The sequence below is a fragment of the Asterias rubens genome, chromosome 6 (assembly GCF_902459465.1).
Source record: "Asterias rubens chromosome 6, eAstRub1.3, whole genome shotgun sequence".
NCBI lineage: Eukaryota > Metazoa > Echinodermata > Asteroidea > Forcipulatida > Asteriidae > Asterias > Asterias rubens.
Genome location: NC_047067.1, coordinates 12,466,325 through 12,679,601, shown reverse-complemented (window position 1 = coordinate 12,679,601; position 213,277 = coordinate 12,466,325). Strand labels below are relative to the sequence as shown.

At 38.2% G+C, this 213,277-nt stretch overlaps 5 protein-coding genes across 23 annotated transcripts; 4 read left to right on the top strand and 1 right to left on the bottom strand.

Annotated features, from left to right (window-relative positions):
• The first annotated feature begins 19,035 nt into the window (after positions 1-19,035).
• Positions 19,036-70,804, top strand: LOC117291957 (bcl-2-like protein 1). Of its 4 annotated transcripts, XM_033773978.1 has the most exons (6): positions 29,602-29,842; positions 44,138-44,276; positions 60,167-60,310; positions 62,403-62,566; positions 67,651-67,795; positions 68,493-68,579. In XM_033773978.1, exons 1-5 carry the CDS (start codon positions 29,783-29,785, stop codon positions 67,792-67,794), a joined length of 651 nt encoding a protein of 216 aa, XP_033629869.1. In that variant the 5' UTR covers positions 29,602-29,782; the 3' UTR covers position 67,795; positions 68,493-68,579. The 4 variants fall into 4 exon arrangements, with proteins under 4 accessions (XP_033629871.1, XP_033629869.1, XP_033629867.1 ...); XM_033773980.1 differs by lacking the exons at positions 29,602-29,842; positions 67,651-67,795 and adding an exon at positions 19,036-19,332 and having other exon boundaries at positions 68,493-70,804; XM_033773976.1 differs by lacking the exon at positions 67,651-67,795 and having other exon boundaries at positions 68,493-70,804.
• An 11,163-nt stretch (positions 70,805-81,967) lies between these two features.
• LOC117291155 lies at positions 81,968-89,622 on the top strand. Of its 2 annotated transcripts, XM_033772705.1 has the most exons (6): positions 81,968-82,149; positions 82,912-83,092; positions 84,456-84,672; positions 85,732-86,013; positions 87,510-87,726; positions 89,144-89,622. In XM_033772705.1, the coding sequence occupies exons 3-6, from the start codon at positions 84,541-84,543 to the stop codon at positions 89,338-89,340; spliced, it is 828 nt and encodes a 275-aa protein (XP_033628596.1). In that variant the 5' UTR covers positions 81,968-82,149; positions 82,912-83,092; positions 84,456-84,540; the 3' UTR covers positions 89,341-89,622. The 2 variants fall into 2 exon arrangements, with proteins under 2 accessions (XP_033628596.1, XP_033628597.1); XM_033772706.1 differs by lacking the exon at positions 81,968-82,149 and having other exon boundaries at positions 82,518-83,092.
• Positions 89,623-96,503: 6,881 nt separating this feature from the next.
• LOC117291744 (anoctamin-4-like) lies at positions 96,504-166,383 on the bottom strand. 13 transcript variants are annotated; one of them, XM_033773629.1, is made up of 30 exons: positions 166,125-166,383; positions 153,829-153,897; positions 138,854-138,957; positions 138,067-138,252; positions 136,272-136,277; positions 134,015-134,026; positions 130,207-130,305; positions 129,706-129,842; positions 128,190-128,244; positions 127,509-127,563; positions 126,572-126,684; positions 125,071-125,135; positions 124,367-124,501; positions 122,257-122,423; positions 121,282-121,364; positions 120,205-120,267; positions 117,489-117,563; positions 113,362-113,526; positions 112,368-112,404; positions 111,253-111,364; positions 110,562-110,616; positions 110,040-110,137; positions 108,694-108,833; positions 107,183-107,335; positions 106,546-106,598; positions 105,987-106,186; positions 105,178-105,277; positions 104,472-104,659; positions 100,567-100,581; positions 96,504-97,286 (listed from the first exon to the last, which is right to left on the bottom strand). In XM_033773629.1, the coding sequence occupies exons 1-30, from the start codon at positions 166,192-166,194 to the stop codon at positions 97,226-97,228; spliced, it is 2,871 nt and encodes a 956-aa protein (XP_033629520.1). In that variant the 5' UTR covers positions 166,195-166,383; the 3' UTR covers positions 96,504-97,225. The 13 variants fall into 13 exon arrangements, with proteins under 13 accessions (XP_033629520.1, XP_033629515.1, XP_033629514.1 ...); XM_033773624.1 differs by lacking the exons at positions 117,489-117,563; positions 166,125-166,383 and adding exons at positions 117,912-117,986; positions 158,321-158,482; XM_033773623.1 differs by lacking the exons at positions 117,489-117,563; positions 166,125-166,383 and adding exons at positions 117,679-117,753; positions 158,321-158,481.
• A 5,401-nt stretch (positions 166,384-171,784) lies between these two features.
• LOC117291209 lies at positions 171,785-190,022 on the top strand. 2 transcript variants are annotated; one of them, XM_033772807.1, is made up of 15 exons: positions 171,785-171,886; positions 173,694-173,862; positions 174,539-174,628; positions 176,100-176,266; positions 176,685-176,875; positions 177,504-177,643; positions 178,620-178,879; positions 180,356-180,514; positions 181,660-181,706; positions 183,237-183,346; positions 184,594-184,846; positions 185,377-185,570; positions 186,223-186,644; positions 187,799-187,904; positions 189,026-190,022. In XM_033772807.1, exons 2-15 carry the CDS (start codon positions 173,728-173,730, stop codon positions 189,146-189,148), a joined length of 2,397 nt encoding a protein of 798 aa, XP_033628698.1. In that variant the 5' UTR covers positions 171,785-171,886; positions 173,694-173,727; the 3' UTR covers positions 189,149-190,022. The 2 variants fall into 2 exon arrangements, with proteins under 2 accessions (XP_033628698.1, XP_033628699.1); XM_033772808.1 differs by having other exon boundaries at positions 171,857-171,877.
• A 96-nt stretch (positions 190,023-190,118) lies between these two features.
• LOC117291210 (serine/threonine-protein kinase 33-like) lies at positions 190,119-212,895 on the top strand. 2 transcript variants are annotated; one of them, XM_033772810.1, is made up of 11 exons: positions 190,119-190,957; positions 199,717-199,948; positions 202,220-202,324; positions 203,776-203,914; positions 204,812-204,894; positions 205,532-205,619; positions 207,037-207,112; positions 208,748-208,860; positions 209,168-209,415; positions 210,131-210,235; positions 210,638-212,895. In XM_033772810.1, exons 2-11 carry the CDS (start codon positions 199,760-199,762, stop codon positions 210,869-210,871), a joined length of 1,380 nt encoding a protein of 459 aa, XP_033628701.1. In that variant the 5' UTR covers positions 190,119-190,957; positions 199,717-199,759; the 3' UTR covers positions 210,872-212,895. The 2 variants fall into 2 exon arrangements, with proteins under 2 accessions (XP_033628701.1, XP_033628702.1); XM_033772811.1 differs by lacking the exon at positions 190,119-190,957 and adding an exon at positions 198,982-199,037.
• Positions 212,896-213,277: the final 382 nt, after the last annotated feature.

Genomic DNA, 213,277 nt, shown 5'->3' with positions numbered 1-213,277 from the left:
AACTGTTTTGTTAGCAAAAACCAATTCTGCAATGTTCCTTTAAACTACAGTAAACGTTCATTTTAAAGAGCATTGTTGTATCAAGGGTTTCTCCTTGTAAAAACTAAATTCTGAAGTCCCAAATCTCATTACTGCTTTGTGTTTCTTTGTTTTGCTGTCCTCTCATGTGCCCCTAACATTTTACTCTAGATGCGGTGCTGGTTTTAAGTTATTCTTCTTGTTAAAGGCACTGGACACTATTGGTAAATACTCAAAACATTTGTAAGCGCAAAAACTTACTAGGTAACAATCAATGGAGAGCTGTTAATAGTAAAAAAGAATTGTGAGAATGGGCTCCCTCTGAAGTAACATGTATCTGAAAGCACACAAAACTTGTGCAACAATTTATTTTCTTTCTCAATGACACTTTGAGCCCAAATTGCCACAAGTTTGTTATGTAATGCATTTGTTGGGATACACCAAGTGAGAAAACTGGTCTTGACAATTACTTAACATGACTAGTGTCTTTAAAGGCACTGGACACTTTTGAGCCCAATTGGTCATCTAAGTTGCGAGCAAATAATGGAGAAAAAAAACCTTGTCACACAAAGTTGTGTGCTTTCAGATGCTTGATTTCGAGACCTCAAACTCTAAATCTGAGGTCTCGAAATCAAATTCGTGAAAAATAACTCCTTTCTCGAAAACTACTTCACTTCAGAGGGAGCTGTTTCTCACAATATGTTATACTACCAACCTCTCCCCATTACTCGTTACCAAGTAAGGTTTTATGCTAATAATTATTTTGAGTAATTACCAATACTGTCCACTGCCTTTGAGAGAAGGGGTTTGCCCCAGTGTTTGTGGCAGATTGTGCTAAATCAAGGTACTGCAGAAATGGGTCTTATGATTAAAAAACTTTGCACACTCTGTCTTAAAACATAAATAATATCACTTTGAGACACTTGTAGATAAAGTGGTTATTACTGTTATTGTAAAAGTTGCTTAGGCTGTCTTTTATAACATTTTTGGGGGAGTAGTAATTTGAACCACCGAACATACTTTTTTCTTTGAAGTTAGATAACCATGTAAAATGTGTTAACTTGAATTTCTGGTAGTCAACAGTTTGTTTTGGACAGTTTGAAACACGCAACAAATTTATTTGACATTTTGATCATTTGACAGGGAAAAAGGTATGACAGAATATAGGCTTATGTTTTGCCATTAAACTTTGTAAAAGCATATTCACTCATTATCAAAGAAAATTCGTTTATGGGTCACGTTGTGAACTGACTAAAATGGTGCATCACAGCCAAAACTTGGTGTTTGGAGAAAGTGGCAGTTGAAGTTGCAACTATTTTGTCAAACTGCTGTCCGAAGACTGCTTTCTATTTTTATTTAAAAATGTAATACCAAAACAAAGCTGACTTATTCCTTATTAAAGTCAAAACTGTCCTGATGCGTTGTTAACTCCATAGTACATGCATGACTTTGTGAAAACAAAAAATCGAGACATGAACACACTAGAGTGCTGTGTACAAACTAATGCATAAGTCGCTCCATGAAAATGCAAAACTTTAATAGGACAACAGATACATCACTATGTAAAAATGCATAGTCGTACTAAGCATGTTTGGCACCCTGTCAGCGCTATGTGTTTAAATTGCTAATGTATCATGTGACTTTGTGGAAACACAAAATGGCAAATCTAGTAATATTTCAGTCATGTTAATTAGTGTAACTACAAAATTGTTTGTTAGGTCCTGAAACTTGTTGAAAAAGTTAATAGTAATTAAAAAAACAATAATTTATCACCTAAACTTTTAACCCATTCATCACTTTGTGAAATGTAACTAATTGTATGCTCAATGACGCAAAACCTGCTTGGTTAGGACCCGAACCCCACCAGTCCCACACTCTTACTCATGACTCCATGCATCCAAAGACTTGTGTAGCAGACAACTCTGCCCAAACACTCATTTCCAGTTTGTGAATCTGGTCATTTTAACCAGCAAATGTGATCGGTTCTTCACACTTAAAAATCTAAATCAACCTGAACACAACCAGCAATGCCTTTTAATCTGAAACGACATCCTAAGCAGGTTCGATGGTGAATGAATAATATGATTCATACCATTAATTTCATCCTTAATGCTATTTAGTGGATCAATCCCTCATTTATCCCCTCCTCCGGATGGATGGGAGACCTCAATCAGGAAATCTCTTGAAATTGTAAGATTTATTTGGATTGATCCGTCAGATACAAGTGACAATTAATGCCTGGCTCATACTTCCTGCGAATGGGAATGCCATGCAAATTTGTTGTGAATTTGACGTCACAACTTCTCTTTCGCTGCCATATTCGCAAGACAGTTGAGCACAATTCAACTCAGTGCGAATTTCGTTGTGAATTGGTGACATCAACATTCGTAACGCATTCCTATTCGCAGGAAGTATGAACCAGGCTTTACTATTTGAAGAAAGTCAATTGGTATAATGGAAACTGCTGTTAAAGATGAATGTAGGTCGGTTCAGATATTGAACTGACCGTGTGCGGCACTAAAAAATTAATATTTGACCGCAATGTAATGTTGGACTGCAAGGCCAAGGCCAGTAAGTTTAGTGTGGGGTCAGTAAACTCAAGACCAAGCAAGTTCGGTGGATTTTTGTTTCTGATTTGAATAATAACACCTCATTATGTATTATCTTGAACAAATACAAACTATATTAAATGTTGAATTTGAGTCTGATAGCATTTTCAATTCTACTGAAACTATGGCTCTACTTATAATAAACATAAACGCCCAGCACCTTTGCCCAAATTGGCTCTTCTCCTACAGCATTTCCCCCCTATCATTTCTAGCAGTCTAGCATTCTCCTAAATTCACTGTTTCTTAATTCAGTTCTCCTAAGAACCACAACATCTCACAAAAGAGAAATTTCATCACCCGAAAGCTTACAAACTGTTATTTACAAAGTTCTGATTAAATAACAATCTATCAAACACAATTTTTAAAGACAGAAACATTTAAATCAAAATTTATAAGGAAATGTGAGTCAACCAAATACCTTTCTAAACTTTCTTGAGGTAGTTCTGCACAAATAACCTGAGACAAATTTCCATTAAAACGTTGGCGCCAAAAGTTTACCTTTCGCCCAAATCATATCAAGAGGATCACCACAGAAAGGAGTCTGTCTGTCTTAAGTCTAAAAGCGATCAAACTGAACCGACCTGACTGATCATGACAGGCTTGGAGTTTTGTCTATGAAGGGGATAAGGACACTGTCATTTTGAAAACAGCACTTTCATTGAAAGATTTTTGATTGGGGCATTGAGGTCAATACAGGTGCAACAGAGTCTATGTAATTTTTGGGGCCCAATTTCATAGAGCTGTTTGAAGGCATTGGACACTATTGGTAATTACTCAAAATAATTATTAGCATAAAACCTTACTTGGTAATGAGTAATGGGGACAGGTTGATAGTATAAAACATTGTGAGAAACGGCTCCCTCTGAAGTAATGTAGTTTTCGAGAAAGAAGCACTTTTCCGCGAATTTGATTTTGAGACCTCGATTTAGAATTTGAGGTCTCGAAATAAGCATCTGAAAGCGCACAACTTCGTGTGACAAGGGTATTTATTCTTTCAATATTATCTCGCAAATTCAACGACTGATTGAAATCAAATTTTCACAGGTTTGTTATTTTATGCATATATTCAGATACACCAACTGTGAAGACTAGTCAATTACCAATAGTGTCCAGTGTCTTTATACAGTAAATAGTGCATAACGGTTTTCTCCTAAACAGAAATCGGCAGGAAACCAGTTATAAATTGTACATAGTGACTTGGTAGTTTGGCTGGTAACCTTATTCTGGTAAGCAACATTTTATTGTGCTGAGCTACTTGTTGTGCTTAAAGCAGCTCTCTGTGGTTGTCCTAACAAAGAAAAAGAAAAACATTGAGCTAATATTGAAAACATTTTGCAGAGCCATGATTTTCAAAACTAAAAACTGTGATTAGAGACTGTCAATTGACCTTATTCACCAACTCTTGAGAAAGGTTTTAGCTGGGTGTGAGCTAAGCTAAAGAAAACATTTCTGTCTCCTTTCAAGGAAGTTTATATTGGTTTTAAAGTGACTCAGACAAGGTGCAACTTCTTAAAGGCAGGGAACACTTTTGGTAACTAGCCATAAAAAAGTTATTTGGTCAAGATCACTGGAGAGCTGTTAATATAATTCAAAAATAAATAAAACCACACCCTTTGAAGCAATGGACTGTAGTTCTATAGAAAGAGGTAACTGTTCACCCAAAAAAATGAATCTGAGAATTTTATCAGGCATTTCAAAACACAGTTCTATGTCTTTTCATCCATTATTATTTGTTTGTAACTTAGATGACAAATTGAGCCCAAACTTGCACAGATTTTGTATTTTATTCATACACAAGTACTAGCACTGCGAGCTGTTGATATATATTAAACATCCTTTGATATAATGTAGTTCTAGAGAAAGAGGCAATTATTCACCCCAACATTTAAATCTGAGTAAGGCAAGAATGAGGACACTGGTCTTTGACAATTACCAAAAGTATACCCTGCCTTTAAAGAAAGATTGCTTGAGCCTTTCACAGATTTTGCATGAATTTGTACAACTACTCAAGTAGGTCCTTATCCCTTCTGACCACAGCAATTTCTGTGACCCCATAAAGTAAATCTGATGACTTTATGTCATGATGAAGAACAAAATCATAATTGAAGTGACACCTTTATCATCTTTTGAGCAAAGTCAATAGAAGGCGCCATACTGGACTTAGTCTTCCTCACAAGTTACTTGTGTTGAAATAATCGCCATGCGAGACATTGACCCCCCCCCCCCCCCCAAGGAAAGGACCTGGTCACCGAGACTCATATCTGAACCGACCCACTTTGAAGGTTACCAATTGGGACACTAGGGCTTGTTTTTATCTTAAGATGACTAAAGAAAAACTACCTTTAGCTGATTGGAAATCTCTCAGTTGCGATCTTCAAGTTAGACAGGAATTTCCCTAAGGTTAATTTGGATTGGGATCTCATCTTCACTGATTCTCGTGCACACCTGAGCGAGAAAACACAACAAACGAAGAACTTTTTTTATGAAATCAAATATTTGCTTTAAATTATTCTGAATGCCGAATCTGACCAACAACAATAATACTCATTACAGTTTGTTTAAATTGGTTTTAGCTTTTAAAACAAATATACAATTAATCGATTAAAGTTTATGTATATAGAAAAGTAACACTCTGGGACACGGATGTTTATTTGATCTTAATTTTTTTGAAACCCCTGTTGTATAATCTATGCCCGAATGTGAAACTACTAAAAGCTGGTTTATACTGGGACGCACGATGGTCACGAGGGCGTTAGATTAACACATTACGCAATATAAAGAGGGAACTGATGCCTTTGCAATTGAGTTGTCAACATGGTATGAGTGTGCCGTTGTTTTGTCGAGTCAATATTGTACAATGAGTGTGCCATTGTTGTGATGAGTCAATGTTGTACAATGAGTGTGCCATTGTTGTGATGAGTCAATGTTGTACAATGAGTGTGCCGTTGTGGTGACGAGTCAATATTGTACAATGAGTTTGCCATTGTAGTGACGAGTCAATATTGTACAATGAGTGTGCCATTGTAGTGACGAGTCAATGTTGTATAATGAGTGTGGCATTGTAGGGACGAGTAACGTTGTATAATGAGTGTGCCATTGATTAACGATCAATGTCGTACAATGAGTGTGTCATTGTAGGGACGAGTCAATGTTGTACAATGAGTGTGCCCTTGTAGGGACGAGTCAATGTTGTACAATGAGTGTGCCATTGTAGGGACGAGTCAATTTTGTACAATGAGTGTGCCATTGTAGGGACGAGTCAATGTTGTACAATGAGTGTGGCGTTGTAGTGACGAGTCAATGTTGTACAATGAGTGTGCCATTGTAGGGACGAGTCAATATTGTACAATGAGTGTGCCGTTGATGTAACGATCAATATTGTACAATGAGTGTGCCATTGATGTAACGATTCAATGTTGTATAATGAGTGTGGCATTTTAGTGATAAGTTAATGTTGTACAATGAGTGTGCCATTGTAGTGACGAGTCAATGCTGAACAATGAGTGTGACGCTGCAGTCACGAGTCTACATTGTACAACAACATCTCATTGTATTGAGTTGTCAACGCCGAATGAGTGTGCCGTTGTTGTGACGAGTCAATGTTGTACAATGAGTGTGCCATTGTATTGAGTTGTCAATGTTATCTGAGTGCAATGTTGTAGTGACAAATGCAATCATATAGAATGACTGAATATGACGTGTTCTCAATGTTGTAGAATGGCCATTACAGTTGTACATTTAGTGACCAATCATGCTATTATTGATGAGTCAATGTAATAAAATGAGGACCCATATCAGAGGGGGCATGGGAGGGGGTGGAGCCCTGGGACCAATTTCATAGCGCTGCTTAACAGTAAGCAAATTTGCGTGCTTACTGTAGCCAAAAAATTTGCTTAAGCCTTAGGGTATTTCACAGGTTAGCAGAGAAATTGGTCGGCCATATTGCGCGTTTTCCATGGATTTTCATTGTGACGTAATTTATTTTTGTGCCGTAAGCACCGGAAGGTTAGCATGCCTTTACGTGTGCTTACGGTTAGCAGCGCTATGAAATAGAAATTGCACAGTAAGCACAAAATCAGCCGCTAAGCAGCGCTATGAAATTGGGCCCTGTTCAGAACCCTTGCTCAGAATTAGTTTAGGGTACAAAGAGTAAGTCATAGTAGCGACGGGTCAATGTTTAAATACAAAGCATTCATGTTTTCAATTCAATAGCACAAAATGTGACACAGAGTAAGTTAACCTTTCATTTTGCTGAGTGAATTAAGTAACAGCTTAAATTTGCCTTCAACGCTATAAAGTCAGTGCAATTTAGTAATAAGGTTTATCGAGATTCAAAACCGCAATGCATTATGGGAAGGAATATGGGGTGGTTTCTATGCAGTTTCTACGACTCGTGCACGCAACGCCTATACCTTTGTGTGGGTTCAACAGCGCCCTCTCTTGAAATTTTGCTATTCGCGATGAACCTTATTGGCGATAATACTGACAGAGTCAGTACAATAGTGTTTGGAGCTCGATAAACAGTTTGTAAATTAATCAATGAGGTCACATTGACAGGTCAAACAGCAAGGTTATAGATTTAGCAATGAGTCAAGGATTCCAAGGCAAACAATTTGTAAGCATTTTACAGGCATCTTACAGTATTAAATCTAACTTGTCGAAATGCAAGTGCCCCAATTCCAAGACATAGACATTAGTATAAACTGTATCTTTGGCTTCAAAGTCAAATTCAATGTTGTGGTCCACTCATTATCCTATACAATCCTTGATGGGTAACACAAATTCAAGTAACTACGTGTTTGATACCCTTCACAAGTGCAGTTTCTGACAAGATCCTAAGCTAATTTTTAGTTCATTCCCGAAATTATGATGATGCTCAACCAAAATGGCAATGAATTTGACGTTTTGACTGCGGACAAAATCCTAATTTGATATGTAAATTTTTTTTCTTATATCTGATCACATAATTTTTCAAATTTTGAGTATAAAATAAAATGATATTTTACACCATTTTAACATCGCCAGTTAGACCATAGAGCAAGTAAAGCGACTAACACCTCCCCTCCCCGCTTTCATCAACTACAAAGCAACTTTCCTCTCTTGGTCTCAGAACCATGCCTGTGTCATCGTAAGCACAGAATAGAGAACTAAAACAATGAATTGTCCTTAAAATTAATACTCCCAACAGTGGTATGGTCTTACTGTTGATATTGGAGGCAAAACAAGCTAGCAATAGCATCAATCACTAGACAGCCATTTCGTTCGGTGATAACGTGTTCAACATTTTCTTATATGATCGTTTCTATCATTTTAAGTCAATCCTAACAATGGCTAGTTAAAATATAAAGAGCTGCCTTATCTTAAAGACAATGGACACTATTGGTATTTGTCAAAGACCAGTCTTTTCACTTGGTGTATCTCAACATATGCATAAAATAACAAGCCTATGAAAATTTGAGCTTGAGTTGCGAGGCAACTATGAAAGAAAAAACACCCTTGGCACACGAAGTTGTCTGCTTTCAGATGCTTGAGTTCGAGACCTCGAGACCTCGAATTCTAAACTTGAGGTCTCAAAATCAAATTCGTGGAAAATTACTTCTTTCTCGAAAACTATGTCACTTCAGAGGGAGCCGTTTCTCACAATGTTTTATACCATCAACATCTCCCTATTATTCGTCACTACGTAAGGTTTTATGCTATAATTATTTTGATTCATTACCAATAGTGTCTACTGCCTCAAACATTAATCCGTGCAGTTTACTTACCTTATTTTTGGGCTCTGTAGTATTAGTTAGTAATGGAACTGAAAACCTCGCCTGGCTTGGATAAAAAAAGGATCCTGGTGTTTTTTCTTCTTTAAACTCTCCTCTGGGTTCCAGCAATTAACCAATGGTGATAACTACGCACCGAGTTCCGGTTCAATGCAGTGCCGCGTACAGGAAACAGATTTTCAAAAGGGGGGAGGAGTAATGCTGGAAATTGAGGTGGGAGTATAACTGAGTCATTGTGAAAACAGCTGCTCCAAGGTTACGTCTTGGAGAGTGGCGACACAATTTCTTTAAGGGTTGCTACCAACTGGTATAAATAAGTAGAAATAGAGCGCTGATGAGTTGATGCAGATTTCTTGCTTTGTTTTTTTTTCAGCTGAAAAGGTTTCACTGGTAAAGTAGTATGTAGCCTTTAGTCAAGGCGCACGTCTGTCAACAAATAGCAGGGAAGTGTTCAGATGATGCTCTCATGATAAAAATGACTTGCACATTGCCGCACATGTGGGTGGACAGTCCTGAAAAAACGTGTCATCAGTTTACAGTTTTCGTTCTGTTCATAAAGTTCAGTCCTTACATTATGGGATCGGTGAGGGCGCTATTGTCAAACTGATTACTCCGTTATAGACCTTATTGCAGATAGCAAAAATCCGACGTCCCGCAAAGGATTGTGGGAAATATTTTGCACCTCCAGTTATACGGTCGTCACGTAACGTGTTCTACAAAGTTTTTGTGTAAACAATAAGTTTGTAAACATTGACATTGTTTGTGGTGGACGGTCATGATTCTGTGGCGGAAGACAGTTTCACCCACGAATGGGTGTACCTCCATGCTTTATTTAGCCATGTCAGATGTGTATTATTAATACAAAAAACTACGACAATAATGCCATCGGACCAGTGTGCTTTGCGACTCAACGGAAGAAGTACGTACATACGTAGGTAGGCCTAGGTCCATGCATGTTTTTTTTTACTTTGAATGAACACAAAATAGTTTAATAAAATATCAATAAAGCTTGTTGATGATTTAATCATGACCGGGTCATGATAAATCATCAAGCATGTCAAGCCCAACAAGCTGTAGGCTACAATTTGAGTATTGTATAGGCTAGATGTTTATTGTATGTGTGATTGGTGGTAGAAACTAAGAAAGAAACATAGGCCTATTCAATTCTATATTCCTCAACTTTTTTTGGAGATATTGATATTATATTCAGAATATAATATCAATATTCTGATAATGATACTGCTCATTAATTAGCTCATAGTCATATTAGTCATGACTGACTTTCAGGGCAGAGTGTTTGGTAATGATTTCCAAGGCAAAAGATCATTCATAAATACCTCAATTAGTTTCGCTACTGCATTCCTGTTGTGGTGGAGAGCGCTTCACGTGGGGTGGGGGTGTTTAAAGTTAACGAGTGATAAAGACCAGCTGGAGCTGTTTATAACCGGTTGTTTTCGGATATGTTTAGATGCATAATATGCGCTGGTCTTGGTGCTAGATGTTTCACCGTTACGGGCGATGTTGGTGAGTTGGCCGCGCTGGGTGTGAAAGCAAAACAAGAAACATCTTGCACCAAGACTAACTACGCACACACCACACAATGCATCAGAAAACTGTCTCAGTCATTAAAATGCAACACATGTCAGGTCATCAAATAAGATAAGTAAAGAGGAAACAAGGGCTGAACGACCACGACCCTGCCTGTTTTAAACGCCTTTTTAAGAACTTGTAACCACTCATTTATTCCCTTAGTTTTTGTCTGCTTTATCTTTCAGATAATTACTTGTGCATCAACATGCTTCGTGACAGCACTCATATTGGAAGCAGTTACTCTCCCAGTTCTGTGTTCACTCCAAAGATGTGATCTGTACTGTTGTTTTGTGGACTCAACCAACCACATCCTACTTCTTTTGCTGCAGGAGAGCTCATTGACCATCTTCTGAATTGACTAAAGGCTGTGTGTGACTGTGTGTGTGTGTCTTCATGCTCTTGAGGCCATTTTTGACTGATGACACGTAAATTGGCGATGAAGAGATAAACGTTAATTGCAGAGTGAACTGTGACGCAAGCGTTCTGTCGGCTGTTGGGCTTTGAAAACACCTAAAGGTATCACAAGTGCTTCTAAATATGCCTGTGCGTGGCGTCCTGTGGTTGTAGGCTACAATTCTCAGAGAAAGTAGAAGTGTACAATACAAACAATAACACTGTCCAAACGTCCATTTCCACTGTCTTGAAGAGTTTAAAGCTTCATTTATTCTGGTTACTTAAATCATACAATAATACTTCATAATGCAAAGATTTAAATAATACCAAGGGTTGCAATTGCAAAGATCTAGAGGGTTGTAGTTAACCGCCTCAGTACAGTCAACATGAACAATACCTGAGGCAAACAAGGGTAGATAATAATTGAGTGAAGTAAACTGCAATGTAAGTGTTTTTAAGGGGCCATGAAAATACCAAGTGTGTTATAAAGTTAATATAACCAATTTAAATATTTGAGGGAAAAAAATTAAAGGATGGAAATTGTAAATAAAAAATTGTTTGTAAACAAATATATGGAACAAAAAGTGTGACAAGTTTGGATTTATTTTCAGCAAGAGTTAAATTATGTGTACCCACAGTTATCAATGAAACCTTTAAACTCTCACCATAAAATGGGTCAAATAATTACAGATGCTGGTTAGATTGTGAACAATTGTTTTCACACCAACCCCGGGAGTTAAATTCACAACATGCATGATATAGCATTCACAAACTAGAATTTGTCACAGGTTTTATACATAGCTGCAGTTTTATCATGGCGCAGTCATCTTTAGATTCCATTCCAACCTGTGGGTGTAGCAGATAGTCTGACCCCTCTTCTAGAGTCTTTTTGTGAACAAGGACTCTGACATGCATGACGTTTTTGCCAAAGTTGGCTGCAGCTTATTAAATATCAATTGTTTTAATGTTGGCTTTGTGAAGTCATGAGACAGCTTAATACATACAAGTTGCCTCTGGCAGTACTGAACCCATTATTAGTGGGCCCTGAACCACCTGACCACAGTGCCAGTCTACTTACTTGTTAATTTAAATCCAGATTTTGAAGATGCAGAGTTTGCAGAGAATCACATTTAAGTGCTCACAATACTTCTTCTTTGATGGCAAGGTTTGAAATGACTTTTCACCCACTTAAACTACAAAATGAGACCTATCAGTATAAAAGTTTAGAATCAGGGTTAACAGATGTACAAAATATAGCCTAATATTTATAAAGAATATAAAAGCGAGTTACTGTATAAATAGTCCTCTCAACATGGCTTTTTATTAGTCTATCATAACCAAAAATGTATTAATTGGGATAGTTGCCCCCAAAATAATAAAGTTAAATGGTAACAATTTCTAAGTAAAACCAAAAGGATTTATTTTTGAGGATGCCCAATGCAGAATCAATTTTTTTAATTGAATAAATCAAACTTATTTAAAAAAAAAAATTATATTCTTTTTTCAAATTCCTACCTTAAGAAGGGTTTTGCTCATGTGACCTAGTCCTTGCTTTTCGAATTACAAACCTACAAAAACTCATGGTCTCATATCATATGATAAAATTATAGACATAACAAACATACCATTATTACAGTACCAGTAGGGTCTAACAATAAAGCTTACAACTTGATGCTTTATGGTACAGTGTACTAAAGTATCATGTTTGTAATACATGCACAAAACAAAACACTAAGTATGTAATTATATTATGCACAGAATCATGTTCGTACAATACGTGTACATCAAACTTGTTTAAACTGAACCCTTGATAAAAAAATGTTTATGCTAGGACTACTTCTAAGTTCTAGAAACTAGAAGTATGCTAGGACCTACACCAGAACCTTGTCGTACTTGTCATGTCATGATCTATGGTATAACCATGGAGGTAGAAATAGATTTATATTAATAAATATAAGTATAAACCACAATTACTTAGTCACTTTTGGTCACTTTAATTTTGAACCATATCAGTGGTAGACCTAAAAAGTTGATGGTGTGAGAAATAAGGAAAAAGTATCATCTGCCACATAAAGTTTTTAAAATGTACAACTACCATGTATGATTGAAAGCCATTCTATTTACGTTCACGTCATTGCTGATTAGTGGCATACAATTACAGATACAATCGAATGAAGACAATGTAACCATTGATGGGCTTTATCCATAGAGCTATATCTAGACTCTAGTCTATACCAGGAATAAGAAATGATTGTATTTTTTGTAAAACAGTCATGACAGTCCTCGATCATCATGACCTTGGCAATGTTTCTCTGTTTTGTAACAGAAAAAAATGTCTTACTTTTGTCATGGAGGTCGTCCATGCTTTTGTCAAAGTATTTATCAGCACAAATCGGAGTCACTGGTGGGAAGTTTTGGTTGTTATTTCCGATCCCTCGAGGGTGACTGATGGTTGCGGGAGGGTCACTGATCCGTGTTGCAACTTCTCGCCATTGACCTTGTCAATGTCAGACGCCCTACACTACAGACGTAGACGGGCAAACCTAAAAACAGTAATTTTATCGCGACAAAATGTCGCCTTTGGATTTTGTCTATAACTACTGTGTCTTGGCACATTCACTTTAGCTAAAGATTACCTTAGTTCGTCTATGCCAGAACTATTTATTCTATCAAGCAGCTCTTTCTCGGTCACTCCTGCCACATCCATTTTGCAAACCGATCGATCGTGTACGAACGTCGAACGTTGTTTACTTTTTTGAGCGAGGTGCCAAATTTTTCCCACAGTCCTTTGCGCGCACATGCGCAGTTGTTCAAAATTGCTATCTGCAATAAGGTCTATGGTGGTTATTCAACTTCAGTGAAATATCAACGCACAGTTTGGGTTGTTATTTCTCTTTGTAACAAAAAACGATCGAAGTTTGACTCTTCACTCATGAAAGAATAATTGTAATTTGTCCTGTGCACCTTATATGGGTGATTCAATTCACCATAACTGACAGGTTGTGACAGCGACAAGTAAAATACCCTAAAGGCTACCCGGAATCCGTTAGGAAAACATTATTTCCTGGAACTGAAATAGAAGCCTAGTGTTGTTATATTGATACTTTTGAGTTCGTATTTTATCTGTCGTTTCTCCCTCTCCCTACCCCACCCCCTTTTTGCATATAGTTTTTATATAAGCTTTACTTAATCTTTAATTCACAATGCTCGTTTACCGAACAATGGCCTACTTTTTACTTGAGTGAACCGAATGGTACTTAACAGAGTACTGAATAACTTCGGGGTTCCGATGTAGGGAACTTATGTACTATGTCTTCGGTTACTATTTACTTTTTGGAACTTTGGGGTGCTACATTAACTTTAAGGTAATAAATGCATTTTACCCGCCAAAAAAAAACCAGTTTTTTTTGTTTGTGTTGTTGGCCTTAGGCAGTAACTGCATTGAGAAGTTGATAACTGCTAATGACAATTTTATATACAAACCATTGACAGCTGCACCCCCACCCTTGGACTTTGTAGACTCTGTATCTAGTTTGAAAATCTAAAAAAGAAAAGGGGGGTTGCACCTGGTCTTCATGATCTGCAAAGGGCAGGCTTTACTGTCTCTGAAATTAGCGTTGTATTTGTGTTTATTTACTCTTTATAAATAGTAGTTCAATTTAAGTACTTTATTATTTTAGAGAAAAAGTTAAGAACTTTTTTCCCCATAGCCTCAGCGTCGTGCCAAAATAAAGTTGTCAATTGAGATTTGAGATTTTTTCCCCAAACTTTGTTAGTGATGACGTTGCCGGTTTTGTGATGACGTTTCTGACGTCATTCTTGGGTCTCGGTCTCCGTTGTATTTGGTCAGACTCATTCGGCACATTTTGAGGTATCAATTATCAAGACGATTTGTTTCTGATGGGTTTTGATAGCGCGTTGTAGTCGACAAATTCAAGCGCCCTTTCTGGATTTCTTATGGAACTGATGATGTTCGTTTGGTCACTCTTGAAATCAATAGCAACTTTAAAACTGTGGGTTAAAAACCTGCAGAGGCTTTCGGTAGTTTAAAGCATTTTGAGAAAAAAAAATTATTCCTTTTGAAGTTTAAATGTGGCTTTGTTTCAAAATATGTTATATGTTTTTGGTCAACAAATTTGAATCCAGGAGGTGTAACTGCAGTAATGGTATCCTATTCAATAGGGATTATTCTTCCTGCGTGGACATATTCAAAATTTTCGGCGATAACACAAAAAATGTGTATCTACAATAAAGGATTAAAACATTCGAACCGCTCCAAAAACTAAAGGACGGTATATCTTTGCCTTTGAAGACATTGGACACTTTTGGTAATTGTCAAAGACCAGTCTTCTCCACATAATATGCATAAAATAACAAACCTGTGAAATTTGAGCTCGATTGGTCGTCGGAGTTGCGAGATAACTATGAAAGAAGGAAAAAACCTTGTCACACGACGTTGTGTGCTTTCAGATGCTTAATTTCGAGACCTCAATTTCTAAATCTGAGGTCTCGAAATCAAATTAGTGGAAAATTACTTCTTTCTCGAAAACTACGTCACTTCAGAGGGAGCCGTTTCTCACAATGTTTTATACTATCAACCTCTCCCCATTACCCATTACCAAGTAAGGTTTTATGCTGATAATTATTTTGAGTAACTACCAATAGTGTCCACTGCCTTTAAGCTTAACACAAGACTCACAAGAAAGAGAAAACAACCTTAAACAACTAGACCTATGCCGTGTTCTTTTGATAATCGCGTGTCTGAACATAAATCCAAAACAATTAAATCTGATGTACGCAAAGATTTCCGAGAGACCAAGAAAGGTCGATGTTGCCTCCCTAAGACGTTGACGGATGTTTGTCTAAATGGAATTTGTAATTTCCTCTAGGTCCGACACCAGGAGCAAGTTATGTTTGAAGGGATATGATATGTTTCCGGGTCAAACCAACGCAGTCACGAAACCACAGGCAAAATGAAAAGCTGTATCAATCAACACGATAGATCATCAATCAGTGAAAGTACATCTAAAACACACTGAGATGGACTCTGAAAGATAAAAGATTGGTGACCGGCACGGTCACTGTCAAAATAATTGTATATAGAGGGCGCTATTTTTTACTTATAAGGTCGCCCTTGCTCTTTTCCCGTTTTTGCAGAGATTGTTATGTTAGTTCCACAGTGTGAGACTGATATCGGAACTTCAATAGTGTAAATGTATTTGTAGTTGCTGTACCTCGGTTTAATGTTTACCAACAAAAAAACCTGCATCGGGAAGACCTGTCATCTTCTTCTATATTAATTTCTCCTCATAATGGCTTTGGATTTTCCTTTATTGAACATCCTGTATAAAACAGCCGCCATCTTTCGTCTTTAGCTGAACAGTATGAGTTAAAGGCAGGGTGGTATCTTATCAGAGACAAAAATCCTCCCTTGTTACCCAACGTATGCATGATAAAACCCTGTGAAAATTTGGGCTCAACATTTGTCGTCGCAGTTGCAGCCCAAGAAATCTATGAAATTATAAAAGAAAAAACATGGTTGCAGTGTGCTTTCAGATGCCTGAGAAATGCTTCATGCCCAAAGCCTTTCTCATTTAAGTTTTTTGGGAGGAGAACACTACCTCTTTCTCTAAAGCTACACGACTACTTTAAAGGGAGTTGTTTCACAGTGTTTTTTATACTATCAACATCTCTTCAGTGCTCCTCTTACAAAGTGAATTGTTATGTAAATGTAAATGCCAAAGTACCCTGCCTTTAATACAGGGTTGTGTTTGCAGAGGTACTACAGAATTCTTGAACGTGAGAAAGTACTTAACTTAAGTTATAACGACCAGCGTGTGATGAAGTCATAATTAAGTAGTTCCTTTTAAAGTTAGAACAAAATGCAATTATACCTCTGTTTGGTTTTTTTCTTTTTCACATACCTCTAATTTTGTTGGAGGTTGACCCAGAAAAGTTTTGACGAGAATAAAAGTTTTTTTTTGTCGGTGTAGCGGGCCCTCTTTGCCTCGGTTTTGTTCTTGTTGTCGCTCGTGTCATTCCCGTAGGAAATTATCAAAGTACAAACAGGTGTAGGAAGTCGTTACTCAATTGACAACAGGAAAGAAAACAATTTGAAGTGTGGAAGGATGCTACATGCCTCGGTTTTTATTGTGGCAGGTCTTTTCAACGCGGCTTCCTTGATGGGTAATTATTGCTGTTCGTTTTAGTGGTGGTGTACCCAAGATTTCAAAAGATGGATGACATGGTTGTATAGTTTGTGGACTGGTCCCATGTCCTTATCCCGTATCTGTGGTTCATGTATAAACATACAAGTCGGATTTAACTGTGAATCTCCAGAACCATGCTGAAAGGCATGTGGAATAAAATCTGAAATAGCTTTCCCAAAACTATCAATCCATCACCGATGTGAAAAAATGTTATTCAGCTTTGTTGTCCACAGTGGGAGAGGAGAGGGGGCGGGTCTAGCTGGGAATATTTGGCACAATCTGTAAAAAACGCTCGGCGCCCTGTGACAAGAGAAGTTCTACCTCCCCCACTCCCGGAGATTCTATCCCCGCCCCCGTTATGGCAACATAGACCTTTTCGCAAATACCGGGGCGCGCGTAAAGCTTGGAATTTGGTGCATTGTGGTCTTGCTGGTATCCAAATTTGATCCATATCTATCCCACAATGCACCTCATTCAACAGTCTGCGCTTGCGCATTGGTATTTGCGATAAGGTCTATGTACAAAGAACTTTCGGGGATAGCGCCCTCTTTTGTCCAGCCCATGTTAATAAATAACTCTCCGGCGGATTGAATTCCCTGGGACACCCCATGGTGCCTCTACGAAAAAGAACCAGCTATATGTGCACTAAAAGAGAGGAACAAAATTGCCCCACACCACTCTGGAATAAATTTCCCCCGCACCATTCTGGAATAAATTGGCCACACCACTGTGGAATAATTTGCCCCACACCACTCTGGAATAATTTGCCCCACACCACTCTGGAATAAATTGCCCCACACTCTGGAACAAATTGCCCCTCACCACTCTTGAACAAATTGCCCCACACCACTCTGGAATAAATTGCCCCACACCACTCTGGAATAATTTGCCCCACACCACTCTGGAATAATTTGCCCCACACCACTCTGGAATAATTTGCCCTACACCACTCTGGAATAAATTGCTCCTCACCACTCAATGCTCAAGTGGAAAACCGTTTTGGCTGCACTACTGCTCTGATTGCTGTGTAGGCCTATGCTTTATTATATCCTCGATCCAGTATATAGAATAATATAGATGTTTAGCATCAGGTTTTACAAATTGCTTCACATTTTATTTTATTTTAATGTCTTCTTCAGTCAGTCAGTAGTGATCTTTCTATCTATGACAGATGACTCATTAGAATTTTTTTTTTTACATCAAAGGTTCACTGTCCAATCAAACAATAGCTGGTTGAATTGTCAAAGGTGAAAGTAGTCCTGTTAAGCATTGATAATTAACACTTCCCTTTTGCCAAGATTCTTCCCGAAGTTAAAACCTTTGCACTGATTGTCGCGTACCAAACATTGTCACGGACCAAGTTCACAATATTATTATTAAACCTTAAAAATTACTGATGATTCGGCGACAGAGGGCGCAGTTTTAACACACTGAAGGGTGCACTACATGCTGTGTGTGAGCAAAACACAGATGTTTTGCTGATAGATTGCTTTGATTGCGAGCTCCAAAACTTCAAAGCGGATCTGACTTCATGATAAACTTTGAACTTCCTGTATGGACTGGTGTGGCAGGAGATTCTGTCCTCTTTTAAATGCTCCCGCTCCTCCTCCAGACCATGTCGTTAATTTCCTAAGGGGGGGGGGGGGGGGGGGACAGAATTCCCTGGGACACCGGGGAAGAAGGTTTCAAAACGGATGTTTTAATATTATGTCAGAAGAGCTGTTGGCTGAACAAAATATGCCACAATCTTGACTTTCATGTTGTCAGGAGATATAATTTTGTCAAAAGTTCCTGTTGAACTACCGTTACTTTTTACCGCAACATTGGGGCTTATGCATGTCGCTTACAACATTATAGAGGTAGAAATAATTTATGCTTACAACAAGCGTTTGACGCCGTCGGGCATCGTCTACTTCAACTCTTTTTTCTTTTTTTGGGAGAAAAAAAAAGAAGCTCTTTTGTGTTCTTGACTCAAAATGGAGGACAGAAAAGACGTGTGAAAAAGTTAGATCGGTACGTCCCACTCCCTCCCTTCATCCAAAGGGGGAGACCGATATTAATTTTTGGAAGAGGGAAAGTCTCCCCCTCTAGTGAGATGCACATGGTCATTATTGTAAGATGCACATTCATTTTTTTAATGACCTATTTAAAATAATTGACGAAATAGGTCTACTACTAACTTGGGTAAAAAATGGAGACTGTTTTGAATGGTCGTCATTATAAAACAAATTCTCGACAGCCGTTGTGTCAGAAATTACAACGTATTTCCACAAAGGATGACTGGATCCGCCCCCACCCCCCCCCCCATGACGATGTGACGAACTTTCTTTCAAGAGAGGGCGCCCACCCCCACCGTACTACCTCTTACAAGTTCAGGTTTTTTTTTCTCGATCCTCTGCCCCCACCCACTCCTCTCTCCTAGTAATAGTAAAAATGTTGTATGTGTTGAGTAGTATGTTATGCTTAATATAACGTCAAAATACAAGAGTTGGGGACAAAAATTAGAGAGCTGAACAATTGTCACATTATTTAGTGCCGGATGAACCGGGCGGTGAACAAACTACTTGAGAGTGACACCAACTACACGTTGAAACGAGTCACACTTGCCCTAATTGAGTTGCACGGCATGAAGACAGAACGGTTTGGGCGGATGATCGACATTATATCCTGCATCATGTTTGACAGTTTTAGGTGTAAGGGTTCGCTGGAAATGTCTGCAAAACCGCATAGGAAATGAGTAAGGTTAGTACCTCAATATGGTTAGAAAATTTTTCCTTTTTAGATCGTAGAAATACATATTTTTTTAATTTTACATAGTGTGGGAATAAACCGAACGGTGGAGTGCCATATTTTATTGTGTGCATGGTTTCGTGCATTACTGCACGTCTTATGTTTATTTGTTACACCATGTAGGCCTACACTGGGTTGCGTGAAGAGTATTTATGACGTGTATTTTGTGTCACAGCTATCAATTTGCTATCTCGTCCTGGTAGGACGGTATTTTCCCCTTTCAGTTGTGTTGAAAGTATGCAGTACTGGTTTAGGGGGAATTTGCTAATTAATTAGCTATTTTTCCTTTTTTCTTTGGCCTAACTAAAATTTTAAAAATATTGCTGTACAATGGTTTTGATTTTCATTTGAAATTTTGACCCCCCCCCCCTTACCCCTCGCACAATCACAATGTTTTATTAAGGGAATCAATGTGTGGTGAAGAGGTTTTCAACTAGTGGTTTAATCCCAACGAGGCCTGGTTCTTGATAATTTTACTGAGACGAAGTCGAGGTAAATTATAAAGAATCAGGCCTCGGCGGGTTTAAACCACTTGTTGAAAACTGATTTAACATACTTTGTTTGGTTCCCAGTCAAACCTTTTCGGTCAAAAACATCACATTGTCGGTCAAAAAGTAAAATAAATGCAAAAATTATAAATGTTAAATGATTTCTTTCAACACAACATCCCTCCAGCTATGAAATGGTAAAGCCCTCCGCCGCCCTCGGGTTAACAACTCCTTATAATAAGGGAATGCTGTGCGCGTCGCGCGTATCGCGTGATGTGTTACAACCGTTTCAGCCGTTGCTCTCGACCAATAGGATTGAAGAAACTGTCTTATATGAACAGGTGCAAGGTCGCGTGTCACGCCCATGAATTAACATTTTTTACCGGTCATAAACAAATGTTTATACACACCCACGTGACGCGCTCTCCAGAAATAGGAATAGTGAAACTGTCTGAGGTATTTATGAATGTTCAATTAACATGGGCGGCAGGAAGTTTAATTCCAAAGATGGCTCTATTAGATGCATTGCTACACATTTCAACTTTATTGGGGGGGGGGTGTGTAGCAGGAATCTCCCGTGGGAGTCCTGCCTTTGTGTCCATTGATTAATAATAACACATTCTTAATAATAGGCCTACTAGCGTCTTACATTAAAAATCTTAAATTTAAGAATTCCATCAAGACTAGAGCCCTTTACCAAGAAAAAAAGTACATTAACCTTACACGAACAAAGGCGCATGAGGCCTACTACATGTACATGTACATGTACTACTACAGTAATGCACAAATTTACAAATTTTGTATAGTGTTTAGAATGCGCCAGGGTCCATCACAAAAGATCTCATGGCGCAGTAAACCAGGAAGAAATTACTCAATAAAAGAGTAAATAATTGCAACTACCTTAGAGAATACAATAACGATGTACTTTATGGACCAAAACAGTATAGCTTGAGTGAACAACAATTTCTTTAGAGCTTTCATAAAGTTACAAGGCCCTTAGAACATGTAATAGAGGTCCGACACGTTATAAGAAAAAACGCAAAAAAGGAGAACTATCTACATTATACCCTTGGCATAAAAATAAATTGACTTAGGTTTGAAAACAATTGATGTAATGTTTGATTAGAGTTTTTTCAAGTTCATGGAAAGGTTTGATAATAATGTTTACAAGTCGGAGAGAAGCAGTTCATTGTGTATGTAATACTCTATAAAACATCAATTGGCAAAGTGTCATATTTTTTCCTGGCTGATTTGCATGAAAATTAATAAAACCCATGGAGGATAAATAATCTATAAGTTGATTTATAAGTAAGTGTTTATTTTTCAGACTGAGCATTTGTTTAGACTGTTAAGTGTGGCAGTGGATTTTCATTAAGATTGCAGTATCTGTGTAAACCATCGTCCGTAGTCCAAATAAATGTATTTTCAACATAGGCCTATATGAAGGAATTGTTCTCATCCAACTTCAAGACTTCTAACATAATTTTATAAGAATAATAATAAGCATTTCTAAAGCACCATCTTTCTAGAAAATATACAGAGGCGCTGTCTGGAGAGGAAAAGAAACCAAACAAAAAAGTTGATGCCAAAATTTATAGGATCAAAAGAGTGCCTAATCAACAAGATGGGCGAATGCGTATCATCAGAAGAAAATCAAGAACACAACCCCCCCCCCCCAACCCCCAAACCCCATCCCCACAGCATTAGAGCAATATTTGCATAGAGCAAACTGCACACCCACACAGCCTTGTCCACTCCAAACACACTCTGTGTAGGCGTAATGGTAGATATTAATATTATAATTGTATCTTTTCACCAAGTTTAATATCACATGGTGAACGTTTTAGATTGTTTTAGATGTAAATAAATGTGCGCATTCTGATTATTAATTTTTTTAGTTTTGTCTTGATCTTCTCCCCCCCCCCCCATCTCTTTCTTTCTTTTTCGCACACTAAATTGTTTGTGGATGATTCCAGCATTCAAAGCCTAAGGGGCGCTTTTAAGTGGTCGGTTATTAAGTTTGACCATGTGACTTGACCTACCTACATGGAATGCCTACCCCCATGACATTTAAACATTTAACAAAACGCTGGAGGGAAAAACAATTGCATTCGTCTAACACTTGTTTATTTATTTATTTGAAATAATGGGGTGCTTTTGTGTATATTGCTCAGTGATCATGGTTTTAAGGCAAAGTATACCTTTGGTTGTTTTCATGTTTGTTTGAAAATTTCATTATAAAATGTTGTACCTTTTTTTAGAAAATTTACGAAAATCTGGAACAGTTGTAACAGTGCATGTCCATGCAGGAAGAATAATCAGTTTCATGCAGAAACATTATTTTGTCAGATTAAAAATCAAAAACTTGATTTGTTACCAAATCTGATGCGTTGGTAACAAATCAAGTTTTTGAAATTGTTCTGAGGTTTGAATTTGTTCAGTTAATATATCCCACTTCATAATAATTTAATAACAAGACAATTGCAGACACATGTACTGTACACATAATATGTAGGTCAACTTCTTTGTGGTCGACGAACTTTACTTTGGGGGTGCACATACATGTACTGTACAATGTAAGTGTACATCTAATACATGTAGGCCTATGTGTGTATTCAGTATTTACTTAAATAATATTTAGGTAAAATCCTACTTACTGACTGCTATTTTTACAGCATGTTACAGGAAACAGTATTCTTTTTTATTGGAAAGGCCCGATGTACTCATTTTACTGTAAACTTGTTTGCATGTTTCACGTTGTCTTGAGTTTGACAACATGAGCGCCTAGTTCCCTGACCAGCTTAAAGCAAATTTGCTAAGCAAAACAAAGTTACCAAATTTAGGTAACCAGTAAAAATACCATCCCACGTGTACCATTTGTTGATGGCATTCTGCTTTGAAAATACAAAAGTGTCAAGAACAGGACTTGAACCCACACTCTGTTGACCAGAAACACCAAACTTTCAGTCTATTGCACTAGACTCACCCCTGACATGCCATATTTAACAAATAAAGTATGTCTACAAGAACTTTCTGTTTTTAGCAGGTTCTGTTATCGCATTCAAAATTCCATCGTTTTTCTTAGCTCTATATATTTAAACACAAAAGGATGAAAAAATGTAGCCACCATGCATTTTCTGAAGAAAGTTTTTTCCTGGATTTTCCGTCGATACATTTACCCTTTCTTAATTTTCATTCCAGGCTTGTGACTTTGGTACAAGAAAGTGGATGTCAATAGATTGATCATTTTAGCTTCACCCCTCCCCCCCCCCCCCACCAATTTCCTTTCTAGACCAATCACAATCTGTAAACGCGTGCTCGAAGGTCTCACATTTATACAGTGCTGTTACAGATTTTTCTTACATTTTGATTGCTGCGTCATTTCTTTGGGTGTGGAGCCTTGCAGAGAGACAAACTACATTGTATCCGTTGCCCACGTGGGTGTCGTTGTTTGACAGTTGCTAAGGTGGGAGGGGGCTTAGCGGATGAGCATTTTCCATCGATCTTCCTGTAAAAATGTAAATTTGTGTTTTAAAAACTAATAATATTGAGTCTTGTGTAATTTTCTTAAAGCTGCGTGGGCATTTAATGAAAATCCATTTTGCTTCCCCGCCCACACAATGTATTGTTAATGATTGAACAGTTGAGCCTTTGGGTATGCGCCTGTATAGTGGTGGGCATGGTCACTTCTGTCAATTTGACTGGATACCCACCCTTGGTTATTAGTACATTAGGTATTTGTGTGGATGTACAGTGCGTAATATTTGTACACACAATTTACACATCAGGCATGATTATGTTGTTTGTCTTTATTAAAATACAACGTATTATTTTAATTTATGAGAAGCAATGTTTATGTACAGGTACCAAAATGTTTATAACCGTAATTTTTGGTCCTTAACTTGCCATGAATGTAAGCCACGTTAACTGGAAAATCTCTAGAATTTTTTTTAAAGAGGTTGACCAGTGTAAATTGGCCCGATAAGCAGTTCCGATTTAAGTAAACCACATTTGAGAAGCGTCAGAACGTGTTAACTTTCATTTCAAACTAACACAAAACAACTCGCAGTGTAAACTATTATTTAATGGTTGTTCAGCTTCTTCTTCTTCCTCTGTAAGTGAAGCCTTCAAATGATTGAAGATGTAGTACGTCCTGCGTGTGTGTATACATGGTTTGGCTTGAGACAAGAGGAAAGAAATTGTGTCAAAGCTTCAAAGCATTAAAATAATACTTTCAGAAGTCTTGAAATGCTCTTCAAAGTAGAAATTTACAATTTCTTCATAAAGGGAGAAAATGCCTGGGTGCCCTTGTACGTATGTACAGGGCTGAGAGTCGTAAAACACATTGTGTACCAGACTACATGTAGGTCTACGTAGATGATGGATTTGTACATTTAATCAAATCGTCAGTGTCTTAAAATAGGCCTATATTATGTAAACATTATCAAAGAACGTTGCGTGCATAGTGTTTATTTAGACAAAGATTTGACAAAGTATTGTAAACAAACAGTTCAGAAAACTTAACTTATTGTTTTCATTTATATAGTTTCAGTTGTTCAAATTCCAAAGTTTGTGATTTTTATCGGAGATTCACGAAAACGCAAGTTTACTTAGCCAATGATGTAAGTTCTATAGCAAATTACAGAAGAACAGATCGGAAAATCCGCTTCTTGTACACTTCATGTCTGTAGCTCAAATCAATGGAATGTTCACTACATGTACATGTACATGTATGTAATGTACATGTATGCAATGCATTTAATGTACATTCCCCCCCCCCAACCCCCACCTATAAAGCATTGAGTGTAAATTTCTCAAAACTTACAACCAATGTCAAAAAAGTAAGAGAAACTTTCCCCAAATAATCTCTTGGGCGGCATGAAATTCCAATGTTGAAAGATTAAACCACAGAGCAAGGTGCGCTAAATGCTGTGCACTGAAGAACACATTGTAATATTAGTGTGTGTCAGCTGAGAGTCCATGGTCCAAGCTTGCTGTTCCCATAGATGTCACAACAGTAGGGTTGAAGAATGTGATCTATCAACTTTCGGTTTTGAACAATAGCTGTACCTAAAGTCTATCGTTGTGTGAACAGCTCGGTACTTTAGTGCAACTTGTGTTTATTTCAATCATACTTTTGGTTTTGGGGGAAAATTTGATGATGTAATTTAAATGCACTTACACGATCAACTGTAACAATTGGGGTTGTGAAATGTTATAGGAACACAACAAAGCTTTAAAAAGGAAAGCTATGAAACATGGATGTATTCCTCAAATAGAATTCCTCTGGTTCAGGTTAGGGGCACTTCTAATCCATGAGGGAACTTCTAAATTTGTAATGGGAACTTTGCAAAGGGCACCAAAGCAAAAGGACAGGCCACCATGTCAATTGCTGTTGTTGTGGGTTATTTTGAGGCCTGGCTTGAAAATGGTTTTATCAAGTATCCAGTAGGTACGTGTACAATGTAGGCTATATAGAGGTTCAGTTCACAGTTTTTATACTAAAACTAAAGAGACTGTGTGACAACTACCTGTACAATTACCATTTATGATGCACATTCTATGAGTTCGTGGAATCGTGTGCATTCATGGTCGGTTGCAGCTTGCATTTTTCACTGACAGTATAGTAACCAGGTGAGATGGCCCAGACCTGGTTACACTTCATTGAGTACTTTCCTTTTCTAAACGCTTAAGGTCGACAGCCGGCTGACCTGTCCTTATAGTCATACATCAGGCCTTGAGCTTCGCTCTTGAAGGGGTGCAGCAATTTCCCTCTGATAAGAGGCGACAATGTAAATTTGTAAGGGACACCATGGCAATTGTTGTGGGATACTTCAAGCCCTGCATATTTTGTGTATTTTTTCCCCAAATTACAAGTATGTAGGCGGGTCAACGCAAGTCTGTGCTGTTCTGTTGTCATTGGTCAACCTTTCCTAAACAATCCACCTTATTCCGACCAACGGTGCAGTACAATACACTGTACATAGAAAAACACTTTATCAGTGCTTTAATCTTTTTTTAAAGGTCACATTGCTAGTCTCTCTACAGTATACAAAAAACTATTTCAATTTGGAAGCCTGGAAAAGCAATTGAAATGTTCTGAGCTGGTAGGGCCATGGTTAGCAACACTTTTTTAGTAGGGATAGTCAGTCAATGTTTTTAAAAATAAAACATTGAATGGATAACATAATTTTGAAATAATGTCAAAACTTATAAACACTGGATATTTTGAAAGGCGTTGTAATACTAATGATAGCATTGATAGCATTTGGTCTGTGGTCTTCAAATTTATTTTACAAGACCAGCAGCCGATTTCACGAAACTTTACGCAACTGCGTAAGTACAATTGCGCAACGTTTATGGCGCAAGTTGCGCCAGAAACATTGCGCAAAGTGGACTTACGCACTTGCGTAAAGTTTCGTGAAATCGGCTGCAGATTCTTAATATGAACTTTCTACATAAGAGAAGGTTATCTCATTTGTGTTGGGGAATGGGTTAGTACATTTTGATACTCAACAGAATTGTACAATGTACAATTACCAGACTCAAAGTGATCATTTGGTGATTCTTTCTGTTAAAGATATTACACAGTAATTATTATTCAATCATGTCAGTTGAAAAAACACAAGCCAGCTGGACTTCTTAGGTTATGAGTTCACTGACCCAAGGCTAAAATCACTTGCCGAGGGCCTGTGGTCCAGTGTCAAATTCCCTGCTCTGCTCCCACTAGACATACAAAGAAGGCCCTATATGTCATCTTCCTCCATGATGTCACACACAAACATTTATTTCCAAAGATGATGTAATTGGGATTTGGGAAGATATCTTTTGCAATTTAACCAGGGGAAAGATAAACAAAATGAGGTCATTTAGGCCTACATGTATGACCAAGTTGCATTCCTGGAAATATGGTGTGGTTTAAAGCCAATCATCAGCCCTCTCAGAATAGGAAGTAACACCAGAGGCGGCCATTGTTGTATTCTCTCAGTGGTTCAGCACACAGGGCACAATGATATGCTAGAATGCATAATAACTGAACGTACCTAACTTTATTACTTTGAGTAAAGAAGCACTTGGTTAATGGAGGGTGTGCATAAGAATGTCTATTGATTCATTGCACTTCACACAATAGAAACTATTTAAATGCCCTTCAAGTTTCTGAAATGGTACCCCCTCTGGTATGTGTACATTGTTGGACATACACGGAGAGGTCATGGATAATTTAGCACTCAAATGAGTGAGAGATTCCCAATGTCATTTTTTTTGCAAGTTTTTAACAACATCATACTGGATATGACTTGTTACCTGTTTCCTATCCCGTAGTCTTCTGACCGTGGGGGCACCCCTTAAAGACTTGTCAATCAGTTTCCTCCGACCCTCTCGATACTCGGACTTACTCAGGGAGTCATTTATAGCATCAGGCCCGTCCACTCCAGGATGTTGTCCTCCCACTTTTTTTCTCTGTCTGCCTCTCTTTCGTGTGCCTTGCAAGTCTTTGCAAGTATCCATTTGATGTCATGTATTACATGATACAATTGGAGACTCTCAGACTCGGATTGAATAGAAGTTTCCATGGATCCATGTTTATTTCATCATTTTGGGGTTGTTATAATAAGCAGAACAATTTCTTTTTAGCTTTTCATATTTTACTTCAATGGTAAGTTTCAACAATAGGAATGAAAGCACATCTCACTGGGACTTTCCATTTTGTGAGTTTTAATTATCAGAATACAGTGTTTGGTAACAATCATGTCCATTACATCCCCACCATTTTCCCACAAAGCATCCAATACATTGCATGCGATACATTGCATCCAATACGTTGCATCCAATACATTGCAAAATTCAGAAAGTTTTATAAACTTGGTGCTTGGTGTGATGCATCATGTAAGTTGTAGTACCTTCAAATCACAGGATCCACTGCTGAAATGTCCTGGCAACCCAAGTGCAATGCAACTATGGTAGTGTCACTACAGGGACTCAAACCCACTCTCTGCCTACCACCAGAAACAGCAGAGCTTGAGTACAGTGCTCTTAATGGATCAGCCACGACTCGCCAATGAAAAACACAATTGATTTTTCTTGATAGCTAATTTTGTGTAATTCAAATGAATAAAAAGTTCAAAACAAGAATCTCAAAAAAGACAACTGAACACCCCCTGTGGCTAACAACTTTTGTTCACTAAAACTTTAATTGGCTGAGACCACCATGTTTACATTGGTAGCTAATTTCTTGCAATTCAAATTGATAAAAAATGCAAGACAATCGCAAAAAAATACAACTGAACACCCCAGCCCTGTGGCTAACAACTTGTGTTCACTAAAACTTTAATTGGCTGAGACCACCATGTTTACATTGATAAATAATTTCTTGTAGATCAAGTTGATAAAAAGTTCAAGACAAAAATCGTAAACAAAATACAACTAAATACCCCTGTGGCTAACAACTTTTGTTCACTAAAACTTTAATTGGCTGAGACCACCTTGTTTACATTGATAGCTAATTTCTTGTAATTCAAATTGATGATAAAAAGTTCAAGACAAGAATCGCAAAAAAAGACAACTGAACACCCCCTTTGGCCATAAACTTTTGTTCTCTGAAGCTTAAATTGGCCGAGACCACCATGTTTACATTGATAGCTAATTTCATGTAGGTCTAATTCAAATGAATAAAAAGTTCAAAACAGGTATCGTAAAAAAAGACAACTGAACACCCCCCTGTGGCTATAAACTTTTGTTCTCTGAAACTTTAATTGGCCAAGACCACATGTTTACATTATAAGTATTTGGTAAAGGATGGTTTGTCAAACTGCCAAGCCCTGGACACCAAAACAGGACCATGGGTTTACCCAGGCTCTAGAGCTAGGTATTTATTACGTGTAGCAGCCCAACCCATCAGACATGTCAGACAGGATCTTGTGAAACTTTTGTTGAGAGTCACATGATGGTAATTGATAATATCATATCCATGGACCACAGAAAGCTTCAAGGGTTCTCATCTATAGGCGAACTTGTAATTTTGTGTGAAACATATTTTAGTGAATATAATTTCTTGTTTGCACTAGAGTATAGTTTGCAGATTTTGCAGTTCAAAGCTATTAATGAATGTATATTTACAAACACATGTAGGCCTACAGGCAGGCCTTGCGCTTCAAAGCTTTTTGTTTATAGTCCAATGAGCTAGTAAACTTTGTATTTGATTCGCCCCTGAGGATTTTGTAGTAGCCCGTAATAATTATACTTTCTTAATGTACATGTAGCAAAAATTTGTTCAAATCTGAAACAGAAGGAACATTCCGCATTAGAATTTTTAAAGTGTAGGCTGTACAGTTTTAGTAGCACACAGGGCAATTTGAGAAATGGGATTAAATAGCAGTTTTTACTAGAAATGTAGGCTTGCTAGTGCTAAGGGTTAGCCCTGTCGCCAAACTTGTAAAATCTTATGCAGCTGCACATGCGGGACACATCGCGTAAAGGTTGGGTTCCACTAATACAAGAAGTCTTGCGCAAGTGAACTTTATGCAGTTTGGTAATGTTGTTTGAACTCTGCTGCTTGCCTAAAACCTTTTCCTGGATTATCACTGCAAACTCGCACGAGGATGTGACCGCAGTCTAGTTTCCTGTAGTCCGACAGTTACTGCACAGAACAAGTTCAACTAGCACCCAGTCAACATAAGTCTACTGATACACTACTGTAGGACTACATTTTTGCTTCATTCAGCAGCAGACAAGGTGACAGGTAGTCATATTTGATTCTCCCATCGCAGATCCTCAACTCTCCCTCCCCCTCTGTTTCTCTGTCTGTTTCTCTCGGTTCAACTTACAATGTAAGGTGGGAGCTTGCCTCATTTGTGTGCCTAGGATTTATATCAATCAGTTTTGTGTCTGGCAAAGTGTAGGGGTTTCTTATCATCATGGAGACTGTAAAAATAGGCCTTGATCTATTTCTTGGAATTGTAATGGACCAAAATAGGGTAAGTGTTTCTTAAGTGTGTTTCAGTCCTTGGTTTTTTAGAAATTGAAACAATAGGAGAGCCCTTGCACTACTTGACATCGGTATTTGAAAAACATTTTTGTGACCATCTGCGGTATTATTTTTCTGAACTTTTTTTTGAGCTTTTTGAGTTATTGTTTTTCCTTTTAAAATATTGTTGCCACAATGAAACCCTCACTTAACAAAGAAAAGAAAACAAAGATTATTGTAATAGAATCTGGGATTTGAAGGTTTTTGTGTGAACAATTTGGTAGACATTCACTGTGGTTTCTCAGAACCTCAGCCGCGAAAGTTTAATAATAATAATAATAATAATAATAATAATAATAAGACTTGTAATGCGCACGTATCCACCCTGCTGGGTGTTCAAGGCGCAGTTTGGGTGCATAAGAACGTCAGCTGGATTGCAGTAGATAGCTCAGATGTTAATTTTTTTTTTTTAAGCAAGTGAACAACAAATTTGTCCTCAATTCCAAGTGAGAATAAATCACACTATTTTTATTATTGTTCAATAAGACCCTTTTTACGCAGTCTTTGGAAGGTTAATGAGGGGGCAGGAGTTTTTACGTGTCACTGCCATCAATTTAGTGTGCTACCATTGCTGGCCATTGGATTTGAAATCTTTATTCTTAAAAGGAAGTTGCAATGTACATGAAGCAGTGAAAATAAAATGCAACTAAAATGGCAGTCACATGGGTAGAGCAATAGAGGATGTGACTGTGACATCATACATACAAAAGAGCCTGAACTTCCTGCAGGCACGATTTGAACACAGCTCAATGGAAGAAATCATAAAATCGTTTTTTAAATTTTTATGGAGATCACACTGTCAAACTGTAGCAACTTTTTTATCTGATGAAAGGGTGTACATCTTAAAACTTGTTCAGCCAGCTGTTTATTTTTATACCAAGCTCTTGGATGTATGTGGAAGTAATGACACAAAATGAAACTTTCTCATAACAGATGACCAAGGTGCAGTATCTTGCCTGGTAGATAGGCCAAAGAATGTACAAGGTCACACCTACATGTTTGTAAACAAAGGTCACACCTACATGTTTGTAAACAAAGGTCACATGGTCTGTAGGGTCAATGCCGTCCAATGTTATGATGCTTCAAAAGAGCATCTTTAAAATGTTTATTTGTGTAGCTGAAACACACATTGTACTTTGAACATCACCTGTGGATTACATGTGTGTGACCCACAAACACAGCACATGTAGCACGTGACTCCAACTCCAAAAGAACCCCTTTAAAATTATAGAGAGGGCAACTTGTGGGAAATCCCTTGCAGTGAGATCAAATAGAAACCACCCACCCACCCCAATCACATGGTGGTTAGATCACCTTGAAACTATGTTGTTGATTTGAACTTGGGGCAGGACATGAGGTTCATGTTCACTCGTCAATGTCGGTGGGCAAACTTTCACTTTGTCCAGGGTTATATCTATTTTGCTGGCATGTCTGGGGATAACTTCATAATACTGTGCTGTGCAGGTAATTGACAATCAGTCACCTCGATGGAAAGACACAGCATTAACCAAGGTGTTTGTATCTACTACGATTGGAACGTAAGTTTGTTGGTTTGCTTACTTGTAGTTTAGCAATGACTAAAGATAAGTGTTGTACAGTAGGAGTCTAGATTTCAGTTGCAATCAGTCACCCATGGAAAGACACAACATTAACCAGTGTGCTTGTTTGTATTGTACTACATTTGGTTACATAAAATGTTGGAACGTAAGTTTGTTGTGTGGCTTCTTAAGCACTGACTGAGGGCGGTGTAAATTAGAGTTTTATTTCAACTGCAAAGTTGTTTATGTCTTAAAAAGTGTAGTGTGCGTGCATCGTCCAAGATGAGAAATGTTAGACTTTGATCTGAATTCAGGAATTTTTGTGTCTGCTTTGTGAACAAAAATGTTTGTGATTTTCTTCAAATTTGAAATAAATCCTGATCTTTAATCCACTTCTCTAGCAACAAGGCTACAGTTTCCAAAAGCTCCTCAGAATCTTTAACTCTATGGGTCACCAAAAGTTGGAAATGCAGATGTTACTTTGACAGCAAATATGTAGCACACCTCAATAAATTTGCATCCTTGTTTCATACCTACTGTATGGTTTTTGTCAGCAATGACTCTCATTTTTGAACTTAACTTTTTTAGTTTTCCTACACAAATTATTCACGAGGCTCTACGTATTTTGGTTTGGATAAATATACCACATTTTTTGTTTTTAAAAACAAACAGTTTGCTATTATGAGATGAGAGTACAATGGGTGTGTATGCCTAGTTTGACGAATAATTAAACCAAGACCCTGTTAAAATATAAATGCGAATTATACACAACATGTGTTGCGCAATCATTTGTTTTGTGGCCTTAATTAAATTGTGTTTTTTTCCCCCAATGACACTGTACACGTGTACATTGAAATTCTTTGTAATGGAATGGTACAAAAATATATAAACTTGTAATTGTTAGTAATTTAAATGCTGCCTTTACTTTAATAAAAAGCGAAATGATGTTTAGTACTGTAGGAATATCGTTTTTGTTTTTGTTTTAAGAATGAATTAGTTCTCATCTGAAACACTGTAAAACTAACCTGTGGAAATTTAATACAAGTTTGTGAGGCCTGAATGAAAACAACGAAGAAAATGAAAGGCCAACATTTGGTCAGGGAATTTGTGTGTTTTCCATATTAGGCTCATTTGGAATGTGGCAATACAAATCAAAGGGATGCAACAGCCCTGATACTTCACGACGGCAACGACGGCAATTGCCGTCGTTGCCCCTACCGATTGCCGCAATGCTCTTCAAAAAACCAATTTTTCACGGCAATGATTGCCGTGCCCTTTTCTCATCATTGCCGCCGTGCCCTTCCTCCCGAAAACAAATTATATTCAACGTTGTCAAAGTTCGAAAATAAGCCCCAAAGTCCCGATGTCTGTGTAAATTTCACGCAACGAAATATACCCCAATTTCACGCACGTAAGGCACAACAGCAGATTTCAGGCCCGTTAGTCGTTGTTCTTTGCGTGCGACAAAAAAAATACTCGAAACATCGAACGCTAGAGGGCGTTTCGGAATAGAGCGATAGCGTGAGATTAAACGCCCTCTAGTGGTAAAATTATGCGAACCAACGCTAAACGCCTTGAGTAAAAGACTCGACGTGTCTTTGCATGCTGGGATAGTGGTTTTCCCCATGCTTGGTACATGTGATGTACCATCATGTACAGCATAGGCGTCGCGCACCGCATGCATTTATTCTGTCAACATCGTGTCAAAATGGAGCAGTTACGTGGGAATTTTAGCGTCTCTACGAAAAACTACACAACGTGCATGACCAATAGTAGGATTACGTATGAACAAAAATTATTTATTGTGTATTGTAAGTAGTTGTTCTTTATTTTGTTGAATTAGATGAATGCTTTCTTTTTTCAATGGGTAACAGTTAGATTAGAAAATGGAAAAATTGGAAGAACTATTTTTTACAGGCAACTCGGAGGTTTTTTTCCAAACTGCCGTCGTGCCCTTCGCAACTTTTTATGATTGCCGTGATGCCCTTCCAAATTTTTGAAAATTGCCTTGGTGCCCTAAATTTTTACAAAAAGTCAAGGCAAAACTGCCGTGCCCCTTAAAAGCCGAAGTATCAGGGCTGATGCAATATATTACTGATCAACCGAATTCCTCTTACTTGTTTCCGTAGCTGTGCCATTGAATATTTTAAATACAGACCCGTACAAAGTATTATTGTGCCTGGCACTTTCCTCTCTTATTTTAATATTTTGTTGACAAATGCTGTTTAAAGACAATGGACACTATTGGTAATTTTCAAAGACCAGTCTTCTCACTTTTAATGTATCTCAACATATGCAGAAAATAACAAACCTGTGAAAATTGGAGCTCAGCTGATCGTCGATGCGAGATAATCATGAAATAAAAAACATCCTTGCCACACAAAGTTGTGTGGGTTTAGATGGTTGATTTCAAGACCTCAAATTCTAAATCTGAGGTCTCAAAATCAAATTTGTGGAAAATTACTTCTTTCTCGAAAACTACATTACTTCAGAGGGAGCCGTTTCTCACAATGTTTTATACCATCAACCTCTCCCAATCACTCGTCACCAAGTAAGGTTTAATGCTTATAATTAGTTTGAGTAATTACCAATAGTGCCCACTGCCTTTAAGCAATGTTTAGTATTATTTCAGACAGAATTTCTCTGTAGGTTTTGTACAAGGAACATTTTGGCCTGCAGTTTGTGAAACGTTGTTGACTGTGTGAAATATAGTGAATGGAATACAGACCAATTAATAAAGACTCTAGGCGAAGATCCATTGTAAACTTTAACAATGTTTTTTTTTGTAATGATTGTGTTGGGGTATTGTTGGGTCTAATCACACAAATGCCTCTTTGAAATCTGTTGACATTGTATAATTTTACATTGGAAATTATTACCAAGAGGGTTCAAGCTAACCATTTACGTGGTCCCTTGCTAATTAATCCGAGCACGTTATCCATGCAGGGGTCGATTTCACAAAGAGTTAGGACTCGTCTTATCTCGAGTTAGGCTGAGTAACTCGTCCTAACTTAGGATTAATCTTAAGGTCTGCATGCTACAGTGCAGGGTTGGAACTCGTCCTAAGTCCTAAGATTAATCTTAAGTTAGCTGGACGGCTGGACTTTCCCATGTTACTCAATAACTTACTATACACACTTTATAATAGGTGATTAAATACTACTGGACTACGTGCATTGTTACGTGCGTGATACTGCATGTACTGTGTACTGGTGGTTTTTAATGATGAGAAAAACTCATGCTCAGAATTCCTGTGGTTATGTGCGGTCATTGGAAAGGTCACTCATTCATAAAAAGGGCATTCATTTCCTTGTACAAACTGTGTACATGCAGGGACATGTAGTTTGTTGAACACACATGCGCACTACGTATGCAGATTGATAGGATGCTCGATGATCCTGTACACTACAGTACATCCCATCATGGAGGTAGAAATAGACCTCCATGATCCCATGTAGAAACCTTGACTTGTACACTTGTACTAGTACTGGACATCTCTATGCATTTTTAATTCTAGTATGTGAAGTACATGTATTTAATTATGATCAGCACACTAACATTTAAACAGGTGGCCCAAAGGCCAAAATAGCTTCCTTGTAGAAATTAAAAGATACCAAAATTGCATTGTAATTTTACAGAATTACAATGTTCAAACTACAAAAATACAACAAACACAAGACTTGCCAAAAGTGGCTTTAATAGCAAAATTATTCACAGCAAACTGAAAAATAATTCAGCTTGAGACTAGAAGGGAGCAAGATGGGACCAGGCCCCACTTTGGCATTCATGAGTTTCCTTAGAGTAGGTATTGTGGAATGTTTGTATCGGTAGGTATTGCAAAAGGGAATAATGAAGCTACCCTAAAGTGCATTGGACCTGAGAGAAAATTGACATCACAAATATTTAAAGTTTAGACATTGCTGCAGTGGTCATTAATAGTTTAGACATATTGACACAAATAATGACAGCTTTTTATGATAAGTCTTCATGCAATGTGAAGAAGTTGGGGCACCCATTGGGTTGAAATGTACAATCAGTAATATTTCCTCCTAGTAGTATTGGTCACCTGTACATAAACAGGTACCGTCAGAACATGTAGAGGGCCATGGATGTCCTGTTGCTGGCCCCAAGCCGCCAGTTCTTCAATAAGGGTCACTTCTCCGGACAGCTCTATTTAATGAGTGGATCTTCGATCCCTCAATTTTTCCTCTAGCGCTGTTACACTGTCCGTAATTAAATAGCGAGTCAATCACTGTTGCTTCTGCCATGCATTGGTATGGTGGATACAATGTAATTTAAGTTTCTTAAGAACTGTGGGATTGCACAAAAATTATCAAAAACAGGGGGACACCTCAATTTGATTTCCATGGTACATACGTTTGTTTTTTGTTGGTTGTTAAAATTTTCAACAGGTTTGTTGTGCCCTTTTTTTCAGTTTAGACCTCACAGTTTTCACATTTCTTCCTATTTTTGTATAATTTTGATTGGCAAAATTCCCAGCATAGGGCCTACACAATATGGTGATGTATTAACAAACGGCACCCACATCATTTGCCATGGTGCCCTGTGCATTTATTTGCTGTGGGGCCCTTAGCAAGGTTTCAATACAAATTAACATTTTCCTCATAAAAGTACTCTTTATCAGAGGGATTGCAGTGCCGAAGAATGAAATTCAAGGCCTGAGATTAAACATTGATAAATTTTTAACTGCCTGCCTTCACATCCCTGTTACAACTACTTCATCTTAGGGTCATAACGCCTCCCGAGTCATAACTCCCCAGCTCCGTATTGACTTTCATTTGTGGACCCCTTTATTAATATTTGTACAGAGCACACAAATTTATGCTGTATCAAGTGCGGTGTAAAAAACAAAAACAATTTTACTTGCACTGTATAAAAAATTGTTTCCTGGACTTTTACGCACAATTAGTTCACTGAAAAAATAATTTGTTTGCCACATTCAAAGTAAGCGTAAAAAATGGTGCAGCCTACACCAACAGGGGTGTGAAAGTGAACAATTGATACTGATGAAACTGTACAAATTTTCTTCTGAATTAAGACTTGTAGGCCTATTTATGTCTGTCTGACAAATGCGATGTTAAAAGCAGTGGACACTATTGGTAATTGTCAAAGACTAGCCTCCACAGTTGGTGTATCTGAACATATGCATAACATAACAAACCTTTGCAAATTTGAGCTCAATCGGTCATCGAACTTGCGAGATAATAATGAAAGAAAAAAACACCCTTGTCACACAAAGTCGTGTGCGTTTAGATGGTTTAATTAGAGACCTCAAGTTCTAAATCTGAGGTCTCGAAATCAAATTCGTGGAAAATTACTTCTTTCTCGAAAACGATGGCACTTCAGAGGGCGCCATTTCTCACAGTGTTTTATACCATCAACCTCTCCCCATTACTTGTCACCAAGAAAGGTTTTATGCTAATAATTATTTTGAGTAATTACCAATATTGTCCACTGCCTTTAACTGTTTAAAACAAAGATATTGTATTCTCTTTGATTCAATCTCACACAAGCTTTGCGGATACTGTTACCAGAAGCTCCTGTAATAAAAAATAGAAATATTCAATCATTTCAACAGCCATCTAAAATTTTATCTTAATTCCTGAATTCTTTTGTCAGCACGGACTCTCAAACCATACACATCAGGGTCTGCACTTTTGTGCGCAGCAAATAAAAGTGTACCATACGTAGAACAAGCAGTAGTACCTGTCACGATTGAACGATTTTGTCCAGCAACTATGCATAGCAGAATATTTTTTACAAAACATTTTCTATGCACACCAAATGCTAAAATTGAGTAGCAAATGATGAAATTTGAGTAGCAATCGATACATTTTGTATTTTGCTCTGCTACAAGGGAAATCGTTCACCATTGTAGTGTACATACGTTTAGTACACATTTTTGATTTTAGAATATGGTCAACCCTATAATGACTGACGTGTTAGGACACCACTCATTCAGTCAGCACTACAAGATGCCATTGCCAAGTATCATGTATACGTCCCATGTATGTTTATATGGTTGCAGATCATGCAATAACAAACACATGTCAGCCCAGTTGAACCTTAGTTGAACCAAAGCACATTTACATGTACCCATCATCATACCCAGCCACGCTCCGTCGTGCTCCTGCCCTACAGTAGTACAGGATGTATTGCAAGATCTTCAACACACGTCATGCTCAGAGAGCAGGATTTCCCTAATGATATGCGCCACCAGAAGGGGAAAAACAAAAAACATCCAGGCCACGTTTTGAGTGACGGCTGGCCAGCGCATTACAATGGGACATGAATCCGTATCCTCTCTCCGTGCTAGACGTGTCGATGTGTTTGACGGGTGAGCCATTTGGGAGGGCTTCGTCTGATCAGTATCTGATGCATGAATCATTTATTCCACCGCACCGTAGACCACAACGGAAGAAAGAATTTGGTGATTGCGTTGTGATGTTTCTTTTCCCAAAAGTATTCCCCGCGCCATGATCACGTCATCCCCATACATAGGACTCAGTATACATGTAGTTCCTGCAACTCCGGTGCAGATTTATGGCATGTGTTTTTCAGCTCCGTGCTAAAATAAGACGTTTCCAAGTCGTGTCAAGAAATTGTTGAAATATCTTTGGGGACTCTTTTTCAACAGCCACTCCTGTCAACTATTATCGGGAACGTTGAATTCCTTTAATCCCCTCTTCCATAAATGGACGGACCCTGTTTTTCTCAAGTTTCTTTAACTCTCCAGCAGCCTGTTGAGAAATTCAGAGTACGTTGCAGCGATCGTCGGAAGCACCATTCATTTGTTGTCTCAGTGGTAAGCACAAGAAAATTTACTCCCATAGCAGATGGCCGGTGCAAATCAAGCAGGTTTGTGGTGGGTCTTAGTTGATGAGAGTGATTTCATTGTAGTCAGAAGCCAGCACTTCTTGTGGCAGGTTTTGTGCTTTTAAATTTTACAGCCTTTTTTTTATTTTGGTAATGATGTATGGCAGCTGCCTGATAATTATTGCAGGCTTATTTGGAACCTGGTACTTTTTTTTGTAGGTGGAAAATCTCTGAACCTCTCCACAAATTGAATTCATGGGTGAGAGTCGGAGTCAGTCTGGCAAAGTCTGTCGTGCACATCTGCTTTTTAATGTGTATACTACAGAAAGATTTGTATACAAAATGTCAAACAGGTGAACTTTGTGCACTACTATACATGTACTGCAGGCAAAAATAATATCCATTTTCATTTCATATGTATAATATACATAACTACTGTGTAAGATTGGCACTATTGTTTTCTTGTGGGTCATTATACACTGTGCAATGTCATTCCTACATGTACTTTGTACCATGTTTTTGTTATCGTGAATACCTCTCAAATACATGTACAGTACAGCATGTTCCTGTTTGACTTTCAGTGTGTAGTCCTTTAAACTGTTAAATGTATGCACGTTCACAATGCAGAGATTTCCATGGTAAACATTGTACATTATTCACACAAGTGTAGGCCCACAATGAAAAGTAGATTTTCATTGACAAACTGCATTTTTAAATGGTGTTTATTTCGTAATTTATTTAACAAAAATTTTCTCACCTACATGTAACATGCTTACCAGTTTGTTCAGTATAAAATAAAATTAAAAAAAACTTTCAGGGAGGGTCCTAAAATTCACTAACATATAAATACTTCTATAATTTTGTGTTCATGTATTGAGCACGGTCCTCGGGTTTTTGCTAACATAATGTACACGTATTCAAGTTAGAAGCTGTTTTGTTGAATGAATTTCAGCACTGTACATGTACATTGTATGCTTCGGAAGGGAGAGTCAATCCCGCCTTACCACCATCTGATATTGATCTTCAAATTGACCTTGAAGTTCAATGAACTTTAATAGCGGATGACGTCACAGTGTGTCAATTTATACCTGGCTTCTGGCTACTTGACATTCTTGCTGTGATCTAAGATCACATAGCATTGAAACCTAAACTAAATAGCCGATAGGGATGGTAGAGATGTCAAGCTGGGGTCGTAATTCTCAACTTTCTTAGCTATGCCGTTTCTTTCCTCTTCTTAGAACTGTGTACTGCAGAATTATTATTAAATTTATGTAGTAATGTGCTGAACTGTGCAGTTTCATGAGCATAATTAGTGTGTAATGTACATGTTCTGTCTGTAATTACCTGCGGTATTGATTCATTATATATAAGGGTCTTTACTTTAGAACACAAATGACCAGACTGGGATGTGAACCATTGCTCTACTGATCAGAAATTATTATTCAAAAAAGTTTGAGTCCAGTTTCCTTGGGTCCGGTGCTCTTGAGTCCGGTGCGCTTCAACCTCGTTCCCAGGGGTAATCGATCTCGCTGTGCCATTTTTTTCCCAGCATGCCTTGCTCAATCATAACTCGTGAAGTGATGACTTTAAAATATCCAAATATTTTGGATATTACAATTAGTCCTGTGGTCGATATGTTCTGTTAGGCGGTAGTTGCACACAGGCTGGATGCGCTGTGTTGAAAGTTGTAGAATACATACTGTGTATGTAATAAGTCATAAACTTGGCGGTCAGTGTAACGTGACAACAAAAAAAGTGAGTTCGTCTGCATTTTAAAAGACACACAGCATTTCATATTTTGCGCCTTTATGATAGCCAATCAAAGACACGGGACGGAGTTTCATTCCCATGGTTTAGAGAGGTACTGCAGAGCTAGCTTGTGATACGGCACCCATGGAAGTGAGGTTGGGTGTGCTTGAGTCCAGTGTGCTCGAGTCCAGTGCACTCGGCCACGACACGCTACATGTATTACAATCTGTACATTGTACATTGCACCTAATTCTTACAACACGGTTGGCTAGTTCACTGATGTCACTCCATGTGAACCCTGTAATTATGTTCATATTCCAAAAAGTTTGTTGACAAATTTACAATAATGCCATGTTTGAATCTATGTGAGCATATTTTATTCCAAGTGGACAAACAGCTGGATAATTAATTTATGAATTTGAAAATGTGATCAACAAATTTTACTTCATTGATTTTCAGTCTGTTGTGTACACTGATGATAAGAGACATCATTATGCTCATGAACAGTACACATTCTTCCAAATGTCATCATTCTTGTCATTTTTTAATCTTGGCGTTTAAAGGCAAAGCCTTGCAGTACATGTATACACCCAGAGTCGTTTGGAACCATCGTGATTGTTTTTAAAATTAACATGCCAGCGTTCTACCAACTGAGCTATCTAGCCCTATATTGGTGGTGTCCCTATTTTGTCAATATCTTTGTTCGGGGGTGCCAGTCAAAAAGTTGTTATGAGATTTGGATTGGGATTTGTGTGGTTAACTCAAAGAGATGAAATAGGAAATGTACAAAATGTTCTGTAATCATTTTCTTCATAAGCCATTGACGAGTAACATATTGTAGATTTGAATGCTATCCCGTACGAAGACATTTCATCACAAGTGAGTAAGTGACCACTTAGATTTGGATTCCTCTGATTAAACTTAGAGACCATGAGACAGATGTTACACGATCCGGGGGAAAGCCTTTTTGTAGTTGTGCAATAAAAGGCAAACACCCATCCCATAAACAATTCTGAATGACAAGTGTATTGCACAACCGTACGTGGGTTGGCTCTGGCTCGTTATACAAAAGCTTTCCCTAAACCAAGTGACACAGCAACTGTCTCCATAGTCTCAGGAATTCAAGTTAAAAGCAGTATCATGTGACTTCAAGCAGAGTCTCCTATAAAAGTTGGTCCGCTGGCCAAATGCTAGTTAAAACACCAACGGACCAGTTACAATTCTCCAAGTGGTTCAACTGGCTGGTTAAGATTGAAGCGCTTCCATCTCATTAAAAAAATATAGACCAATGAAAAACTTGATGGACTAGTAAAATGACAAGCTACATGTACATGTAGTAACTGGTCCTGCTTGCCAGTCTCTACAAATGTTAAGGTCAAACCCTGACAGAGGCTGTGTCCGAATTAGCTACGGCTACAGAGCTACGGCTATAGCTAGATTTCTGCGTCATCATGTGATAGAAGTAAAGAACGTCCTTAGCAACATCCTAAGCAACACTGGTAGCCGCCAATTCGGATGGCTTAATGTAACTTGCAAATGGCTTATTGGTTTAAATCATTAGTGGTCAGGAATCAAGGTGAATGGCTAATGTAATCAGGTCATTGTTGATACTCAAGGCTTTAATCGTAGGCCATACATGTACATGTAGTTGTGTTAGCCAGAAGTACTGGTATAAAAAGTATTATTCCCTCTTAAAGGGTATATGTACTTTTTCCTAACAAAAAACACAATGTCCACAGATCTATATACATTAAACTTACACAGTTTGAAGATTATGATAGTAGAAAGCTTCCCTTGAAATTTTACTTACTGAGGTGCTATAGTTTTTGAGAAATGAGTAAAAGTAATAATTTTCGTCTCAGTTTTAGCATGTAAAAACGTATTAACCAGTTATGCTATGGTTTTGGTATAATATCGTAACTGGTTAAGGGGATTTTACATGCTAAAATAGGTTTGGTCTCATGAGACCAAAACTATTTTGTGACTTGTATTACTCATTTCTCAAAAACTACACAACCTTAGTTGGTAATATTTGAAGGGAAGCTTTCCACTATCATTATCTTCAAACCCTGTAAGTTTAATGTAAATCTGTGGACATTTTGAAAAAGTACCCGAATCCTTTAAAAGGCACAGTATACCATTGGTTTTTGGAACTGTTTGATTGTTTAAATCCTATAACAATCTAGACACAATGAAATTGTAACATGATCAAATCCATTTAAAAAGGTGGCTGTGTTTTTAAGATACTCACAAATTTTGGAGCGAAGATCACTAAACTGTAGAATACAGATTCAATTTGGGTGGCATAAAAACTGGTATATCTTTTTATACGTATACATGTACGTGTATAATCACATAACATACTGTCCTAAAGGCTTTTACATGTAGGTTAATTGCTTGCTACTGTCGGAAGCTGCTTAATTTTTAATTGCCATCAATTTAAGAGTGACCAAAAATGTCTACCTCCCCCTTTAATACAATAGACAGCATAGGTCAATTGTGTAGTGTGGCCTTTAGTGGAAGTATACATTTGTACAGGTATTCAGCTTTTCATTTGAAATGTTATGCTAACTGTTGCTCCAAGTACAGTTCATTCGAGTTCACTGTAGGCACTGCAGCCTGACAGACTAGACGTTAATGCAAATTCATCTCTTGTGATCTTATGCTCTTGACATAGTCCTTGGACAAGTAACTGGATTGTGCTCGTCAACACGAAGAAAAAAGTCGTTAACGTTAACGAGGCAGTCAATAATGAAGAAAAGGAATGTGAATCATTTCATAGAAAATCAGTAAAATACTATTAACAAAAATTATGTTGACATTGTGTGATAATCACGGGATTATTTTTATGCCCTTGAGCAAAATTCCAGAAAATTGTATCGCATTACAAATCGTAACGTGTCTCTGTGAAGGTGCTGGTATACTGTACACCACTGTACACAGGGTAGGAAAATTAAAAGTCCACAGTCACATGTATGGTGTGAGACTGTAAAACTTAATGACGCTCTCAATACCAGTTCTAAGTATCCTCTGAAATTACACTTCTGTTTGTTTGTTCTTAGTGTGGAACTCATTTTGTGTTAGTGTCAAGCAACGTCAAGGCTCATGAGCAGGTCACGTACACATGTGCACGTGTCACTGAGACGTACAGTGCGTGTGCAAGCAGAGCGTGCATACAGCACTGGTGGTTTACTTGCGTAGTTAGTAGTAAGACACTGTGTACTTTCAAACGTGATAAAAGAATTGATACTGTGAATGGATGAGTCACAAGTTCATGAATGTTGTTTTGTTTACATCGATAAAATAATAAAACAACCAACATCAGCGTGTAAAGAAGGACGGTAAACATTCACCTTGCTGATTACAGATCGCAAGGATGTCATTTTAGATCTTCTGATTTTCTTAATGGTAGGACTTTGTCAAGTGCGCATGTTTACTTCTCAAGCAGGTGGTTGCTGACAGGCATCAAAGTTGAAACGTTTATTTTGCTCTTTGGGAAGACTGCTTTATTTTTAAAAGGCATGTATTGTTTGAGTGCACAGTTCCTTTAATTTCTCTTAAAGCTACACAAAAATCAAACTCTTCTGTTTACCCTCGGGATGACTTAAGCCCGGTTCATACTTCCTGTGAGTGCGAATGCGATGCGAATTTGACATGAGTTTGACGTTGCAACTCTGTTTGCTGCGATATTCGCAAGAGAGTGGAGCACAACTTAACTGCTGCCAATTCTTCGTTGTGAATTTGTGATGTCAACATTGGTATCACATTCGCATCTGCATGAACTAGAATCGGCCTTGAGGACTTCGCACAAGATGTGTTTGGATCCTTTAAGTAAGCTTGCATGACATACTTGGAATTCACATGTATGTTTTTAACGCGCACCAATTGCTTGTTTCAACTGATATTCCATAAGTTTGGTAAAATGGATTTTGTATCAGTTGTAAACTGTTTGTACTCACTGGAGCAGTCAAACGTCACATCTACTGTAACAAATTTATGACCATGGAAACATTGTGTTTTAAACAGTATACGTAAGATTACGTAAACAGTGATTTCATTTGGACTTTGTTTAATCATTGTTTCTAACTTCGTTGTTTTTTGTCTTTTCTTTTCTACTACAGATGAATGACGGCAGCACTAAGCAGTTCATTGAGGATTACTGCATCAATAGGATTAGACGCGGTAATATTGACTTAGACAACTACAGCCATGTGAGCCGGGAGCCATTCAACTTAGTGACAAGAAGAATGAGGGAAATAGGTTTGTTCTTTTGTCTTCATCTTTTGCACGGTTTATTTCGTAAATCAGGAGAGTGCAGGCCTGGAATTAACCCATGGAACCCACAGCAATGAGAGACTAGGACGCTAGGTGGCAGCAGACTTGCCAGGTAATCTGCCATTGTTTACGGAGTTGGATTTTACCTGGTAAGTCTGCTGCCACCTAGTGTCCCAAAAGTCCCCTATTGCCACTGTGCCCTGTGCTTTTGCTGTGGTGCCCTTTGCAAATTTCCGATACAAATTACATTTTCCTCAAAATTGCTGTAGGCCTACCCCCTTCAAGAGTGAAATTCAAGGCCTGATAATGTTTTGTAGCAAGTTTCCCAAGGGTAGATTTAGGAGATTTTGCTATCCTCCTGGCCTGGAATTTCATCTTTGAAAGGGCAAGTCTCTTTGCATTTTGCAAAGGGCATTTCCATTGGAAAATCTTAAAGTCAATGGAAAACTTTTGAAGGGGCACCAATGCCAAGAACTGTGGCAATGCAGGCTGTGGCCTCTGTTGCCTACGTGTTATTTCAGGCCTGTATGCAAGTTTCCAAATAGTGGATTGAGGAGATTTTGCTACCATCTCACAAGTCCGATGCTTCACTCTAAGAAGGGTAGTATTTCTCAGTACAGGATGCCTCTGTGGTGAACATTTTAGTTGCCCTCTGGGTTATTCAGAGGGCACCAAGGCATTGGACACAATGGGTATGGTCTCCATTGCCTTTATGAAGTATCAGGCCCGTAGTCGTATTGTATCAGGGTTATCGACTCGTCATACAAGTACAGTATGTCACGTGTTAACAGTAGAGACGTTTTATATTACCGATATATGCGGATACATCAACACTACGTTGTGTTTACGTTACGCGTTACCGCGGCTGCCAAGTTTTGCATGCACAAGGGAAAAGGGAGCTCCTGCATGCATTTTGCCTTTTTGGGGTTTTATTTTTTCCCTAGATTAATATCATTTCCCCCAGTATTTGCCTTTAATGATGTCATTACTGATATAGGTAGAAATGTGTTAATCGTTTGGAAGCAAACAAATTTAGAAAATGCAGTTTTAACATGGTGTCAATTTGACCAACTTACTGGAAACTTTCCAAACATGAGTCTAACGTGTGGGTCAAACAGCTAGTTAATAAAAATACTATATAATCAAATTGCCAAATCTAACCAGAAAACATTAATACAATATATGTTTTTGGATTTGTTTTGATCACAAAAATTACGCCAAAGTGTATCTCTTCTTTGCCCTAGGCCTGAAACATAACTCTACGATTGCAGAAAAAAATCTGGCGCGTTTCCAATGTTAACTGACACAGTTATCATTTCTGTAATTTGTATCCGCACACTCGCAAAACCTCTCTAATAAACCCCTTACCAGTTTTGTACTGAACATTTTCATACCGTTTATTGACTGACAATCCAGTTCACTCATTTTCTTGATTTCACAATCAAGTTATACTTCCTCTTTATTGTTAAATGCCTTGATTTCATTCCCTATCTCCTCACTCAGCCAGATGAATTTCTGGTTCTGAGCTTGGCTCAAGAAAGTAGGTCTATCTTCTGCAATTTTCTGGGGCGGGCAAGTTTGTTGTGGTATTTTTTTTTCCAGGCACGCCAGGATACCCATGGGAACAAAGTTTCTCAAAAAATAGGCAGAAAGGAAAAAAAAGTTGTTGTAATTCATGGCTCCATGTACTCTGCTGAGACTTCAACAAAAGGTGTTGGTTTGGTTTCAGCTACTACTCTAGTAATTTACCTCATGTTTTCTTGTCAAAGCGCGGAACGAACAAGAGAAAAAAATCACAGTTGCCCACCAGGAGGGATTTTTTTTATACAAGACGCAAGTAAATATCAGACACCCTTTCAATAAAGTAGGCCATGGAAAGGCTTCTTTCTCCCTATTATACTTTAGGGAACACTTGGATACACTTGATGTCGGCATGGCTTCAGTAATGCCAAAAAAAAGAAAAAAGAGAATCGCCGTGTTGTTGTTGTCTTGAGTGAGCGAGGAGTAGAATGTACGTATGTACATCTGAGCGTGATCAGAAATGCAACCTCCTCCGCCATGCTGGATCTAATTCCATTTGGGAAACCCAGATATGGTTAATTTAAGGCATGGGGATCCTCGTACATTCTTTGTAGCGCTCCATTCAGAGGGTCAGCATCTATTCCCATGGCCCATCGATTTCCAACTACCAAGGATGGAGGGTACTCTTTTATTTCCTTTTTTTCACATTGATAAGAGGAGTGAAAGAAAACGTGGAACGTGCAAGATTAGTTTTTTAAAACCTCTGCTGTTTAAGATGCGTGGGATGGTTTGTTTGTTTTTCCCCCCCTTTTTTTCTTTTCCTTTCTAAGTTTTTTCAAAGAACTTGCGCACACGTCTAGACAATATTCAGTTTCAGTCCCTGGATGAAGGTAATAATCAACTTGGCTGCCTGTCCCCTTAGGATGGCGGACGAAGGATGCGAAACGTGGACGTTACTGGGTTTTGTTTTCCCTCCTCCACCATGCTGGATCTAATTCCATTTGGGAAACCCAGATGGGGTTGGTCATGGTAGTGGGGGTGAAGGATGCGAGAATGCAACAACAAGAGGACAGCACACTTTTACAGGTGTGGTAAAAGTGTGTTATTCTGATGAAAAGTATTTCAGACCGTCCAGACTACAAGGACACATACATTCATGTCTTCAAATTCAGGTTATGAACTTTTTCGAATTTATAATTGTACTAGGTACTTCACCACGGGTATTTAAAAAACATTTGAGTAAATGACAATAATGATTAAACATTGTTTTTAAGCGTTTTCAGACCTTGCACTTCGCTCTGGAAGTTCTGGTAAGGGCCATTTCAATGATGAAAGAGTAACTTTATACATAGCAAAAGCACAGGGCACTACGCAATTGCTGTTGGTGCTGTTGGTTAATTCAAGGCATGCTTTTTTTTATTTTGTGTGGGTTTTTTCCTTCAAATAATAGAGTGATGATATTTCACGGAGGCAATGAAGTGATTGCCTCCATTGCCCCCTGGTGCCCTTGAAATGCTCTTGTAGAAATTTACAGTTTCCTCATAGGGTACTGTGCCCTTGCCAAGGAGAAATTGCCTTGGTGCCCTTGCCCTTTAAAAACGAAGCGTACAAACCTGCCAGAGTACTTGTAAAGCTTTTAATGTACCAGTCCGTCAAATGTGATTTTTTTTCTGATTGATCGCTGGAGCTGTACCATGTATTAAAGAAATTCTAAAAAAAACCTTGCCATCATGGCTGTCTTGAGATGTTTACCATGCGCACATGCTCATGGGGATCCTCGTACATAAAAAATGTGCCCCTTCTCCCGTCTGCCGAGGCCTCGATTCTTTGTAGCGCTCCATTCAGCAGCAGACACATTCACGACACTCCATAACGAGGGTCAGCATCTATTCCCATGGCCCATTGATTTCCAACTACCAAGGATGGAGGGTACTCTTCTTCCTTTTTTTTATTCCCCTTTTTTCACATTGATAAGAGGAGTGAAAGATGTTGATACCTAAGTGCATCAGCCTCTTGTGGGTGCTGGATGAGGCTTCTGTGGTTTCCTGAGTTTCCTCTTTTGAATGAAGAGGATTTGTTGACGAGTGGGAGGGGGCGGGGGGACTGTCGTCAAATGTCACATTTTCATCTTAGCGGTGTGGTTTTGATACATAATTGTATTACTTGCATTAGAGATAAATTTTTCTTGTTATATGATCAGAAATGTCAAGCATGGTTTTCTTTGAAACTCATTTTGTTCAGTATTTTCATTTTAGAAATTCACCTTTTAAAACCCAATTGAAAATCACAAAAAGAATGTACAAAACAAAACCAGAGATTAGTTTTCTTTTCATCGTACACATTTTTATTGATTGCCCTCCCAATTTGATTAAACTTGTTGGAAGTCGGTCTTGTTCCCGCGCTCTTGTAGATCAGAGAGGGATTTACTGAGTGGGAGATAAAGTACTGCTTCCGGGACTGTTCGCCTGTTTTACGATTATCATACAACCAGCATTTGCAGGAGAAAAAAAACACTAAACATTGTTCATTAAAAGGAACACGTTGCCTTGGATCGGTCGAGTTGGTCTTTGAAAAGCATTTGAAACATTTTTTTATACATAATGCATATGGGTAGAAAGATGTTGTAAAAGTAGAATACAATGATCCACACAAACATGCCTCGAAATTTCGCGGTTTTCCTTTAACCTCGTCGACTAACACGGTCGGCCATTTATGGGAGTCGAATTTTTGACTCCCATAAATGGCCGACCGTGTTAGTTGGTACAGTAAAAGGAAAGCCACGCAATTTTGAGGCAAACTTGTGTGGACCATTGTATTCTAGTTTTAAAACATCTTTAATGCATTTTATAAACAACGGTTACAAATGCTTTTTATAAACCAACTCGTCCGATCAAAGGCAACATGCTCCTTTAAAAAATACATCCAAAGGCACAGGCCCCCAAAATGGGATAGATAGGAGTTGATTAGAAGATGTTTGGCCTCGGTTCGGTTCCCCTTCAAAAGTTTCCCTTAGACTTAATGATTTTAAATCAATGAGTTCTCTGGGGCAATGGGATGCCTACTGAAGTGAAGTTTTGTTGTAAACAATGATCACAGGTTTGCATCTGTTGGAATAAAACAGAAACAAAGCAATAAAGAAACATATTGTCTGTCCCCAGGCATCCTACATAAGCATCGGCTTCCAGATGATGCCTCCATACTCTATTGTTTTTCACCCTCATTAAATAGCTTTGTTTATTGGTTATTCCTTAAAAAACATTGTTTATACTCTGTTTTCATGAAGTACGGATATAAAGATTCGTTTGAATGAATTAATGCTTTACACTCACTGTTTGTGTGGAGGGCACTGCTGTTAATATTCAACATGACCGCTTGGAAATACACATGAACATAGGGGGCCAAGGCCTCTGTTGCTCTGGTCTTGGCCTTGGTAACCCCCAAAAGTTTTCCAAATTCTCCAATTGAATTGCTCTTTCAAGTTAAAATTGCCATGCCCTTTCAAAGTTGAAATTCATGGCCAGATGCTGTGCTCTTTAATAAAAAGATTAACATATTGGAAAAGGTTTTTGCCCCTCTTCTTTTAAGTGAGGGATGGGGCGTAGAGCCATTCAAAATATTGTTCTTCAGTTATCAAAAATGATGTTCTGCTGACACTAATGAGATGAAACATCACTATTAACTCTGGCAAAGAACCCTAAGCCAAAACAAACCAGACAAACTCAGGAGAGATCCGTCCAGACGCAAACAGGTGGGTGGGATGTGAGGGCGTTTTAATGCAGAGGTTGGAAATCTATAAAGCCTGTTGACTCAGTCGTTACCATGGTAATTTATTGCCGATGTGTTTATCCCCTTCTTCTAACTAGTAGTGCTTGCAACCACAACAGTTCAGACAGGATGAGTCCATTACCATCATGTTTTTTTTTCTTCGAATTTTGAGTGAAGGTTAACAAACCAAAAATTGAATCAGTCAATTTGAGCCGAATTTGTTTTTGCCGCATTATTACAAGAATGAAACAGATGGCCTGGGTTCATAAAATTGCTGTATGTCGTTTTATTTTTTGTATACATATATATGTGATTTACCGATAATTTTTGTGATGGCTGCCCTTTTTGCCAGTTAACACACATCTGTGCACACACATTGTGTATATTTTAAGGTCAACTAAAAAAAAAAACTTCAAAAATCGGCTGGAGTGGTGGGCATTGTGTTGACTGTAACAAATTTTGAGAAAACATATCATCTTTCATGGCCATTCTTGAGACATATGGTGTGTTTTTCTGTTAACTGAGTGAGAGGGTACTGTCAGTGAACAAGTAAAAGTCCAGGGTTGACTATTAAGTTGTTATTAATGGCAGCAGTAATGTGAGATGGATTCGGATCTTTGATGATGCATGGTCCTGTCCATAGTGTCTAGACATTTCGTAATCAGGTTTGGACAAATTTTACCATTGTGGAAGTTTTGATAATTTGGTTGGTCAGTTGATCCTTATCTATTTCAGTTTATACTGTTTTTTGTGTGTACAGAACAAGGCTGAATGCAAGGCTTAAAGGCACAGGTCAGGATTGGTAGTTACTTACAAATATATTAGCCTAAAGACTTACTTTTCATTCATTCATTCATTCATTCATTTTTATTTAAAAAACCAACTGGCAGCACGAAGCTGAATAATGTGGCATTACAAGATAACAATATTGATAAAAATAGCATAGATAAAAAAACAAAAATTGCACCACCGCGGGGTACAAAGGAACATTATATAAGAAGACGCCAATAAGTAAAAATAAATATTAGATAAACCACTAAAAGACACTTTAAAAAATTGGTGTTGGTGGAACCCTCTTTTACATTGGTATAAAACATTTTCATAACTGACTCCCTCTGAAGTATCATAATTTCTGGAGAAAGAGATAATTTCTCACTGAAAGATTTGAATATGAGAAAGACTTTGCAGGCATGAAGTCTTTCTTTGGCATCTGAAAGCACACAGATGTGCAGCTAGGGTTTTGTTTTCTTCCATTTTTTTCCTTGCATCTTTGATGATAAATTAAGCCTAATTTTTTTTACAGAAATTTTATTTTATGCATATATGTAGAGTTAGTGGTCTCTGACAATTACCAAATCAGGTCTGGTCCTGTATGTTCTGGCAAGGGCAAAGGCACTGAGGGATTTTGTTCATGGTAAGGGGAACCTTATGAGGAGATTGTTAATTACTACTGGAGCATTTTAAGGGCACCAAGGCAATGACCGGGAGGTAATCGCCTTCATTGCCTCCGTGAAGTTTTCCAGCCTGCCAAATGTGTCCAGTGCCCTTTGAAAAGCCACGCTTGGTAAGAGGCTATAGGAAGAAAACATTAAAGATGAAAATGTGTTATCTTGCCTGAAGAACCTTCTTCAGTTTTTTTGTCAGAAGAATTGGGTTGGGAATGGTAGGGGTACATTACTTTGAAGATTTTTGTTTTTTTTATTGATTTTATCAATTCTGTTTGTGAAGCCGAGGATTCTTAGAAAAGCGAACATAATTTCTAAATGTATACAAGCTAATAACTCCAACGGAGAGAAGACAAGGACGGATGTTTTATTTTTGATGTGGGAGGAATACCGTTGAGAATTATTCCAAAGAAAACTAAAAAAAAACCAGGTAGGGACTGAAAGAAAAAACACCTACGTTTGTAGTATCCATGGGGATTGAAAAACCAATCCACATTTGTGGTACCCCCTGGCGGAATTCGAACTGGGTCCTAGAGGTGGAAGGCGAGGAAAGAAGCTCAACCACCTTGTGTGCTTACACTGTATAGGTCGCTGGTTACTTCAGGGACATTTCTGTAATTTGTTTATTTTATTTGAATTTGTTTATTTTTTAATGCAAGTTTGCCCCAAACAAGGCTGAAAGCAACTCGGGGTAAGGGGGGCTACAAGAAGTAAAAACATTCACGATGAAAATAACTCGGGAGGGGGGGGGGGGTAGGGAGCTGAAGGTTCAGTAGGGTTTGATAAAAATATTCTTCCGTATTCAGTCTACTAGTGGTACTGTATGCATGACATGTAATTCGGCTAGTAACCTCTTAGCGCTAAGCAAAAGTACTTTGTGCTAAGCAAAAGTACTTTGTGCTAAGCTTTATTATTTGTGTGAAGCAGCCTTGGTTGTTGGTCTTTTAGACATTTGTACAATAGTCGATAAAAGCTGAACTTTGAAAATATTGATAAAGATTTACATATCTCGGTCGTACAGACAGTCAACAGACTGTCAACAACCGTTTAATTACCAAGCTCCGGCCTTTGTCTTGTTGACATATTTATCATGAGGGATTATTCATCTCCCACCTGTGAATTAGAACAAAATTAAAACACTAGCTGCCCCTGGTCAGCCTCAGGTTGAAGCGAGACTGCAGGCAGTTAAGGCGTGTTTTGGAGGGTGGCCAAGATTGCTAACAATCATGTGTTGGCTGAGTACTGCAATGTGTCAGGGGTTTTTCCGAGAACATTACTGGAATTACACAATGAGGGTTTGGATCGTGTTAGTCAGTCGAAGCTTCTCCACTAACTATAATAGAGAAACAGACAGCAGAATGATGCAACGGCTATATTTGTAATTTTGTGCTATCCGTTATTTGTTCTAAGTGTCTTTGGGTTCAATGAAATCATCAGTAGAGACTGTCATTTTAACGTCTTTTTTATTTTTTATTTTGTTTTTTATTTCACAAACTAATAGAGAAACAGACAGCAGAATGATGCAATGGCTATATTTGTAATCTTGTGATATCGGCAATTTGTCATACGGGCTTTTGGTTCAATGAAACCATGAGACGGTCATCTGTACATTTTTTTTATTCTTTCCTTTTTCTATTTCTGCTGCTGATTTGTTATGATTTCCTTTCGGAGAACCCCAGATACTTATAATGATTTCCTGTCACAAATACAGGTCTGAGACGTTTGGAATAGTCTGGTTTTAAAGATGTCTGTGCCTTGGGGCAGTGGTGGCACCAAACATGTTTTTCATGTTCTGCCTTGATGAGATTCAGACAACATTTAACCGAGAGAGAGGGAGAGAAGAAGGACAAAAACGAGAGAAGATGAGACATTAATATGCATACAATGTTTGTCTGTGATTCTGCAGCGAATGACTGGTCTTCTACGAAAAGTTATCAGGCCTGGATATTCATCTTTGAGAGAGCAAGGCTATTTTCATTTTGTACAAGGCACATCTACTGTATTGGATAATCTTAAAGTCTATGGGAAAGATTTGGAGGGGTAGACCAGGGCGTTATTCAAGACCTGAGTTATCCTTGTGTGGGTGTATATAGTGTTAGAGGTGGATCAGAGTTAGGTGATGATTATGTTTTGAGTTTGAATTGTCCTCATTTTTGAGAATCATCCGAGTAGGGGAATATATTAACTTAAAAAGGTTGCCTAGATGTATGACCTACTTTATGGACAGGGTTGTGACAAGAGACATTTGACATGATTGAGTGCTGGCTGCAGAATGTGTACCTCGTGCCCAGTGTGCACTGTAGCATGCAACACACGCACAGTTTGTTTCTACGTCTAGTAGTGTTAACCTAGGGGGCATGGTTGGCTTGTGCGTAAAGCGCTCGCCTTTCACACAGGTGACCCTGGTTCGATAACCGGCCAGGGCCATATGTGAGTTGAGTTGTGCGTTGGTTCTCTGCCGTGCCAATAAGTGTTTTCCCAGACTGAATGATGAGCCTCCCAAATTATTATTAATAACAAACAAACAAAATATTGGTGTTGCAATTATTGCAGATAGTTACGTAGCTTACCAGAGTACCACTGCAAGCTCGCAAGTCATTAATTTCACATCACAAACAACATTTCTCAGGTGGGCATAATGATGGATCATTTGTTTAGATGATCTTGCCATCCAGGGAACTTGGCAAACTCCCACAAGGGGATATAAACACCAAGCTGGCAACAACCAATCTCTCTCATACAAACATTGGTTTAACGTCTATGATTATGAATTGCACAAAATCAAGAAATTGGGATTCAGAAGAGGACAATAATTATTCTAGTCATTGTGAAATCAGCGGTTAGCTGGGGGATTCGAACGCACAACCTTGTGATTGCAAGTCCTACAGTCTAGCCATTTGACCATGTGCGTGTCTAGCCATTTGACCATGGTGACCTCTTTCAGTGGACACAACTGCTGGTGTGGGAGCCTTCAGTGTAGTGTTTTCATTACACATACATGTACCAGTTGTAACAGAAGTACCAGTGCTCTTATTTACTGTGTGCATCATGTTATGTGCAATCTGTTGTAGTACATGTGTTTAAGATCAGTGAGATGCACATTTTACCAGGTTTGGTCGAGTAAGAGGTAAATGAAAAATAAATGTTTGCAATAATTCAATCAGGCTTGAACGTTTCAGTTTTGAAAGGGCAGGGGCACCAAGGCATTTTCTACAATTATTAGTAGAGGGCTCTCTGTGAAGAAATTGTAAAGTTCCACTTAAGCATTTCAAGGGCACAAAGGCAATGCTTAGGGGGCATGGAGGCAATTGCCTTCGTTGGATATTGCCTTCATTGCCACTGTGAAGTTTCAGGCCTGATTCAATTAATAAATCCTGCAGGTCATTTAGAAGAAAACAATACACAAAGAACTAACTCAGGACAGTTGGTCGAGGTTCATAAAAAAAGTTTGTAACCTTTTAGATTAGAAGTTCCCTTTTAAAGTTCTTTTTTGACCATTCCCAATGATGGTCTTTGTATCTTGAAATACAGAAAGGTGACAGCAGTAGGCGTTTGAGACTTTCGTTGTTCATTTCTGCAATTAACTTTGAAAAATTACATTTACAGTCGTACTTAAAGAAGTATTTCTCTAAATGGAATTTGATTCAGTTGACTTTTTTCCCCGTTCATTTGTTCATATAGCCTTAAAAGGTTGCCAGTGATATCAATTTGGCAACTTTGAGATAAAGATCGGCCAAAAGGAGGTATTGATAAGTCTGTTGAACTTTTCTTTGTAATCCCTTGTGGTAAAAGGTTTGGCTGAGGCACTCACCTAAGCCGCATAATATTGCTCTAATCATGAAGTGCTACAAAAACAAGTGAAGAAAAGGACTTTGGAAAAAAGTCATCTTAAGAGAGAGTGAAAGATCCGGAGGAAAACAACTTGATACGTGTCATGGGATATGAATGCTTTGAAAGCAGATGTGAAGTTTGGCAAAAGGTTTTTTTGAATGCGATGGGGGGGTTCTGTAAACGCTTACCGGTAAACGGATCCCCAAATGGTTTGGTGATTGGCCTATAATGCGAGGTTAGAGTGAATGCACTTATTCAACAACAACGGGAAGTCACAAGGCGAGAGTTTTTTCCCGGGGAAATAATCAAAACGGGGAGAGATTGATTTCATGGTGGCTGATGATTGCCGCTATTAGGTTACGTCCATTGTTATAGGTTGTCCGAGGAGTTTAGTGGATGTAGGTAGGGGGTGATGATGACTTGAGGGAAGGGGGCGTTGAAATGTAGAGAAAAATGGGGGTGGTGTTCTTGCGCTTCTTAGAATCTTGCGACATAAAAGCAGTTTTTGGGGCAATACACGGTTTGCCCGTTCCTTTTTCACTGACTGGCCAGCAGGACCCATTTACCTGTTGTTTCACTTATAGGCCTACACTAATCTGACATAAACAGGAATGCCTTTTTACACTGACCTAGTCAGCTGGACCACTTGAGTGAACTCTGAGTGGTCCTCATGTTTTGGTACAGTTGGCCAGCGGACCACTGTTTTAGGGAGAACACTGGAAAAGACTGTGTGGAGGTGTATAAGTCCACAAAGTGTTTCAAATCCCAACATGTGTAAATCCACAAAGTCTTTAAAATACCGACATTACATTTACAGTGTATGTGGACTGCTTTTGTTCTCGGGTCCACACTTCGGGTGTAGCACTGAATCACAGAGAGACAGCTTGGGGAAAGTTTTTGATTTTGTACAATGTACTTTTAAAACTTTACAAAACTACCACGTTAAAGGTGTGTTCCATTTATAAATAGGGACAGTTAGTGGTCAGCATACCTGGATAAAATCCAACTTTCTGTTGAAAAAAGAAACACTATATTCTGTCTATGTACCAATGAAGGAATAAAAGAGAGGTGACTCAGTCTCAACGGCCGTTTAAAATCGGCAGAGATTGTGGTCGTGCAATAAGGGACCGAGCCAAAGGCGAGGTCTTTTATATGCTTGGCCACGGTCCTGAGTCAACACTCTTTTATTCCCATTTATAAATACTTTTCTGCTAAAGACATCCAAAAACCTTTAAAAGTTGAGAACAATTCTTAAAGCTTAGTGCCAGCTGCGTGCCTTGACTCTGCGTTGAATTTCATCCATGTTGAGCTCCAAGTAGCTTCTCTTCTGAGTCTTGATCTTGCGCTACTTTTTTTTACAAACTGACGCACAGAAGTTGTTAATTTGCGTCAGCCATCAGTGCAACCTACATGTACCAATTCTTTAAGTTGGCATGAAATATGTGCGTTCTGCACAATTCTCTGATAGTGCCCTCTTTTGACTTACATGTACATGTAGGCCATGTTTAAACATTCCTCAAAGTGTTTAATTAGCATGTTTAAATATGGCCACATGATCTCCTCTCGACCAATCAGAATGGATTTACTGGTATAAACTGTCTCAGGTACGTGTATGAATAATTAAAGTGTCTGTCTATTTTTGCTTTTTGATTGGTTGATTTCCCATGGAATTTATGGAACCCAGCTTTACTTACGATAAACAAGACTGATATCAGTGAGAAGAAATGCAAAAATTTGTGGTCTACACATTCTTTTGCTCATTCTCATCAAGATAAAAAGTTGTTCTTGGAACGGGTGAGTTATTGACAAAAGTCTGTTGGTTTTGTAATCTAGTTTTGTGCTGTAGTTGTCATGGAAGGATTCAGGTATTGTTTTTAAAGGCATGGATGCCTTTGGTAATGTCAAATACCAGCATTCTCACTTGGTGCTTCCCAACATTTGCATTAAATAACAAACCTGTGAAAATTTAGACTCGATTGGTTGTTGAAGTTGCGGGAGAATAATGGAAGAAAAAACACCATTTTCGCACAAGTTGTGTGCTTTCAGATGGAGGTCTCAAATTCAATTCAAATATTTCAGTGAGAAATTACTTCTTTCTCAAAAACTATGTTACTTCAGAGGGAGTCGTTTCTCACAATGTTGTATACTAGTATCAACAGCTCTAAATTACTCATTACCAAGTAAGTTTTTATGCTAACAATTATTTTGAGTAATGTCCACTGCCTTTCAGTGTGCATGTTAATATTCAGCCCATCAAAAATGATGCAACTGTAGGCGGGATTCCCCGACTCAGAAATCCACTGGCAGCCACATGTAAGAACTTCCACGTTGTAAAGCGTGGCTGCTCTTGAATAATTGTAGAGGATTTTGACAACTCTCCAGAAAAAATGTACATTAAGCGTAGGAAGCGAAAGGTCACTAAAGGTGTTGCATTGAATAAAGTTTGTACCCATAGGCATGAATGTGCTTTTTATTTACGAGTGATGCAATACCCAAGTCTTGTGACCTACATGTAATGGGTTTTTCCGTGATTGCAGGATGTTTTTTCTTCAGAAGATCTTTTGGTTTGAAACTTTAATCGAGATCAGGCGTGTGATTTATTAGGATTTTTTTAATTTCAGGATTTGTAAATGGTCTCCCTCTAATCTTACAGATTTTCTTTAACAGAGGCAAAAATTGCCACCACTGGGATGAAAAGCTGAGCCCACGTTGTGACAATTGATGTTTTTCTTTCTCCGAGATCTTTTGCTTTGATACTTAAATGAAGATCTGTGATTTGTTAAGACTTTTTTATTTCAGGATTTTTCAGTTGTCTCCCTGAACCTTCCAGATTTTCTTGAGGAAAACATTTCATCACAGAGATGAAAAACTTGGCCCTTTTTTGTTGTACTATTTGAAACTTTTTCAGTAGAATGGTAAAGTTGGAACTTCGTATGTATGCAGAGAGTTTGTAATCCTCTACAATTTAACATCTTGCACTTCGGAGAAAGTTTTTTGCTTTTGTAAAACTGAATCTATAACCAAAAGGATGTTTGATATGCACAAAATAAATACACATAATTGCACAAAACTATCTTCCATTACTCAGGATTTTAAATTTTGTTTACGATCACATCCCTGAATTGGCTTAAATCATAAAAGAGAAAACATTCTCTGCAAAGGTTAAGTCCATCAAACCACATTCACACACGTGTCCCCATGTGGTTTATAATGCCTCCTCTCTGCAAAAGGTCAACAGTTTGTAACAAAAGACCATCTTTACAGATAAACAGATTCACCTCTTTTTGGACAGTATCACTGGCCTTATAGAGAAACACTTGACTTGCTGGCACGGTCCCCAACGGCAAGGAGTGCTCTCCTTGTGGAGATATAGTGCATAATGTATTCATGTAGCATTTATAGCAGTGATTCGTACTACACTACATGAACATAGGCCTACATGATGTGTAAACGTCTTAATTGTAATAATAGAGAGGTTTCGCAGAGTCGCGGATACGAATACGCATACAGATATCGAACCGTACGCATTCGCATCAAGTGAGCTGTGTAGTAATGTTTCGCAAAATTCTACTGAATACCCCCAACTTAAGGCTCAAGAGGACGCTATTAACCAAATGGCTGCACCCATGGACAATCGCCATTTCTCTTTTTCTGAAGCATGGTGGTTAACAAATGTCCAACTACATCCATGTATGATACATGTACCTCTAATAGACAGGGTGAAAACCTGGTGCATTAAAAAATAACAATCCGCTACAAAAACATGAACAAAATATACTCGTTGTTTACTTACGTGTATGGGGACAGACTCCTGTTTGAGCGACTATTCTAACTTGTGTGCAACGGTTATTCGTCACATGGACCTCAAAAAGTGATGACTTATTATGGCGTATCCGTTCACGTAAGAGTATCGGTGACTCAGCGAAACCTCTCTATTACTGGGTCCTTACCAGTATAGCACTTTAGGGCCATATCCTATTGTAGCCCACTTTTTTCTGCAAAGTATTTTGAGCTACATTTTAAAGTATGACACATATAGTATGGTAGGTGCTGTGGCGAAAGTTGCTGCCAATGGACCAGGAACACGGGGGCGCACCCCTTCTCTTTTTGTTAAAGGCAGTGGACACTATTGGTAATTGTCAAAGACTAGCCTTCACAGTTGGTGTATCTCAACATATGCATAAAATAACAAACCTTTGAAAATTTGGGCTCAATCGGTCATCAAAGTTGCGAGATAACAATGAAAGAAAAATAACCCTTGTCACACAAAGTTGTCTGCGTTTGGATGGTTGATTTCGAGACCTCAAGTTTTAAATATGAGGTCTCGAAATCAAATTCGTGGAAAATTACTTCGTTCTCGAAAACTATGTCACTTCAGATGGAGCCGTTTCTCACAACGTTTTATACCATCAACCTCTCCCCATTACTCGTCACCAAGAAAAGTTTTATGCTAATAATTATTTTGAGTAATTACCAATAGTGTCCACTGCCTTTAAGTGCACTGGGTTCTTATTCGTGCATAAAGGCAGTGTCACACAGCGATAACGAAAACGATAACGACGCAAAGAGAATGCATTCTATTGGTTGAATTGCCTCTCGCAGAATATGCACATGCTCATTCAACCAATAGAATGCACTCTCTTTGCATCGTGAATGTTTTCGCTATCGCTGCAGTGTGACTCGGCCTTTACACAACACATGGTTTTATGCCCAATCCAAAGGTTGCAGCAGTAATGGTTTAAAAGTGTCTTGCAAGGACACATTTTTGTCATGACCCGGACTCGAACCCACATTCTGCTGATGAGAAACTCTACTGATCAGAAACACCACAGGCTGAGACGGTCACAATGCAGGGTTTACCCCTGTTTTTTTCTTTAGTGACTAGCCAGCAAGACCAATTGGCCTGTCATTTCACTATTAACTAATCCATACTTTATAAAATAGGGATGATTTTCTACATTGAACGACAGCCATCTCTGCTATTAAAGGGACAGTCACACTTCAGTGATAACAAAAACGATAGCGATCACGACGCATAGAGAACACATTCTATTGGTTGAATTGCTCCGCACAGAATACGCTCACACTTTTTCAACCAATCGAGGGCGTGCCTTGTTAACATGATCTTCATCGTGTTTTGTTATCGCTGCAGTGTGACCGGGCCTTTACAGTGAAGTTGCTGGTTTTGTTTACACCAAGGTTTTTTTATTTTTTGTTGTTGAGACATTGGTTTTGTTTTTCCTTACTCAACTTTTACAACAAAGTCTTTTGATTCACCTCTTGATTTTTTTCCTCTTTTGTTTTGTTTTGCAGGTGAAGAAATTGAGAATAGGAATCCAGAGTTCTTTTCAGGGTGCTGTGAACAGCTTCAGATTAGTGAAACGACGGCATACGCAAAGTTTAGAGATCTCGCTGATGAGCTCTTTAAGGACCAAGAAAATGGGCAAAGGGGAACATGTAAGTAGATGATGGTCCCAACCGCAGGACTCGAATTAACCCACAGCACCCATTGCTGTGGTCCCCTGTGCTTTTGCTGTGGTGCCCTATGCAAAGTTCAAATACATAGGGGTGCCCCTTAATAGAGCAAAATTGCTGTACCCCTTCAAGAGCTGCCTCCATCTTGGTCATGTTCCTTGTATCAAATAACAGTAATGGTTGCTAATAATCACTTTGCAAATAGGAACCCGACTGTTTTGTTCTTCCAGCCTCGGTCTAGAAACATTGATATCAATGGGAAAAATTCAAGATGGCTGCACCATGATAAAGGTCTATTGAGTTTCACATGTGTTTTTTTCAAATACTTAAGTTTTAAAAACCAGTTTTAAACTTGTTTTTAAAACGGTTTTAATACAAAATTTGATTATACTGTTGTGAAAGTAAAAGTTGATAAAATTGTTTGAAAGTGAAATCAATTTAACAATTCAAGGAAAGAAAACATGAGGAGAAGACCTGAGTTGTTTTTCTTGTTTCTTGTGAATGATTAAGAAAGTCTGTCCAATTGACATTCATGTTATCATAAAACCTACATGTACTGTATGTAATGATTGCATGTACATTGTATTCGAGCGTTATTCAGAAAAGATTTGGTTGTTCCAATTATCATTAGAGCTCATGGTTTATAGCCTTCATTTGTCTGACAACAAGTAATTCCTCGTCGTACAGTGTAAGTGTTTGCCATGGATAGATGTTGAAACTGTGTGCCCAGTAGCTCCGCTTTGTACGAGTACATAAATTTATTATTTAGAAACATAAAATTTTATTTACTTAGTGCATTGTTGCTCTATTACATATGTGGCCTTTTACCATTGTTTAGTTTACACGAAGGTAAACATGTGCCTTGTATGCGTGTGCGTGTGTAGGTGTGCATACATAAGGGAACACTTTCGCCCAGCAATTTTGCGTCTTGCAAAGTATCAAGTTTTGTTCCCACTGAATGCTACATATTGAGTTGGCTAATGATGATTTTGAGAAGCAGCTGACACACTGACACATGCTGTGCTGCATTTTGCTATGCTACAGTAGTTGTGAATCTTTTCTCACCTTCCACCAGTGGGACCCTGGTTCGAATCACGCCGAGGCACAACATAGATTGGGTTTTCAGTCCCTACATTGTACTTGTACCTGGCTGAGTGGGTTTTCCTTGGTATCAGTCTCTGGGGTTTTCTTTCCACATCTAAAACTGAAACTTCCTTCATAAGCCTTTTTGAGGTATGGCGGACGGGATAGGAGTGTACTGTTTGGTTTGGGTGTATACACACAAATTTACCCAAACCTTTTAGTGTTGTAGCATTGTGTCCGCCATATCTCAAAAAGGCTTATTGTCTTTGCTCCATTGGGTTCCTGGCTAGTACAGTGATTAAGTTTCCTATAAGTGATTAAGTCCTTGGCTTCACATCCAGAATAAAATGAAACAAAATGAAATGAACGAAGCTGTACATTGCAAATCTTTTTTAAAGAAAACCATTATCACTTAATCCCCCTCCTTAAAGGATTGGGGTACTCTTTGTAACCAAAAACACAATGTCCACAGATTTACTTTAAACTTACACTGTTTGAAGATATGACTAGAAGAAAGCTTACCTTAAAATATTACTTGCTGAGGTGCTGTAGTTTTTGAGAAACGAGTAAAACAATGTGACATTTCTTAGCGCTGCTAACCGTAAGCACACGCAAAGGCATGCTAACCTTCCGGTGCTTTCTGCACAAAAATAAATGACGTCACGATGCAAATCCATGGTAAACACGCAAAATGGCCGCCCAATTTTTCTGCTAACCTTTGAAATACGCTAAGGCTTAAGCAAATTTTTCTGCTACAGTAAGCATGCAAATTTGGTTACCGGTTAAGCAGCGCTATGAAATTGGGCCCTGGGTTTGCTCATCTTGAGGTTGCTGTACAAAAGCTTGCCCCAAACCGTTCCACCCAACAACTGTCTCTACAGTCTGAGGAGTTTAAATGTTCGCGGTAAGTTGTGACTAAGCAAGTCATTGTACCAGACTTTATTCAAATCCAACTCCCAAAATGGCTTATTCCAAACATCTATCTCCACAGGTATGTCATGGGGTAGGATAGCAGCTTTTATCACATTCAGCGGTAGGTTAGCTCTTCATTGTGCGTCGAATAACATGGAGTCGCTAGTACCAAGCGTCATCGGCTGGACGGCCAGGTATATCGACACCAAGCTAGTCTCGTGGATGAATGAGCATCAAGGCTGGGTAAGATCACTAGTGGATGTTGGCAGGAGCAGAGAATCAGGGGTTGATTTCACAAAGGTAGTGCTAACTTAGGACTAGTCCTAGGACTTCTTTAGGAGTTATTCAAAACTGAAGGCTGGTCCTAAGTTAAGGCAAGTATTATGTCCTAACTCAAGATGAGACTATTAACTCTTTCTGAAATCCATCCAAGGCCTCGGTCTGGTTGTTGACAGAGGCACTGTTGGGGTGGGGTGGGAGGGGTAGGTGTTGGCTGGTAGTGGCATTTATAGTCTGGCCGGGAACTCCAAGAAAAGGCCTTTAATGTTCTTGTACAAGCACTTGACTGAACCTGAAGAATATTATTTAAATACCGAAAAGTATTTCTTTCTTTGTTCATAAGTATGCTGAACTTTTAAGAGATTTGGAAGACAAAAGCTTATGAATACACACATAAAGTAAGTTTTCAGAGGGTGATGCGAGATAAGGTTCATTGAAATATTTCTCAACGTGCGTTGTCGACACATCGTTGATTCACAATGATTTGATTGCAAACGAAGTTCAAAACAACCGATCCTCAAATAACGCATCCATACTAATGGTTGTTGACGGTAAAAGTATAATTTAGGGCAGAAATTAAGGGATAAAATCATTCCAAAATCTAATTTTATGAACTTCACTTCATGTAAGTTACAAAACCTGCAGGTGATCCAAACCTTTTTTCTGACTCCCTCGGCCGGCGATTGAAAACAAAAGTTAAGGGAAACCCCTGTACACCCTGTACATAGTTAAAACGTATAGTGAATCCTGCCATATCTCAATTAAGGGGAGGAGGGCCTCATCAAGGCAAAGGTGCATAGATATCCCCTTTGGGATAGTGCCAATGACAAATCTATCCCTAAGAATGTTTTATAAGTCCCTAGTCTGTAGAGGTCATTTAACCTCAATTTGTCAAAAATAGTTTCACCGGGAAGAGCAAGTCCTCATGGAATAATTCGGGCTGGTTATCAAAGTTATTTCCGACAGTCAGATTTGTATCGGTAACATTCCCCCAAATGTTATGCATAAATTCATGGTTATGCAAAGAGGCTCATGCTCATAAACCTATCTAAGATATTTTGAATTATTTCAATCGGCGATTTCTAGGAAAATGACAAATCTCCGACTCCAATCGTCTCTTTTTGTTGCTGTTTGAATTGAAGGGGATAGTATTGCTTGTTTTGGATTTGTTTGGCCGACAATAAATATTGCTAAATATGCACCGCACCTTGGCTTCCAGTGTATGACACCTTGATGCTTTTAAAAGAGTAAACAAAATGTTTATTTCATGCATTGCATGTTATGATTTCAGCGTAACCCAACATACCTGTGTTATACTGTTTGTGTTCAAACTTACTGTATTTGTTTGTTTGTTAAATTGTTCATTTATTTATTAACTTTTAAGGGGGGGGGTGGGTGCTGAAAGTGTTAAAGGGACACGTTGCCTCTGATACACCTGTACCTCGTGAACTAACAAGGTACGCCATTTTTTGGAGTCATGTTTTTGACTCCAAATGGCCAACCGCATTCAGTTCGCAAAGTAAAAAGCAAACCCAGCAATTTCGAGGCATGTTTGTGCACGGATCATTTTATTGTACTTTTAAAACATCTTTCTAACCATATCGATTCATAACAAACGATTTGAAACGCTTTTCATGGACCAACTTGACCGATCCAAGGCAACGTGTCCCTTTAATGTGGACAATTGGCAATACAAGTGCGCCCTCTCTGCTTTTTTGCCGGGAGATGCTATTGTCAAAATTTATCATGGGGAAAAGGTTTGCATTGTCTCACAGTGCCCCTCTTCAGCAATGATTGCTCATTTTTGGTTTGCAAAGCAGCAGCGAGGTTGTTATTTTCTGTGTCTATGGCATAAGTTGGTACTTTGTTTGCGAGGCCGGTTAATGCTTCTAATGTTTGTGTAGGCCATTTAGAGTTCCCAGCTTGTGCGGAGCTGAGATGTAAGTGTGGTTGGTTTTTAGTCGACCTATTGGGGGCAATAGCCTGTCCAGGGTCAACTGCAGAGGGCGCTCGTCATTATGAAACGGCTAGACTCAAATGCATGAAAAGCTCCCTTAAATGTGTATTCTGAGTTTTGTTATTTTAACTGTGCTGTACCACTACCCTTGACTGCACCATATTATTTTCTTGATCTTTACATACTACATGTATGTAGATAGACACCATGTTGCAACAATTGCTATCTGTTTTCCATACAGTCGCACTCTTGTCTCACAGTAGAGAATTGATTTATTTCTGGTCCATATTAGTTTCGGGTTTGTGCGCTGTCATATTGAATGAAAACAATGTGGTTGAAGCTTAAAGGAACACGTGGCCTTGGATCGGACGAGTTGGTCTATAAAAAGTGCTTGTAACTGTTTGATATAAAATGTATTATGTTTAGAAAGATGATGTAAAAGTATAATACAATGATCTACACACAAATATGCCTCGAAATTACATGGTTTTCCTTTTACCTCGTCAACTAACACGGTCGGCCATTTATGGGAGTCAAATTTTTTACTCCAATGGCAACCGTGTTAGTTCGCAAAGTAAAAAGAAAATCACGCAATTTCAAAGCAAATTTGTGTGGATCATTATATTCTACTTTTGAATTATCTATCTAAACATATATGCATTTCATAACAAACAGTTTCAAACGCTTTTCAACGACCAAGTCGTCCAATCCAAGGCAAAATGTTCCTTTAATGTACCTTCCGTGCCTTATTTTAACAATGTTGCTTGTGCTGTGGAAAAACATGATTGAAAAAGAACAAAATCTTTCGTTGCAGAACATTTTTGTCGTTAATAGCGTTAGGGAGGATCGTGCAAAGTTAAATAGGCAGTAACTGGAGTTAGCAAAGCGTTTTAAAATAGGGGTTTTGCAAGGTTACCCGAGCTTCAATTTTGAGTTACCTTGAGTTACATACATGCACTGCTTGTAGGCCAAATTTAAAAAAATACCAGTTGATCGTCCGGATTTTTCAAAAAAGAGGAGGATGAGGGCCTTTTAGTGTATTAATATTTTTCGTTTCAAGATGGCCGCTTAGTATTTCAAATCAAACAGGCCACCAATTCTTCTTATTTGTTGCATGAGAACCTGTGTTAACAGGTAGTGTTAACACTATTAATAGGGTCGGATTACTCTAAAAAGATTTGCTGGTAGGCATTCTCTAATATTGTTTTATGAAACAGATGGTTCCATGTATTCGAGAGCATCACGTTAGGTTCGGTAAAAGCTCCTAGGCCAGTCCTTTTGAAAAGATGGATTTAAAAAATAAAATTAAAAAATAAATAAAAAAAGGATGCGGGCGGGAAAGATCAACTGGTATTTATTTTTATTTGGCCTTAATTCTGCCTGTTACTCCTTTATCTCAAGGATTCTTTTTTTCCCTGCTTTTGGAAATTTATATCTTATACCTTCACATTAATGTGGAAGTTGCAAGTTCCTCCTCACTGTTGGTCAGTTGATTCCTTTCTGACAAATTCCTCTCTAAGGCGCCACCACAAGAAAGAAACATTTTTGAGGTAGCATTGACTAGCTACATGTACCTGTCAATCTCGGTGGTCTAGTTGGTTGACACTGCTCTAGAGGTGCATGTACATGTAGGTCGCGGGTTTGATTCAGAAAATGCTACGCCACAAGGTTTTCTTTAACAGACATTAAATTTGCCATTTCTTCGCAATTTTAAATTGGGGGTTTCATCCAACATTTAAAAAATGCACTCATCATCTTCTCTTCACATACAAGTCACAGTGCTAGTCGCTGTTATGAGTTTTTTGGTCTCATTATCAGAAAGATATACTAACATAAATAAAAATGGGAGTTCCCGACCAGTTAATTCTAACATTGCCACAGTGTTTCAACATACGCTCAATAGCTGTAGGCAAAAGTAGCTCATAACCCGAGATGGCCAGCTTGCTTTAACTAGACTAGATGCAATTTTAAAAAGCACTGTAATATTTAGCCAGCCTTTCTGGCCCAGTTATTTGAGAATACAACTCTGGCCCAGTTGTTTGAGAATACAAGTATTGCTGGTTGCTCGTCTGGCGCTCTTTAATTTTAATCAATTTATCATTTCTGGAAAGAAGACAAAAAAAAAAAAAAAAAAAAAACAGCATCAGGAAACTTGCAACGATGATTGCATGCACATTGACATAAATACTGGAGGCATGCCCGAATTCCTAGCTACACTTGCTACACGAAATATGTGAGGAATTTTAAGGGCGTGTATTTTTTTAGCTATTACGGTGGTGGTTGTAGGCTTACATTACTTCTTTTTTTCCCTTTCTTTTCTTTTTCATTTGGGATTCACATGAAATATGTAACCAGGCTGTCAGATAGTGTGAAGTACATATAAAACACATGTACCCCCATGACCTATTTTAGAGAGGCTGGCGTTTTTGATTTTCTTGAATTAATGAAAGATTCAATTTGATGAACTTGTGTTTGTTTTACAGTGTACATGTAGTTCAAATTAATTTTGTGGCTAACAATGCCTTTCAACAGTCACAAATGTGTTATTGATGGAGACACTTATTTTTTTTAAATGCATACAGTTTTATGGGATAGGGAAAAGGGATGCTTTTAACACTGAACTAGCCAGGTGGACTACTTAGAGTGAAGTTTGACTAGTCGTTGGGTGTTTGGCCAGTGGACCACAGTTAAGGGACATACATAAAGCAATTTTTCTTCACTAACCAGGTCCCGGTTTCAAAGCTCTGCTTATCGCCAAATTCTGAACAATATGATCACCATTCTCCACTAATGTAATGTGCAAGAGCTGAATTTCTTTTCTAACCAGCTAGCTGTGTACATGTAAGTGAAGACTGCCTGGAAACATGGAGTAACACACACACAAAACCAAAAATCCCTGCTAACCCGTGAGATATGCCTGACTTAAGCGCAGTGTTCTCTGCTTCGGTAAGCGCAGATTCTATGCTTAGGGTAAGCAGAGCCATGAAATTGGGCCTACGGCATTTTGGAAAACCTTTATACTTACCTTTTTTCTCTATCCCCTTTTCTTTACCTTTTTCATTCAACACCTTCCTCTTGCCGCGACGACCAGGATGGATTTGCGAAATTCTTTGACGATGACAAAGCGAGGGAGAAGGCGTTGCGAGATACCGTCACGGATATCGTGACGTCTGTGTGCCAATTTGCGGTGTTTGGGGCTGGACTTGCAGCGTTAGCATGCCTCCTGAAGAGATAGGGTACTAATGATTGCTTCGTTAACAATAACATGAATGGTGTTGTCAAGGGTATTTTGTACTGTCATGTCAGATGTTATTTTAGTGTTATGGTTTCTGTACTTATATATGAAATTTTGGTGCATAGTAGTGTTTTTGTTTAGTTAATTCATGTTAGTTAGTTTTGTAAAACTGTAGTACTTTACTCATTAATAAATTGGGTCATCCTCCCAAATTATTTTAATTTTTTTTATGAAGGTTGTGATTGTACATAATTTGTTGTTAAAGGAACACGTTGCCTTGGATCGGTCGAGTTGGTCCTTGAAAAGCGTTCTGTAATTGTTTGTTTTAAAATGCATATGGTTAGAAAGATATTGTACAAGTAGAATACAATAATCTACACAAATATGCCTTGAAAATGCATGGTTTTCTTTTTACCTCGTCGACTAACACGGTCGGCCATTTATGGGAGTCAAATTTTTGACTCCCATAAATGGCCGACCACATTAGTTCGCGACGTAAAATGAAAACCGTGCAATTTTGAGTGATACTTGTGTGAATCATTATATTCTACTTTTAAAACATCTTTCTAATCATATGCATTTCATGACAAACGGTTTCAAACGCTTTTTATAGACCAACTCGTCCGATCCAAGGTAACGTGTTCCTTTAAGAAACAAAACAGCCAACAAACTGTCTCACTTCCCTTTTCAAATTGCAGAACGGCTTTTTGGAGTTCTTTGATAAGGATAGAATGCAGAACAGGAGGGAGACTGACATTCTTGGCGATGCAATCGGGACAGTGTTAACGTATACGGCAGTAGGGGTTGGCGTTGTCGCAGGACTTGCTATGTTTTTCAAACGGTGAACTCTCTTTCACTGAAATATAGACTTACTCCGCTACTGTATCCGGAAAACTCGGATTTGTATGAAAGGGATGAGAGGAAATCAGTGCCCGCTGGTGTGTCTTATATCTACGAGTATTTTCTTTTGCGACCTCAAGATGACCACACTGGAAACAGGAAGGGAAAGAAAGACAACAAATACCACCAACAATCCTGTATTCTTAATATCTCAATTCCTCCCCCGCTATGTAAACAGTGTAAATATGATATGTGACTTCGTCGAAAGGAAGCCAAAAGGAAAGCAGGATGGACCACAGAAAGGATGAATCAAAACCCACACTCGAGATAAAATCAAGGCACCTTAAGCAAAAAAAATATCGTCGACAGTTAGCAGCGTGACTTTGAAAAATGTTATTGTCAAGAGGACAGGAGTTTTTAATTTGTTTAAATGCCACCCTGCAGCTGAATATTTAATGTGCGTTTTGCTTGTCAAGTCCTGTTAATTATGGAAACAAAAAAGTAATAATAAGTTGTCTCAAGTATAAACCCCCCCTTGTAATCGTTGCATTTCAGCTCCTTTTCAGACTTTGAAACTGGACATGTTGACATGTAACTTGAGGACACTTTTCTGTCTGACCATGTCAAAAGAGAATGTCGGTACAAGATGCCGAACAAGAGGCGGCTTAAGGATTGTCTGATGTAACCAAGCCCCCCCCCCCCCTCCCCTTACAGTGTTTTTTTTTAAGAATTTATGTCTCCAATCTGATATCAATTTCATCTTTCAATGAATCATTTTTGGAGGGGGGCTTTTCAGCCAAGTTGTGTAGAATTTTTTTTCCGTTTGCGGTTAGTATTGATTCGTGTCGGAACAACTAAAAACGGAGACTATCAACCGTTTCGTGTTTCACCATCTTGAAAGACAACATGTCTTCTTTTTTAACTTGGGGGTGGATACACGAATCAGCGTGTATGGACAAACAGGAAACAGTCTTTGTCTCTAAAGTAACAGAGCATCTTGTACTGATCATACTTGCTTGGACAATCCTTTTATGCATTGTAGAGTGTTTTGTATCGGACCTAATTCTCCTTTTGTGTACTTATTTCTGGTGGGTGGATGCCCAAAGGAAAGTGCAATTCTGGCTGAAATTCTAGACAATCTCATTAAGTGTTAGAGAGATGTAACTCTGACTCATATCTATAACCTAAATGCTTGAATTACAGGCTACTGTCAGGAGGGCCCAATTTCATGGCTCTGCTTAGCGCTGACTTCTGCGCTTGCAATTAACACTCGCCGCTTACGTGCAAGCGCCGAATTTCTGCGCTAGCTGTGTAAGCGTAGAATGCATAGTAATGTGGAGTACGTAAGCGCACAAGTCATACATGTACCTCCCAGCTAACCAGCGAAATATGCTTGATGTAAGCACAGAATTCCCGGCTTCCTTAAGTGCCAATTCCTTGCTTACGGCATGTATGATAAGCAGGGCCATGAAAATGGGCCCTGACGGTCAACCTGGTTTTTTTTAGTGATTACATCATTGTAGCTGGTTAGGTTTTGGGGTTTTGAGATTACCAAAACATGAAACATTTTCATTGAAGATCCCTATTTAGCCCAAAAGGAAAGGGTCACATAGTTGGAAGGATGGATGGAGACTAACACCCATTTCAGACAGGCGCTCCAGAGTCGCACCGAAGCAAGTTCTGAATTAAGTACATGAAAAGTTTGACATCTGAAACAGTTGAAGTTGTAAGATCGACTGTTGCAGTTGTTCAGAACGACCCTGGAGCACCTTGGTTTCAGACGTCGTTCTTGTCATGAGCTGAGCCAATATAAGTTGGCCTGTCTGAAAACAAAATTTATGCGCCTGTCTGAAGTTTTTTATTGACTCAATCTGTCTCTTGATAAATCTTGGTAAATCGTTTTGTGCTTTAGATTTCCTGTACATGTATGTGTGTATGGGACAGAATCTGTATGGATGGTGTTACAGTGTACTGTGCAGTGTAAAAAAGGTGAAGTTCTTGCGGTTAGGTGTCCACTTTATCTTTACAGGAGACTCTCCAAAGAATGCAGGCTGTGGGGGGGGGGGACTCCCCCTCACAATCATCGTGACCATTGTCATATGGATGGCCGATGATGACGTCACACCAACGGGCGCTAATCCGTTGACGTCATGCTGCCCTCCCCCCCCCCCCCAAAAAAAAAAAAAAAAAAGTCTGTAGAAAACTCTGTGTAGATCATGAGACGTTGGTGCAAGGGATCTAATTGATCAAATTGACCTGACATCATAGTCACTGCTATCTTTGAAGTCAATTTCTTCATGTGTTTTATGATGTACATGTACATGTAGTGAGCATTTCATGACCAAGCGGTGTTTACATGCTTTTTATTATGTATGTGCAATTTGACAAAGATGGTAAGCATGGCGAAAGGGAAATCTTGTGAGCGTGATCTACCATCCTGACCAGAAATGTTGGCTTATAAATCATTGAGTTCATCAGGGTTGATTTTCATAAAGTCTGTTAGCGCAAAAAACTTGCAGAGAAAAAATATTGCTTAACAGAAACAGGTTACCAGCCAAAATAACGTTAAGTTTACATTGTTGTGACTGGTACCACACTAAATTTTTGCTTATCAAACTTGTCAAGCAGTATCTTCTGCTTAACAGCTTACTGAAGTTGGGCTCAGCTTGCAAAATGTGTTAAGTACTGAATTGGTTTGGACTGACCTGAATTCAGGGTTGCCTGATCAGGATAATACATACACTCCCAATGGGTTACGGTGTTTCAAGCACAAAAGTCTGCTAAGCAGACGTGTGTTACCAATCAAAATATCATGTGTTTGTATTTCTTACTGATTGGTATCCTACTATGTATGTTTTGCTTTAATAGCATAAGCATATTTCTGGGGCACCGAAGAATTGAGGCAGTGTTACAACATCTAAAAGAAGGTTTGATCAAAGCTACAAATCTGATGAACCACAATAACTACTGTATCATCATTTTGGTGAAATATTAGATCCTCAAGGTCAGGCTGGTGATTTTACTCACCCCCCCCCCCCCCCCCTCCTTTCACCACTATGACATCAGGTCAAAATGTTACAGTTGTACAAATCAATGTACATGTACATGCAATTTAAACATGTGGCGTATGTATAAGTGCACAAATTCCATATGGATGTACAGATACTTTGTACATATACATACATACATGATGTACATTGTTTTCTGTATGAACACATACACAATGTGCAGTGAACATCAAATTCAATGAAGTCCTTGCTGTTTTTCACCACAAGAGGGGGTACTTCTGTTTTTGGCAGTTAACACTCATTCAGCTTGGCGGGTTGCCATTCATCCTTCAATTATGTCAAAGAAAATTGGATGTAGATGCAACAGCCCCAAAAGTGAAATAGAATACTGCCTGGTGGCCCCCTGCAGATACATGTAAAGGCAGGGGACTGACAAGTCAATGATTACTAAGTGATCACATTTTTGGCTGACATCTTATTTTCTTTTGAGAAAGTATCATCTACTTTGCTTAACGGTAAGCACAAGCTTACTGTAGCAGACAAATTTGCTACGGTGCAAGCAAATTATTGCGCGTTCATTTATTTTGGCGCAGTAAGCAAAGGAAGGTCAGCATGCCTTTTTGTGCGCTTGCGGTTAGCAGCCCTATGAAATGAAAATCGCACAGGGAGCACAAAATCGGCCGATAAGCAGCTTAATGTATGTGGCGGCCCAGATTGTTTAGGATTAACAGCCATTTTTTATTGGCCTCTCTTATTACGTAATATTCAGATTGTTCCAAAAGTTGCTCAAACATGCAAAAGTGCAAATTATCCCAAATGGTACTTTAGACACTTAAACAAGCAGCCATGTTGGATTGTTATCCAAAATATCACCCCGTGGGTTTCATAAAGATTCCAGAACAGTCCGATGCCTATTCTTATAATAGTGTGCATTCATTTCAAAGATTAAACATGTCCGGTGGGAACTAGACCCATTTGATGCCCTTATATTCTATGACTTCCGCTGAGGTCACATTCTTGTCCGTTCTGACCTTTGACCCTCATGTAAATTATTCTGTTAATACGTCATAAGATCATTTTTGTATATAAAATATATATTGTATAAGCTTTTATCAAGTTCCTTTTTAAAGTACTGTAATCCTTCACATTTTTAAAGTCCCTTTTTTGTGAGGGCAGGAGGGGATAAACAGATTTTTGGATTGTTATTAAGAGATTGAGATATGTTTATCAACCTTTCAAATTTCTGAGAGCAAAACGGCTTGTACAGTGTACCCCTGGTTTTCAAAGAAAGTACGACATTTTGTTATTCGTTGAAGCAATTCATGTGTCCAATGCAATTGAAAATATTTTAAAAAGCCAAAGTTTGTTTTGTAGGTACATGACTGTCGAATCACAATTGCCGCACAGCCATGCGTGTAAATTATGCGCAAAATAAGAAAAAAAGCCTCTGGAATGTACCGTAACATGTATCTACAATGTCTCTTGAAGCATATGTGTTTTGTAACTGAAACTTTGTCTGAGGGGGAGATGTATTCCATTGATAAGTGTGTTGTAATGTTCTGATAGCTATTTAACGCCCTTTAGTCAACTCCAAGCGTTGATAAAATTCCTTGTTGATTTGGTCATCAGTGAAGACCGTCAAAAATGAAGATACTAGGTTTATGTGCTTGTTTAATTTCTTGAAAGTCTGTCATTTTTACAAAAGGGTTATGTTTAGAGAGAACTCTGCAAATACCTACACGAGACATAAACACCAAACTGGCCAATTTCTCTCATACAAAAATTGGTTTAAGGTCTATGATTATGAATTGCACAAATCAAGAAGTTGTGATTCAGTATTCTAGACAACAAAACTTCTTCTAGGCATTGTGAAATCAGCGGTTAGCTTGTAGGATTTGAACGTACAACCTTGTGATTGCAAGCCCAGCAGTCTAACTGCTTGACCATGGTGGCATGAATTGGGAACCATGTATGTGCTCATTTGGGGTGAAGATGGCTCCAGTTGGGGTAACTGTATACCTCGGTTGACCAATTGGGGTCAAAGTATACTAACTGTATACCCCGGTCCTCCAAACACGGTCAAAGTATACTAACTTAACCCCGGTCGCCCAATCAGGGTCAAAGTATACCCCCAATGGGATAGTTCGGATGTCAACAAAATGGCAAGATTACCAGCCAAAGTCAATGTATATTATTAAGTGAAATATTGGCTGGTAACCAGCAACATAATGTGTGGCAAACAAACACCTATGTTAAGTGTCAGATTGACAGCTCTGTGAAGTCTTATTATGAAGCTTTAAGAAAACAAATGAAAGTAAATCTAAATAAATAAATTTGTAAGGATTTGAAATCAAGCTGTAGCGAAGTATGCAATTTGACTGTGGCAATCACTACAATACACCATGGTTGTTGGGAGTTGGGGTTCGAATCCCACCCTCGTTTTGCAGTATCAAGGAGATGTAAACTAATTTATAACTAGGGTTTTCCCCATGGCCCAATATCATGAAGCTGTACACCGGAAGCATAATTCTGTGCTTATCATAGTAGAATATGTCTCTAGAAAAAGTTTGGTTCATAAACAATATTTTAGGGCACCAAGTTCAGAAATGATTTGCATTGTTGTGTCACTCATCTGCTTAGTACAGGAACGGCTAGCAAGCTGCTGTAACAATTACTTAGCAGTAAATGAAATAGAAATGCTGTTAATTGGTATTCTGTGAAGCAGAAAGCTTCTGCTTACTAAAGTGGTGAAGTTGTTTATATCGAAAAACGGTTGTCTGAACATGTCATTGAAGGGCATTGTCACTGAGTCATAAGAATGTACCCATGAGTAGTCCGATTGGCGATGTTCCTTTTCTTAAAAACTCTGGCCCTTTTCAAATCCACGGCTTCGTCTTTGGATTCGGCTTCCGCTTCGGCTTCATGTCTGAAGCACTGAGCACGTGCCCAAATATTTTCGAAACCACTGCGGGGCTATGCTGAGCCTAATCTGTGGTTTTGAAAAGGCCATAGTAACGAATATCCCAACACTACTGGAGAGGAGATGTCTGTATCAAACATACAAAGATTTGATCCAGATTCATTGACTTGCCCAGTCCCTCCGAGCCAGTCGATGTTGCGGCTCTCCTGTTGAGTAAACAAAAATACTGGCGTCGCTAATCAAGATTAACCGAAGCATTCCACTTTGTCAATTTCAGAGAAGTGCTTAAACTACAAGATTTCCTGTTGAAAACACAAATGATGTAATTGTTCGTACAGGAAAACCAGTGTATGAACGAAGAATAAGTTATTGTCTTTCTCTATATTCTTGTTTCTAGTCGTATGAGATGGGAGACATGTCTAAACAATGTAGGTCAAACATGAAGAGTATTATGATTGTGTTCTTTTCATCTGTTTACAGTTCAATATGATTTGTTGAAAGGCAGTAAAAAAATAAAATGTTTAATTGCAAAGCAGCAATAAGCGCTACATTTTGATGGGCTTAGGCAGGAACGGTGCTTAACTATTACGACCAGTCACCCAGACACAGAGATCCAGGTCCCCTGTAGTTTTGTGTTACGGGTTCCCCGCCTTTTTTGTCCCAAGCAGAAATTTGTCAAGCAAATTATTGTCCGATTTGAACAGCTATGTGATATTGGGCCTTGGTTATTGGGAGGCAAAAAAAAGTGTATTTTGGTGCGTTGTCCGAAGCGGTGACTTCGGCTACAGCTATAGCTAAATCATTGCGTCTGCAAGTGTTGTAAGAATAGGCAGACGTGTGCGTTCTAGCCGCTGCTGTAACCAAAGTTGAGTTTTTCGGGCAAGGCCTAAACTTATGTAAGCTGAGCTGTCTGGCTTTTGAGCGGCTCTAGCGGAAACTGTTTAAGGTTTTTCTCTGAGCTTATCCAGAGAATCTATGGCTCACTCTTATATTAAACAAAATTTAAAATAAACCACTTAAATCTCCACAGAACGGCGCATGAAAAACAACTCTCTTTAATGTATTTTGTAAATTGTATAAATATTTTAGTGTACAAAGTCATAAACATTGTGGTATTATTTTACCTGCAGATTTGACAATGTTTAAATAAAGTAGACTCACGGTCAATCACTGAATCGGGCTTTGCTCAAAAATTGTACATGTACATGGTGTGTTTGCCAAGGCGTACACTGGTTAAAGAGCTTTTGAATTGCAAAGAGGGTCTGCAGATATGTGTCTGTGGTACCAGGAATATAGGGGGGGGGGTGGGAAATGTACTCCATCTCAATTTGTCTGTTGCGTTCAAGTTTCATTTTTAGGGGGGGGGGGTGTAGAAGTAAATTTGTTGAGTGCGGAAAATGTTGTGTTGAGTTGGTTAAACCGGTTACCAGACAAACCTCTGTGTTGTGTATGTGGCTTTTGACTGGTTCCCTGCAAGTTCCACAAATTTGGTCCGTGCTTGTTCGTTTGTTTCAGCCCTTGGTCAATTTTGTTTTAAGTGGTCTCTGAAACAAGTGGCCATTGGACCATTTTACTATGAGTATAGCAGCCACAAGTGGCTTCTGGCTTATGTGGCCACAAACAGCAGCATTTCAGCTTCTCTCACTCATCCAAAATGGTCAAAGTTAAAGGTAATGACCTTAATTGATAATTTCCAATGTTTCCCGTGTTGACCTGGTATCGATGTTTGTTTAAAAACAGAACCAAATTCCTGTTTCATTTGATTTGTTCAGTTACGTTAACTGGGATATAAATGAGGTAAAAATGAACAATATTAGCCTTATCTAGGCGTATTGTGATGACTTTACAGAAATTAATGGTATGTAAAGAAGATACTGGCTTGGGTTACCAACCAAAATGTTATGTCTTTTTCAAAGTATATGTATATAAATGGCCCCCTGTCAATTTTGTTCATGGAAGAAAGAAAAACCAGAAATTAAAAGCTGAACTGAAACTAATACCTTAACAGCTCTATGAATCCTGGCCATTGTGTGTTACTTGTTTAACATTAATAATGTAATCACTAACAGTACTTGGGATTCCAAGTTGGGCAAGGTGGGATTCCTAATTGGGTTAATGGAGATCCACTACCAGGCCATGTCAGCAGTCTTTGCAAATTCTTTTGTTTTTTATAGAGTTTTGATTCAAGCTAATCATCTATTTATTGAACAGTAATGTTTTCAGTTCTACATTTCCTTATATATACCCCATGTGTAAAGTTACAGTTTACTCCGTACTTGTAAAAAATTTCCTTACGTTGGAGAGTTTTCTTTCTTTGTTTTTGCCTCGATTATATATTTGACTTTGTACAAAATATGTTAACCATAGTCTTTTGCATGTACATTGTGTATTGGTTACAAATTATGTTACGTTGTTTTTAGAAACCTTGAAAACCTGAACACCTGAACATTAAAGGGTCTATGTAACTTTTGTAGGACCAAAAACACAATGTCCACAGATTTACACTAAACTTACACAGTTTGAAGATAATGATAGTAGAAAGCTTCCCTGAAAATATTACGTGCTGAGGTGCTGTAGTTTCTGGGAAATGAGTAAAACAATGTCAATAAAATAATTTCCGTCTCATGAGACAACAATTATTTTAATAATTTACAAACGTATTTTCAGACATTTTTTTACTTGTTTCTCAAAAACTACAGCACATTAGTAAGTAATTTTTGAAGGGAAGCTTTCCACTATCATTATCTTCAAACCCTGTAAGTTTAATGTAAATCTATGGACACTTTGAAAAAGTACTCAAATCCTTTAACAGAAGGTGATGTTTCAAAGGGAGGAATTATTCAAAACCAGTGGGCCTTCTCGTTAGGTGTTCTCAACCGGGTGTTCTCCTTTGGGCAATTGTTGCATTTCAGTCACACCTGGGCCCAATTTCATAGAGCTGTTAAAAAGCACAAAATTATGCTTACCATAATTAGGTTACCAGCCAAACCACCATGTTACGTGTACAATTTGTGACTGGTATCCTTCTCATTTCTGCTAAGCAGAAATCTGTTAAGTCAATATGTTCTGCTTTAGCAGCTCTATGAAATAGACCCTTTCCATGAAATACGTAAATTGCACATAGCACGTACGCACTTACATTTTGGTTGGCAAAATGAGGGAATATTGCGCTGTTCTGTACAGGGCTAATGGGGGCGTGATGCAGACGCGATTTGGTGTCTGCTTAGTGAACAACTCTATGGCGTTCGCCAACCAATATGGTGCGCATGCATGAATGTAATTTGTCCATTTGGCCCAGATCAAGCCATTTGCAAGTGTGATTTTTGAAAAGGATGAAACGTTTGTAATTTTACAATTTGCCTGAAATACTTGTAGGGGGATTTTTTGAGGCACAACAACAAGTATGATTCATATAAGCCTAACAATGCGAAGAATGAAAAATACACATGAGAAGTGGAGGTAGACACTCTTTTCTCGAAACTCGATCACAGTTTTTTTAATCCACAGCTTTTACTTTCCGGAACTTCAAATGATTTTTTTCCCCAGACTTCTTCTAATACACAATTAAACTGTTGTGACTTTTTGTACTTTGAGAAATATATTTATAATGTGAGCCAACACACTTAAAATACAGGTGTATATTAAGCTCACTGTGTACATGTAGCAGCCAGTCACGACCGGTTTCATCCAACCGGATCTAGTTTAAAGCTGTCTGGAATATTATAATAGGAGAAATCAATTAGTGGAGTTCTATTAAAAATGATGAACATTTTGTGATTAATCACTGCCAATTTTTTTTCCTTCAAAATGAATCATCTTAAAAAGTAAATGTATTTAAACACTTGCAAAAGGTTGTAAGAATTTTACAATATCATTTTAGATAATCTTTAGATAATCTTTCTTGGGAATGATCCACTTGGTAGTACAGTAGCTTGTGAAAAAAAAAGCATTCCAGTTTCCAATAGACGCTCTTGTTTGTAAATAATCCAAGATCTGTTTTGTTTTGCCCTGGAGAAACTTTGAGATTGTTTCAGGTTTGTTTTTTAGAATGTGTTTGTGTTTTGGTTCATGTTACATTGAAGTGAGGTTCTGAAACCTTTATTCATACTTGATGCAATGTTAAAATACCATTGATTCTGTTACTACATAAAAAGCCATTTTGGTGTAAGATTTGACTGGTACAATGACGTGCTTGATCACAAGTTTCCACTTGAATTTGAATTCCCCAGACTATCGAGACAGTTGCTATGTATGTCGCCCGATTAGGGGCAAGTATGCTTAGTTACTTAACAGATGGTGAACACCCTTACACAATTCTGAATGGATGTGTCTTGCTGATGGTACCAGGGCTTGCTCATCTGGAGGGTTGCCTTACAAAAGCTTGCCCCAACCAATTGACATAGCAACTGTCTCTATAGTCTGAGGAATTCAAATTTAAGTGGTAACTTATGATCAAGCAAGTTTTGGTAACGGACACTATTCGAAACTGACTCACAAAATGGCTTATTGGGCGTAGGGGTGGGGAACGGGGAGGGTGTGTTTCAGCTGTAATTGTCTACATTTAGTAAACGTTTGTTTTGAATGTTGTTGTGCAGGCTGGCTTCTCAAACAGTAATATGAAAAGAAAAGAAGAAAAAAAAATAATGCTTTCGTTGTCAAAGGTATTTGTTGAATACTAATATGTGTACGCATTTTGTGGTTGTCTTGCATATTAATGACTCTTTTGTGTTGTCTCATGCATAATCATGAGCAACATGTACTTCATGCTTTATGTAATAGCTGTATGGCTTACTTTGTTTGTTTTGGATAGTACGAGTGTCTGCCGTTTTCTTAAGACCCTTAAAAGTCCCCAAAACAGTTTCAATACTTTGATGATACATGTGTGTATCAAATCATATTCATACTGGCCATTGGTTTTTATGTTCATTGCATATTTGAAGGTCGGTATTGCATTCATTCAAATGTCATGCAAATTAGAATAATTAACTAGGTCAAGTAGCATCACACAAAAGTGTAATAAGATCATATCCGAGCTTCCCTTATTTGTGATTATTTGATATATATAGTCTGGGCTGATTTTAGCATAGGAAAATGCTACCCAAATGGAATCAGTTGCTACTAAAAAATGATGATTTGTTACTCGGTATTAGCATTCAGTGTGCTCAATGAACCCTATTCACAACGCGCAGCACACAACACGCATCGCTTGTCTGCCATTTTGTGTGTCAAAACGTGCACAAAAGCAATGGACTGAAATGCTTGACGCACATTGTTTGGAGGTGCGTAAACACAAGTATCGCCCTTTTGTGCACGTTTCGGCAAACAAAATGGCGGGTGCGTTGCGTGTTGTGAATAGGAGGGTACCAGTATATACAAGTGTAGTCTAAACCTTTTGCTATGCAAAATTGCGGGACAAAATCTTACCCTTACAGTGTGAAACTTACACCAGAGATTATGACAAAGTATCTCAAATTTCTTAGTGATTTCAAATTCCTTAAATATACATGATAGGGCTTATTATTTCACAAAACTCACATTTATCAACTGCCTTTGGTGTCCACTATCGTGGTACTTAATGTGTTTTGTGAGATTTTAGCATTTAAAGATCTCACCATTGCCTTAACATTATACATGTAGGCCTGGCATTCAAATCGGCCAAATTTCATGAAGCTCTTATATAGCACATTAAACTGCTTTAATAGCATAGAAAGAGTTTGCTTAGCAGAAACAGGATACCAGCCAAAATATCATAGAATGTATACAGTTTGTAACTGTTCCCCTGTAAAATTTTGCTAAGCAACCTTTTTTGTGCTTAAAATCTTTGTGAAATTGAGGCCTTGGGTCGACTCGAGATAAGACAAGTCTTAACTTTTTGTGTAGTCCTCCAGGGTTGAAAACTTTTACTCTCATTCATATTGGAAAGCAAATAATGAACAATTTTGTGAACTGTCAGAAAGTGGGCCTCTTCGTTTTTCTTTGATATATTGTTCCTCTGCTTGCAATTTATGCGGTTTTTACAAATAAATAAAAATATGGAAAACATATATATATGTGTGAGATTGGTCATGCTTTGAATGTGAAAGCGTAACCTTTCATTTTTGTTAGACATACAAGACAATATTTATTTCTCAAGAAAGTTTTACATATTTTGATTTGAGGTTTTTGTGTTTTTCATCGTTTAAAAGAAAAGTACACAAACCAGAAGTTCTGCCCAAACCTGTTGAAAAATGACATGGCCTATCTTGCTTAAATCACAGTAGCTGACCAATCGCAAGACTGCTTTGTGTATCATGTGATCACGTAGTATTTAAATTAAGGTACATTTTATGTAGATGCGCTGTCAATGTGGGCGGGGCCTTATGCTTGTAAAATGTAGGTCAAGTGGTGCAGATAATCTAAACCTGGCTCCCATCCGTTTAAAAAGCATAAGTTTAGTGTGCTATATTATTAAAACATGGAAAGACAGAAAGATGATGCTATTTTGCAGAAGTCAATTGTCAGAATGTCATGATTGATTTTTATTTTGTATTTATTTATTAAGATTATTGTAATGAGGGTGGTTTGGTTTTGGAAGGAAGGTTTTAGACAAAAATAGACATTAAGGAAACGAAGTCTTTCAGAGCCAGGGTCATACATGAATAGCCTATACAGAATAGCCAACTGCATGTTTTAGTTGGACTGTGTGTTAATCACGCATTGAAGCCAATAGCCACAGCTGGAGACGCTTGATACACGTGCGGCTTACATTACACTGACTATGTTGAATATTCGGAAAGGCGACAATGCCTGGCATTGCCATATATCGGGTCTGAAGTTATGGGCAATGTTGAGGTAAAATCCCCAGGGTCCTTAACCTTCAGATGTGTCACAGATCACTTCACAAATCCCTACGCGCGCATGAAGCCCAATTCATACTTCCTGCAAATGCAATAGACCTACGAGTTTTGAAGTCACAAACTCGCAACGAATAATTCACTTGACTTGTGCTCAGCTCCTGCGAAAGAATCGCTGTGAAAAACAGCCGTGTTATGTCAAAATACACTTCGTATTTGCTGGAAGTATGAACCGACCTTTATTTACCCGTTTATTATAATAAGCTGCATGCAGGTTTAGTCGCTAACTAGAACAATCATTCAGCAGCTCATGCATGAACACAAACATTTTGAACGATTCCTTTTACAAAATGCTAATTATTCATTATCAATTATTGCTGGTAAAAATCTAATCAACTGCCAATTATATTTCCTGAACTGATGGGCACTTTGTACTGGTATACGTAGCTTGACACAAAAGTCCTACGCTGTTTGAATATTTTAAAAACTTATTAGTAAATAGTACAAATCTAATAATGAGATTTGAGGCATGGCATGGCGAGGTATCAATGTTGGTTTGCGGTTTCACCATATGTGTATACCTACTTGCTGGTTAATTAATGTTTGTTTTTTAGAACTTGTCTATTTATATTTTCTACTACCGCGTAGTATATTTTTCAGAATTTGGAAGACTTCTCTACTACCAAGGAATTTATTTTCAAAATTCAGGAGTGTAAGTCTCATACGGAACTGATGTTTTATTAAGTTGAAACTGGTAAGTATTTTACAGTTTTTAGGGGAGTAGGAGGTGGGACAATCATGTCCAGAGATTCATTTAAACCCAATCATGTTTGACAACATTTAACTCCTGCTCAGTAAGGTGCACTAGAACTGCGCCGAACCAAATTAGGAGTGACTCTAGTCGTTCTGAACGACGGCAACAGTCGTAATTCAACTTCTAGCGTGCCCGGTCGCTCTATTGTAGATGTTTTTCATGTACTTGACTCAGAATTTGGTTTGGCGCAGTTATTGAGCGCCTGTCTGAATTGGGTGTTAGACACTTGCAATTCCAAATCCTTTATTATCCAATTACCAAAGTGAGGGATTTCAAAGGATTGGAGCCAGAGTTGGTCCAAACAACAAGTGCTTGGATTGGGACTCATTCTAGCCAAAACTGGTTGCCTGTTCATGGCGTGGTGTAACAAGACTAACTGCATAGCAATACCAATGTCATAGCAATCATCAAAATAAAGATCCCAGATATTCACGGATCAATAAATTGGCATGTACCATGACTTGAGCTTTACGCCATGGTTGTACAAATAATAGGTCCAGAGTTGAGTTCCACTCTCTGCTTTTACCACTTTTATCTGCTAAAAACGGTTCATTTGTTTTTCAGAAATTTGTTGATTGAACATGACCTCGGATTGTTCAAGTAGTACAAACAGTTTATCAAATGTTGTTTGACCTTTACCCCTCATGGATTTTTATTTACTTCTTACAAATGTTGTTGTTCTTTGTGTTGTTTATCTGCTAGACGAGAAAACAGTGGTTGAAAGTCACAAGTCCATCAGTTAATGATTCTGATGCTGAAACTCCACATTCAAACAAAAAGTGGTTGATAACTGGCGAGGACGACATTCTCATATTACATGTGATCCCCAAAGCTTCAGTGACTGTTTGCTGATTGTTGGTTACAACAGTGCATTGTGTGGAAGGTAAATACCATTCAAATGATTATAATACTAAAGCCTGCCTCATACTTCTTGTGAATGCGAATGCGCCACAAATTTTGACATCACAGGGTTGTTTTCGCAGAACTTCAGTCAACTGATATGAATTGTTTGTTGCGAATTAGTGATGCAAAAATATGTGTATATCAATCACATTCGCAAGAAGTATGAAGCAGGCTTAACACAAACAAATGAAATTCTTAAAAGAGGATGTTATTTTTTGTGATTGTATAAATTACTGTTTTGGTTAGATTGACACTTGTGACCTATGAACATTATAACCTTGGTCAATGGGCAGTTCTTCTGGTTAAACCAATATGAAATTGTAGCTCCATTAAAGACCACTGGACACTATTGGTAATTGTAAAAGACCAGTCTTCTCACTTGGTGTATTTCAACGTATACATAAAATAACGAACATGTCGTCAAAGTTGCGAGATAATAATGAATAAAAAAACACCCTTGTCACACGAAGTTGTTTGTTTTTTATGGTTGATTTGGAGACCTAAAATTCTAGACTTGAGGTCTTGAAATAAAATTAATGGAAAATTACTTCTTTCTCAAAAACTAAAATAACTCAGAGGGAGCCAATTCTCACGATGTTTTATACTATCAGCAGCTCTCCATTACTCGTCACCAAGAAAGGTTTGATGATAATAATTATTTTGAGTCATTACCAATAGTGTCCACTGCTTTTAAAGAGTTTCTGTGTATGGCACCTAAAGCTAGAAACTGTTATCCTTTCTAAGTTCTCTAAAAACCATCTCAAAAAACTATTTGCGAGTTGTGGCCGAGACCCAAGAGTCTGAGACCAAGATCGAGAATGAGACGTCCGGGATCGACCCGAGACCTGGTCTTGAGAACTACAAAACTGCTAACAAAACAAATTGTATTGGATCCTCTTTTTAAACTGATTTTTCCAACAGGTTAAATAATTTTATTTTTTTTCAAAATGAGAGTTTTGTTCGCCTGGTACCTTCCCAAAACTAGTATTGAGTCATGAAGCTTCATACTTAAAGGCACTGGACACTATTAGTAATCACTGTTAACATAAAAACTTACTAATTGTTAAGAGAAGGAAATAATTTTCACTAAAATTTTTGAATTTGATTTCAAGACCTCAGAATTAGATTTTGAGGTCTTGAAATCAAGCATCTGAAAGCACACAACTTCGTGTGTCAAGGGTGTTTTTTCTTCCATTGTTATCTCGCAACTTTGTCGACCAATTGAGTTCATATTTTCCCAGATTTGTTCTTTTTGTGCATATGTTGAGATACACCAAGCGAGAAGACTGGTATTTGACAATTACCAAAGGTGTTCAGTGTCTTTTATAATTATATTGTTTCAGGTCGGCCAACAAGGGCCACTACAGAACTGACTTTGAGTTGCTTACAAGTATTCTCGACGAAATCATCAATATTCAAGGTCGCAGGATGACTGCAAAGGACCAGGGCCTGAAAACAATAGAAAGCATTGACATGAGGACGTCTGAGGTTAAAGGGTCAAATGTCAAAGGTGACTCCAAGGTGGAGACTGAAGTGAGGCTAACTGCTGAAACAGCAAAGGTAAGTTATTTCTTTCTACCCTTCTAGTGCAGCCTTCATGGTTGAAGATGTTCACACTGTCAAACACACCGGGGCAAACCCCTTGTCTTTGCGCTAAGTTTGTGCTTGGTCTTTCTGGTGAGTTGATAGTGTACCGGCTGCCAATCGACCAGTAGGGAGCGCCAGCACAAATCCCTGTCAGAGCAATGCTGGTGGCATTCCCCGTCGGAGCAATGCTGGCAGCCTCTTCAGGCTGATTGGAGAAACCTGCTCGTCAGAGATGGGGTCCTTTGGCTTAAAATTCATTGATGTGTAAAAGTCATGACTTGAGTGTCAAGGGATAACAGAAAAGCAATTTATTTGTATTCTTGTGTCATTGAAAGCTCTGGTCAACGCCTCAAAAGTTTTTTAAACAACATACCAGACCTTCAGCGTTATGTCCCTTTCAAAGGACGAAGCAATGGTTAGGTGTCTTGATTAAGCAAACAAGTGTCATGACATAAATTAATTTTACCATTCTTTAGGCATTTTCAAGATTACTGGACTTATGCTTTTGCATCTTGGCAAAGTTTGCATTCATTTATGAACATTAAAAGCTTTGGTTCATTGAACACTAGAGTAATCAAATTTATGGATCAAACTGCCATGCATAGAAGCATTAAGACTGGTTCATACTTCCTGCGAATGCGAATCAGAATGCAATATGAATTTTAAAGTCACAAATTCACAACAACCAATTAGCAGCAGTTGAACTGTGTTCAAGTCCTTCAAAACATTCGTCGACATGTAACGTCACAATTTGCTTTGCATTCGCAGGAATTTTAACCGAGCTTCAGTCAATAGCTATAAATTATGTTTTTCACTAATTCATTCAATGGTTTATTACAAATCTATTCAATTCCCAGCGGCAGAGTTACATGAACAGTTACATAGTTAAAAATTTGGAGTAAAACATAACATTACATGTTTCTTATAATCAGGTGTTTTTTGGAATGCTATTTTTTTTCTACGCTTCCTTCCAACCCCCTCCTCCCCATCTCCTGCCCTTCATCGCCCCCCCCTTGTTCCTTCTCATCGTAGACACATGAGCAGATCATACCACCGTTCTGTCGTATCTGTTTTGATGAGAGCTACAGCCCCCAAGAAGCACCTGTACTGGACCCCTCATCTAAACCCGCTGGCCCCTCTACTACGCCTACTCCACCCTCAGGCAACCCACTCCTGAGCCCCTGCCTGTGCTCGGGTACAACTGGTGCTGTTCATCTGGTATGCCTTCTGAGGTGGCAGGCCGTCTCTAAGTCAGATAGCTGTGAACTCTGTCATGCAGAATACAAGATTCCGAAGGAGCGTTGCACGAAACAGGTACAAAAAATAAATTCATAAATACCTCAGACAGTTTTGCTATTCCTATTGGCGGAGAGCGCGTCACTTGGGTGTGTATAACTTTGTTTATGACCTCTAAAAAGTGTTGAAACATGGGCTTGACATGCCAGCTTGCACCTGTGCTTATAAGACAGTTTCTTCATTCCTATTGGTCGAGAGCAACGGCTGAAACAGTTGTGCCTTATCACGCGATGCACAGCTGGAGGGGTGTTGTGTTGAAAGAAATCATTGAACAATTGTAATTTTGACCAAAAAGTGTTGGTGTTTTTTGACCGAAAAGGTATTTATGAAAGGAAATCAAAGTGTGTTAAATCGCTTTTCAACTAGTGGTTTAAACCCGCCGAGGCCTGGTTTCTTGATAATTTACCTCGACTTCGTCTCGGTAAAATTATCAAGAACCAGGCCTCGTTGGGTTTAAACCACTATTTGAAAACCTATTCATCACACATTGATTCCCTTATATTATATGTTACCAAACCAGAAACACCAGGATGAGCCCCTTTTTTTTCAGGGTGTTTTATGTGCATTACACAATCCACAGGATCTAAAGTCCCATCTGAAAGATGCAAGCTTGATGCCCTGTTCTTTCACGTCCCAAAGAAGCCACCAACCATGTTAACAAATAGAATGGTCTTCCTCCAAGTTACTGACCAATCAATGGTGCTTAACTTGCTAGTTATCCTCAGTAACAAAACTCGCGTTACTTTTTGTTTGGGGGGGGGGGGGGCATAGGAGGGGCATCATTGGGTGAACTTTGGTAAATTACATAAATGCTGGTTAGAATTGGAGGAAACCTTATCAGCTGAGCATCGTGTGACCTAATGACTTACATGTACCAACAGGATACATGTATCACAAGCTCTTTCACTGAGCTAACTGTCTGGTTCGGCCTATTGACCCAACTGACATGACGTCATCATCAGACTTAACTTGGATGCGCCATTTTGGTGTTCAATGTCACCGTGCCTTATTCAGTGAAATGCGCATTTTAAGCGACGCCTGTTTAGGTAAGCCTACATGTATTGACCACCAAAATGGTGAGCGTGGCACAGTTGGCCTGTGTGACGTGCATGCAAGGGGTTAATAGAAATTTGCGGATTAGAGGTCCCAAAATGGTCAAATGATGTGGGAAGCAGTGCCAAGTAAAATGTGTCCCCTGAGGTTCAAAAAAGAAACCTCTCATCATCTAGTGCAGCCAAAAATGCCTACAAATATTCTGGTGTTTCTGTATCCAGAGTTGCTTCGAATCCTGGTTGCAGGCACTTACATGTACATGTATGTCATTGAGAAAGATACTACATGTATACCAGAATTGCTTTGTCATGACAAAATTATCCCTAATAAGATTCAGATTCATCTTGATGCATAACAACGGATATCTTTTTACATACATGTAACCATATTACTTTGGAATGAAACCATTCTCAAAAAGAAGTGATTACCAAATGTATACCTTTCTTTTAATTTTGTTTCAGAATTTTGTCCAATCTGACACCGAGTCTCTTCCTGTCAACCCTCGTCCTCAAATAGCACTCAGATGGCTCTCAAAAAGGTTGTTTTTGCTGCTGATGCTTCTCTTTCTTCAAATTATACCCGTTGTTTTCGTTGTCTTGATTATGACAGTCAATGTGGAGGGACAACTTCAGACGACTCCCAGCAGTGAGCTGGCGAACACCAGCTTGGGAAGGTTTGGTAAGTGCCCTGTAGGTTTTTGTAGACAGTTTCTATTGAAGGCTGTCCTTGTAAGCTTGTACTTCAAAGACACTGGACACTATTAGTAACTGTCAAAGACCAGTCTTTTCACTTGGTGTATCTCAACACATGTACAAAATAACCAACCTGTGAAAATTTAAGCTCGGTTGGTCAACGCGGTTGCAAGATAATAACGAAAGAACAAACACGTTGTCACGCGAAGTTGTGTGCTTTCAGATGCTTGATTTCTCGAAATCAAATTCATGGACAATTACTTCTTTCTCGAAAACTACATCACTTCAGAGGGAGCCATTTCTCACAAGGTGTTATACTACCAAGAAAGGTATTATGCCAATAATTATTTTGAGTAATTACCAATAGTGTCCACTACCTTTAAACTTCCTTCCGTTTCTCACAAGGTTTTATACTATCAACCTCTCCCCATTACTCGTTACCAAGTAAGGTTTTATGCTAATAATTATTTTGAGTAATTACCAATTGTGTCCACTGCCTTTAAAGTTTCAAGGTAAGCCTTTAATTTTTTTTTCCAAGATTACTAAAGTCAGGACATTTTGGTTCATCTCTAGAATCACAATTCTGGCATTTTTCCCTCAAGTTTTATTTTAATATCCGGTACAAAGGAGCAAATCTTCATAATTTTAAAGTAAAATTCTATGAGTGTATATTACTTTAAAACCAATGAAGGGTAAAACGCATACATCAAATAAGGTTTGCTGTTTTTACTGTTAAATGCGAGAAAGGGCAAATCTTGCAGTTGTACTCTAAATCTGATGAGGGGTAATGTCTTGCAGTTTTTGGTATAAAGTCCGATTAGGTTTTTACACTAAATCTCTTGCAGTTTTTACACTAAACAATCTGATAAGGGTCAAGTCAGAATACGCCCACTCTTATTCAACCAATCGAGGGCGTGTATATTTATCGTTGTTGTTTCGTCCTAAATATTGGGGCCTGTGTGACCAGGCCTTTATGCCAGCTTTGTAGACTTGACTTAACACTTTACACCCATTTCAGACAGGCGCTCCAGAGTCGCGCCGAACCAAATTTTGAATTAAGTACATGAAAAGTTCAACGTCTGAAAAAGTTAGGAGCGACTGGACGCGCTAGAAGTTGATTGCGGTCAGTCGGAACGACTCTGGTGCGTCCCGGTTTCATAGGTCGATCTTGTCATCCGCTGAAACCTAATGTAGGTTGCCTGTTTGAAACTAAAATTTAATTGGGTCCACCTAGAGTCGCTCCTTGAATCCTTATCTACTTGGTTTTGCGCAACTCTGTCTACTTGGTTTGGCGCGACGCTGGAGCGCCTGTCTGAACCGGGTGTTACAGTTTCTCTCATAATGTGCCGACAATTCTTTTCAGCAGAAGTATTGCACTAACATTTCATATTTTATTCCTACAGGTCGAGCTATTCTATCGGTTTCAGTTTGCTTGTTGTACATACCACTCCTCTACGTTTGCCTCCTCAAAACTAGACAATTCATGAAAACTTCCACAAGTCAAAACCGCAGGCGAACCAGGAGAAGTTCCAGTGACTTTAACATGTGGCAAAGACAACACGAATATAGATACCACTTTGTAGAAGCTGGAATATTTTAAGTTTTGAAAGGTCAGTGTGTAAATGGAGAAAGCAATGGACCAAGCATGGACCTTCCAGGTCTGTAAATTGTATGCTTAAAATGTGAATGGGCACGTACACCAAGTCATTTTCTCCTTCGTAAAGGGCACCCTATGAGGAAATTGTTAATTCCTACATGTACTATTGTACTATTGTACTATTCAGAGCAAAATTAACGCCAGTGGACATTTTCGGTAAGCAGTGTTGTCCAAGGCCCACACTTTGTGTATCACAACTTATGTATAAAATAACAAACCTGTGAAAATTTAGGCTCAATCGGTCATCGGAGTCGAAAGAAAATAACGGGAAAACCCACCCTTGTGTCCGCACGTTTTGCTAATTGTTTTAATGTTTTCTCAAAAAGTAAAGCATTTCATGGAATAGTATTTCAAGAGAAGTCTTTTACCATTACTTTCTGTAAACCCTGTAAGTAATTTGTAAATCTGTGAACCTTTTTTTCTTTTTTTTCTGTTCCGAAAGTGTATAATGGCTTTAACACAAGATTATAGCGTTGTGCACATTTTACACCTAGCCTTTTGCACATTTATGTGCAAAATTTGACACGCTCACAAGGCTGTAGCCCTTGTAGACATGTTTGTGCAAAATTTGACAAGTTCACAACACAGTTTTGTGCAAAATTTGACAAGTTCGCAAGCCTTGTACACATTTTTGTTCATAAGGCTATACCGTTGTACACATTTTTGTGCAAAAATTGACAAGTTCACAAGGCTATAGCCTTGTACACATTTTTGTGCAAAATTCGACAAGTTCACAAGGCTATAGCCTTGTACACTTTTTTGCACAAAATTTGACAAGTTCACAAGGCTATAGCCTCGTACACTTTTTTGTGCAAAATTTGACAAGTTCACAAGGCTATAGCCTCGTACACTTTTTTGTGCAAAATTTGACAATTTCACATTTTTGTGCAAAATTTGACAAGTTCACAAGGCTATAGCCTCGTACACTTTTTTGTGCAAAATTTGACAATTTCACAAGGCTATAGCCTCGTACACTTTTTTGTGCAAAATTTGACAATTTCACATTTTTGTGCAAAATTTGACAAGTTCACAAGGCTTGTACACTTTTGTGAAAAATTTGACAAGTTCACAAGGCTTATATATAGCCTTGTACACATTTTTGTGCAAAATTTGACAAGTTCACAAGGCTATAGCCTTGTACACTTTTTTGTGCAAAATTTGACAAGTTCACAAGGCTTGTGAAAATGTTTGTGCAAAATTTGACAAGTTCACATTTTTGTGAAAAATTTTACAAGTTCACAAGGCTATAGCCTTGTACACTTTTTTGTGCAAAATTTTACAAGTTCACAAGGCTTGTACACTTTTGTGAAAAATTTTACAAGTTCACAAGGCTATAGCCTTGTACACTTGTTTGTGCAAAATTTGACAAGTTCACATTTCTGTGCAAAATTTGACAAGTTCACAAGGCTTGTGAAAATGTTTGTGCAAAATTTGACAAGTTCACAAGGCTATAAGCCTCGTACACTTTTTTGTGCAAAATTTGACAAGTTCACAAGGCTATAGCCTCATACACTTTTTTGTGCAAAATTTGACAATTTCACATTTTTGTGCAAAATTTGACAAGTTCACAAGGCTATAGCCTTGTACACATTTCTGTGCAAAATTTTACAAGTTCACAAGGCTATAGCCTTGTACACATTTTTAAGCAAAATTTGACAAGTTCACAAGGCTATAGCCTTGTACACTTGTTTGTGCAAAATTTGACAAGTTCACATTTCTGTGCAAACTTTGACAAGTTCACAAGGTCATGGCCTTGTACACTTTTTTGTGCAAAATTTGACAAGTTCACAAGGCTATAGCCTTGTACACTTTTTTGTGCAAAATTTGACAAGTTCACAAGGCTATAGCCTCGTACACTTTTTTGTGCAAAATTTGACAATTTCACATTTTTGTGCAAAATTTGACAAGTTCACAAGGCTATAGCCTTGTACACTTTTTGTGCAAAATTTGACAAGTTCACAAGGCAATAGCCTTGTACACATTTCTGTGCAAAATTTGACAAGTTCACAAGGCTATAGCCTTGTACACATTTCTGTGCAAAATTTGACAAGTTCACAAGGCTATAGCCTTGTACACTTGTTTGTGCAAAATTTGACAAGTTCACAAGGCTTAGCCTTGTACACATTTTTGTGCAAAATTTGACAAGTTCACAAGGCTATAGCCTTGTACACTTGTTTGTGCAAAATTTGACAAGTTCACAAGGCTTAGCCTTGTACACATTTTTGTGCAAAATTTGACAAGTTCACAATTTTGTGAAAAATTTTACAAGTTCACAAGGCTATAGCCTCGTACACTTTTTTGTGCAAAATTTGACAAGTTCACAAGGCTATAGCCTTGTACACTTTTTTGTGCAAAATTTGACAATTTCACATTTTTGTGCAAAATTTGACAAGTTCACAAGGCTATAGCCTTGTACACATTTCTGTGCAAAATTTGACAAGTTCACAAAGCTATAGCCTTGTACACATTTCTGTGCAAAATTTGACAAGTTCACAAGGCTATAGCCTTGTACACTTTTTTGTGCAAAATTTGACAAGTTCACAAGGCTTGTGAAAATTTATGTGCAAAATTTTACAAGTTCACAAGGCTATAGCCTTGTACACATTTCTGTGCAAAATTTTACAAGTTCACAAGGCTATAGCCTTGTACACATTTTTAAGCAAAATTTGACAAGTTCACAAGGCTATAGCCTTGTACACGTTTTTGTGCAAAATTTGACAAGTTCACAAGGCTATAGCCTTGTACACATTTTTGTGCAAAATTTGACAAGTTCACAAGGCTATAGCCTTGTACACATTTCTGTGCAAAATTTGACAAGTTCACAAGGCTTGTGAAAATTTATGTGCAAAATTTTACAAGTTCACAAGGCTATAGCCTTGTACACATTTCTGTGCAAAATTTTACAAGTTCACAAGGCTATAGCCTTGTACACATTTTTAAGCAAAATTTGACAAGTTCACAAGGCTATAGCCTTGTACACATTTTTGTGCAAAATTTGACAAGTTCACAAGGCTATAGCCTTGTACACTTTTTTGTGCAAAATTTGACAAGTTCACAAGGCTATAGCCTTGTACACATTTTTAAGCAAAATTTGACAAGTTCACAAGGCTATAGCCTTGTACACATTTTTGTGCAAAATTTGACAAGTTCACAAGGCTATAGCCTTGTACACTTTTTTGTGCAAAATTTGACAAGTTCACAAGGCTTGTGAAAATTTATGTGCAAAATTTTACAAGTTCACAAGGCTATAGCCTTGTACACATTTTTAAGCAAAATTTGACAAGTTCACAAGGCTATAGCCTTGTACACTTTTTTGTGCAAAATTTGACAAGTTCACAAGGCTTGTGAAAATTTATGTGCAAAATTTGACAAGTTCACAAGGCTTATATATAGCCTTGTACACATTTTTGTGCAAAATTTGACAAGTTCACAGGGCTACTGACAAGTTCACAAGGCTTGTGAAAATTTTTGTGCAAAATTTGACAAGTTCACAAGGCTATAGCCTTGTACACATTTTTGTGCAAAATTTTACCAGTTCACAAGGATATAGCCTTGTACACATTTCTGTGCAAAATTTTACAAGTTCACAAGGCTATAGCCTTGTACACATTTTTGTGCAAAATTTGACAAGTTCACATTTTTGTGCAAAATTTGACAAGTTCACAAGGTCTGGCCTTGTACACTTTTTTGTGCAAAATTTGACAAGTTCACAAGGCTACTGACAAGTTCACAAGGCTATCCTTGTGAACATTTTTGTGCAAAATTTGACAAGTTCACAGGGCTACTGACAAGTTCACAAGGCTATATATATAGCCTTGTGAACATTTTTGTGTAAAATTTGACAAGTTCACAAATTTGACCAGTTCACAAGGCTATTGACAAGTTCACATTTTTGTGCAAAATTTGACAAGTTCACAAGGTCATGGCCTTGTACACTTTTTTGTGAAAAATTTGACAAGTTCACATGGCTATAGCCTTGTACACATTTTTAAGCAAAATTTGACAAGTTCACAAATTTGACAATAGCCTTGTACACATTTTTTAGTTCCAAGGCCTTGTGAACATTTTTGTGCAAAATTTGACAAGTTCACAAGGCTATTGACAAGTTCACAAGGCTATAGCCTTGACATTTTTGTGCAAAATTTGACAAGTTCACATTTTTGTGCAAAAAATTTGACAAGTTCACAAGGCCTTGTACACATTTTTGTTCAACAATTTGACAAGTTCACAATGCTATAGCCTGGTACACATTTTGCGCAAAATTTGAGAAGTTCACAAGGCCTAGCAAATTTGGCTTGAAATTTTTTACAAGGCCTTGTGAACTTGGCTAAGTAACAGGGCCTAAAGTGTCACAAGGCTAATGTTGCCATAATAATATGTACACAAGACTTTCCCCATATTGGATTTAAGTGTAAAAACTGAAAGAGTCTATGCCTTATTGGATTTTAGTTTAAAAACGGCATGACTGACCCCTTATCAGATTTTCAGACATGCAAAAGGTCTATTAACTGTTGACTATACTATAAGAATGACACAATAAAGTTAAAAATAAGAAGTTCGTGCAAACTCTCCAATTCACCAATGAACACTCAATGGCCTTCCAAACTTATGCTAAAAGTAGAAGCTTAGTACCCGGATCTCTGACAATATGTCAAACTTTACTAACATAAGGCCAAGTCACTTTGCAGTGATAACGAAAACGATAACGATACCGACGCAAAGAGAACACAATCTATTGGTTGAATTGCTCCACAGAGCACACGCCCTTTGCTTATTCAACCAATTGAGGCTGTGCATTGTTAACATTCTCGGTTTTTTTATTGTTGCCTGTGTGACCGGGCCTTTACTCACGTGCATTTGTCCAAGTTAATGTTCACAAATATTACACACATACATCATGACTATTTTCTTTAAGAATACATGTACATCTATATATACAATCTAAAATTACAATTAGAAAATCTCCCTTTTCAAGTATAAAGTTTGTAAAGCACTCTTCAGACTTCAACTGAGCACCATGTTAGGTTCATGAGGTGGTTCCTCTGCAGGATTAAGGTTAAGGGTATTGTTAAGGATTAGGGTCAAGAGTTGGGGTTGGGTTTAGGGGGAGGGTTGGGTAGGGAGGGAGAGGGTATCGAGAATTGGACGGGAAGGGAGAGGGTAACGAGGGTGAGGGTTTGGGTGGGGGTTAGGGGGAGGGTTGGGTAGGGAGGGAGAGGGTATCGAGAATTGGGAGGGAAGGGAGAGGGTAACGAGGGTGAGGGTTTGGGTGGGGGTTAGGGGGAGGGTTGGGTAGGGAGGGAGAGGGTATCGAGAATTGGGTGGGAAGGGAGAGGGTATCGAGGGTGAGGGTTTGGGTTGGGGTTGGGGTTAGGGGGAGGGTCGGGTAGGGAGGGAGAGGGTATCGAGAATTGGGAGGGAAGGGAGAGGGTATCGAGGGTGAGGGTTTGGGTTGGGGTTAGGAAGGTGATAATGGGTGAATGTAGGAGTCAGGGTAAGGGTGATTATTTAGGGTTTGGATTTTGGTAATAAAATGGCCAGGGTGGAATTAGTAGTTCTGGGGATTTTTCTCAAACCTGTGCTTGGGCTTCGTCTCCGCGCGCTGTGTAGGCAGTGGACATACAGGTCGGCCTTCGAGCCTGCACTTTTTGGAGCAGGGTGTATTTTGCACGAGGTGGTCATTTGAACATCAGACGGCGCATGGAGCCCGAACCGAGGTCTGAGAAATGTCCCAGATGAAGGTGATCGGGAGGATTGTTGGAGGCGGGGTCTAATTGTTCTTTTCTTGTTCAGGTGTGCCTCCATAATGGCAGCCAAACTTGTGATGCTTCTCTAATGTATAGTCTCAGAGCTACTTAAATGACGCAGCAGCGGGAATGAATGTAGTCTCATTTCTTGTTGCTTCAATTTACAAGCAAGTACGGAATGTGCAACACAAATGGTTTTATTTGTTTCCATCCAAATAATTTGGTTCTAATACAAGCGATGTTTGCAATGTTTTGGAACTAAATGACAAAGCGGTTAGCAGGATATCCCCCCCCAACAATTTCCAGAAAAGAACAAAACTGTGTTTACAATATTTTAAAGCGACAATAAAAATTGAGAAGTCGCAAACATTCTAAACAATCAATGCATGCAGATATTTTAAACATGAATCTCTATACACTACAATTGAGTTTCAAACTGTGAAAGTACAAACACGCTGCATAGCTCAAACAATTTTAATGAAGAGTTTGCCCAAAACACAGAAGTTCTTTATGTTTTTGACAAATATTAATTTCAGCCATTTGCGCAACAAACATTCTTCGAACATAATATGTTAATGTACCATTGAAATGAGAAGTTTAAACGGTTCTTTACCATGCATGCAAGCCTATCATTGGCTGAGAGAAGGGATGACTGCTCTCTATTCCGACACCCCTGTATCCAACAGTAAGCGAAGAATGGTGATCGTCAACGTCAGGGCAGAATTTGGTGATAAGCAGGACATTAAAACTGGGCTAAGTTACATTCTCCATAGCCCATGCACAAGTGCCATCTTAAAAATATAGCGCAATGCATCATTAGGAAACCGAGTATAGCTGAGAAAGAAATCAAGCTGCCATGTTAGACACAATTTTGTAGGTTACACGTTCATTAAACTATGCCAGGTTTTGTCTAACATTGCTTCAAACTCAGCTACGATGGTTTGCCGATGCTGTTAGGACTCCAATTTCACCAAGAATCCTTTGTGAGCCAATCATATACATATACATGTAGATGGATTGCACATGTTTGATAATTAACAATGGAAAAGTGCACACAAGTACGCACTGCGCACAACTCTCAGCCAATGATGGCCATGCACGTGTGCACATCTCATCAAACATGGTGGTCAATGACGTCATGTGCAATCCATCTATTGCATTATGAGCTATTTGAATATTATACACATATTGAATGGCAATGAGGTAACTAGTGTACATCTATTCCCACAAGGGACTTTGAGTGACCAGCGCCGAGGGAAATAGGCCCCTCTTCTGGTCACTCACAGGCCCGAGGGGGAATAGACGTACACTAGTTACCGAATTATGCCAGTCAATATGTGTTTTATAACGCAGCTCGGTCTTAAATGTCAAATAAGAGCAGAAAAAGGAATTTTGTAGTTGTTGTTCACGATTCAAGTCAAGAGAGGGCGTTGTTACCGCGGGCGCTATATTCAAAGACTATTGCCCGCTCTGGTACTATTCCCGAAAAACATGCGCGTGTGATCACAAGCCTATATTAGTTCATCCGACGTTTCAGCCAACCAGAATACAGAACAAGCAAGAGGTGTGTTATAATGTGGGTTAGCAGCCTCAACCACTTATCACTCGCTCTAAGTAGACAAACTTGCACCTATTTCGGACAGGCACCCCAGAGACAGGCGCTCAAAGTTTAACCTCTGAAACAGTTTGGAGCGACTGGACGTGCTAGAAGTCAAAAGATCAACTGTTTGGAAAGACTGGAGTCGGGATTAATTGAGTCGCTCCTAATCTATTTGGTTCGGCGGGACTCTGGAGCGCCTGTCTGAAACGGCTGATAATGGGTGTCTTAAACGGGTGTAAAAGTTCAAGAAAAATGGCAATAAATTAGAAAATTCAGATAGATCTACATAACTTGCAATGAGTGAAGGTCCACAAGTTGCTCTCCGGCTGACTTCCTCTTCTTCAAGTGTCCACAGCTTCATCTCTCACAACCATCTGATCTATCTTCTGTCGAACAAACTCTGATGGTTCAGTGTGGCGTTTACTTTTCACACTTCAGTCCTCCGCTTCATCGTTGAAGTTCCTTCCAGAGTCAAGTTGCTCTATATAGAGCCCTCAGGTTGAACCGTTGTAGTGGCCGTCTTTCCAGAGTTATTACCATCCCTGTAATGGAAATTAGTTGAACTAAAATCAAGATGCTCTCCAACAATCATAGAGTTATATTTTGAAAAGAGAAATTTTTATAAATGACATGTTTGAGGCTTGTGTGAAAGAGGTTTAAATTTGTCTTGTATAGATTTTGTGTGCATGTAATGATCGTGTCTTCATAGAGTCAAAGGTTTATAGACTTATAGATAATATATATGCAAAAAGCAACTGTACGCTAGCTGAGGAAAATTTGAAAGGTTTTGATCCAAAAATGGATGTGCCAAAACAGCTTCACGACTCAAAGCAAGTGAGCACTCTAATCAGTAACTCTGCCATTCTGACCCATCACCTGGGCCACATTTCATGGCTTAATGTAAACAAAGAATCGGTGCTTACGGAAGCTGGCAATTCTGCGCTAACGTCAAGCGTATTTCATGGGTTAGCAGGGAATTTCGACTTGTGCACATGTGTACTCCACAATACTAGGCATTCTTTGCTTACACAGCTATCGCACTAGCGCAGAATTCTGCAATTGCCTTGCAAGCGGAAAAAGGTGATCGTATTCGGCGGTAAGCAGAGCCATGAGATTGGGCCCCAATGTCATTTCCACAATAATCTTGATTGCGCCAATTTGGAAGTCAATGTTACAGTGTGATATACATTCAGTGTAGTGTGAATTTAAGGCGACGCAGCGATTACACGCCCTACGTACCTGTGGACCCCCAACTGGTGAGGGTCGCACAGACACATTGTGACATGCAAGAGGTGAAAACTGGAGTGCATGTAAATTTAAAATTTTCCGTGAACATTAAAAAGGTTTTTTAAAAGTTAAGACTTGAAGGTTCACATGGTGGAAAGACAATAATCTCTTTTGAGTAATTGTAAGCTCCAAGAGGAACAGGTGGACACAAAGTTTCAGACAGTATATTCTGCCACCTGACAACGGACAGAGTATCCACTCCGAAACATTCAGTCTACAATATTGTTCAAAAGAGAGATTAATCCACACTTTGTTTCTGCAAATTTCTCATGTTATCCTAATAAGTACTTACCTTGTCATGATACCAGTACCCTTTCCAACTTAAATCCCTTTCAAGAGTAACAGCTCCCCCCCCTGTCCTTGCTTTTCCATTGACCATCCCGAACAGACCACTATACTCAATGCACCTTCATTTCACATCATTAAGCCCGGTTCATACTTCAAATGCGAATGACGCCATAGAATTGTTTTCGCAGCAAATTCGCAAGAGTTCAGCACAAATTAACTGATGCAAATATTTGTTGCGAATGTGTGATCGCGTTTGCAGGAAATATGATTCACGCTATGGCTGTAGAAGGTATGTTTTCATATGAAGAACTCAAATGAACTTTTTTCAAACACTGGACATCTTGAACATAATCAGAACATAATCTTTAAAGAGGGGCTCCACGATCAAATCCGGTTTTGTCATGCACTCATTTTTCAGTAGAGTCCAATAGAGTTTGTTGTTGTCAAGTTTGGGTGATATTCAATCAAAATGATATTCAATCAAATTCATTGCATTTGACCTTTTGACTGGATCCAATACTCCTCTTTGTAATGTTCAAACCCATTTGTTTTTTAGCCGACGGCGCTGTGTTTCAAATTGAAACGGTGTCAAATAAAATGATATTTTACACCATTGAATACAGTAAGACAGTTTCCCCCCCCCCCCTTCTAGGAGGTTTCTATTAAACGAAAATTACTACATCACAAAACTTTATTTAGCCTTGGAGCCCCTTTAAAGGGAAGGTACACAGTTGGTTATTTTCAAAGACCAGACTTCTCACTTGGTGTATCCCACCATGAGCATAAAATAACAAGCCTGTGAAAATTTGTGCTCAATTGGTCATCGAAGTTGCGAGAAAATGATGAGAGAAACAACACCCTTGTTGGCCAAATTTGTGTGCTTTCAGATAGGAATAAAAGACTTCTGGCTAGAAGTCTTTTATTTTTTTAGTGAGAAATTACCTCTATTTCAAAATATATGCTACTTCAGAGGGAGTTGTTTCTCATTATGTTTTATACAACCAACAGCTCTCCAATGCTCGTTACCAAGTCAGTTTTTAAGTTAATATTTGTTTTTAGTAATTACCAAACGTGTACCTTCCCTTAAAGTACAAATACTTTGAGCACAACAGAAAAACACACAGTACTAGAATTGTACAATGATTACATAAACCGGTTATTATTTAAAAGCGTAACTTAATACAAAACAATTTAATTTTTGTACAAATAATTGGACTCCACTGGCCAACCAAGAGTTACATATAAACTGATAAAACCAAGTAACAAAATGTGGCTCTTTAACATAATTTGTATAATCTGAAAATAGCAGCACACTACATAAAGAAACCACAAAGCAAAGTACCTATATGAGATAATGGAGGGGCGGTAGAAGGGAGGTTTGAGTTTGGGTAGTGGAATGGGTGTAGGATTTGGGCGATTTTTTCATAAATCATGAGGCGATATCAAAATTCTCATGATGAGGTCCCATAGTCCACCTTACATCTTTTGCAAATTCCTTTCATAAAATTTACAAAACCATCCTGGAATCATCAGACATCTATTTTGTTTTTAATTCTTGAAAATATCAAGCCTTTTTAGACCCAGAACTCCTGTTAAATGAAGTAATCGCAATAAACAGTCACATTTTTCAGTGTGGAACATTTTACTTCAAAATCTGTCGCCCAGATTAAAAGCTTATAAGGGAAAGTAGTATGGCCCATCTGTGGTTTCACATCATGAAGTCAGGGTACATGACTAAGATGGTGAAAAAAAAAATTTGAAATTCTATTCTACTTATCACATTATCATACTTCACGCATGCACAAAAGCAAAGCTGATTTTCACACAGTCACGTGGGAACAATCGGCAGGTCGCCATCTTTCTTACGACGTGGACAAAATAATGTGATGCGATTTCTGAATATGTGACTATGAAGCCTGCTTTACGTTTAACGCATACACTGGTTACTGACACAGAGATGTTTTCTTGAAAACTATGTTCTAAGTTCATGCTGTAAAAATAAGCATTTGGGGGAAAACCAGTTGATTTAGCTTTAAAACTGGATTATCTTTTCAAGTGTTTGAAAAGTTTTGGTAATGGAAATCACATTCAAAATGACTTGATCCAATCAAACTCTCAAAGTTTGCTTGTAAAATCCTTGGCAATGAGCCCGTCAGATCTTCCAAACCTGTCAATTAGGTTTTGTTTTTTCCCCAAAGGCCTTTACAATAAATACACTTTAAAAACAATGAGGGCAACACTACCTACCATTTAACCCACGAACTGTGAATACAGATAATTGAAGGAGAAAAAAAACATACATGGATTATAATTATCTAACATAGAAAAGAATTCACAAAATTTATATTTCAAAAGGTGTTATGAAAGTTGAGATATGTGGTAACAACTTATAACATTAGGTGAATAGTAAACAATTTTTTTGTTCTAGACAAGTTCATACCATTGGATTTATTTAGAATTATGTATAAATAATATAAATAAAAACAATTATTGTTGTACTCTTCGCTTATTGGTTAGAATTATACCAAAGGGTAGAAATATCACGAAGGAACAAAATTAGACACAGCATGAACGAATTGATTTTAACTTTTTTTATAATAACCCTTTAGAAGTCCTCATTATTTTAACATCATTCTAATAATCCCAGCCCAAAAAAAAAAAAAAAAAAAACCTATAAAAACGCAACTAGTATTGAAAACTATTAAATATCGCCTTATCACCCGTTTCCCTCAAACTACTTTTATACTACAACTACACATACTTTACTACACGTCAATTCCAAATCAAATTATTTTTGTGGACATTTCTAGAGGTTTCGCTATGACTAAGAAAGGGCAGTAAATTCATCCATCTTGAATAGAAAAAGACATAAATATGTATACACCAATTTCACTTACATCCATTTTAAGAGTAAAACAAAGAAATCATCACCAGGTTATAGGTTTGAATCCTAAGAATGACTAGATTAAGTATTGTCGTCTAGAGTTACTGAACCACAACTTCTTCATTTGTGCAATTCATAATCATAGACGTTATACCAATGTTTGTGTGAGAGACATTGCCTGTTGCCAGCTTAGTTTGCAGAGTTCCCTTAAATAGGAAGATCATCCAAACAAACAAAAACTTCCAAAATGTTGGAATTAGTGGATGCACACTATGAGGAGATTCAATCTGCGTAGCGCAAGGGGTCACTGCAGTTGTTTGATTGCATATATTTCAAATTTTCATAAGATGGGTTTAATATATTAACAGAGTTGCTTTCATTTCCTTGAGATTATATGTTAACACCATTACTAAAGTAGTGACGACAAAGACAGTGACAAAATAGGGAGATGTCAACAGTAGGGCTATATAGCTCAGTTGGTGGAGCACTCAGCATGTTCATCCAGAGGTTGTTGGTTCAAATCCCTCTCAAGTAAACTTTGTCTTTGTTCAACTCCAGAAAAATTTCAGGATTAATAAATTGGGGGTAGGGGTGTAACACTCTAGATATGGGACAACTTGCCTCTGGTGCAGTCTGGTGCATTCCACAGAATGCCGTTAAGAGCGGGAAAAAGGAGCATTTGATCTGTGCCACGTAGGGGGGCCTATATTCTAAAATGATACTAATTTGGCACACTAGATGTCAGTTGACAATTGTTTACATTTTTGTTTGTTATGGTAATCAGTTATTTGGTTGTAATAAACAAAGGCATGTATACACCCCTTAATTTAAACATTTAAAAACAAATTCAACCGTACGTACCCACTTCCTTATAATATTAACATGCACATATATATCTACATCATGCTTTATGAACACTCAAATTATTATATAATGCACACTACGTTTTGTACAAAAAGATGCACCAATTTAAAAAAAGACCACCTGGAATATTGAAAAGTTATAAATCAGACCACTGCTTTAAAGTAGCACAAGGTTTGTTCTGTATCCTACTCCAACCAAACCTAAAACACAGATTGCACTCAAATCATGCAAAAAATGCTAAGTTCTCATCAAGAAGACTATCAACTAGAAGATGCAAAAATTGATTGTCACTTGCCCAAGATGTTTTCTTTTTTAATATTTTGTATGATTGTTGATCCTGGATGTTTGTTACCCAAAACAAGTTTTGAAAACCTGAACAACAATTTATTTTACTCTACATCAAGTGAGTTTTGTTATCAAGCGAGTTTTGTTATCAAGCGAGTTTTGTTATTATTTGTTATTGGTCATCCTAGTTGTTGTCATCAAAAACGTGTTTTAAAGACTTCAAGGACAATTGGTTACTCTGATCATGAAGGTAGAATTTGCTCAAATCAAATCTTTTACAAGTTGACTGTGAGGTTTCTTTGAAAACAATATTGTTAACTGAATTTTCATCTTAGATGTTATTCATCAAAATCATCTTTAGCTTTAACGGTTTTACAAATATCCGTCAAAAAATATTGCTACTTGACTTTGATTTTTCTTGCATTCTTTACTTTTTGACTATATCATTTTGTGCCATCTCGTTTTTAAATATGATAAATCAGACGCTATTCACTGTTAGAAAGGACCTTCTTTGTTCTTTCTTTTCCCGAGAGAGTTAGTGTAGATCGTTTCAATAAATTCTGAGAACTGCAAGTTGGAAATGTCAGGGCTTAAAAAAATAAAAAATACTTCTCCCAAACAGGAATCTGCAATGCTATCTTCAGTTGGGAAACTATCTTAAATTTTTTTTTTTTTAACTTCTGTTTGATCTACTTTTCACTGTATTTGTCGACCCTTGTGGCTTTCCACTATATTTGTTGGCCTCTGTTCCATACTTAACATTAACGACGACTACAATCACCCATGCTCCCTACATAATAATAGTAATCATAAAACAGTTATCAAAAATAGCCTGTATAGTAAAATCCTTCAACAAACATGAGTTAATATAAAAAAAAAATTTACACTGGACTACGTGAGTAATATTTTTTTTTTTTTTGCATTCGACTGAATAACTTCCTTAAATGTTTTTCGTACAAGGAAAAAATACAGAGAGATATTGGTCCTAATTCTATACTTGACTAAAATGGTCTGGAGGACTATGGAATAAAGTCTGGTTGCAACGTAAGTTTTTCAATCATTACGGCTGACCGCTGAGGAAATAAAAACACAAAACAAGAAGCAATTTACAATCAGAAAGAAAAGTAGAAAGAAATGTAGAAAGAAAAGAAAAACCTTGAAGATTCGAGGCCCGATTCTGGGCCGATTTGACCCTGAAAATTTTAGCAAAATTTTATCGGTTATTTTATTTTATTTGAGAAAGTTACAAGCATCAATTTTAAGCTCTTCTATGACAAAAACCGCCGATTCTGATAACGGGGTAGATACATTTTTATCTGCTTTTAAGCAGAACAATTCTTTCAGGACTAAAAAGTCTCCCGAAAAATCAGAAAAACCTACTCCGCGGTTGTAGAATATATAGTACAACAGCTCTCTAAAGAACAAACTCTACCTGTTTGGTGTTTCTTAGGCATGACTTCAGTATGCGAATGAAGCAAGTCGGGCATTTAGACTTGCAGTCTATTATACAGGGTTTACACAAAAAGACAAACAAATAATAGCATGCACAGACACTACTAGTTCAAAAAGCAGTAAGACTCGTAAAACAGCTCTAGTGACTTCAGACTCACTGAAGCTTGGGTCTGGTTTTCACACGTAATGGTTTCGCAATTTCATGTCATTTGACAAATCTAAAGAAAGAAATTAGGATTCTCAGTCCCCCCCCCCCAATTATTCTAGACCCAGAACCTCCCAGATGTTACAGATTGGGAGGTTTACAGACTATGCATTTGTATGTGCACCACCAGAAATACAATACCATGGGTTTGAACACAATGCGACTATTTCTTTCTTCTTTTGGCACTGCTTTACTTCCTCCAAGAAACTCTGAAGGCTCATTGAGGTTTGGAGAAAATCCTGAGAAATCACACGTTGGTATTTACATTATAGACCAATCCAACAAAACAAAAATGATAGTGCCCCCTATTGACAAAATTTAACAACTGCGGTGTCTTTGTGCATGATCTAGGCACTGAAGACACCGCAGCAATGGTGCACGCCAGGCTCAACCGTTGCGCGCCCCGATTAATGTATTAATCTAGGGAAAAAAAGAGTTAGAGAAATTTGAGAAAACACCTACCTTGTTGACGGGTCCTTTCCGCCATCTTGGAACTGACTTGCACGTTTCTTCTGGACGATGTGATTCCTTGTGGCCTCCTCAAGAGCTTGTTGAGACAAATAATTCTCTCTCTTGATTTGATTCTTGACAAAGTCAGGCATGTCAGGTACGATGTACTCCAAGGCAAACTTGATCAAGAAGATTACATGCTGAAATAAAAAGGGGCACAAGAAGAGGTAGAGAGAGTGTTGAGAACCAAACTCCTTTTAAAGGCAGTGGACACTATTGGTAATTACTTAAAATAATGACTCCCTCTAATGTAACATAGTTTTCGAGAAAGAAGTAATTTTCCACAAATTTGATTTCGAGAACTCAGACTTAGATTTTGAGGTCTTGAAATCAAGTTGTGTGACAAGGGTGTTTTTTTCTTTCACAGTTATCTCGCAAACTCGACGACCAATTGAGCTCAAATTTTCAAAGATTTGTTATTTTATGCATAATTATGACATGTTAAAATACACCAAGTGAGAAGACTGGTCTTTGACAATTACCAATAGTGTCCAGTGTCTTTTAGCAGAGAATAATGCTCGACAAATTTCTTTGCTAAGCAAAAACTGAGTCGGGAACCAGCCACAACAATACAAACCTAACACAATTTGGGCTGGTAACCTGATCCTGCTAAGCTATACTATTGTGTGCTTAGCTTATTTTTTGTTATTATCCTCACCTCATAGACTAGCACAAGAACTAATCTCATGGCAAAGACACGCCAATAATGCAGAGTTAGAGTGTAGGGAGGGTCAGGTCCCGTGTAGAAGCCACGATATCTAAGAACAAACAAAGAGAATGTGAACAAATCAAATCAAATAAATAATAGAAAACCCTTACATTCAATAAAGTTCTTACTTATAAACGATGTGACCTATGTTTACATTCAAACCGCCCTCTGCTGACAAAACACTATATACGTCATGTTTCGCCGGGCACTGAGTTGCATAGTCATAGTAAGATTACGTACACTTTCTAGCTGGCTGCCAAAACACAAAGGTTTTGCCCGGCGGTATGCGCGCGAATCATGTTATGGTTTTCGTGTGACGTCAGAGGTCACATCGTGTATACTCGGTCACTAATAACTAAAATTATACACTGCACACACACACAGGTCCATGTCATTTGATTGGCAGAACAATTTTGATTGATTTTTCCTGGTGTGATTGGCAGCATACTGCGCCACAGCACCTTGTAAACCATTTAACGGTGCTTTAAATAAATAGGTCTCATACTTTAAATTGTAGCTCCAAATACCTTACAGGAAAAAACTGAGTGCTAGGGTTGTGGTAAAGCGCGATATAAGAACAAAGTTTTTTAAATGTTACATATTTATATATTTTGTTTAAAAGCCACTCTTGGTACGGGGCTACAAGAAAATCAAATACTTAATGTGAAAAGAACTCAGGGGAGCTGAAGGTAGGAATTGATGTTCATCACAAATTATAAAACAGTCTAGAGTATTATTATTATTATTCTAACTTATACCTGCACAGTTCCACTTCCTGGCCGGCCAGATCGCCAGCTTCTGGTGGGTAGGTGTTGTTTTTTGGCATGGACCCATCCATGAAAAAGCTGGTGTTGAAAAGGGACAGAGAGTTCAAGACGTATCCGTCCATGTTCCGGTCGTTCTCCCACAGGTAAACTTGCCGGGGAATGAAGTCAGATGTGAACGCAATGACACAAGCCTGAGAAAGATACACAAACAGGAACAATAAGCCATTTTGAAGGTATGGTGGACATAAAACTACCTACATGTTGGGTTTGGGTAAAATGGTCTTTTATAATTATAATTATAATTTGGGACGCTAATTGTCCTTTTATTAATAAGAGCTGAATTGCGAAGGACGTGGCTACGTCTTTGCAGCCAGCCACCTCAACCCATTATGACCACAGAGCACAGCCAGAGATTGAAAATGTTTCATTTTTTCCCGAGGGAGGAAAACCAGGTTGGTCTGGAAAACCCTCATGGCAGAGAACCAACGCACAACTCAACTCACATATGGCCTTCAATTTGTTGCTGTCAATGACAACGTATTATACTCACATTGGACAGGACGGCAATGTTACCAATGGCAACCAAGATGGGATACCAGGCGCCTGTTGGGAAAACCAAACAAAAACAAATGCTAGTTAATCTCACGAAATGGAAGAAAGTAAAAAATACTTAAAACATTCCTATTTGCGTAATGAATTATTGTCCCACAAAAAGTGCAGCCAGAACTAACACTTAGGGTACACTAAAGCATTCAAAGGTACTGGAAACCTTAGGTGAAAGACTAGTATTCTCGCTTGATGTATCTCAACATATGCATAGTTAAAATAACAAGCCTGTGAAAATTTGGACTCGATTGGTCATCAAAGTTGCAAGAAAATAATGAAAGATGCCTAAAAAAGGCCTCAGGCCTGAAGTCTTTCAACATTTGAGAGAGAAATTACCTCTTTTTAAAAAACTATGCTACATGTACCTCAGAGGGAGCCATTTCTCACAATGTTGTATACTATCAACAGCTCTCTATTGCTTGTTATCAAGTAAGTTTCTTTGCTGCCAATTATTTTGAGTCATTAGCAGTGCCTCTAAATGAGTTTAAGTTGCACAGAGTTTATACTCTCAAAGTTACAAGTCAAACTGTTTAAAGCAAACAAAGAAAACAAAAGACTCCATTACAAATGTTGGCACTTACCGATATCTTGGGCTCGAGCGGCAAATGGACGTCTCAGCTGCGTGACAAACTTGTAGGCATCGAGACGGATCTCCATCAAATTGTTGACCAGTGCAAAGAATGGGGCCAAGGGGAATGCCGCAACGAAGATGGTCACAAAACCAAACTGGACGGCTGCAGAAATTCATTCAAAAATAAAAATGTCAAGAATGAAAGTCATTCTGGATAATTCAAATTTATTAGTTCCGACAGCTCTCTCCCACTTCACTTGAAATTCCAGAAAAGCCTTAGAAGCAATCGATTCCATCAAAACCCGGAGGTATGGCAGCTCATTTGTTCCGGCTGCCATTCAATTGTATAATGGCCAGCTTGAACGGTGAGTTGCAGTACCATTCTGTAGCTAAACGCCTTTGTTGTACATGTAAGTGCATTTTTACTTCTGTTGTTGTTTAGTGTTCTTTTTCTGTAAAATGCCCTTTTATCTGTCTGTGGTTCACTTTTTAACTCTGTATTTATTAGGCCCACTATTTTTATGTGGTAAGGTCTATCCCATTTTTAAAGTTGTACCTTTTTACTGGAGACTGTATTTTTATGTGAGCAATAAGGCCAAAGGAATTTCCCATGCAGGGACAATAAAGTTGTATTGTATTGTATTGTATTGTATTGTATTGTATTGTATTGTATTGTATTGTATTGTATTGTATTGTATTGTATTGTATTGTATTGTATTGTATTGTATAAATGAGATTTACGGTCAGAATTTTAAGTCCAGTCATCCATAATTGCTTTTGTTGTTCTTTGCAGTCATGGCTGCATAATGTGAACTGAACGATGTTTCATTTTAAAGCCTACCCCACAAACCCACATTTTTTCTCAAAATGTTCAACCTTTACCAATGATATAAACATATTTAAAATGGGTATAGGGTAGATGGCCTTAGCTTTCGATCCTAATCGGACCATTATTCAGAGCAATAAACAAGTACAAAAATATCCAGTTATAGAAACAAGAGGGGAAAAGGATGAAAGAAAGGGATTCAGAAAGAGCGGGAAAAATTACAGCCTATATAAGTTCGATTTTTAGAAACAATTGGTGGCTATGAACCAATGACAGTTAAGTGTGAGGACAAAGAATGGTCAGTATGAAAGGGAAGATTACTGGACCAGAAAAAGGTAAATACATTGTATGTATAAACAATGCGGGGAAATAATATAATAATAATAAACTGCAGCATTTATAAGGCGCACTTTACTGAAAAAGAAAAACATTCAAAGGCGCCGATCAAGTTTTGTCAAGATGTTGGAAAGCAAGGAAGAACAAGTGTATTTTGAGTTTCTGCTGGAAGAGGGATGGTGCTATGTTGGAGTAAGCCCTGTCCCCGAAACATCTTTAGCACATGATATAAGCATACATGTATTTAGCACATTTATGACAGAAACATTTTCACAGAACGGTGGTTTATTACTTGACAAGGAGAAAAGAAAAAGAACATACAACCTTTATCCATGCCTCGACCTTACAATGGCACTTACCCATTTCCAGGTATTCTTTGAACAATCCCCGGGGGCCGAGCTCACCCCGGTCAAAGTCCTTCTCCCATTGGTCATAGGATCCCTTCCCTTCCTTCTGCTCCTTACGCCCGGTGCGGGAACGCCAGAAGTTCAAAAACAGCCTGAAATCGTTCCACAAAAAGTAATAAAATAAGTTGTCATACACTGCCTTGACTTGTTTCTCTATGTGTAAATAATAGACAAAAATCACATGCTTAACCATAAACAAAATTTTGGGCGCCTTTAAATGAACACAATTCTGAGCAGGAAACTTAAAGGGTATATGTGACCCGCTACGTGAAAATGAGTCAAATGTTGACAATTTCAGGAACTGAGTTGCATGCATGGCTGGAAAGAACACACCAGCAGCAGTAATTTGGTAAATATGTCTAAGCTTTGGGGTGTGTCGCGTTGCTGAGTTACTCCCGTTTGAAATTAGCCGATACATCATTTTTTCTGAAAAACGAATTACAAGTAAAGTGATGTTTTAAACTACATGTACCATTTCGCACAAAAGGATACAAATTAGACATAAGTACATGTATGATCACAAAATTGTTGTATTCAAAGCCTTATTGCCTAAGAGTAAGTGTTCTACAGGTTAACCATGCAAATAAAGATCTTAAAAGGTAATAAAAAAATTTAAAAAATATTTTTTTTAATTTTTTTTTATTCTCCATAATAAACTGTCCATAACTTAATAATGCATCTGGCGACATCTGACTCATTTTCACAGAGTGGGTCACATATGATGTTTACGTTTGGTGATAGCGCTGAAAAAAAATGGTAATAAAAACTTGCAATGTAAGAAGTACAGCAGCTTTGGATAGTATAATTCAACTTGGAGAACCCTTTCATTCTGAAGAACTGCACTTTTGAATATACCACAGTAACGCTTCTATATACAATCCAATTAACAATCAATGCATGAACTGATCCAACGACAGTAAGCTACCAGTACGCAGTGGTATAACCAGACAGGAGAATGGGGGGGGGGGGCTTAACAGTAACAACAGCATGTCCAATATTTCCAACTTTTAACAGATGTTAAATTTGTATCTAGCATGACAAAGGTCGTGGGTTCGAGTCCCACCTGAGTGGTTTGCCTTTGGAGTTTTTCACAGGACTCACGGGAAGTACTGAGTCAGTTGGGTGTTGTCATGGTAATGAAATGACACTTTCATCCAAACAGACACATAAAAACAATTCTAATGAAGCATGAAGAGTCGATCGGCTCTACACACAGATGACAGATTTATGTCTCTTCAAACACTACTTAATTTTAAAGCATAACAACAAAACATTTACTGTTTTGTTTTTAAACTTACGGCAGAAAGATTTCAATGAAGTTGTTGAAGAACTGCTTGCCACACATGACAATGGCCAAGTTAATGAACAATTCTTGCAAGCATCCAGCTGGATCACACTAAAGAGCAACCAAATGACAACATTATCCAAAGTGAAAGACAAGCATAGAATCCTACCAATCCTTGAATCTGCCTGTTCAACAAAATGTGATGTAATAAAGCAAAATGAGTTATTTGTCGACGCAGGTACATTTTTATGTTATGATACACTGAAGAGCGCATACATGTATGACAGCATTATTCAATTGAAAGGACAAGCATGAGCCCTGTTGAGGTATGGTGGGCATTTCGACTGCGTGCACGCACTCAACAATTTTCATTTATGATTACGCAGGTTTGTTATTTTATGTATATGTTGAAATACACCAAGTGGAAAGACTGGTCTTTGACAATTACCAGTAGTGTCCCTTGTCTTTAAATGCATTGCACTTTGATTGCATTTGAAATGTTGTGGGTCAAAGTTCATACTCATACTGATCTCACCTCCTCTTGGCGTAATCCGAAGACCTGACCGTACTTGTTAGGATTTCCTGGAAGGCTGAAAAGTCAAACAGAAAAAAAACATCTTACCGTCATCATTGTATGGGTTGGTTGTAAAACACACGTACATATTTGGTTTGCGAAAATAAAAATATTTTGTCCTGAATGAAAATACTACTGTAATTCAAATACTACTGCTTTTCTAAGACCATTTGGGTAAAAAAAGAAATTTTTTTTTACCCGCATGAAACTTGAGGCACTGGACACTATTGGTAATATTTGTCAAAGACTAGCCTTCACTGTTGGTGTACCTCAACATATGCATAAAATGACAAACCTGTGAAAATTTGAGCTCAATCGATCATCGAACTTGCGAGATAATAACGAAAGAAAAAAACACCCTTGTCACACGAAGTTGTGTGCGTTTATATGGTTGATTTCGAGACCTCAAGTTCTAAATATGAGGTCTTGAAATCAAATTTGTGGAAAATTACTTCTTTCTCGAAAACTATTGCACTTCAGAGGAAGCCGTTTCTCACAATGTTTTTTACCATCAACCTCTCCCCATTACTCGTCACCAAGAAAGGCTGTATGCTAATAATTATTTTGAGTAATACCAATAGTGTCCACTCCCTTTAAATAATGCCGCTTTTGCCCCCTGATTAAAATTGACCTTGCATAGTGTTTTCTTTACCTTCCCTTGAAGAAGGCCACATAAAATGATGAAGAGTAGTAATTGACAAAGGCAAAGAAGTACATCTTGAAGGTGTAGCTATCCTCATATTCAGTCTCCGTGCGATGAAGCTCTGTAAAAGAGACAAGACAAAACATTATGAAAGTAAAGCCGTTTCCCCCATTAGACCTTGTTTCTTCCGCTGCCACGCGGAAAGTTACTGTGACTTGCTGTGGTGTAATACACCGACCTAGGCTCTGCCCACGGCGCACGTATGAGCAAGAACACATGCGCCTCTCCATTGCCATTCTGCACAACTCTGCCACGTGCGCCAAACATGCATGTCGGCCTTTATAGTACCAGACTTTTGGTTGTGCAATGGGTTGTGATCAGTCAATACACAATGGGGCCGGGCCTAATGGATCGGTCTACTCTACCGTGCATTCCCACCTGGACTGATACGCCACGAAGCTTTACAGCAGGAGCACAGCTGTTTCCGTTGGACTCTTTAGTGGCCATTATAAGTACACGTGGCTGCGGGAAAGTCTTCTGCGACCTCTTTTGGCACGTTAGTTTTTACATCACGGTCATGTTCGCAGTAAGTTGCCAGGGAGATCAGTCCCCATTTGATTTAATTTTGTCATTCTACGGAAAAGTCACGGAACTCTATCATGTTAAATGATAACATGTCATCTCAATTCTATACATGGTGGTTTTGAAGTAAGATTCAGACCGAAAGGGACAAATGATATTTTCTTATCTCAATTTCAATATTCAGGAACTTGCAGCTATTTTAAAAGTATATCATTACTTTATTCGGTGTTACCCATACACCGATGTGTGTAAGGCACTGTATACTAAGTACTTTCCCAAGTCCTGCGAAATTTATTTTTGATTGTTGTTTTATTTATTTTTTGATTGACTGCTTGTTTGATTAATTAATTCACTTATTTATTTATTTTTCACTTATTTGTCTTTTTTTTTTTACTCTTAATGTTTTGTAGCGTTGTCGTTTCTGTTATGGGTTTTTTCCCTTTCATTGTTGCCTTGTTTGTATTTTCTGTACTTGTATTGTTGAGGTCAAATAAATAATAAATAATAATAATAATTTTCAAAGATGAAAATCAGTAACTTACCAAGTTCAGTCAGCCAGGTTGCAATTCGGTCATAGAGCTATGAACAAAAAAAGAAGAAAAAAACAGAGATTATATGAGCTGCAATAAAAACATTAAATATACAGAGCTCTAAAAATATAATACAACTGATCCATGGCCCAGTTGCACAAAGATGTCTTTGGGCCTTGTCACCATGGCAACTTTTACTGGCAACTTGGAGGCAACCAACTGCAGTACACGCTACAGGACTACTTTTGTTGTACAAAAGGCATTCTGCAAACAATGTATCATAGTCCCCCAGAAAAAATGTGTGAACATTGAAATGTGAAGGCATTTTCATCCCCAAATGGTTGCCTGTAAATTGCCTCCTGTGCCCTTAAACTAAAAGAACAATGTTTCTTAAGTTGGAATGTTTAATAGTTACACTCGGTTCTTATATATCAAACCCTTAGGGGTAATCAGTAGTTTGTATCACTAGGGATCTTGCTTAAAGACAGTGGACACTATTGGTAATTACTCAAAATAATTATTATCATAAAACCTTTCTTGATTACGAGTAATGGGGAGAGGTTGATAGTATAAAACATTGTGAGAAACAGCTCCCTCTGAAGTGACATAGTTTTCGAGAAAGAAGTAATTTTCCTTGAATTTGATTTTGAGACCTCAGATTAAGAACTTGAGGTCTCGAAACCAACCATCTAAAAGCACAAAACTTCGTTTGACAAGGGTGTTTTTTCTTTCATAATTATCTTGCAACTTCGACGACCAATTGGGCTCAAATTTTCACAGGTTTGTTATTTTATGCATATGTTGAGATACACCAAGTGAGAAGACTGGTCTTGGACAATTACCAATTGTGTCCAGTGTTTTTAAGGACACAAGTGTCACGGCAGGGACTCGAATCCACACTCTGCTGATCAGAAACTCACAAACTTGAGTTCGGTGTTCTAATCTGGATGGCACCACATGCTACAGACTACATACAAATTTGTTCCTAGATGCGTTTCCAACTTACATTCTGCAGAATCATGATGATGACCAAGCTGATACAGGAAGCAGTGATGGATGTAATAATGGAGGCATTGGAGCTGATGATACCAGCACTGGATGCAGCAACGGCTGCCTTGATACCGATACGGTAAACGATCACACCAACAACTGCAGCGAGCACCAGGAATATCTAAAGAGTCACCAGAGATGGGATGGGAAAAATTGTCAAACACCAGGCAGAGTGACTAAGAATCCATGTGTCTTTTGTTGTAATCGTCATGCGCTATGTAATGATAATTTATGTTCAGAGCATTTTCCAAACCTCAGCGTAGGCTCCGTCTGCAGCTCTTGGCTTTGTATGATGTTAGAGCCCAAGCTTGAGCCAAAGGGAGCCCAAGCCGAGCCCGAGCCCAGAGCCCAGTCCAAACTCCAGCCGGAGCCCGAGCTGGAGCTTGAAATGGAGCCCAAACTGAAGCCAAAGCCGGAGCAGGAGCCCGATTCAGGGCCAGAGCCCAAGCCCGAGACAGAGCTCAAGCCTGAGACAGAGCCTACGCCTGAGCCCAAGCTGAAGACAGAGCCCAAGTTGGAGCATGAGCCCAAGCCAGAACCAGAGCGCAAGCCTTAGACAGAGCCCAAGCAGAAGCCAGAGCCCAAGTTGGAGCATGAGCCCAAGCCAGAACCAGAGCGCAAGCCTTAGACAAAGCCCAAGCAGAAGCCAGAGCCCAAGTCGGGCCCAAGCCCGAGCCCAAGTCAGAGCCCGAGCCCTAACTGGAGCCTGAGCCCAAACTGGAGCCCAAGCCCAAGTCAGAACTAGAGCAAAAACCAGAGCCCGAGCCCAAGTGGAGCCCAAGCCCAAGCCGGACTAAAGCCCAAACCAGAACTAAAGCCCAAGCCAGAACTAAAGCCCAAGCCAGAACTAGAGCCCAAGCAGGAGCCAGAGCCTAGGCCGGAGCCTGAGCCGAGCTTTGGGATAAGGCTCAGGTAAAGAACATATTTCCATGAATCCGTGTTGTATAATATGTGAAAACGGACCACTTTTTTCAATGGATGACGGACACAACGATTACGGACACATGAATTTTCAGTCCAAAAGATACAGATAAGGTAATTCAAAAGGCAAAAATACCCAAAACAAACCACCCTTTTAACTTGAGTTCTTGCTCATTAAAAACAAAACCCCTCGAGCCATAACAATTTATTGATGTGGTGCTTGACAGCCAATACCCACACACATGTAAAACCACAATTCTTGCGAAATAGCAAATTTCAACAAACATAAGGGGTCTGTTTTTTTCCCGAGCAAGAAGTCAAATCTAAAAATTAAGAATCATATGTGCTTCAAAATATTGTTTCAACCATAAGAAATTGTTGTTTAGGGTTTTTGATTGTTTCAGTTTTGTTCTGATGTTAACTTTTTGCAAGTCACTTCTCCTCCATGGAAAATATTCTTGACTTCAAATTTTGTTTTGTCTCAAACTATTCTTGAAAGAATGAAATCACAGGTTTCAGAACTTCATTTAGATCAAGATTTGAATTCTATGATCAATACTATATTTTGGCACTTGATTCGTGCAAAAAAAATGACCATACACCGGATTAGTGATTAAATGAGGGAAGTGACGAGGAATATTATTTAAGCTGTTTAAAAATCCCCAAAACATTCCTCTAACTGGCATTTTTTTAAACAGTTTTCATTGAAATAAGTAAACACACAGTTGGTAAATGTTTCAATTATCTTTCTTTTCCCGCCCTTTTTCAACATACAATGTAAAAGATTCCTCCAAATGAATTTTTACTACCAAGAAAATATTGAAGTTAACCACTTCATGTTGAATGACATGTACATGTATATTCATCAAATAATGTTCAAAATATAATACCCCCGAGAGACATGGAAATACCAACGTGACATGGTTATGTAACCCCTCAATTTCAAGACTGAACAGTGTTCAGACATGACAAGCAAATCCAAAGTATACCCAGAGTTTTGAAGTATTTTGAACTTTTTTTTATGACACTTTGCTCAAATAAGCTCTCATTTCATTCTACTGAAATTAACGCCACACGAGCAACTGTGTACAACTCTCTTTTTTCCCTTTTTTTTTAGCCCCAAAAATGAAACCACCATAAGTTAAAAATATCCGACTTACGAAAAAAGTAACAAAAACGAAACCGGCAACAAATCTTGGAAAGCGGGTGCGGAAGCTGACATGAGGTTCCTCTTCCTGGACAACAGAGAGCGTGCAAGCATGCAGACAGAAAGCCCAGGGGGGGGGGGTGCAAGAAGGGTTAAAGAAGCAAAATCAATTAGCAACATTAAAAAGCCGTGCATGAACAAGCAAATCACATTCAGGTGCAACTCATTAGTTGTTGCAGACCATGCTGGCAGGAGAAGGAAAAAAGTGAACAAGATTTTTTTTAAAAGTAAGATAAGAGTTAAGGGTTGATGGAAGCGAGTCAAGTGGCGTAACCAGAAGGGGTTGGGGAACGCTCCTCCGACTCCCTTGAAACCCTTGACCCCCTCATCACACCCCAAAATGAAATATGAGCTGAATGAAAACAAAAAAAGGTTTGATACATTAAAAAAAAATCCCCATTTACGCACACCAACAGGTATGATATTTGGTCCTTGGGGAAAAAAAGTCAGAATATTTTCAAGTACATGGGAGTACAAGGGCACAAATTGTGTACACCTGAATAGACTTTTCAGACTACTTTTAATTATAATTTTTCTGATTTTTCCAAAGGGAAACATATTGGAAATTAGACTCGAGTAGGAAAAATATCATTCCTGCCCCAATGAAGTCTTTGCCCGTGCTTGCCCCCCAATTATGTTCTTTTTCCTGCTTGCCCCTCCCTTTTTTCCTGCTTGCCCCTCCCAAATTTGTTTACGCCACTCAGCGAGTCACATTCCATATCAACCATACAAAATGTAGACCTTATGCACTGATGTCATCCAGCTGCCATCTTAGAGGTAAAACGAGAACAGAACAATAAAAAACGTACATATTTGTACGCCAGGAATACAGGTTGGCCAATGATCGGCTGCTTTTTGTACCTCTAGGTGAGGGCGCCCTACTGATAGGACATGTGCATAAGGTCTATACTAAGTGCAAATAGGTTAACTTTGTGTCACACCAGTGCAATTTACCAATTACACAAGTACACAAAACACATAACAAAGATAACACATACACCGACAGGAAAAAGGACATCAAACATGTTTAGTCATTGCAGCTTTGACCAATCAGAGCGCTGAATAGAAAAAAAGCAGCCAATCAACAGGATTGTAGTTATAAGCGGAAGAACAAGCATTTAGCACGGCGTATGGTAGACACAGGCTTAGGATTAAGCATGCCAAATATATAATGCAAATTTACGCAGCAGGTTGGTAATTGTGACAATGACGCCAAAAGATGTTTTTACTTCTTCACAGAGAAAATGACTTTTCATTAAAGGAAACTTTGAAGGATACTCGGTTTATACAATGAAAACGGTATTGGTTATTTAAACAATTTGGGAAATTTTCCTGACTTAACTTTTGTTTCATTAAATGAGTTCCTGAAAGGGTAAGAAAAGGGTCAACCGAGAGAGATTAACAGCCAAGTATCATTTCAACAAACTCGGAACTTAATTTTGTGTGTGCGACAATTCCCTTATCCTAAAACCTCTCTTAATCGTAATGGCTGATTCAAAACCTTTTTTGTTGTTGCAATTTTTGGTTAAGACCACTAGAACAAAATTCTCTAAAAGATACACGATTGGTAGAGCTGACTAAAATAGTCGCAAACAGTGTTCTTGTTTTGTGTGGTCAACCACAAATATGAAATAACGAACCTCGTAATCCATGTTGCTCTGTTTATGTTTGAGTCAACAGAACACGTATATAACTTGTATAGGTTTTTTGTAGACGAATATCCTGTGCTGTTTTTTTTTTTAAATAAATTAGTGGCAAAGTGTATAAATTGTTGCAATTTCAAGTTTCGTTAATTCGAACTGTATCAGCTTTCACGCTGTCTTTTATCCGATACGATTTTCAATAGACACCATTTAAATGCAAATTAAAAATGAGTAAAAGCAGCAACATCAGATCTTTGCATCATTGTCACAATACGTCAGCTACAATTAACAGCCCTGCCGAACACCTCTCACCATGAACACAATAGATGTTACAGACGCGAAGAAGCGGGGGAAACGGCGTGCCAGTTTCACATACGGCTCCGACGACTATGTTTATCAATAGCGGGAGCAGAAGAAACAAAAATTGCACACTTGTGGGTTAATTTTACCATTTCAGCGCCAAGGTTACGACAAAAACACAAACTACTCGAGTCTGTCTCACCATGAATGCTATTGATAAGATAGAGGTCACAAATCGGGGAAAACGCTTTGCGAGCTTGACGTAGGGTTCAGCCAACTGCAATTCAAAAGTTATTGTTTAACAGACACACATTGTTGGGAGGGGGTGACATTTAAGGTTGAACGATTAGTTCTTGTTTTTTTTTTGGGGGGGGGTATCAATCAAACACAGGTGCATTGTGGGTACATCCATCCAGACAGATTTGGTCATCTCACCATGAAGGCAATAGTTAATATAGATGCTATGAACCTCGGGAATCGGCGGAAAATCTTTACATATGGCTCTCGCAGCTGTAAAAAGGAAATTCAATGACCAGAGAGGGCGGGGGGAAAAGATAACAGTTTTGCATCGAAGAGAATGAAACCTGTCTTAAGCCTGGTTCATACTTCCTGCGAATGTGATATGAATTTTGACGTTACAGATTTGCCATGAATAATTCGCATATAAGTTGAAATGTGCTCAACAGGGCTGTGACGTCAACATTTGTAATGTATTCGCTTTCTCCGCATTCACAGATTCACAGGAAGTATGATATGGGCTTTACATATTCTGAACAAATCCTAACGATGTTTAAAATTTGAAGATATCTAGACCCCTTCATCATGATATGGCTATTTTGCTTTGCTGAAGGGTCAAAAAGTTATCACTTCAACAATGAACACTCAAATAATTTTAATGCATTTTATAATTGAGTCCGTCTCAATTTTTTTTTCTACTAGGTGAAGAACAACGAATATGGGAAAGCGAGCCAGAATTTTGTCCATCAGCAATGTTGTTTTGATACTCAGCTTCTATGACAATCAGCTGACCTAACAATAAATAAAGAATTGGTTAGTTATGGACAAGAATTCAGATTACTCCATAGAGTTATATATAAGAACTAGAGGGCGCACTGGTGATGCTGTTTGCACAAACGCAACGGGATCACAAGCTGACACGCGCTCCGTTTTGTACGTGCGATGAAGATCACATTAGAGTTTGTATTAAACGGTACGTGATGCTGTTTTGTCAACTTACAAAATGGCCGCACAAACACACACTGTGCGATGCTGTTTTGTCAACTTTGAAAATGGCCGCATGTGTGCATGCCGGGCCGCGTACATAGGCCAGTGCGCACTCTAGTTCTTGGATAATTCACGCAATACATCTCAAAACAAACAAAATGGCTGCTTTTGAAGAAATGTCCAAATATTGAACATTTCATCAACTGGAGAAAAAACCCAATAAATCTGAGTTTAAAATATCAGCACTTGCAACTTTCTGTAGGTGAAAAGAAAAGTGATTAAATAATGCAGTTGTTTACAAGATGTCATACACCAAAGTAATATTGTAATAAAAATTAAAAATTAAAATTAAGGGAAGGTAAACCTTTGGTTTTTCGGACTCGTCCGATTAAGTACAACAAAACTAAACAGTAAAATTGTGCCTTCAAAATGTGGTAGTACTTTTAGATACTGCCTGAAATCCAAAGTGGTTTTGTCCAAGCAGAATTAAAAATACGCAAGTAAAATGCACAATCTGATAATCTTTTCGAAGAAAAAAAAACACTTCTCAGATTCAATATGTGTTTGATAAAAACTTGTTTCCATAACTAGATAACTGGATTGATTCATAAAATGCTTTGTCTTACAGAAGCTATTGTATTTCTACCCGAGTGAGTTTATATTGGCAATAATTTTAAGAGTGATTACCAAACGTATACCTTCCCTTTAATATCAATGCAAGAAATGACATAAAATACAACATGGACAAATTCTGCATAACATTTTTAAAATACATAGGCAAAATTCCTATTCCTATTTTGGGAAGATTAAACTTATCATCTTCGTAGCATTATTTAAAAATGTTTTCAACACAAGCTTAAACTGAAACTATTCATTTCTCTATAGTATCTGAAAATGTTTGAGAAATTTGACTGTATTAAAAGAATAACGGAAATGTTGTTTGCTGAAACAAGTTCCTTCATCATTGATACACGTAACTCATGTGAACTTGGCTCCAGGGAAGGCCAACTAAAAAACATATCAAAAGAAATCACATATGATTGCAAGAACTTTCATTCTTTGAAAACATTTAAACTTTCAAACCATTTCTTGAGATGCTTTCAAGGTTTGTACTCAACTTTCTCATTGACTTGTCAGGTATTTTCTAATTTCATTATTCTGTCAGCTTTTTCACTAGTCCATATTAATTTACATTAAAGACACTGGACACTTTTGGTAATATTGTTAAAGACCATTCTTCCCACTTGGTGTATCTCAACATTTGCATAAAATAACAAACCTGTGAAAATTTGAGCTCAGTTGGTCGTTGAAGTTACCAGATAACTATGAAAGAAAAAACACAATGTTTTATACTATCAACAGCTCTCCATTGCTTGTTACCAAGTAAGTTTGTATGCTAACAATTATTTTGAGTAATTACCAATAGTGTCCAGTGCCTTTAAGTATGGATGCAGCTCAGACTAATTATTATCACTCTACATTTCTTGGTATGTCATTATCTTACCTTGGTAATTGGGTTGACTCTCTTATCTGGAGCAAGAGCTTCAAACTGAGGTCGACAGTTCTCCTAGAAAACAAGTTGCAAATGGTCAAGTGTAGTAGATAACTTGGCATCTGGGATTAAGCCAATTTGTTTTTACTGTTTCACCAATGTATATATATCAAGCATTGCATACATGTACGCAGTACTTTCCTGAATTCTGTGAACAAATTCCACAGGCAAATCACTCGGATGGGATTTGAACACCTATCCTTTGCATTGTTAGAACAAATGTCTTACCACTAGACCACCGAGCTAACTCGGTGGCTAGTGGTGGTTCAAATCCGAAGTTTTACCAGCGGGTCCCGCAACAGTTTATGTCATATTCAAACTGAAACAGAAGGGACTCATAAGAAAAGGAGAACTCAATTTTGATTTTGCTACTAACTTCTGGGTTTTCCAACACGCAGCCTCGTCTCAGGGTCTTGATGACAATTTTATTCTTTTTAGCTTCTGGGTTGAACAAAGACAAATTTACTTGAGTGGGATTTGAACCAAAGACATCTGGATTAAGGTGCCGGCGTTCTACCAACTGAGCTATCTAGTCCTTTGTTTTTTTTAGCGGTCTCTCGGTTTGTCAATATCTTTGTTTAGGGTGCCAGTCAGAAGCAATACTATCGTTAACTGCTGTGTAGCCAGGGATCACACCAATGTTTATGGTACAACCCGGAAAGCGGCAGCCAGGGGATCACCTTCAGGGGATACCACTTTTTGTTTCAGATATAAAACCTTAAAGTTTATTGCGATTCAGAACCGCAATGCGTTTTGGGTAGGCAGATGGGCCATTTGTTGTCATGTATATGTTGTCATGCACAACGTGCACACGCATGGCCTACATGTATATTTTTGTGTGGATTCAACAGCGCCCTCTCTTCATATTTTGCTATTCGCGATAAACCTTATAAACCACAAGGGAAACCTACTGTGTAAATTTTACCCATCAGTCAGTTTCCCCGAAGATTATCTATTGGGATTCTTTTTTTTTTAACAGAAAAGAACGGTAAAAATAAGACAAAAACAAATTTTACAAATGATCTTTACCTCCTGGTCTTCAAAGCCAAAGAGATCCCAGTCATAATCCAGCTCATTCTGGCGACGTTTCCAGAACTCACAGAACATGGTGGCTGTCAGGCAAACAAGCAAGCAAAATGATTGGATGAAATGGACAATTGTTGGCGAGAAGTTTATATTGCAAGTGAAATGAGAAAACTACATTTGGAATCATCAACAAAAAGTTGTATTAGTGCACAAGAATTAAGGAAATTAAATTGTAAATATTTCCAAGGTACATGTATAGCACCCCAAGAACATGGTGGCTGTTGGGCAAACAAGCAAGCAAAATTGTTTCATGAAATTAAAATTTGTTTGGAGAGAAGTATATATTGCAAGTGAAATGCGAAAACTGAATTTGGAATCATAAAAAAGGTGCAACAGTACACAAGAATTGAGGAAGTTATCTGCTTTGAGAACAATTTTCAAGGTATGTTTTATTTATTTATTTTTTTTGTTTCCTCTTTCTAGACAACGATCAGAGCATACTGATCGAAACGTCAAGTTTAAACCAATGGTTCTTTTGAGACCCATCCCAACTCATTTAGAGAATATCATTACATGGTGTGGAGTGTCATGGCCGAGTGGTTAAGAGCATTGAATTCAAGTCTGGTGCAGTCACCAGTGTGGGTTCAAGTCCCGGTTGTAACACTTGTGTCCTTGAGTAAGATACTTAACTATAATTGCGTCTCTTCACCCAGGGGTAAATGGGTACCTGCAAGGGTAGAGGTTGATTTTGTGTATGAAAAAGCCACAAGCGCCTTATAGGCAGCTCAGGGCTGTATACTCCCCAGGGAGCTGAGAAACATTACAAAGGGATGTTATTGGCCCTGTGACCAGGGCACTAATGTAAAGCGCATTGATGCGGTTATTGTGAATTGCGCTATATAAGAATTTGTTATTATTATTATTACTATTATTATTATTATTACTGCAAACCTTTCTATATTGTACAATAAAGCTTACCCCATAGGGACATGAACGCAGCGAAGAATACAGTTGCCCCGTTATCAAAGAGGTAGGTTAGCTGGGAGTAGAAGCAGCTCGTCTCAAGGAGCCAGTAGCTACATCTCTCGTCACATTGTGGACACATGGTAAATGTTTTCCAGTCTGTGGCATTACAGATCTGCTCACTGTCATAATAACAATAAATGATAATATGAAAATAGAATAAGCTGTTGCAAACTGCCTACAAACCAAAAGGACCGACGGTGTAAATACAAAAACATTTTAAGGGCCTGACGTTTCGACCCTAGCAGAGTCTTTCTCAAAGGCTAAAATCGAAGGCTAAATGATAGTACTACGTTTAATACTACGCTTTCAAGCCCTATAGTATTTATGAGAGCTACGTTGTTTAAGTATGAGACCTATTCCTTAACACAGCACTATGCCACAATGTAACAGTTCAAAAGGTGCTTTGGCTCAATAAGCAGCCAAACAAACCCAGAACCCACCACACTATTTAATAATAAATAATAATAATTTACCATTATATCGCGCTTAAAGCCATTATACACTTTCGGTACAGAAAAAAAAAAAAAAGTTCACAGAATTACAAATTATTTACAGAGTTTACAGAAGGTAACGGTGAAAGACTTCTCTTGAAATATTGTTCCATGAAATGCTTTACTTTTTGAGAAAACAATAAAACAATATCAATTCTCGATAGCGAGAATTACGGATTTATTTTAAATACATGTCATGACACGGCAAAACGTGCAGAAACAAGAGTGGGTTTTCCCGTTATTTTCTCCCGACTCCGATGACCGATTGAGCCTAAATTTTCACAGGTTTGTTGTTTTATATATAAGTTGTGATACACGAAGTGTGGGACTTGGACAATACAGTTTACCGAAAGTGTATAATGGCTTTCACACTACTACATTTTTAAGCATTCTAGTATTTACTTGAAAAATGAGACCTTTCCTTTGTACGTAGCACCATGGAATGGTTTACTAGTTTACACCTATGCCATTCAATCAACAAGGCACTAAACCATACTTGCTTCGTAAACAGTTGGCAAGGTTTTACCCATGCCTACATCCTTACAGACTGTGAAGGGGACAACCCTGTTTCAACCCCAGGAGTAGTTGGCAACGTGCCCCTGGTGGCAATATAATGTAAGGCAGTGGACACTATTGGTAGTTGTCAAAGACTAGCCTTCACAGTTGGTGTATCTCACCATATGTATAAAATAACAAACCTGTGAAAATTTGAGCTCAATCAGTCATCAAAGTTGCAAGATAATAATGAAAGAAGAAAACACCCTTGTCACACAAAGTTGTGTGCGTTTAGATGGTTGATTTTGAGACCTCAAGTTCTAAATCTGAGGTCTCAAATTCAAAATCGTGGAAAATTACTTCTTTCTCAAAAACTATGGCACTTCAGAGGGAGCCGTTTCTCACAATGTTTTATGTCTTCAACCTCTCCCCATTACTCATATTCAAGAAAGGTTTTATGCTAATAACTATTTTGAGTAACTACCAATAGGGTCCACTGCCTTTCACTGCCTTTCAAGTCAATAGCCCAAATACATGTAGGTCAATTGAAACCTTCACAATGAAGTGGCCATCTGGCCTTGAGCACTATTATCTTGATGGCATAGCTACTTACAAATTTTAATTGTTATATGTTGTGTGACGTTAAGTAATCTCTCATGAAAATTTTTGGAAAATGTATTGGGAGTTCAGAGTTCAGGGCTCGACTCCTTTGGGAGAACATCCAAACGACCACAGGACTTGTAGCTCAGAATCTTCACTGGACCAGGATTCTATTCTATTCAATACCAGAATCAAAATGAAAACAAAGGATAATCATCTGAACTGTTTCTAATGAACAGACACTAAGAAAAGATTCTGCTGTATGGGTGATACTCAGCAAGATTGAAAGATATTTGTAAGACTCAGACTCAACATCTTAACATCATTCTTTTGAGTCAAATGTGATGAAAAAAAAAACCAAGGACCACCCGCCTTGTCCTGTTTTAAGTGTACTTGGCCAGACACAGAAATCAATGGTCCAGTGAAAAATTTGAGCTCTGGAGTCGAGTGGGAGGGGAGAGGAGATTGAAACTTACGTAACACCGTCAAACGGTAATGAGATACATCCATAGAAGAAGACAATGAGACCAACGATGGCTGAATAGGTCAACATCTCTGTGTAGAAGCCAAGCCAGGCGAAGTAGAGTCCGATCTTCTCACCAAAGTAGTCACTAGAAGTAAGACCAGAAAACATTCAGAATCAAAAATAATTTCTTCGATACTGTAATTATTAGAACCTTTTGCTAGCCTGGTGGTTTCTTTTGATTGAGCAATACTTAGGAAGTGTGAACCAGAGATCAAACACACAATGAAGGGACTTGAAACACTATGTGGACTTGCACCCATCCACGTAGTGTTTTCTAGGTGTTGAAAAATGAGTCTTATCTTAAGCAGGCAGGTATTTGGCCCTTGGGAAAATAAAGGAGACTTTTTAATGAAAAAAATTGCTGACCTATACAAGTATGCATGGTTATGGTTTGGAGAGGTTTTTCAAGCTATTTAAGAACAATTCCCCTAATTTCTCTAGGGGCAAAAACTTGGAAAATTAAACTTAAGTAGGAAGGATATCATGCCTGCTTAAAAGTGTGCCAAACACAAGAATGTCCACAAAGTATATACATATAAAACAGTTGTGCATTCATGTCCATTCAAATTTTGTTTATTACACTACATGTAAGTACTAAATATCTTAAGGATTTCTTATTTATTTACAGAGTCAATTTGTACAAAAGACAAATACCTGATGAGATTCAGAGGTTGTTTCTTGTACCAGCGACCGGGCCGAGCCCACTCTTCATACAGCAGCTAAAAAACATCAACCAGAAATAAAATGGGTACAAATATATAAAATACAAAATACTTCCAATAACATAACAATGAGCATTCATAAATACCCCAGACAATTTCTCTACTCCTATTGGTGGAGAGCGCGTCACGTGGGTGTGCATAAACCTTTTGTTAATGACCGGTAAAACGTGTTTATTCATGGACGTGACACGCAACCTTGCACCTGTTCTTATAAGACAGTTTCTTCATTCCTATTGGTCGAGAGCAATGGCTGAAACAGTTGTGCCACATCACGCGATACGCGCGACGCCCACAGCATTCCCTTATAAGGAGTTGTTTACGCGAGGGCAGCGGAGGGCTCTACCATTTCATAGCTGGAGGGGTGTTGTGTTGAAAGAAATCATTTAACAATTATAATTTTTGCATTTATTTTACTTTTTGACCAACAAGTGATGATGTTTTTGACCGAAAAGGTATTTATGAATTGGAGTCAAAGTGTGTTGAATCGGTTTTCAACTAGTGGTTTAAACCCGCCGATGCCTGGTTCTTTATAATTTACCTCGACTTTGTCTCAGTAAATTATCAAGAACCAGGCCTCGTTGAGATTAAACCACTAGTTGAAAACCTCTTCACCACACATTGATTCTCTTATTTATATAGCCCCTTTAACAATATCAAAGCACTTCACAGAAACCTAGAACCTAAACAGAAGAAGCTATAGACATAAATAGAACAGAGGAAGGTTTTATAAGTTTTTTTTTTACGTCTAACAAAATTTTGAATGCCAAAAAGGGGAAAAATCATGAATCAAAACACAAGTGACATCTCTGGAAAATATTACTAGAGCTTGAATCCTCACCCTCTAGATTAAAGACACTGGACACTATTGGTAATTGTCAAAGACCAGTCTTCTCACTTGGTGTATCTCAACATATGCATAAAATAAAATTTGAGCTCAATTGGTCGTCGTAGTTACGAGCTAATAATGAAGGAATAAAACACCCTTGTCATACAAAGTTGTGTGCTTTCAGATGTTTGATTTCAAGACCTCAAATTCTAAGTCTGAGGTCTCGAAATCAAATTTGTGGAAAATTACTTCTTTCTCGAAAACCAAGTTACTTTAGAGGGAGCTGTTTCTCACAATGTTTTTTTACAATCAACAGCTCCCTATTACTTATTTATGCTAACAATTATTTTGAGAAATTACCAATAGTGTCCACTGCCTTTAACGTGCAGGCGCTCTACCAACTGATCTATATAATGTTACTTCAGAGGGAGCCGATTCTCACAATGTTTTATATTATCAACAGCTCTCCGTTGCTCGTTACCAAGTAAGTTTTTATGCTAACAATTATTATTGAGTTATTACCAATAGTGTCCAGTGCCTTTAAGTATCGGACCTATCATTTTAAAGGGGCAAGCTAAAGTCGACTACCTTAAGGAGCTAAACTTACGTGACGGTCATTCAGAGGTCCGTGGGTCAGCATGGAATGCTTGCTTTTGTATTCTCCTTCATGCAGTGGGTATGCTGCGACATACGATCCATTATTGATCATGTGATCAATGCCTGATTTTGAAAAATAACAAAAATTTCAAATTTCAAAGACAACGTCCAGGGTTTGATTTCACAAAACACTCAGATTCATCTTAAGATGAGATTCCAAAAGGTTCTTTATGGGTTTCTTTTCCCTGCCTTATACAACACAAGATACTTAAAGGAACGTTACAGAATTAGTAAGAAACAAAAATCGTGAAGGTCACAGATTTACATAAAACTTACAAGGTCTAATGATGATGATAGTTGAAAACATCCCTTGAATTATTTCTGTCTGAAATGTCATATTTGATGAGAAATAAATAATCTAACTTTGTGTTGGGAGTTTATCGCTCAGTGAGCGTTTTAGGCCTAATCATTTTTATTTTGGCATCGATGCAATGCAAAATTTGTAATCAGTTTTTCACTATTCTTTCGTGACCCAGGGTGGCCAATCGATCTCAAACTTCTACAGGTTTGTCAGTTTATGTTAATGGTGGATTACAGAAAGTGCTTACACTGCCAGCAACTGTTTTGTTAGCAAAAACCAATTCTGTAATGTTACTGTAAGACTTTACGTCCCATCTGAAGGACAAATCAATAAATGATTTATAAGTATGTTGCTTAAAACTAAAAGTGTCAAGAGTGGGACTGGAACCCACACTCTGCTAATCAGAAACTCAAGAGCTTGAGTCCGGTGCACTGGCCATGTATCCCTTTAGCACATGTTTACTTAACAAAGTTTGTACACATTTTTATTTTATTTTGACTGATAAATGTTTGGACTCAACAAGCAGACAAGTGATTTTCATCGCTATTTTTGAATTAAAGAAAATTAAAAGAAAAGCTCAACTCACCAAACTTGGTCTTGTTGCCCGGGTCATATCGGCATTTCTCCAGAATTTCATGAACCTATTCACGTGCAAGAAAACAAAAACTGTGTTATTATGGGGGTCAAAATTGAAGTATTTATTAACCCTTAACACAATGAATGTGATGAGCAGTGTATACTCCATGCTTTTTGATTCCAGTCAAAAAAAAAAGGGCCCATTACTTCTCCAGCAGAAAACTCCTTCTACAGCTGGGCCCTAGTTCATGGGTACTGCTTACTGTAATATTATGTGCTTAAGGCGCCCTGTAAAGCACTTGATTCCATGCTCTTTTTGCTCTAAATGCTTCAACAACAACACAATCCTGGATATCTTTCCAATTGACTGCCTGCCATATTACACTCCTCCACGATTTTCTCCGGTCCATACTTGACATCACTCACTTCGAGTGTTCCCCAAGCAAAAACGGTTCGCAGTCCAAAAAGCTTTCAGGGTAGCTGGACCAATGATTTGTAAGAATCTTCCTCTGCTACTATTAGGGAATCTGTTTAGCAATTTTTTCCGCTGAGCAAAATTAGCAGGGAAACAATACACAAATACATGGTTATTTGGCTGGTTACCGGTTTCTGCCGAGCAATATTTTTCTCCTGCATACAGGAGAGTTTTATTCAGTATAGGATGCATACAGATATAAAAAAATAAAATTACCATTCTGTTTCTTTGAGACATACTGAAGAATGTACTTCTGTCCTCCATCACAAACCTTCACAAGAGAAATAGTGAGAAAGTTGTAGAGTCAAAGTGATCATCTAGTTTTTAACTTGTAACATGTATGCGTTTCAAAACTAGGCTTAAATGGACTCGTTGCATTCAAATCTCTCAAAAATATTGCTGTGTTGGAACTTCCCCTTATCCTTCTAAAGACATTGGACACTATTGGTAATAGTCAAAGACCAGTCTTCTCACTTGCTGTATCTCAACATATGCATAAAATAACAAACCTGTGAAAATTTGAGCTCAAAGTTGCGAGATAATAATGAAAGAAAAAAACACCCTTGTCACACGAAGTTGTGTGCGTTTAGATGGTTGATTTCGAGACCTCAAACTCTAAACCCGAGGTCTCGAAATCAAATTCGTGGAAAATGACTTCTTTCTCGAAAACTACGTAACTTCAGAGGGAGCCGTTTCTCACAATGTTTTATACTATCAACCTCTCCCCATTACTTGTTACCAAGTGAGGTTTTATGCTGATAATTATTTTGAGTAAATACCAATAGTGTCCACTGCCTTTAAAGGTACTTGACACGTTTGGTAACTATCGGAGACCAGTATTTCCACGTGGTGTATCCTTACATACACATTAGGAATTAACTCTTTTTCAGACACTACGTTACTTCAGAGGGAGTTGTTTCTCCGAATTTGGTTTACTATCAACAGCTCTCCACTGCTTGTTACCAAGTAAGTTTTTATGCCGAGTATAATTATTTTGGGTAATTACCAATAGTATCCAGTGCCTTTAAAGAGTTGTTCATACACAAAACACCTAGTGCGTTATTACAAAAAAATAAATTTGCTTCCAGCTAACAAACCATTGACAACTTTTTTAAAATACATAAGTATGATATAACGACTTTTTTTTTCTCCTCTCCGTTGTCTGTCCCTTTTAAGTCCTGCAGAGTAACGGGAAGGGTTTTTAGCCCAACCCATTCGTTTGTCTGGATGTTTCTTGCATATAGTTTTCCAGTACTTTTTAAATTAGTTTTTGCTGAAGTTATCAGTATTTTCCTGCAAAGTTTATGTGGGACTATGTTTTAATTGTGAGACCTAATCCTTTACATAGCACCATGTAATTGTTCACAAGGTAATGTGGCCCAATATGTTACCAATTAAACCAGGAACACTTGAGACGCACCCCTTCTCTTTTCGACAAGTGCACTGGTTTTTTTTTTATATGTGCATTGCACAACACACATGACAAACGGCTTTACGTCCCATTCGAGACTATGATTACATACATTATTGTTATTATGTTATTCATTATTATTATCCGAAGGACGAAGCATCATGGTTAGGTGTCCTGCTTTATGGACACAGTTGTCATAACCGGGACTCGAACCCTAACCCTGCTGTTCAGACACCCCAGAGCTTGAGTCCGGTGCTCTCAACCGCTTGACCACCACATGCCACTCATGATCTATGTACATGTAATACTGTGTCTACTCACTCATCCTCACGATCCCGTATAAATGCAGCAGTGAAATAATTGGGCTCTGGCTTGACATACTCTTCAGAGAGGTCAAAGGGCGTTGGAATCTTCTTGATGCAGTTAAGAACGGACAAGGGTTCCTCCATGTCGTTGAGCTACAGGGTAGACAAACAGAAGAATCAAGTTATTGTTGTGTGTTTAGAACACAAACGTTGTTATCTATTTGTATAGATTTGTTTAATCATTTGTTTCCCTTTATTATTTTTTTTTTTTTAATTTCTTTATAGCGTTTGATTGTGTTTTTCTTATAACTTTTTTTTTTATAAATCCTTTGGGGGGATGGGGGGTGAGTGGTTCCCTTTCTCACACTCTCCATTTTTTCTCAGTTGATAATAAACACAGTTGATGCTAAACTGCGATGAATGAACACAACAAAATCTCCAAAGTGGAAAGCAATGCCAGTCAACAAATTGGCCTACAATCCCCCTCCTAAAGGAAAATGCCTTGGCCACGTCTTACCTTAATAGGCATCTTGACTCTCAGGGTCTCAGCTTGGCGAGAGAGCACATTCCATGTTGCATGAAGTTTGACAAAGACCGTCTTGCCATCGCCAGATGACTAAGAAAAAGAGTACCGATATTAATCCAAAATAATAAAAAGAATACACTAGGGGAAGCGAATGTTTGTGAAACTTTTTTTCTTTTTTTCTTTTAAATACAAAAAAGTATCCAACTTCTTTTAAAAAACATTTTCATGAATTGAGAATGATTATATATCTTGAGCCCATTAACTACACACTTTGCAACAACTTTTATAAAAGCTTTTCATAAAAGTCCATTAACATTAAATTAAAATCAAAATTGAAAATGCAAATTTCTGAAATTGAATGACATTCGAGTGGACTTTGCTTTCAAAATGATATCCTAAATTTGAAGTGGAGCACATCCTTATGTTGGTCTAACGAATAAAAAAAAAATGAAAAATGAAAATTTCTGAAATCTAAATGTTAGGGACATCAGTTGATCAGCTATAAATGGATTTTGCTTTCAAAATGATATCATAATGAAAGTGGAGTAAGTTCTTATTGCTTGAAGCATCATAAAATAGATTCATGGATAGTACACTAAAAGCCAGCCAGTATTGTGATCTCAATTGCATTTGAAATGAGTGGCACTGGTAATGGGAGAAATAATGCATGTCTGCCAAGGGCTCATGGTAATAATTTGATATGAAACTCTACTCCTGTTTAACAATTCAAGCGATGTCATCTACTGAAGTTACTGCATACATTGGCTGCTGATAATAAAGCATGACTGCTTAAATAACAAATGAACATGAAACATTGGAGAGAAAATGTTTCTATTACTTAAAAATAAAACGTGAACTAATGGACATCTAGCTGCATAGTACATGAACGGAGAAAAATGTTCTATTGCTTAAAAAACAAAACTGTTGGTATAGATCCATGACTGTATAATTACAATCAAACATGAAACATTGGAGAGAAAATGTTCTATTGTTAAAAAAAATCGTGAACCAACGGACATCTAGCTGCATAATTGTACATGAACGGAGAGGAAATGTTCTATTGCTTAAAAAAAAAAGGTGTGAACTAAGGGACCATGACTGCATAACTACATATGAACATGAAAATTGGGATAGAAAATGTTCTATTACTTTAAAAAAAAAAAAAAACTGTTGGTAATGAACCATGACTGCATAATTATAATTGAACATGAAACATTGGAGAGTAACAAAGTTTCAAAACAAATCAGTAAAATTGTACTAGTAACCTGAAATTGTACTCAATTCCCTGCAAAACAGTTTACAAAAAACAACAAAATTTACTGAATTTACTGCATGAGCTGACGACATTGAACTCAGTGACCTACATTTTACATTGTATAGCACGTTTACACAGACAGGAAATTGTAATAACTCACTCTGCCTATGTGGAAAAGCAAAGTACAAATACAAATATTCAGAGGTGGAAATTTGTTCTCTAAGGCATCCCGCAAAAACAATATGGACTGTTTAATAGAGCTTTAACAAAACTACCTGTTTACACAAACAGACTATACCAATTCAACTGAGTATTGTGTAAAAAAAAGAGGAAAAGTAGAAGTTACAATGCAAGGAGGTTTTTGTTTGTTTTTTCTAATGATCCAAACAATATTTGAAATATATTCAAATACTGTTTCATACAAGCTTTCTAATATGGTCGTTTGCAAAAAAATCGCTACGGTCTAGTAAAAGAAATCGCAAATTTGCGCCGTGTATAATGAATCTGTGTGATAAAATCACCTCAGACCTATGAATGGATCTGGAATTGAAAGAGCATGCCCGATCCAAGTAGAAAATATAATTACTGCAAATGACTGACAAACCCAAACTAACAGCGTAATTTAGTGAGATAGGGCCAAACAGTGTGAGTGGAATGGTTCTACACCCAGTTTCTGTTCACTAACAGTAGGAACTGTCAAAGCCTCACGCCCTGTGTCCAGTGGACAGGAAAGGCAGGGTTTACTACAGACAGGTGACCCAACGATTTTTCCTGAAGTTTGACAGAACCGAGACTAGCAGGCCAAGGTCATGCACTGAATCAGTGAATGAGTCAAAGTATGTAACACCCACAACAAAATGGGTTCAAAGTTGAACGTCTGTTGCACCCTGATAGTGCTATTTCACTGGGCTTGGCACAGGACTATACATGTACAAATACTAGTTTTCATGAGTGGGCGTTCGGTATTTTGTTTTGACAAATACGTAGGTTGAATTCTGTCACGCACTCCTGTACATGCATGTAAATAAAGTTTTTGTTAAGCTTGATAAAGCAGCAGCTTTTAACTACATGATACTTGAAACAACTTGAAAATCTTGATCTAGAAGTGTACTTTTACACAAAGGAGTGATCAAAGGCCCGTATTGATTTATCGCCAACGAGAGTAAACATTGGTGCGTTTCCAAACAAATGTAAAATGAGTCACATTGTGACTGTTGACATTTACACAGGAAATGTTTGTGTTTTTATACTGCTGCATTTTCAAGAACAAACAAATTCCTAGAGGTTAACTCTGAACGTACAACTCAGTTTAAGCTACTAGTAGAAAGCTAACATTCAACTCAAAATTAATTCATAATAATAATAATTTTGTATGAGATCGTTTCATGTTAGAAAAGAATCATTACAGTTTCATGCATTGTCTATAGAAAAGGCTACACTGCAATTGTGCTCCTAAACTTAACAAGAAAGGTTTTCAGAAAAAAAGATAAACAAACAGCGAGTTTAAAATTGCAAGTTTAAGTGCTGTAAGTACTAAGAATTAGAATGTTGCCAATGAAGTTGAGATGACTATTCAACACACAGTGAGTTCAGAATGTCATGGTTGAAGGAAACACATAACAGAAAAACAAACAAACAAATACAAACAGCAACAACAAACTCTAAACTCATGCAAACTACTGAAACCTGATACTTCCCCACATGCAGAATTCAACAAGTTTAAGTGCCCACCTTTGACATTGAGTAATTGAGTTGCAAATGTACTCAGTGAGTAGCACTTTGCAGAAACAGCACAGCAGCAGTACACCCCAGACAACTGCAGGGGTTGCTGCAGTACACCCCATAAAGCTTCAGTACATCCCTCAAAGCTTCAGTACATCCCATAAAGCTGCAGCGCAACCCACAAAACTGCAGTGCAGCTGTATTACACTCAGACATATTTTTGTTTCCTCTTGTCCAGGTGTCTCCAACCCAAAAAGCTGCAGTGCACCCATACAGTTGTAATACAACCCATAAAGCTGCAGTGCAACCCATAAAGCTGCAACACAACCCATAAAGCTGCAGTGCAACCCACAAAACTGGTAAGTATGTGTACAACCCACAAAGCTACAGTGCAGTACAACTCATAAATCTTTTTGTTCTGTCTTCAAACCATAAAGCTGCAGTACAGCCCATAGTACAACCCTAGCTGCAGCATCCCCCATAAAGCTGCAACACAACCCATAAAGCTGCAGTGCAACCCATAAAGCTGCAGTGCAACCCACAAAACTGGTAAGTATGTGTACAACCCACAAAGCTACAGTGCAGCTGCAGTACAACTCATAAATCTTTTTGTTCTGTCTTCAAACCATAAAGCTGCAGTACAGCCCATAGTACAACCCTAGCTGCAGCATCCCCCATAAAGCTGCAGCACAACCCATAAAGCTGCAGCACATCCCAGTAAATTTAGAGTTAGCCCATTCGAGGCTCCCTGAGCATCAGATCTTAGTGGTTTGCCAAGAGAAAAGACTTTGATATTGTCTGGAAATTCTGTCTCATACTTACATCCTCCTCAATCTGATGAAGAACACCGTGGCAACATGCGATGAATTGACATAGCAAATTTCAAAGCAATTATAGATGGATAGCAAGGATAGACCCAGGTTTTTAGAGGCACACAGCAAGCGTGTATGCAGTAGAATGAGAAAATGAGAACATGAAAAGATTGGGAAGAAAAGTTCAGTCAGGCAGGCATGCAAAATCTACTATAAAAATAAGCAACAACAGGAAAGAAGTTAAATCAAACAAAAATGTCAATAACAGGGGAAAGTATTGAATGGACACATGGCAGCCATCTTGGAATGGTCACAATCTAAAAGACACAAATAAGTTAGTTTGTGACCGCAAAGGGGGGGGGGGGGTCCACAGCAGAGGCTTTGTATAAGTATAAGAGTTTTGTCCAGTGACAGCGCTGATTGTGACGCTAAAGTAGTGCAGTACTTTTGAGATGCCACACAGCACCAGTAGACAACATGAAACACTAAGCATTTGAAAATATTTTAGGCGTTTATGAAATTTGTAACAATTGCGAAAATTTTCGGTCTTTTACACCTACTTTTGCAAGAATAGTTAATGAAGACACAAATAGGTAATCTAGGTTTGCAGTACTATTTCTTACAAAGCCTCTTTGTGGATTGCAGAAATAACCAAGATGGTTGCCATGTGAAAAGGAGTCAAAACTCGCAATTGTCAGTATTATATGGAACAACAAGTATACTCTAAATAGTATACTTAAAAGCCAGCAAAAGCAAAGCTAGCAATTATGGGCATGTAAATTTATCATCTACATGTATTACAAGCGCATGACATGGTCTAGCTCTATCTATTGATGCTAGTCATTAAAAATTATAAATGTAGTTTGCATGAAATCAATAGCTGTGGAATCATCTGCTATGTTTGCATAATTAATACATGTATATGTGATTAAAGGGAAGATATACAATTGGTAACCGCTCCTGATTAATTCATTTTGTTAGAATGGTATTAAGCATTTTGAGAATCATTTCTTTTCGAAGTAATGTGGTTATAGTAACTGATATCAGTTTGTTTGTATGTCCCCCCAAAAAAATTGAAACTGAGAAACATACATGTACTGTCAGAAACCATTCTTAGATTGTGTATTCCGATTACGAATTATTCTTCCTTCATGGACTAAACCGTTACCCCCTTTTGAAATGAAATTTTCACAGGTTAGTTTTCCCTGTAATTTTATATGATAACAATAATTGAACGATTTGAAAAACCATTGGTATACGTTCCCTTTAATTAAGCTCTACATGTACATTGCTGTTTGGTAGAGCCATGGCAAAACTGATGGCTGCAACAGATCTAGACGTAACCCATCATGGCCTCCCCCAGATGACAATGGATTCCCCTCATGGTACAAAACCATCTTTCAAGGTTAAATATTTCAGACAATGGTATTTGTCAATCCATGCAATGCACGTTAATTATTTCTTTTCAATGACAATGGCATTGTCGCCCACACTGGTTTCACCAACCAATTGGTCTTTTGACAAATGCATGACACAGATTTGAAGTGCATTATAAATGGGCCGAGTTCATAGAGCTACTTAAGCAGTAAATATTGCCTAAAAAATTTCAATAATTTTCAAAATATGATAATTATAACTTAAGAAAATTAACCTGCAAAATTGTTTTTTTTTCTGAATTACAATAAGTCAATGTCTTAAAGGTTGTACAGCACTTTCTCCGAGACCTGTGGAGAATCTACTAGGCTTATTAATCAGTTGGGATTTGAACCTGTGACCTTTGTCATTCTGGAGCAGATGTCTTACATGTACCTCTAGACAACCGAGACTGCCCGGTAGCCAGAGGCAGTTGGAATCCAATTAATTAGCAGCGGGTTCTAGAATGGCAAAAGTCCTGGGTTCAAATCACACCCAAGTAACTTTTATTTCTGTGATCTTTTTTTTACAGGACTTGCCAAAGTACTGAATATTAAGTGCTCTACACAACTCCCGTGTTTGGGTAAAAACAACAATTCTTAATCTTTGATGCCAATATGACAATCTATGATGCAATCTGAGGAAGCATTTAAATCAAATGTACTTGAACCATTGCATGACTAGACCTACATGTAAAATGCACATCGTTCAACTGCAGTGTAAGCTTCACTATGTATAATAATGATGTGTTCTTCATGCGTTAATTAAAAACATGGCAATTTGAACAACAGCCTTGCATGTAACTGAATGAATGCAGAAATCCACACACGAAACAGTAGTACGTGTATACTCACAAGTGTCTAAATATAGAGCAGCAGCATGGAAGACCAATTTAATATTCCAAGAAAATAGATATATGTAAGAAAAGTCGGAGGAAAAGTTTAGTCATGTATGACGTATTGTACACGTATGACACTATTTGCCTTTTTAAGCAAATAGCTGTCGCTATTTTTTCATGCAAAGTCTTTGTTTGGAGGACAATTTGCTTCTCAAAATGACTTCAAGTTCTTCTGCTTTTGTGCTTTTGATGTATTCAGACATCACCAATATCTGACGTTAATATTGTAGCAATAATAAACACAATATACCAAACTCCATCTTTCCCAGTAATTTATGAGGCATTTAATCATTAGTATAGGCGGCGGCCCCAGTTGTCCCACTCCCATTTCTGAATTTGTTGTCTTCGTATTGCCATTCAATTTATTTTCTTCGTCTCGGGAAGCTCAAACACACCACAATTTTGCTTTCCAAGGTGCCTGCATGTCAATGTCAGTGAACCGAACACTTCATAAAGAGTAATAGTACACAGGTTGCGTTGCAACAACCACTGGGAAAAATTGTTAAGCAGTATATGCTTATCATTCTTGAGAAAAAAACGCAAATGCTTGTCTCTTTACACTTCACATATATGAACTGCGAAAGTGAACTTCCTTGCGTTCACACAACAAGAAAATATGGTGCACACCGATTGTTTGCATCGTGAACAAATTTGTTTAGCAGTGTGCCTCTGAACAAAGCTTACATTGTTGCCAATTTTCCCACTAACAAACGCGTGCAGCGCGCTGATTTTTCCCTCAAAACACTATGTAACCAGCTACTGTCGTGTGACAATGTAGTTTCTGTCAAGATTTTCCCCAATGGTTTACTATTTTGTTTAAATACCTGAAACTAACGGAAAAAGTTTTTCAACATGAATAAAGGACGTGCAGGCAGGTACTGAAAATAGTTTTTAGAATTAGCCTACATTCCATTCATATGTTTGTTAACACTTTTGGGCAGGTACTTAAAAAACACACACAGTTATAACCACTGAAAAAAAAACCTGCTATTGTGTGGGTAGGAAAGTATTCTTTCTGTCCAAAATCACAAACAGTAGTTAATTTTACAATTTGTCTTGATTGATCTGATTATGCTCTGATCTTGCGCTAGACATCTACGTGTACAAGTGCTAAGCAAGTCTACCTACCTTTACAAGTGCTAAGCAAGTCTACAACAACAAGGGTCTATTTACACCTCAAATGCATAATTTATTCATAGAACAAAATATTTCTCACCAATCTTTGGTTATTGGGTGTTTCACATGGGAGGCTCATTTATTCATTTATTTTTTATTTAGTTATGTATTTTAACAGCAATTTGGCACTTTTGCTACGATTGTAATTGCACATCTATAATTTCTACATCGTAAGAAATTTTAAATAATGCAAAAAATGTTCAATAGGTAAAGTCTTTCTCTCAAAGACTTTGAGCAAGACTCTGCTTGGGTCAAAATGTCAGGCCATTTTATCTTAATTGCATTTATTAAACAGGTCCCTTTGGTCGGTAAGCAATTAGCACATTAGCTCATTATATTTTCTTGCAAGAAACCTAGAACCTGCTCTGCTGATGAAATTGTACGGGAAGGTTAAATTAACGTTGCAAATTTTGGTAGTCCTGTGGCGCTAGTTTACAACGAACCAACGCAAGAAGCGGGGTTATTATGATTTAAAAAGCAGGTAGAATGTTTCAAGGAAGAAACATAATGCATGCAACCACGTAAAAAGAAAGAAGGGAAAATGACGACTTATTTTTAATATTTCAGAACCATACCTGAGGATCTTCTTTTTCAATTTCTATTCCTTCCTCTTTGAGGCTCTTCTCAAATTCCGTCCGTTTCTGCTCTCGTCTGGCATCCTTCTCCCCTTCTCCTATCCGGTAGGCCAGGACGTAGTCGATACGGCGCACTCCATCGCGGAAGTACAGATCGGATCCCTCCTTTTTCTCTGCTTTCTTGTCCTTAAACCAGATTAAGAGTGGAATGAATATTATCTGTGAGTCGATACATGTCGTCAATTACACATCAAAAAGCCTACAGATCATTCCACTTGATATTTCTGTACTGAACAATTTCCGTCTGGCGTACAAGCACAAACAAATAAAAAGCAGAACCTTAGAACAGCACTTAATTCTCGTTGTACTAAAATTTTACCAGCTGGGCCCAATTTCATAGAGCTGCTTTTAAAAGCAAAAAATATTGTTACAACAGCAAATGCTCAAAACAAAAATTTTTATTTGAAAAAAAAACCCAAAAAACAGTGACCTCCGGATTAATGTGCTGGCAGTCGACAAAATGAGCGATTGAGTCCTTACTTTGGCGATTGCTCAATTTTTTCAAAATCTTTATTCCAGGGCTTCTGACTTGCACCACAAACAAAGATATTCAGGGGAAAATAGAGAAAGACTGCCATCGTTAGGGCAAGATAGCTCAGTCAAAATAGCGTCCAGGCGTTATCCGAGCGGCCACAGGTTCAAATCCTAATGTCTTTGTTCATCTTAAAATTCCCTTTCAAAAAAATCTGCACATCTTGAAAAAATTAAAGAAATTATAAGAACCTACTTCAGGTTTATTGAGAGGCTCTGCTTCTTTATGTCCTTCAGAGAGCTCGATGCTGTCGGGCGCCGTGCCATTGGTCGGTTGGCTCTCACCGTAAGCTTCCAACCCTGAGGGAGAGAACAGAACAAGACAGAAATGTCATTAAGTTGCCAGAGGTCAGCATGTTTTACAGCAAGCAAGTGGAGATCCTGGAGCTTTGTAAACTGAGAAAAAAGGCGCTCTATAAATACCAGCTTATCATGATTATTACACAGTTAACAATTAGAGGGTCTCCAAGGAACAAATTAAGTTTTGTGATGCACTCATTTTCCAATAGATTGTGTCCTCATGAAAGTGTAGAAAAAAACTACAAGTCTCTAACCCCATGTTGAAATGGTGTAAAACGTCATTTTATTTGATACTTTTTCAGATCGAAAAATAAAAAACATGACGCCGTCGAACAACAAAAGCAAATGGTTTTGAACCAAAGAGGAATTTCTGCGCCAGTCAAAACGTCAAATTCAATGTATTTAGAATGAAAAAAAAAATCAAGATCAGAAATGACCTGAAAATTTGCTGTAATCCAATGTACAGACAATATTATTTGGAATATGACGTCATCAACATAAGCTTTGGCATCTACACCACTTTAATGATTTTTTTAAGCTTTATTTATTTATTTTTTTTTTTTTTTTTGGGGGGGGGGGGAAATGAGTGGATCACAAAACTGAATTTGACCCAGGAACCCCCTTAATGATTATAAAAGCCCTACAGGGCCATTGAGGTGTCTCCACTTCCAGAACGCCATTGGACACTGTGGTGGCTGCTATGCTGTATCTAGCCTGTGGACAGGATGGAATTGGCGCCTCATTGGCTAATCTGCACATGATTCTGGAATTGCTTCGTTCGTTTTCATGTTTAAACATCTGGATCATTTTCAATAATTGATTTTAAAGTAAAACCTCGTCCGTTGCTGTAGACCATCCTGTGAAATCACATATTTACAACAAGAGCCACAGAGCCTGGACTTCCTGCAGGCATGATCAGCATACAATCCAATGGAAGAACACATTAAACATTAAGACTGAGATCATGGACAAGACAAGCAAAAGACAGAGGAAAATGGCGAGAACATGAAGAGGGCTACATACAACACTAGATGAACATGGCCAAGGCAAGGCGAATTACTCTCAGAATTTTATCAACTTTTTATATGAAGAAAGAGAGCACATCTTAAAACTTGTCAGCTGTTATTTTTATAACTCTTGAATTTACACTATGCCACAAAAAAAGGAAAAGTTTCCGTTTGGGCGATGATCTTATCCAACAGATCTGATCCATCCACGTTCTCCATTCTTTCAAAAAGAGCAAGTAAGTTTGTTCATGTGTTAAAAGAGTAAGCAGCATGATTACACAGTATACGATTTGGTTGATCACAGTAAACTTTTATGGCTCCGAATGCCGAATGCTTTTAAACCAACAGGTCTTTATCAACCATTTAACACCACGTAAACATGGCCAGGTGATCACCTTTCAACCAATAGGAGCGCCTAAAACTGTCATGGGTATTAATGAAATAGGAACAAAGAGCGCCCACCAGTGATAAAAAGACACCAGTCTCTGAATGAACCTACCGAGCATGCCCTCAGCAAATGGCAACTTCTCCTCATCCTTGCTTTTAAAGGAAATCATTTCCAGCATGGTGGAAGGAAATTAGATCCCTAGATCTTGAAGGTTGTCACAAAGCTCTCAGCAAAACAGTCTTCAAATTACTGACAAGTTCAATTCACTTATTGTATGCTGGCGACTGATAGATCTTCTAATAAGCACTTGGACTATGCAGATCCCATCCAAGTACATGTGATACTTACTTCACCTTGCAGGGAACGATTTCACTTGTATAGCATAGCAAATTGTTGTGCAAAATGTCCCATTCAGTGTGTGAACAAAATGACATGTCCTTATTAGCTCTGGAAAATGGCTGAGCAAAATCATTCCCTGCCTTGTTCACGTAAGGTGTTATGATGTATCACTGGAAGACTATGGAATGTACATGTACATGTATGCGTGTTCTGGCGTGCACATATGAACACCATCAAGACATGAAATAGATTGTACACTATCCAAACTATGAAGACACTCGACTCCCTATTCCTCAGTAAGCCTGTTAATGGGCAGCTTTCATCACTGGTGTTCCGTAGACTTGTGAAACATCGATACTAGTAACAATACATGAGTGTATACTTCTGCCAATTTGCACTAGAATGGTCATACAGTTACCAGAAATAAAAATACACCACAGTGCATTACATCATTAGTAAATCCTTACATAAATCATGGATTTAAAACTTACCCGGCTCCTCGCCCTCATTGGCCAATGGCTTCTTATCTTCCTTTTCTTTAGGCATTGTTTTCTCAGCGGATTAACGTTTTTATCTCAACACAATATTTCACAATAACAACACCGATCAGCACAATACAGCCTTAGAGAAGCGCAACGCACAAGTAATCACAAACAACCTGAATGCAACTGACATTGATGTACTCTTGCAGATATATTTGCAATATATGGCACTTCATGTGAAACTAAAACTTAAAAAGCAACTTTCGTATCGAATTTGGAACTATTGTGAAAGGCGGAGAACAAGTCCTTAACTGCATGAGCTTTGACTATAATGCAGGAAGTGGAAGTACGAAGCAAATAAACGCAATGACCATGGCAGTTGTGACTGTTGCTTAACACCATGTAAAGAGTGATGTACTATGTACATGTATACAGAGTCACACCCCCATAGCTATCCCAGACAGCTTTTGCTTTGTAACAGGCTAGGCTCCAATCATGACAGTCCTATAGCTGGCTTTTTACTCCTTCCTGTCACACAGTTCCTGTCAGCTTGACCGACCATGCACGACAGGGTGTACACAAACTTTTTGTCATGCAAAAGAAAAGGTTTTTCTTTTAGTGTAAGGTGAAAGTTTTGACTGGCTCACAAGTTATACAAAATATATAAAAATATGAAGGGGGTGATTTTTTATATTTTGATTACTTTGTTAAAAACTAAAAAACAAATTTGGTGGAAATTGTACAGTGATAAAAACAAGTTTTTAAATAATAATGTTCACTGCTTTTCTATGCAGTATTTAAAGGTAAAGTATATATTTTTTACTGCAAACACTTTCTTGAACACCAATGATAATTGGAGGACATTGAACAACGATTTCTTTATATTCAAAACAATTGTCACCGCGTTTTGTGCAGTATTTGATTGGGTAAAATATTACTTGTTGTTTTGTAATGTCACATGACTTGTAACAATGTTTCATAATTTGTAATAAAACCACCATGAGTTTTAACAACGTCATTTATGGCTTGTAACAATCTCACATGACTTATAAGAATGTCACATGTCTTGTTTAAATGTCACATGACTTGTAGCAATGTCATATATGGCTCGTAATAGACCTTTCTTTTGCAACGTCACAGCCCAGGTTTTTGCCAACTCAGTTCGGAAAACTATGGAAAGCCGTAAGTGCAAATCAAGAAAAGATCGCTATTTTTGGTAACAATGTAACCAAATTTGTTGATTTCGTTTAAAATAAAACTACTAAGTATAATAGGTATATTGTTTAATTGAAAGTTTGCAGAAAGTGTTGAATTTTGTTAAAACATCTGTTAATACGATTGAATGTTTTACTAACATTCGGCCGACCATGCCAACCAAGGCGGTTTGTTTATCAACAAAAGAAAGGTATATAATCTCACTACATGTAACAATGTCATCTGTCTTGTAACAATGTCACATGACTTAGAACAATGTCACCCATCTTGTAACAATGTCACATGACTTGTAACAATGTCAAATGACGTTTTTTGATGTAGAACATCATTGGAAGCAGTGCTGAACATTTTACGGTAGATAGATTAAAACCTTGAGTATTGAGATGTACAGTGGAGATGTACATGTACCTCTATCCAAGTGGCATAACAGAGGGATGGGGTGCAGGCTAAGAACCCTTGCCTTCCAAATGAGATTAAAAAAAAGAATTACTCAAAAATTGTCTTCCCCCCCCCCTCCAACTTGAAATTTGTTGTCTGTTTCTTTTCTTATCAAAAGTTGGATGCATTGTTGTGATATTTGAGTGTTTTCTTCCACTGACCTGTATACACTTTGTGCCCACAATTTTGTAAACATTGGATGTTTTTGCATTACTTTGTTTGTTATAAAACATGATAAATTGCACCTTGTCTGACAAACATCTTTTAAACGTATGACTAAAACATGTACACTTTATGTAGCCATAACTCACATTTTTTAAACAAATGAAACACAATGGTTTAACAAAAAACTGTCATTCTGAGACCATTTAAAAGCAATGACATGGCATGCCTTCATGAAGGGCCTCCATGGTTGAGTGCTCAGACATGGGATACAAATGTCCGACTGTAAACAACAACTTGCTGGGTCTTCTAAACAGAGTATTACAGACACAAGCTGTTCAGCATTCACTGTGCCTACATGACAAGTTGGGGAATGGAGGGGGTAGACCTACAATGTACATGTAGGGTTCATACATGTATGGTTACGATTCATTTCTACACAATGACAAAACAGTTTGCTCTCTCTGGTTTCTGGACAACATCCCATGGATGCAACTTCAGGAAACTTGACACTCTCAAGTCAATTGATACAATTATCAATTTGAAAACAGTTTTCCAAACCTGGTAATAATTTATGGAACGTCAAACTTTTAGGAAAGCACATGGCAAACCAAGCAAGCCACAACTCAGACTCAGAGTGTCCCCGAAACAGCGCCCTCCCCCCCCCCCCCTACATCCCTTCCATCCTACCCACCCTAAACTTACCCAGTGGCAGCATGGAGTAATTCATAAGTATACATTCTTTATCCCCCTGGTCAACCTGGGGATCCTCTGCTTTTTTCCTCATGGAAGTCATTCTCAGAAAGTTGCCAACGACCTCCTTGCCTTCCTGCCATACCCCCGTCACGTAAACGTATGTCATATGGTTTGGGCTATTTTGGGTGTTTTTAATGAACTTTGACTGTGATGAGCAAAGTCTGTTTTGAAGTTGGGCCCAGTGGCTTTCATAGCCGGAAACAGGAACACTGCACACTGCACTACATGTTAAGAGCCTAAGCTGGTGGACATGTTAATCTGTCCATGTGTTGACTCTTCTGTAAGAGAGCCCCACCTTTTTGCGTAACAAAAGAGCCCACATTTTGCTGGTACAGTCTTCAGCCATGCATGGAAGCACATAAGAAGTAGCCCTATTGGGCTATCTTCGTAGTTTTAATAAGTAACTCATCCTGACCACTATCTCTGCTATTAGAGATAATTGCTTTGTATACAGGCAGGGCAATTTGAAGTACATAATGGGGCCTTTCAGACTGAAATATGTGAACAATTCTTTTTTTGTCAATGAAGGGAGTATTTGAGTTCACAAACACAATTGAAATAATCAGTTAGAGGTGTTAAATTGCTAAATTTAAAGTAACAATAATCTTCAATTTTGTTTTTTTAGAAGGGCATCTCAAAGCGCTCCCAACATTACTACCCCTGGTCACTGGGCCATTTAATTCATTCCTCAAACCATCTCAGCTCTCTTGGGAGTAATAAGTACAAGTTATGCATTCCATACCTTGGAAGGATCTGACTTGATGTTGTTGCACATTAGATATGTTTGAAATTATTTCGATTTTGAATACAAATGTAAGAAGCCATCAAATGCAGGCATGTATATTGCAGTTTGTCAGGGGAAAACAAACGGTTTGTAAGATCTGGCATCGTTCAAGAGCCTCAAAAGTGACCATGTCAGATGTTGTTGGCAGCATATAATCCAGTCGCAGACCTGGCTTTACACGAAGGCCATGGTGGCCTCTGTTGCCCCTGGTCTTGGCCTTGGTGCCCCTTCAAAAGCTTCCCTCACTTAAAATCTTAAAAGATTTTTCAATACAAATGAGTAGATTTTGATTGCATGGTGGAAGTATAAAACTAAGAGAGGTTTGCGGTGACACCATGTGAATAACTCTTTTGCCATTGGAAATTGCTTATTTCAAAAATTGAATTGGTCAGATTGCCCTTTCAAAAACGAAATCCCAGGCCCTTAAAATAAAATAATCGTTCATGTGACCAAAGGGTGAGCTCTCCATATTTACTGGTCATGCTACCATCATCTTTGTTTAATGTCATGGTGTTATGATTCTAAGTAATGATTCCCAGTGCAAAAGCAGGGGCTCATTAATTTCCGGGAATGTTTAAAGACCCTGGACACTATTGGTAATTGTCAAAGACCTGTCTTCTCACTTGCTGTATCTCAAAATATGCATAAAATAACAAACCTGTGAAAATTTGGGCTCAATCGGTCATTGAAGTTACGAGGTAGTATGAAAGAAGAGAAAAAACCTTGTCACACGATACTGTGTGCTTTCAGATGCTTGATTTCGAGACCTCAAGTTCTAAGTCTGAGGTCTCGAAATCAAATTCGTGGAGAATTACTTCTTTCTAGAAAATACTCCACTTCAGAGGGAGCCGTTTCTCAAATCGTTTTATACTACCAACCTCTCCCCATTACTCGTTACCAAGTAAGGTTTTGTGCAAATATTTATTTTGAGTAATTACCAATAGTGTCCACTGCCATTGTATATATTTCTTTCAGTCGAAGAGCAAAAAAAAAAACTTGTCCAGGGTCTGTCAATATTGGGGTGGGGGAATCCACAAGATAGCTTGAAATTTAGCTCATAATTTTGTACTAATTTAACCAGGGTTTGTCTATTTAAATTGTGCTTAAGGCTCAGACAAAGCCTACAGCACAAATAATTCAAATGAGGGGGGGGGGTGCACTCTAACAGCAATGTTGTTGAGAATTCCCTAAACATTTTTTACTGATCTTCTGTTCTAAACATACTCATTGGTCCAGTCCATTGTACTTCAAAATATGCTGATGTATTTATGCATTGATGTAGAATCAAAGTGATTGATTAGTTGATGGGTGCTCGATCGATCGGGGGGGGGGGGGGGGGCTGGGAATCCACTAGACAGGAATTGTAGACTTGTGGACAAGTTGTTTAATTACCGCAACAGACGTTTAAAAATGTCTGTCGTCGTCTGTCGCGGTCGGTAATACATACCGAATCTCCCCGTGATTCCTGTGGTATTCTCGCTAGACTGCTGGCCCCGCGAAACTACTGCTCTAACAACTACTGTGGAGTAGCATTCGGCAACCAGCTATAGGTCTCACCATGAAAGACCATTAAAGACTTGTCCACAAGTCTACTGGAATTGTAGCTCATCATTTTTACTTGACCAGAATCGTTTTGACCAGATTCAAAATGAGAAAACAAAGCACAAAAAAGACCAGAGTCAAAATGATGACACAGATTTGACTTTGGCCTTTAAACTTTTTTGGGGGAGGGGGGGGGGGGTGGAACAAAGAAAACTGTGGCTCTACCAACTGAGCTATCTAGCCCTATGTTTGGCAGTGTTCCTATTTTGTCAATATCTTCGTTCAGGTTTTTTTTATAACTTAAGATTGATCTCAGCATGGAGGAAGAAAATCAGCGGGTTTAGTAGACTTTGATACTCAGCAGTAATGAAGAGATACTATCAAACTCAAAGTCAACATTTTGACATTGGTGTGACAAAAAAAAGATATAGACTTGACTCGTCATAATTTACTGGCTGACAATAAAATCGCTGGCCTCGAGTCTGGGGTCAAGCGTGAATTTCCAGCCATGTTGATTGAAAACTAATCAACCAACATGCTGAAAAAAGATTCTTACATGTAGTTGTTTAATGCAATGCATTCATTTGATCAAAGACCAAAACAAATTAGCTGATCCATGAAAAATGTCTGTCACTTTGTTGGCTGACCTGAAAAAATCATTTCCTTAGAATCAAACCAAACAAACTGAGACACCCATCAGTCTGCCACACCATTAGGCACTTAGCACATACACTACAATCATAGAGAAAGCTACAACAGCGCCGTACATTTAGTCACTCTTACCAGACCTATGAGGACCTATGTTTTTGGTGACTGGACTTTGGTAGAGACTATTTTGGGGAAAGTACATTAATTTTTGCTTTTGTGGTGTTGCATCGCTACTTGGACAGAAGGAAAAGTGTGTACAGGCTCTACGGATATCAAAGTGGTAATGTTTCACACAAAAACCAAGAACGTTTCTATTTCAAAAATACAAAGGGATTCTTTGCAGTTAATTTTACCCAGCAAAACCTGAAACAACCATTAATAACACCCAGGTGAATTTGCAAGGAAAGACCTTAAAATACATGTTTTCCATTGACTTGCTGCAATAGCCTATTTATTTAAGGCAGTGGACACTATTGGTAATTATTCAAAATAATTATCAGCATAAAACCTAATTTGGGTACGAGCAATGGGGAGAGGTTGATAGTAGAAAACATTGTGGGAAACGGCTCCCTCTGAAGTGACCTAGTTAGAGAAAGAAGAAATTTTCCATGAATTTTCCACTCCGAAGACCAATCGAGCTCAAATTTTTACAGGTTTGTTATTTTATGCACATGTTAAGATACACCAAGTGAGAAGACTGGTCTTTTACAATTACCAAATAGTGTCCACTGTCTCTATTGGAAGCACCATTTCTATATGGACAACAAATAAACACTTTCTCTAATGTATTTGTATAGAAAATCCCACTGCCAAGTATTGCTGATTTGATGAAAACGACAGCAGATCCAACAAGTCTGGTCTAACTATAATCCTTCAAGGGAGACGCTGATCAGTGTTTACTGAAACAACCATCGCAGATTCCTTAGGGCTGTACCACACATCCTCCTCCATGGTTCATCAACCATGAAGGCATCAATGTAAATGTACACAGACAAGAGCCACTTAGCTCTCATGACAAAATTCACACTTGTATAGTGGTGAATGTTGCAACAACGATCTTTACAGATTTTGCAATAGGTAGATGTTAACCACACAGCTACACGTAGGGTCATTCGACTCTATCACAGTATCAAGACTTGTATTAAATTTGGCTCCCATAGCAATCGTTGTGGTGCCCTGTGAAAGGTTTCACTACAAATTAACAGAGCCAACACTCCATCAAAAGAGAATAATGTATGGTTGTACATTGTACCTGCAACTTTACTATTAGTTATTCTTAAATCCTTCACACCATGTTAGCTTCAAAAAACATCACTTACAAATTTATGTATTCCTCATAAAAGCGCCCCTATGGACCCCTTGCACGCGCGTCACACACAGCGACTGATGCCACGCTCACCATGTTGGTGGTCAATAGGTTTACATGTAAACGCTGCGTCGCCTTAATTGTGCACTTCACTGAATAACACCAATTGCATTGACCACCAAAATGGCGTATCCAAGATTATTGTGATGATGACGTCAGGTGAATTGGGTCATTACCATGCAGAAGAAAATTGCAGTACCCCATCAAGAGGAAAATTCAAGGCCTGCTCCTAAGATTTTATTGTTTAAAACTAATTTGTGATAAGTTCTGACTTGTGTTTAAAATTGTAATAAAAATAATGTTTAATCAGTAACGAAAATGAGTGTTACTAGTGCACACAGGGAAAACAATTTTTACTTTTTCTTGTAAAACTGTGATGAAATAAAAAATTGAATTGAATTGAATTGAGGATTGTTTTTATTTTGACTGAAGAAGTGTCCCTTTAACCAGAACAAAATTGCGAGCCCCATCAATAGCGAAATTCAAGGCCTGTTCTATGGATTATTACTTTATCTGACTAAATGAGCACCATACGGACATACATGTATCTTAGACTGCTGGACGTGCAATCATAAGGTTGTGGGTTTGAATCTAGCCAAGACAACTAAAACAAGTATTTTTTATTGAGTCACAATTTATTGATTTGTGCAATTCATAATCAAAGATGTCAAACTAATGTTAATTGTATGTTGCCAGCTTGGTGTATATCCCCTTTTGGGAGCTTTAACTTCCCTTATTTCGAAGACCATCCAAACAACTTTGATATTGATAGTCATGTAATACATGTCTGGTTTATAAACTAGTCTGCATCAACCACAATTTCCTGGCCCTGACACGCTACCTACAATTCAGTAAATGTATAGTAAACAACAGAGAGGTTTCGCAAGTGTAGGAATACAGAGATACGATACCTGTATCCGTTCACATTAGATGCACATATAGATTTTGTTTTGTGATCTTAGTCAGGCCCAAAATACATGTTGTCAGAGGTTTTGTGAGCAAACAAACCCATAACCTTTTTGTATGTTCGTGTTACGAACGAAGAATTGGTTTCTGGTTTTTTTTTTGACTCTCATGTTAGATACAAAGAAAGTTTTCAACAAGCATGGTAAATGACACCATGGCCTGAGAACAGTGATTTTGGTTTCGGGCCAATAAACTCACAACTGCGCAAGTCCAGCGGTCTTGTGTTTTTCAATTAAATAATAAAACCACAAAGTAGTGTGTAATAAAAACAAGTGATGTTGAAATGTTGACTTTGAGTCTGACAAAAACCTAAATTCTATCTGTGTAATGAAGAATGGTGAATACCCATAAAGACAAATGAGATCTATTTGGTCATTAACATAGCTAATGTAAATTCAATTCAATTCAATTCAAGAATACATTTATTTCCATACTCTCATGAAAGAATGACGACAGTTCCATGTACATGTATTACGGAGTAAAGCAAACCATATCATTAGGAAAGAGTAAACATAAATAAATAAATAAAGTACGGGGCTATTTTGGTATAAAGCATGAGCTTGTAAAAAAACAGCCAGACAAACAAGAAACAAGAAACCAGATAGACAGACAAACAGACAAAAGGACAGATGAACATAAGACATGACACAACGAGTTAGTAATAAAAGCGACAAGATGGCAGAACAGTTTAAGCTGAAAATAAATAAGACAAGTATTGAAGAGGTGGATGTCAAAAGTGGTTGTTCAAATAAAAACAGTACGTTAAAGCTGTTCTGGTCTGGTCTTAGCAAAACAATTCAGTTTACATTTGGAAACAACAACAAGCCCTACGATCAACTTCGATAGTGAACACTTTTATGCTGCATGCTCAACAATGAATTGGCAAATAAGACTTTGAGGTTTGCAGGTCAGAAACAAATCCCCAGTCTCACTGGTTTTGTTTTGACCCAAATGACCTGCTGAGGTAATATCCCTGAGGTCAAAATTGCATCATCACCAGCAAAGCTTGCAACAGACCCAAGGCCAGTGGATTATATCCAAGGGCCACTAAACTCAAGACAGACTGGACAAGCCAATGGGAGACTTTGGGACGCTAGGTGGCAGCAGACTTACCAGGTAAATTTCCATTGTTTACGTAGCTCTGAGCATGCGCACATGACCGAGAACAATGGATTTTACCTGGTAAGTCTGCTGCCACCAAGCATCCCAAAGTCTCCCATTGGTCTTGTGTCTTTAGTTGAATTATAGTACTAGACTACATGTATACCATGGCTCTATGCTTATATACCTCACTGGGCAACATCTTTGTGAAAAAATATCGACCATTAGTCTTATCCAAATCTTTTGAAACTCTTAGGGTAATACATGTTTATTGACTCTGCTCTTGTACAATAAACTCTGCTACAAGCGCTGCAGTTTTGTGTATTTTCCCGCCAAAATCGATCCCTAACTGGACTTTTAAGAATCCACAGGAAGTAATCTACAGAGCGGTGCAATTTGACTTCTGATCATCTGATAATGAGTTCAAAGGGCACTACCATCTCCCAGTGCCTTGTTCACAGAAATCCCTACCACAAGAAAGCAGTTTTACAAGGCTCCCTTGCTTAATTTGGCACGGTTGGGACAATTTTACCGAATGCAACTTGTGTGAAAGGACAACCATAAAAGGACAACAAAATTGAGAAGATTTCACTGGGGACCTTATGTGCAATCCACATGACAGCAAATTTAACCAGGGTCCCTTGCTCAATTTTAGCATGGATGTAAAATGTAGCAATGTTTGACAAGATTTTTCAGGAGAACTTGGACAGTAGAAACAATTTTGTAGTTGTCCTTTAAATTTTACATTTTGGAATACATAACAACCACACTACGATGTACTTTTGTAGCAAGGGACCCCTGCTAAATTGCTGTTGTGTGAAAAGGGCTGTACAAACGACATTGCAAAGGATGGATTTTGTCTCAACTACATTGTAGGATGGTTTTAACTTGAACACAAAGACCCCTGGCAGTTTTTTTCTTCACCACAGTTCAAACTGTCCCTGATCGTGACCTCGCCTACGCAGTACAAGTTGCAACTTGCAACACTTGTCGGAAGTTACAAATCCAATGACTTCCTCCAACCCCAAACAACAAACTGATGATGCATGCATAGTACTGAGAGTACGTTTCCATGGTAAAATCAAGGGAAGATAAAATCCCAGGAGGGCCTGACAGGGTCACCCTTAACTATGACAGCATGAAAACATTTCCCTATTTAACAATTTTTTTATTAATTTTCCTCAAAAGTGTTGGTGGGTCGAAGGAATGATCAAAAATTGAAACTTTATTTTCAATTTTAAAATAGGACTATAAAAACATAAAAGGAAACTTGTACCGGTTACACACTTTACAACACTTGGTTTGTTTGTAGATAAAATATAGAATTATCAACATATTTTTCAATATTATAAATTGTAAACTGCCTCATGTAATTTGGCCTTAATAGGTCCCCACATCAGCCCAAGCCCTAAATGAAATGATTCCCAGACGGCATTGCCAAACTGACTGAACTATCCATACGACGTACAGTGTATAATTCAAGTTTACAAGGCGCGCAAATCCACTCTTCTGCTTCTTAATTCATATGAATATTTGTACGCAGACCTCCATGCAGGGAGATCATCGTTCCATTTCATTGAACTTGATAAATTATGGCAGGTCAATCTTCCCATTCATAACGTATGTGTTCATTCAACCATGGCTGTAAGAACCGAAAATGAAAAAATAACAGACATTCTTAAAGCCATTGGAACCTTTCGGTACAGAAAAAAAATTAAAAGTTCACATTTACAAATAACTTACAGGGTTTACAGAAGGTAGTGGTGAAATACTTCTCTTGAAATATTATTCCATGAAATGCTTTACTTTTTGAGAAAACAGTAAAACAATATCAGTTCTCATTAACGAGAATTACGGATTTATTTTAAACACATGTCATGACACGGCGAAACGCGCGGATACAAGGGTGGGTTTTCCCGTTATTTTCTCTCGACTCCGATGACCGATTAAGCCCAAATTTTCACAGGTTAGTTATTTGATATAGAAGTTGTGATACACGAAGTGTGGGCCTTGGACAATACTGTTTACCGAAAGGGTCCAATGGCTTTAAGGCAAAACTTAAGGTCAACTGTGCTAACACTATAAAAATAACCCACCAGGAAAACCACACAAAAAACAATTTATAGTACATTTCCGTAACTGTAGCCTACTTGGTAAAACAATCCAAGGAGCTCATTTCAGTTCAGTGTGCCACATGTCATACTAGCAAAATTCAAGAACAGAATGCCCTCAGTTTTGAACAATCCTTGAGGGAAAACACAGCAACCTGAGAAATGATTGATTGCCCTTAAAAACTTTGCTATTTTTGTCCCAACCCTGTCCCCTATGGTGTCAATTCATCAATATGGACCTTACTATGGTGCACTGTAATGATTAAAAACTGTGCAAAAATATTGCTTGTTGTTTAGCACAGGGCCCAAATTCATAGAGCTGCTTAAAGCACAAAAATTAGCTTAGCATGAATTATTTTCCTTGATAAAAACAGGATTACCAACCAAATTTCAATTTGTTGCATAATTGCTAGTTACTGGTGTGTGGATAATTGGTTGGTAAATCCAGTTTTTATCAAGGCAAAAGTTTCATGCTCAGCTATTTTTGTTTGCTTAGCAGCTCAATAAAATTTGGCCCAGATGATAAACGAAACAAGCAAAAACATCAAAAACATCTTGCAGCAAATGGTACAAATTCTCTTTCAGATTCTGCTGTCATTATCCGTTAACTTGATGCCACAAAACAGAACAGCAGCTGCCTCATAGGAAAAACTTACCTTAATTGGAAAAACCCATGATGATATTATGTTTAACATCCGTCAACTATACCTTTATTACTGCAAACACAGATCAAAAAATTAATCATGAAGCAGTCCTACCTGGAATAATCATAGGACGCTCCGGGAGCTTTTACACCATCATTTTGAAAATAATTGTTCCATTTAGACAATTTGTAAAACGTATTCAACATTTATTTTAATATTTCCTAATTGGGAGTGAGATCCCCAATGAGTCAGTTACTATGCTAAGCAGATTTTAGACGATGCGCACACACCATACAGTGCACGCAATTTTACTCCGACATTGGCAGACCATGTGTAGAGAGCGTATTTTTCTTACACTGCAGTGAGGGGTTTGGTTCTGTAAACTGCCAATTACTGGCTTGAGTAGGAGACTACGTTGCAACGCTTTTTGAAATTATCCACCAATCTGGAACATGCACATAACAGCATTTTTAGAAATGTAGTCTCATCTCAAGAAAACCACTTGCTTCTAGGTGTCCACAAAAGAAATGTGCGTACAGAGAGTATCCACATGTGACGTCAGGGAAGGGAGTCTACAGAGTATAGCGCCTTCTTTGTGTCTAGTTTGCGAGTAGCTGATATTATTTTAACCTGAACATAATGACGGACGCCACACATCAAGGCTTAGGAATAACACCAGTATAGTTGTCTCTTGCCAAGTCAATCCCAATCCATTTGCATTTTTCACCAAGATTCATGTCCCAATTGCACCTCGGACCGATCAAAATGATTAAAACTATTGTTTCCCAAAAAAAATCATTGGTAAAAACCTTGCGGATCAAGACAGGGGACCAGTCTAGTATTTTTTTTAGCTAAGATCTACCAATAATTTTTACTACATCCTGGACGCCCTTTAAAATGATCTGGTAGGAACTGAACTTACCAATAGCTTCGTAGGGTTGTGCAGGTTCCTGAAGGCCCTCAAATCCTATCGCTGGTGGCGCTGCCATGTCTACAAAAAAACCAAGAAAAACAACAACACACTTGATCAATAACTTTTTAAAATACTGTATTATACTCACGACAATAAAAGCACCACATCTATAGCGGAGTGTATTGTTTTGTCGCAGCTTAAACCTTGCACAGCTTAAAATATCGCCTCGCTTTGCAAACGCTTTATTTTGTTGTTGGACTAAACCATTCTGTGAAAGGGGTATTACAATGTTGTAGTGCTGCAGCGCGTGCGCGCCATGCAATGAGTGAATGGCGGGAAATGTAAACGGACTGCGCGCACGCACTGCCTTGTAACACCCCTTTCACAGAATGGTTTAGTCCAACAACAAAATAAAGCATTTCCAAAGCGATGCGACAAGTTCAAAATATAAACCTGGGAATTCGCTTCGGGATCTGGTAAGTTTTTGTCCTTTTTCTTCAAAAATATTTTCTCAATGGTGTTTTGAGTGTTCATTAGACATTGAGGATTAAGTTCGTGCCCTTTGAATTTGTGTCATGATTTTTAAAAGTGGTAAAAACGGGGCAAATCTGGTGACTAGCTGTCAAAATTATATGTGTTGGACCAGATTGTCATTTGCCGCTCGAACTGATCTCGTAACCCTCCGACCTGGCGGCCGTCGGGAGGAGGGTTACGTTATCGCAACTAAGTATCATGTGTTGTAGGTGCTACAACATTGTCTTGACAATTTACATATATAATTCAGTTATTTGTCAATCAATGCAATGTTACAATAACAATGTAGTTTGATGACACAGTTACCGTCCATGCAATCAATTGGCTTACCTCAAAAGTCAACTTCAAGTTTTTCAACAAGCACAACTGTATTAAAACTGAATAGCTAGGCCTCAGTCAGTGCTTTCCAAAATTGTACTCGGTGCAACTTGTTTTATCGTGGCAATAGCATGGCTGACTGATCGAGCGAAAATAGCCGACAGACCTCCGTCTAACGACTGCACGGCGCAGTAGGCGATACAGCAGTCAAATTCCCGTCCCGTGCCCTCAACTGCTAGTGCTACACTACAGCGCTATCACTACTGTACTAAGTTCAATCTGACGGCAGTCACATTCACAACTGCACGATCAGTTTCATATGGTTTCAATACCTTACACCTTACACACATTGACTGATATAATTACTAACCTTATCAGAACAAGAACCAGCTAAGGAGTGATAAACACCGGATAAAATTTGAACTTTGGCCAATCAACCCCTCTTTATTGTGTGTTTACAAAGTCCATGTGTCAATATGACCTCTCCCGTACACAACAGTTACACTTTTCTGGCTCTAGCTCTGGGGGAAGGGGCTACGCCTAAAATTAATTTCCCACACAGTACAACCTTCAATCCAGTGCCGCGTAACACAAGTGCTATGGCAATTCACGTAGGGATGAATGAGTAATACTTTTGGGATCGACGTGGGCGAGTCACACGCACAACGGTTTGGTGTAGTCTGTGATGCAGCAGGTTCTACGTATATTAAAGTGTGTTTAGCGATGCAAAACAAACAAAGTGGCTGGAGATGAGACTACTCTATAGTCGTAAAACAAACAAGTTGTCGAAGGTCAGTCCCCTTTATGAGGCCTTCCTAAAATAGTAGCAGCACTGCCGTACTAAATAATGCTTTGAAATTGTTGATATGCATTGACCGAATTAATAAAAAATAGCATTAGCTTTGTGCTATGCTTTAATAATGCTTTAAACAGTTCATACAAAAAAAGTAGTTGATAGCGTGCAAGCGAGCTTCTATAGTTCTATAGGACTTTGAAAGCCCATTTAGAGTGTCAATACAATCACTGTGCCCCGACAATCGACAGAAAAGAAATGTTGAGCATAGTTGTACTGGCTAGAATTTATAAAGAAATATTTTAGACGACCCGTGTGAATGACGTTTTCTTTTGATCAATATAATAACTTTCACGACCACACATTGGACAAGCAGTTAGCTTTTTTAGGTGGTTATTCATCAAGCATCAAGCATCAAGCACCATTTGAACAACATGTCAAACCTTTGCTAGAAACAATTATTTAGTTTATGCTTTTTGTTTGTTTGTTGTTAATGTTGTTGTTGCTGTCTATGTACTTATTGTCACCCCCACTCTAATCATAAAAAAAGACAGTTGTCATTTAAGAGATCACCGTCATATCACATTATAAGACAGTTTGGGTTAATTTTGCGTGTCTTTAAAAAATTAATATTGAGCAATTTGCAAATTTCAAAATGTCCGCCATTGTTATTCTACCTGCCTTTTCCTCATGGCCTTATTGACTCATGCACAATAACATGTCGACACTACGTTCCCAAACAATGCAATATCATACTACTGTTTTACGACAAAAGGGAAAACTATTTTCGAGTCCCTTCCCACTCATGCATAGACCACGATAAAGATTGATTGCTGAGCCATAACAATTCGAGAGTTCTAACTAGTTTGAATGTCAACGAAACGAATGTCAAAGGCACTGGAACACTAGTTGGCAATTACTAAAAAAAAAACGTACTTGTTAACGAGCAACGGAGAGCTGTTGATATAGTATAAAACATTGTGAGAAACGGCTCCCTCTGAAGTAAAGTACAGTTTTTGAGAAAAAGGTAATATCTCACTCAAATATTCAGACCTGACACATTTTTTAGGCCGCATCTGAAAGCACACAAATTATTTTTTTGTGCAACAATATTAAGGGTGTTTTTCTTTCGCTATTCTCTTGCAACTTCGAATGCCATTTGAGTCCAAATTTTCACAGATTTGTTATGTTATGCATTGTGAGAGAACACACCAAATGAGAATACATGGTCTTGAAAATTACCGAAGGTGTCCACAGTTATGCCAAGGCCCACACTTCGTGTATCACAACTTCTTTATAAAATAACAAACCTGTGAAAATTTAGGCTCAATCGGTCATCGGAGTCGGGCGAAAATAACGGGAAAACCCCACCCTTGTTTCCGCACGTTTCGCCGTGTTATGACATGTGTTTAAAATAAATCAGTAATTCTCGATATCGAGAATTGATGTTGTTTTAATGTTTTCTCAAAAAGTAAACATTTCCGAGAATAATATTTCAAGAGAAGTCTTTCACCATTACCTTCTGTAAATCCTGTAAGTTATTTGTAAATATGTGAACAAAACAAAACAAATTGGTACCGAAAGTGTCCTATGGCTTTAAAATAGTGTTGCTGACCGACTTTACACTGTAAATACTGTGCTTCAACACCTTTTGTTCTTCTTCTTAGAGCATCTGAATCTGATAGTCGACAAAGCATCCCAATGGAAGCATCTTTAAAGAAAATGAATTGTTTTTAGTTTTAGACGTGGACTCAAGGGTGGAGGATCCCAAATAAGAAAAACCACGAGGTCATCAGAAGGAACTGGAAATCCAATCTATATGCAAGAACCTTGTTTATGATTCGAACTGGGGTCCACAGAGAGGAGAGAGGCAGGGAAGAAACCACTTGAAACAGTTCAACAAATTTTCGCAATTCCACAATGTGCCATACAAAATTAATGTCACATGCACAGTCCCGGGACGTGGTAAAAACAAGACATTTTTTTCTTAAGAACGCGCACAACCATGAATTATGATCAGCGGCATTATTGTAAACAATCAAGATGGATCTGAATCGATTCCACGTGCATGTTTACCTAAACTGATGTCAATTATTTATATTTTTTTTCTCAAGTTGTTTGTGCGATGTTATCAAAGGGGACATGTTATCATCAGAGTCACGTCTTCACAAATGAACGCCAAACACTCTCCCGCACTGGACTGAGAAACTCACACAAAATTCACTTGCCCCTAATGAGAACTCAGAGATATAAAATGTCTAGTGTTCCAGCATTAGTGAGACTGTATAATAATCGGTGATTTCATTAACAAGTATCTCTAACAGTTGGGTTTAAGTTTTATCAAATGTTTATCAAATCTGTGGCTTCATCAACAAGTATCTCTAACAGTTGGGTTTAGTTTTATCAAATGTTTATCAAATTTGATCAAATTTTTTTAATTTGTGCATTCATGCCTACAGTTTCTTCTCCTTGTTAAGTCAGAGTTTGTTGTCTTTTGTAATTTTTAATAATAATGAATTATCAGTTTTATCAAATGTTTATCAAATTTAATCTAATTTTTATCTTTTTTTGTGCATTCATGCCTGGAGCTTTTCTTCTCTTCTTTTAAGTCTGTGTTTTTTGTCATTGTTTACAATAATGTATCTAAACACGTCAATTTAAGTCTTTTTAACTTCTGTCGTGTATTTTGTGATATTTTTTATAAAATAAACCTTAATGAATTGAATTGAATTGAATTGAAATTTATATTGCCACAAGAAATAAATCATATCAAAGAACAAAATAGAAAATTAATTGTTTATAAATCTCCGTGGAAGAGATTTCTACCATGAATAATTGAAATGCATTATTACGAACCCGTTATACACAAATCGCCATGCTCAGCTGTAGCCTCTACTCCGGGCAGTGGTTCAACACGATTCGCCCGGTGGTGATGCCCAACTAACTCAGTGCCGTTTTTACTCATTTTGGTGCCTCAAGAGAATTCCGTCCAAAAAGATAGAAACGCAGAGATTTCGAGACTATACGAGAGGCCGCCATTACACATTCGATGCATGTGTGTGATGCTCTTCGCTTGGATGTCTTGATATACTCTTACACACGATTGAGAGGAAAATCTATTATGAGATTCGAGTTTGCGCAAAACCCGTACATGTGCGGGATGCGGTCCCGCATTGAAGTATCTTATTGCCATGACAACGGGTTGGGTCAATAATTTGTGACTCTCTGGAAACGTCACATGACTTGTTTGGTTTGGCTAAAACAAATAAATACCGGGCTTTAAGATTGAATATATTAATTACAATATGCGGCTGTCACTCATCATTTTGTATTTAAATTTTAATTACTTAATTTATTGCTAACCTTGCGCGGTAACAATACATGTAGGTCCGATGGTACATTCTTAAACATCTTTACATACGATGAGTGAGTCTGTCGTAAATATAACAGGCAGTTCTCGTAATTTGAGGTAAATAATAATTTATTTTCCGTTGCAAATTTTGACAGTATCACAAACATACTGTACATTGATTAAGGGTTATAAAAATGAAACCAACGGACAAAGAATATCTGCATATACATACTGAAGTTAATGGGTTTTTTTTTTAGAAATTCTACCCCAGCCTAAAAAATCAATACCGAGAGAAAGAATTCGATTTTTGCTTCAGCTTATTAGAAACAAGAAATCCGATCAATACGAATACAATGTATGTACATTTCATCATCATAATTTATATAGTACCACATGTCAATATTTGGTAAAAATCTATGCATTGAACTTACACTGTGATTGTAATGTGATAACAAAAATAATAATATTTGTCAATGAAGAAAAGAAACGAACAATTGATAACAAACGATTTTGTTATTTTCAATAAAGAAACTTGGGTTTCTGAAAAGGATGAACCATAGCCTAATAATAAAGCCTAGGCCTAATAATATTAATTTATATTATATCACATGTCAATCAAGTTAAAAAAAATACATGCACACACATCAACGCAAAATATGAACATGATAATAAAGTGAGTTTGTTATTTTAAATAATTCAACGTTGATTTCTCATGGATTAAACCATTGGTTTTAATTTTGATCCACTCGAGTAAGTTTTAGAATACTGTTATTACAGTAATTAGGCACGACATTTTACGGAGGTAACGAATGCGATTGCCTCCATGCCCACTGGTATATTAATTGCCTTGGTGCCCTTGACATTTAAAATTTACTCATACGGTGCACTATATATAATTTTATACCGAAAAGAAAATGCTTTGGTGCCCTTTCCCTTTCAAACACGAAACATACAGTCCTGCAGTAATATTCTAATAGAAATGTATCCATAATTCCACATGCGTACATTAAAAAAAAAAAATCTCCGTTTATTTCTAGTTCTTAGAGGTTGAAGTATTTACATACCACTGGTGTTATCATTTGCTCCCGGTCCGTTGTCGAGAAGGGGCTGGGGGCCGACTCTACGTCCAGAACGTGATTTCGAACGCCTGCTCGATTTTCCCGCCGAATCCAATTCCATAGACGAACCCCGTATGATAAATGCTTCGGTCGAATGTTCATAATCATGTTTTTAAGAAGATTAATTATTCGGGTTAACAACTGACAAGCCACATCCTAAAATTAAAAGTATTGTTATCTCGACGAAGTACATTTAACAAAACATAGCGTGGGTGTTGACTGTCAACATCTGGGGACGGGTAACAATCATTAAAATACACAAGGGGTCGGGGGTGACGAGCTATCACTCAGGTAGATGTGGAGCTGGACTTTGTCCAACAGAGTTAATGTTCAAACCCAAACAAATCCGATCCGAGTTGAAATAAATAATCCAAACGAAGGTACACATTTATGACGGCAGCATGATGCGAAGATAAACAATTTCAACAAAATATTATTCATTAACCAACATCACTCAATAGAAACTCTTGATGACTTCGAATAACTCACTGGCTTGGACAAAAACCTTTATTTTGCAAGACATCTAAATGTGAACACTCAGGCGTAGGCCTACATTCAATCAAGGCTGAGGAATAACTGTACTAAGAACAGTCATGAACTCGGAACCAATTCGCGAGCGCGAATATCTTTATCTTAAGTGGTTTACAAGAAATTACTTGAAGAGATGAGTCTTTGAAAATATATAAAGACACACTTTAGATGTCAACAAAAATAAAATCATTTATTTCCCAGTATCATCTTATTGCAAAGTGTTTGCAGGTCTCCACCGAACATTGTTAACATTAGTTTATTTGTGAGGGTTTACTGTTTATTCTACCAACAATTACGAAACCTAAACCTAACATTTGTCATTTAAAAAAAGACCCCCACCAAAACACCACCAAAACCCACAACAAAACCTGACCGACACGACTTACAATATCTGGATCGCCAACCAATTTGGTTTTTGTTGTTATAATTTTTTTTTTATCTACGAGTATTTCCGAAATAATTAGCAACTTTTTCGGGTCAAATATGTCTCTTGCCGGTATTATTCTACATTTTAACGACATTAAAACGAAAGAAACTGAATGAACTGAAACCAAGATGAGGGATTACCCTTTTTGTGATTAGTCTTATGAGTTTATGAGTGTCGATCACAAGTTTAGGGTAGGGCGCCCTTCTACATCGCATGTGGGAGGAATATAAAACAAGAGAGGGCGCCCTTCGAATGGAAAAATAAAAGATATTGTACTTTATGGCAGCCTATTGTACCACCAGTTTATAATGGGAGAGTTGTAATTCTGGGAACGCCTTCAGACGCCCTTCAGGTGTGGCAAGCGCCATATAAGAACTGGGCCCAATTTCATAGAGCTGCTAAGCACACAAATTTGCATAGCATGAAATTTCTTCCTTGAAAAAACAGGATTACCACCCAAATTTCAATTTGTTGCGTTTTCCACGTTACATGGTATTTAGCTGTTGTTTGCTTATCCTGAAAATCACGTGGATGTTTGGTTGGTAATCCTGTTTTTATCACGGAAAAAATGTCATGCTCAGCAAATTTTTCTGCTTAGCAGCTCTATGAAATTGGGCCCAGATTGTGTTGTTTTATTATTTGTATTAAACTGTAGGGATAAATTCACGCATGGGGTGTGACGAGTCCAGTTTAAATACGGGTACACGTTGTAAGGGTACACTTTAAAAACTAAAGAGTTGAATCCAACACTTGCATGAGTTCGGTGAGTGACTAAACTTTGAAAGTGTTGGATCTAGCGTTTTGTTTGTTTAATCTAGCATTTTAAAATTTTTGATCCAACGCAAATAGGGTTAATTTAACAATTTAAGTGATATTTCAACATTTCCCAAACAAATTCCTTTGAATTGTTGGATCAGCTTTATAAACGTTAAACTGGCACTTAAATTGTTGACCGAATACTGGATTCAACACTTTCAAAGTGTAGTCACTCACCGAACTCATGCAAGTGTTCGATCCAACTCTTTAGTTTTTAGAGTTACAGAAAGACACATACGTCACCTTAGATTAAAGCCAGTGGACACTATTGGTAATTGTCAAAGACTAGTCTTCTTACTTGGTGTATCTCAACATATGCATAAAATACCAAACCTGTGAAAATTTGAGCGCGATCGGTCGTCGGAGTTGCGAGATAACTATGAAAGGAAAAAACACCCTTGTCACACGAAGTTGTGTGCTTTCAGATGCTTGATTTCGAGACCTCAAGTTCTAAACTTGAGATCTCGGAATCAAATTCGTGGAAAATTACTTCTTTCTCAAAAACTACGTCACTTCAGAGGGAGCCGTTTCTCACAATGTTTTATACTATCAACCTCTCCCTATTACTGTTTTATGCCAATACATGTAATTATTTTGAGTAATTACCAATAGTGTCCACTGCCTTTAAGAGTTACACCAGGTTCAAAGGTACACCACAAGGGACACTTGAACAATAAACGGTTGAAATTCAATGAGGGTGCGTGGGTAAAGCAACCCATGTAGGAATTCGAAATGGGTGCGTGGGTAGACATGGCGAAATAAAAACGAAACTTCCAGGCCAATACGAGTAAAAACACCAGAATGAGACAATGCGAGCGTTATAATACAATGTTTATAACGCCATCGACCGGGAATTCAGGAAAGCATTCAAAGGGTGAATACCACTTTGAAAAAAAAACAATCTCACTGAACCAGAACCGTCGGGAAAATTGTGACTTTTAACTTGCGCCATTTTCGTTAAAATAAAAATCAAATGAAAAAATATCATGTGTACACATACAAATATAGGATGCCAGAAAAAAATTCTGTTGTGCTGCGTTTTGACCAAAAATGGCGTCCAGCAATCACGTGACCAAAGCAAATTGGTCCCTCTACGTCGCAACTCTTCTATAATACAAAGCTCTGAACTGAAAACCTCGTGAACAAAACGTGATTTCCTGTCATGACATCAGAATGTCGTTTTGGATTTGCAGGCAGGGGGCGTGAATGGGTTTCGATTGATTAATCAGACTATGAAGCTACATGAATAGACAAGAACATAAACTGCAAGTAATTCATTTTTCCCAACAACAAATAATTGGGTCTGGAAAGCATTGGGCACATTTTCAAGAATAAGCAATTTTAGGTATAGAAGGATAACATTTATTGTTGATTAAACTCATTTCATTATTGGATCTCACGATAATTATGGTATTACTTCCTAACCCCCTAAACCAACATTCAGGATCAGCTGAACATAATTGGTAATTCTAAAAAATAAAATAAAACATTAAAAAAAAAACATAAAAACTTACTTGGTAATAAGCAATAGAGAGCTATTGATAGCATAACACATTGTGAGAAACGGCTCCCTCTGAAGTAACGTAGTTTTGAAGAAAGAAGTAATTTCTCACTCAGCTGAGGTCTCGAATTCTTGTCACGGCACCTGAAAGCACACAACTTGTGCGACACTATAGGTTTTTTCTTCCATCATTTTCCCCCCCAAAATTTGTTGACTCAACAAGAGACACAAAGTTAGAAGACTGGTCTTGACAATACCAAAAGTAATCAGCGTATACATAACTTGTATACTTTCTAAAACTGTATTGCCATGTGTTGAATATTATAATATGAACCGTTAAACATATAGGCCTACTGCAGTACTGATGAGACTCATAATATTATTGTAAATAACAATCATAATTGCGCGTAAACATTTCATAACCCCCAGGGTCTAGAGTACATTATGATTATATAAATATGTAACATCTGCCGTCCATTGGTTATGGTGTGTCTTCAATGACTACAGTTGCCACGATGGTGACAGTGACACACCCTTTCTCCCGGCACCCATGTGTTCCGATACCTCTCACGTATATTCCGTAATCCTATAAACCCAACACTAACGCATCATAGATCGGAACACAGGGTTTTCGGAACGTAAGCCGTTTCACGATTCCGCCATCTTGAATTGCTCTGAAGGTAATGAATGGGAACGATGCATTGGACAAACTATGATCTCGTACAGCCCCGCTAGTGGCGGCAACAGGTGCAATGTTCAACTCAATTGCCTCATGTAGGGGTGCACCCAGAGCAACGCTCCCATTATTTTTTTTTTGTGGGCAATTTAAAGACAATGAACACTATCGGTAATTGTCAAAGACCAGTCTTCTCACTTGGTGGTTCTCAACATAATGCGTAAAATACCAAACCTGTGAAAATTTGAGCTCAATCGGTCGTCGAAGTTGCGAGATAATAATGAAAGAAAAAACACCCTTGTCACGCGAAGTTGTGTGCGTTCAGATGCTTGATTTCGAGACCTCAAATTCTTAATCTGAGGTATCGAAATCAAATTTGTGGAAAGTTACTTCTTTCTCGAAAACTACTCCACTTCAGAGGGAGCCATTTATCACAATGTTTTATACTACCAAGCTTCCCCAGCACTCGTTACCAAGTGGGGTTTTGTGCTAATAAATATTTGGAGTAATTACCAATAGTGCCCATCACTGCCTATACAAAATTGTGAGCCACAAAAAGTAGCACAGTATTAAATTATGTATAAGATTAATGTTGCCCAAATTGTGACATGGGGTTGTTGACTTCCAACTTTTTTTTTATAACCGAAGCTCTGAAAGAACTGTTTGTATTTGCCGAGAGGGAGGTGCAGGGATAATTTTACAGATTGATGCTCATTGCTCGAATGTTTGACAATTTACACAGAAGTAAGGGCGTTTTTATTTGAGGGGAGACTATAAAACTCGACGGGCCTGGGTGGGACACCCAATGTCATATTGGGTTGAGGAACAAAGTTTAGGAGTTATTGGATAGTTTTATCTTTAGTCTAAAAAGCTGTAGACTAATCTGTGGTGGTTCTTTCTACATGGTCCATCTCTCCACACAATGAAGACAAGCACAGATCAACATCCCACAACATAATTATGGAAAAGATCAAGATCGATGGTTTAAGAATCATCCATCTATAAAAACTTGGTGGAATGGTATACAAATCTTCTCCAAGAAAACAACAACTGGTCGTTCGTCAAATAGTGTACCTAGTTGTGCGTCACATAAGCTACACGCAGCAACTAACCACCAACTCCACAACCTGCGGTTTATGTAGCGATTAAGTTTCTTTGACATAACTAGAGTGTCTTGGGAATCAAGACTATATACCTTGCCCCATCATTCCACACCTAGTTATTTCTTAGTGTCAAAGTTCACGGTGCGAGGGTGGGCGTTGGCTGGTGGAATTTAACGGTACAATTATTTATAATAGGGCCTATATGCGGATTTGGCTGCGCCATTGTAGACATACATTGCTGGCTAGACACAATTGAAGTATTCGCATGACCATTCCGAATCGAAAGGCAACAACAAAAGTCAGTTGATTAATTTATAGCTGAGGGATCGTTTGACAGCTTTGTGATCCTTTACAGCTTTAGTTGCACAATTGCACACAGAACAAATCAGCTCAATTATTAATGCAATACAAGTCCGTTTAGAATATTATGGCGCAACTGCACTGCGCCCTTGAGCTGGACAGCTATGGGTTTTAAAATATCACCAGTAAACTGAAATAGAAAGCAATCATATGAAACGTTTGTCATGACGTCAGTTGTATCATGAAGGTAGAAATAGTTGTTCTCAGTGCAGCCATGGAGGAAGGAAATACATGGTGTTAACGGGACACGAGTCAAACATGGGCACGAGTCAAAAAACTCCATTCACACGTACATAACACCTCTGTGTCTTCCTCCATGATAACACATACAAACACCACATTAACCCAGCTGCCAGCCAGACACATTATTATTAGCTTATCATCACATCAGAGGAGCTAATATGTATTTTGTAAATATTTGCCATGCATGCTGGTGCAACCACTAAATTGGATGAGGGAAACTGGGAACTGGGAAATATAGCTATAGAGTATCAGCAGGAAGATTAGTGTAGGTGATATAATGACAATGTACCTATGTATGCTTCGTTTTAAAAGGGGGAACGGGCACCAAGGCATTTTTTCCCTAGATCAAGGGCCACCCTGTGGGGAGAAAATTGTAAAATTATCCTGTGGTACGTGTGAGCATTTCAATTAATTAGGGCACAAAGAATGGCCGGGGCACATACATGCACATGACACTGACAATTTACTAGTATTGACAGTTGGTTGTAAATCGTGGGTCTTGCTCATTAATGTAACTGTTTTTACGCCCCTACCTGGTTCAGCTGCTGGCTTGTTGGTGTCACCCTCTACTCTCTCGTAATTCTGCCGGCCTGGCTTCGGCATGACTATGTTGTCACCGGGCGACGAACTCCAAACAACGGTACTAGAGGTTGGTCCACTAGCCACTCCTCGCAATGTCACGGTGGTTTCAACCACGACGTGTGTCCGGGTTTTTTTGGCAGTCAGCTTTTTTACTGTGGCAGGTTGTAAACACGACAGCGTGTAGCCAGTCACTTTATTTACTATGCAAGATCCACTACACAAACAATACAACAAAAGGGCCTTGGGATTTATAATGATAACTTGTGCGCTGATGTGTGTTAATATTAAACACCGCCGCCGGGGTGAACCGACTTTTCAAGTACTGCCAGGCAAATCTACGCACATACAAAGGCTGCCAGTACATGTACATCGCAAAGTGTGTGGGTAAACGGGGACTTCAGAAACAACAGAGGACCGAGCGCTTTCTGACCCATGTCATCCATCAGAGAGACCTCGATCGAGAGAGAGAGACAGAAAGAGCCCTAGAATTTTATGGATTATTCGGTCACATTTATAATTATCCTTCAGTGGTATAATACAAATCTATTCAAATCGCTGCCAGCAGCAATAATAGTACTTGTACAACACTAAAAGTCTGGAAGTAAAACATTACGTGGGTTTCCCGTTTGTTAAATATAGCAACACACAAAACACATTAAAAAAATACTAATAATAAAAATAGGTTTTCTCAGTCAATTTCGGCAAATGAGCAGCCAATTTCATTTTCATGCGTTCGAATTAAAGCTGTTTTGCCTCTCCAGTTGTTACTGCGTTTCAAATTTAGAATTTGGCCATTCAATTTCGTTTTGAGTCGGGACAAATTCCTTTAGCACTCTCAATTTAACGTATCATCGTTCTTTTTCGTGGCACACACGCCTCAAGAACCGTCTGCGAATTCGAATACTGCTTTGATGAATTGTAAAATTGAATGATTATTTTGTTAGATCTAATAACGCAATATTACATTTGACCAATCTTAACGAAATCTAATGACCCTTTTCAGTAGCATTCGGTTTCGCGAACCCTAAAAGCTTGGTGGTTAATGGCTGCTCATTCGCCGAAATTGACCGAGAAGACCTTGAAATAATTATAGAAACATTATGAATAGTTACTTATCGATTTGTTTATCATTATTGTCAATGTTTAGGTAACAGAAACTTTTATTACAAAACAAAATAGTTAAATGCCTGACGTTTTGACCCTAGCAGAGTCTTTCTTTAAAAAATATAAACAAATGACAAAATGTGTGGGCGTTGTTGCAGGTGCCGGGTCAATGGATCATCAAGAGTCAGACCCTACCTACCTTGAAGATTAAAGTTAACCCCTCGTGTAAACATGTCATCATGTTATTTATTTTCATTCCACGATACATTGCAACATTAATGCACAGAGTTATGTATACGGTGTACATTAAAGGCAGTGGACACTATTGGTAATTACTCAAAATAATTGTTATCATAAAACCTTTCTGAGTGACTAGTAATGGGGAGAGGCTGATGGTATAAAACACTGTGGGAAACGGCTCCCTCTGAAGTACACTAGTTTTCGAGAAAGAAGTAATTCTCCACAAATTTGATTTCCGAGACCTCAGATTTAGAATTTGAGGTCTCGAAATCAACCATCTAAATGCACACAACTTCGTGTGACAAGGGTGTTTTTTCTTTCATTATTATCTCGCAACTTCGGCGACCAATTGAGCTCAAATTTTCACAGGTTTGTTATTTAATGCATAATGTTTAGACACACAAAGTGAGAAGACTGGTCTTTGACAATTACTAATAGTGTCCACTGCCTTTAAGATGATACATGTTGGCTGAGTGGATAATTGAGTTTTATGTGTTTATTATTTCTGCATGTAGTTCTGGTCTTTATGAGCCTAGTCCACAGATAAAGACCTTGATGACAAGCCTGCAGACATTCAAGGTTTATCAAATGCCCAAAATATGAGGGTTGAAATGGTGACGGGTGAATTGCTTTGAGTTAAACGAGGACAGATTTCAAGCTGTTGCCATGGCACATCTATTGCAAATAAAATATTATATGGGCGCTGTCACACGAGGCAATTTACAGGCAACCACTTCCAGGCAATCTCCAAGAAGAAAAGTCATTTATATTTCAATATTCACATAATGTTCTTGAAGAAAGTGTTTGAAAAAAATAATAATAAAAAGCTTCAAAAGTGGCCCTGTAGCTTGGACTCATTTGCTCTCAGTTGTCAAGGCGCTACGGCCTGGTATTCAAAAGACGACAATTCCCGCCGCTTTTTGGCGCTTGCGTCGCCCTCTCTCGCGTTGTGCCGTCTCCTGTTTCACTCGCATTGCATCGTGCCGTCGTGGTGCCGTAACACGTTTTTTTGTTCTTTCTTTGTTTGACAAGGGAACTCGGCAAACTCCAACAAAGGGATATAAACACCAAGCTGACAACAGCCAATCTCTCTGAAACACATTGGTTTAACGTCTATATGAATTACACAAACCAAGAAATTGTGATTAAGTAACTAAACGACAATATCTATTCTAAAGTCATTGTGAAATTAGCGGTTGATAGAGCTGCCAACATTTGCCTCTTACAATCTATACAAACTTTGTACAGCAATCAATGAAATAGCTAGAATTGCATTCAAAGAAATATACGCAGACTTGACTCAATTCACAACCTCGTACCATCTCCAGAAAGCTATTGTTTAGTGATGCTCTGGTCATGCATTCCCAAACCTGTTCCGCGCACGGGACAGGTTTTTCCACTCTCGAGACCTGGGGTCTGGTTGATCGAGGCTCGATCTAAAGTTGCGGGTACTCACATGTGATTGTTTCATGTTAAACCAATCTGTTGGATGCCTACAACGATGGTATAACACATTGTGCGAAACGGCACCCTCTGAAGTGCCATAGTTTTCGAGAAAGAAGCAATTTTCCACGAATTTGACTTCTAGACCTCAAGTTTAGAATTTGAGGCCTCGAAATCAAGCATCAGAAAGCACACAACTTCGTGTGACAAGGGTGCTTGTTTTCTTTCATTTCCATCTCGCAAGTTCGATGACCGATTGAGCTCAATTTGTCACAGATTTGTTACTTTATGCATATGTTGAGATACACTGTGCAGGCTAGTCTTTGACAATTACCGAAAGTGTCCATCGTCTTTAAATAAGTTTCGGATGAACGTTTGACAGCAAGTTGGGAAAAAAACATTTGACACGAGAAAACCATTTTCAGTTGACTACTTTATCCAAGTTCGCCGAAAACAAGGCTGAAATTAAATAATACAAAGGGGCACCACGGATTTGAAACAAAAGGAAAATAACTCAGGGGAGCTGAAGGTTTGAATTGGCGTTCCTCTAAAAGACACTGGACATTATTGGTAATTGTCAAATACCAGTTTTTCTCACTTGGTGTATCTCAACATATGCATAAAATAACAAACCTGTGAACATTTGAGCTCAATCGGTCGTCCAAGTTGCGAGTTGCTTTCAGCTGCTTGATTTTGAGACCTCAAAATCTAATTATGAGGTCTCGAAATAAAATTCGTGGAAATTACCTTTTTCCCCCGAAAACTACGTTACTTCAGAGGAAGCCAATTCTCACAATACATTGTTTTATACTATCAACCTCTTTATGCTAATAATTATTATGAGTAACTACCAATAGTGTCCACTGTCTTTAAAACAACAGTCTTGTAGGATGGAGGGAAACATGTGCAATGCAAGGAGATCCAAAGAGATGCTTGAAATGAAGCTGTTTAAATTGCTCTTTGTTCTTTTATAAAGAGTAATAGGGTGAGAAGAATAAATTATGACGAACCGTGTTGAGCACATTTAACCATCTTCTTTGAAGAAAAGACAAAAACTACGGTGGGTAATAACTTGTAGTGTTGATTAACAACTCTGTACTCTCTAATATATAATATATAAAAAATATAAAAAAATTCATTACTATGAATCAACTGATGAGCGAATTAAACAAAGTCATCATAAATCAGTCGTAGATCTGTCACACTATGGATATTAATTAGTGGTTATAGATCCAAATTTTGCGTGTGAACTGCAACATGATATTTAGGTCAATTACGATGCCCTAGATTGGTGTCGTGACGTTAATGACTGGGGTTCGTGTCTCAGGTGATAATTAAAGACATTAATTACACATTAAAGGAACACGTTGCCTTGGATCGGTCGAGTTGGTCTTTGAGAAGCGTTTGTAACCGTTTGTTATAAAATGCATATGGTTAGGAAGATGTTCTTAAAGTAGAAAACAATGATCCACACAAACATGCCTCGACATTGCACGGATTTCCTTTTAGCTCGTCGACTAAAACGGTCGGCCATTTATGGGAGTCAAATTTTTGACTCCCATAAATGGCCGACCGTGTTAGTTCGCAAAGTAAGGAAAACCACGCAGTTTCAAGGCAAATTTGTGTGGATCATTGTACTCTACTTTTAAAACATCTTTCTAACGTAAAATGGAAATATAAAAGTTCGCAGGTTTACACTTAACTTAATAAAAAAGATGGTCATTGTGGGAAAACTTCCCCGATTAAAGTACTTTAGCATTTTGGCTTTACTGTTTTTGAGATAACAAGTAAAACGACTCTACTGATCTTCGGAGTTCGAAACTCCGATGTTGAATAACAAAGAAAGTAGACGCCTAGCATTTTCTTTTCTGACTATTTTATTTACTATAATAATAGACCGGTTGAGCTTAAACCGTGTTTTGGGAGGCGATATTCCCAACTAAGTTATTTCACTGAACGAACCAATCCGTGGACATTTCTTCAGCGTGGCTCTAAATTCAAAGGCAAACAAAAACCCAGACAAAAACCCAAACAAAACCCAGCAATTGCAAGGATTCCTTGGTGAGGAGGTATAGCAAAATTAAATTCAAAATGAAATATTGCGCCAACCTTCCCAACAAAATAAAATTGTCTATACGGAAAGATCATCTTGCATGTAATTTATTTACCAACAGTAAATATTATGACTTGTACTTGGATTGGAGACGGCCTATAAACTTTAAAGGAACGTTACAGAATTGGTAAGAAACTAAAATCGTGAAGATCACAGAATTACATAAAACTTACACGGTCTAATAATGATGATAGTAAAACATCCTTTGAAGTATTTCTGTCTGAAATATAATATTTGATGAGGAATAAAAATTTGGAATTCGCTCAGTGAACAATTTATTCATTTTTTTTGTTTTGGCATCGATGCAATGCAAAATTTGTAATAGGTTTTCCAATTCTCTCTCATGACCCAGATGTATCATGTGGATAACATAAAGTGCTTACACTGCCAGCAACTTTTTTGCTAACCCAATTCTGTAATGTTCCTTTAATTGGACCTTAGTTTCGGCGCCAATATTAATTAACAGCTTTTCAAAAAGATTAATAGTCTGCATCATTTCGCACGACAAGCAGATGGTGCTGTTTTTACACACCTGTTTTGGTGCAAAGAATTTCACAATGACAATTACCTTCTTATTGAGCCAGATAATCTGCTAAGGTGATTTATACTACTGCCACAGATGATGCAGAACTGTTTAATGAAGTTAATTAATTTTTTTTTTATTACCTTGGGGAAAAAGTACAGATCTTCGAAATGTGCATAAATACGTGGCACGAAGCGCTCCAGAGACCGTGCTTGCTTGGGTTGGAGGTGACATCGGAAGTGCCGGACAACGGGACGATCGTACGGCTAAGCTTAGCTTAAGTAAGACAGGTGAGCTCGTAGGGTTTGGTATCGTTCGATTATGACTCTGAAAATAAATGGCAATATAAACTTAGTTTGTAAGTACAGGAGCTTTCGATAACGTATGAATACATTTTGAGCAACTGTTCACTCCAAACGGCTGTTAGGTGCACTGCGGCTGGGAGGTTCATGAAAACAGTTGTATCACTTTCTATCCTAAACTTTTGAATTTCGTTACATAATTATTCCAATTGCTGATTATTCTTCCTGCTTGGATATAGCTGCTCCAGATTTTTGGCGACAACATTTTAAAATCGCTACGCACCTTTTGAAATGAAATGTTCATCATATGGTATTTTATAGGATTGAAAGAAACAGTGGGTTCAATTACAAAACGCATACAATCCCTTTAGGCCGCCAACAACAATATCACATAGTTTATGTTGAAGTTCTAGACCACAGCAATCGTCTTTCATTTCAAAAACCGGATGTTAAAATTGACGAATTGGTTTAGTCACACAAAAATATACAAAAACAAAACAAAAATTTAAATTTACACCATAACACGAATGTAAGGCAGTGGACACTATAAGTAATTGTCAAAGACTAGCCTTCACAGTTGGTGTATCTCAACATATGCAGAAAATAACAAACCTGGGAAAATTTCAGCTCAATTGGTCATCGAACTTGCGAGTTGTCAAACGAAGTTGTGTGCGTTTTTTGTGTTCTTTCTCAAAAACTATGACACTTCAGAGGGAGCCGTTTGTCACAATGTTTTAAACCATCAACCTCACCCCATTACTCGTCACCAAGAAAGGTTTTATGCTAGAAATTATTTTGAGTAATTACCAAGAGTGTCCACTGCCTTCAATGTAAACAGAAATATCATTGGTTTTAATTAACCAACCCAAGGATGATAAATTTGATTCTCTGTTCAGTATCTGTATTTAAAAACATCCATGTTGCCAATTTTAAACCTAAGTTTTTGCAGTGTTGTTCTCATTAAAGACACTGGGCACCTAAAGACACTGGACACTATTGGTAATTGTCAAAAACCAGTCTTCTCACTTGGTGTATCTCAACATATGCATAAAATAACAAACCTGTGAAAATTTGAATTCAATTGGTCGTCGAAGTTGCGAGATAATGACAGAAAAAAAATCCTTGTCACGTTACTTCAGAGTGAGCCGTTTCTCACAATGTTTTATACTATCAACAACTCTCCATTACTCATTGCAAAGTAAGGTTTTCCGCTAAGTAATTATTTTGAGTAACTACCTATAGTGTCTTGTGCCTTTTACTATTGCTAAAAATTCCAATGGCATCCAACCGAGAGCCATTCCAAAGATGCTCATCCTGAACAACGTGTACACCATTGTTTCACTTACCCGTATATAACATTCTGTTTTTTTTTTGTATCGTTAACATTGAGACATCTTCTGTTCTTCCCTGTGTCCCTGTAGTTAAAAACATCCCATTAGACTTTATAACCAAAATTTTGGAGCACCACAGCCTTTAGTATTTCCCTAATGGGGACCTGTTCTCCGTCTCCCCACAAGGAAGTGAATATGAATTCACCCATACACACACACTTGTGGATCGAGTCTGTGGGGTCCTGCATTGTTGTTCTAATATTCCTTTTCAAAAAAATTCCCTTGTGAGGTCCAACGTGTAAAAAGTATTCCTGTGTGGGGTCCATTGTTTCATTGTGTAAAAGACCCCACATGGGCGCCCCCGTAAGCTCATGACCTTTCTGGGACCGTACCTTGATGTATTTTGTAATTACCTATAGTCTGTTCATACCTGTTCATTTCATTTAGATCATTTTGTTCCACAGGTTCAGATACTAAAGACATCCAATTGCCGCCACAATGTGTAGTCTCTACTTCAGCCGCTTACTAAGCCTGGCGTGCTTACTACTGACCATCCGCTCATCGACGTCAACCATTGGCTACTTCGAAGGAGGTAGTATTTTCTGGCAGGCTAACCAAACAAACCCACAATTCGTAAGTGGCTCCTCGAAAATTCAAGGGCGCAAAAAGGCACATTGAAGACCCTGGAAATGAGACAGAGGGAATAAAAACAAAATTGGAAAGAATCACTTATCATACCATTCTCTTTTTTGTTTTGTTTTGTATTGTCACTGGACACTATTGGTAATTACTCAAAATAATTGTTAGCATAACAATACTTGGTAAAGAGCATTGGAGAGCTGTTGATAATGATACAACAGTGTGAGGAACAGCTCCCTCTGAATTTGAGAACAAGGTAATTTCCTACTCAAATATTAAAAGACTCCAGGCCTGAAGTCTTTTATTATGGGCAACCTAAAAACACACAACAATGCTGTTTTTTCTTTCAATATTCTCTTGCAACTTCGATGACCAATTGAGTTAACACAAAAATTGTATGCATATGTTGGGAGACAAATCTACGGATACACCAAGTGAGAATACTGGTCTTTGACAATTACCAAAGGTGTTCAGTGCCTTATAGGAGGGTTGGGGTGGGTTAGGAAGGCGCTTGAAACCCGCTGCATCTGCATTGATATCTAGAAGCAGATCAGGCAGGAAACAGACTTTGAAAATAATTTGCATAATTGTATAATCTTAAAATCTTAAACTGTGCATGCAATAGTCTTCGTCCTAAACAACGCAATAATGTGTTTGTTGTTATTTTCAGATCCAAATCAACTTTCGTCTGCACTTCAGGTTGAGCTACCAGGCTTATTTACACGAACCATGCACCCAGGCCAATATCAATGACGGCTCGGTATAGTATTCAATTTTGTTCCGTTTCATTTATTCTGGTTGTGGGCTAAATGACTCTCAGACAAGCGAATAAACCACTGTAGGCCTACCATGACTAGCCAAGAATCGCACAGAGAGAAGACCAGGAAGAGGTTCCAGTTTCAGATGTGGGATGACAATTATTCCAGGGAAATCCACGCAGTCAGGTTAAGAGACTAGAAACGCAATCGACATTACCGCCCCGGTGTGACTCGAACCGGGGTCTTATAGGTGGAAGTCGAAGAAATTACCGCTATGCGCCAACCGACCACATTATTCAATACTAAGTATTAAAGAGTGATTTAAGACAATAAACTGTTTCACTACTGTTGAAATTAATTGGCATGAGATTGCTGTCCTTTCAGGGTCATACGGGGTTGCACTATTTCAATGCCCCTTATTTTTGACCGCGCGGGGGCGCTATAAATAGTATTTTGATCACTTCCGGGGGTACACGCGATTCGCCCTGCACAAATTAATAGGCGTTCTGTCACTTTTGTTGCGCCGTAGTTTCAATTTGCTTTAGAGGTGGATTAAACGGCTCCTTTTAAAGTCTTATTGTCTGTGATGGATTAGATGTCTGTGGTTATAATGTGTTCCAATCTTTAAAAACTGTTTTGCGTATGAATGAATATACCCCCGGAAGTGATTGAGAGCGCCCTCACGCGGTAAAGGGTTTGTACACCTTTAGTTTGCACCAAACCTTTTAAAGTTTGGTGCAAACTAAAATAACGACCACAACTCACTTAGTAAGAAGCACTGCAACTGCTTGTAAAAAATAACATTTTTTTACAAAAAGAATATTTTTTTACATAACAAAAAGAAACGACTCCCTTCAGAATAAAATGTGGTTTTAAAGAGAGGTATTCAAGAAACATTTCAATCTCAGAAACCGTTCAATGTAAACCTGTTCTCATAATTCCAATTTACGAATTATTATTCCTCTGTGGAAGCATTTTTTTCTTTTTTTTTTCTCCGGTTCAAATAGACACACAATCAAGGAGAGGCTTGATGAAAGGTTGTAAAGAGTTGCCCTTTTTTTAACCCAAATAATATATCAACGCTTGACACTAATGTTTTATTACGAATTCGTTGTGTCGTGTATTATGTTCACCTGTCCTTTTGTCTGTTTGTCTGTGTGTCTGGTTTTCTTGTCTGTCTGGCTGTTTTTTACAAGCTCATGCTTACCAAAACGGCCCCGTACTCTATTTATTTATTCATGTTTACTCTTACTTAAAGAAATGTTTTGCTTTACTCCGTGATACATGTTACTGTTGTTATACTATTATGAGAGTATGGAAATAAATATATTCTTGATTTGGAAAATTGAATTGAATAACCACATGTACATTTATATAGGATGAAAACAATCAAACGATTCAATCACATGTTTTGCCTTTATACAATAAAGCTATACATGATTTTAATCATTGTAATAAGTGTTATTATGTCAGACTCTGACCACAGAGGATAGCTTCTACGTCAACAAGGGCGAAGAAGATGAGCTTAAGGTATACGCATCGTACGTGTGCACCAACATGGACCAGAGAAACAACTGGGGCACCGGGATACAAACTTTGCAATACGTCATGCCACCCGGCCGGACCACAGCAACCATCAAGTAAGTTTCAGTTTTTGTGTTAACCTCTTTGGAGTATATTGTGGCTCTGAAAATAGTATAGTTGCCAACTCTTGGCAAGATAACCGAGTGGGGTATTCTGATTTGGAACAGCTCATGACCAATACATATGGGGATTTAGTGCTAAATTGAAGAGTATAAACAAGGGGGGAACAGAATTTCAAAATAGCTTGTAAATAAAGTTATCAAAATGATTGTACTCAGGCCCGATTTTTGGCACTTGCAAATAGTCTAAACATTTTATCAAATACAAGGGCTACCTACATATATTTATATATAGGCTTTAATATACTTTTTAGACTTGTCACAATTTATCTGATTTTGTTTCCAAGGACAAATGAAATGCGGAAAACATAGTAAAGTAGGAATAATATCAAACGTGTGTTATTTCTGCATATAGCTACGAATCTTGCTGCTGGCTGGGCGACATCCAGAACAATGGCCAATCTGTTGAGAATGGCAAGGGGTGGAACTTAGCCGCCACAGTCAACACGGACCACGGGGACGGTATCATCAACACCCCGCCCCTGTCATCCTCGTTCCCAATGTACCACATCATGGAAGGTTGCGAGTACACGCTACCCATCCCACGTGAGTAGTGTTAGTTAATTTCTAAGAGAGGATAAATTATATACGTTAATTACTCAAAAATTTCATGACCAGAAAAAACTATAGGTAAAGAGCACCTTAAAGCTGTTAATATTATAAAACAATTGTCATAAACTAGCCCCTTTGAAGTAATATGGTTTTAAAACAGGGGTACTTTTTCACAAAAAGAACTTTTTCCGAAAGCACACTATAATACAACGAGTGTGCAAGTTTAGGCTACTTGCATTACTCTCTTGCAACTTCAATGACAAATTTAGTCAACATTTTCTGTCTTCGACAATTTGTACCAAAGGTAAACCCTGCCTTTAATACTATCATGTCTCTTTAGTCTTTGTTCAAGACGTTACTTACTCTTTAATGTATAAGCTGGGAAATGTCACTCTCTTGTCCGAGTGGTGTCTGTGTCACTCTTTTTGAGTGAAATTGGAACGAACTTTATTCATAAAACTAAGTTGAGAGTACCCGGATTTCACTAGAAAAAGAGTTGTCCACACCATGGATCTATGGCGGACAAATCAAGTGTTTTCATTTCATTCTTTTACATTTTCTAGAAAGATATATTTTTCACATGATTACACAAACATTCCAACGAGTCAATATTGCTCACCAGACTTTGATGCGAACGGCGATGACGTCAAGTGCCGCTGGACGTCCGAAAACAGAGATGAGTGTAACCATGACGACAGTGACATCTGCGGTAAGATCTTCTACGATTCGAGAAAAAAAAGGAAAGTTGCTCAACTCAACCAGGTAAGTTGCAATAGGAGAATAAATTATAATTATGAAAGGCACTGGACACTATATGTAATTACACAAATAATTGTTAAACTTACTTGGTAGCTGTTAATGGAGAGCTGTGGATAGTATAAAAATATTATGGAGGTTCAACAGCACGTTACGCGAGCAAAAACTTTAACGTGAACGTGAACGTGAGAAAATCTCACGTTTTAAACATACGTGAAGTTACCACTTTTTACGTCAGGTAATAACGTGCAGACACCGTACGTGAGCATGCAATAAGCCCAAAGTGGTGACGTCACCTAGAAACAACACAATTTTCTGACGCTCACGTTCACGTTTTTGCTCACGCAACGTGCAACTGAACCCACCTAATGTAAGAAACATTTTCTTCTCTGTCTGCCTATTTTCCTTTTCCCTTATATCCTTGGTTGGTAGTCAATTATTCTATCTATGTCCATCTATTGTCAAATTCTGCCGACAGTGTGTTCAGCCGATCTCCATTTAGCTTGTCATTTCTATTTCAGGCAGTTCTTGTCCATGTCGTACCCCGATGTCATCTCTCCATCTTCTTCTCTGTCTACCTATTTTCCTTATCCCTGTCCTTGGTTGCCAGCCCATTCTTCTTGCCGTTCATCTACTCAGGCAGTATGTCAAGCCCGTCTCCAATTAGCTTGTTGTATTGTCCTTACTGTCTCAATGTAAGTGGGGAAAAACACTCGTTTGTCCTCCATACCACTCTTGCAAAGAGCCATATGGCGGACAACGCTTTTTAGAGTGAAAGACGGGTATTTTTAACTCGATTTAGAGTGAAGTGTTCCAATTTCACACAAAAAGAGTACACCTATTTCTTTTACTCCCCAAAAAGAGAAACTGACACCATTTGGACAAGTCTAGAAAGTGAAATGTTCATTCTTTTACATGATGGTCTCTTACTACAGTTTCTGCCATAATAACCGGTGCTTGAATGGTTGTTTCTTCTTCACAGGAGGAGTGCACTCTAGACTTCCCATCCAGTCTCCCTGCCGGTGTCTACGCCGTCCCGGTCATGCTGGAGGATTTCTCCTCCAGCGACCCCGAAACTCCTCTCAGTAAGGTCCCCGTGCAGTTCCTCGTCAGAGTCTTCGAAAGTCCCGGTTCATGTCGACTGCCTCAGCTTGAAGTGCCCGACGATGTCTGCTTGACGGTCTTCGTGGGCCAAGAGTTTCGAATGTCAATTTACGCCATCGCCACATCAAGCCAATACAGGTATACACATTTATCCTGGGCCCAATTTCATAGAGCTGCTTAGCACAAATATTAGCCAAGCACAGCAAAATTATGTTTACCAGAATAACATTAACAGCCAAGTGTCACAAGTACATTATGCAACTGGTATCCTGCTTGTTCTGTTGCTCAGCAGAATATTGTTAAAGACACTGGACCCTATTGGTAATTGTCAAAGACTATCTTCACAGTTGGTGTATCTCAACATATGCAAAAAATAACAAACCTGTTAAAATTTGAGCTCAATTGGTCAACGAAGTTGCGAGAAATTAATGAAAGAAAAAACACCTGTGTCGCACCATGTTCACACAAAGTTCTGTGCTTTTAGATGCTTGATTTCGAGACCTCAAATTCTAAATCTGAGGTCTCAAAATCAAATTCGTGGAAAATTACTTCTTTCTCGAAAACTACGTGATTTCGGAGGGAGCTGTTTCTCACAATGTTTTTAACTATCAACCTCTTCCCATAACTCATAATCAAGAAAGGTTTAATGATAATTACCAACAGTGTCCACTGCCTTTAAAGGCAGTGGACACTATAATTGGTAATTACTCTAAACAATTTTCAGCATAAAACCTCACTTGGTAACAAGTAATGGGGAGAGGTTGATAGTATAAAACATTGTGAGAAACGGCTCCCTCTAAAGTGACGTAGTTTTCGAGAAAGAAGTAATTTTCCACGAATTTGATTTCGAGACCTCAAGTTTAGAATTAACTTTCTCATTAAATTAAGTTTCTCAAAATAATGAGCCACACAACCTCTCAAATAAAAACCTATATAAAATCGATACAAGGAATTACAAAGACAATTAATTTAAGTTTCAATCAATCAATCAGTCGATCATAAACAATTTATACAGAGCCTTATTGTAAGGTTTGCTCAAAGGCGCTTAGGCATAGAAGATGTAAAAAGTCATTGATGGAGGCCTCCCGTTACAGAAGGGTCTTGAATGTGTTGAATGATGTTGTGCTCAAGTAATAAAGCTCAAGGGAAACTTAGTGGGTATAGACGGGTTGGGATGAAACATAACAGCATTGTATATCAGACGCTCCACAGTGATAATGAGACAAATCTGACATGCCTTTGGGTGTACAGACAGTTGTTGATGACAGCTTCACGTGAGCGTGTCACACGACAATACACAGTTTGAAATAGGTTGGGTTTGAACAAAGATAAATTGATAACCGTTTAGCTACCGTGTGGTCATGAATCACACCCGAGTTTACGATATTATCTAACCTGTGATATGTTTAACCTTAAATAATTTGTACTCGTCCACAAAACAATTCCACTTTCCAAAATATAATATCGGGGAAAGAAAAAAACCTATATCTTATCAATCCATAAAAGGTAGGGTCAAGGTTTTTGTCTATGTTGTGCGGATTTAAAGCAAAGTTATCAATGAAGATGTTTTTTAAATAAAAGAACCCAACCATCCCCTTTTTTCATTTTGATTAGAATCACTGACATCATTGTGCTTGGTCTGGCATCCCAAATGGAAGGACCTGATCGTGTGCAAGGGAATGATGCGAAATACAAGGGGACACTTTCTTTCACACCGTCAATGGATCACAAGGGCAAACACTCCTTCTGCGTCCTGGCTGTAGAAGAAAACGAGTAAGTATTAAAGGGATGGATCACGTTGGGTCAGGTTGGGTCAGTTTGGGTCAGGTTTGGATCACGTTGGGTCAGGTTGGGTCAGGTTTGGATCAGGATGGATCACGTTGGGTCAGGTTGGGTCAGGTTGGGTCAGGTTTGGATCAGGGAGGCGTTCCACTTGCGCAAACGTTGCGCAGATGTCTAGCGAACGGTAGCAACCACCTCTTAATAAAAAAAGTGAAAACCACTCGTTTTGTGCACCATACCACTCTTGCAAAGAGCCAACTCTTTTTAGAGTGAAAACGGATACTTTCAACTCGTATTAGAGTGAAGTTCGTTCAAGTGTCACTGAACAAGAGTGACACAGATTGCCTTTCAGTCTCAAAAGAGCGAAACTGCCAACACTCGGACAAGAGAGTGACATTTCCACTCGTAGGCGAAAGTCCCTGCAAACATAATCTGCATTGCAATCAATATATATATAAAAAGGGCTCGTCAAAATTATATCTACATATTTGGGGGTGTAATTTATAGCAAACAAATCCCCACATTATACATTACCGTGTCCGTTTTTAAATTTGGTCACAATCTTAGGCCGTCTTTTGGCACAGCTTTGACACCCTGCCTTGACAATTTGCAAATTATGACCAACGTCGGTTCAATGCCTGCTACAAAACCAGTATTAGAGGTTTAACTTTCATTATCAGACGAAAATTCAACCAGCATTTTAACTCAGTTTTATAAAGGAATTACATGCAACTGTTGAACCTGATGCGGTACCGGCATTTTGAGAAACCGAATACTACATATTCATTTTTATTTCATGCTTAAATGTATCCCTCCATTATTATTTTATTGTGTTTTTTATAAAGCATTGTTAACATTTTGTTTTGAATTGATTTATTCATTCCTGCTGTATTCTTCATTTACTTCTTGTTTTATATCATGGACAACTAATCTTCATGTGATGTACTCTTTTTGTTTGCTAAGTAGTTTCACATAAGTTTATTTTATTTGATTTTTTTCCCTTCATTTTTATGTATTAATCAATTTTTATTTTATCCTGATAAGATGGCGACGCTCCCGATTGCATAAAAGAACTAGACAGAATTGTCATTATGACAGTCATTATGTATAATTTTAAATTGTCTATTCGTCCGCAGCTTTTGGAGTGAGCAGTCTTGTTTCAGCTTGCATGTCATTACCGATGGTAAGCTTCATAACCCATACAGTGCATTAATGAGTTTTTAGTGCGAAAGTAACCCAAATGAGTTCCACCAATGCAGAAAGGTTCCATTACTTATTGGCTTTCCAGTAAGCCAAGACAGTTGATAGGTAGAGAGAGGGTGTTGGAAATCTCAGAACCTAACACAGACTGTCAGCAAGACATCTGGGCCCAAGTTCATGGCCGCTGCTTCGAATTCTGCGCTTACTATAACGATTCTCCGACCTGGGCCCAATTTCATGGCTCTGCTTACCGCCGAATTCTGCGCTTACGATCACGATTCCCCGCTTACTTGCAAGCGCCGAACTTCTGCGCTAGCCTTGTAAGTACAGAATGCCTAGTAGCAGGGAGTACGCACGCGCAGAAGCCAAAATTCACCGCTAACCCGTGAAATACGCTTGCCGTAAGCACAGAATTCCCTACTTCCGTAAGTGCCGATTCTGTGCTTACGGTAAGCAGAGCCATGAAATTGGGTCATGAAAGCCTTCCACAAAGAGCAAAAAAATTTCCCAATTTTTCCAGAGAAGAATGTCTATATGGCTGTTCAATTTTGGTGCACAAAGTATAACGTACAAATTAATTTCCAGCCCCTCCTCAACACAACCCTAAAACATAACTCTGTGCGATGATCCCCTCTGCAATCAAGGACTTTGACTCAGAAAGGGCATTGCATTTTGCGAAAAAACAGTTTAAAATACTTTTGTTAGGCATCTGAAAGCACACAAAATGTGTGCAACAATGGTGGTTTTTTTTTCTTTATTCTCTTGCAACTTTGACGGACAATTGAGTCAAATTTTTCACAGATTTGTTATTTGATGCAAATGTTGGGATACACCCAGTGTGAATACTGGCCAATGTCAATATACCAAACGTATCCAGTGTGCCTTTAAAATTGTCACACTATTATCATTTCTGAAGATTTGTTGTTCAAATTTACCATCAATTGAAGGGTTTGTATAACACAGGGGCAGTAATGTCTTTACTGTACTATTTTCATACAAACACCTGAGATTGCAAAGAACTTTTAAGTTCTTAAAAATATCTGGTGAGAATACGGGTCTTTGACAAGTTCCAAAGGCAGTGGACACTATTGGTAATGACTCAAAATAATTATTAATAAAACCTTACTTGGCGACGAGTAATGGGGAGAGGATGATAGTAAAAAACATTGTGAGAAAACGACCCTCTGAATAATAACGTATAGTTTTCGAGAAAGGACTAATTGTCCACGAGTTTCGAGACCTCAGAACTAGATTTTTGAGGCCTCAAAATCAAGCAGTCTGAAAGCACACAACTTCGTGTGACAAGGTTTTTTTGTCTTGCATTATTATCTCGCAACTTCGACGACCAGCTGAGCTGAATTTAACAGGTTTGTTATTTTCTGCATGTTGAAATACACCAGGTGAGACGACTGGTCTTTGACAACTACCAATAGTGTCCGGTGTCTTTAACGAATAAAAAATAATGTTTGTAGCCGTTAGTCCTATATTACGTGTATTGCGTTACTCTGAACAGAAAGCCAACGGGAGCAACTGCGAGCGCTTCCAGGGTTATCCAAACCAGAACGAGACTCTATAGTGGCAACTGATTTCATCCCGGACTGGAAGATTCGATTTAACCAGAAGGTTTGTCTACCTTTTTTCTTACGCCGTCGTCAAAAGTAACACCAAATCCTGAACACACAACAAAAAAATTGAAAGCTAACAATTTACAAATATTTTGACAGTACAATCATTAAATGAATATATGTAAAATATGTTTTGTTTTTTATTTAATGTAGGTTTTCTCGGTCAAATTCGGCAAATTAGCAGTCAATTTCATTTTCATGCGTTCGAATTAAAGGTGTTTTGCCTCTCCAGTTGTTACTGCGTTTCAAATTCAGAATTCGGCCATTCAATTTCGTTTAGAGTCGAGACAAATTCCTTTAGCACTCTGTTCAATTTAGCGTATCAACATTTTTTTTAAGACACAGACGCGTCTAGACGCCTCAAGAAGCGTCTGCGAACTTGAAAGGCTTCTTTGATGAATTGCTAAATTGAATGTTTTTTTTGTTTGTTAAATCGAATGACGCAACATTACATTTGACTAATCATAAAACGAAATCGAATGACCCTTTTCAGTAGCATTCGATTTCGCGCGCAATAGAATAGCTTGATGATTAAATTGAGTGCTCATTTTCCGAAATTGACCAAGAAAACCTATAGATAACTGATAGTCCTACTGACTGAAAAATATTCTTTTAGAAATACTTAATCAACATCATCATCATATTTATGCCATTCTTAATCTCGGTCTGCTTTGTCTGTTGAATACATTTTATTGAGCTATTTTATGTAGCTTTATGTTCTTAACCATCCTGTCATTGGCGTTTGCGCTGTCGGAGGTTGTTGAAATAAAATAAATCATCATTATCATGCTCTGCATCCATCATGGGGACGTTAATCCAACCAACCAATGCGATACGATGCAGACTGTTACAGATGTGCCCGAGACTCAAAGTCTTCTCTCAGCTGACACACACAGGTGTTACGAGGTCGGCCTCTTGGTCTCTTCCAGGCTGGGCTGGGGCGGGATCCCGGCCTAGACTTGATTCAAGCCCGTTCTCGTGCGAGAGGTCCCTAAGCATACCCGTCAAAATATAGCTATTGTGGTACAGGCTGGAGAATGCAGAGCATCACAAAACAAGTTTTCTGGCGATGGCACGGGATTGGGACTCGAGTCAAGTCTAGGATCCTCCCCGTGCGTCGACGCTAAGCTTGAGGGCCTCATTGGCAGGTATCCTCTGGGAGCCGTCCATACATGACCAAAGAGGGAGCGGCGTCTCCGGGAGATTGTCATGCTAAAAAACAAAACTTGCTTTTTGGTTCCACAGGTAAAAAAGACAACTACCACTGCCTTCTTCCGAGTCACAAACCAGGAGAGTGGTGCCGTCGTCTTTGAGGCGGACACATCAGGACCAGATGTCCACATCAAAGGGAACACCATGACTTTCCTGACTGGCTTCTTCATCTACCTGGAGCCTGCAACCGGGTACACCATTCATCTTGACAGAGGAGCGGTGGAGAGTGCCGACAACTGTAATACACTGTCTACGGAGGCTGGGTGGGACTTCACCACAAAAAGATGTGAGGATACCAGTAATTTGTTGATATTGAACAGGTCCAGATCATATGGTTTAAACGACCAATTAATTGAGAGCAGTGACGTTTCTTTCTCAACGTATGAGAACAATTGACTCACATGCAAGAAAATAATTTGTTTATTTATTTGTTTATTTCATTTTAATTATCAATTCGCTGCGAAGCCAAGGGTTCTGAGAAGGGGGTAAACTTTATAACTTTATACAGCCCAAAACGCCATAGAATGACCATAGTTTCAGCTTACGATGTAGGAGAAAACAACTCTAGGGTAATATTCACGCAATCAGGTAGGGACCGAGAATCCAATCCACACAGTGCTAGTGGCCACCAGAATTCGAACCGTGGACCTACAGGTTGAAGGCGAGGACAAAATACCACTACAGGCCACACCAAACCTACACTGTCGTCCGTCCAGTCGTACAGTATTAGTCCACTTATGAGAGGCCCTCACTGTCGGATGTAAAAAGATGCAAACATTAATGCAGAGAGTTTGTTGGTTGTATCTTTTGTTTTAGTTGACGAAGCTTACAGAACGACAAAAGCAGACTGCACCAAAACTGACATGACTGCTTATCTCTCGAAGTTCCAATATGGCGAGTTCGACCCAGAGACGATGCACCTGACTGACCCCAGGTGCACCGGGCAGGATCACAACCAGACCCACTATGCTATAACCACAGGATACGGCGGGTGTAGAACCAGCTTCAATGTAAGCAATCTGTATTATGCGATGTCGATAGTTGCTATGTTAAGAGTTGGTGTTGTTGTTCTTGTTGTTGTTGTTGCTGCTGCTGTTTTATGTTAAAGATTTGTTGTTATTGTTGTTATTGTTGTTGTGTTTTTTGTGGTTGTTGCTGCTGTTGTTGTTGTTGTTGTTGTTGTTGTTGTTGTTGTTGTTGTTGTTGTTGTTGTTGCTGTTGTTGTTGTTGCGGCTGCTGTTGTTGTTGTTTGTGTTGTTGTTGTTGTTGTTGTTTGCTGCTCTTACTTTTGTTATTAGCCTATGTATCATTATTTCTTTTTGACGTGGAGCAACTGTCTTTTTCTTTGACTAGAACAACCTTTTCATTGGTTCGACAATTTAGGAACCCGAAGGCATCGACCCCAACTAAAAAGTCGCACAGAAGCAAACCACATAAAGTTGCCGGGTATTCCATAGCCCTAATCTGCTCAATAGTGATGTCTGTTTAAAAAAAAACCTATCCTCAATCCAAATGGCACCGAGATCTTCATGGTTTCTTTCACACGGAGCCTTTTTTATTTTTTGTGCAAGAAAAGACGTATTATAAATACAGAAACATTATCCCAAGTAAAAGTATTTGAGTTTTACACGAGCACTTTTTTTCTTGTGATGCATTCTTCAGCGTACCAGCTCTGATATCTCCTTCAGCAACATCATCTACATCCCCGACGTTCCGTACGCACCAGGGAGTGAAATAACCCGCTACCCACACAGAGAAGTACAGGTGCTATGTCACGTCCCTCCAAACTTCATCAACACCCGACAGTTCGATCCGGATGTCCGCATCAACATATTCGACACCATCGAGGGAGAGGCGACACCCGACCACACCGAAACTACCACACTACGGATGTATAGAGACCGGAGGTTTAGGAATGAGGCCGGTCAGCCTGTTGATGTTCCGTTGAATGTGAAGCTGTACTTCCAGGGTGAATCCCAGGATTGCCGTGGCGGTGGCGGATGTGACGTGTTTCTGGAGTCATGCTGGGCTACGGTCTCTGGGAATCCGTACGACAGCCCTCGTCATACTTTCATAGAGAATGGGTAAGTTTGGAGAAACTATTCATACAATACAATCTACGGGATACATCTATAATCATACAGGCATGTATGCTTCATTTTTCAAAGGGCAAGGGCACCAATGTAATTTCTCCTTGGTAGTCCCATGATGATATACATTTCTCCTGGAGCATTTTAGGTGCGCCGACGCAATGACCATGGGCATGCGTGTAGCAACACTGTTTTTTCTCTTGTAAGTGTTTTGAAGTAGATCCGAGAAAACCATGGCCCTATTTTATAGAGCTCTGATTTAGCACAAAAAGTTGCCTAAATGACATACATGTACAAACTGTAACTGTATCGTGCAGGGTTTTGATACCTTTTGTAGATCAAGTTTTTGGCCATGACATGAACTCCTACTCACTGTGAATGAAGATGTTTGAAGTATAATACCTGCAGCCGTTTTCACGAAACGATGGGATTAATCCACCCAAGTCCTAACTTGGGATGTGTTCAATAATGCGTCCTAACGTCTTTGGATACGGAGTGCATTGTTTCCAGGAGACTCTTGTATGTTAATACGTTGTACATGCTGAAACAATAAATTTTCGTCTCCTGCGACGAAAATTGTCTTCGTGACATCTATTTATTTTTCAAAAACTACAGCGCCTTAGAAGTAATATTTTAAGGGAAGCTTTCTACCATCATAATCCTCAAAACATGTCTATAATGTTAATTTGTGGAAAAAACAAAAGTTTGTGTCTTACAAAAGGTACACAAACCCTTTAATTTTGCTTCGCAAAAAACATTATTCTCCGAACCCAAGTCAATTTATCATTCTGCCTCCATCCAGGTCATGCTCCTCTCATCGAATAACAATATTGAATCTTTATAATCATTTTGCAATTAAGAACCAGACTATTTTGTTCTTCCAGCCTCGGTTTGGTAACATTGATACCAATGGGATAAATTCAAGATGGCCGCACCTTGATGTAGGTCTATAAGGCCCATCCAGATTAAATTGCAATTGTTTTAATTCTCATCATCGATACCGGCACAATAAAGAAATTATTTTATGGAAACGTTTGCGGTAACACCACGACTATCCCAATGAGTTGGTTTGGTTTAAAAAAGGAACCGTAGAGATTATTCTAATTATTACTATACAACATACCTCGTTACTCTCCTGTGTACCACAGATGCGCAGTTGCAGACACAGTCACAATGATGCCCACTAGTCAATCTTGGAAGAGTCGCTTCTCTGTGAGGTCGTTTGCTTTCTTGGGAGCTAGGATTCACGACCGGGTAAGAGTTTCTAAAAAAAAATTATAATAATATGCATTTTCAGTAACAACAACAAAATGTATTGGTTACATAACAAGGGGAAACCGACTGGGTTATGTTCTCATGTTACAAACTCCGGAATATTCTACAGTGATTTCGAGAATTTAGTCCCCTTTTGAGCCATAAATTGCAACAGTATTTATGCCTTTTTAACGCACGTTTATATGCAGTGCGCCGTGTTTGTTTACATCCAATACCCACTATAGGTCACGTGACGCACGGAGCGCAATCGGTCTATTAATGAACATTTGGTGGACTTTTATGAACTTCATGCTCTAAGTTCGTTATACATTTTACTAAAAAAATATCGCGGGCGTGGAGCAGGTCAAACTCTCCTGTAACACCGGTGTCGCATGCAATTGTGTCCTCTATGCAATACTATCCGGAGGACATAATTGCATATGCAATAATGTCCGCCGGACGGTTTAGCATATGCAATCGTGTCCACCCGGACGCTGCTGCATAATGAAATTGTGTCCGCCCGGACACATTTGCATATATGCAGTTGTGTCCGCCCCGTGCAAAACCGTTGCAGTAAATTAAACGCCCTTGGTCGACGGAACACGTTCGCCATTTTTTACAAAGTGCATGTCATAAATGACATGGGAACATAAAACACGTGAATATTCATCCTACACGTATGGTTCAGTGCATGCACGCTCGCTTACGCGCGCACATACATGTAGTACAGCCATGTACCTGTCCGCCGGACGGTTTTTGCATAGCCCTGGACACGATTGCATATGCAAACGTGTCCGGAGCGGACAGTGTTGCATGGCGCACACAATTGCATCTGACACCGGCGCTCCATCCACCAACTGAGTCATCTAGCCCTATACCTCCATTAGCAGTTTGTGGCGGCGCGCCTGCACGTTAATCCGGAGATCGTTGGTTCAAGTCCCGCTTTAGTTATTTCTTTTTTTGTTCAACCCGAACCATTATTTACATGTGTTAATGTAATAAAACTACTCTTCTGGAACGTACGTTAAAGGAACAATTCTCGAGTTAACTTCCTATCGTTCATTTGAATATCTTGCACTGATGATTTTTTTTTTAACAAATCTTTTTTTGGAACTTCACAGGTCAACGTGCACTGCAGTATTGCAGTCTGTGATTCATCCGACAGCCAATCAGTTTGCTCGTTAGGCTGCCTTTCACCAGTGAGTACAAGAGAAGTTGGTTACAACGAGGTCTCCAATTGGTGAATCGAACCATTCCTCTGAGCAATGCTGAGTTGTTGTTACCAGTGAAAGGATACCAGAATGACTGCCACTCCAACAGCAGCATATTTTTTTTCTCGAATTTTCTATTTAAATTAGTGAAGTCATACACACAACTGGCTTTCATAAACATCTATAAAAGATCATAGGCCTGTGAGTAGCAACTGAAATCGAACACATAAGGACTCGAAAACACGGGGGTGGTTTCTTATAAATATTTTTCTTTAAAAAGTACAGTGGTGGTGGTGTTGGGACTTTTGAAAGCCCAAAATAAAAGGGCCACCTTTGATGACCTTCATGACTTGTTATTTTGTTGCAAATAATTAGCCATGAGCCGAACGTTGCTATTCGATCCACACTGAACAAAGTAAACATGGGGTAAATGAAGTTGATTCAAGAGAGGGCGCTTTTGGAAGAACTTTGCACGCAGTTCGCCGTATTATTTACGTGTATATTATACTACTTTAATACATCTCTATTGACAGTGAAGGAATCATGTTAGTCGCCAAACCATTGATATACAAAAGGCCGAATTTGTGTCATGCCAAATAGTGTCCGCTCATTAGCATACTTTGATATGATTGGACATGCGTCCATTACGTCACATTTTTTTGTTTTTAATGAGCCTTGTCAAAAGCGGTTTCTACACGTTGCATGTGATGTCTTCACAAGTCACTTAGATGTTACATAGTTATTTATTTTAAACTGAGGATTCGTAGCACTTAACTCCCATTAATTTTACCTTCAGCACTTTTCACATCATGGAAAGCTTTTGATTTGTAATGTTTAAACCTGCAAAAATAATTATGTCGAGTTTCTCTTTTATTTGAAATTATTAAAACAAAATTACAAAACAATATATCCTGGTCTGTTTTCGCATTAACTTTGCGTTAAAAGTTTATTTGAAGTAACTTATAAGCCAAGGTACAGAAAGAAATGACACCGTCAAGTGGCCATTAACTTCCTGCCATACAGTAATACTATCTCTAGTCTTGCCAAAACACTTCCCATCCTTCTGACCATTTCTGTCAAATACTACATACTAGTTTTAGGAAAATTCTATCAATTCCTGCCAAAATATCGTTCGGTTAACTTGCAAAATACTGTCAATTTCGTCTGGGCGAGATTTCAACCTCCATGATGATACACACATGGTGTTACAGCAAACCAAAATAATATAATATATAATTGTTTCAAAGTAATTTCTGCTTTTGTTACAACTTAGGAAAGTCGGATATCTCCAGAGCATTAGGCTTATAGAATAAGTTTAAAAGTGGTGTATACTCTGCTCGTTTTTATCTTTTTTTGCCTAAATGGAATATTGATGTCCTTCAGAATGTTTTAACAACAATAATAATAAATACATCATCTACAGAAGCTTGATTCACGTGCTTGTGATTTAAATCGCCTCCGCCAATCTTTAACAGCGCCCTCAGCGGAGAGGCATGTCAATTTTTATGATTTTTCGGTATTGTGACGTCAGTGTAACCACGTTGACTGGTTCCGGACATTCAATCATGAGCCGTTGCTGCCGAAACCAGACTATCGTTAGATGTAGTGCCAGTCGACTGTTAAATTGTATTAAAACTTCACTAAAGACGTCTGGGTATCTTCGTGTTGCTACAAACGCTATGAATGATCACCCAAGGGGCATAGGACTTGGGTCGGTGACAAAAAATGAACGATAACAAGTTATGAAAAGACGGAAATCAAGAAAAACATGGGTCGTTCATTTCACGTTTTCTGTCAGTAAAGATCGAGACATAAAGAGCAGTGGGTCATCGTTTTAATCAGGTAAGCTGGTAATTTATTTTCGTCTTCTCGACATTTGTTTACCCCCGTTTTGTTTAGTCTCTATATTATAAAAATCCATCATCTAAAGTTGCCAATGCCAAAACACTGGTTAGCCGTCCTCCATAGGCCCGCAACAATCGCTTATCACGGCACGGGTCAGACCGACACACGGTCACCAATTTTATCTAAAATGAAAATTCTAAATAATTTGGTGTGGAGTGACAAAAGGGAGGATGTTTTTATTTTGAGGAATAGGCTACGAGAATTATCGTAGTCTGTTTTTTGTTGGCCCAGTTTGGATTGGATTGGAGTTTAACTTTAAATTAATTTTTAATAATTAATTAGGCCTAATAACTTGTTAAGTTAAGTTGTAGTTGTACTTGTAAGTTGTACTGTAGGGTAGCATGTTCAGTGACAGTCATGCATGCGACAATGTGCGACTAGCCAGTAACAAATACTATAAATAAATAACATAACACACAGTCTACTCGAGTCTTACTGTGTCCGTAACAACTTATTATACAGCTCCCCTTGGCCTTTTTTCTTTCCACAATCATGCCTTTTGCAAGTTTTGGCTAGCCACTTGGCTAGTTGCGATTACGTAACCCTCCTCCCAACGACCGCCAGGCCGGAGGATTACGAGATTCTCTTGAGCGGCAAACGACAATCTGGTCCAACAAGTATAATTTTGACAGCTAGTCACCAGATTTGCCCCATTTTTACCACTTTCAAAAATCATGACACAAATTCTAAGGGCAGGAACTTAATCCTCAATGTCTAATGAACACTCAAAACACCATTGACAAAATTTTTGTAAGAAAAGGGACAAAAACTTACCAGATCCCGGAGCGAATTCACAGGTTTATAATTATATTTTGAACATAAAAATCTTTCCTTAAAAAAAAGTTATTCGTTTTTGTTTTATGATTAGTCAAATGTACTGTTGCGTCGTTCGATTTAACAAAATAATCATTCAATTCAACAATTCATCAAAGCAGCATTCAAATTCGCAGACGCTTCAAGATTGGGGCGTGTGTGTCATGAAAAAGAATGACGGTACAATAAATTGAACACAGTGCTATGGAATTTGACTTGACTCAAAACAAAATTGAATGGCCAAATTCTGAATTTGAAACGCAGTAATAACTGGAGAGGCAAAACAGCTTTAATTGGAATGCATGAAAATGAAATTGACTGCTCATTTGTCGAATTTGACCAAGAAAACCTATAAAATAAAAGTTGTTATCAATATTTTATTATTTTCTGGTAAATGAAACCATTGATACCTCATAAATTAACTTAATCAGAGAAGCTCGCAAGCTTGTAAACAAGGGTGCTGGCTATGTGAACCAGAAACTGGGCAACTCTTCCAAGATTAAGTGTTGTTTGTAGACAGGCAGTATGACAACATAATTATCTGTCAATTAATTAGAGTGTTATTTACTCTAATGGTTATTTAATTGTTTTGTGGCTTTGTAATTGACTTTTTTTGGAAGTGAATACATTGCACAAGGCTGCATCATTCACCTTAGAACTACTGCAATTAATCCATCTACAGGCTGTCTAAAACAGCGGGCTAAAAAGACCTGCCTAGCTCACTCAAACACTTTGGATACCATCATAGAAATAGAACCCGGAGAACGCTGAGCTTAGTCGCCCTCTGTGTCTGTGGACTGTTAGTCTGTGGACTCAATGTATCAATACCGCACGATACGCGTGTATGGCAAAATTAGCCTAGTTGTGTGTCGTCTGTGGACGCAATGTATCGATACCGCACGATACGCGTGTATGGCAAAATTAGCCTAGTTGTGTGTCGTCTGTGGACGCAATGTATCGATACCGCACGGTACGCTTGTATGGCAAAATTAGCCTAGTTGTGTGTCGTCTGTGGACGCAATGTATCGATACCGCACTATACGCGTGTATGGCAAAATTAGCCTAGTTGTGTGTTGTCTGTGGACGCAATGTATCAACACCGTGCGATACATGTGTGTATGGCAAAATTAGCCTAGTTGTGTGTCGTCTGTGGACGCAATGTATCGATACCGCACGATACGCGTGTATGGCAAAATTAGCATCACGTGACACGCGTGTATGGCAAAATAGCAACATGTCAGCGCACATAGACCGTTTCTAGTGTGTTCGTTGGTCATACATATTTTGCCATACACGCGTATGAAAAATGGCTTATGCGTGTCCATAAAAATGGTCTCACAACAAAACTGCACGCACAATGAGACACTCAGTATTCTCTGGGTTCTATTTCTATGGGTACCATCCAAAATCAATGAATCATAGAGCTGCTTAAAGCCACTGGACACTATAAGTTAAGCTCAAAATAATTGTTGGCATGAAAACTTAACTGACTTGGTTACGAGCAATGGAGATCTGTTCATATAAAACACGGCTCCCTCTGAAGTAACATACTTTTTGAGAGAGAAGTAACTTCTCACTCATATCATACGATACCAGGCCTGGAGCCTTTAATTAGGCATCTGAAAGCACCAAAATGTGTGCAACAAGGAAGTTCTCTTGCAACTTTCAACAATCAGGCTTCTGCTGACAACAATTTTTAATTGATTAGAATCAATAAGTATTACATTTCTAAAACTTCAATCAAAAAGTGGACCCTTTCCCTTTCTCGTCAATTGTTGTTGGAAATTTGATAGTGATTAAATTGGTAGGGATTATGAATATCAAATGTAAGCCTATAAGCTAAAACTTCCCTTTTTAGTGTAAACCTGCAAGTCCATTCACCTATTATTGGAACACTAATAGGCCTATAGCAAAGATGCCAAGTCCAGAGGCCAACTATGCATGAGATTTTTCAAAGCTCACATGGTCTATATTATTTACTCTCCATGGTAACTAGGCATGGAGTTTTAAAACACATTTAACTGAACTTTGCATTTAACAGTGAACCTTTTCTAAGCTTGCGTGTTATTCCAAGGTTATCCTGTCCAACAGCCTTTATTTGTTCTCTTTGTAGACAAGGGCAGATTGTCAAGGGCAGAATTGGTTGTTAATCAATCGGGTGAGCAATTGATTTTTGCAGACAAGTAAACATGTCTGGGTACAGTTTGTACTGTGGGCACAATGGAGGCCCTATTACACCTTTGTCATGGTGCAGCCATCTTGAATTTCTCCCATTGATATCAATGAACATCCAAACCGAGGCTGGAAGAAAAAAAACAATAGTCTGGGTTCTATTTGCAAAATGACTATTTAGCATTCATTATTGTTATTTGATATGAGGAACATGACCAAGATGGAGGCACCATGATTTGATACACTTAAATTTAAAGAATTGCTGAGGACAAAAGCTTCTCGGAATCTAATAGGCCTACTCCAAGGTTATCATTTCAACCCACCTCTTAAAATCCCGATGCTGGTCTCACACCTTACAGCAGATGATGGGTTTGAGTCCCTGTCTTGACACTTAAGTCATTTAAAAGCAAGACACTTAACTAGGAAAATAAAGCTAGTTAGTCCATAAGTGCATGTCTTGGTGGTTGCTGTCACTATAGGCCTACAGTTTTTGTATGGTAAACAACAATTCTTCCCCAATGACCGGTAAATACCATCCACATCTACTCAGGACTCTTATAGCATCCATAGAAAGTTAAAAAAGGCATAACAAAAATTCTTCATATTTCTGAACTAAATAATTTATGCGCAACACCCCATAGTGACTGCAAGGACTGAGACACGAGCCAACGTTGAAAAAACATTATTTTGACAAAATACCACTTCCAGGTGACTTTAAAGACAGTGGACACTGTTGGTAATTGTCAAAGACTGAGTCTTCACAGTTGGTGTATCTCAACATATGCATAAAATAATAAACCTGTGAAAATTTGAGCTCAATCGGTCGTCGAAGTTGCGAGATGATAGTGAAAAAAAAAAACACCCTTGTCACACGAAGTTGTGTGCTTTCTGATGCTTGATTTCGAGACCTCAAATTCTGAACTTGAGGTCTAGAAATCAAATACGTGGAAAATGACTTCTTTCTCGAAAACTACGTCACTTCAGAGGGAGCTGTTTCTCACAATGTTTTTTACTATCAACCTCTCCCCATTACCTGTAATCAAGAAAGGTTTTATGACGATAAGTATTTTGAGTAATTACCAATAATGTCCACTGCCTTTAAAGTTAACATTTGTCTTTACAAACAGAGAACTTGAAAAGGTGAACTTTATTTGGCTGTTCACATACTCTTTTGCACACAGAGTTGTGGGCCTTCCTATTGCTGTTCTAATATTTTTAAAGAATCACAATTTGGGTACACAGTTTAACAAACAAAAACCTGTAGTTTGGTTTTTGCAAAGTTAACGTCGTCTCCCCAAGCAATACATGTAGAACTTTAAGAGGTGAACTTTTCATTGCTGTTCACCCCATTATAAATTTGTACACATCAAATTGGAGTTTGTGCAGACAAAGTCATCATTTCATTTTATGTACGTGCCCACCGCTGGGCCCACTGGGACCCTCACCCAACAAAGAAGAATACAGCACAAACAAAACATTAGTATAATGAGCCCCCCCCCCTTCCTTTCCCCCTAACCAATGAACAGTGTATCGATCAGTGTAGACTGTAGACCCAGCTTTGTAAAAGCCAGAATGGTTCCTATTGATCCGTGTGTTGTGCAAAGACACTTAGTTTTTTATAGAACGAGAGAGGATCCCGTGTTCAACATGAAATAATCCATTGGCAAATAACTCATACATGTACGTGTGGGAATATGTCAGATATGCCTGTTATCTCACGGACAGCATTCAGAACGAAATGTCCAACCAGATCTTTTCAAATTTACTTTGTAAGCAGTTTGATAATAGGCTGTGTGGTGTTAAAGACAATCTCACTCCTCGACTATTATTAAGTTTGATTACTTTGAAAGGTTTATTGTATCAGTTTCAGCGAGGTCTGCTTGGGAGGTGCTTCATGTTGTTGTTACTCTTTTCGTAAAAGTAAATATTCCCCAACATCCTAAAATGATCTGGGCCCAACTTGTACGTTAGTCTAATGTTTGATTTGTTCCCCTTGGAAAAAACTGGGAAAATGTGATTATATAGCCTATTTTTACTACACAAGTAATTGAACAAGGTCAGCCTTTGTTACTTTGTAATCAATAAAAATTTCCCTTCTTTTTTTCGAAGAACCAAATACCATCCCAATTCATGGCTTTGCTTACACCAGAATTCTGCGCGCTTGCGTTCACAAATCTACACTACGCATGACAATGGCAAAATTTCTGTGATAGCTGTGTAAGCGAATAATGCCTAAAATTGGAACCTACAATGTATAAGAAGAACAGCAAGTGTGATGGACTCAAAGTGGTACTGTGAAATGGGTATGAAACCGTTCACAGGTTTTAAATACATCCCAAACGCTATTATCTTTAGAACTCTATGGTTATACAAGTATGCAATCTTCTTTATCATGGTGTCATAATTAAAGTGACCTCCCTCTTATTAGGTCAAAATAATCTCTAAACATGAGCATTGACTATTTTAGTTTTTGTTTTTGAAAAGAGTAAATTAATTCCTGCCAGAGAGGTCCCTTTTCAATGGTACAACTATGACAATAAGAACTGAAACTCAACAAACTATTAGCTTAAAATTTTATCAATTTTTGTTTTCTGTTTGAATGATAACAATGCAGTATCTGCCTTTTGAATAATAGTTGGCTCACACATGTGTACATGTGTGTAACCCTTGTTTAAATTTTACAATTCCGAAATCTGACAAACTTTGTTTTGATTTGGGATTGAATTGAAAAATTCACTAGAGCGGCATTTGAACCAACGAATTTAGGTTTTTAAGCGCCAGCACTCTACCAACTGAGCTATCTAATTGTTCAAGGAACAAATTGCCTTGGACCGGTCGAGTTGGTCTTTGAAAAGCATTGTAAAATGCATACATGTAGAAAGATGTTGTAAAAGTAGAATACAATGAACCACACAAAAATGCCTCGAAATGCACGGTTTTCCTTTTACCTCGTCGACTAACACGGTCGACCATTTATGGATAAATGGCAGACCGTGTTAGTTCCCACAGTAATTTTAAGGAAAACCACGCTATTTTGTGGCAAACTTGTGTGGATCATTGTATTCTACTTTTAAAACATCTTTCCAACCATATGCATTTTATAAAAACGGTTACAAACGCTTTTTATAGACCAACTCGTCCGATCCAAGGAACGTGTTCCTTTAATATCCTTTTTACATTGGTACAATGTGGGCATGGCAGCCACACATTTATATTTGGACACAGACCACATCATAAAAAGGCATCCCCGATCCTTTTCTCAGAAAACCTGACGATAAAATTGATCACCCCACATATCAGGCGTTGTTATTAAAGAAACTTGTACAACATCCCCCCAAGGTTTTGTGCATTCAGGATTGTCCAGTTGAGCCTGGTTTTGTAATAATTCCTTTGTGAGCATGTTCAAATATACCTTTGTGAACATGTTCAGTAGTGACATGAAATGCTGTGGGGTTATTTCTCGCCTTATGTGTCAACAGAAATTACTGGACAAAAGTCAGGAATGAATTGGGCGTTGCCAAGGGTAACCAAAGTGTTTTTTCTGCCATGCTTGCCGAACAACAGGGTGTTTGTTGAGTATTTGGACCAAATCTAAAGCAAATACCGGATTTCATCAGAACTTGAAACCAACTATGAGAAATAAGGAAACAAACAGTAGGCCTAAAGGCGCTGTAAATTTATACATCTAAGGAAAGTGATATGGTTAATACCCATAGTATACCCTAGGTTGTATATTGGGGCTTTTATTAAAAAACATGGTGCAGGCAATTAGTGAAATGCACAAACCACTGGTATGTTTAGAGAAGTTACAACAGCGTTTTGGTTCCAAAGCAACTGGCTCAATCAGGAACTCACATGTACGTGTATACGACAGAAGAAAGTAACTAGAGACAAAAAACAAACAAAGTGTACCATGAATCAACCATTACACATGTTACATGTACATCATAGTTTTTCCACTGGTTAAAATTTCAGTAGAAACATTTTCGAAACAGACTGGTTATCTTTTCCGTGCGATAGAATTTTGAGGGTAATGTAGTTGTTCTTACTTTTTTAAACACCAAATGAATCAACCAAAGTTACATGAATTGTCATATGTTGAAACAGTTTTTGAGTACTGTACTTAAAAAAATATTACAACTGTTGGAAAACCATTTTAAGTATTGGACGCAAAAGAGGTACCCTTTAGTGACCTACATGTATCTGCAGCAGACTGAAGTTTGGTTTAAAACTAGATTTAGATTGTTTCTTATAACTGCCAAGAACAGGAGTTATTTTCTGCTAAGCAGTAATCGGTAACCAGCCAACATTCCATGTGATATTGATTGTTTTCAGCAGGTCCCAGCCTGCTTATATAAAGGTCGCTAAGAAAGAAAAAATTATTAAGCAACAACACTGCGGACAGATTAGCGCTATCAGTTCAATGGAAACCAAGGCCCTAGGTGTTTGCTGTGCAGGGACATGGCTTGGTCAAACTTAGCAAACACTTGACATACTGGACAATCTTAAGTGATTGTGAAGTATGTGCAACCGGTAACGGACTCCCAATGCCTCTGTGCATTCGGGAGTCGAGCAAGGTAGTCAATGGCAGAGCACTATGGAATCAGCCACTTGATCTACTTAAAAAAATCCTCCCCTTAAGCAGCTTCAAGTAGCGGAGGACCGCTACCGAAATTTGCATGAAAATGAGATTTGGGTTCAAATTGGCTTTACATGATTGCTGGGCCCTTCAGCGAGTAGTAGAGCGTACATGGTCTGAATGAGCTGCTCATTGCCTATAGGCCACGGGTTGGTCTCTTTATTTTCATCACTTTGAGGGATGATGTTAATTGGGCAATTTGAGGAGTTAAAGACCACAGTTCTTGGTAGACTAACACAATGGACTGGTGCCACTGATACTGGTAATCCTGGCTGTATTTGTCTGAACTTTCCATGAAGTTTTTTCTTCTCAGAAAGTTTTCTGTTTTGCCTGTATGGGTTCAGTTGTATGAGGAAACATAATGTAGTCAACAATGTTGCAATTTCTGTCACTGTAAGTGTATTATGTAGTAAGTTGTTGTTTGCATCTGGGCAAACCACCCTTTCTTTATTATCAATTTCATGTTATTTGTTTTGTTTGTTTGCCTGTACAGTTAAAGTTGTATGAGCAACCACCATACTAGTCGCCAATGTTGCATATCTGTCGCTGTATTGAATGTAGAAAGTTGTTGTTTGCTTCTGAGCAAACAACCCTTTCTAGGCTCTGGACACCTTTTGTAATTGGTAAAGAACAGTCTACTCAGTTGGTGTATCTCTACATATTCGTTAAATAACAAACCTGTGAAAATTGGAACTGAATTGGTCGTCAAAGTTGCGAGAGAATAATGGAAGAAAAAACACCCTTGTCACACAAGTTGTGTGCTTTCAGATGCCTTGAATTCGTCGTAACCTCAGCTGAGGTCTCGAATTCATTCAAATATTTTAGTGAAAAATCACCTCTCTCTCAAAAACTACGTTACTTCTGAAGGAGCCGTTTCTCAAGTAAGTTTTTATGCTAACATAACAAGTATTTTTTAGTAATTACCGATAGTGTCGAGTGCTTTAAGTAGGATTTGAAACTTTGCATGGTGGAAATACGATATATAGTAAGGTTTGCAGTGTTACATAGTGTTACCGCAAACCGTACTACAGACCCTTTCTTTATTATAAATTTCATGAATTTCTGCTTGCAGGTGTAATGGTGAATTAGTGTGATGCTAAGATAAGGTTGTCACAATGTCACGTAACAGTCACAGTGAGCCTGCCCGAACAGTTCGTCACACCAGAATCGAGGATGGATCTGTCATTGAGAAGGTGTACACATTCGGGAAGAAGCTAGGAGCCGGTAGCTTTGGAGTGGTGCTGGAAGCAACGCACAACGAGACCGGTGATAAATGGGCGATCAAACTTGTCAACAAAGAAAAGGTTTGACGCTACAATTTGTTTGTGTTTTCTAAAAACTGTATAGCATTGGTCATGTGAGTAATTGTATTTTGTGCAGATAGTTGAAAGAAAAGTGGACACCTCTTTAAAATATTAAGATGATTTATTTAACTTGAACATTATGATGGTTTCATAGAGAAGATGCACTGCAATGATGCTTTATTATATCTTTGTGTGTACTTGTTACTTTGCTCTTAAAAATTTGCAGAATTTGCATCAGTCCAAGGAAACTATGTTTTTGTTTTGTTTAAAGCCATTATACACTTTCGGTAAACCGTATTGTCCAAGTCCCACACTTCGTGTATCACAACTTATATATAAAATAACAAACCTGTGAAAATTTAGGCTCAATCGGTCATCAGAGTCGGGAGAAAATAACAGGAAAACCCACTCCTGTTTTCGTGCGTTTCGCCGTGTCATGACACGTGTTTAAAATAAATCTGTAATTCTCGCTAACGAGAATTGATATTGTTTTAATGTTTTCTCAAGAGGTAAAGCATTTCATGGAGCAATATTTCAAGAGAAGTCTTTCACCATTACCTCCTGTAAATTATTTGTAAATCTGTGATTTTTTTTTTTTCTGTACCAAAAGTGTATAATATGGCTTTAATAGCTTACTGATTATTAAAACCATATCAGTAGGCCTAACAGTCCTTTAGAGAAATATATCTGTCTAGAGTACTGGCAAAGTCCAGGAAATAGCTTGAGAGGGCCTCCAAAATCAATAAATTTCTTTGCAGCAATTGAAATAAGTTTTTGTGCACGTAGTACATGTATATATCGCAAATCTCAGACAAAACATAAACGTTTCTGTATTGTTGTTTGGTTTTATACTCGGTACTTTCCCAGAAAGTATTTCTATGTAAATCAAATCAGTAACAGTCCTCTAGAGAAATAAATCTGTCCAGAAAAATAGCTTGAAAGGACTCCCAAAACCAATAAATTTCTTTGCAACAATTAAAATGGCCCAAATTTCTGTCAAAACATAAACAGATTCTGTATTGTTTACACTAAAATATGATCAACACTGGCTTAGTGAATGACCACCAAATTGGTAGGTGTGATATAGGTGTGATGAAAACAAGGAGAAGGGCATAAGTTTACTCTTTTTAAAACAAACATTCATAAATACCCCAGACAGTTTGGCTACTCCCATCGGTGGAGAGCGCGTCACTTGGGGGTGTTTAAAACGGTTGATAGGGACCAGCTGGAGCTGTTTATAACCGACTGGCATTCGCGTGTCGGGCTCGGGCGTACGCCAATATTTTCACGCGGAACGTGCAATTCATAGCTATTTGTAACAGCGCGTGATCTATTTCTGAGCGCTGGCGCATAATCTATTTCTAAGCGTGCGTACATACACACAACCCATGCGAATCAAACCAATTCTTCACAAAGTTTTGGAAAAAAATACTTCAAACCTCAAATTTTCAATTGTCAAAGTGTCTATAATTGTATTTTTTAAAACGTTTTTTTTTTATCAAAAGGGCATTTATGAACGGGAATAAAAGAGTAATGACTCGTTCTCAAATGTTTTAAACGGACATTAAAGAACTCGCTGCTACCCTTTTATTCCCTAATTAATAGGGTTTTGCCCTTAATTTGTTCAGTGACTGGCCAGTAGGACCAGTTAGCTTGTCATTTTACTGGTCCCTTAACATTTTAACTTGTCCAAACTTGGCATATATTTCATATGGGATGTTTTTCAACACTAAGCTACCCAGCTGGACCACTTGGAGAGAATTTTGACTGGTCCTCAGGTGATTTAACTCGCCAGAGAACCACTGTTAAAGACACTGGACACCGTTGGTAATTGTCAAAGACCAGTCTTCTCACTTGGTGTATCTCAACATGCATGAAATAACAAATCTCAACGAACTTCATTGGTCATCGAAGTTGCGCGATAATACTGGAAGAAAAAAACACCCTTGTCACACTAAGTTGTGTGCTTTCAGATTACCTCAAAATTCAAGATTACCTGAAATCAAATTCAAATATTTAAGTGGAAAATTACTTCTTTCCCGAAAACTACGTTACTTCAGAGGGAGCCGTTTCTCATACTTTTCAACAGCTCTCCATTGCTTGTTACCAAGTAAGTTTTTATGCTAACAATTCTTTTGAGTAATTACCAATAGTGTCCAGTGCGTTTAAGGGAGAATGCTGAAACAAACCAACAATAAGCTAAACATTGATATTAAAGTCTTATATTTTATATTGCCTTTCTGTTCTAATAATTATTGTGTCTTATTCTAGGCTGGTAGTTCAGCTGTGAAACTCCTGGAGCGAGAGGTAGCCATATTGAAGAAGGTCCAACACAAGCACATTATTCACCTGGAAGCAGTTTATGAGACCTCACAGGTAACACTGATTAACAATTTAAGGGTTAAGAAGGTGCTGTGGTGCACTCAGCAGTCACTGAACACCTCAAAGCAAACCCCTTCTTTTAGTAACTGGGTTCTTTCACGTGAGTTACCTGTCAGTGTCACGCGGCCTACATGTTAAGGAAAGTTTAACAAGTTTATACTACATAAAGTACATAAATTACAAGGTGCTGCTGTGGTACATTCAGCAGCTACTGCCCAAAACACCTGAGCAAACCCCTTCTCTTATAGCTAAAGTGTAAATGGGTTCGTCCTTTCACGTGCATTACACGACATGCGTCGTACATGTAAGGAAAAGTTTGTACTTGAATTGGGGCAGGATTAACTAGAGCGGGATTTGAACCAACACCTTCAGTTTAATGTGCCGGCCCTCTACCAACAGAACTCACTAGCCCTAGTTGGCGGTCTCCTTATTTTGTCAATATCATTGTTCAGGGGTACCAGAAGCCGTAAAAGCCATTAACTGCTGTGTAGCCATGGATCAGGTTTATGATACAACATAGAAAGTGGCAGCCAGGGGATCACCTTAAGGGGATGCAACTTTTTATTTTAGATATCATATGATAAACCACTGGGTCAATTTTAAAATGTACTCAGTTAGTTTCCCAGGTAGTTTTTACATGAACTTTATACTTGTAGCCTATTGTATGTAAAAAAAAAAAAAACTATAAAAAAAACCTCATAAAAATTATTTCTTATGCAGTGCTCTGTACTATATAGTACACTGTGTATTTCTTGTTGTCATGGCAGATATGTATTCACATCTGTATCCGAAGCAACTTGCTTGATAAGAATTGATTCAATTGGTTTAGGAATTCAAAGGTCATTTTATATCCGGGGTGGATCACAACAATTTAAACATTTTTCACAATTGTCAAGAGGGTGAAACTATGATAGATGGTGTCATGGGAATGAAGTAAAAAGAAACCAAAGCTGCATCACAACTATACATTGCCTGAAGGTTTCTTTCAGTCAGCAGTTAGTAAAAGGGGGAATCCCCAAATAACAAAAGAAACTATTTTAGGAATCAAAGATCATGCACAGTCTTGTAGCTGGACCAATTTTAATGACTGGCTCTAAATCCATTTCCTCCAAGAACTTCATTTATTAAAATGTTTCGGTTCTCGCAACCAAAGTATTGTTAATAATATTAAATTATTCCTGATAGTATCAGAAAACAGTTGATCTGCCATATGTGAACTCTTCAAAAACACCAATCGACTCAGTCTTGTTTTTTGTTGTGTGCATACATTTTATGTTAATAAAAATAATAATAATAATACAAAAACTTATGAAGCACCTTTATCATGTTGACATGCTCTAGGGCGCAAAACAAATGTCCTAGTCAAAACTAAGCAGGCACAACTGTATACACAAATTAAAATAAAATAAGAAACTGAATTAAAACAACATGTTTCCCCAAACCAGAAAATGTACCTGGTGTTAGAGCTATGTAATGGTGGAGAGCTGAGTGATCTATTCAAGGCGACTGGGGCACTGACAGAAGAGGACACAAGAACAACCATCGAAAGGTTAACAGCCACAGTCTCATATCTACATAAGAATGGTGAGTAGATTTGTATCCCACCCGAGTAACATGCCTGTGATATTTTTTCACAGGACTCGGGAAAGTACTGAGTATACAGTTCTAACACACATCGGTGTATGGTTAAAAACCAAAGTTAATATTCTTCATCCACGATGCAAATTTAACATCTCTTATAGATTTGTCCTGATTTGTCCACTATTCTTTTAGGTGCCTTACTCATCACTTCCTTTACCCAATTACATGAATGTTAGCGGTCTCCGCCAGGCCTGTATGTTTCATTTCTGAAAGGGCAAATGCAACGAGGCATTTTCTTCTTGGTAAAGGGCACCCTGTGAGGAAATTTCAAGGGCACCAAGGCAACGCCCATACATGTAGGGCGTGGAGGCAAACGCCTTTGTTGCCTTGATGAAGTATCAGGCCTGCTTCACCAAACAAGTTTGCTTTTGGGAGACTCCCACCGCTTAAAGGGTCTATGTACTTTTTGTTGGACAAAAAAACACAATGTCCACATATTTACACTAAACTTACACAGTTTGAAGATAATGATAGTAGAAAGCTTCTCTGAAAATATTATTTGCTGAGGTGCTGTAGTTTTTGAGAAATGAGTAAAACAATGTCATGAAAATAATTTTCGTCTCACTGATCATGAGACAAAAATTATTTTAGCATGTAAAAACGTGTTTTCATGACATTGTTTTACTCATTTCTCAAAAGCTACATCACCTCAGCATCTGAAATTTTAAGGTAAGCTTTCTATTATCGTTATCTTCAAACGGTGTAGGTTTAATGTAAATCTGTGGACATTATGTTTTGTGTTAGAAAAAGTACCCAAATCCTTCAAACATTCGGGCTACATTGTTACCATTATGTGTATTATTGTTTTAAGCAACTAATTGAGTGGCTTTTCTTATACAGATATTGTACACCGAGACATAAAGCTGGACAATATTTTACTAAGCAGTGATCCAGAGCATGCAGATGACCATCTCAATATCAAGGTTAGTTTCAATATTCCTTTTACAAGAATTATCCATATAACATTCCAAGATCGATTCTACATGTAATCTTTTAATGTTAATTGACTAGCAATTCTAAGTTGCAGTGAACCATTTGATCAACCAATCAGAGTTCTTCTAATAAAAGCCTTCAGTCTGATTCTATGTTTCATTCTGGTCATTGACCTCGTTAATGACTGCTGGGCTTTTGTTCACATTTGCTCCTTAGTCCTTACTGTATATAACATTTAAAAAAAAAAAAAAAAAACCCCAGAGTAATTAAATGCTCAAAGGAGATGCCTCGCTTCTGGGCAGACACAATGATGCGATTTCCTTTTAACCATAATTGCTTTTCAACACCCAGGAGTAAACAGGGAGTTGTATTTATAAGTTTAGATTGTTAATGTGAATGATTACATGTAGCAAATTGGTTGCTAGTGTCGCATACTCCTATAAGGAGTTGAGCTGGGTTCAGGAGTGCTCGAGGCCTGGGGTTAGAAATAGTGTAACGCTCAATTTCTTTTGTTAGACGCACATGTATAAAAAATCTCTGTTATTGTTACTTTGAGTAAACTATAACCCTGCCTTTAGTACTGTTTGTTTAAGTATTGAATTTCCTGATTTATGTTGTTGTTGACAGCTTTCTGATTTTGGTCTGTCGATACTGAAGGGCCGTGCTGGCAGCGATAGTATGATGCAAACAATGTGCGGCACACCGATGTATATGGGTAAGACATGCTGGCATTGAGCCGTAAAATGACCTGAAGTGTGGCAGGGGCTGTAAAACTAACATAGAAGACAAACATCCTGATCACAACAAGAAAATAAAATAGTACTGGATGTTGTCAAAGTCTGTCATAATACCATACATGTATATTTAAAGGGAGGGGGTATTCCTTTGGTAATTTACAAAAAAAATGGAATGATTATACAAACTTGCTGGGTGAGACGACAGCTTTTGATAATGTGTTGCATTATGATTCTCTTAAAAAAGAATGTGGTTTTAGGGAAAGGTGTTTCATTAATTTCAATCTGAGAAACATTTCATGCATGAAATGCTATTCAGACCTTGTATTCCAATTACGTTTATTTTTCCGGTGTGGACATAACTGCTCCAAAATATCTCAAAAATGCTACCACCTTTTTAAATGAAATTTTCACAGGTTAGTTTTATTTTATTTAAGTACATTCAAACAGAACTATACAATTAAACAATTCCAAAAACCAAAGATACACTAGTAAACAACAGGGAATCAAATAAAAAATTAACAAATAAATAAATGAAAAATAGTAAAAAATAAACAACAAGATAGAAAAAGTAAATATCAAAAATAATAATTATTATAGACTGAGGCTGACGAAACTTATAGTTGTCTTCTTATACCACAGGTTCTTTTCAGAAGCAACACTACTCAAAAGAGATTTTCCCTACAAACCTCGCCTAATTATACTCCCACCATGCAAAGTTTCAAATCCTACTTCATTATATACAAAGAAAGGTCCCTTGCCTTTGAGTAAAAAAACTCTGCTACGCTCAAAATCATATACCACAGTTTCTTTTCAGAACCAACACTACTGACAAGAGATTTTCACCGCAAGCCTCACCTAGTTATACTCCCACCATGTTTCAAATCCTACATCATATTGAGAATGGCCCTTGCTTTTTTCTGTATGCTTTCCAACCCCATTCATGTATTTCCACTTGACTGCTTGTGTTTCACTTAGTTACCTGTTCATGTTTGTTGTGTTGTCATTTAGCCTTCGAGAAAGACTCTGCTAGGCCATTAACTAAATTCTGCAACGCTCAATAAAACGGTTCTTTTCAAAACCCACTTAACTCACAAGAGATTTTCACAGAAAACATCGCCTAATTATACTCCCACCACGCAAAGTTTAAAATCCTACGTCATTTATTGAGATAGGTCTTTTGCCGTTGAGAAATAAATTCTGCTATGCTTAAAAACAACACTTTTCTTAGTGATAATCATTCGAGATGAGTATCGCTGTACGTAAGTTGACGTAAAAGCCCTGATAATTGATGTGCTGTCATGTTTCGGTTTCCTGCGAGGGTAGATCAAGCAGGTGCAATCGCTGACATTAATACTTGTTTTCCCTTCCTTCCAACCTTTCCCCAATCCTAAACAGCCCCTGAAGTTATTGACAACCAAGGGTATAGCCAGCAGTGTGATGTATGGAGTATAGGAGTTATTGCGTATATGCTGTGAGTAATAAACAAATTTAACAACGTTTCATGTTTTGACATTATTTTGTCTAAATCCTTGATATATTTTTCTTCAAAGGCACTGGACACTATTGGTATTTACTCAAAATAATTGTTAGCATAAAACCTTACTTGGTAACGAGCAATGGAGAGCTGTTGATAGTATAAAACATTGTGAGAGACGGCTCCCTCTGAAGTAACATAGTTTTCACTAATTCTCACTAAAACATTTGAATTGAATACGAGACCTCATGAGGTCTCGAATTCAAGGCATGACTGAAAGCACACAACTTTTGCGATAAGGATGTTTTTTTCTCCCATTATTCTCTCGCAATTTCAACGACTAACAATGAAGTCCAAATTTTCACAGGTTTGTCATTTTATGCATATGAGAATACACCAAGTGAGAATACTGGTTTTTGACAAATACCAAGAGTGTCCAGGCCTTTAAAGGGTTTGGGTACTTTTTGTAGGACACAAAACACAAACACCCACCGATTAAAATTAGACTTACACGGTTGAAAGATATTGATAGTAGAAAGATTCCCTTCAAATATTATTTACTGAGATGCTTTAGTGTTTGAGAAATTAGTAAAGCAAATTCACGAACATTATTTTAGTATGCAATGGATTAACGGACCTCTCCTGAAAACATTGCTCTGTGCTTTTCAGAGGGATTCATGCCGTGGGCAAAAACTTGATCTACAAAAGGTAGTAATACCCTTTAAGAATTACTTCACAAACTAATCTTTGAAGATCACAGTGGAAATGTCAAGTTGGCCTTGCCTTTTAGGCATGAAGATGACATTTGACAAACAGTGCTACTGTTGCAATATTGTGATAGTGACATAAAGATCACTATATTTTCTATGCATTATATAAATGCAACAGTCTCCTGACGATGACTAGAGCAAGCTAGTCGAAACAATGAGACCAATTCAAGAACTGACTCTGCGGTAGTACAGTTAATTATGATCCTATAAGCTAAAGTAGTAGTCCCAGCCTATTTCTATACCATCCGACCAGGTAATAGTTAATAAGCAGGACAGTTCTTTTCAGAACTGAAAGTCTCCCGAACACCCAAACAATCTACTCTGCGGTAGTAGAAAAAACCAAGACAGTTCTCTAAGAACAAACTACCTGGCAAGTAGATACACACATGGTGTTACCGGAAACCAAATATAAATTGATACCTCATCATGCAATGCCTCAAATCCAATACACTATATTTTCAACAGTATGTTTGTTGGAAAATCCACAAGGCCACAGTTTAATTGTAGTTAATTTTTTTACTGAAGTATATTTTTGTTTTCAAAAGGAGAAAAAAATAAACAGTTTAAAAGTAATGTGTTTGGTTTGAACAAGTTTGTCCTATGGGTAAAAATATTTCTGCACTCAACATAGTTGAAGGATATATTTATTGGACGTAAAGTCAACATTTGAACGTAATTTGAAAAAAAAATTGTTGATTCAAAATGAGTTATTATTTTTGAAATATTGTATTATTATACAACACTTTTGTGGTCTTAAGTTTACTAGCCCAACACTTAAATTACTGGCCTCTGGTCAGCGGTCTTGTGTTAACTTAAAAATTTTACTCATAATTTTTGTATTTTGTTTTGTTTTTTATGTCAGATTATGTGGGTACCCTCCATTCAATGGCCGTGATGAGGACAGTTTATACGAGGCAATACGGAAAGGCGATTTAGACTTCACTGGAGCAGTGTGGAAGAAAGTCAGCGACGAAGGTATTAAATTTGCTGTCTTCACCACCACATTACAATAGAACATATACATACAATCTAGGCCAAACTTTTGGTGCTTTCGGAAGCAGGGAATTCTGCACTTATCTTAAGCATATTCCATACACACATATACAAAAAAGTGTTGTGTACTGCCATTGCATCAAGATCACAGTGGTAACGATGATACAAATTGCAAATTTAAGTCATAAACAACCAACAATTGTTAGAACAGGTGTGGGGCATGATGTCAGATGCTTCTTAAAGGTGTGATGAAGTGATGAGTGTCAACTCTTTTTTTTTTTTTCAACAGCCAAAAATGCCATTCAGGGATTGTTAACAGTAGACCCAGCGCATCGCCTTACGGCCAGCGAGCTTCTACATCATCCATGGATCACTGGAGAGAAGGGATCGGACAACGATGGGCCCAAGAATGTCTTGGAGATGATGAAACAGTGGAAGGATGAGCTGCTGCTTGAAGAGAATGGACAGATTGACTCGAATGCTAACGTGACCGGGGAGACATCGAGTAAAGAGGCTCAATCTGCCATCAAAGTGGAGGTGAGGGAAAGTGGATAAGAGGCAGTGTGTAGGAGGTAACAAGTATATTAATTGTGTGTGACAACCATGTACAAAAAGGTACAAGGTACATGTATAAGAGATGTTTAATTTGCATCTGGGATTAAGAATATTAACTTTGGTATTTACCCATACACCGATGTGTGTGCACTGTATACTCAGTACTTTCCCGAGTCCTGGGAAAAAAAATCACAGGCACATGTACTAGGAACAACCTGCCAATGTTGATCCTCATTGCGCTCAAACATTATTACCCCTGGTCACTTGGCCATTATTTCATTCCTTAAACCATCTCAGCTCCCTGGGGAGTATACACAGCCTGTGCTGCCATGTATGTAGCGCACTGAGCTAAATCAATCACAAGAACCATCTCTGCCCTCACAAGTATCCAGTCACCCCTGGCTGAAGAGAAGGCATGCTATTCTTCCGGTGGGTGAAGAGAAGGCATGCTATTCTTCCGGTGCTACTGTATAAAACATGAATGACATAACAGTGCCAATCCATGGTGAACGCGCAAGCTGGCCGCCTACTTTTTGGCTTACCTGTGAAATATGATTATGCTTAATTAAATTGTTCAACTATAGTTAGCACAACAAGTTGCTTACCAGTAAGCAGTACTATGAAATTGGCCCCTGGAATTGCTGTAATAAATCTAAGCATGTGTAATAAATGAACTTCCTTGTTTTCCCACCTGCAGGATGCCAAACCCACAGACAGTGCTCCTAAACCAACTAATGGGAAAAGCACCGCATTGCCCAGGAAACCTGCTAGTACATCACGTTCTGGCCCAAGCAGAAACACGGTAAGTGTAACCTTCGAGTCTACAGCTGTGTTCCCAAGTACCACAACTTTTCTGTAGAATGACAAAATTAAAACCAATGGAGACGCATGATAAACTGATCTCCCTGTCTTGTAAAAATGGCCTCGGAACATCGACAAGCTCTTCTGAAAGAGATCTAACAATTTGATCCTTATTGGATTATCTAAAAGATTATTTGATGATTTCCTACCTTCTGCCCAGGTAGTAGTTAAAAAGCAGGACAGTTCTTTTCAGAACTGAGAAGTCTCACGAACTCCAAAAAAATCTACTCTGTGACGCTAGAATATAAAGCTAGACAAATTCTCAAATAAACTTAATCTACCTGGCAAGTAGATACACACATGGTGTTACCACAAACTTAATATTTATTTATTTTATCCACAGTCAACAAATGGCACCCATAAAACCAGAGTTACCGCCTCGTCCACGTCACCCAGTGTCTCATCAAAGGGCGCGCCCCCTCGAACAAGGGCGTCCGCACCCCCTTCATCTCACCCGAAAGCATCTCCCAACAGATCCGGTGAATCGCCCACCAAGGCGACCGTCTCCAAACCTCGCTCCCCTAAAGCAACATCCATCACCGCCAAAGCACGAAGGAAACCTCCAGTCGGGAGCTGAGAAAACTGTCAATAATTTAGTTGAATGAATTAAGTTTGAATACCACCCCTTCCAGGATGGAGTTAGCTCTTGAGGTAGGAGTTACAGAGAGGATCAAAGACGAATAGATTTGTAAAGACTATTGAAAAATATTTATGACGTTGTGAGATGTGTACGCTTGAGATAAACACTCTCTTCTTTGTATATTTGTATGCTACTTTCTAAAATGGGCAAAATGCTTTAATTCAAGTTGTTAACCGTCCAAACACTATCATGTAATTTAATCAAAATTGTTTACTATGAATTCCGTCCAATATCCCCCTCATGATATGCGCACCATTTCTAAGTACTTTGAGTTTCCCAGTTTGATTTAAAAACTGCTGTCCCTGGTACCAGTCAGGTGAACATTATAATGTTATCACCTTGGTTTGGTCACCAGCCGTGACAGACTCGTACCACTCTTCAATGTAAGGACAAGTGTGAAATAATTCTTCAATTGCAATAAATCTCAACGTTTAATAGTTACATGGCTTTAAAAGTAGCTCAAAAGCTTGGCTTACATGTACCCCTAATACACCAAATTCATCAAAATCCAACAGAAAGTTTGCTTAATATTGATGAGTTCACTACTTAACATACAGTCAAACTATCCAAGCTGGGAAAAGGCTATGGCAATAGACAATAGAACCCTAAACCCAACAGCAAGTTTGCAATGGACTCTGTATTAGACAACCAAAACCAAACTCATGAAAATCCATGTTTTGCTTCACTTTAATGGATTCACTAAAACTGCACTGAACTAACCATGCTATTACACTCGGCCAGACACCCCTAGGGCTCATTTCACAAAGACTTAACGAGTGATCTTAACTGTGTATCAATCTTAAATGGCAGAATACAAATTACTTTGGTAATACAGACAACTGACAATCGTAACAAGTTTTGGGATATTGGTGCTTTTTGAATCTGATTGATTCAGTACGATTCTATAATATGATGAATACTATGAATCTGGACTTTAGGTTAACTTCATATGATTCGAAAACACAAAATATTTTAGATTTACACCCAATACTCCTTTCACAAAACTATTCAAACAAAGTGTTTGCTTAAATTAGAGTAAACCAACCCCAATTGTTTCTTCAGCACTCCATCTTACATGCCATAACACTCTTGTGAAAATTCTACTCATTTCATGCATACAGAGATATGTTATTGATGTACAGTGTGTCTAGAGATCTTAGTTGTATAAAGATGAACATGTAGCTATTGTAAATTATACATAGCAACATTCCATGTAACTAAATAAATATTTCAAAGCGAATGTCAAAAAAAATAAATAAAACACATTTTTTTTTAAATGCCTGTATATATTCACTCAGATAAGAAAGTTTACAGTATAGAAAATCCATCTTAATTTGAATAAAGTGGAACTAATTGAGTGTGCCTGAATTAACAACCGTTTGTCTATTTTTGTAATAATTATGCAACACATCCGCGGTTGGCAAGTATTTACGAATCATTCATTTCCGTCTGTACGGCAGGAATTGATGGGAATGGGTTATTTATTAAACATAGAGATTAAATTTATAACAAGATGTTGTCTTAGAAAGTGAAGTGGTATCGTGAATTTGGTCTTATGGGGGATGTATTTTAGCAAACAGTGATAATCTTGATGTATCAATCGTCATAGGAATTTTCCTGGTAATCGTGACATAATCAAGACTTTTTTTTACTTTGCACAAACATTTATTGTTTGAGGAGCTCCTGTGCTTTTTAATGAACCTGTACTAAGGCTGGGAATATTTCATCTTAAAAGACACTGGACACTTTTGGTAATTACTCAAAACAATTGTTAGCATAAAAACTTACTTGAGGAGAGAACGAGCAACGGAGAGTTGTTGATAGTATAAAATATTGTGAGAAACGACTCCCTCTGGACTAACATAGCTTTTGAAAAAGAGTTAATGCTCACTCAAATATTGAAAGTCTGCAGACCTGAAGCCTTTTATTAGGCATCTGAAAGCACACGAATTTTTGCAACAAGGATGTTTTCTTTCATTTTTCTCTTGAAACTTTGATGACCAAATGAGTCTAAATTTCCACTGATTTGTTATTTAATGCATATGTTGGGATACACGGCCCAATTATATGGCTCTGCTTTTACTGTAAGCATAGCATCGGCTCTTACTGAAGCAGGGAATTCTGTGCTTACAGCAAGCGTATTTCATGGGTTAGCGGCGAATTTTGGCTTTTGCGTACTCCACGTTACTTGGCATTCTACGCTTACAAGGCTAGCGCAGAAATTCGGTGCTTGCACGCAAGCGGGGAATCAAGATTGTAAGCGCAGAATTTGGCGAGAAGCAGTTGCAGCCGTGAAATTAGGCCCAGGTCTTTGACAATAACCAAAGGTGTCCAGTGTCTTTA

Coding starts and splice junctions, on each gene's coding strand:
- LOC117291957 (XM_033773976.1), top strand. CDS start 29,783: ATGGAGACTGTAAAAATAGGCCTTGATCTATTTCTTGGAATTGTAATG. Junction 60,311..62,402: donor AAATGGGCAAAGGGGAACAT/GTAAGTAGATGA, acceptor CTATCTCCACAG/GTATGTCATGGGGTAGGATA. Junction 62,567..68,492: donor TGAATGAGCATCAAGGCTGG/GTAAGATCACTA, acceptor TTCAAATTGCAG/AACGGCTTTTTGGAGTTCTT.
- LOC117291155 (XM_033772705.1), top strand. CDS start 84,541: ATGACTGCAAAGGACCAGGGCCTGAAAACAATAGAAAGCATTGACATG. Junction 84,673..85,731: donor TAACTGCTGAAACAGCAAAG/GTAAGTTATTTC, acceptor TTCTCATCGTAG/ACACATGAGCAGATCATACC. Junction 87,727..89,143: donor CACCAGCTTGGGAAGGTTTG/GTAAGTGCCCTG, acceptor TTATTCCTACAG/GTCGAGCTATTCTATCGGTT.
- LOC117291744 (XM_033773624.1), bottom strand. CDS start 158,429: ATGAGTAAAAACGGCACTGAGTTAGTTGGGCATCACCACCGGGCGAAT. Junction 113,527..117,911: donor TATTAACTATTGCCTTCATG/GTGAGATGACCA, acceptor GTGACTCTTTAG/ATATTCCTGGTGCTCGCTGC. Junction 108,834..110,039: donor TTCATTGAAATCTTTCTGCC/GTAAGTTTAAAA, acceptor GAACGATTTCAG/GCTGTTTTTGAACTTCTGGC.
- LOC117291209 (XM_033772807.1), top strand. CDS start 173,728: ATGTGTAGTCTCTACTTCAGCCGCTTACTAAGCCTGGCGTGCTTACTA. Junction 177,644..178,619: donor AAGTTGCTCAACTCAACCAG/GTAAGTTGCAAT, acceptor TCTTCTTCACAG/GAGGAGTGCACTCTAGACTT. Junction 180,515..181,659: donor CTGGCTGTAGAAGAAAACGA/GTAAGTATTAAA, acceptor ATTCGTCCGCAG/CTTTTGGAGTGAGCAGTCTT.
- LOC117291210 (XM_033772810.1), top strand. CDS start 199,760: ATGTCACGTAACAGTCACAGTGAGCCTGCCCGAACAGTTCGTCACACC. Junction 199,949..202,219: donor AACTTGTCAACAAAGAAAAG/GTTTGACGCTAC, acceptor GTCTTATTCTAG/GCTGGTAGTTCAGCTGTGAA. Junction 210,236..210,637: donor CTGGCCCAAGCAGAAACACG/GTAAGTGTAACC, acceptor TTTTATCCACAG/TCAACAAATGGCACCCATAA.